General features: G+C 40.4%; 2 protein-coding genes, 1 long non-coding RNA gene and 2 pseudogenes across 5 annotated transcripts; 3 read left to right on the plus strand and 2 right to left on the minus strand.

The window, feature by feature from the left end:
* Nucleotides 1–281: 281 nt before the first annotated feature.
* On the minus strand, nucleotides 282–35,211 carry BPNT2 (3'(2'), 5'-bisphosphate nucleotidase 2). 2 transcript variants are annotated; one of them, XM_002758924.7, is made up of 5 exons: nucleotides 34,565–35,211; nucleotides 22,536–22,698; nucleotides 20,620–20,715; nucleotides 8,277–8,438; nucleotides 282–6,328 (listed from the first exon to the last, which is right to left on the minus strand). In XM_002758924.7, exons 1-5 carry the CDS (start codon nucleotides 34,949–34,951, stop codon nucleotides 6,060–6,062), a joined length of 1,077 nt encoding a protein of 358 aa, XP_002758970.1. In that variant the 5' UTR covers nucleotides 34,952–35,211; the 3' UTR covers nucleotides 282–6,059. The 2 variants fall into 2 exon arrangements, with proteins under 2 accessions (XP_002758970.1, XP_008980924.1); XM_008982676.5 differs by lacking the exon at nucleotides 20,620–20,715.
* LOC144579695 (uncharacterized) lies at nucleotides 34,530–47,571 on the plus strand. Of its 2 annotated transcripts, none has more exons than XR_013527841.1 (3): nucleotides 34,530–35,231; nucleotides 39,628–39,725; nucleotides 47,322–47,571. It is a non-coding gene; the product is annotated as an uncharacterized LOC144579695 (long non-coding RNA). The 2 variants fall into 2 exon arrangements; XR_013527842.1 differs by lacking the exon at nucleotides 47,322–47,571 and adding an exon at nucleotides 40,163–47,314.
* Nucleotides 47,572–101,529: 53,958 nt separating this feature from the next.
* LOC108590206 (uncharacterized) lies at nucleotides 101,530–240,632 on the plus strand. The gene is made up of 6 exons (XM_054246420.1): nucleotides 101,530–101,644; nucleotides 192,352–192,477; nucleotides 192,792–193,035; nucleotides 237,345–237,465; nucleotides 238,017–238,132; nucleotides 239,323–240,632. The coding sequence occupies exons 1-6, from the start codon at nucleotides 101,530–101,532 to the stop codon at nucleotides 239,345–239,347; spliced, it is 747 nt and encodes a 248-aa protein (XP_054102395.1). The 3' UTR covers nucleotides 239,348–240,632.
* On the minus strand, nucleotides 201,689–201,779 carry LOC118148723 (small nucleolar RNA U13; annotated as a pseudogene).
* Nucleotides 240,633–258,742: 18,110 nt separating the features above from the next.
* LOC118148721 (small nucleolar RNA U13) lies at nucleotides 258,743–258,834 on the plus strand (annotated as a pseudogene).
* The last annotated feature ends 29,524 nt before the right edge of the window (nucleotides 258,835–288,358 follow it).

Below are 288,358 nucleotides of genomic sequence, written 5' to 3' on the forward strand. Positions count from 1 at the left end.
AAAGCTGAAGAGTTGTTAGGGGTTGGCTCAGGGGTGGGGGCAGGGATTAGCAATGGCTGGCAGGGATGCTCGAGAATGAAGAGTTACTATTTAATGAGTATAGTTTGTTTAGAAATGATGAATAGAATATAGGAACGGTTTCAGATGGTTGCACAACAGTGTAAATGCACCAAATGCCACTGAATTGTACACTTAAAAACGGTAAAAATGATATTTTAATCTGTGTTTTACCATAATAAAAAACGGTTGGGGGGGGGGAAGGAGATGCAGCACACCATCTCTTTTAGACACAACCAATTTATTCAGAGATTTCAAATTTCGTTTGGCAAAGTATATCCAAGGGCCGAGAGTTTGGGATAATTATGTCATTGGAAGCAATCACATTATCTAAAGCAATTTGCCTGGGATAGTATCTGAAGGAAAGGCAAAACTTAGTATGTCGGGGGTGAGAACCATAAATATTTGCAAAGGTAACAAAACAACCAGTTTATACAACCAAGGCATGAAACATGCTAATACTAATAATCCTTTATTCAATTTAGTTCAACACACATTAAGTACTTAATTTGTGCAAAACTGGGCTAGGTGCTGGGGCTGAGGAGGAAATACAAAAATCACCAAGCTGCAATCCCTCTCAGGAAGTGTAGAATTAATGAGAGCACATACAGAGATGCTGCTTGGCGGTCAAAACTGCTCTAAAACCCATGGAGGCAGGAGAGTTTACTTCCTTGCAGAGTGTGAAGTCGGGACCCATTTAAATTTGGTAGTGTGGGTGAGAAAGGTCATAACATGCTAAGTAAACTGCTGTGTAAGAATGTCACGGCAACAGCTAATGGTCTAGTTCCTCCATAGCTTTAAATATATGAAAGGGAAAAGAATATTCAAAGGTATTTTTATTTTAATTATCTCATTGTTAGCCCCGTATAAGGCAAGAGGACAAAAAATAAAAGTATAAAGAGGCAGGAACATAGACTGAAAACTCCATTTCCTAGTTTTAGCATAAAAGACTGAAAACTCCATTTCCTAGTTTTAGCGTAAACTCAAGCCCTTGTGCAAACACATCTAGTTGCTGAAGTCCACACTGCCGAAAAGGAGAAAACCAGAAAAGCCGCCCTAGCAGTGCCCTGTCATCATGGCAGAGTGCCGTCTCTTCTGTGAAACTGAAACAGCTAGCTTTGACTACCGCTGGTGGTGGACAATAGGGCACGTGGAAATTACTTCATAAATGTGCCTTCCTAACACAAGAATAAGAAAGTTGGCTACAGGAGAAAATTTCAGTGATGAGGGGGTGAAATATGGTTAATCTGGTTAATTCATGTAATGCTAACTCACTGTGCCTTATTTCCTATTTTAAAAAAATATAGAACAAGCACGTCATTCCTGAATAAAAATTTACTATGGGTATAACATACACCTCAAAATGAATTGTAAGGGAACATATCACTAACCAGATGCAATTTACACACATTGTTAATTATGATCCTTAAGGAAACCCTTACAAACACAATATATAACAAGTTGTTTTAATATTATTCATCATCCTTAACTTCTGAAAGTTTGGCTTATGTTATCTTAGCTAAAAGGAAAACTACTTACAAATCTCATTCTCCCACAAAATTAATTCAACATCCAACCTTAAAAATCAAAATAAACTTTTGCCAATGGTAAATTGGAATGCATATACCTGCCAGGCTTTGATGAAATAAAAGTAAACAGTTTACACAAGCAGTACATCGTAAAACCAAAACCTCCTTTTGAAGTACAAAGTTCGATTCTTCTTGCCCTCTCAGAACTGCCAATCAATTAGAATCCTCTCCCCTTTGGAACTGTTCTGGTTTGTAATGTACACAGTATTTTTTAACATTAATAAATTATTGATATGCTGTATCATCAATAGCCACTTTTTAAACCAAAATGACTGTAGAGGACTAAGAGAACAGATATAACAGCACACTGAAATAATTTATTTAAAACTAAGATTTGTAAAAATGTGATCTATCCTGGTCTAATATTAAAAATCAAAAGGTGAAATATATTTCAGACCTATATACATCAAGATGCCAGTTCTTATAAAAAACATACTTCAGTTGTAAATGCTAGGTTATGCAAAAATAATTTTATTTCAATTTAATTTTAATGAATTTCCCCCAACTATATTAAAAACATCAGAAGAACTTAAGTTTTAATGGCAAAAAGTTCCTATTTTCCCCATCTACTAAAAAGATTGTTTTCCCTTATTAACATACAATGCCCTATTGATAAGGCACAACTTTTTTTAGATTAAAAATGAAACCACAGATTAGGTTTATTTTATACAACAGTTACAAGACAGACTTTTTGTAGGCATATAAATACATCTTAAATTCAATCAAGATCTAAGATGAAAAATTATTTCTTTCTAGGACCAATCAACACATAGCAATAGGTAGCTACAGCTAGAGTAATTCCAACGGTTCCTGTTTTAACCCGTCCGATTGTCTCCAGAAGTCCATCTTCAAAGTGCGAACTAAGAGAGGAAAGCTGGTTTCCGTTTTGCATTGGCACTCCACCCTTCTTTACTTATGCTCAGCTATCAGAGATGGCTGTCACCTTCAAAGCTGAAGTGAAATCCATTTTTTGAATTCAATATGAGACAAGGGCAGAGTTCCTGACCCTGGAGTGATCAGGGTAAATGTTTGCTTTGCACCCTCCCTGTTACCCTTCCCCTGAGCTCCTCTAGCTTCTTTCTGACCCTCTTCCTAGCCACCACCCGTCTCCTTCTGACAGTTCACAAAATACTTAAAGGGAGCACCTAACAGGAAGAATTTGCACAACTGTTACTTAAAACATACAAACCAAAATGTTTTTGTTACTTCATTATATAGTATAAACAATCTACTGAATACTGATTTAAAATCAAGAAAAAAACACTAAAATTGGTATAGCACATTCCAAAACAAACATGACCATCTTGTAGGACCACTGTAAATTCAACTGAGATGGGGATACAAGAAAGTGAACAGTAAAAGCAAGTTTCCTCAAGCATGCTGACTACCCGACTCTCTTGTAGTTTTTTCTGCATTTACATTCTTGAGCAATGGGTGGGAAGAAATACAAAACACTAATATTAGACTTGACAACATAAAGGTTTGTGGTTTTGAAGGTAATTTTCCTTTACTTTCTGAGGAGTCTTTGCAATGTAATAGTTAACTAGGCGTCCACCAGGACTTCTCTCTCGCACTAGGAACTTTACCAGAGCTTCAGATTTGAGCAGCCAATATCCAGAAAAATGTATATCTAAAAGAAATTGGGAGTGAGAGTTGTCGGGGGAGTATCATGGCTAAGAAAGAGAAGCAGAGATAAAGGAGAACATAAATGGGCAAGGGAAATGGTCACAGGTGGAGATGAAGAGGAGCAGGACAGCTGATAGGTACCGAGATCACTGATGTCACTGCTTCTCCTACCGTGGTGCATGTTTTAAGGAAAAACTCCTTCAAAATAAGCGCAACAGTAAAGATGAGACCAGGAGTTGATGAGGTGTGGGTATTAAAAGTAAAATGCGTTAATTACTTTGCTACTTTTTAGAAATAATTTTAATGTAATTCTGGGAGATATTACATAATCTTTCATGAAGGTGTTTTATTAGTATGCTCTGGCACAATAACATCTTGTAGAAATAAACATACTGTTCCTAATTCCGCAATGTATATTGGCTTTTAGAAACAAATAATGTTAAAAATGAACTTTTAATAAAAGTACTTAAAAATCATAACTAGACTATACTCAACATACTATAAAATAATGTATTTAACTCTCAGCCAATATCGTAAGTTTTGCACACAACACATAACCTTCACAAAGGTATTACTTACATGCAGATTAAAAAAATTAAAAGTAAAACCATCACTTTGGGAGGCTGAGGTGGGCAGATCACCTGAGGTCAGGCATTCGAGACCAGCCTGACCAACATGGAGAAACCCCGTCTCTACTAAAAATACAAAAAAATTAGCTGGGCCTGGTGGTGCATGCCTATAATCCCAGCTACTCGGGAGGGAGGCAGAGGTTGAGGTGAGCTGAAATCATGCCATTGCACTCCAGCTTAACCAAAAAGAGGGAAACACCATCTCAAAAAACAATAAAATCATTCCTGCTAATATGAACTAGTTTGCTTCCCACTAAATCACAGAGTACCCTCATAACATTGAAATTAAATTCCATTTTTTATTTGCCAGTCCCATTTCCCTAACTTTGACATACTATAACAACACATGCGTACAGCACAGGACTCTGGCAACAGCATGCACCTTTGCCATCTCTCCTGAAAAGGAAAGTTTCTTCATCTTACTGCAAAGCAGAAAAGATGAGGTCTCTGATACTCTTCAAAATTCTCAAGTCCTACTTAAATATCAAGTGTTCCAACTGCCAAAACTTTAAATGAATTTTCACTAAAAAGAACTACTTATGAGGCCCGCCACCTTATCGAATTTGACCAGTTGTAAGAGATTGGGTGAAAACATTTGTATCATGTTAGACTCAGTTTACTAATAAGAAAGTAAAGGGCTTTGGACAATGTAACGTACAAACCTAAAGTATGCACATTCCACCAGGCTAGAAGGTACATTCTTTGGTCAATTTTACTTCCAAGATAGGAAAATAAAGGGAAAGCTGCTTTATGGTTAAAAAATTTAAAAAAGAAACCATGTGAAATCCCTCTCCTTATCAGTGTGTTACGGGATTCAAGGGCACTGGAGTCATACGAAATAATGGCATGGACAGTTTATATGAAGTTTCCAGATATCACACTGAGAGAAAGCAGACATCCCAATGCAAGATAATTCACAAATCAAGTTTCTAGTTTGGTGACACAATGAATATGTCACAACTTTTTTTTCTAACCAGACTGACTAGAAAAAATTTCATCAAAAAGTACCTTCAACCTTCATTATTTTAATCTGAAGGGAAATTAAGAGAATCTCAAAAGTTACTACACTTTCAGAGTTTGGTTAGGCTAGATACATTTATTAATAGTAAAAGCAACCACGGCAAAAGCAACCATATTCATTCTTGATAATGAGATAATCTTCTATATACAAACCTGGCAAATTTTTTTAAAAATGCTGAAACAAAGTGTCTGAAAACAATGAAAGCTAGTTCAATTCACATAATGTCAAGTAACTTTCAACTGTAACAGAACCGTTTTTATTCTCATGGTGCCTTACAGCATATTTTATCCTTAATGAGAAAATGTACCAGAATCGCAGTGCTAACCCTGAAACCTTAAACCAAACCTTACAAAGTTAAGACTAAATGTTGGTCAGAAGGAAAAGAATGTAACCATGCATCTTCCATTGGGAAAATGAAAATCAACAGCAAGATGGAAGAAATGTTGAACTCCTGGTACAAACACACTTTTCTTTATAAAAACAAAACAACACGCACACACACACAGAAATTATTACAACGCAAACCATCAGGTGTCTCTATGTTCTATCAGCTGGTGAACCTGTTATTAAAATTTCAAAAAAAAAATTAAACTTTTTCTATTTTAATCCATAGAAATATTTAGTAAACATAAATACAACATTTGTTGCATATTAATGAGTATGTGGCTTCTTGTGCTTTCCATCCAAATTAGAGGTAAAAATCCCCAAATGACTATTATCAATGAGATATAATTGTAAAGCTACATTAAACATCTACACAAAAATCAATCTTTCCTTCAACCGAATTCTATATGAAAGTACTAACAGTGAAGATTCAGGTTGTGTGAAAATGGTGACTCATAACAATGCAGACTCAACTACAGATTTTAATTCACAAATATATATATATGCGCCTTGTGTATGACAACTGTATGAAAATAGTCTCAAAAATAAAGACAATACTTGAGACACAAAGCAACGCATTTTCCCTGATCTTGCATCCTATTACAGGGAAAATCTCTGATGCTTCATAAATACTTTAAAAAGTTCAGGATGGCCTTAACCATGCAGAGTCTCCATCAGTCCTTTGAAGCTTCCAGCATTTCCGGCTAACCATCTCAGCTGTGAAGAACTGCACCCTGTAATCAGTTATGCTTATTAATGTCCCATCTTTTCTAGATCTGGGAGTTTTCTGACCAGGGCCTGGTGGTTCATTCTGATGCTAGCAAGGAGTCCCCCTTCAATGCCGTCTGAACCGGTGTAACTGATTTCTTCACCACTCAGGGTAGTCATATGCCCCCCAAGGGCTTTTAAGATGGCATTACCAGCACATATATCCCACTTTTTGATGTATGTCACATGGATATACAAATCAGCTTTTTCTTGACTCTTATCAGGCACATCCAAAAGTGCTAAAACTTTATAACCTAAAAGATACACAAAGAACTTAGGTTATCGTTCAAAAAATGTTAAGAAAGCATACTTATTGGACTAAACTGTTAAAATAAAAGGACAGGGTGTACGGAAGCTTGCTGCAGTCTCTGCAACTACTTAAGTTTAAAATTATTTCAAATTAAAGAAATTTTAAAGTAACAGTATAAACATTAAACTCAGAACAAAAATGACTTATAGGCATATATTTCATTTCAAAAATGAGCTTTACTTAAACATTTACGTAGGCCTGATGTGAAAGAAGAGAACTAACAGTAACACTACCACTCTAAGGCCTTTTTGCAGTGAGACAGAATTTTAAAAACACAGTAACAAATGCAGAAGAAACTGGTTCTAGATTCTGGTCATCTCATTCCTACTGGGTATTCTGGACATTACTTTTCCTAACCAACCTAACAGAGAGCCTCTAAGAAAACAGTGAAGCCATATTAAAGAAGGCAGATTTTTAGAACAGAAAATTAAAACTATTAGGCTTAAAAGTTAAAAAATCTTGGTCAGGTACAGCGGCTTACACCTGTAATCCCAGCACTTTGGGAGGCCAAGGCAGATTGCCTGAGCTCAGGAATTTGAGCTCAGCATGGGCAACGTGGTAAAACCCCATCTCTACTAAAGATACACAAAATTAGCCGGCATAGTGGTGCATGCCTGTACTGTAGTCCCAGCTACTCAGGAGGCTGAGGCATGACTTTAGCTTCAGCGTGGGAGGAAGAGGTAGCAGTGAGCAGAGATCACACCACTGCACTCCAGCCTGGGAGACAGAATGAGATCCTGTCTCCAAAAAAAAAAAAAACAACAGTTAAGAAGTATTACTTCTCCCTTTATGTGTGCTGAGAAGGTTTTCCAACACATTTGTTTTCTGACCATAATTTGCTATTAACCCAAATTAAAACATTTCTGACGTGTTAGACCGAAGTCATAACAGGATGTGACAAACAGCCCCGCAAGCCAAATCCAGGTCATGGCCTGTTCTTATAGGGCTCTTAAGAGGAAATCTATTAAAAAGCTCAAGCCTGTAATCCCAGCACTTTGGGAGGCTGAGGCGGGTAGATCACGAGGTCAAGAGATCGAGACCATCCTGTTAACATGCTGAAACCCCATCTCTATTAAAAATACAAAAAAAAAAATTAGCTGGGCATGGTGGTGTGTGTCTGTAATCCCAGCTACTCAGGAGGCTGAGGCAGGAGAATCGCCTGAACCCAGGAGGCGGAGGTTGCGGTGAGCCAAGACTGGTTGCACTCCAGTCTGGGTAACAAGAGCGAAACTCCGTCTCAAAAAAAAAAATGTTTATAAATTCACTAACAAAAATCAAAGAATAGTATGCAAGAGAGACTGTATATGGCTCATGAGGCTTGAAATATTTATTATCTGTTTCTTTTCAGAAAAAGGAAGCTGACCGCTGATCTTTAATTGGGTAATATAATAGTACAGAATACACAGTAAGCTGGATGGGTACCAGCCTCTCTTGCTCATCCCAGGCACGCAGGTTAAAGAGTTCAGGGGTGTTAAAGTGACCCAGGGATTAGCCTTTCTAATAATACTTATGACGACTCCTGGCATCTTTCTCTCACATGAAGCATCTTAAGTGCTTGATCTTTCTTCCTCTCCCTGATATTCCCACAGTTAAATAAGATAATCATTTTGAAATCAGCCTGCATAAAAAGCAACTAGTGGTAGATCTAATGGGAATATGCTTTTGTATATTCAAGAAGAGAGATCACTGTTACGAGACTGCTTCTTTCTAGTAAGAAGGGAACAGTGACTAAAATTCCACCCTTGAGGTTACCAAACAGGAGTCCAAGCCTGCCTTGAAAGTACACCATTCCTCTTCACTTTCTTCCCAAGCATGGACAAGCAAATTAGTCTCCTGACATAGCCTTGACAACGCCAGGAACACGCTCCAGGGATCACACAGGAAGAACATACCAGCACCACCAGCAGGGATAATTGTAGTCTGGTTTCCAAAAGTCTGAAGAGCGACCTGTTTGACCATCCCTGAATGGGAACGAGACACAACGATCCTTGGGGTCTTCTCATTGTAGGAAGAGCGGGCTTTCACATTTGAACCACCATCTACCATTGCCCAAGCTGAAAAGCAAATATAATATCCATAAATGCCACTGAAGCTTTAAAGCTCAAGGTTATATTCTTCAGAACCCAAAGTACCATATGACTGACAAAATACTCTCTTCTAAAAAATTATTTGTATGTTTTCAGAGTACAAAGTAATATATATATATGTATTTTTACATTAAAAGACATGTATTAAGACGAAACTGAAAAAGGTCATGTAATCTTGCACAGCCAACGAAAATGACCATTAAATATCTAGCTTAAGGATTCCCATGCTTCACTGGGATGACACTGCGACTCCACTTCCCCTGCATTTATCCCACTTTCTTCCCTCCCTTTCACAAATGTGATCCCAAGAGCACTCCCTAATAAACATCTTGAAGCTAATCTCCAGTTCAAAGTCTGGTTCCTGGGAGCAACATAAGCACAACTAACTTCCCTAATTCCAATTTTAAAATTCATTTTCTCATTTACTGCCTCAATTTCTGATATACTCATGGTTTCAATTATCTGCATATTAGCTCAAACTCCTAAGTGACTTTATAAACAGAAAATAGTTAAAAGAGGTGTGTTGGGTTTACATATCAGCCTTATCAGAGTATTAAAGAAGCAGCCTTAGATTTCAAAATAGAATAGAAATTTTAAAGGGAAGGGGATGCTAGAGATGGCTTCAGATGATTTTCTTGGTTTGGAAGTTTTCTTCACTGACTTTAAAGCTATACAAGAGAACAAACTTACTCAGAATTATCCCAATTAGACTGTTGTTTTAGCAGTCACTCACTACAGGGCAAGATACAGTCCACCATGGCTAGTAATGAAACCAGCTGCATCACCAGCTTATTTCTGGCTGCAGAAAAAAAAATCAAAAACATTAGCTGAGTCTGGGTTTCTGAGTTCCCCAAGAATAATGGCAGTCTCCTGGACTCGTCTCATACCTCCTTCTGAAAACTAGATGCAGCAATAAGAAGAACAAATAAAAAAACCCATGCTCTATACCTACAGAGTAAGTAAGAGACAGAAGAGAGCTATCAACAAAAATGTATGAGAAAGTAAAGGAGTAAACACTGAAGATTAGCAGGATAAGTGCTGAAGCTAACCCTAGTGTAGGGATTATAGTAGGAGCTTCACAGAGGTGCCAAGAGGTCAAAGAACTCCCCGTGGCCGCAAGACTCAGATACTATCAGCCAGGATTTCTCCCCAGAAGGAAGAGGTCCCATCTAAAATGGGAAGTACTGAAAATAGGCCTAAAACCTGGCAACAAAGCATCAAGCAGCAGCTTGCAGAAGACATGGGACCAAAAGTTTAGCCTTGAGAACATCCTGGTGGCAGTGAGGGAGGGGATGATGATGTAAGGCATCTTTTGGGATTTGGAAGACAGCAACTAGGGCTGAAGAGAAGAGAGTAAGATAGGGGCTTTATTGAAACAAGGTCAGATCAAACAAGAAAGGAGAACTCTGAAAACAAAAAAACATACTAATAATGAAGATAAAGCCTTTCTTACACTAAAGGCTCCCGAACTGATTCTGCTACCACCGTTCCCTTAATCCCACAATAGCTGACCCAAATATGAATGGGTAAGAAAGTAAAACTGCAATGTCCACTGAAAAAAAAAACAAAACAAAAGAAAACACAGATGAAAACATTTCAGACTACATGAATTTCCACGATGCAGAGAAAACCTATAAACCAGTACTCTAACATGACTAAAACTAAAAAGCAACAATATATTGAATAAATGCCATGAAACAAAAGATCAACAACTCAGAAAAGATGGGCAAACAATAACAGCTGTGAAATGGGAGCTCCCCTAACACAAAAAAGAAACTGAAAAAAAAAAAAGAAAAGACAATCACTGCAGACTTAACACTAAATCACAGGGCACACAAAGGGCAACAGACTTGTTCAAAAGCATAGCCAGCAATGAGAAAAGCAAAAAGGAAAATGAAACAAGCAAGCAGATAAAAGGGACTACAAGTAAGTGATAGATTAAAAAAACTAAAGAAGAGTTAACATACATATATAAGAAGTCCCTGAAAAAGAAAAACTATTAAGACAGAGCTAATCTTTAAAATTACAATTCAAGAAAATGTTCCTAAAAAACAAAAGAGGATAGTCTGGGCTCAGTGGCTTGTGCCTGTAATCCCAGAACTCTAGGAGGCCAAGGTGGGAGGATCACTTGAGCCCAGGAGTTCGAGGCTGCAGTGAGCTATGATCATGCCACTGCATGCCAGCATCGGCAAGAGTGAGATCTTGTCTCTAAAAAACTTTTAAAAATTAGGAGAGGACCTAAGTATCTATACTAAGAGACACACTGAGTAGCTGGAAAATCTGCCCAGAATGCCAATTCTAAAAGATATCATAGTTATATCATTAAAGATACAGTTTAGTGGCTTGAATAGTGTCCTACCAAACTTCATGTCCACTTGGAACCTTCAGATTGTGAACTCATTTGGAAACAGGATATTTGCAAATGTAATTAGTTCAGCTGGGGTCATAGTGGAGTAAGGTGGGCCCTAAATCTAATGACTGGTGTCCTTATAAGCAGAGGAGACAGAAAGGAGATGGTCATGTGAAGACAGAGGCAGAGACTGGAGTGATGCATCTGCTGACTATGGAACGGCAACGATGTCTACAGCCGCCAGAGGCTGCCCAAGAAAACTTCCTCTAACCCTGCAGAGAAAGCATGGCCCTGCTGACTTCCTGATACCAGATTTCTGACCTCCAGAATTTTAAAATAATAATTTTCTGTTCTTTTCAGTTTGTGGTAACTTGTTACAACAGCCCAACGAAACGAATACAGGGTGAAACAAAGACTGTAACCAGCGAAGTAGTCTTTCAAGTCATCAAGACTATAGACAAAGTTGGTAGCATGTACTCAGGGAAGATCATACCATGAGTTACCACTTCTAAGGTAATCTATTAGAAGGCAAACTTTATCCAACCAAGGGGTGACTGAGGAACTCTTGGCAAATGCATTGTTGGTCACCACTGAACAAATTTAACGGTGGATTTCTAAGGAAACCGAAGATGGGAAGGAATAAGGTAGAAGAATGAGGTATGTGTAAGTGGTTATCTCACAGTTGGCTGATAAAAGTTAAAGAACACCATTTAACTCTGACAAGCTGAATAGGAGCGTGGAAAAGTACAGCAAAAGAATAAAACTGACTAAAATGGGATGATGGTCAAGGTTAAAATATGCTAATTTCATTGTTGCTTATAGTAGTGAACCAAGAGACAATGAGACAATGTCTGAAGAAAAGGACTACACGAGTATGTAAAGAAAAAAGGATATATAAAGGCATCAGTGAAAGTGAGCAACAAAGAGAACAAATTTAACTTAAAAATAACAAAAATGGGCAAAGGATATGAACAGACACTTTGCAAAAGAAGACACACATGAGGCCAACAAACATATGAAAAAATGCTCATCATCACTGGTCATCAGAGAGATGCAAATCAAAACCACATTGAGATACCATCTCACGCCAGTTAGAATGGTGATCATTAAAAAATCTGGAGACAACAGATGCTGGAGAGGATGTGGAGAAATAGGAACACTGTTACAATGTTGGTGGGAGCGTAAATTAGTTCAACCATTGTGGAAGACAGCGTGGCGATTCCTCATGGCCTTAGAAATAGAAATTCCATTTGACCCAGCAATCCCATTACTGGGTATATATCCAAAGGACTATAAATTGTTCTACTATCAGGACACATGCACACGAATGTTCATTGCAGCACTGTTTACAATAGCAAAGACCTGGAATCAAGCCAAATGTCCATCGATGACAGACTGGATTGGGAAAATGTGGCACATATAAATCATGGAATATTATGCAGCAATCAAAAATGATGAGTTCGTGTCGTTTGTAGGGACATGGATGAATCTGGAGAACATCATTCTCAGCAAACTGACACAGAACAGAAAAAGAAATACCGCGTATTCTCACTCATAGGCGGGTGATGAAAAATGAGAACACATGGACACAGGGAAGGGAGTACTAAACACTGGGGTCTATTGGGGGGAATAGGGAAGGGATAGCGTGGAAGGGGAGCTGGGGAGGGATAGCCTGGGGAGAAATGCCAAATGTGGGTGAAGGGGAGAAAGGCAGCAAAACACACTGCCATGTGTGTACCTATGCAACTGTCTTGCATGTTCTGCACATGTACCCCAAAACCTAAAATGCAATAAAAAAAATACTGTTAGAAAAATATAAAAAAATAAATAAAAAATAAAAAATAACAGTAGCTGTTTGAACCACACTGAACATATAAAATTCATTAGATCATAAGAATATTTTACAGAGAAAGAAAACCTGTTCCTCCCTAGAAAAACATGCTCCTGTTGGTAGTGTTCTATATAGCTAACTCCTTATTCTGAAAATTGATAAATAAAAACAAAAAGAATTACACATTTATCCTGCTTTTCTAGAAGAAACATTTCAGGATAAACAATTTAATTCCAGTTAATAGAGAAAGTTCTCTATAGAAGAATTTATGGTAATATATATAGAAACAACAGAATTAGAAAATCTAATTTTATAATATCTTCAATAGATCTGAAAACTATTATGCGATAGGTTTAATAAAAACTGATCTAGGCCGGGCGCGGTGGCTCAAGCCTGTAATCCCAGCACTTTGGGAGGCCGAGGCGGGTGGATCACGAGGTCAACAGATCGGGACCATCCTGGTCAACATGGTGAAACCCCGTCTCTACTAAAAATTACAAAAAATTAGCTGGGCACGGTGGCGCGTGCCTGTAATCCCAGCTACTCGGGAGGCTGAGGCAGGAGAATTGCCTGAACCCAGGGGGTGGAGGTTGCGGTGAGCCGATATCGCGCCATTGCACTCCAGTCTGGGTAACAAGAGCGAAACTCCGTCTCAAAAAAAATTAATTAATTAATTAATTAATTAATAAAATAAAAAATAAAAACTGATCTGAAATGATGTCAAAATCTCTCTCCAGATTACCTGCTAGTAGCAAAAAAATAAAAACTTTATAATTAAGAGATCAGGTCATGACCACTTTAATCATCTGAGCATCATTAAATGGCAAGACAAGTATTATGTAATACGATGCAGTAGTAAGTACATGAAACATACCTACAGTGTATTCACGACAAAAAATGCTTCACCTCAATCCAATCAAGGATTGATATCTAATCTGCACTTTATAAGAGGATATAAAAATAAACAAGTTAAATGGCACCCTCTGGAAACAATCAGACAAGTCCAAAAGGTGGAATATTCTAAAGGAGAAATGACTTAACCTTCTCAAAGTCAATGTCATGGGAAGGATAAGGGGCCTAGGGGTTGTTCTAGATTATGAAACCTTAAAAACCTATCAACCAAAATAAAGCTTGTTGGTTGACTGGATCTTGGTTTGAAGTAATTAGCTTTAAAATCCACCTTAGGAGCAACTGGGGAAATGTAAATATTCCATGACATTAGGAAATAATTGTTAATTTTATTATATGGTTTTTGTGTAGAAAATGTCCTTACTTTTTAGAGATGCATACTGAAGCATAAGGGTAAAATGTTATGATCCTTGTAATTTTCTTTAAGGTACATAGGCCAAAAAATAGGAAAGCAAATATGTAAAACTGTTATCAACTATTAAATCTGGATGAAGGGGTATATAAGTATTCATTATAATTGTGTTGGAAATTATTCATAATAAAAAAATGAAGAGAAAAAAATCCTCTAAATTCTTTTTATAAATATTCCAAAAACAGTAAAGAAGTGAATTTACACTGTTTTATCTCTAGAGGTCAGTATTGTATAAGAGAATAAAAATATTACAGCATCTCAGTACATACTACCAGAATAATGGAAGAATTGCTAACTTAAAAATACAGTAGGTGTTTAAGTGAACATAAATTATGGATGATGATGAGGTAACAGTGTCAAGGTAGAAGAGCAGCTACAGAATATGTTTTATTTTACCTGCAAGATATGCTTAAAAAAAAAGCCCAGTAGGAAATAAAAAGTGGTTGGTACTTTCCTACACCGACTTCAGACGTTATACTTTATTAATAGCTACAAATTTCCATTGAGTGAATATACACTTGACCCTTGAACAACATGGGTTTGAACAGTGTAGCTCCACTTATACCCAGATATTTTTCAATAAATATTTTGGTAAGCTTTTTGGAGATTCGTGACAATTTGAAAAAAATTCACAGACAAACTATGTAGCCTAGAAATATTTTTTTTTTTAAATTAAGAAAAATCTAGGTATGGCATGAATACATAAAACGGATGTTGGTATTAGCTTGTTTTATCATCTACTACCATAAACTATACACAAATTATAAAAAGTTAAAACTTATCAAAACTTAAGCATATAAGCACTTACAGATCATACATACATAGTACCATTTACAGTTAAGAGAAATGTAAACCAATGTAAAACCATAAACTGCACAAAATTAACTATAGTACATAACGTACTACTTAAATAATTTTATACTACCTCCCAATGCTATTGTGTGAGCCCAAGTGTCAGGAGTACCCACTTAAAACCCTGTGTGACGTCATCATCTCTATGTGAGCAGTTTGTCTCTCCCATGAAGTGCTTATCACGGTAAAAAGTGATCTCTTGTGGTTTTTTGCATACTCTCCAGAGCTGAGTTCAGTTTAATGCAAACTTTGAATAACACCATGAGACCCATTTGAAGAGCCAGTAGTGATGCCAGAAGTGCTCCCAAGTAGAGAAAAGTCATGACACCACAAGAATAAGCTGAATTGCTTGATACATGCCACAGATTGAGATCCACAGCTGTGACTGTCTGCTGTGTCAAGATAAATGAATACAGCATAAAAATTATGGGAAAAAAGAAATTCATGAAGCCATTGCTGAAGCTACACCAACAGGTGCAAAAATCTTAACATTTTTATGAAATATTTTATCTCATATCGAAAAGGCAGCTATTATGTGGGTACAAAATTGCTATATGCCTAAAGACTGTAGTATGATTCAAGAAAAACTGAAGTCATATGACAACTTTAAAAAAAAAAAGAAGGTGAAGAATCTAAAGCTGGATTATTTAATACCAGCAAAGGATGGTTTGATAATTTCAGAAAGAGGTCTGGCTTTAAAAAATGCCAAGATAGCAGGGGGAGCAGCAGCAGACTAGTTCCCAGATGCCATTAAGAAAATTACTGTGTTCTGTCTGCTTGAACAGGTTTTCAATGCAGGCAAAAGTGTCCTATCCTGGAGAAAAAAAAAAATATATATATATATATGCCACAAAAAATACTTACTAGTAAGGAAGAGAAATGAGCATCAGGATTTAAGATAGGAAGGGATAGGCTAACTCTACTGTTTTGTATAATGTAGTCAGGTTTATGGTTAGGACAGCCCTTATCTACAAAACCTGCTAACCCCTGAGTCTTGAAAGGAAAAGACAAACACCAGCTTCTTGCTAGTCTTCTGACTACAACAAGAAGGCCTGGACAACAAGATCCTTTTTCTGGACTGAGTCCATGGATGCTTTGACCCTGAAGTCAGAAAGTACCTTGTCAGTAAGTACAAGCAGGGAACAATGCCCTGGCCATCCAGCACCCCATAAGTTCAACACTAAAGACACCAAGTGGTCTACTTGGCCCCAAATACCATGCCTCTAATTCAGCCTCTAGGGCATGAGGTCATCAGGACCTTAAGGCTCATTATACAAACTGCTCTATGGAAGACTGTCAGTACTAATAGTACAGAACCTGACTGAGAAGATCATTCAAAATCTGGAAGGATTACACCACTGAAGACGCCATTGTTATAGAAAAAGTCATGAAATGCATCAAGCCCAAATTAGTGGATTCCTGCTGGAAAAAAACTGCCCAAATATTGTGCATGTCTCCACAAGATTTACTACGGAGGCAATTAAGAAAATCATGAAAGATTGTAGACAATATTTTTAAAACGTAGGGACTAAAGGGTTTCAAGATAGGGATCTTGAAGACATTCAAGAGTAACTATACACCATACCAGAGGAATTAACAGAAAGACGACTTGATGGAGATGAGTGCTTCAAACCAGGGCTAGACGATGAGAAAGAAGACACAGAAGCAGCAGCGCCAGAAAACAAATTAATATTAGACAATCTGGAAGAAAGGTTCCCATTATTCAAGACTGCTTTTATTTTATGACATGGACTGTTTTACGATACAGTCACTGAAACCAAATCAAATAAGGAAGGATTGGTACTGTATAGTAACATTTTTAGAGAAATGAAAAGCAAAAAAGTCAAACAGACATTACAACATATTTCCATAAAGTTACACCAAGTCACCCTGCCTCTCCTTCCACCTCCCCCACCTGAGACAACAAGAGTAATCCCTTCTCGTTCTCCTCCGCCCCCTCTGCCTACTCAATGTGAAAACAAAAAGGATGAAGACGTTTATGATAAACCACTTCCTCTTATTCAATCATGTATCTGTTCTTATGATTTTTCTCAGTAACATTTTCTTTCCTCTAGCTTACTTTATTGTAAGAATACAGTACATAATACATATACAAAATATGTGTAACTCAACTAAGTTATTGATAAGATTTCTGGTCAAAAGGAGGCTATTTGTTAAATTTTTGAGAAGTCAAAAGTTATACACAGATTTTCAACAATCAGTGTCCCAACACTGATTGTTTGCACTGTTCATGGGTCTACTGTACTATATTTTACTTAGACATTTATATATTACTTCATTAAAACACTATTGAAGTATCTCTTGCTTCTAAGAATTTCAAACTCAAGGAATTAACTCAAATCAAGCCCGATAAAATTTTTTATAAGCTTTGTTCCAACTACTGCCAACAACAATAACATCTAGTTCCCACAATGGTCAAGTGTAGCTAAATTCTCGTAAACATACCAATACTTAAAAATTGGTATTCCGCCAACATCAACATACAGTCTGGATCTGAAAATAACATTTCAGGAGGAGGGCACAAGGCAAACAGACATTCAGTGTGGGAATGGATTCATTCCATTCATTCATTATGGAATCAACATAATTCTGAACTTATTGATTATTTCAGAGTTTGCTGACTGGCAAGCACCTTTGTGTTCCCGTGTATTAGGCAAGTTAGCCACATTACAGAAGAATGGGGTATTTATTATATTACTAACTGAAAAAAGACATTTTTAGAAACTACTTTTTCCTAAGTTTGGGATATTTGGCTTCTTTAAGGTGGGTAAGTCTACAGACGAGAGACGAATATATATCCTTATTAAACAAGGGTTTCTAAAAAGGGGCATTTTATTATGCCATTCTTCCCTCGGTAGGTACAAATGTGGAAAACAACACCCATAGAATATGAACCTATTTGCCTATCTAATATCAATTCCTCTACATTTCCTTTACTGAGCTTCCAATTCTCTTTGCAATAGCAGGCTGTTTGCAGGTAAAGAGGCCATGTGACGTTTGGCCAATGAAATGAGGCTGAGGTTTAATGGATAGGACTTCAAGTTACTTTTTTCCTAATACAAAGACTATCTGGGATAGACCTTTTTTACCTCTCATCTTTCTCCTTTCTTCCTGCCTAAAACAGAGAACCATGGTAAATGAGAGGACCCACCTTTGTGAACGTGCAAACAAAAAGCTACCTTGTGAGAAAAAAAAGCAGAAAGAGAGGAGTCAGGTCCTTACACATATCATGGAGTCACTGAAGCACACCTACACTGTGGCCTTCTTGTTAGTTGAGAAAAAGAAATCCTTGGAACCACTGTAATCAGATTTACATTGTGTATACCTAAACGCCATCCTAACTGATATAGTGAGATAGCAAGAGACAGCATCAAAAGAATAAGAAGGATTCAAAGACTTAGCTCTGTATTTACTCTGTAAAATTTAAATCTTTAATTTAATTTTACTTTTATTCTATAAAATGTTAAAAAGTCACCATAATTTCCATTATGGTAGAATTCCCTCCAGAGTTATTAAAAACTGAAAAAATTTATGTCAATGCACTTCATGAACTGTGAAAATACAAAATAATTTGAGATACTAATAAGAAGTGGTTAGTTCTTACAGTCACATTTTGAATTTATGGTTTTCATGATGGGAGCTCCTAAGTCCATGTTTTCAACTATAAAAAAGATAATGTCTTTCCTTGTCACATAGTTACTGAAAGGTTCAAATAAGGTAACATTAAGTAAACCGCAAATTGTTAAACACTATATAAATGTTAGAAATTATGGAGTTACTATTTTGAAAGTGGTGTGATATTGATTTGAATAAAATTTCTAGGGTTGATTCTACTAATTTTTTATATGAATGACCTTGAGGAATGTCTTAAATTTTTCAGTCTCATTTCCTTATTTGTAAATGAGAGTACTGACTTTGTGTCCCTCTCTCTGTGTAGCAGTTGTATGCTATACACCAACATCCACTTTCCCTGTTTTCCCTCAACGACAGAATCCCTAAATTTTAGTTTGGATAGCCATTGAAAATAAGGACTACATTTTTTTTTTTTGGCTCCTTTGCAACTAGGTTCTAGATAGGTTATGATCAATGGCATGTGAGGTGAAGAGATGGATGTTTGACTTCCCAAGTCAAACCCTTAGTGGGAAATGTCTTCCATGTCTCTCTTTTTACCCTTTCCATTGGTGAAATACAGCTGAAGTGGTGAGCCATCCTCAGTAACACAGAGGAAGGCAACAGCAAAACAGCAATAGAGACAAAACTGCATGCCTGGCACCAGGGAACTACCCTGGCAGACATGGACTGCTTATATACCATGTGTTAGAGAAGAGAGAAATAAACTACTTTGTGTTCAACCTCATATATTTTGGTGTACATTATGGCAGTCTAAATTAACAGCCTAGTGTGTATCCTAACTAATTCAGTAAGGATTTAAAAAAATACATGGAAGTAATCCATAAGCCATAAGCAATGATAAAATCTTACAGGACTCTGTCATGGCAATGGCATAAATCTTTTGTGGCTTATCAAACCATCAACTTTAAAAATTATTTGAATTATGAAAAGAAGAAAGAAAGTCAGATAGCACAAAGTGGACCTGATTTTGAAACACAGAGCCGGCACTCAAATAGTTGTTTAGCCAATCTCAGAGCAGCTGGAATGTGGGATTCACAGTTACTCAGCAAAGCTAATCCATAATTTTAGGGTAATCAAATATTAACTTTGTCTTTCTGTTTCTCCCCACTTCAAAGACAGTCTTTTTATGAGTTATCAATCTGCCCCTAAGACACAATGGGGATGACCGGAGTAAATGACATCAGCATGGGATACCCACTGTATCAGCATCCTAAAGCTGCCATAAAAAACTACAGGTTGAGAATCTCTAATCCAAAATTCCAAAATTTGAAATGCTCCAAAACCAACACCGACAAGATGCCACAAGTGGAAAATTCCACACTGGATCTCATGATGGGTCACAAACAAAACTTTGCTTCAAGCACAAAATCATTTAAAATGTTGTACATTACCTTCAAGCAATGTAAACTAGCTAGGTCCTGTGACTGAAGTTCTTAGCCTATTAAAGACAACACTCTAATCTCTGCCTCCACTTTCACATCATCTTATCCCACGTGTGTCTGTGTCCTTTCTGTTTCTTATAAAAACACGCTAATTGACTTGAGGACCACTCTAACCCAGTATTATTTCATCTCAATGCTTACCTTAACTTTCTGGGTTGTCATGGTTGAACTATGCCCCCCAAAAAGATATGCTGACATCCTCACTCCCAGCACCGTGAAAACTGATTTTATTTGGAAACAGGGTCATGACTGATGTACTATGTTAAGATACGGTCACACTACGGTAGGGTGGGCGCTTAATCCAATATAACTGGTGCGCTTGTAATAGGAGAGACACAGACACACAGAGAGAATGCCACATGATGATGGAGGTAGAGACTGGAATAAGCACTTACAAACCAACCACCACCACAGAATACTGGCAAACTGCCAGAAGCTAAGACAAAAACAAAAACATTGTCCCTTACAGGTTTCAGGGAGAGCACAGCTCTGCCAGCACCACGATTTTAGTTTTCCAGGCTCCAGAACTATCAGACACTACATTTCTGTCGTTTAAGACACATAATTTGTGTTATTTTGTTACAGCAGGCCTAGGAAACTAATGCAGGAGTGGACACAAATTCGGGTGCAGGACGGTAAATGCTATAGATAAATGGTTCAATAACAGTAACTCTTGAAAGCTCTAGCATATGTCATACCTGTATATTCGGAAAATGGCTTATGTATAACTCCTAGCACAGGTTTACCATTTACAGCCACACACACCATAGTAGTGACATACTTTCGAAGATCCTCTATGAGAAAAAAACAAAACAAGACACACAAATGTCAAAGTCATGTGCATAAAGTCAGGATACAATATTATACTTTATTTCATCAAAAAATTTATGTACACGAAATGTCTTTCCAAGACAACAATCCCTTTAAGCAAACAGAGTCCAAGGGCAAGAACCAGTTTAAAGGAGTGGCTAAGAGTTCTGGTTCACAATGAGATACCACCTCGTACCAGTCAGAATGGCTATTATTAAAAAGTCAAAAAATAACAGATGTGAGTGAGGTTGTGGAGAAAAAGGAATGCTTATACACTGTTAGTGGGAGTGTAAATTAGTTAAGCCACTGTGGAAGACAGCGTGGCAATTCAAAGGCCTAAAGAAAGAAATACTATTCGACCCAGCATTCCCATTACTGGGCATATATCTGAAAGAATATAAATCATTCTATTACAAAGACACATGCATGTGTATGTTCACCGTAGCACTATTCACAACAGCAAAGACACGAAATCATCTTAAATTCCCATCAATGACAGACCAGGTTAAAAAAAAATGTGACAGGTATATATCATGGAATACTCTGCAGCCATAAAAAAGAACAAGATCAGGTCCTTTGCAGGGGCATGGATGGAGCTGGAGGCCATTATCCTTAGCAAACTAACACAGGAAGGAACAGAAAACCAAGTTTCATGTGTTCTCTAAGTGGGAGTTAAATGATGAGAACACATGGACACATAGAGGGGAACAACACACACAGGGGTCTTTCAGAGGATAGAGAGTGGGAGGAGAGAGAGAATCAGGAAAAATAACTAATGGATACTAGGCTTAATACTTGGGTGTCATGACACACATTTACCCCATGTAACAAGCCTGCACTTATACTCCTGAACTTAAAAGTTAAAAAAAAATTACATTTAGAATCAAGACCCTTTTACAGTATAAAAATCACACAAAACAAAAGAGTTCTGGTTCAATAGGCAGATTACCTGGGTTATTCTCCTAGCCCACCATTGTTAGCTGAACGTCCTTGGGTAAATTACTTAAATTCAGTTTCCTTATCTGTATAATATAAACAATAACTAAGCACTCATCTTTAGGTATAAAGTAACTTTTAATTTAAAAATCAAATTAGACACTTAAAACAGTCCCTGCACAAGGCATGTGATCACTAAATGCTATTATATGATCAGGCCAAACTAAGTTTAGGAAGAAATTTTATGAACAAATTCCGCGATATTCCATATTTCTATTATCTACTCCTGAAAAGTTCTGTTTTGTAATTGCAGTTACTATTAGATATATACCTCTAGTGTCTTCTCCCTGTTCTCCAAAGTTATATATTGATAGCTATGATTCAAGTTCAATGCAAAAGCTGTGAAATACAAAGGCAAAAATGCAGACATCCCCACATTTAGGGAACGTACCATCTAGCAAGATAAACAAACAACTAACTTTAACAGATGAACCAAATGGAGAGAAAAAGGCAGAAATTAGCTACCTCTGGGTAAGAGACAAGGCCTGAGAGGGGACTGGAGGGGCAGTAATTCTGTTTTGTTACTTACTTGCTTTCTAAGTATCTGGAAATTTACTATTTTGAATTCAAAAGTCAGATGTACATGCATTAAAACTTAAATTCCCAATATCCCAAGTAAATACTGAATTCTGGCTAAAGAAACATCTTCAATTACAGGTGTCCAATATAAACCATTTTGCTACTTCTGTTAAAAATCCTTCTTCACTGAACAATCAGTGAGCCACTATCACTTACAGGAAGTATGCCTTGGTTCTGGTTCTCTACTACTAAATGTCAATCAAATGTTTGAGTTCAGTTTTAAAATTACCTGTGTATTCCTGTGTAGCATCAAGTGGGTCAATCCAGACAGTAACACTTTCTGCCGGTACCTCTTTAGGAGCAGTTACCTCCTTTAGGATATCCTCAGGAATCTTATGATCCCACAAGATAACCTCCTGATCAGCTGCATCCACGTGTTCCTCAGTATTTATCTGCATTAAAAACAGGTGACAAATAAATAAAAATAAAATATCACTATTTGATAAACTACAAAAGAAAAAAATACTTCAGACAAAAATCACACAAATTATAAATAAGTAAATCCCTATTTCTTTTGATGGTCCATACTGCCAAATGAAAATGGAAAAAAAAAAAAAAAAAAAAAATCCATGACATCAGGTCTGTAAATGCTTCCCAATCTAACATTCAAGCTTGGTATGTTGACTAATCAAGACAGATAATTCAGATATAGAGAAATATAGAGAAATTGAACATCGACGAAACAAACTACTTAAACCTTAATAATGCTCTAAAGTGTGAAAATAGACAATATTCTGGAACACAACATAAGCAACTAGAGTTAGAAGAAAAATTACAATAGACTTAAAAAGCAATATATCTTAAAAATGGGTAATTATAAATGCTAAGAGACAAAATAGCCTAGAAAAGTGATCATGTAAAATACACCTTTAACCAATAAGGAAAAGGAAACCGAAAACAATAAAACAGATAATAAGCTAGTACATTATAATACCTAAGTAAAATGGAAACAAGTAATCAAAAGGGACATACCAAAAAAAAAAATCAGTGTTCTTTTCACTACACACCAAAGACATGTCACAGAATAGGGAGGTACAGTCAAATTTTTTACCTTTTTTTTAAACTAAGGAACAAAATTAAAACATAAAATAAATCTAACTTACCAGAGATATGTAAGGGTGTGGGGTAAGGTGAGAAATAGAGGAAGGGATGTTACTAGAGTAGAGGAATACAGTCTCTTATTGCCCCACCCCCTTACATACATACATAACACACACACACACACACACACACATGCACACATGCATACACCCTTACATATAGATATTCTCTCTATATATCATATATTAAATATACATGTGTTTGTATAATCCTTTAAGTATTCTGTTCATTTACAAATACATTACAGATGCCTTTAAACTGAGATTGCCCAACTTTGCAATGACTGACAATTGGGACTGTGCAATTCTTCGTTGTGGGGCTGTCCTGTGGTGCACTGTAGGGTGTTTGACAGCACCCCTGGCTAAATGCCAGGAGGACACACTAGATGCCAGCAGCACCACCCTCAGATGTGACAAACAAAAATGTCTCCAGACATTGTCAAATATGCCCCTGTCCCATCCTATGTAAAAAACAGTTTTCAACAGTGTGTTTCTTACCATATTTTAAACTATAGTCTGATTTCTAAAATAGTGTTTTAAAAATAACATTTTAAAACTGCATTTACTTTTATAAACTAGCATATACCAATGGACTAAATCTAAGAATTGAGTGTACTTTAAGAATTAAGTTAACAACAAATCATCATTATTTGAATTACTGCCTCATTACAAGACCTCAATCACATCATAATATACACAGACAAGAAAAAATGTCCCCAAAATGTGGATTTTAGTTAGGGACTTACACCCGCAGCAAGACAGGCTATTAGGCCTTGTGCGTTTTGACAAGCTCCCTTTCCAAAGGAGGTCATGTTTATACTACATGTGATGCCATGCCTAGAACCCATTCTGCTGTGCCAGAGCGACTACAGCACTGACGATACATGAGTATTGTCAATACACCATCTCTCACCTGGATTCCCATTATAGTCTTCAGAAAATCACAAACATGATTTTTAAAAGTCTCACAACTATCAGCACCAGAAGGTACCCCGAAACACTCCAAATGATCACAGGAGAGGTTAAAAATAGTAATATTCTAGAAACATCAAACCACTTAAATCATTAAATGTTTTTTAGTACAGAGCAAAGTAAACATTCAATTTTTTCACTTCTGCCTTTATTAATTCAGCAAATGTTTACTGATTGCCTACTATACGACAGACGCAGTTACAGGTCCTAAAGATACCAGTGATCAATGTGAGACAAAAATTTCTGCCCTGTGGAACTCAGATTCTAGTATAGATAACAAGATGAATGAAAAAACATGTAGCATGCTGGATAGTGGTAAGGAGGAGAAAATAAGGACCAAAAGGACAGAAAGATGTTGTCGGAGAGTAGAGGACGGGTTGTTAGAGAGTAGAGGAAGGGTTACTCGTTAAGAAAAAGGTTAGATAGGATTATTAAGAAAGGGTAGCTAGGTAATTATTCATAATGACCAAAACCAGAAAACTACTAATTGCAGCAATTAGTAGTTTATCCATTATCCTGATGAATGGATAAATGTATTTGGTATATCCATACAATGGAAAGTTACTCAACCGTAAGTAAGAATAAAGTACTGATCAGGCTAAAGCATGGATGAACCCCCTTGCTTTGTGAAAGCAGCAACACACGACCATATACTGTTTGATTCCATTAATGTAAAATGTCCAGAAAGGTAAATTTATAGAAACAGAGAGATCAGTGGTTGCCTGGGATAAGGGATTAAAACAAGGATAAACAGTTAATGGGGACAAGGGTATTACTAGGGTGGTGAAAATTTCTAAAACTGATAAATGATGATAGTTGTACAATTTGGCAGTTCTACTAAAAATTACTAAATTATATACTTGAAATAGGCATGTGCCTGTAGTCACAGCTACTCAGGAGGCTGAGGCAGAAGAATCACTTGAACCAGGGAAGTGGACGCTGCAACGAGCCAAGATCACGCCACTGCACTCCAGCCTGGGCAACAGAGTGAGACACTGCCTCAAAAAAAAAAAAAAAAAAGAAAGAAATAGGCAAATTATATGATATATAAACTATGCTACAACGAAGTTATTTTTTGGGGGAAAAAAAAGAGGTAACATAACTAGAGAAGTCCTTCACTGAAAAGGCGCTATTTGAGTGAAAAGATCTAAAGAAAATGAACCTAGCAGGCATCTACAAGCACATTCCAGCCCAATGAATAACAAATGAAAAGACCCTAAGGTTGGAATGTGCCTGGTGCGTTCAGAGCGCAGCAAGGAGACCAGCAAGGTAGCCAGCAAGCCTACAGCGGAGTGAGCTAAGGAGAAAGGCTAAGGAGTTGAGGTCAGGGAGTAACAGAAGCCAGATGGTGAAGAGCCAGTTGCCCTCCATCATAATAGCTAGTAACAGTGTGCAGAGGGTCCTAGTCATTGCAGTAAGCTAAAGGGAGGGGAAGAGAAGCAAATGGGCAGGTACAAAGTATAGAAAGAAAGAAACAAACCTATAATATGAAGCTGATTATTGAGCACTGAGAAAATCTAAAAGAACTTGCAGATAAATGCAATTTGGATCAAAATCCCCATAGGTGTTTTTTTTTTTTTTTTAAAAAAAAATCTTCTCCTTGGTAACTGGACAAGTCATTTCTGAAAACTATGTGGTAGAAAAATGTCAGGAAGCAACACATTTTGGGAAGAGGAGGAAAAAAATGCGATCATGGTGGGGTGACTTGCCTTACCAGATATCAAGACCCATTTTAATGCCAGAATAACTAAAGACAATGTGGCACTCGAGGCATTTTGGCCTCAGAGACCATTCTTACCAACAGTGTTAGACTACCTCAGATGAATGAAGGTAACAGTAACACCATATAAAAAGGAATAAACTAAAGAAAGAGAAAGAGACGTGACTCCTAGAAAAGACAAAGTTGTGTATGGGTCTTAACCACTGTAGTTTACAAAAATGGCAGTGCCAAGTCTGGCAACTACTGAGCTTCACTGATTTTTTACAGAATTCAAGTCAGATTCTCCACATACTTGCAACCGAGTATGAGCTAACACATTACAGAACAGCATTTGAAAAGATTCCGGTTATGGAGGAACAAAACAAGAGAACAAGAACATCAGAACAAGTACCTAACCTGCTTTTGCATAACTGCTATTTATAACCCCTGCCATAACCATTACATACCTACAAATTTGAAAACTCTACTACCAATGTAAACAACCTTCCCAATAGTTTCTAAGGTCAACACTAGAAAGTCCTTCTCAATCCTTTTTCACACCCAATCAGTCAGTAAATTCTGGAGATTCTAAATATGTCATCGTGTCTACCAAGAACATCTTAGTCTAGGCCACCATCTCTCACCTGGATTCGTACAATAGTCCTCAATTGTTCTTGTCTCCTACAGTGTATTCATTCACCCATACATTCAACATCTAATGGCTATATACTCTAAACTGTTTTGGGCATTGGGATATAGTCAGGAACAAAACAGACAAAATCACTGCTTTTACAGAGCTTCCCTTCTCAGCCCAGCAACTGGCCATCTTCCTAAATCAGGTCATGACACTCCAGTTTAAAACCTTCCAATGGTTTCTCATTATGCAGAGATAAAATCCAGACTCCTTGTCATCTACCACATAAGTCCTAGATGATCTGGGTAATGAGAGCAGTAGGTGCTATCCAGTCATCTCTCTCTATTTGCACCCTTATTTACTGTACCCCAGACTTACTAGTCTTAATGGTCACTCGGTCTTGGGACCTTTGTTCTTGCTGTATTCTTCTGCTTGTATACACTTTCCCCAGATTTCTGCATGAGATCCTGGTTCTTATTCAGGTCTCGGTTCAAATGACACTGCCTCAGAGTAGCCTTTCCAGACTACCACTGATAAAGCGGGACCCCCAGAAACACTTTCCACATGACCTTACTTTTTCTTCTTCAAAGCCCTTATCAGAAACCATCTTACTTGTTTACATGTTTACTATCTTGATCAGCTAGAACATAAGCTCTGTGAGTCCAAGGACATAAATTTTCTTCATTCTTGTAGCTCCATCCCCATTCTCTAAACCAAAGTAGGTAGTACTCAATAAATAATCTTAACTGACAATATTATTCTTAGCAACTGTTGTTTATTATTTCTTACCCATAATCCTCTTCCACTGAACCTATTCTTCCTAGCTCATCCTTACTGCCTGTCAAAGACCTCAATAAGGAATTGAAGAATAAGTAATCAACCCACGCTCCAAAATACCCATACCTACAAACAGCCCTGGCCAATCCCTGTCCCCTCCCCACACCCAGCCAACCACTCCCAAAGCAGCCCATTATGGTGGGAATGAAAAATGCAGCTCTTAGAGAATCTATAATTTTAGAAGGGTAAGCATAAAAAGATTCTAGAAACCAAAAAATGGTAAACTGATCTTGGGCTATGCTGGTACATAATAGCTCATCTTGCAGTCTCCATCTATACAACATTCTCAATCCTTTTGTTAGCCTCTAGGTATACCAAACACAGATTTCTTTAGGTTAACTTGCCTTCTGATAGGCATTTCTAGTACTCACAATGTCCAGTTTTCTTTTCCTTCCTGAACATCTGGGAGACTATACTTCCCATCTATGTTGTAGTTAGAGGCACATGAGAGAGATTCTGGCCAGAAGAATGTGGACAAAAACATAGATGCGCAAAATATGGACAAAAATGTGAATGTGCATCACTTTTTGGCTTATGCAATAAAAAGAAAGCTCCTACCCAATTCTCCAAACTCTTCTCTTTCCCTGGTATGTTGACATGGCAGAATCACACATCAACATCAACTAGGTCACAGTTACTGCATGGAGGACAATCGCGTTGGAGAGCGTCAGGCTTCTGAGAACTGGAGGATGTCATTACTACAGCATCGCCTACTCAGTCTTTCCTAATGCATTTTCTCGTTTAGATCAAAGTAAATACACCTGAATGGTTTAGGAGCCAGAAGAAACTCACATGTGTAAGTCAATTTAGTTTAAGTCTTTTCCTTTAAACCTCACCTTCCATCAGCAACTCTGAGGGAAAAAAAAAAAGATGTTACTGGGTGGGAGGTAGGGGAAATAGGAAAAATTATTTGAGGAATAAAATAGTAATAGATAGGTGCAGCTCTGAAGGGAAAACACAGCTTACAAGAGGCAGCATTAGATATGCGAATAGGTACAGAATAGTAGGAGTGTTCTATAATTTTGAGGACATGAAATGTTTAATCTATATGCTAAACAATACCTAAATTAGCACAATCATGTCAGGGGTCAGGAATCAAATACTTACGTAATACAAATGCTCCTCAATTTATGATAGAGTTATGTCCTGATAAACCCATCGTAAACCGAGGAGCGTTTGTAGTGCTTAAGTTGAAAATATCTGAAGTCAAAAATGCATTTGATCCATCTAACCTACCAAACATCATAGCTTAGCCTAGCCCACCTTAAATGTGGTCAGAACACTAACATTAGCCTACAGTTGGGCAAATCATCTAATACAAAGCCTAATTCATAATAAACTATTAAATATCTCACATAATTTATTGACTACTCTATTAAACCAGTATTGTCAAAGCACAAGGCCCCCAAACACAATCAATGCCATTAGTACATTAGTTCAGTTACTTTGGGGGTTTGAAAGGACTTCTGGTTAATAATGCCTTATGAAGAAATCCATCATTTACTACATTTCTCCATTATATCCTAATAAGTTTTTGAATATAACACCTCACACAGTGCCTATCACACTGTAGGTGTGATAATTTTATATGGCAACTTGACTGGATTATGGGATGCCCAGAGATTTGGCTAACCATTATTTCTGGTTGTATCTGTGAGGGTGTTTCTGGATGAGATTAGCATTTGAATCAGTGAATTCAATAAAATAGATTGTCCTCTCTAAAGTGGGTGGGCAACATTCAGTGTTTTGAGGGCATGAATAGAACAAAAGGAGGGAGAAGAGAGACTGCCCCTTCTTCTGCCTTACTGCTGAGCTAGAACATCAGTCCTCCCTGACCTCCGACTGAGACTAACACCACCAGCTCTCCCGGTTCTCAGGCCTTTAGACTTGGACTGAATCACACCACTTGATTTCCTGGGTTTCCAGCTGACAAATCATGGGACTTCTCAGCCTCCATAATCACATGAGCCAATTCCTTATAATAAATCTTCCTTGGTTCTGTTTCTGACCAATACAATAGGCATTCAAAACTATTTTCTAGACATATTAATAAACACCCCTCTACCTGTCCTATTTTCTTCACACCTTTACAGAAATCTTTTATTATCAACTACTATCTCTCATATATATCTCTATAAACAATTAAACATGCTGTAATGTTTCATATCTTAAAAACAAATATACCAAAAAGAAAGCGCAGAACCTTTTCTTAGGAAATGTAACACACCTAACACCCCACCCAACTTCCTTAAAAGCCTACTTTCTCAAAAGGTTTGTCTTTACTCACGGTCTCCATTTCTTCACCTCTCAATCATAGGTTGCCTGAGTTCAAATGCCAACTCCTCAATTTACTGGATATGTGAATAACTTAGACTAGTCACCTAACCTTTCTGAGCTACAACCTTGTTGGTAAAAAGGGACAATGACCTATCTCCCCGTAAGGTTCTTAAGAAGAATGAAGGTGAAGGGGAGAAGCAAAGCAAAGCACACTGCCATGTGCATACCTACGCAACTGTCTTGCATGCTCTGCTCATGTACCCCAAAACCTAAAATCCAACAAAAAATTAAAAAAAAAAAAAGAAGAATGAAGCAGAAAAGGTAAAACAAACCCAGTACGGTGCTTAACACAAAGTATAATAAAGGTTGGGTGCTACTATTCTTATTAAATGATCGTTTTCAGTCTTCATTATCCTTGGTTCTAATCCCTGATATTCCCCTTTCATGTAACATTCTCTCCCTGATCAATTCTGTCCACAACCAGTTCCAACTAACATCACAACACCGATGACTCGCAGATCTGTAGTTTCACTTCAGAGCTTCAGACTCACGTATTCGACTGCCTCTCTGACATCTCCTCCTGGACATATCAAAGGTATCTCTAATACAGCAAGTCTAAAATGGCATTCATAATCTGCCCCCCAACTTAACCACCACTACCCTTCAGCAGCAACAAAACCCCTATTTGTGAAAGCTATCAATAGAGGAGTTATTTTTGACATATCCCTATAAATTCTTTCATGTCCTTTTACATCTATCTTCTCTAAACCATACTCCCAATCCAAAACATATGAGCTCTCACCTGAAAAAGCCTCCTAACTGGTCTCCCAGCATTTACTTTGCTCCCCTCCAAACCATCCTCCAAGTATCTACTCTGAGTCTCTCCATTCGTTTGTAACACTGAGATTGAGAGTATACTTCTGTTAATCTGCTATACTGCCTTATGTAGAGAATTAGACAGACCTGAGATGATTCTCTGACCATTAAGTGAATCTAAGATTACTTTCTAGCTGTGTAATCTTTAGCAAATTATTTAGCCTCTCCAAGCCTTTATCTGAAAAATAGAGGCTGTAGAACTTAACCTCCTTTGTTGTTGTGAAGATAAATAATGTCATTAAGAAGTTTAATTCAATTTTTGTGGCTTGCAAAGGGCTAGATAAATATTAGCTAGTAAAACAAGCTGAGTATAACTTCCCCACCCCACTGCTTAAGTCCTGGTCCTCATCTCTCCATGGCCTGTACAGTTTCCTAACTAGTTCCTATCTACCTCCAAATGCCCAAAGCCCAAAATATGGCTTATTGCAGGCCTCAAGAAAAGTCAGCTAAATCTGGCCTTCTTTTAGTATTCTAGCAGTAAACTATAGATTAGGTCCAAACTCCTTAGAGCTTGGAATATAACCTAGCCCCTATCTACCTTTCCAATCTCTTCCACAGTAATTCTCCCAAGTGCATTTTACTCAAACTCATTAGATTACATGAATTTGCTCTCCTGTTATCTCTTGGGCCTGTTCCTTTGAACTAGTTTCTTTTCCTCTGCTTTCAATGCTTATGTCTAAACCAATTACTATTCTGATTTTACACAAGAGGAAACTATGGCTCAAAGAAGTTAAATGACTGGCCAGTATCACCTAGGCTGGTGACTGCACAAGATGTCAGTGCAAATATTCTGTGCAGTATATTAGTGCTTCTCAGACTTTTCTGGGACATACTTCTGTTGAATCAGAGAAGCTTAACTTCCACCTCATAGGTCAAGGAAGGCACTGACCCAAGCTGCCGCTACCAGCTTGGGGTACCAGGCTTTACCTTCAAATAAGTCATTGTCAGAACTTTGAACAAATCAAGTTGAGGACAGGAGCCCCTCAAACAGACAGTCCCCTGTACATGAAATCAAAATTATAAATCTAAGTTTGTCTGTTCTGTGGCTGCAAACCCACTCCACAAAAGTATCTCTAGGCTTCATTTCATTTTCACTGTTACCTGCAATGATATAGAGACAGGGCCATACAAATGACTCCGGTTACTATTACTTTGACACAATGAAGTCAAGCACTGCCAAAGTGTTTAGCAAGAGGAGACCGGCTGCCCGGAGGGGTCTCTGGGATCTCTACCCTAAAGAAAACTGAAGACAAAAGGAAATCCGGGGATCCTAGGTGAAACTTGGGTTTTGTTAGGACAACACTCACTTCTCTGGAGTATGATTCCTCAACCTTGGAACCAATTGACAAAACTGATCAGACAATTCTTTGTTATAGGGAGTTGTCCTGTGTATTACAGGATGCCTACCCTCTACCCACTAGATGCCAATAGCATCCCACCCCTGGCTGTGACATCAAAAACGTCTTCCAACATTGCCAAATGTCAATTAGGGGACAAAACTGTCTCCTGTTGAATGCTCTAGAGTAACTCCTGGTATATCCTTTTACTGAGTGAACATTAGATAAGAAAGCTAAGACTTCATACTCTACACAGGAAAGTAGTGGGAGAAAACAGACTGTTTTACATTTACACAGGGCACTAGGCTAAATGAAAGAACCAATTGTTGCTTCTCAGTGACCTTTTTCCACTAGGAAGTCAATTAAGTGAGATATAATTTAAGTTTCTTACCAAGAAATTTGGGATGAGGTTTCAAAATCAACGAGGCATTTAAGACTATACTTCTGGGCATTAGGAGAGGGGAAGGCAAAAAGGAGAAAGACTCTTTTAGGTTGATTCTCCACTTGGATGATTACAATATTTGGCCTCTAGCTTGTAACACAGGGGTATAAGGAGATGGCTCAACATGACACCATCCCTACTTTGACACTAAAAATGAGCACAAACCTCCTCTATTCCTTCAGTCATGACCCAACATGAATACTACAGAAGCACATGCAGACATTCAAACAGTCACAAGAAAACAAAAAGTTATTTTATATTAAGCCAGAGACTTCAACATCTGCAATTCCAAAAGCTTAGCTTTTGTGTTTAATAAAATGCAGCTCACTGCCCTTGGCAACCATTCTCTTATTGTTTGCTAATAAGTGAGAATGCACACACATACAGATGTGTTTTCAATATTTAAGATATGTTTGTTTTTACTTAAAAAAAAATTCAACTCTGCTTGCCATATTTCACTGTTATTGCTTTTAAGTTTCTACAAATCTAAGGTTTAAGAAGCCTCCTAAAGATCTAGCTAAAATGTTGGGTAGTTCATATAAGCTGGAGTGTCATGAGCCTCAGATTTCCCATTTGTAAAGTAGGCAGAAATAAAATTTACTTCTTAAAGTTACTGTAAGGATAAGATGAAGTCCTGTGTAGCCAGTATTTGGGCAACTAGAATACATTCAATAAACGGTTATTCTTAGTACTGTTATAATTATTAAATATCAACTTCTCTGAATCTCCTGTTTCCTCTATAAATTCCTAAGGAAGTAAACACATGTGTTTTGGGAAGGGAGTAAGATATTTCACAAACACATCTTAAATCTAGATGCAAAAAAAGGTAAGTATTATTTGTGATTAAATAAAACAGAGAAGAAAGAAAAAGTGGAAATATTCTGTGTTTTGTTTAAGTAGAAATTTGAAAAAAAAATTCCAACGTTAATTACATCTGGTATCCAGTAGGTCATGATAGAAAATTCAATGTTCCTTTCCACTGGAAAAAAGAAAAAAATGAAAGAAAGGGGAGACAGGAGAATAAAAAACAAAACCTAAGAAGTATTATAATGGATTGGAAGAAGCCTTACACAAAATACATAACTAAACAACGACAATATTCTCCTAACTCTTTCAAGATCAGCAGTAAAAGGTCAGACACCTTCCAAAGAAGCCTGGGTTTGGACATCACTATTTATCTAATAAAATTCCAGTGAAGACAGTTTTTCCTCCCAGTAGCCGAAACCACAGGTGAGTTAAGACATACATTAGTAAGATGCCGCTACACAATGTTGAGCTCTTCCTCTGTAACTGCAAATTTTAAAAAACCTTTATTCAACTCAACAGCAGCTCCACTGAAATGATGAATTCACAAAGTATTAATAAGAAATCCAAAATGTCTGGATTTCCCTAAGAAAATGTCAACTCCCTTCCTAGAAATCTATTCAAAGAAAAGGCAAATATTACTCAATTCTTATTCTCTGGAGTCAATATGGATCTTTAATCAAGTGTCAGGTGGGATCAACGGCTGGTATATTTCTAAGTACCTCCTTGAAGGGCCCGCAAACTATAAACTTAGCGTTCTGATAAAACCACAGCGAATACTCCCCCCCTCGCGCGCGCGCGCACACGCACACACACGCCCCGCATACTAACAGCTCTGCAACAATGATCTTTCTGCTGGCTACTGGCAAGTCAGCCAGAAAATGTGTACTCCGGTTTCGACCTTTCTAGGGATGAAATCAAGGAAGGATAATGGTTATGGGGATTTTAGCCAACCCCTTCGTTTTACAGAAGGGCCAGAAGCCGCGGGTGCAATTAACTTTCTCAGCCTTTTCGTTTCAAGGCCTCCTGATCCCAGGTACACACAGCGCGGAGCCAACCCGGGACGAGCCAAAAGGGCACGGGCCCTGTGAGTCAGACTACGTGCAACCTCACCCAGCGCCTCTGCTGTTTGTATGACCTTGTGCACGTTAACTTCTGGGTCTAAATTTCCACATCTACGAAATGGGAACCAGAGGTTCCACACCCCATACAGTTAAAAGAGTCGACGCGCTGAGACGCGCTCCCAAGCCCGAGTGGGCGCTCCGCCCGTGGGCTCCCACCTGCACGCTGGGGAAGGCGGTCTTGAGCAGATAGAACATCTTGCGGTTGGACAGCACATCGCCGCTGGTCATCTTGTCGTCGGCTCCCTCGCGCGTCTTCCCCTTGGACTTCTCGTGGAGGACGTTGCTCTCGCGGACGCGCCTCACCTCGTCGCCGCCGCGGACTGCGGCCAGCACCGACACAGCCAGCATCTCGCGCAAGTCCACTGTGCCCCCGTCGGCCGCGGCCGGGGGTCCCGCCGCGCCGCCGGCAGGCTCGCCGCCCAGGCCGAAGAGACTAAAGCGGCCGGCCAGGAAGCCCGAGTAGAGGTGGTAGAGCACGCCGAGCCCCAGCAGGCAAAACACTGCCACCCCCAGGGGGGAAAGGCGGATGCCCATGGGAGCCATGGCGCGGGAGGCCGGGCGCTCTGGGCTGCGGCTCTCACAGGCCTCCCCGCGCCCGCCGCTGCGCTCCGGGCCAGGCGCCGCGCGGGCTACACCGGCGCCCGCTCCCCGGCCCCCGTGCGCCCCATCACTTCCTCCCAGGAAAGGCCGAGTGGCGCTGCGAAAAGCACCGTCGCCGCCACTAGCGCCCGATTCGCTGGGCAGCTAGGTATAGGTTCTTTCCCCGGCAGGCGGGTCCGACTTCCACGTTAGCCAACGGCAGCAAGGTGAAAGGGGAGCGTGGGTGTGTATCCGGGTTACGCGACGGGGCGGAGCGAGGGCGAGGGCGAGGGGCGGGGAGATCTGGGCCCCTCCCCTTGGGGGCGGGGCGGGAGGATCTCGACTGAGCTGCCTTCCTTGGTCTGGTTTGGAAGGTATTCCTGGAAGTGGTGAGCAGCAATCCACGCAGGAAAGCGCGCTGTGCTGAGTGCCTTGTGGATGTTAAAATTAAATACCTCTTTTGTACGACTATGGATGGCTGTAATAAAGCTACAGTAATAGCCTAGTCTTCTTAATCACGCTCAGATTATTGAGGAACAGAGAAAAACACAATAAACCATTTTAAAAGATTGATTTGCAAGTGTTGTTAGCCAGCGGGAGTGTAGACAGCCTGTACCTTTAAGTCGCTTCTCCGCGCTCTTCCAGGCAGGGCGGGGACTGGCGGGGGGTTGAGGGGAAGAATTATTATACTTGGCTCTTTATTCTGTTGACATCTTTGTTGTGCTCTAAATGCTTATGTGTGTATAGAGTTTCCCTCCACCTCCACCTGCCAGAATAAAGCATCCTCTAAGCAGCTGAAAAACATGCCTTGATCCGGGCTTTTTATAATGAAAGAAAACAAACCAGGCTTCTCTCATTTCCAATGGTACTCGAGCCTGGCTCTCCTACCAGAGCTTGAGGGAGAAGAGGAATTGCTTGACAAAGTCCACTTAAAATAGAGGTTATCCGGAGAAAGGAGATAGTCAATCTAGAACATGTAATCTTTGAGTCAGTGTAGGCCCTCTAAATGTACCTTATAGAAGTATTCGACAGAATTAACTTTCTATAACACTGATCTTAGCTAGAATGATAGTGAATACTTAATGCAAGTACTCATGTTTATCTTTAATTTCTTAAAAGTGAATATTAAGATATATATCATTTTAAATGTTAAAATATCTATATAAAATCAACTTAAAATGTAGCTTGTTTTACTGTTCATAACAAAACAGCATTGGTTTTAAGTGGACTGTGCAATTAACCACCTGAAAAACTACAAGTATACCAAACTTCTAAACATCCATTGCTAAGCAAGTCATGTAGAGCCTGACCTTTACCGCTTACTCAGAGTTCAGGGGGTCTCCAGAATTTGCATATGATTATACAGATACAACAAAAACACTGACTATTGATTGTTTGGTTTCGCTGCCAGCAATCCTAAGTAGCTTAAAAATAATCACAGCACGAAATCAAGTACAAATACAAATCAGTGAAAGAAAAACCCCTAAGGCATTGACAGCGCCAGAACTTAAAGAACTAGCATCCTCTTTCTTGTCAGCTTTTGAGATCAACTTTGCGGGGAAGTAAAGTTGCTTTCATATCTACAGCTGAATGTCACAGAGTAATGCTAGAAACCCATCCCAAGGGTAAAGATAAAGATCAGATTTGAAATATAAAGGTTTAAGTTAAACAGAACTACACCAACCTACACCATGAGAGCAACAAAAAGATGAGCTGGATAGTAGTCATGTCAATATTAAAAGCATCATTGGGAAGTCTAGCTGAGGTTTCTCAAAATAAATGAAATAATGTTTTCCAAGGATATCGGAGAATAATATAGGATCACATTCAGTGAGGCAGTATACACAGTGTATCACTGAGGGGAGGGGAACACTGAAAGCTCTGGAGCATTTCTACTGCAGAAAGGAGATTTAAGACTAGAGGGAGAAAATGCCAAGTTATCTGAAAAGAAAGAGTCACTTTAAAGATCATAGCTCCAAGAGGCGTTCTAGCACTCAAGTGATAATTGATAATAGAGAATAGGTATTAAAGGATAACAGTTAATCAACAAGAGAAACTATGACATAAGAAAACATTTGACTAATTACATGTGATACAATGATGTCGTAAAACCTTTACAGTAATTTGATTAAAAGACACTTCCTTTTTTGGTAACAAGTTGTCAGAAGTTTCAAAAAATGCATATATACAAATGAAAATAATATGAAATTGATGTAAAATAACGGGTTTGTGAATTTGAGGCAAATTGGTCTTTCAAAAATAACCTTTTCTCTAGGTATTGAATATGAGGATCACCTAATACTTCTTCTGTATCAATACCAATGGCAACAGAATTAGCATACAGTAGGAGCTTCCCTAAAAATATCTATTTAACTGGCTTGCCAGCACATGTCTTCGGCCCTTTTATAAAACCCACTTCTTGTTGGGTTTTATAAAAGGCCCGAAGGAACATTTGTGATTTCACGCCTATAAGATAAGTGCTTTCGAGGCACTCACGAGTTGAACTTCATAAGCTTCTCAATAGTCAGTTTTGTTTATTCCTAACCCTTTTTTGCCACTGTGGTTGTTGTTATAAATGCAGTCAGGTCGCTCAACAGCCAGGATATGTTCTGAGAAATACATTGTTAGGTGATTTTGTCATTATGCAAACATCATAATGTACTTACATAAACACAAATGCTATATCCTATTATACACCTAGGCATATGGTATATACGTATACAAATCTACCATTTATACAGTATGTAGACTATTGCTCCTAGGCTACATACCTGTAGAGCATGTTACTGTACTGAATACTGTAGGCAATTGTAACACAATGGTAAGTATTCAGTAAAAATGCACTATTATCTTATTACCACTATGCTATACGTGGTCCATTGTTGACCTAAACATCATTACATGGTGAGTGACTGTACATATTAAATTAAATATTGTATAAAACCAAATGTGAGTATAAATATGAGGTTGAAAACAAGATGCCTTGATAAAGGTGTTGCCATAAAAACTGTAGCTGACTAGGAGGAAAAGAATCATAACATTTCAGAGGATGAAATCAAATAGCTTTATGAGAATCTTGTTTTCAACCTACTTTAAAGAAACCAAAACTGTTGATCCTAGAGGATGCATTATACATATAATTCTGTCTTTTAATAGATCCATTAATATGGTGTTTGCTTCTGCCATTAAAGTTCTCTTTGGCAGATAATTGAAGTTCAGAAACAGTGGCTTTTATACATTAAGATTGTGGACAGTCTGTTTCTTCAGATTATGAGATTGACCCCCTGCCTTCTGTGCTAAGGAGGCAACTGGATAGTCTGTTTCTAAAACATAATCTGTATCTATTCGTAAAATTGTTTTCCCCAAGATTTAGAAATAAACAATTAAATGTTTAACTTTTTAAATTAAATTAAAATAATTATGTAAGCTGTTGCAAGTAAGACAACTTGAAACTGCACCTAGAAACTATACTCAATGAAAAACCCTGCCTTAAAATAAAAGAGAGACAAAGGAATATATTTTTACTTGTTTTAGTTTCCGTTGTCAAGACATCTAGTTTTTTCTGTAATTCCTACTTTAATTCAGTTTTCTCAGTTAATTGGCCCACACTAGTTCTGATTACATCAGACAAAAGACTTCTTCTAAATGTCTGGAAATAGCTACTTTTCCTACAAATACCACTTTTCTTTATGGTCTCCATTATGTACAGAATAAATAATATCAATTTATGAAACATTATTAGCATCTCAGATGTTAAGGATATTTTGGTTCCTTTCAATGATTCCTGACCTTCAAATTTACCCTGGAAAACCTTTTTTATGAAAACGAATCTCTGCCAGTTAGTTTCCTCATATTTTTTCCTTTAAATGTGCATTGCAGGTACAATATAATTAACCCAGGTTCAGCCTAGTTGAACCCTCATTAAAAGTGTTTTTACTACCTTTCTGAGAAAGAAAACAATGAACTGATGGCATTTTACATGTTTAAAATATAAAACTTCCAAGAAGATTATTATTTACATATTATTTACTTAAGTGATTCTATACTGTAGAAACAATAATTCTACTTCTTAATAGATCCAGTGTTTGCTTCTACTATTAAAGTTCTCTCTGGCAGATAATTGAAGTTAGAAACAGTGGCTTTTATATATTAAGATTGTGGATAGTCTTTTTCTAGAACAGGATCTATATTTATTCTTAAAATTGTTTCCTCAAGATTTAGAAATAAACAATTAAATGTGTAACTTTTAAAATTAATGTAAAATAATTATGTTAGCATTATAACATTTTGCTATGGCCCCAATCCTAGCAATAATAATACTGAGTTCTTATGAGAGACAGTTCTGTAGGTATAATCATACCTTGGTATCTGCAGGGTTTGGTTTCAAGACCTCCCAGAGATACCAACATTTGAGATGCTCAAGTTCCTTATAAAAAATGATATATGTGTATAGCCTATACACATCTTCCCCAACTCTAGATTACTTATAATACCTAATACAATGTAAATACGATGTAAATAGTTGTTATACTCTATTGCTTATTTGTATTATTTTTACCATGGCATTGTTACTTTTACTGGTAATTTTTTTGAAATATTTTTTGTCTTGTTGGTTGAATGCATGAATGTGGAACCCACAGATGGAGAAGGACAACTATGCATACAAGAAAAAACTGGAAATAGTTGCGAGCCTTTGAAATTATAATCACTCTGATCCATATGCACAGCATAAATCCAGGTAAGTAATTTGCATATCTTTATATCTTCTGACCTGTCAGATCCTATGCATATAGCAAGAATTCAGTAAGTATTTATGAAACTGGATTTTCAAAAGTTACTTTTAAATGTTTGTAAAGTGCTTCTCAAAAGAAAAAAATGAATTTAACAAACACATTAAGGACTCAATATTCATTTTGTTTATTCAAGAAATTTGTTTCACCAGCATACAAATCACCTAAAAAATATATATATACATATATATATATATATATATATACATATATATATATATATATATATATATAGTGTATGTGTATATATATTTGCTTTGGCACTACAAATATATCAAATATTTGTTAATCTTTTTGGTTTGTACTCTTCATTAAATCTTATTGCTTGCAAAATATCAATTCACTGAGTAATGTAAATTCTACCACATTATATTTTATTCTCTAGGTGATCTGGACATACACATTTTGCCCACTACCTACCTGAAACCTGAGGTAAAATTGTCCTCTTAAAATTTCATTTATTAAAAAAATATACAGTCCTGACACAATGACTCACACCTGTAATCCCAACACTTTGGGAGGCCAAGGTGTGTGGATTGCCTGAGTTCAGGAGTTTGAGTCCAGGCTGGGCAACATGATGAAACCCCATCTCCAGAAAAAAATACAAAAAGTAGCTGGGCATGGTGGTGCATGCCTATAGTCCCACTACTTGGGAGGCTGAGGCCGGAGGATTGCTTGACCCCAAGAGGTTGAGGCTGCAGTGAGCCCAGATCTCATCACTGCTCTCTAGTCTGAGTGACAGAGCAAGACCCCATCTCTAAAATATATTACCTAAAGTTTTCTCATCTGCAGAAAATAGCATTTGAATGCTATTCATCAATCATGACTACAATATGTTGTCTATGGAATTTTGCTCATAATTTACATTACATAAAAATCTCAGCATAATACATATGGCTATTACACAGATTAGACATAAAACAAGACAAATTGTGTCACCTAGAAAGTAAGAACTCAATATAGCCATCATACCCTAGCAAGTGTTTCTCAAACTTTTTGGGAATTAAAATAAATTTTACATGTAGATAGAGCAAACAAAGGCTTCCTTAAACAATACTTACCCTAATACATGATATATTCTTGTATATTTATACAAACCTTCAAACTGATTTCATGGTTCCATTAATGGGTCACTGTTGAGCGACAAATCTCTGTGATTTCTTGTTTTTCTCATGTCTTTCCTGTAGAGGGACTGACTGCTTTTTCAAGGAGGTTATCTTTTCAAGGATGTTTATATAGCAAACAGCTTTGGAAGACACAGATGGTGTCTCCCTCTAGAGCAAAGGACAAGTTGATTTTATTTACATTATAATGTAAATGATGACTCACTCTGGGACAAAGGTAGGGCAGGTTTATTGCTAATTACAGAAGACTTAGGGTTCTTCAACTCAGAGTTCCTTTCCTGGAATGTATCCTGTTGTGCCTGTACAAGGTGAGACCCTCTCAGTATTACCCAAGTGCAAATGCTGACACTCTAAATACCACAATTGCTTTGTCTTGAGCCTGGAGTCTAGTGACTTCCGCCACCATCCATGTGGCTAGCAGACTCACTTGTTAGCTGCAAGCAGAGTAAAATCTCAGAACCTTCACACTTTTGACAGTCACAATCCCCACATTTTAGAAAAAACTTCTGTGGTTTATATACAGAATTATAATTTTGCCCACGTTGAGATCTCACTATACCCTCAAGTTTAAAAAGAAAATTGAAAATTTAAAGATAATCACATGAAGGAGGACATTTTTTAAAAAGTCAGACTTTTTCAGAGATGATTTAGAGTTTTTTTAACTTCCTATAACTTTTAAGCAAAGTTGAACTATAGGATAAATTTTTCCTTGTCATGTTATTTCATATACTTAATGTTGGCAGGCCCAGAAATTGACCTAAAAAGGATTAATAATAAAGCCAGTCTTTCTAATAGCACACAAAAAGCAATCTTCTTGCTTTTATGAGTTTGAAGAAAATTTGAATCATAATTCAATAAATAAAACACAAACACTTTCCCAATTGATTTATCTTAGTCCCAAAGCAAATAGAAAATATGCAGTGTTGCCACATCAACTTGCTAAAACTGTATTATTCTGCAAGGTCTTCCTGATTAACCCATTCTTTTAGTAGAACTAGCTGCTTACTCATCAGTCTTCAGTATAAGCCCCATTCAGATGGACGCATCCTCCTGCCTGCCCCTGAGGTTTTCACAGTTGTAAAAGATGAGACACACCTATATTTCTCTGGGTGATGGGGGTTTGTGAACAAATATCTTTAGTAAAGAGGAGCCCAGGAAGGCAAGCAACTGTAGAGTCTTTCTGTATCTCAGCACTGCTAAAACTGTCATGTTCGACAGATCCTGAAGCTCTTCAAGAATGATTCATAGTCATTAGCTGGGCATGGTGATGCGTGCCTATAATCCCAGCTACTCCGGGGCTGAGGCAGGAGAGTCACTTGAACCCGGGAGGTGGAGGTTACCGTGAGCCAAGATTGCACCATTGCACTCCATCCTGGGCAACAAAAGTGAAACTCCACCTCAAAAATAAAATAAATTAAAAAGGAAAAACAAAGAATGGCTCATAGTCGTATAGAATACAAACACAACTCTACTGCCCCACTTTTTCTTTTTCTTTTTTTGAGATGGAGTCTCCCTCTGTCACCCGGGCTGGAGTGCAGTGGCACCATCTCAGCTCAATACAACCACTGCCTCCCAGGTTCAAGCAATTCTCATGTCTCAGGCTCCCGAGTAGCTGGAATTACAGGCATGCACTACCAGCCCAGCTAATTTTTGTATGTTTAGTAGAGACGGAGTTTGACCATGTTGTCAGGCTGGTCTCGAACTCTTGACCTCAAATGATCCACCCACTTCAGCCTACCAAAGTGCTGGGATTACAGGTCTGAGCCACCACAGTCAGCCTTTTTCTTCTGTGTATCCATGTTCATACCAGCATGAAGAGCTCCCGTTGGGTCACTCATACTGGTTGTGTTTCACCCCAAACTCCTTATCACCCTGTAGTTCTCACATACATTCACATAGCTGTCTTGCATCTGGCCAAATCATTTCAACCAGAGTAGCAAGTTTATTTTTATTTGACTTCCAAACACATGAACAAAGCCATAGCAACTTGAAGAAGTGTAATGGCCTGATGGTACTTTCCTTTGCAGAGGGCTGTGGCAGATATGCCCATTGTTACCCTTCTAATAAAATTTCTTAAGAAATAACATGATTATACCTCATGTCAAAGTTATGAACACCTGCTGAGTGCACATCAAATCAGAAAATTTTAGAGGTTAAAGCGCTAGAGCAACAATTTAGCTCAGTCTCTTGATTGTATAGGTGAGTAAACTGAGTTCCCTGAGGCCATATTGAGAACCACGGTCCCTCATTTCCCGTTTAGCGTGATTTCCACCAAATGCCCAGATGTGGATGATGCAAATATCCTTGGGAAAACAGTAAGTGTGTTAGCCCCTCAAATGCAGAGCCTGAGTTTTCAGCCCCTGCCATGGTGCCTGCTCCATTGTGGGGTGCAGGGTGTTCTCTCTCATTCTTTCTTTCTTCATTTTTAAAAATTCCTTTGAACCATTTTGATTTCCATATATGATTTGATTCGGATTGCATTTTTAATTTTCTTCACTTCTTGAGTGCTTCTGAATGATACAAATTAATTTTAAATATTCTCCTATTTCTCCTTTATGAATCACTTATCACTATGAACAACCATGACAAATGTAAAGTTTTATATGCCTCATGTTTTTCAAGGCTGCTTTTAGATATCACAGGCTTTAAGAAGACTGAAGATCATTTTGTTGATCTTTTGTATGGGTTTTCATATCTCAATTTCATTCAGTTGTGCTCTAATTTTGGTTATTTATTTTTTTCTGCCAGCCTTGGGGTTGGTTTGGTCTTGCTTTGCCAGTTCCTCGAGTGTGATGTTAGGCTATCAATTTGAGATCTTTCTAACTTCTTGATAGAGGCATTAGGGCTATTACTGCCCTCTTGACATGGCTTCAGTAATTCTGAAATGTTGTGTCTCTGTTTTCATTAGCTTCAAAGAATTTGTGATTTCTGCCTCAATTTTATGTTTTGCCCAAAATTCATTCAGGAGTTATTAATTTCCATGTAATTTTATGGTTTTCAGAGATCTTATCGGCATTGATTTCAATTTTTATTGCACTGAGGTCCAACAGTATGGTTGGTATGATTTTTTTTTTTAATTTGTTGAGACTTGCTTTATGACCAAGAATATGTTTGATCTTGAGAGTATGTGCCATGTGTCTGTATGAAGAATGAATATTCATTCTGTTGTTGTTGGGTGGAGTATTCTGTAGAGACCTATTAGGTCCAATTAGTCAAGTATTGAATTTAAGTCTGGAATATCTGTGGTAGTTTTCTGCTACAATAATCCAGCACTGTCAGCCAGGTGTTGAAGTCTCACTATTATTGTGTGGTTATCTAAGACTCTTTGTAGGTCACTAAGAGCTTGTTTTATGAATCTGAATGCTCCAATGTTGGGTGCATATATATTTAGGATAGTTACATCTTCTTGTTGAATTGGACCCTTTATCACTGTGTAATTCCCTTCTTTGTCCTTTTTGCTTGTTGTTGGTTTAAAGTCTGTTTTATCTAACATAAGAATAACAACCCAGGCTCTTTTCTGTTTTCCATTTGCATGATAGATCTTTCTTCATCCATCTACTTTGAGCCCATGGGTGTCATTACATGTGAGATGGGTCTCTGGAAGACAGAAAGTTGAGCCTTGCTTCTTTATTAAACTTGCCACTCTGCCTTTTGAGTTGGGCATTTAGACCATTTACACTCAAGGTTAATATTGATATGTGAAGATTTGATGCTGTCATTGTGTTGTTAGCTGGTTGTAATATAATTTGCATAGTTGCTTTATAGTGTTAGTGGGCTGTGTACATAAGTGGTGTTTTTGGTGGCAGGTATCTTCCTTTTGATTCAACGTTTAGCACACTCACTTATGAACCTTTTCTAAGGTAGGTCTAGTTGTAATGAATTCCCTTAGTGTTTGCTTGTCCAAAAAGGATTTTATTTCTCCTTTGCTTATGAAGTTTAGTTTGGTGGGGTATGAAATTCTTGGTTAGAATTTCTTTTCTTTAAGGATGTAAAAAATAGGTCCCCAATCTCTTTTGGCTTGTAAGGTTTCAGCCGAAAGGTCTACTGTTAGCCTGATGGGATTTCCTTTGTAAGTGGTCTTCCCTTCTTTCTAGCTGCCTTTAAGATTTTTTCTTTTCTCTTTGACCTTAGAGAATCTGACTACTATGTGTCTTGTCATCTTGTATAGTATCTCACAGAGGTTTTCTGAATTTATTGAATTTGTATGTTGACCTTTCTAGTAAGACTTGGAAAACTTTTGAGGACTATATCCTCAAATACATTTTCCAAGTTGCTTATTCTCTCTCCTTCTCTTTCAGGAATACCAGTGAGTCATATGTTTGGTCTCTTTATATAATCCCATATTTCACAGAGGTTTCATTCATTCTTTAATATTTTTTTCTTTATTTTTGAATGCCTGTGTTCATTGGAAGGAGAGGTCTTTGGGTTCTGAGATGATTTATTCAACTTGATCTATTCTGTTGTTAATGCTTCCTATTATATTATGAAACGCCAATAGTTAACTTTTCAATTCCAGAACTTCAATTTGGTTATTTCTTAAAATGTCTATGTCATCTTTCAACCCTTGGATCATTTTACTGTTTTCTTTGGATCTGATTTCTACTTTCTACTGTATCCTGTTGAGCTTCCTTGCCAACCAGTTTCTGAACTCTATGTCTGTCATCTCAGCAGTTTCAATCTGGTTAAGAACCACTGACGGGGAGCTAGTGTGATTATTTGGAGGTAAGAAGACACTCGTTTTTATAGTTGCCAAGATTCTCGTTCTTTCTCATCTGTGAGGGCTTATATTCTTTCACCCTTTGAAGATACTGACCTTTGGATAAGACTTTTTGCTTTCATGTTCTTTCTCTCGAGGGTTTGACTAGTATAAATTGACTAGTATAGTTTACTGACTTTGTTTCTGGCTCAGCTTGACACTCCTGGGCTGCACTCTCTAACCCTTGGGGCTGGGACCAGTCCTGTGACTTTATTCTCTGGCCCCTCAAAGTCAAGCACCAGCTGTGCTAGGGGTGCTGAGCTGCTAGCAAAAGCACTCCTTTGGGGACACCAGAGGCTGCTGGTAGTACACTCCCATGGGGTGGTAAGGACTGCTACCAAGGGCCCTCTGTCAGGGGGCTGTTGGCAAAAGTGCTCCTGCGGGATGGCAGGGGCCATGTACAGCAGTGGTCTTCAGTAGAAGAACACCAGCAGAGCAGTGAAGGCTTTGCTGTGAGGGGCTGGTTGACAGGGGACATGCAGCTCTAATTTGCTCTAGTCCCACCAGGAAGACAGCCCTGATCTTTCCAGGTCTGGCAGTTAACAAAGGCCTGAGCCACCTAGAGGAGTATGGAGAGCCTTGGGGAATGGGTGTCTGTGTCTGTGTTCCTTTGCAGCTGTCTTTGCACCAAACTTTCTAGGGTTTGTGCAGACTCAAGCTCTGTTTCTGTTGACTCTCTGGGCAGGTATCCCTGCTAAATCAAATGTCCATAGGTATTGTGAGATTTCCTGCAGCTAGGATCCCAGAGGTCCACGGTGAGCATGAGCCACTCCACAGTTACTTCACTTACCCTTTCCTTAGAAGCTGTTTAGGGCCAGCAATGATTCCCAGCACTTGGGCAAACCTGTGCAGGGATCCCAGCTCCCTTTGCTTTCAGATCCAGTGTCTCTGTCACCTTTGCATCCGCTTTCAGTGCATTCTCTCAGAATATCTCAGTCTGCTTTTTGTGGGTGTTCCTGTAGCAAATAGTGTTGCTGCAATCAATCATTGCATGCATCATTTGTCATCTTTGCCTGATTACCTGGCTGTCTCCCCTACTTGGATGTAAGCCTGTGGGTGAGATTCACAGCTTATTCTGGTTTAGTATCTCGGAATTGTGCTTGACGCATTCTCAACAAATGGTTTATAATGCATTTTTATTCATTTCACCATATTTACACTGCCACTGTCCATCCTCTAGATTCATTGCTCGAGCCTCATTCATTCATTATTCCTTATCTTTTCTTATTTCCACAGGTTAATAGTATAATGATCTTTCAGAATCAATACTTTATCAAAATCTAGCCAAAGGGTAACAGAAAAATAAGTAGGAGGTAGGTTTACTACATTTCATTGCATCTGTGCATCTCTTTCTCTTTAAGCTCAGAGTGTGTTTCCAGGCTCTGAGGAGATGCTAATTAGCATGACATATCTTTGGAAACATGGAGCCAATATATCTTTGATATACATGGAGCAAATCAACAAAGATAATGAGTCCAGCTGGTGGTTCTGTAAGTGGGCAGAAGGTAGGCATATTTTAATGATTTCCAATTATTCAGGATGCCAATTAGGAAATGACCAGCAACGTGCAATCACTGTAGATTAAGAACAAGATGCCATAAGGAATATTTACATGACCAAGGTGTTTTTCAGACTGTTAACATTCCTCTTCATATTTAATATAGGAAACAAGTTAACCCAAGATTCTTGGGACAAGGCTAGGAGAAGGGGATTGACTGCAACGGCCTCTGAAGGGACATCCAGAGTGGCAGGAGTGTTCTACATGATAGCCACCCCATCATGATTGTGGGGTAGCTGACTCTATACCTTTACCAAAAATTGTCAGATTGAGTACTTAAAATTGGTGACTTTTGTGTATAAATTAAAGTTTGAAAAACCTAATTTTTTAGAAGAAAGAAAAGAAAAAATGAAAAAGAGAAAAGGGAAAAAGGAGATCAAGTGAAGAAACAGAATTCTATGACTTACATGTTTGTCTTCAAAACTCATTTGAAATTTAATTCCCATTGTGGCAATTTTGAGTGGTGAAGCCTTTAAGAAGTGAATGAATTAATCCACTCATGAATTAATAAATTAATGGATTAATGGGCTATTATGAGAGTGGGGCTGGTGACTTTGTAAAAGAGAGAGACCTGAGCTAGAATATTAGCATGCTCAACCTCCTTACCATGTGATGCTGTGCTCCACCTCAAGACTCTGCAGAGTGTCCCCATTAGCAAGAAGGCTATCACCAGATGCAGCCCCCAACCTTGGATTTCCCAACTGGCAGAACTATAATAAATGAATTTTGTTCCTTGTAAATTATTCTGTTTCAGTGTTCTGTTATAAGCAACAGAAAACTAAGTTAGAAAATTGGTACCAAGAAATATGGTGTTGATGATAATGAATACCTGAAAACATGGAAGCAGCTTTGGAACCAGATAATGAGATGAAGCTGGAATTATTTGGGAAAGCAAGCAAGAAAAAGCCTATATTTCTGTAAATGTAACATTAAAGATGGTTCTGGAGAGATCTTTAGAAGACAAGAAGACTAGGGAAAGTTTAGAACTACTTAGAGATTGGTTAAGGGGTCATACCAGAAAGCAGATAGAAATAAGGTCAGTAAGGCCATTCTAATGAAATCTCAGATGGAATGTGATAGTGTGTGTACACACGTGTGTGCACACGCGCCTATGCATGTGTGTATACACAGAAGGGATAAGTTCATGGGTTATGTGTCTAGAATATATCTTGATAGATAGATAGTCCATTTTGGAGCTGTTTCTTCAAAATGTAAAAAATCACTCAAGCCACTACGACCTATCACTTTTTAATTACACGTGCACCATGACAAAAAAGATTTGGGTTATATCTTCATGAAGTTAGTTCTTGCTATAGACTGTTTCTTTACTTTTACTTCTTGTCACCACACTCTTAAGTGATTAATGGATTTTTTTCTTAAAAAAAGAAAGCCAGATAAGTTTATATATAGAAAGCTAAGAATTATGAGAATTATATGGTCTAATTCCGTTGATGCTTATTAAATATTTATAATTTTATATATTATAAAGATGTATGATGAAAAATACATTATCTTAAAACACTGAATGCTAGAGAGAAAAAGGAAGAAAACCATTTATCTAGTTATAAGTAATGCTATCATTTCTTGAGCATTTACTTCGAACCTAGACCTTGCTTAAGAACTTAAGAGAAATTATCTCATTTAATAAAAACTTTGTACCTTTTAATAAAAGGGTAAAGTCTCACTTTGTCACTCAGGCTGGAGTACAGTGGCACAATCATAGCTCACTACAGCCTCAACCTCCTGGACACAAGTGATCCTCCCACCACAGGCTCCCAAGTAGCTGGGACCACCGGCACAAGCCATCATACTTAGCTAATGTTTAAACTTTTTGTATAGGTGGGGGTCTTGCCATGTTGTCCAGGCTGGTCTTGAACTCCTGGGCTCAAGCAGTCTTCCTATCTTGGCCTCCCAAATTGCTGGCATTACAGGTGTGAGCTACCACATCCAGCCTAAATTCTTAATTATTTGTGAGTTTGTTATAAACGGTTGTCATTATACTTTACTCAGGTGGCTTCTGTTAATTTGGATTAATTATTTTTAATCAATTTTATTGGATACATTTAAGGTATACAACATGATGCTGTGGACTACATGGTAAAACCATTATGTTGAAGCAGATCATCATCTCACATATTTACCCTTTCTGTGACAAGAACAGCTAAAAATCTATTCATTTAGTATGAAACCTAAAACTGTGTAATTTTATTTCCTAAAGACTTTATGTCATACATTAGATCTCTAGGCTTGTTCATCCTCCATATCTGTTCTCTTGTGTCCTGTAACACGCGTGTCCTCTCATCTACATCAGTCTGAGCTCCCCACTCCGCAAGCCAGACCCCACTCAGTCCTGCTCTATTTGCTGGAGCAGCATGGTCTTTTATTCAATGTATGTGTTATTACTATGCTTATATAGATGCTGCTGGAATATAGGACAGAGTCAAAATACAGAAATCTAGATAGAAATAAATTGAGTACTATTTTGTTGAAGATGTACTCATCCTTTGGGAAGGTTCCTTTTGGACAATGTGATTGTAACATCTTAGCTTACATTTGAAAGCCTATTAACCTATAATTTTAACCTTCCATACAATGGAATATACAGACTAAATGTTAACCAAAAAATGTAAGTCATAAGCCAAACTTGTTACTAAAATGTACTGCTAAATAGCTGGGTTAGCCTAGAGAAAAACAATAGGAAATGTGTAGGGAAAAATAATTCCAGGATATTCTGAGCATAGAGGCAAGCGGAAAACAAACAATCTGGTTTGACACAATACTATGGTCATAAGTAAATGACATTGAATGTGCCTTTTGTTTTATAACAGGATTTAAAAAAAATAAGTGAATAACAAGTCAAATAAGATTTCACGTGTCTGCACTTCCTTCCGAGTAAGCTCGATGGCGGAGGATGAACAAGAGTGTAAAACAGAGGCTATTAAGAAAAGGCACTCTAGCTCTAAGGATTTGCCAAAAAAAGAAAACAAAAAGGGAAAAAAAGAGGAAAGACAGAAACGTTGAGAAGAAGGTGGACAGAGTAATTTTTACGGAACAGTTTTTTTCATTGCACTGCGTTTGGCATATGCCTGACAGCCTTCGGATTTAACGTTGCTATTGAAATGACACTTGCTGTAGCATGGGCCTGCATTATAATTAGGGAAACACAGTATAGCCCGAGGCCGAGATGAGCACTGGCTCTTTGTTAGCCAACAGTATAGTTTCCAGAAAACGTCTTAAGCTCTCCAGTCAAACGGACACAATCCACATTGTGTTAATCCAATTGTGGATTGGGTTCGTTTGACTGGCTCGGTGAACTATTCAAGTTAACAGACATAATTTTATAAAACAAACAGGACTGTCAATTTGGAAAATGTAGCATATGTAACTAGATTTCTAAAGCGAAGCACTTTAAAATGCTTGAATCAGAATACCATAATAGCGAAGAAATTCTCCGCAACTTGAAAGAAGGAAAGTACCTGCTGGACTGTGTTTATTCAAGCACAGTCCCCAGACCCAGCAGCATCAGCATCACTTGGGAGCCCGTTAGAAATGCAGACCTTCTAAATTAGAATTTGAATTTTAGGCGATTCTTATCCCTACCAGAGTTTGAGGAGCACTGGCTTAGAATACTTTATCTACTACCGTGGAGTGAAAGGTACAGAAGGAAAAAGAAGCCCTTTTCTGATAACAGTTTTTTCCTTTTAAACCAGTAATCTCTTCAGGGTAGAAATATTTCCTAATTATTTTTGTAATACTTGTAACTAGTAGTATCTGGTCTGTAACAGGCAATCAGATATGTGTTAAATAGCTGAATTTGCTAATAATCCAGTTTTTTTTTTTTTTTTTTTTTTTTTTTGAGACGGAGATTCGCTCTTGTTACCCAGGCTGGAGTGCAATGGCACGATCTTGGCTCACCGTTCCTCCGCCTCCTGGGTTCAGGCAATTCTCCTGCCTCAGCCTCCTGACTAGCTGGGATTACAGACACGCGCCACCGTGCCCAGCTAATTTTTTTTTTGTATTTTTAGTAGAGACGGGGTTTCACCATGTTGACCAAGATGGTCTCGATCTCTTGACCTTGTGATCCACCCGCCTCGGCCTCCCAAAGTGCTGGGATTACAGGCTTGAGCCACCGCGCCCGGCCAATAATCCAGTTTTTAAGCTCTCTTTAGCACAGGCAAGCTTAGAGAAATGCAGATAGAGAGGTTGTTTAATTCACCAGACTGGTATTTTTTATGGCAGCTCTAGTAAACATATGTAGGTATATAATTCTATGTAGAAGACATTTTTCCTCAGTAGTTTGAAGACCCAGCTCAAAGCCGTGAAGTCAGTCCTAAGTAAAATATAATATTTTGTCCTTTATAAGTAAGCTCTTTTTTCTCTCTGGTTTCTTTAATATTTTTTCTTTGTTGTCCTGTAGTTTCATTATATTCTAAATGTGGATTTTTTTTTCTTCTTTTTTCTTTAACGTTTCTTTTTTAGTATATGTTAATTTTAGGTTTGGGGGTCCATGGTTAATAATAATAGCTACCACACGCATGGATGTGAAAATTAAATTCTATAATGGGACCTTAATATAGAGCTGATCATATGGCAGGTACCTAATTGAAAGCTATCATTATTTTGTTATGTTTATATGTTTTCTGACCTAAGAATACTGCAAAAAATAAATTAAGGTGTTAGACAACTCCTCTTTTTGTTTTTCCCAGTAAAACCTCATCTACTCCCATTCCTGCATTTTATATTTATATTTGAAAAGTGATAAACCCTCTAGACTGGCAGATATCTAAGTATTGTTTCAATGTAAACCCTCAGCTCTCTTTCAGTTTTACCAGTCTTCCCTATTATTTGCAGTTTCTGCAAAATATGGTAATTTATATTAACTGGAAAAACTTTAGAGCCATTTAAATATATTGTATTTGTTTCATCTAATAATGATTTGGAATTAAGATACCTATTTTCCAGGTTTAGAGATACTCTGCCTATCTCGTGGGTTTTATATTAGTATCACAGGAAGTAACATATGTGAAAGTTAGACCATATAAATGTGAAATTAGACTGAAATTAGACAATATAAATATGAGTAATTATCATAGCATCTACAAAAAATAATGTTATAAAACAGATAAAAGTATGTCTGCCTAATTTTGCTATTAAATATGTTTAAATACATTCAGGATTTAAAACAAAAATTTATATATTACTGACTGGGGATAAGTTTGAAGAACTTATCTTGTTTTATGATTGGCTGAGTTTCTATTGATGCTTTTGTATTTTGCTTTTGTAGATTTTATCAACATCATTTGAAAAATCTTTGGATCATTGATTTAGATTTTTAAGATATGGTTTAGGATACATGTATTCTAGCCAAGATTGAATAAGAGGGAATAATTCACACTCCTGCCTAAACAACAAAGAAACTGGGAAAAATATATACAAACAATACTTTTCAGACATTTAGCAACAGGGAGCTCAGGATCATGACTCCCAAAAGAAGGGAGGCAAGCAAGGTAGGCTTGTGGTTGTCTCTGTTTTCTGCTGCAGGCATTTAGTGAATTTTAGCCTAGGGAGGAATGAAGCAGGAGCAGGGCCACATGAGGGAAAGCCCAGTGAGATCCAGAAGATGCAAATTTAGAGAGATGCTTGCTGCCAGGGCTGTACAGGCACAGAGCTAGTCCAGAGGAAGAAGAATGTGGAGTCCTCCTTGAGCTGGGGAAGGTTAGGTGACAGGAATTCATGAGAAAGTGTCCAAAGTAAAAGGGACAATGCAGAAAAAACAGTTCCAGATATCTGCATTGAGTCCTCTTGACTTTCTGACTGATTGCTAAGTTCTGCAGGTATAGAGTGATCCCAAGTAAATGAGAAAGGAAACATACGTGGCGGAACATTTCTGTAGATAACATAGGGCTGGTTGTGGGTATTGAGTTCTAGCCAATCAGCTAAAGCAACCTCACTGAACAACCAGAGCATTCACTAGAGACCCAAGAACTGGCATTACTTAAGAGGAGAATCAAAGTAGCTTTAGAGTAAAGCCTGCCCCAAATTCATCCTAACAAACCTTAAAAACAAGTTTCAAAAGGGTCACATTGTTCTGCAACTAAATTAATTGCCTACCAGAAGAAAATATAACAATTAAAGGAAGTTAACAAAACTAGACAAACAACATTATATTAATAATAATAAGCATCCAATTATAATTAGTAGAGAGGTGAAGAAGCAGAAAAATGTCATATACAGAGGAGAAAAGTAGGTTAATAGAGTCAGACCGAGAATGACATAGGTGACAGATTTTGCAGTCAAATATTTAAAGGAAAACATTAAAATAATGAAGAAAAAATTAAAACTTTCGCTAAAATTAAGAAGGCTGAAATGAAACAGGCAATATTTTCTGACTATACCAGGCTCAAATTAAAAATCAATAACCAAAAGAGACAAGGAATATATCCAAATATATACACACACACACACACACACACACCACACACACACACAATACACCACACACACACACACACACACATACACACACATATGCTTAATAACACATGGGTCAAATAATCACAAGAAAATCTTTCAAGATGAATAAGGCATGTGAGATACAGATAGAGCACAGCATAAAGCAAAATTTATAGATTTAAATTACTGTTAGAAAAAAGACTAACAATAATCTAAGCTTCTGACTTCATAAACTAGAAATTTTAATTTTAATTTTAAAATAAGTAGAAGGAACTAATAAATGTAGAAGCTAAAATCAATACAATTTTAAAATTGAAATCATATTCTGTAAACTCCAGAAAATATAACTTGACACTTTCAAACTCATTTTATGAATCCATCATGACTCTGATAGCAAAATCAGACAAAGGTGTTGCAAGAAAAGAGAATTATAAACAATATCACTGATGAACGTGGACAAAATAGTCCTTAACAAAATGCTGCCATGAAGAATTCCATAACATGTATAGATGATTATATATTATAACTAAGTAGAATCTGTGAAAGAAGTGAGAAGTTATTATAACATTGGGAAATCAAGGAATACAATATATATATATAAATGAAATTTAAAGAAAATCATATGATCATTTCAATATAGGAAGAGAATGCATTTGGCAAATTTAATTTCCTACTTGTATCACAAACTGTCAAAAACCCAAGCAATCTCAAGTGGATGAAGACCATATATGGAGAATCTACAGCTTATATAAAACTTGTTGGTAGGCTGAGGCAGTTATTGATAACTTGAGGTCAGAAGTTTGAATCCAGCCTTGCCAACATAGCAAAACCCCATCTCTAAATTAAGAAAATTAAAAAAAAAAACTTGTTGGTAAAATATGGTATTTTTTTCTCTAAAATTGGGAACAAAACAAGAATGCCTACTAAACACTTCTAATAAATATTATCCCAGAATTCTTAACCAGTTAAATACAGCAAAGAGAATAAATAAAAGACTTATAAATTAAAATAAAAGAAGAAAAAGCTATTGGCAGATGATATAATTATATATTAGAAAATTCTGAATCTACAAAATAACAACTACATCTAATTAATGAATTTAGCAACTTTGCAGAAACATCAATATACAGGAAAATTAACTGTATGCCTATATACTGTAAACCATTGGGAAAAAAATTTAAGAAATAACATATTCTCAATAACATCAAAAAATCAACATCTTTTACATAAGCTCAACAAAATATGCTCAAGATCGGTATGCTAAAATCTACAAAATATTTATTTTCGTTGTTTTTGTTCAGACAGAGTCTCACTCTTCTTACCCAGGCTGGAGTACAATGGCGTGATCTTGACTCACTGCAACCTCTGTCTCTGGGGTTCAAATGATTCTCCTGCCTCAGCCTCTTGAATAGCTGGAACTACAAGCACGTAACACCATGCCTGGCTAATTTTTGTATTTTGAGTAGAGGCAGGGTTTTACCATGTTGGCCAGGCTAGTCTTGAACTCCTGACCTCAGGTGATCCGCCCACTAGGCTTTCCAAAGTGCTGGGATTACAGTCATGAGCCACTGTGCTAGGCCAAAATATTTCTGAGAAAAATTATTAAAGATCTAAATAAATGGAGAGATATTCCATGTTCATTGATTGGAAGTCTTGGTATTGTTGTAAGGTCAATGTTTTCTAAATTGACCTATAGATTCAATGCAATCTCAATCAAACTCTCAGTGGAACATTTTCATAGAAATGGACAAGCTGATTTTAAAATTTATATATAAAATGCAAAGAACATAAAAAGGCTAAAAGACTTTTGAAAAAAGTAGAAAGAACTTAGTAACAAAATTTGAGGACCATGACTGCCTGATTTCAAGACTTCCTATATGGCTACAATAATCAGGAGACTGTGATATGGGCATTATAATAAACATATAGGCCAATAAATTGGAATAAATAATTTTTAAGTTTATCTATACTATTTAATCAATCAAATATCACACAAGGTCTAATATTAACATACTCTAAATTCACTCAATTTATACATGTGTGCATTCTACAGCTGAAAGTAAGAATTTGAACAGAGGAGAGATAAATGTTTAAAATACTTTTACTTATTGTTTTAAGGAAGAAATTATTATTGCAGATATCACTAAACTTAAGATCTAAAGTTGAAGAAACATAGCCTATGATGTTGAGCTGCTATGAAAGAACAATTGTATTTTTCCACAATCCTTTCCTGTTTCTCTGCTGTGAGTAAATCAGTGTTATCAAAATATGAGGCTCGCTGTGGATTTTACAAAAAGTCAGTATTTCTCTAAGCCTATATAACTTTAATTTTAGATTAAACACTTGTGGGGATTGTGGGAGTCGGGATAAAGAAACTTATAACAACAACAAAAAACAACGAACCAAACAAAAAAACCCTGGACTGGAGTGGTTTCCTGGCACACTTGGCCACTACCACCTAGCTCTACTGAGTTTTTGATGCTGGGTAGAGCATTATAATTATGAATATATTTCAATCTTCAGAGTGCCCTTTACAATCTTGTAAAAGAAGCGTTATTAACTATATTTAAGGGTAAACACCTTTTGAAAAAGGAGCACTTCCTTTCTTTAAGGTGCTATAGAACCCCTGTCAATCTCAAAAGAAATTACCTAAAGAGGTAGAGAAGAAAACTCTCCTTTATGGTAAACTGCTTTTCTTCAGTGAGTTAGAATGGCTCGGCTACTGAAAACTTTATAGCTTTATTTGTTGGAAACATGGCAGAAAGAACTCATATAATTCTATTTGTATAAACTGCTGTTTCTATTGCTACAAGTGTTTTAGCTGATACTTTATGTATTTTATTTTTATGTAGTGTCCCATTAATGCCAAAAAGAATTGCAGAGACAAAATGGGATCACCTCCATGAGTTTTCTAAGGAACAGATTTTAGCATAGGAATACATGCCAAGAATAATCCACAGCAAGCTCTGGGAAATCAGTATTGGAATTAAAAGTCACAGCCAGCCCACCATCTTATTTTTTTGTATTTGTAGTCACCTAGATTAAATTATGGAGAATGTGAATCCATGAAAAAAGAATTCATGTCAAAATTATGTTTTCTTTTTTTTAAGAGATGGGGTTTCACCATGTTGGTCAGGCTGGTCTCGAACTCCTGACCTCAGGTGATCCGCCCACTTCGGCCTCCCAAAGTGCTGGGATTACAGGCGTAAGCCATCATGCCCAGCCTAAAATTATGTTTTCTTAATACTCTCTGGGATATACATTTGTTTACTTGGGCTAGTTTGCAACAATGTAAAGTTGTTTTGTTTTTATTTTTTTACTTTTTATTTTTTGAGATGGAGTCTCTTTCTTGCCCAGGCTGGAGTGCAGTTGTATGATCTTGGCTCACTGCAACCACTGCCTCCCAGGTTCAGACAATTCTCCTGCCTCAGGCTCCCGAGTAGCTGGGACTACAGGCACATGCCATCATGCACGGCTAAGTTTTGTATTTTTAGTATAGACAGGATTTCACTATGTTGGTCATAGAGGCTGGTTTCAACCTCCTAACCTTGTGATCCACCCACCTTGGCCTTCCAAAGTGTTGGGATTACAGGCATGAGCTACTGCACCTGGCCAACAGTGTAAAGTTCTAAATGTTAAATTGAGAAAATTCAAAACTAGGACAACCTGTGATTCTGTATTTTATTCCCTGAGACTTTATCAACCTCAGGAAATAAGTCCAAATATTTTGCTACATTAGTATTGTTATTAATAACCAAAAAATAGGAAGTGGGGAGAATTATCTATATTGTTAATAAAAGAAAATTTGACTAAAGAAGAAAGTGGTAAAACTGTACATTGGAATACTATATATAGATTAAAAATTATTGAACAGGCCAGACACGGTGACTCATGCCTGTAATCCCAGCACTTTGGGAGGCTAAGGAGGGTGGATCACTTGAGGTCAGGAGTTTGAGACCATCCTGGCCAACATGGCGAAACCCAGTCTCTACTAAAAATTCTAAAGTTAGCTGGGTGTGGCAGCAGGTGATGGTAATCCCAGCTACTCAGGAGGCTGAAACAGGAGAATCACTTCAACCTGGGAGGTGGAGGTTGCAGTGAGCTCATAACAAGCCACTGTACTCCAGCCTCGGTGAAAGAGCAAGACTTTGTTCAAGAAAAAAAAATTGCAATACATTATTAAGCATATAAGCATGAGACAAAACACTATATAAAATACTGTGTGCATTTGAGTATTGGAGTAATGGCTGTCTCTCCCACCTGGGAAAAAGCTTTGTTTTGTTCATTATGTCCAGTACAATGCTTGGCACATAGCAGTCAATGAGTAAATATTTGCTTATATATATTACATATTTCCCTCCTGTGGTAATGAGATTACTGAGATTTATGATTATGAGATAAATTATTTTCTTCCTATATTTATGTTTTTATAAAACTTTTCACAATGAGTATGTGTTTCTTTTATAAATACAAAGCTACAATGCAGGTTTGCAATCTTTGTATTTCACATAGTTCCTTTTTCTGCCATCATTTAGAAAAACATATGTCACTAATTCATGTGAGATTAACTTCCAACCTAGAAGTATAAAAGAAATAACAAAGGAAAGATGAAGTGGAAGAACAATACGGAGCAAATCTGCTGCTGAGGCAGCCCCTGGAAGTTTCTGCCTTTATATTTGTGTCGGCGAAGGTGAATTTTTTAAAAACATAAACTGAGCTTTTATTTCCTCAGAAAGCTCCTGAACAAGATTTTCTCGTTCATTTTGTCAACTACTGCCTCCTCTCTGCTTTGTTTTGATCTTTAAAATCAATTTTATTGATGAATTGCACCTATTTTAAATGTACAGTGCAGTTAGTTTAACAACTGTATAACGTACACCTGTGTAACTATAGCCAGAATCGAGATTTAAGACACATCACCCCAAAATCCTCCTATGACTCTTTCCATTCAACTCCTTTGTCTACGACCATCACCGGCCATTCCCTGGTCAGCTTTCAGTACTCACAGATTCATTTTGCCTGTCCTAATATGTTATGTAAAAGGACTAATACAATATGTGCTTTTCTTTAAGTCCGACTTCTTTTGCTCAATTACTTTTTTGAAATTTATCTATACTTTTGAATATATTGACAGTTCATTGTATTGCTGCGTAGTCTTCCATTGTGAAGATACTCAATATTTTCTGTGATAAATTCCCACTTGATGAACTTTTCAGTTGTTTCAGTTTGTAGCTATTATAAATAGCATCTGTATGAATATTTAAAAACAAATTTTTTGTGGGTATGAGTTTTTTCCTTTTGTATAAGTATAAATATCTAAGAGACCGCTTGTTCGGTTGTGCGTTATATTTAAGTTTATAAGAAATGACCAAAGTATTTTCCAGTGTGCTTGTAATATTGACATTCCCTCCAATAACATGAGAGTTCTAGTTGCCTTATATGCTTGCCAACACTTGACATTGTCTTTTTAATTCTAGCAATCCTAATGGGTGTATTCTGGTATTTCAGTGTGGTTTTAATTTGCATCCACTAACATGTTCATGGCCAATCACGGTGGCTCCTGCCTGTAATCCCAGCACTTCGGGAGGCTGAGGCAGGCAGATCACAAGGTCAGGAGTTTGAGAGCAGCCTGGCCAATATGATGAAACCCTGTCTTTACTAAATACAAAAAAATTAGCTGGGCATTGTGGCACATTCCTGTAATCCCAGTTACTCAGGAGGCGGAGGCAGGAGAATTGCTTGAACCCAGGAGGCAGAGGTTACAGTGAGCCAAGCTTGCACTACTGTACTCTAACCTGGGTGACACAGTGAGACTCCGTTTAAAAAGAAAATAAAAAATAAAAAGATGTTCATGTATTTTCCCTTTATTCTGCTAATATGGTGAATTATACTGATTAATTTTCAAATGTTAAACCAACTTTATATTTGTAACATAAGCTCCATTTCTTGAGTTTTTAACCTTTTAATACATTGCTGGATTCCTTTTGTTAAAGAATTTCACATTTTGTTAAAGATTTTCGTATGTTTAGACTGTAATGTCTTTGTCTAGTTTTGCTGTCATGATAAATCTGTCCTTATTAAATAAGTAGGGAAGGGTTTGCTTTTTTCCTTAAGCAGTCTGTGTAGAATTAGTAACATTTACAGGTGAAGCCATCTGGGCCTGTGTTGTTCTTCGTAGTGGCTATAAGTTTATTCAGAAGTTTTATTTCTTCATTTCTGAATTTGAGTAATATATGTCTTTAGATAATTTTCTTTCACCCAACTGATTGAATTTGTAAAATTGCTCATAATACATCCATTAACCTTGTAACATTTGCAAGGTCTGTAGTGATACCGCCTTTTAGATTTCTGATAGTATTAATTTATGTCTCCTCTTTTTAGTACGATTAGTCTATAATTTATTAATTACATTATCTTTTAAAAGAATCAACTTCTTGTTTCATTAGTGTTCTCTATTTTGTATTCCTATTTCTTGATTTCTTTTTTTTCAGATTCATATTGCTCTTCATTTGCTAACTTTCTTGAGTCCCTGATTTTAGATCTTTTGTGTTTTCTAATGTAATCATTTAAAACTAATAATTTTTTGTCTCAATGTTATCACATAAATTTCTCTGAGTATTTTTTCTTTTTATCTAGTTCAAAATATTTTCCAATTTCCCTTCTGTTTATTTTTTAATCCATAGGTTATTGAAAGAAGTATGTATCATTTAATTCCCAAATACTTGGGGATTTTCCAGATTTTTAAAAATTTATTTCAGTTTAATTTTGTTGTGGTCTGAGTACGTGCTCTGCATGATTCCCAACCTTTGAAATCCATAGATTTTTTTGTTGTTGTTTAGTTAGTTTAATGGTCTAGCAAATGGTCTATCTTAGTTAACAGTCTAAGTGCAACAAAAAATATAATGTTATCTGTCTTATTGGGTGGAGCATTCTACAAATGTCAACTAAGTCTAGCTTATTAATATTGTTGTTCAAATCTTCTATGTATTTGCTGATTTTTTGTCTACTTATTCTAACAATGACAGAAAGGGAGTGTTGAAACCTTTATCTACTCATAAATTTGTTTTTGTTGGTATTTTTTTTAGTTCTTTCAGTTTTTATTCCATGTATATTAATGCTCTTTAATTAGGTGCATACATATTTAGGATTGTTATGTCTTCTTAAGAAATTAGCCTTTTATCATTATAAAATGTCCTTTATTATGGAAAATATTTCTTGTTCTGAGTTCCACTTTGTATAATATTAATTCCTCCAGTTTTATTTTGATAAAATATTATATGGTATATATTTTTCTATCATTATTTTAAATTGAATGTTTTTTTAAAGTGCATTTCTTGCAGATAGCATATACAGTTGACCTTTGAACAACGTGGGTTTAAACTACATAGGTGCACTAATACATGGAGTTTTTTCAGTAAATATATTGGAAATTTTTTTTGAATACTTGTGACAATTTGAAAAAGCTCACTGGTGAAACACACAGCCTAGAAATATTTTTAAAATTAAGAAAAAGGTACATCATGAGTGACAAATATGTGTAGATATCAGCCTATTTTGTCATTTACTATCACAAATGATACAATATTGTCTTTTTAATTCTAGCAATCTATTATAAATTAGTAATTTATAATAAATGACTTTTATCTATTATAAAAGTTCAAGTTTATCAAAACTTAAACACAGACCATACATGGTGCCATTTGCTGTCAAAAGAAATCTAAAGAATTTAAAGATGCAATATTAAATCATAACTGTACAAAATTAACTGTAGTTCATACTGTAATAATTTCCTAGCCACTTGCTATTGCTGTTGTGGTGAGCTCAAGTGTTGCAGATCTCTGCTTAAAAATGCCATGTTTTGTAGGCCAGGTGTGGTGGCTCACGCCAGTGAGCCCAATTTGGGAGGCCGAGGTGGGTGGATCATGAGGTCAAAAGATGGAGACCATCTCGGTCAACACGGTGAAACCCCTTCTCTACTAAAACTACAAAAATTAGCCCGGCGTGGTGGTGTGCACCTATAGTCCAGCTACTTGGGAGGCTGAGGCAGGAGAATTGCTTGAACCAGGGAGGCAGACATTGTGGTGAGCCAAGATCGTGCCATTACACTCCAGCCTGGGCAACAAGAGCAAAACTCCGTCTCAAAAAAAAAAAAAAAAGATGAAAAAGAAAAGAAAAATGCCGTGTGATGTAATCAACTCCACCTGAGCAACTTATCACTCTAGTAAAGTGCATGTCACGATAAAAAGTGATCTCACATGGTACTTGTGCATTTTAAAAATCATGTTTTGTGCAATATCATAAACCTTTAGTAACATCATGGGACCCATACATAGTACCACCAACGATGCTGGAAGTGCTCCTAAGGAAAGTTATGACATTGCAAGAGGACGCTGAATTGCTTGATAGGTAATTGCTTGTAAATTGAGGTCTGCAGCTGTGGTTGCTGCCAGTTCAGACAGGTGATTCATCTTGTAAGCAGACCACAGAGCTTGCGGTATCAGTACAGTTTAGTACTTTCCTTATGACTTTCTTAATAACTTTTCTCTAGCTGACTTTAAGAAAACAGTATATAACACATATAACATACAAAATATGTGTTAATCGAATATGTTATCCCCAAGGTTTTGATCAATAGTAAGATATTAGTAAAGTCTTTGGGGATTGAAAAGTTATACTTGGAGTTTTTACTGTGTGAGGGTTGGTGCCCCGACCCCCACATTGTTCATCTGTAGTTAGGTTTTGCTTTTTTATTCCATCTGTAAATCTCTGTCTGCTAATCAGAGTGTTTAGACCACTTGTATTCAATGATTATCAATATGACTGGTTCTAAACAAACTACCGTTTGTTTCCTATTCATCTCATCTGTTTTGTTCCTTCCTGCCTGACTTCTTGGATTAATTTAGTACTTTTTAATTTTTAGTATTTGATCTCTACTATTGGCTTATTAGCAATGACTTGTTAGATTTTCCATTGTTTAGGGATTACAATCTATCTATTCAAATTATTATCATCTGCCTTCAAATGATATATCAATTTCTGTATACTGTAAGCAACTTAGAAAGTAGTGGTTCCTTTCCCTCTTCTCACTCTGTGCTATTGTTGCTATACATGGTACTTCAACATATGTTGAAACAGTTGAAAACAGTTGAAATGTTTTTGGCTAAAACATTTTGCCTTTGTTCTTTTTCACATAATGTTATGTCAGATTGGAAAGTAAGTCATGACATACAGGTTAAATAAAGCCTTTTGGGGAGAATTTATGGTTTGCAGGGCATGACTCCCAGACCCCTGAGATAGGAATTTGGGCAAGATTAAAAAAAAAATCAGAGGCTGTGCGCGGTGGCTCACACCTGTAATCCCTGCACTTTGGGAGGCCGAGGCAGGTGGATCACGAGGTCAAGATATCGAGACCATCCTGGTCAACATGGTGAAACCCTGTCTCTACTAAAAATACAAAACAATTAGCTGGACATGGTGGCACGTGCCTGTAATCCCAGCTACTCAGGAGGCTGAAGCAGGAGAATTGCCTGAACCCACGAGGCGGAGGTTGCAGTGAGCCGAGATCGCGCCATTGCACTCCAGCCTGGGTAACAAGACCAAAACTCATTATCTAATCTCAGTATGATTTCTACTCTTTTGCTCATATTAATTGTTTGGTGGAGGCTGCCTGGGGCACTACATTAGGCATTCTGTGGGCATGTGCAGAGGACGAAATGCTCTGACATGTAAGTAATATTTAACACGTATATTTGTGAAAAGAGAGTGGAGGGAGGAAAGTACTAGTGTGTGGACCTAATAGTTGCTAGCCTCCAATGACTAGTCCATATGTTCTTTAGGTCCACAATTTAAACAACTTAGAAACATACATTTCTACCACATTTTTAAGATCTTCATATAAAACTAAAACAAACCCAGCTGTATGATATGCTATAGTATATAATTTTAATATACAAGAATTTGTGTCCTGTCTACTCCATAAGTCTATTTTGTGAGTTAACAAAACCTCCTCTAACTCTGCCTGTGGAGAATGTGGAAGCCCGTGTATGAGCTAGCTGTGGTTTGGATATTTGTTCCCTACAAACTTCCTGTTAAAATTTGATTACCAATGTTGGAGCTGGGACCTCGTGGGAGGTGTTTCAGTCATAGGAGTAGATCTCTCATGAATGGCTTGGTGCCATTATCTCTGAAGCAAGTGAGGTTTTGCTCTACTAATTCCCACAAGAATTAGTTGGTAAAGCCTTGCACCTCCCTCACCTCTCTCCTGCTTCCTCTCTTGCCATGCGATCTCTGCATGCTGGCTCCCCTTCACCCTCTGCCATTAGTATTCTACTAAGAATAGCCCAGGCCCTCACCAGAAGCAGATACTAGTGGCATGCTTCCTGTATAGCCTGCAGAACTGTAAGCCAAATAAGCCTCTTTTCCTTACAAACTACCCAGCCTTAGGTCTTCCTTTATAGCAACACAAATGGATTAAGACAGAGCTCCTACAAACCTGAAGGCCACTGTTATTTTTCCCCACTGTTTCTGTTTTCATTCATCCATTACCCCATAACTCATCTGTATTACTCAGGGTTCTCCAGAGAGACAGAACCGGTAGGATATATGAAAGGAGATTTATTAGGTAAAAATTGGCTCACACAATCAGAGAGGCAGAGAAGTTCTACGTTAGGCTGGTCTGCAAGATAGAGAAACAGAAAATACATTAGCATGGCACAGTTGAAGTCTGAAGCCTCAGAATCAAGCAAGCTGATATAGCTCTCAGTCTGAGACTAGACCCCCAAGAGTCTCCAGGAGGCTGTGTGTGCAAGCCTCAGAGTCCAAAAGCTGAAAAACCTGAAGTCTTATGTCCAAAGGCAGGAAAAGAAGAAGCACACCTCTCTAGAAGGTAGAGAGAGAGCAGGGAGAGAGAGAAATCCTCCTTCTTCTGCCTATTTGTCCTAACCTCCAACAAATAGGATGGTGCCTTCCTGCAATGAGGCCTGGTCTTCTCTGAGCCCACTTACTCACATATGAATCTCCTCTGGAAACACTCTCACAGACACACCCAGAAACAATGTTTCACCAGCAACTAGGCATCCCTCTATTCAGTCAAGTTGACCCCTAAAATTAACCATCATGGAGGGAGGATCAAAGATGGCCGAATAGGAATGGCTCCAGAGTGCAGCTCCCAGCAAGAACAATGCAGAGGGTGAGTGCCCACCACATTTCCAAACAAATTTTCACTGCCCACAGTCCAGGAGATTCCCATGCCAAAAAAGTGCCAGGAGTTTTCAGCACAGTGGTTTTAGCCGGTGCAGGGTTGGTGCACAGAAACTCAAACATATCTGGGCAGCCTTTTCAACTGGCACCTGGAATGCCTGGGAGACAGGGTCACCCATTCAACTGAAAGGGAGGGGGCAGAGACAGGGAGCCAGGTGATCTGGCTCGGCGGATACCACCCTCACAAAACAAGCAATGTGAAACACTCTGGATTGAGAATTTCACAGCAAGCGCAGCTGGACCCAGGATGGTCCAGCTTAGTGGGGAAAAGAGTGACCATAACTACCAAGGCAGTCTACCACTACCCAGCCATTTCACACAGCAGCTGGGCAGAGCCTGCAGCAGCTCAGCAGCACCTCTGCTGGCAGACTGTGACTAGATTACTCCATGTGGGGCAGGGCATCTATGAAAAAAGGCAGCAGCATGACAGGAACTTATAAATAAGGCCAAAATTCCTAGGACAGAGCACCTGGGAAAAGAGTCAGTTATGAGTTCTGCTCCAGCAGACTTAAATGTACCTCCCAGCAGCTCTGCACAGAACAATGGAACTCCCAGCACAGCACTTGAGCTCCTATAAGGGACAGACTGTCTCCTCAAGCAGCTCTCTGACCCCCATATACCCAAAGAGACACCTTATAATGGAGAGCTCAGGCCAACATCAGGCAAGTACCCTTCTGGGATGAAGATAACAGAAGAAGAAACTGGCAGTAACCTTACTGTTCTGCAGCCCCTGCGGGTGATCCCCAGGCAAACAGTGTCTGGAGGAGACGTCCAGCAGTCCTGTGCAGAGGGGCCTGACTGTTAGAAGAGAAACTAAGAAACAGAAAGAAATAACTTAATCGTCAACAAAAAGGATGTCAACTCAGAGACCCCATCCGAAACTCACCAACTACAAAGACCACAGATAGATAAAGCCACTAAGATGGGAAGAAACCAGCACAAAAATAATGAAAACACCAAAAACCAGAACGCCTCTCCTCCTCCAAAGGAGATGGATGGAGAATGAATCTGATAAATTGACAGAAACAGGCTTCAGAAGGTGGGTAATAACAAACTCCTCAGAGCTAAAATAACATGTGCTAACCCAAAAAAAAAGAAATTAAGAGCCTAGGAAAAAGGTTAGATGAGATGCTAACTAGAATAAACAGCTTAGAGGAGAATATAAATGACTTGTTGGAGCTGAAAAACACAGCATGAAAACTTCATGAAGCATACATAAGTTTCAATAGCTGAATCAACCAAGCAGAAGAAAGGATATCAGAGATTGAAGATCAACTCCATGAAATAAAATGAGAAGGCAAGAACAGAGAAAAAAGAGTGAAAAGAAATGAACAAAGCCTCCAAGAAATATGGGATTATGTTAAAAGACCTAATCTACATTTGCTAGTTGTACCTGAATGTGACAGAGACAAGGAATACAAGCTGGAAAACACTCTTCAGGATTTTATCCAGGAGAACTTCCCCAACCTAGAAATGCAGGCCACCATTCAAGTCCAGGAAATAGAGACAACACCACAAAGATAGTCCTCAAGAAGAGCAACACCAAGGCACATAATTGTCAGATTCACCAGGGTTAAAATGAAGGAAAAAATGCTAAGGGCAGCCACAGAGAAAGTTTGGGTTACCCACAAAGGGAAACCCATCAGACTCACAGCAGATCTCTTGGCAGAAACCCTATAAGCCAGAAGAGAGTGGGTGGGGGCCAATATTCAACATCTTTAAAGAAAAGAACTTTCAACTCAGAATTTCATATCCAGCCAAAATAAGCTTCATAAACAAAGGAGAAATAAAATTCTTTATGGACAAGCAATTGCTGAGAGATTTCATCAATACCAGGCCTTCCTTACAAGAGCTCCTGAAAGAAGCACTAAACAAGGAAAGGAACAATCAATACCAGCCACTCCAAAGACATACCAAACAGTAAAGACCATTGACACAATAAAAAAAAATGCATCAACTAATGGGCAAAACATCCAGCTACCATCAAAATGGCAGGATCAAATTCACACATAACAATATTAATCTTAAATGTAAATGGGCTAAATGCCCCAATCAAAAGACACATACTGGCAAATTGGACAAAAAGTCAAGACCCATCTGTATGCTGTATTCAGGAAGCCCATCACATGTGCAAGGACACACATAGGCTCAAAATATAGGGATGGAGGAAGATTTATTAAGAAAATGAAGAGCAAAACAACCAGGAGTTGCAATCCTAGTCGCTGATAAAATAGACTTTAAACCAACAAAGATCAACGGAGACAAAGAAGGGCATTACATAATGGTAAAAAAAAATCAATGCATCAAGAAGAGCTAATGATCCTAAATATATACACCCGATACAGGAGCACCCAGGTACATAAGGCAAGTTCTAAACAACCTACAAAGAGACGTAGACTCCCACACAATAATAGTGGGAGACTTTAACACAACACTGTCAATATTAGACAGATCAATGAGACAGAAAATTAACAAGGATATCCAGGACTTGAACTCAGATCTGGACCAAGCAGACCTAATAGACATCTACAGAAATCCCCACCACAAATCCACAGAATATACATTCTTCTCAGCACCTCACTGCATCTACTCTAAAACTGACCACAAAATTGAAAGTAAATCACTTCTCAGCAAATGCAAAAAATGGAAATCAGAACCAACAGTCTCTCAGACCACAGTGCAATCAAGTTAGAACTCAGAATTAAAAAACTACTCAGAATGGCACAGCATCATGGAAACTGAACAACTGGCTCCTGAATGTTGACTGGATAAAGAATGAAATGAAGGCAGAAATAAAGATGTTCTTTGAAACCAACTAGAACAAAGATACAACATACCAGAATCTCTGGGACACATTTCAAGCAGTGTCTAGAGGGAAATTTATAGCAATAAATGCCCACGAGAGAAGTGAGGAAAAATCTAAAATCAACACTCTACCATCAAAATTGAAAGAGCTAGAGGAGCAAGATCAAAAAAACTCAAAACCTAGTAGAAGACAAGAAGTATCTAAGATCAGAGCAGAACTAAAGGAGATAGAGACACAAAAAACCCTTCCAAAATATCCAAAGGACTATAAATTGTTTTACTATAAGGACACATGCACACGAATGTTCATTGCAGCACTGTTTACAATAGCAAAGACCTGGAACCAACCCAAATGCACATCGATGGGATTGGGACTGGGAATGGGAAAATGTGGCACATATACACCATGGAATATCATGCAGCAATCAAAAATGATGAGTTTGTGTCCTTTGTAGGGACATAGATGAATCTGGAGAACATCATTCTCAGCAAACTGATACAAGAACAGAAAATGAAATACCGTATATTCTCACTCATAGGTGGGTGATGAAAAATGAGAACACATGGACACAGGGAAGGGAGTACTACACACTGGGGTCTATTGGGGGGAATAGGGGAGGGACAGCGGGGCGGGGGGAGCTGGGGAGGGATAGCCTGGGGAGAACTGCCAAATGTGGGTGAAGGGGAGAAAGGCAGCAAAACACACTGCCATGTGTGTACCTATGCAACTATCTTGCATGTTCTTCACATGTACCCCAAAACCTAAGATGCAATTAAAAAAAAATCAGTAAGTCCAGAAGCTGGGTTTTTGAAAAGATCAACAAAATAGACAGACTGCTAAACAGATTAATAAAAAAGAAAAGGAGAATCAAATAGATGCAATCAAAAATAATAAAGGGGATATCACCATTGATTCCACAGAAATACAGACTACCATCAGAGATTACTACAAACAACTCTATGCACATAAACCAGTAAACCTGGAAGAAATGGATAAATTCCTGGACACTCGCACCCTTCCAAGCCTGAACCAGTAGGAAGTTGAAACCCTGAATAGACCAATAACAAGGGCTGAAGTTGAGGCAGCAATTAACAGCCTACCAACCAAAAAAAAGTCCAGGTCCAGATGGGTTCACAGCCAAATTCTACCAGATGTACAAAGAGGAGTTGGTACCATTCCTTCTGAAACTATTCCAAACAATACAAAAAGAGGGAATCCTTCTCAAATCATTTTATGAGACCAATAAAAATAGATACCCCAAACCAGCAGAGACTCACCATGATGAACATAGATGCAAAAATATTCAATAAAATACTGGCAAACCGATTGCAGCAGCACATCAAAAAGTTGTTCCATCACAATCGAGTAGGCTTCATTCCAGGGATGCAAGGCTTGTTCAACATATGCAAGTCTATAAACATAATCCACCACATAAACAGAACCAATGATGAAAACCACATGATTATCTCAACAGATGCAGAGAAGGCCTTTGACAAAATTCAACAGCCTTTATGCTAAAAACTCTCAATAAACTAGGTATCAAAGGAACATATCTCAAAACAATAAAAGCTATTTATGACAAACCTACAGCCAATATCATACTTAATGGGCAAAAACTGGAAGCAGTCCCTTTGAAATCTGGCACTAGACAAGGATGCCCTCTCTCACCACTCCTATCCAAAATAGTATTGGAAGTTCTAGCCAGCGGAATTAGGCAAGAAAAAAAAAATTAAGTATATTCAATTAAGAAAAGAGGAAGTCAAATTGTCTCTATTTGCAGATGACATGACTGTATATTTAAAAGACCCCATTGTTTCAGCTCAAAATCTTAAACTGATAAGCAACTTCAGTGAAGTCTCAGGATACAAAATCAATGTGCAAAAATCACAAGCATTCCTACACACCAATAACAGACTAATAGAGAGCCAAATCATGAGCAAACTGCCATTCACAATTGCTACAAAGAGAATAAAATACCTAGGAATACAACTAAAAAAGATGTAAAGGACCTCATCAAGGAGAACTACAAACCACTGCTCAAGGAAATAAGAGAGGACACAAACAGATAGAGAAACATTGCTTGCTCATGGTTAGGAAGAATCAATATTGTGAAAATGGCCATACTGCCCAAAGTAGTTTATAGATTCAATGCTATCCCCATCAAGCTGCCAATGGCCTTCTTCGCAGAACTGGAAAAAACACCTTAAACTTCATATGGAACCAAATGAGAGCCCACATAGCCAAGACAATCCTAAGCAAAAAGAACAAAGTCGGAGGCATCACGCTACCTGATTTCAAAGTATACTACAAGGGTAAAGTAATCAAAACAGCATGGTACTGGTACCAAAACAGAGATCTAGGCCAATGGAATAGAACAGAGGCCTTGGAGGCAAATGCTATACATCTTTGACAAACCTGACAAAAACAAGCAATGGGGAAAGGATTTCATGTTTAACAAATGGTGTTGGGAAAACTGGCTAGCAGTGTGTAGAAAGCAGAAACCGGACCCCTTCCAGACACCTTACACTAAAATCAACTCCAGATGGATTAAAGACTTAAATATGAGACCTAACACCATAAACCCTAGAAGAAAACCTAGGCAAAACCATTCAGGACATAGGCGTAGGCAAGGACTTCATGACCAAAACACCAAAAGCATTGCCAACAAAAGCCAAAATAGACAAATGGGACCTAATCAAACTCCACAGCTTCTGTACAGCAAAAGAAACAATCATTGGAGTGAACTGGCAACCAACAGAATGGAAAAAAATGTTTGCAATCTACTCATCTGAAAAAGGGCTAATATCCAGAATCTACAAAGAACTAAAACAGATTTACAAGAAAAAAACAAACCCATCCAAAAGTGGGTGAAGGATATGAACAGACACTTTTCAAAAGAAGACATATATGAGATCAGCAAACATATGAAAAAATGCTCATCATCACTGGTCATCAGAGAAATGCAAATCAAAACCACATTGAGATACCATCTCACACCAGTTAGAATGGTGATCATTAAAAAAGTCTGGAGACAACAGATGCTGGAGAGGATGTGGAGAAACAGGAACACTTTTACACTGTTGGTGGGAGTGTAAATTAGTTCAACCATTGTGGAAGACAGTGTGGCACTTCCTCAAGGACCTAGAAATAGAAATTCCATTTGACCCAGCAATTCCATTACTGGGTATATACCCAAAGGATTACAAATTATTCTATTATAAAGATACATGCACATATATGTTCATTGCGGCACTGTTTACAATAGCAAAGACCTGGAACCAACCCAAATGCCCATTGGCGATTGACTGGACAAGAAAAAGGTGGCACATATACACCATGGAATACTATGCAGCCATAAAAAATGATGAGTTTGTGTCCTTTGTTGGGACATGGATGAATCTGGAAACCATAATTCTCAGCAAACTGACACAAGAACAGAGAATCAAACACCGCATGTTCTCAGTCATAGGAGGGTGTTGAACATGAGAACACATGAACAGGGAGGGGAACATCACACACTGCAGTCTGTTGTGGGGGGCCAAGGGAGGGACAGTGGGGGCGTGGGGAGGTCATGGAGGGATAACACAGGGAGAAATGCCAGATGTAGGTGATGGGGGGATGGAGGCAGCAAACAACATTGCCATGTGTGTACCTATGCAACAATCCTGCATGATCTGCACATGTACCCCAGAACCTAAAGTACAATAAAAAAAAGATGTACTTATAAAAGAAAAAAAATAACCATCACGCCATTCATCTATCCATCAATCCAGTCTGTATTTTACTAGATGAGATTATAAAAATAACACAGTTCACCTTTGAATAACTAAGGGGTTGGTGTACTGACCCTTGCATGGTTAAAAAAAAATCCATACATAACTTTTGACTCCCTCAAAACTTAATCACAAATAGCCTATTGTTGGCCAGAAGCCTTAGGGATAAGAAACATTCCATTAACACAAATTTCGTATATGCATTATACACCGTAGACTTACAATAAAATAAGCTGGAGAAAAGAAAATGTTAAGAAAATCACAAGGAAGAGAAAATATATTTGCTATTTCTTAAGCGGAAGTGGATCATCATAAAGGTCTTCATCTTCATTGTCTTAACATTGAGTAGGCTGAGGAGGAGGAGGAGAAAGGTTGGTCTTACTGTCTCAGAGTGCTAGTGGTGGAGCAGATGGAAGACCTAGAAGGCGAGGCAGAAGAGGCAAGCACACTTGGTATAACTTTTATTGGAGAAAAAAATTACTTATAAGTAGACCCACACAGTTCAAGGATTACCTGTATTGGAAAGGCACTGTGCAAAGGCTAAGAGGTGCTAATAAGGATCTGCTAAGCATTAATGGGAAGGGATTATTAATGTCTTGGATCTACCGGTTGACTCAGTGCTGGCTTACAACTCACAATCACCTTTGTGTCACTGACCTTCAGTTCCTGGTGCAAACTAGGCTTTATGACATTCTAGTCCACAGCTATCAGGTCTTAATTTCTTGATTAACATCATTTGCACCAGCACAACAATGGGATTTTGAAACTCACTTTCTCCTGCTCTGATTTATATCACTGCCACCTCTGCTTTCTTATCGAAGGGCTTATAAATGTACTTTTGTTACGAAGCTACGTAATAGAAACAGACTTTCTACTGCCCTATTTAGCATGCAGATGTGCTCTAACCTCTGATCCTTAAATAAAATAAAATCCTTCTAGCCACTTTAATCTCCTTCCTTCTCACAGCAAAGCTCCAAAGAGAGAACTCCAAGCTCACTTAGTCTGCTTTCTTAACTCCCCAATCAGGACCATGCACCACTCTCCAAGTTCCCCAAATACCTTATTTTTGCTAAATCCAAAGAATGTTCTTCGGACTTGACTTTGTAAGAGAAATGTTCACTTGGGTTACTTTCCCCCTGTTAATTTAGATCAAATCCAGACTACACCCCACCACCCAGCACATGTGGGAGCATAATGTACTCTCCAATCTTTCCAAGGTTACCCCAAGCTTGAGTCCACAGCTCCACTCTACCAGTTCTGAAGTGGATTATTATACAGCCCATGCATTTCATCCTACCCCACAACAATCCATACTTGCCATTTAATCCTTTCCCATTATTTATATAAACTATATTCAGAAAGGTCTGTGTGTGGGCAGCAGAATTTACTATAGTTTGGTAGATACAGAGGAGGTGAATTATGCTGAGTCAAAGTCGACAATTTCAAACATGGCATTAGTCATTCCACTTTTCAGCAGCTCTTCAGCCTCCCCCTCACTCCTTCATCCCACTTGGTGTTTAACATCAAGACATATCACTGGCTCCTCTTTCTTCCTTCTCCTCTGATCCCTCCCTTTTACCTCATTCTTAAGTTTCTCCTTGTCCCCTCTCCACACTTGGGATACCAAATTCTTCTCATTCTATTAGGTGAAGTCATTCATCTCTCTGCAAGTTCTCCTCCAAACACGAAACTAGGCCCACTTAATTAGGCCTAGCAAGCCTAGCCCGGCAGAACCACAAAGACTTCTGTTTGGCAAAATCAAGTCCTCCTTCTAAAGCAGTTGGGGTTTTACACATTTTTTCCTCCATTACATCTTACAATCTCCCCATGGCATTTGACGTTTTGATAATTCTTTCTCTGAAATGTTTTCCTCCTCTGACACCCTTCTGTCTTGATTTCAATCTCAGTTCTCTATTTTTCTATTTGGAAGGCTTTTATTGCTCTGCATATTTTTAAAAAGTTGATTCTAACCTTGCCCCATGTATTTAACTCTAGAGCAGCTCCAGCTCCGTTCAATAGAAATATAATGCTAGCAGCATAATAATTTTAAATGTTCTAGTAGCCACATTGTGAAAAGTGAAAATTGAAAGGTAAAATTAACTTTAGCAACATATACTGCCTAACCCAATATAGCTTATTCATCATGTAATGAAAATGTAAATTAACAACTATATTTTATGTTTTTTAAACATAATCTTCAAAATCCAGTGTGTATTTTATAATTACAATATGTCTCAATTCAGATGCTAAATTTTCATCAAAATATTTTATTGGTGTTTGGATTCATAAACTTTGGACCTTAAAAACTGGATGTACATACCCAAATTGTTTGAAAATAAGCTTTCCACTAACTAAATGCATACCAAAAATCATTATCTTTTCATATTTGCATCCATATTGACCAAACTGGTTCATCATTTTTTCAAAGAATAGATTTGACTTTGAAGCAAAAGCATAGCTGTCCAATCTTAATAAATTTGCTAATTCTTCTGTCAATTCAGTGTTATTAACATGAAATTCAAATGTATATTGCAGACATTGAAATGCAGCACTACATGTACCATTATAAACAAAGCATTCCTTAAATTTATCTTGTGGTCCTTGTAACCAATATACACAATTCTATCCATTACAATTAAAAGCTGGTACATATTGATTCATATTGTAAAATCATGTAAAATTGGTTTTTTTTTGGTTTGTATTGCAGAAAGTTTTAGTTTCAACACAAATTATCATACCTGTCTTAGCTAAGTCATAAATAAGCTTTTCTTTTCCTTGGCACTTCAAATTTTGCTCAGTTGTAATATCTCCTTTTTCATCTCTGATTTTATTTATTTTAGATCTTTTCTCTTTTCCTCCTGGTCTGGCTAAAATTTCTCCATTTTGGTTAAGTTTTTAATAAATCAGTGTTTTATTTCATTGACCTTTTGTATTGTTTTCATTTCCATTTTATTTCTTCTCTGATGTTTATTATTTCTTTTCTTTACTAGTTTTGGGTTTGGCTCCCTCTTGCTTTTCTAGTTCTTTAAGATGCATCGTTAGGTTGTTTCTTTGAATCTTCTCTTTTGATGTAAACACTTATAAACTCCCTGTTAGTACTGATTATTGACACCGTAGCAAGCATTCCTTTCACGGTTACTGGGTAATTAAAATCTGGTTAGTGCATCTGAGGGGATGAATTTTTAATATAATTCTATTTTAATTATTTTACATTTAAATTTAAAAACCAAGGCTATGTAAAATTTTTTTGCTAAATATAACTTTGTTGTCTCAGTAAACTTTATTTTACAAGCACTGGAACATGTCAGACACCATCTCTATACTGTTGATAGTGACTGGAGGCAGCCAAATGCCTAAGTAGATAGGGGTGGGTCCCTGGTGAAACCCCATCTTTAAGCCAAAAATAGCACATGTTCATCTGTGTAACAAACCTGCACCTCCTACATATATATCCTGAAATTAAAACTAAATTAAATTTAAAAACCTGCCTTGCTCACTCTTAGATTGTGAACACATTCTCATTCTTCTTGGGCACAGGCCAAGAATTTGGGGACTGGAGTGCAAGCAAGACTTGGCCCTGGCAGCTGAGTGGGTGGGCCATCTTCCGCAGTGGGTAGTGTGCCCAGGCAGGGTGTTGCGGGTCAGAGGCCCCCAGCTTGCAAAGTGACCAAGAAGAAAACCCTGAGGCACTCTGTAAGAGTGTGTTAAGCACATGCATCATTTCTAGTTATTGTCAAGGGGTTGATTTCATTTGAATGCTCATTTTTTATGCACTGATGTAATGTTGTAATGTATTCATTAGAATATTTCATATGTGGAGCACAAGTTACAGTGATACTTATGTAAATCAAAATTAGTAATTGAATTGAAATACTTATTTTAACTATTAATTAAAACACCTTTCTACTTTATTTATCTTTTAGGCTCTTTGAAATTGACAAAGACTCTCTCCTTTAACCAAAATCTCAGGCTCCTCTGAGTCCTCAGCTTGGCCTGCTTTTGCTTCAAAATCAAATTCATTCTTTGAAATATGATGAAACAGTTTTGTCAATATGGATGCAAATGTGAAGGATAATGATTTTTGGTGTTCATTCAGTAATTGGAAAGCTTATGTTTCAAACAATTTGGGTATGTACATCTAGTTTTTCAAATTCAAAGATATGAAAATCAAGTACCAATAAAATATTTTGATGAAAATTTAGCATCTGAATTGAGACGTATTGTGAGTATAAAATACACACTGGGTTTTAATAATTTGCATGATAAATAAAAATACTTTATATTGAGTTAAATAGTATATGTTATTAAAATTAATTTTACCTTTCAGTTTTCACTTTCTACATTGTGGCTACTAGAACATGTAGAATTATACATGCTGTTTGTATTATATTTCTATTGATCAGAACTAGAGCTGCTCTAGAGTGAAATACACGGGCAAAGTTAGAATCAACTTTTTGAAAATATTCAGAGTATGGCCGGGGTGGTGGTTCGCCCCTATAAATCCAAAGTGGGTGGATTATTTGAGGTCAGAAGTTCAGGACCGGCCTGGTCAACATGGTGAAACTCTGTCTTTATAAAAATACAAAAAATTAGCCAGGTGTGGTGCACATGGCTGTAATCCTGGCTACTTGGGAGGCTGAGGCAGGAGATAGCTTGAACCCGGGAGATGGAGGTTGCTGTGAGCTGAGATCTCACCACTGCACTCCAGCATGGACAACAGAGTAAAACTCCCTCTTAAAATCAGAGTAATGAAAGCCTGCTGAACATAAAATAGAGAACTAGGATTGAAATCCTGTGTCCTAATAAAATCTAGTTTGAGCAGGAATCCTGCTAAATCAGATTAGTGAAAGAAATCTCCCACCCTTGGTATCTGATCACTTTGATATCTTATAGTCATGGCCTGCCTTCAGCAGTAATCCTATCAAGTCAGTTTAACCAGGAACTCCTTATCCTTGATGTTTCCTCTCGTAATTTTCCATCCACTGACTCTACCCTTGGTTATAAATTCCCACTTCTCCTTGTTGGAGTTGGAGCTGTCCAATCTCTCCACTGCAAGTCCCTATGGTGGTTAACCTATCACCATAGCCCTCAAAACCATCTTTAATAAATGTTCGGATAATGTTCTCATTTAGCAGGCAGAAAGAGCTGTGTCTTTACTGCTCTGTACTTCTAGTGCCTAGCATAGCACATGGCAAAGAACAGGTGCTCAATCAGCACTTGATGACTGAAGAGTCAGGGCTCACCACACCTCTTCCCTCCCATTCTGTCCTCTAGATGACACGCCAGTATTGCAGCACTGCATTAGATGTCCAGATACATTGCTTATTTAACATATGGCATATCCAACAAAAAGAAAAGAGAAAATGCTTAAAAGGAATTCTGTATACACATTTCCTCAATGTGGGTCTCAAAACTTGGAGAGTTCAAATATTCAGAATGCTATCTATACAAAGATCAGAAAAGAGTTGTCTTCAATTGCAGGCTTTACATATTTCCTTGAGTAGATCTGTGCTCAACCCACAGAATCAAAACAATATATACTGTACTTGTCACAATAAAAGAGGCAGTTTGAGAGGTCAAACAAATCAGAGGTTCAAACTCTGTCTCCTCTGCCTGGTAGCATAATCTCAGGCAGACTACTTAATCTCACTAAATCTCATTGTGCTTGTATGGGTAAATTGGCAATGAATCTAACTATTCCCTGAGGTCACTGTGGAGTTTGAGAAGCATGCAAAACACACAGGACAGCATTCAGATGGTAAGACTGAAGTACACCTTAGCAATTTTTATTAAGAATAATATTAATAAAATGTGTCACCTAGTGTATTTTATTATAAATATCAGAAATAGATTCTGATTAACTTAAGCAAACGAGGAGGGAAGGAAGGGTAGTTGTAAAAGTTATAAAGCAGCAGAGAAGAGAAAGGAAGACTGAAGCAAGAAAAATAGGAAGCAAAGATGCTATGGGAAACTACATTTTATAAATTTAAAAATCTACTCAGTGTCATGATCAGAGTGATTCATCTCTGATGATTTTTTCTGCCCTGTGCTGCAAGGTTAGATGTTCAAATTCAAAATTCATGAAGAGACTCTTATCTGCCTAGTATGGGTAATTTTGTGCCAACCCTTTGGCATGGTGGCAAAGGTGGCAGGGGTGGCTTGCAGGGCTGCAGCTTCTTGATTGACGGTTTCTTCAAGAATATATTCACAGGGCATGGAGTATCCCCTAAGTAAAATTGGAGTGCTGCTATCAAAACAAGGAGTAAGGAATGCTTTACATGTAAAAACAGCAGATGTCCTCTACGCATTATTTTATTATAAGCTATAGATTGCACAGACTCTGTAGTGTTTGTATAGGATATAGAAAAGCTTCTGTTATTATCTAGTTTACTCCAGTGAGATAGAAGTAAAACAGGTGGAAAGTTGCCTGCTGAGGATGTGGCCCTGAGATAAGGGTTTCTGGAATGTTTGAGCTGGGAGGGGTGGATTACCCAAAACAATCTGTATTATTTGAGACTGTAGAAACATTTGAATAGTAGTGGAAGGATGACAAATTCTAGATGGAGAGACATGGCCATTGAACTCTAAAGCACAACACGAAATGAGAGAATGAGCAAAAGTGAGAGACTAAAATATAGAGAGTAAAATGAATTTCGTTTGAAAGAGTTAGACCATCTGGTACAGTGAAAGCTCTGAATACAACTAAGGGGATTTATTTCTTTTTTTCTGCCTTCCAGAGCATTTCCAGTGACTAAAGATGAGTGCTTCAGGGGATCATCCAAAGAGGTTCTGTGGGTTAGAGAGACTCCAGACACAAGAACTGGGCAAAGACTGAACTGGATGTGATTGCTGAATTATTTCTGTCCTTATCTTGTCCAGATGTTTCACATCTTTCATCAGAAAATTTCTCCACTGTCCTTGAGCTAGTGTTTTCCAAATGCCAGTTGATAGAGCGGTGCTGATCTGTGACAACATTCTCACTGATCTGTAGTCATATCAAAGAATAGAAAAAGAAAAATTCAGATTTCTCAAGTGAGGTATTCATAAAACTAAATTTTCTCAATTTGAAGGATTTTCTTTTACTCTAAAATTATGTCCTTCTACATTCTGATTTTCTTCAGATCATATAAACCTTTAGGTTTTTACTAAAACTATGTCCTTCACACATATTTTGATGTTAAAATATCCTCATTTTTAGTGGGAAGATGGCAAAAATGGATGTTAGTTTTTAAAAATATCTTTACTTGGCCCAATAAAGACTTGGCAACCCTATGTTAGCTTCCTCTCCTCTTTTCAAGAAAATCATGTTAGCCTCTAAAATATAAAATCTGAAAACCATGGCTTTAAATTCCTCTAAAAGTCACTCATGCCTCACTTCCCATGTGGGTGCACATGGGGAAGTTGTTACCGTCACCATTAACAGGAGGAACACGGGAGACCCGCGTTCAAATCCTGCTTCTCTACTTACTGGTTCTTTGACCTGGAAAAAGATGTTCAGTTTGATCTGTAAAATAGCAACGAGTATTGTACCTACCTTATAATTTTTTAATGGGGTGCTCAATAGATGTTTGCTCTAATGATTACTATTACTAATTTCAGGTATTTTTTTTTTTTTTGTCTCTCAAATTACAATTAGAGTTTAGACTTTAAGGACAAGATCTTTTTATCTTAATATTTATATCTCAAAATATTATCTAAATAATGGACAAATCTCTCTTTAAGGAAACCATTTAATTTCGTTCTCTGAAAAAAAATGTACTGCATCATGAAATAAAAATCATCTTTAAAAATACAAATTGCAAAGTGAATGGTGATTTTCCTCTGACTTTCCATTGATACCGGAAGGCGATGGATTGTCAGAATCCTTTAGAATTGTGAAGAAAATGGCAAAGGGGACAGGAGCCTTTTTCTCGTTTGTTTTGAGTAGATGCTTATCATCAATACGCCATAGGTCTAATCGTGTCTAAATCTGGAAATAAGAGCTTAGTTATATTCAATAACTTCTAAAAATCCCCAGATCAGAGCAATTGGATTTAAGCTTCATAAGCAGAGAATATTCTATAACTTTTAATAGCCTAATTGTAGGCTTAACATGTTAAGCTATTTTCATTTCAAAGTTGAAAACCCAGGTCTTTTTAAGTAAGCTGAAATCAATGGCACTTCATACACTGCCTCTTTTACAAGTCCACAGTCATTCTCTGTCCCTTGTTTCTTTGCAACAGATTCAACTTTTATGCTTTCAGAGCAGATCACTGGCAGAATGTTCCTACAGTAAAAATAACTACTTTGTGGTTTTGCTTCATTATCAAGATCTGAAATATTTTATCAAATATAAGTCAGTTGGAGAGGCCTGGCAAGCTCTGGAAGGAGCTCTGCAGAGGAACCAAAATATGTCTCTCACATGTTCCCACACCTTCTTATGTAATACTAAGAGTCCATGCTGCCTGAATGTCTCTCATCATTATGACTCTCTAAGGCTTTCTGAGGTGTGCAGATAACCCATTGCTAACCCATTATAGTACTTCATGTTCCCAGGAGCACCCTTCCAGTTTTCCATGGAAAATTTCAGTTTCAGAAACCCGGGCTTGGAAAGCTCAACATTCTTGGTTTCAAGCAATGAATTGAGAAGCCTGGTGAGCAGGGTAAGCTTGAAGGGTGGGTCTGGTGTTCAGATCTGGGTATTGTTACCTACACTTCCCTCAGATGAGTTTTGCTCTTAGATATGACAATCTCCATAGGCTTAGAGCAATAGGCTCACTTTCATACAGTAAAAGGAAATCTGATAGAATGCAATGGGTGATAAGATCATGCAATGGGTGCAGTATTTATTTGTTCTGCTCTGACACTAGGTTTTCTGGCTCAAATTAAATTCTAATGAAGGCTCTCTGAGAACTTCTCCTGGGAAAGGTCTGAGTCAAGTATGGAGGATATAGCACTATGGGAGATAAACTGGGGGCAAGGCTGAACTGAACATTTGGATGAAATCTAAGGGCTCAGGATGATGCCTCCATGTGAGCAGGGGGACAAGGCCACACCACAACATCAGCCAGGTGTGCAGTCATGAGTGGGGTTCAGGGAGGGTGCAGTGGCTCACACCTGTAATCCCAGCACTTTGGGAGGCCAAGGTGGGCCTCCCACTTGAGGCCAGAAGTTTGAGACCAGCCTGGCCAACATGGCAAAACCCCATCTCTACTATAAATCCTAAAATTAGCCAGGTGCACTGGCACACACCTGTAATCCCAGCTACTCAGAGGCTGAGGCACAAGAATCACTTTAACCCAGGAGGTGGAGGTTGCAGTAAGCTGAGATTGCACCACTACACTCCGGCCTGGGTGACACAGCCAAACTCCAGGTGGGGAAGATATGTCAGAGAACAAAACAGACAGTGTTCCTGTCCATTAAGAACTTGTTTTTATTGAGCATTCTGGATAATACACAAGGAACAAATAAAGCAGAGTATAATTTCAAAAAGTAATAAATGCTAAAAAGAAAGCTGAATAAGAACCACAGGATGGAGACAATGAAAAGAAAGCCACTTTAAGTCTACTTATCACACTTGAGGGACAGCATCTGTGAGAAGAAGAAATTTTGGGGTAGCGGGCTGATTAAAGCCAGGGAATTTTCTTAGTGAAGATCCCATGAAGCAGTTCTCAGAGAGAAAAGCACGTGCAAAGGTCCAGTGGTGGAGCAGAGTTTGGCATGATTGAGAAATACAAAGAAGGTGAGCAGGCCGAGAACAGGTTGAGCAAGAAGAAATACTAGTAGGCAAAGAGTTTGAAGAGAGGCAGCAGGCAGGTTTTAGGGCCTTCCAGGCCCTGGTTAAAAGCTTGAATTTTATTTAAAATGAAATGTGATATCACTGGAAGATTTTTAATGGGAGAATTATTTTATTAACTTCCATTCTAAGAAAGCCACTCTGGATATATGTTGTAGCACAAATTGGAGGGAGACTAAGAGTCATGGCAAGGAGAACAATTAACAGTCCAGACTAGACATTATGGACAAGGATCATAAAAACAGAAATAAATATCACAAAAATATGTATTAAATTAGAGATAGAAATAATAGACCTCGCTAGCAAATTAGTTGTAGTGTTTAAAAAACTTAGGACAGAATCAAGAAAGGGTCTTTGAATTTCAGATCAAGAAGGCGAGGATTCTAAACAGGTTGTTCTCCTCATTTATTCTCTTTGAAAATTATAAACCACCATTTCTTGGTTACTGCAGATTTTTGCTCTCAGCCTTGGAACTGTTCATTTTTGTCACTTGTGGCATAGCTACGCTATGCAAATGATCAAAATCAGCACCGCTCACTCTGTGGGGCTCTTGGAAACAAGTCCACTTAGCTCTCCCCCAACTCCACAGGGTTCCCCCAAATGGCATCACTGGGGCCCAGCATGAAGCAGCTGATGCTGTGTAAGAAATGCAACTTCAAAACAACTCAGATCCATCTAGCTCATCAAGTGGGCCAGAGGGGAGTGCTCCTCAGATGTCCACAACCACACAATCCTCATAGCCCATTTTATATTCTCAAATGCATTTCTTTGACTAATTTTTTGAAGTAAAATTGGTTTGAATTCCCATGATCTTTCTGCTGAAATTTATGACAAAAATGATTTACATGCCCTTCCGGAAATAAAATATAACCAGAAAAGTAAAGCAAAAATAAAATAAATTTTATGCTAGGAAAGGAAATTCAGAATGAATACATGAGATGAGGAAAGCTGGGCCAAAATTAATTAGCAAATATTCTTAAATTTGGATGAGCATATGTGTTTCGTTGTCATTGCGGAATGCTGAGCTGTGGAGATCTTCTGGAGCTGATGCCAATTAGCCTCCCATTTGTACTTAATTAAGTGTCATCTAGAGCTCCCAGTGGCATAAAATGGTTACAAGTTCTGCTGTTTTTCTTTGACTTTCTCATCAAAGACCATTTACCAAATGGTAGCAAAAACCATTTTTAATACATAAAATGTAAAGATATAGATAGCTATGCAGAACAGGATCTGTGAAAGCAGATAAATTTGCCTGAATCCTAGCTCTATCACTTTCTAGCTCCTGCTATTTGCTATTATTTTACCTTTCAAATTCTTAGTTTTCTCACATGTAAAACCAGTAAAAATACTCACCTCACAATGCCGTTGTCAGAACTAAATGAGATCACATACACAAGGCACCTGGAGCCTATCATGAAGTAAGAACTTAATGAATGAATAATTGTTCTTTTTTAATAATTACAGACTCATAGGAAATCACACAAAGAATATGGAGTGTTCCCTGTGCCCTTGGGCCAGTTCCCCCAAATGGTTATACCTTACATAGTTATAGATAATATAATAATAATAATAACCAATTCTTTGGTTTAGATATAATGTGGATGCATATTTTGAGGTCATTTTATCACATGCATGCATTTTATAATCACCAGTACAGTCAAGATAAAGAACAATACTGGACAGATCCAAGATGGCCGATTAGAAACAGCTCAGGATTGTAGCTCCCAGTGAAAGCACAGAGGGTGAGTGGATGCCACATTTCCAGATGGATTTTTATTGCCCACAGACCAGGAGATTCCCAGGTGGAGAAGCCCCACAGGTTACCAGTGCAGCTGTTTTGTCCAGCAAGGCTCTTTTGGCTGGTGAGGCTGTTTTGGCCAGCATGGCAGTTCTCCATACAAAATACACAGGTCCAGGTGCTGTTTTAGCTGATAATTGGAGCTCCTGGGATACAGAGCCACCCATTCAACTGATTAATAAAATGGGACTGAAACAGGGATCCAGGCCAGGAGATTCCTGGGGGAAAAGTGCCACGAATCTCAGTGCGGCTGTTTCAGCTGGTGCAGTGGGTCACTGCAAGGGAAATCACACAGATACTGGTGCCTTTTCAACAGGTGACTGAAACACCTGGGACACAGAGTTGCCCATTCAACTCAAGAAAAGAAAAGGCTCTGAGGCAGGGCACCAGGTGATCAGGCTCGGCTGCTCCCACCACCACAAAAAAACAGCAATCTGAAATACTCTGGACTGACAGTTTCACATAAAGCACAGCTGAACCTGGGACGATCCAGCTTGTGGGGAAGGACATCTGCCATTACCGAGGCAGTCTACCACTACAGAGGTAGTTTGCCATTGCTGCAGCAGCCCACCATTGCTGAGGCAGTCTGCCATTACAGAAAGAGTGCACCATTATAGAGGTGGGCCACCATTGCTGAGGCAGTTCTAACTATACCCATATAAACACGACTGCAGGGAGGTTCACATGGCAGCTGGGTAGAGCCCACAGCAGCTCACCAAAGCCTCTGCAGAAAGACAGTGACTAGGCTGCCTCCTGGCTGGGTAGGGACACCCTGAAAGAAAAGGCAGCAGCACAATGGATACTCATAAATAAAGCCCTAACGCCCCAGGACAGAGCACCTGGGGAAAAAAATGGGATTTATGAGTTTTGCTGCAGCAGACTTAAATGTACCTGCCTAGCAGCTCTAAATGAACAATGGAGCTCACAGCTCAGCACTTGAACTCCTATAAAGAACAGACAGACTGTCTCCTCAAACAGCTCCCTGATCCCTGTATATCCAAAGAGTCACCTCACAAAGGATTGATCAAATTGACATTTGGTGGGCATCATTCTGGGACAAAGATAGCAGAAGAAGAAACAGGTAGCAACCCTTACTGTTCTGCAGCTGTTGCAGGTGATCCCCGGGCAAGCAGGGCCAGGAGTGGACCTCAGCAGTCCTACAGCAGAGGGGCCAGACTGTTAGAAGGAATACTAAGAAACTAACATAACTTTGTCACCAACAATCTGGACATCCACTCAGAGACCCAATCTGAAAATCAGCAACTACACAGATGACAGGTGGATAAATCCACAAAGATAGGAATAAACCAGCACAAAAAGGAGGGAAACACCCGAAACCAGACACCTCTCCTCCTACAAGGGATCACAACTCCTCACCAGCAAGGGAACAAAGCTGGATGAAGAATGAGTGTGATGAAATGACAGAATCAGACTTTAGAAGGTGGGTAATGAGAAACTTCCGTGAGCTAAAAGAACATGTTCTAACTCAAGGCAAAGAAACTAAGGACCTTGAAAAAAAATTTGACAAAATGATAACAAGAATGGACAACTTAGAGAGAAAAATGAGTGAATTTATGGAGTTGAAAAACACAACACAAGAATTTCACGAAGCATGCACAAATTTCAAAGCCAAACTGACCAAGCAGAAGAAAGGATATCAGAGGTCAAAGATCAACTCAATGAAATAAAAAGAGAAAGCAAGATTAGAGAAAAAAGTGCAAAAAGGAATGAGCAAAGTCTTCAAAAAATGTGGGACTATGTGAAGAGACGTAATCTACATTTGATACGAGCACCTGAATGTGATGAAGAGAATGAATCCAAGCTGGACAATACTCTTCAGGATATTATCCAGAAAAACTTCCCCAGCCTAGCAAGTCAGGCCAATACTCAAGTCCAGAAAATACAGAAAACACCTCAGAGATATTCCTCACGAAGAGCAACCCCAAGACACATAATTGTCAGATTCACCAGGTTGAAATGAAGAAGAAAATACTAAGGGCAGCCAGAGAGAAAGGTCGGGTTACCCACAAAGGGAAGCCCATCAGACTCATAGCAGATGTCTCGGCAGAAACTCTACAAGCCAGAAAGGAGTGGGGGCCAATATTCAACATCCTTAAAAAAAAGAACTTTCAACCCAGAATTTCATATCCAGCCAAACTGAGCTTCAGAAGTGAAGGAAAAATAAAATCCTTTGCAAACAAGCAAGTACTCAGAGATTTTGTCACCACGAGGCCTGCTTTACAAGAGCTCCTGAAAGAGGCACTACACATAGAAAGGAACAACCAGTACCAGCCATTCCAAAAACATACCAAATGCTAAAGAGCATCAACAAAATGAAAAATCTGCATCAACTAATGGGGAAAACAGCTAGCTAGCATCAAAATGGCAGAATCAAATTCACACATAACAATATTAACTCTAAATGTAAATGGACTAAATGCACCAATCAAAAGACACAGACCTGCAAACTGGATAAAAAGCCAAAACCCATCAGTATTCTGTATCCAGGAAACCCATCTCACATGCAAGGATACACAAAGGCTCAAAATAAAGGGATGGAGGAATATTTACCAAGCAAATGGAGAGCAAAAAAAAGCAGGAGTTGCAATTCTCATCTGTGATAAAACAGACTTTAAAGCAACAAAGATCAAAAGAGACAAAGAAGGACATTACATAATGGTCCAAGGATAGATACAACAAGAAGAGTCAACAATCCTAAGTATATATGGACCCAATACAGAAGCACCCAGATATATAAGGCAAGTTCTTAATGATTTAAAAAGAGCCTTAGACTCCCACACAATAATAGTGAGAGATTTTAACACTCCACTGTCAATATTAGACATATCAACCAGATAGAAAATTAGCAAGGATATCCAGGACTTGAACTCAGACCAGGAACAAGCAAACCTGGTAGACATTTACAGAACTCTCCACCCCAAATCCACAGAATATACATCCTTCTCAGCACCACATCACATCTACTCTAAAATTGACCATATAATTGGAAGTAAATCACTCCTCAGCAAATGCAAAAGAACAGAAATCATAACAAACAGTCTCTCAGACCACAGTGCAATCAAGATAGAACTCAAAGTTCAGAAACTAACTTAGAACTGCACAGCTTCATGGAAACTGAACAACTGGCTCTTGAATGTTGACTGTATAAACAATGAAATAAAGGCAGAAATAAAGAAGTTCTTCAAAACCAAAGAGAATGAAGACACAACATACAAGAATCTCTGGGACACATTTAAAGCAGTCTTTAGAGTCTGCTTTAGAGGAAATTATAAAGCAGTCTCTAGAGTCTGGCTCTAGAGAAAAATATATAGCAGTATGTGCCTATATGAGAAGAAAGGAGAGATCCTTTTTCAATGGACACCCTATTGTCAAAATTGAAAGAGCTAGACGACCAAGATAAAGAAAACTCAAAACCCAGCAGAAGACAAGAAATAACTAAGATCAGAGCAGAACTGAAGGAGATAGAGACACGAAAAATCCTTTAAAAAAATCAATAAATCCAGGAGCTGGTTTTTCGAAAAGATCAACAAAATAGACTGACCACTAGCCAGATTAATAAAAAAGAAAAGAGAGAATAACCAAATAGATGCAATAAAAAACGATAAAGGGGAAATCACCACAGACCCCACAGAAATTCAAACCATTATCAGAGAATATTACAAAGAACTCTATGCACATAAACTAGTAAACTTGAAAGAAATGGATAAATTCCTGGACACTTGCATCCTCCAAAGCCTTAATCAGAAAGAAGTCAAAACCATGAATAGACCAATACCCAGATCTGAAGTTGAGGCACCAATTCAGTGCCTACCACACAAAAAAAGCCCAGGTCCAGATGTGTTCAAAGCCGAATTCTACCACACACAAAGAGGAATTGTTACCATTCCTTCAGAAACTATTCCAAATAATCCAAAAGGAGAAAATCCTTCCCAAATCATTTTATGAGACCAACATCATCCTGATACCAAAACCTAGCAGATACTCAACAAGAAAAGAAAACTTCAGGCCAATATCCATGATGAACATAGACACAAAAATCTTCAATAAAATACTGGCTAGCCGATTGCAACAGCACATCAAAAATCTTATCCACCATGATCAAGTAGGATTCATCCTGGGGATGCAAGGCTGGTTCAACATACGTAAGTCTATAAACGTAATTCACCACATAAACAGAACCAAACACAAAAACCACATGACTATCTCAATTGATGCAGAGAAGGCCTTTGAGAAAATTCAACAGCCCTTTATGCTAAATACCCTCAATAAACTAGGTATTGATGGAATGTATCTCAAAATAATAAATGCTGTTTATGACAAACCAAAAGCCAGTATCGTACTGAATGGGCACAAAATTGGAAGCATTCCCTTTGAAATCTGGCACTAGACAAGGATGCCCTCTCTCACCACTCCTATTCAATATAGTACTAGAAGTTTTAGCCAGAGCAATCAGACAAGAAAAAGAAATAAAGAATATTCAAATAGAAAAGGAGGAAGCCAAACTGTTTCTATTTGCAGATGACATGATTGTATATCTAGAAGATCCCATCATCTCAGCCCAAAAAATCCTGTAACTAATAAGCAACTTCAGCAAAGTCTCAGGATACAAAATCAATGTGCAAAAATCACAAGCATTCCTATACACCAGTAACTGACTTAAAGAAAGCCAAATCAAGAACGAACTGCCATTCACAATTTCCACAAAGAGAATAATATACCTAGGAATACAACTAACAAGGAACGTAAAGGACCTCTTCAAGGAGAACTACAAACCACTGCTCAAGAAATAAGAGAGGACACAAACAGATGGAGAAACTTTCCATGTTCATGGTTAGGAAGAATCAATATTGTGAAAATGGCCATACTGCCCAAAGTAATTTACAGATTCAATGCTATCCCCATCAAGTGACCAATGACCTCCTTCACAGAACTTGAAAAAAAACCACATTAATCTTCATATGGAACCAAAGGAGACCCCGCATAGCCAAGTTAATTCTAAGTAAAAAGAACACAGCAGAGGCATCATACTACCAGACTTCAAACTATACTGCAAGGCTACAGTAATAAAAATAGCATGGTATGGGTACCAAAACAGAGATTATAGACCAATGGAACAGAACAGAGGCATCGGAGGCAACACAACATATCTACAACCATACAATCTTTGATAAACCTGACAAAAACAAGCAATGGGGAAAGGATTCCCTGTTTAATAAATGGTGTTGGGAAAACTGGCTAGCCATGTGCAGAAAGCAGAAACTGGACCCCTTCCTGTAACCTTACACTAAAATTAACTCCAGATGAATTAAAGACTTAAACATAAGACCCAACACCATAAAAACCCTAAAAGAAAACCAAGGCAAAACCATTCTGGACATAGGTGTAGGCAAGGACTTCATGACAAAACACCAAAAGCATTGGCAACAAAAGCCAAAATAGACAAATAGAACCTAATCAAACCCCACAGCTTCTGCACAGCAAAAGAAACAGTCATTAGAGTGAATCAGCAACCAACAGAATGGAAAAAATATTTGCAGTTTGTCCATCTGACAATGGGTTGATATCCATAGTTTACAAAGAACTAAAACAGCTTTAAAAAAAAAAAAGCCCATTCAAAAATGGGCAAAGGATATGAACAGACACTTTACAAAAGAAGACATACATGAGGCCAACAAACATGAAAAAATGCTCATCATCACTGGTCATTTGAGAAATGCAAGTCAACACTACATGGAGATACCATCTCACGCCAGTTAGAATGGAGATCATTTAAAAATCTGGAGACAACAGATGCTGGAGAGAATGTGTAGAAATAGGAACACTTTTTCACTGCTGGTAGGAGTGTAAATTAGTTCAACCATTGTGGAAGATAGTGTGGCAATTTGTCAAGGACCTAGAAATGGAAATTTCATTTGACCCAGCAATCGCATTACTGGGTATGTATCCAAAGGATTATAAATCATTCTACTATAAGGACACATGCACACGAATGTTCATTGCAGCACTGTTTATAATAGCAAAGACCTGGAATCAACCCAAATGCCCATCGATGATAGACTTGACAGGGAAAATGTGGCACATATACACCATGGAATATTATGCAGCAATCAAAAAAGATGAGTTCGTGTTTTTTGTAGGGACATGGATGAATCTGGAGACCAGCATTTTCAGCAAACTGACACAAGAACAGAAAATGAAATACCACATGTTTTCACTCATAGGCGGGTGTTGAACAATGAGAACACTTGGACACAGGGAGGGGAGCACTACACATTGGGGTCTATTGGGGGGAATAGGGGAGGGACAGCAGGGGGTGGGGAGTTCTGGAGAAATAGCATGGGGAGAAATGCCAGAGATAGGTGAAGGGGGGGAAGGCAGCAAATCGCACTGCCGTGTGTGTACCTATGCAACTATCTTGCATGTTCTTCACATGTACCCCAAAACCTGAAATACAATTTTAAAAAGTACAGACTTACCCCTCAAGCTGCTTCCTAACCCCTGTGTATGTAAAGAGTCAACCTCATAAAGAAGAGCTCAGACTGACATCTGGTGGGTAACCTTCTGGGACAAAGATAGCAGAAGAAGAAACTGGCAGCAACCCTTACTGTTCTGCAGCTGAGGCAGGCGATCCCCAGGCAAGCAGGGCCTGGAGTAGACCTCAGCAGTCCCACAGAAGAGGGGCCAGACTGTTAGAAGGAAAAAGAAGAAACAGAAAGAAATAACTTCAACATTAACAAACTGAATGTCCATTCAGGGACTGAATCTGATAGTCAAAAACTACACAGATGACAGGAGGATAAATCCACAAAGATGGGAAGAAACCAGTGCAAAAAGCAGGAAAACACCCAAAACCAGAACACCTCTCCTCCTACAAGGGATCACAACTCCTCACCAGCAAGGGAACAAGGCTGGATGGAGAATGAGTGTGATGAATTGACGGAATCAGGCTTCTGAAGGTGGATAATAAGAAACTTCTGTGAGCTAAAAGAATCTGTTCTAACACAGTGCAAAGAAACTAAGAACTTTGAAAAAAGATTTGATGAAATGCTAATGAGAATAAACAACTTAGAGAGGAATATAAGTGAATTGATCGAGGTGAAAAACATAACACAAAAACTTCGCAAGGATGCACAAGTTTCAACAGCCAAATTGACCAAGCAGTAGCAAGGATATCAGAGGACAAAGATCAACTCAATTAAATAAAACAAGAAGGCAAGATTAGAGAAAAAAGGGTAACAAGGAATGAACAAAGTCTTCAAGAAATATGGGACTATGTGAAAGGACCTGATCTATGTTTGATAGGTGTACCTGAATGTGATGAAGAGAATGAATCTAAGCTGGAAAATACTCTTCAGGATATTATCCAGGAAAACTTCCCCAACCTAGCAAGGCAGGCCAATTTTCAAGTCCAGGAAATACAGAGAACACCACAAAGATATTCCTCAAGAAGAGCAACCCCAAATCACATAATCGTCCAATTCACCAGGGTTGAAATGAAGGAGAAAATGCTAAGGGCAGCCAGAGAGAAAGGTCGGGTTACTCACAAAGGGAAGCCCATCAGACTCACAGCAGATCTCTCAGCACAAACCCTACAAGCCAGAAGAGAGTGGGGGCCAATATTCAACATTCCTAAAGAAAAGAACTTTCAACTCAGAATTTCATATCCAGCCAAACTAAACTCCATATGGGAAGGAAAAATAAAATTCTTTACAAACAAGAAAGTACTCAGAGATTTCATCGCCACCAGGCCTGCTTTACAAGAGCTACTGAAAGAGACACTACACATAGAAAGGAACAACCAGTACCAGCCACTCCAAAAACATACCAAATGGTAAAGAGCATCAACACAATGAAAAAACTCCATCAACTAACTGGCAAAACAGCCAGCTAGCATCAAAATGTTAGATCAAATTCACACATAACAATATTAACCCTAAATGTAAATGGGCTAAATGAACCAATCAAAAGACACAGACTGGTAAATTGGATAAAAAGCCAAAACCCTTCTGTGTGTTGTATCAAGGAAACCTATCTCAGATGCAAGGATACACGTAGGCTCAAAATAAAGGCATGGAGGAAGATTTACCAAGCAAGTGGAGAGCAAAAAAAAAAAAAAAAAGCAGGAGTTGCAATTCTCATCTCTGATAAAATAGACTTCAAACCAACAAAGATCAAAAGAGACAAAGAAGGACACTACATAATGGTAAAAGGATCAATGCAACCAGAAGAGCTAAAGATCCTAAATATATATGCACCCAATACAGAAGCACCCAGATACATAAAGCAAGTTTTCAATGACTTACAAAAAGACTGACTCCCACACCATAATAGAGAAAAATTTTAACACCCATTGTCAATATTAGACAGATTAATGAGACAGAAAACTGACAAGAATATCCAGGACTTGAATTCAGACCTGGACCAAGCAAACCTAATAAACATTTACAGAACTCTCCACTCGAAAATTGACCTCAAAATAGGAAGTAAATCACTCCTCAGCAAGTGCAAAGGAACAGAAATAATAACAAACAGTCTCTCAGACCACAGTGCAATCAAGTTAGACCTCAGAATTCAGAAACTTAACTCAGAACTGCACAGCTTCATGGAAACTGAACAACTGGCTCTTGAATGTTGACTGGATAAATCATGAAATGAAGGCAGAAATAAAGATGTTCTTCGAAACCAACATGAACAAAGACACAACATACCAGAATCTCTGGACACATTTAAAGCAGTTTCTAGAGGAAAACATATAGCAAAAATGCCCACATGAGAAGCAAGGAGAGATCTAAAATCAACAACCTATCATCAAAATTTAAAGAGCTAGAAGAGCAAGATCAAAAATAATTCAAAACTTAGCAGCAGACAAGAAATAACTAAGATCAGAGTAGAAGTGTAAAAATAGAGGCACAAAAAACCCTTCAAAATAATCAATAAATTCAGGAGCTGGTTTTTTGAAAAGATCAACAAAATTGACAGACCACTAGCTAGATTAATAAAAAAGAAAAGAGAGAATAATAAAATAGATGCAATAAAAAACAATAAAGGGGAAATCACCACAGATTCTGCAGAAATACAAACCATCATCAGAGTTTATAACAAACAACTCTATGCACATAAACTAGTAAACCTGGAAGAAATGGATAAATTCCTGGACACTTGTCTTCTTCCAAGCCTAAACCAGGAAGAAGTCGAAACCCTGAATGGACCAAGGATCTGAAACCCTTCAGACCAACAAGGTCTGAAGTTGAGGTAGCAATTAAAAGCCTACCACCCAAAAAAGCCCAGGTCCAAGTGGGTTCACAGCCAAATTCTACCAGACATACAAAGAGGAGTTGGTACCATTCCTTCTGAAACTATTCCAAACAATCCAAAAAGAGGGAATCCTTCCCAAATCATTTTATGAGACAAATATCCTGATACCAAAACCTGGCAGAGACTCAGCAAGAAAAGAAAACTTCAGGCCAATATCCATGATGAACATAGATACAAAAATCTTCAATAAAATACTGGTAAACCCATTGCAATAGCACATCAAAAAGCCTGTCAATCATGATCAAGTAGGATTCATCCCGGGGATGCAAGGCTGGTTCAACATACACAAACGTAATTCACCACATAAACAGAACCAAAGACAAAAAAACACATGACTATCTCAATTGATGCAGAGAAGGCCTTTGAGAAAATTCAACAGCCCTTTATGCTAAAAAACCCTCAATAAACTCGGTATTGATGGAACATATCTCAAAATAATAAAAGGTATTTATGACAAACCAACAGCCAATATCATACTGAATGGGCAAAAACTGGAAGCATTCCCTTTGAAATCTGGCACTAGACGAGGATGCCCTCTCTCACCACTCCTATTCAATATAGTACTGGAAGTTCTAGCCATAGCAATCAGGCAAGAAAAAGAAATAAAGGGTATTCAAATAGGAAAGGCGGAAGTCAAGTTGTCTTTATTTGCAGGCGACATGATTGTATATTTACAACACCCATCGTCTCAGCCCACAATCTTCTGTAACTGATAAGCAATTTCAGCAAAGTCTCAGGATACAAAATCAATGTGCAAAAATCGCAAGCATTCCTATACACCAATAATAGACTTAAAGAGAGCTAAATCAAGAAGGAACTGCCATTTACAATTGCCACAAAGAGAATAAAATACCTAGGAATACACCTAACAAGGAACGTAAAGGACCTCTTCAAGGAGAACTACAAACCACTGCTCAATGGAATAAGAGAGGACACAAATAGATGGAGAAACTTTCCATGTTCATGGTTAGGAAGAATCAACATCATGAAAATGTCCATACTGCCCAAAGTAATTTACAGATTCAATGCTATACCCATCAAGCTACCAATGACCTTCTTCACAGAACTAGAAAATATCACCTTAATCTTCATATGGAACCAAAAGAGAGCCCACATAGCCAAGTCAATTCTAAGCAAAAAGAACAAAGTGGGAGGTATCACGGTACCAGACTTCAAACTATACTACAAGGCTACAGTAATCAAAACAGCATGGTACTGGTACCAAAACAGAGATATAGACCAATGGAACAGAACAGAGGCCTTGGAAGCAACACCACACATCTAAAACCATCTGATCTTTGACAAACCTGACAAAAAACATGCAGTGGGGAAAGGATTCCCTGTTTAATAAATGGTGCTGGGAAAACTGACTAGGCATATGCAGAAAGCAGAAACTAGACCCCTTCCTGATGTCTTACACTAAAATGACCTCCAGATGGATTAAAGACTTAAAAATAAGACCTAATACCATAAATACCCTAGAAAAAAAACAAGGCAAAACCATTCTGGACATAGGTGTAGGCAAGGACTTCATAACCAAAACACCAAAAGCATTGGCAACCAAAGCCAAAATAGACAAATGTAACCTTATTAAACTCCACAGCTTCTGCACAGCAAAAGAAACAGTTATTAGAGTGAATCTGCAACCAAAGGGATGGGCAAAAGTTTTGCAATCTACCCATCTGACAAAGGGCTGATATACAGAATCTATGAAGAACTAAAACAGATTTATAAGAAAAAAACAAATAAGCCCATTCAAAAGTGGGCAAAGGATATGAACAGACATGTTATAAAAGACTACATGAGGCCAAGAAACATATGAAAAAATGCTCATCATCCCTGGTCATTAGAGAAATGCAAATCAAAACTACATTGAGATACCATCTCACGCCAGTTAGAAAGGCTATGATTAAAAAATTGGGAGAAAACAGATGCTGGAGAGAATGTGAAGAAATAGGAATATTTTACACTGTTGGTATGAGTGTAAATTAGTTCAACCATTATGGAAGACAGTGTGGCAATTCTTCAAGGACTTAGCAATAGAAATTCCATTCGACCCAGCAATCCCATTACTGGGTATATATCCAAAGTATTATAAATCGTTCTAATATAAGGACACATGCACATGAATGTTCATTGCAGCACTGTTCACAATAGTGAAGACCTGGAACCACCCCAAATACCCATTGATGATAGACTGGACAGGGAAATGTGACATATATATGCCATGGAATACTACGCAGCCATTAAAAATAAGTTTATGTCCTTTGTAGGGACATGGATGAACCTAGAAACCATCATTCTCAGGAAACTGGCACAAGAACAGAAAATCAAACACCACATGTTCTCACTCATAGGTTGGTGTTGAGCAGTGAGAACACATGGACACAGGGAGGAGAGCATCACACACTTGGGTCTGTTGGGGGGGAAATAGGGGAGGGACAACAGGGGTGGAGAGTTGGGGAGAGATAGCATGGGGAGAAATGCCAGATATAGGTGATGGGAAGGTAGGCAGCAAATCACACTACCACGTGTGTACCTATGCAACAATCTTGCATGTTCTACACATGTATCCCAAAACCTAAAATGCAATAAAAAAAATAAAAAAGAACTATTTTATCACTACAAAACTCTGTCCATCATACTGCTCACAAAATCCCACTCACTTCCTTTCCTCACTCCCACCATCTCTAACCGCTAGCAACCACTAATCACTACGGTGATGAGTTTTCTATCACTGTAATTTTGTATTAATATATAAAATGAGGATGTTTTATATATTAGAATAGCATAAATAGAATAGCAGTGTATAACCTTGAGACTGGCTTTTCATTTTCGTTCGGCATAATGACCTTGAGATCTATGTAAGTGGTTGCATGTGTCAATCTTTTTATTCCTGAGTAGCACTCCATGGTATGCATATACCACAGTTTGTTTAGCAGTTCACTTACTGAAGAACATGTTGGTGGTTTTCTGGTTTTGGCTATTACAAATAAAACTCCTTGGGAACGTCTTATACAGGTTTTTGTCTGGACGTAAATTTTCAATTCTCTAAGATAAATGCCCAGGAGGGTGACTAATCAGTTTGTGAACTCTTTGACAAATTCCACTTGCTGTTATCAGTCACAAGATTGCAATTTTTTTTAATACAACAAATTGCCAATAAACCGCATCAAAGGCAAGGAGAGGAAGTTGAATAAAATCCCTGGGTAGTACATTAGACCATTTTCTGTTACTTAGAATACCTCGAACTAGGGAATTTATACATAACATAAATTTATTTCTTACAGTTACGGAGGCTAAGAAGTCCCAGGTTGAGGAATTACATCTGAAGAGAGCCCTTCTGCTGGTGGGGACTTGCTGCAGAGTCCTGACGCAGCACAGGGTGCCACATAGCAAGGGGACTAAGCATCATTACATGCTAGCTCAGGTCTCTCTTCCTCTTTTTATAAAGCATTAAGCTTCCCTCCTATGGTAATTTATTAATCCTTTAACACATTAATTCATTAATCTCTTAATAGTTTAATCCATTCATGAGGGTAGAACCCTCGTGACCCTCTCACCTCTTAATTTTAGGCCTACATCTTAATACTGCTATGGTGGAGATTGAGTTTCAACATAAGTTTTGTAGCGGACATTCAAACTATAGCAGGTCTGATTGCAAAACTATCATATGTTAGTCAAGATAATTAACAGGGGCTGGGCACGGTGGCTCAAGCCTGTAATCCCAGCACTTTGGGAGGTCGAGGCGGGTGGATCATGAGGTCAACAGATCGAGACCATCCTGGTCAACATGGTGAAACCCCATCTCTAATAAAAATACAAAAAAAAAAAATTAGCTGGGCATGGTGGCGCGTGCCTGTAATCCCAGCTACTCAGGAGGCTGAGGCAGGAGAATTGCCTCAACCCAGAAGGCGGAGGTTGCGGTGAGCCGAGATCACGCCATTGCACTCCAGCCTGGGTAACAAGAGCGAAACTCTGTCTCAGAAAAAAAAGATAATTAATATTATCTACTCTAACAATCCTACAATCTTAGTAGGTCAAAACAGTAATTATTTATTTCTTCCCCAATTAATGTCCACTGTGGGTCAGGCAGCTCAGCTAAGTGGCTCTCTCTCTATTCTGTGACTTCTCCCATTGCAGGGTTCTAGCATCTCTGCTGTCTTTGCCTTTAGCTGGGTGGATAGGAGAGAAAGGAGAGCCCATGAGAGATCAATCTGGATATTTTTGAACTCAGGCCTGCAAATGGCACACATTGTTTTTGTTTACATTTCATTAGCTAAAACCAGCTACATCACCTCCACTACCTACAAGCAAAGTTCGGAAATGCATTCTCCCAAGAAGCGGTAATGGAGCATCTATCTGGCTAGGCTCTGTCATAGCAAAGCATTGTATCAATGGCAGCAGCTGTGAACCAGTGGAGAGACAGACATTTTGTTATTGCTATTAAAACATTGCAAGTTGAACTTAAATCTTGTTTGAGGTAAACTCAGTAGCAATCCTTGAATAACTTTCTATGAAGACAACTGACAGAACTAAAGAAAAGGTAATACCTGTCACACAGATAACAGTGCCCACTATTTGGTAGTCACGATCATGAAGGCAGCTGATACATACTGAATATATTAAATGCTCCTCACTGGAAGCAGGTGATCTTTGGGAAATCCAAAAGTGAAGAGGGGATGAAGAAAGAAGAGATGGAAATGTGCCCAGACCAGACTCACTGACCTCTCCTGCCAGCTCTCCAGGATTCTGCTCATTCTACAAGACATAGTCAGGCTGAATCCAGGTTAAGCCAGGATCATCCAAGGGTCATGTACAGCCCTCTGACTGTTTGTGTATACCTGTAAGCTAAAGATGAGGTTTGTATGTTTAAATGTTTTTTTTAAATAAAAAAGGAATACTATTTTGTGACACTGAAAATTACATGAAATGCAAATTTCATTGTCCATAAATTTTGTCAGATTTCAACCAAACTCATTTGTTTGCATATTATTTACAGTTGCTTTCATTCTACCCAACAGAATTGAATAGGTACAAGGCAGACTGTATGTGGCCTACAAAGCTGAAAACATTTACTATCTGGCCCCCAGTTTGCCAACGCCAAGTACTACTCATCTGGGCCTCATAGCTTTTCAAGGTTTTGAAAATGTTATTAGGTTCATGAAAAGCCACACCTCTTTTATTCCATCTTTATTTGATGACTTCTTCACATTGAAAAAATAATGCTGTTATTTTTTAAAATCCACTTTTAACAAAACATCATCATCTAGATGTCAGAGGAGCAGTCATCCCGAGCATTAACAATCCTACTGCTGAGCCTGCAGAGATAATGATATTATCCTTGGAATCCACCATGATCAACCTTTGAGTTTTCAATCCTGAAAAAGAACTGCGACACAGCCAACACCGCACCATCCTAAAATATTACATAATTGCAGCATAGTCATGTTATGTGACTGAAAACCTTCACTATAAAAAAGACATTCCCTGGGCATAAAGTGTACAGGTTTTTAACTGTATTTAGAAATCATTACCTTTTAAAACTTGCTTGTTCCCCTTTGAACAGCAAGTTAAAAATGTCAGGAAAAACTGTACAAAGTTTTCTTTAAAGAAAAATGTTCCCATACTGGTGATGGTGTGAAATATTTCATCTGTTAAAATAACCTGCAGAAACTCAGCTGCAATACCACAAATGACAGAAATGAACAAAGAGCCTTTGGGTTATTTTGATATCCTAAGAGAATATGTGAATCTCTCTTCTTCTAATACCTTAGGAAAATTATCACATTTCATACCTCCTTAGCAACTCATGAGATTTCTTTTCCCACATCTGATTCTTTTTTTTTTTTTTTTTTTTGGACAGGGTTTCACTTCTGTCACCCAGGCTGGAGTGCAGTGGTGTGCTCTAGGCCCACTACAACCTTCACCTCCCCAGCTCAAGCAATCCTTCTGCCTCAGACCCCTAAGTAGCTAGGACTACAGGTGTGCACCAATATACCCGGCTAATTTTTGCATTTTTAGTAGAGATGGGGTTTCACCATGTTGGTCAGGTCGGTCCTGAACTCCTTACCCCAAGTGATCTGCCCACCTCAGCCTCCCAAAGTGCTGGGATTACAGGCGTGAGCCACTGCATCCAGCCTGGTTCTATTTTAAATGTGTAGTTGACAAAAGCACTGTCTTAGAAATCAGACTGCTCCAGATGCACACTCTCCTCTGATACTTAAGCTCTGTGACTTTGGGTAAACGGCATGCTGCCCTGTGCCTCAGTTTCCTCATATGTAAAATGGGGTCACACAATGCGGACTTCAGAGAGCTATTGTGAGAATCAAATAGGGAATATCATGGAAAGTCCTTAGTACAGTGCCTGGCACACAGAAAACTGTCAATAATATTGTCATGATTAGTAATTTTTATAGTCTCACTATTTTTTCAACTGCATTGTTGTAAAATGTAGAAATAGTTACAGAAACAAATAATGACCATTATCAACAAAACATAAACCATCTGTCAGTGAATTAAATAAATTCAAACAGAAAAAGCATCTTCCATTTAGCAAGGTACAGAGTGAAATATGTCAGTTACATGGTCAGAAATATTACAGGTATTAAGACAATCTCATCATTTTGCATTTTGCTGTCTTAAACTCTTAGTAAATCTTAAGAATTATATAATCACCTGACTAAGTCATGCTGCCACTATTTAATTCCTTCTCATGGTGAGGAAAACACTGTCCCTTCAGGGAACCTATTATAACTTGAAGCACTGTTCCTCAAACTGAGCTGAAAATTGTGTCTCTGATGCTTACAGCCTTTGGACCAAGTCCCACACTCTGGAGACAAATCTAATAATGCTCACCTTTGACAGGCCTTCAAATATTTGATAACATCCACACTCCTCCTTAGTTAACTTCTGCAGTTCCTTCAGCCCTCCATCACACTGCAGGGTTTGTGGCGCCTTCCTCACGTTGGCCATGAACCCTATTGTGCTTTAAGAATAACACAACCCCCTTAAAACAAAAATCTCTAGACTCTGTCCTGTGGCAAATGAACAACCACCTAAATTAACCCAGCTTTGAAGCTGGAGAAAAGGAGTCTAAGTATGTTCTCAGAGGAAAATTCAGATCAAATTAATTAATGTTTTCACTGTTCTGCAGGTTAGAATAACAACAATCATACTGAGAGGCACCATGAGAAACCAGAACTTTAGGAAGGACTCAGTGCTTAGAGAATTTCAAATTGGAGGTCTTGTTTATTTAGTTCCCCATACCTCAAAATGGATTCTTAATGTCTGAATGATATTGAACCCAGCAATTCAATGAATGTGCTTTTCTTTTCAACACTGTCCAGAACTTTGAAGGGTCGGAGATTTTATCCCATTTGCAAACTAACAGGTGAGCCTGCCATAGTTTTGTGGATACTCTCAGAAGACACGAGACTCCTGGGTCAGAGACAAAGGAGTTTTTATCCAAGGCACAGCAAGTAGCCTAAGCTTTGTGTTCCTAGTGTTTCCACTTGCCCCAGAGTCCCACAGGCATGAGGTGGGACAGTGTATGTGAATGGTAAGATTGCAGTGGGTTTTCATTACAGCTGAGAAACCTCAGGCTTCAACATCCCCCAATCTTTTACAACAGACTGCAAGCAAGCTTACCCAGCTTTTGCCCCTGAGAGGGACATTATCTTTATTACACTGGACAGTAAACAAGCCTGTCCTCCACTTCAGAAGAAGGGACTACCTCTATTTCCCATGGCTGTTCTCTATGCAAATATCCTTAAAAGGAAGTCTATGACAAAAGCTGCCAAGGCCTCTGCTTGGAAGACGTGTGCAGGGCACGAGACACATGGACAGTGGTCTCCCAGTGCACAGCAGGGTTTTATTAGAAGGACTACTTACTTCTCTAGAACATTAAACCAATCAGTAGTATTTACTGAATGTCTGCTGTGTGCTCAGCAGTTTTCTAAGTACTGTGAAGAATAAAGTCCACGATCTTTTGATTCCAGGAACTTAGAATTTTTCAGGTACTACTTGATCTAAAACAATAGGGAACAACGCAAGATAAGCAAAAGCTAAATTAGGACTTACACATTCATTCATGCAAATAAACATTGCACACTTAGTATAAACACTAGTGCTTAGTGCCAACAGTATGCCAGGCACTAATCTAAGCCATTTACACATATCAAGACAAGCATGTGAAATACTTCCTAGTATACTCCTTTTTACAGATGTAGAAATAGAGGGACAAGTATGTTGAGTAGCTTGTCTATAGTCACACAGCTAGAAACTCTTCATTGTGCCCAGACACTGACTCCAGAGCTACAGTCTTACCCTGAACACTGAACTGCCTACCTCATCACAGACACTTATCCAAACTGGAGCTCTAAAGTCAGGGCAGGGACAAACCCTGCCTTTACAGAGCTAACAGCCTCAAATGGCACACTTATTAGTAGCTATTAGCTTGATGAAAGGGAGAATAAAAGGGCATTTTTGACAGGAATCCAAGCTGAGGAGTGATTGCAAAAATCAGTCCACAAGTGGTGATGGCCTGCGCCAAGCAGGGGCAGGGGAAATGGGGAGGAGGGTACAGAAGAGGGAGAGCAGAGACATAAAGCATGAGAGACGTGAGTAACTGGAAGTCAGAGGTGAAGAAGAGAAAAGTGTCCAGATGGATGCCAGCATCTGGACTGGATTCTGCATGTCTGTGCGTCACTGATCAAAATTAATGGAAGTAGGAGGAAGGGCAGGATTGGGGAAAAGAGACTGATTCCATTTGGGACACACTCAGTTTGAGGTAACTACACAATGTCCAAGTCAAATGTGGAGTCGATCCAGAACACGGATATTAGTTGCCACCATGGATGTGGGTGATTTGGACCAAGGTGCATGTGGAGCATGCCAAGAGTACAGAACACAACCAGACAGCAGAAATACACTCCGGGGACAGGCAGAGAGGAAGAGAGGAGTTCAACGGAAGGAGCGATGAGGCAAGCTTGCAGTAGTCAGGGAACCCCTGGAACAGGGTTTTGAGCCAGCAATAGCAGGGGCAGCCTTGGTGCCATCAGCCTGGAGAGCAGGGTGCACAGGGCAGTGCAAAGAGCTCACTGGGGCCAGAACATGCATCTTGATGGCACCGGCCCTGGTTACTGGATGGGTCTTTGTTTCCTAAGTGTTCAGAAGGTGGAGATGTGCATGTTTGAAGGCAGAATCCAGGAGATTTTCAAGTATGAAGGTATTTCAAATACAGTGTGTCCCATGATAGGAACTCGGGAGGAGAGAGATATCAATGTAGGATTTAAAGAGTTGGCTCCCAGCATATACAGCTAAACTCCCTCATCCATTCTTTGGCTCTAATGCTGAGGTCTTTCAGGGTAGTCCTGGGTGAGAGCAGTGGCTGCAGATGGGGAGAGCAGAATCTGGTTATGCTGTGAGGGTCTTGTCTGGGAGCCTTGGAGTACATATCAGATTATGTCATCCCCCTAGTCACCAGCCAGGTGCCCTTGTCACTGTCAACAAGTTCATCACTCTGGGAAGGTAGATTTACACTGGCAGGAGCTGTGATCATCCTTATGATACCAACTCAAAGTCAGAAAGAGGTTACAGTGATTGAGCCAGTGCCCAGATTTGGGGGAGTGCATGGTGCAGGAGTGAGCATTTCGGACAGAGTGAGCATGGTCAGCCTCACAGGGGCTTCTACGTTGTGAACTGAACGCGAGCCCGGGGAATCCCACACTTCTAAACTGACAAGGATGAGAAACTCTCTTGGCAAGAGGCAGGCTACAGATGCCTGTTTAAAGGAGCTGCAAGAGAGGCTGAATCACTTAAGAATTGAGAGTCTTTTCAGGAAGGGAAGAAGCACATCCTGGCAAACAAACATGACCTGTTTCAGGGTTTCACACTTGGATGGCTCCAAGATGCTCTCCTGCCAGCTATCACTGAGGAAGCTGATCAGGGCTGCAGAAGTAGCTAGGGAGTCAGTGCTATGCACTAGAGAGGAAGAACTTGGAGTAAGTTGGAGGAATATGACGTTAAAATATAACAAAGATTTTAGAGAGGCAATAGAGATTCACAGAAAAATTTCAGGGTCTGATGTGGGGAATTACACACGTCATGGAGCCGTGAATCCTTCTCATTGGCAGAAGACTGGGAATAGTCACTGAACAGTTATTCACGAAGTCACAGTTCTCCAGGAAGGTCACCACCAGCTTTCCATGTGCTGTACCTTCTATCAGGAAGATTCTCCAGATCACTGCTTCCTCCTCCTCCTGTTTGTGAAAAATACCTACTTATCTTTTCACACTAATCTCAGGAGCCCCCCACCTCCTCCCCAGGAAGGATAATCCCTCCTTTTTTGTGTGTACCCCAGTACCCCATATGTGCCCCTCATCGAAACTGGTATACTTTACAGCAACTTTTCATTTCCAGTACAGAATTCCTTCTGGTAAATTCCAGCCCTTAAAGGACAGGGACCATGTCTTACTGTTTGATTCCTCAGCCCCTGCCCCAGTACTTGGTATAAAACTGGTACTTGGCAAATGGTGGGTGGCCACCATCCCCCACCCATTTCCACCGCCTCCAGGAAAAGAGTGCCGAATGGGAGCCAGGACCAGAGCTGTGAGAGCTGAGGACCTGGAGCAGTTCTGGATTTCTGGGATGGATTGGGGGAAACTGGAGAACTAGAGGAGGCAGGAAACACAAGTGACTGTGTGGGAAACTAGCGCCCATGCAGCCAGCCCTGTGACTATGGAAAAGACCCCTGAGAGAGGGAGTGGCCAGAGTAGAGTAAACCACTGCTTCAGAGCTCGGAGGGGGAAACAGCTGGGAAGAGGGAGGCGGAACCAACTTCCTGGTGAGACTAAGGGCCTACCTTTTTTGCTTTTCACTTTCCTGGGTCAAAGAAAAGCTCTTGAGATAGGAAAGGTGACTAACTGAGTCTGGATCACAAGTCGCCACGAATGCTTCCCTTGTCCTGCCTGAAATCCCACCAATCAGAATACCAGGAGATGTAGGTGGCCATGCAATGCAGTGCCTTGATGTTGCGGTGATGAATGGGATGGATGCACAGGTTCATTGCTAGAAATAGCTGGGAATGCTGCTTGAAGCCCGGGGGAAGGCAGGTGATGGAGAGCAGGAATCACTCCTGGGAGTTAGGGCGGGGGGTGGGGAGGCATTGTGTGGGAGAGCTCTTATTCCAGGGATATCACAGTCCAAGTCCAACACAGCAGACAGAGCCTGGGTGTGCCAGCCCCAGTTTGTAAGCCTCCCCGGTTTTCTCCAACTGGTTTTCTGCTCTGCTGGAGACGGTCCCCTAGCTGCTAGGAGATGGCCTGGCACCAGCCCCATTCCCGTCATCATTCTTGTATGTGCCAGATGCAACCCCCAGATTACCCTGAGGGTGACTCAGCCCCATCATCCGGGGGAGATCCGTGTCCCCTCTTGCCACCTGCTATGGCTGCACTCCTGGGCTGGCAGCACACCCCTCCACCTGCAACACTGCAGCTTTAGGATCCAGCTTTCCTGATGACTGTTGGGGGCCCAGGGGCCATGGGGGAAGCAAATGTAGCCAGCAGCAGGTGGCAGCCTATAGATAACTTTTTCCCTTTCCCTTCTGCCTTTCTTTTCAATATGTAATGTTTGAAAATGCAGCAGCCTCAGCTTCTCTGAAGATATCCTGGGAAATCCAGTAGCCAGCTTGGAAATACACCTTCTTATATTTACTCTCTCCCTTTCTAGGCTTCACCCTGTATTTGCTCTGACACCCGCTTCCCTGGAATTTCGTTTCCCAGCAGGGTTAGCTGTAAGCTTGCATCTCAGGCCTTTGTCTAGGGCCTGCAGGCTCAAACCCTGGGAGCCAGGACAAGGAGGGTCTAATAATCAAAGAAAGTACCGATCAATATTTTGTGTATTTAAAATGGAAAACTCTATAAATATTTATTGAGTTTACTTGTTCTGGATCTGAGTTGAAGTCCTGGATATCCTTATTAATTTTCTGTCTTGTTGAGTCTAAATCTCATTATGGGTCTTATGTATCTGGGTATTAAGATCTCTTATTGTTGCATTGATCCTTTTACCACTGTATCTTTGTTGCTTTGAAGTCTATTTTATCAAATGTGAGAATTTCAACTCCTGCTTTTTGTTTATTTATTTATTTTTGCTCTCCATTTTGTTGGTAAATTTTTCTCCAACCCTTTGTTTTGAGCCTTTGTGTATCTTTGGATATACTGTTGGGTTTTGGCTGTATCTTTTGATTGGGGGATTTAGTCAATTTAAATTTAGGGTTACTGCCATTTGATGTTAACTGGCTATTTTATTCATTCGTTGGTGTAAATTCTTCTTTATGTTGGTGCTCTTTACTTTTTGGTATATTTTTAGAAAGGCTCATACTGGTTGTTCCTTTCTATGTATAATGCTTCTTTCAGAAGTTCTTGTAAAGCAGGCCTGGTGGTAATAAAATCTCTGAGTACTTGCTTGTTCATAAAAGATTTTATTTTTCTTTCAATTGTGAAGCTTAGTTTGGCAGGATATGAGATTCTAGGCTGAAAGTTCTGTTCTTTAAGTATGTTGAATATTGGCCCCCACTCTCTTCTGGCTTGTAGGGTTTCTACTGAGAGATCTGCTGTAAGTCTGATAGGCTTCCCTTTATGGGTAACCTGGCCTTTCTCTCTGGCTGCCCTTAGTATTTTCTCCTTCGTTTCAACCCTGGTGAATCTAACGATTATGTGCCTTGGGGTTGCTCTTCTTGAGGAATATCTTTGTGGTGTTCTCTGTATTACCTGGGGTTGAATAGTGTCCTGCTTTGCTAGATTGGGAAAATTTTCCTGGATAATATCCTGAAAAGTATTTTCCAGCTTGGATTCATTCTCTCCATCACATTCAGGTACACCAATCAAACGTAGGTTGGGTCTTTTCACATAGTCCCATATTTCTTGGAGACTTTGCTCATTCCTTTTCATCCTTTTTTTTCTATTATTGTCTTGTCATTTTATTTCATTAAGTTGGTCTTCGACCTCTGATATCCTTTCTTCTGCTTGATCCATTCTGCTATTTAAACTTGTGCATATTTCACTAAGTTCTTGTGTTGTATTTTTCAACTTCGTTAGTTCATTTATATTCCTGTCTATATTGTCTATTCTTTTCAGCATTTCATCAAACCTTGATCGACCATTATTAATACCCATTTTTAGAATGAAGCAATATTCCTGTTCTCTCTCCTTCTTTTTCTTCCTCTTCCTCTCCTTCTCTCCTTTTTTTACTTTTCAACATCCTAGTTCCTCACTTCTACTCAATACATTCCTCTGAACACCCGATTCCTTGTGATTCTCCTGTCCCACTGAAACCTCCAATCCATTTAAAAAAATAAAAATAAAAATAAAAAACTTAATATTCCCTTTAGCAACATGTCTTTTGAAAAAGAAGATAAAGGTAATTAAAAAAAAAAAAAAGAGAGAAAGTACCATGGAAGAAATACAGGATAGATCCTAATATTCCAAAAATACAACTACTTGGGCTTGCCTGGACTCTTATTCTCCAGAGGCCACATGAGACTAGTTACCGACCTTCAGCGTGCTCTCAGTGATATCTGGGCACAGGCTCATGCATGCACCCTGGTTCCAGAACCTGGGGCTAGAGAAACCTCATGCTGAGAAGAGGGAGAAAGAGCTGAATGCTCTGCTCCAGGGTCATGAGGGCATGAAGAGGGGGGATCCTCTGGAAGATGGGCACAGAGCTTGGCTCCTCTACCAGACTCAGTTTGAGAATCTCTATTCTTTCTTTTCCCACATCCCCTGCCAGAGCTGAATAGAAGGCCAACATGGGGAATGTAACCGGCTCTGTGGGGGACAGGGAGGGAGAGTTCTCACTGGTGAGGAGCCGTGCAGATCTGGAGGCTCACCCAGCCCTCCTACGTGAAGACCTCGGGCACATTAGTCAACATTTTAAGCTTTAGTTTACCCATCTCTCCAGTGGAAATGATGTCCAGAGAAATTATGAAAGACTGAAATGGGCGGAAGAGATTCCCAGGAGTCTTTTCAATGGATGGCCAGGCGTTAGTTGTCCCAAGAACCCTCCTGGCCTTTTAGATTCTGTAGATCATCTTTGATGATCTCCAAGGAGGCTATTTTACAACTTGTTAGAGATGGAAGCTAATTTATAGAAAAATCATAGAGATGCAACTATGTCATTCTTTTTTAGGACAATACAAATCATATCTGTCTGGTTGAATATATATGTTAAATTCAAATTTGAACTAGTTTTTACATTTTTATCAGTTCCCTTATTCGTGAATGAGCTAAGTAAAACCTTTGCTGCATGTTCATTTTATGTAAGAGTCATGATCTTACTCTTTTGAAAATTATCCTTTATAATGCCAATTGAAAAGCGATGTCTCAGAATTAATCAAGATCACTTTTATGAGTTGTCTAACATTGAGACACCAAAATATAGGTCAGGTAAAGTTTAATTTGAAGTAAGGTAATAGCAGAAAGGAAAGGAGAGAATTACAGCTGAACTGTGTGTGTGAGATTTAATTGCATAATCTCATTTAGTATCAACACAACCCAGTGTGGTAGTTTTTAAATCCTCATATCACAGATTAGGCCTAGCCCAGGCTTCTAGGTACTTGGGAACTTGATCCAGGCCAAGATGGGCATAGAGCTAAAATGGAAATCCAGGTCTGTCTGACTCCAAAGCCCATGCCAACCCCCCACCAAACTCTGACACAGGCCTAGAAGCAGCAGCACAATGTGGTGGGGAAAACATCTCCATGCATCACAATGGGTGCTGCAGGTCGGGAGGGAGAAGACAGCTCAGAACCTGGGCACCCAAAAGGGGCACAAGAAGGAACAAGGAGAAGAAGAAAGCTGGCAAAACTAGGACGTCCAGCTTTTGACTGTCACAGGCTGTCTTCCCCACTGCGTTCTTCCTACTCTTCTGCCCCATAGAAAGCTGAGTTCAAAGAAATTCAAGTTCACACTAAAATTTAACTAAAAGTTCATACCTTTATCTAAGAAAGGACATTAATGTTTTCAAATTTCTCAAAGTCACTCTTCTAGGCCATGAGCAATGTCAGTGACAAGATAGAACTGAGGACCCCTGACTCCTAGAATTGTGCACCTAGCCCCAAACTACATCCTCCTCTGAAGGCACTAAAGAGCCATTAAGCCATTATTCATCAGAGTGGTGAACCTTCTGAGAGTCATTTATGATACCATTCATCAAACCACTGGCCAACATGTCAAGAATTTTAAAAGGTTGAATGTTTCCCTGTTTGCTTCATGTAAAAGTAGATAAGAATGCACAACTGGTGGTTAGAGAAAAGTCAAGTCGGAGGATATATTTGTACATTTTAATTGCTTCACTGTCATTTCTCTTGGCAAAGAAGATGAGGGCCACAGAAAAGCACCATCAAGAAGCACCTGTGGGAGCTCTGCTGCTAGCCGGTCTGCTTAAATGGGGCTGCTATGGGCTTTCTGGTTACATTCCTCATCTAGCTATGCACATTCTTGGTATCTCAATGAAACCAATGTCTGCATCAGACTCCGTGCACCTTTTCAGTAATTTTTCAGTTTATTCCAATGTATCCTCTTTCCAGGGAGTATGTGGTCCCAAGTGCCCATTCAAATTATCATTGCAATATTTTAAATGACTATTCCTCTTCCCTTTTTTTTTTTTTGAGATGGCGTTTTGCTCCCATTACCCAGGCTGGAGTGCAATGGCACGATCTCAGCTCACCGCAACCTCTGCCTCCTGGGTTCAGGCAATTCTCCTGCCTCAGCCTCCTGAGTAGCTGGGATTACAGGCAAACGCCACCATGCCCAGCTAATTTTTTATATTTTTAGTAGAGATGGGGTTTCACCATGTTGACCAGGATGGTCTCAATCTCCTGACCTCAGCCTCAACCTCCCAAAGTGCTGGGAATACAGGCTTGAGCCACCGCGCCCGGCCACTATTCCTCTTCCTTATGTTATACTCTGACTAGTGATTTGGAAATACATAGGATTTTTCTGAAGAAGAAAAAATATTCCGGGTATGTTCTTGGCAAGTGAGAACAAAATGTCAAGCTTTCAAAATGAAAGTATATTTCCTAAATTATGAAACAAGGGACATTTCCAACGGACCATTTTTCTTCTCCTGACTACTGGAGGTTGTTTCAGTTAAAGCCCTTTGAGGATGAAGCGGCTACATTTTAATCCAACTGCATGCCCAGGAGTCAGGGAAGGGAGCCTCTTCTTCTTTAACAGGCTTTTGGGCAACTAATCTAATCTCTCATCTAAAATAGACTCAAGCCTTATCAAAAGCTACAGCAAATATCTTTTGAGTGATTGTGAAGATAATAGTAGATTACATTTCCTGATGAGGTACAGGAATAACTGGTTAACGTCCTAGAATTCCTCTCCTCACATTTCTCCTGAAGGGTACACAGCATACAAAATACAAAAATCAGGTATAGTAATGAATTCCTAATAATCAAATAGAAATGTCCCCTAATTTGATTCCTTAAAATGATAACTTGGTCTTTATATACTAGTGTGAGAAAAATGCAACCCACTTGACATTAGTAATAAAATTTTCTGACAAAATTTCATTGTCATTTGGTCACTTGACATTTGCCCAACCAGTTAAAGTAACCACAGTATTTAAAAAGCACACTGCCATGTGTGTACCTACGCAACTGTCTTGCATGCTCTGCTCATGTACCCCAAAACCTAAAATCCAATAAAAAATTAAAAAAAAAAAAAGAAAATTAAAAAAAAAAACACTGTTGACGAAAAAATTAATCAAGAGATCATGGTCATTAAAACAGGTCATTTTCTGGTGTTTAGTCTTGACTAACTCTACTAAATTTACTGAGTGAACCACTTAAAATGACCAAAAGAAAGAAACAATATTATTTTGCCAACTACTGGCTGACTGATTGTAAAATAGACACTCATTAAAAGATGTAGATGGGGAATGTCCTATATACATTTCTGCTTCTTTTAGTCTCTACATAGAAAGAAATTGCTTCTCACTTGGCCCAAACCAGGAATAAGAATGATTTTTCATATGGTGGAAAAATGATCCATATTAAAATAATAATAATATCAACTATTACATGGATCATGCCTTATATTAAATATTTTTTGTTTCTGGATACATACTAATAGCAATAATATTATCTACTAACCTTATAATCAATATAGAGCAATAAATTATAATAATACAGTTCCATAATCATAAACTAGGAGTAAATACATGAACCGTGCTGCTAAAATCCTGCATTCTTATTTATTGTAAATCCTCTGTAAATTAGGACTGTGTCAATCTCAACACTAGACTGTTAATTCCCTCCCCAGAACTGAAATACCAAAACATTTTGGGAATAGTAGAGTATCTTTGTTTATTTTTAAGGAAATACTAACTTCTTTGAAGATACACAATTTCTTACAAATTCTGGCTCCACCTTCCAGAATGCTCTGATGTTAGGGTCTCCATGACAAAAGCCACCATGAGATGTTATTATACACCTTGGTCTGTGCCGGCTGCAGTGTGGGTTGTGTTCAGTGGTGCCTGAGCACAGCTGCTGGGCTTCCCTGATCGTGAAACTTGCTTGACTATCTGCCTGTACCCAGCTGTAGAAAAAGAACACCTCATTCTCTGTTCCCTGCCATCCACAATAAACACCAACCGACAATTCTGTAAATTGTACCCATAGAACTTGTAACTTGTCCCTGAGTTTAACAGATGTTCACTGAGGGCTTAAAGAACAGAAGCACATCGCAAATGATGTTGGGTCAGTGGCTACTCTGGTGCCTCATTCCAGGCTCAGCTCCATAGGACTTTTTTGAATGTTCTTCTCTTTGTTTGGGTGTCCTAGTGTTATCTTAACCATTGTAATTTGACAGGAACCTGGAAGAGACTACAGCAAAGACTATGACAAAACTAACCTAGATTTTCAAGTTTTGTCCTAGAAAGTTAAGTCTATAGATATAGTTGTTGCCTCTACAAAGAGACTAGTTATTTCACTGCTATAAAATGTAATTCTGTGACTAGCACCATGTTAACTTAGCTACTAGATAGCAGTGAATGAAGACTTGACATATACCAAGGGGGTGCCCCTGGTCAATGAGTTCTAAGAATAAAGGGTGATACTGGATGGAAATGCACTCTCAAAGAAATTATCCTGTACTTTCAAGCTTATTAAGTCAGTTTTGCTTTAAGATGATTATGATTTAAAACTTTTTAAAAAGGGTACATCAAGAATGCACTTTTGAATTACATTTTTTCAAGAATTAAGTTAAAATGCCTATAAATGTGTTCTTTATTAAAAATGTAGTAAACTAAGAAGCACTGTACAAAAGTGATAAATGATACGTATTATGCGTCACACAGAAGCTGGATTTGTGCCCTGGCTTTGCTATGCACCTGTTTTGTGACCTGGCATAATTATTTAACCTAAGACTCAGATTCTTCACCTGTGAAATAGCAAAAAGAAGGAAAAAAGTATCTTTTTCATAGTTTTGATGTCTGGCAAGAGTAGTACTCAATAAGTGTTCATTGGTATTATTAAATTTATTCAACATTTAACATTCATTTATTTTAAAAACATTGAGAATCTGTTGTGCACTAGACACTGTTCTGGAGGCTGAAGACTCAACAGTGAAGGAGATAACAATTGCTATTATTTACCAAGGTTTGGCCTTGTGCTTGGTATTGTGCTAAAACTGTTCTACATACATTGACATGTTTCAAACTCACAGCAACCCATTGGTATGAATATTTGCATTTTACAGAAAAAGAAACTAAAGGAAAAGTTAAATAGCAATAAGGATGGAGGCGAGGGAAGCCTGCAGCCTTCAACATGGTGCAAGTTCTAGTGCCTAAGCCAGGTAATGAACAAGTGAGCAAACAGGCAAATTCGCAGACCAGTCATGGCTATGAACAAAACGAAGCTCGGGATAAAGGACTAAGAAGACAATGGAAAGAGACTGGGAGGAGTGGAGGTCAGGGAAGTCCTCTTTGAAAAGGTGATGTCAGAGAGGAGATCTGGGTGACATGAAGCAGCGAGCCAAGCTGAGGTCTGCAGGAAGAGCATTCTAGGGCAGGGAACAGTGTGAACAGGTGAAATCCCTGTGGCAAGCACAAGCTTCATATGAACATTAAGTTTCTCCCTAAATTTTCTGAAGGCCTTCATGCCTGCCCTGTTGCCTGCCTCTTTCCTTTTACCCCTCTATTTGGTTTTATCTCCTTCATAGTCCTAAATTATCTGCTCCTCTCATTGCCTTCTCTTGCTTAATTTCCCATCTATGCTGGAGATGAGCATAAGCCAAAAGAATCAGGGAAAAGGAACAGAGGGAAAGCAGAGAAAATGCCAAAGAAAGACTTGAGCTATAACAAGCTTCCATGGACACTGCCTGCTGTCAGACAATAGATTGGCCTTTATGAAACTAGAATTCATCTGTTTTGTGTACACACAATGTGACCCCCAAATGCAGAAGGAGCTGAGAAACCAAAGAATGAGGCAGACAAATTCAGATTTTCAGCACAGGGTGATTTATTAAGGGGAACTTTCAGACAGAAGTCTGGTATTGGGTGGCCACAAGACAGATCTCCAAACCACAAACCCCAGACACAGATCTTATATCTTAGGGAAGGTATATACACTCTGGATGGAAATCATAGATGGCTGGGAGAATGCTATGGGCATCATAGCCAATGACCTAGGAAATAGCAGCAAGGGTTCTTTGGGAGTAAAGGCAAAACTTGCAGTGAAAAGGTATTTCTACATAAAGAGTGTTACAGATAGTCCTTCTACCCACTTAACTTCATTACTTGAGTCTTTTTTTTTTTTCTGTTTTGACAGAGTCTCACTTTGTTGCCCAGGCTGGAGTGCAGTGGTGCAATCTCGGATCACTGCAACCTCTGCCTCCCAGGTTCAAGCGATTCTCCTGCCTCAGCCTCCTGAGTAGCTGGGATTACAGGTGCACACCATCACACCCAGCTAATTTTTGTATTTTCAGTAGAGACAGGGATTTTGCCATTTTGGTCAGGCTGGTCTCGAACTCCTGACCTCATGATCTGCCCACCTTGGCCTCCCAAAGTTCAGGGATTACAGGTGTGAGCCACCACACCCAGCCTACTCGAGTCTTATTCATTGGATCTGTACTTCTTTTTACGTGTTACAACTTATTATTTTGAGATATAGATATAAATGGCAAATATATTTAAATGAATAAGTAGAAATGTGGCAATTGTTTTGAGAAGCAGTAACTATAATTTTTCTCCTTGGACAGGTACAAAGACAATGCCTCTACATTGATTCTGAGCTGGGGGAGTCTCATTTCTTTTGATCCTGGGAACCCTTTTCCCCTATGTGAATAATCAGGAGCTAGCCCCCTAGTGTAGGGAGATGTCTCAGCCTCCAGCTACTCCTGCAATAACATGGGAGGTCCCAGATCTTGACATGAGGCCATCCTGGACCCTCTAGCTGAATTGGACTGGGCCAAAAGTGACATTCAGAGAAAAAGTAGAACAGTGAGAAGTAATAACTATTGGTTTTATGACACTAAGTTTGGGCATGGTTTGTTAGGCAGGAAAAGCTAACTGAGAAAAACAATAGCATTTTCTCCAGGTAAAGTTCTTGAAAGTAAAGCTACTGCCATATTCTAAGTCATAGTCCTAATACACTGCTTACCTTCTCACCAATGTAACCTGCTGGTAATTTTTAATAATAAACTTTTGTAATTCTTGAGACTACAGAAGGGATGCTTATTATATGTAAAGAGGACAGAAAATTGAGAATGACAGAATTAAGATTTTGGAGGATCAAATGATCAAAATGATAAGAAACAACCAACAAGTTGAAATTTATTAATATAAAATACAGAGTTCTATAATTTGGTCTAAAATATCTACAACACAAATAGAGCATGACTTCCTTGACTGAGGCATCTGTGGAAAAACATTTAGGGCAAATTCTCTTCCTTGATGAAGAGGAGATGAGGGAAAAAGCACAAGTAAATATCAAGGTCACCTGTACAACATAATTGACTATCATATTAGCTAGAGCTGGCTAACTGTTCCTGTTTTCATAAATTCTGTCATTGCTGACACATAAGAGGGGCTTATTTCTTGCTTATGCAGCAGTGATGAAAAGGTAAGCAGATAGGGAGGGTGGACCTCTTCCATACAATCCTTGAGAAATCCAGGCCGACAAAGCTCTCCAACTTTAGCATGTAGCTTTGACATCCCTTGGAGGTCTTCTCCATTTCAGCCATACAGAAAGGGAAGGTGCAGGAAGAACTCATATGAGAAATGTTCACATAGCTTTGCATATAGCAAGAATCACTCCCTCTCTCATTCCATGGCCCAGAACTTAGTCATATGACACCCCAACTTTAAGGGAGGCTATAAACTCTAGTCTAGCTATGTGTTTTGGAAGAAAGAAACATGGAATTTGGCTAGCAGTCAGCCTTCTCCACCCCAACATCTCGTAAGTGTGCACAGCTGCTCTGTGCATTCCTCTTCATCCTACTCTTACGATGAACACACTTCTTTACCTGTCCCCAACTTCCTCACATTTAGTTATCCATTGCCATTAATGACTCCAAGATTACTAAGGTGGGTTTTCAAGAAATAAACTGCTAACATGCACGACTAAGTATAACTTCAAACAAACTAAAAGGCTCATTAATATCAATATGGTGTTCAGAAGAAGGGAGATGTAAGACTTACTCTTCATTGATTAACTCAAGCATGAAGTATTGCATTCAGTTGTTTGTATCACACTTTAGAAGCTTGTATCACAAGGGTAATGGGACCCAAAACCATATAATGAGCAGTTAAAATAATTGTAGTTATTTAGATAAGAACAAAGCAGGATTGTTGGAGAAGCCATGCTTGTCTCTAGATGCATTTTTAGAAAAGATTTTCTGCCTAAGAAGAAAAGAAACTTTTTCCTTATTTCCACCACCGAAAGATAAATGCTGTTAACATAACTTTTTGGGAATTGAGAGAAGATGGTGCTGTAGGACCAGCTCAGGATTGCAGCTCCCAGTGAAAGCACAGAGGGTGAGTGGATGCCGCATTTCTAGATGGATCTTTATTGCCCACAGACCAAGAGATTCCCAGGTGGAGGAGCCCTATGGGTCACCAGCGCAGCTGTTTTAGCTGGCACAGCTGTTTTGGCTGGCATGGCTGTTTCAGCCAGCATGGCTGTTTTAACCAGTGCTGCAGTGCAGCAGTTCTCCATATAAATACACTGGTCTGGTTTCCCTGTTAAACTGGCAATTAGAGATCTGGGAAGGCAGATTAGCACATTCATCTGATTAAATTGGACTGAAACATAAAGCCAGGCCAGGAGATTCCCAGACAGCAACGTTTCAGCCAGCATAGTAGGTCGCCACACAGGAAATCACACAGATCCTGGTGCCCTTTCAGCAGGCGACTGGAACCCCTGGGAGAGAGTCAACTGTTTAACTTATTTAAAAAAGGGCTCTGAGGAAGGGAGCCAGGTAATCAAGCTCAGTGGGTCCCACCCCCACAAAACAAACAAGTAAAAACTGCAATAGGAAACACTCTGGGTTGAGAGTTTCACAGCAAGCACAGCTGAACCCAGGACAGTGCAGCTCAGTGGGGGAGGGGCTCCCACCATTACTGAGGCACTCCACCCCTACAAAGGTAGTCTGCCATTGCTGATCCGGCCTGCCGTTGCCGAGGCAACCCGCCATAACAGAGAGTCCACCATTACAAAGGAGAGCCACCATTGCCAATGGCAGTTCTAACCATACCCATATAAACAGGACTGCAGGGAAATACACACAGCAGCAAGGTGATGCCCATGGCAGTAGGATGGAGCCCAAGGCAGCAGGGCAGACCCCAGAGCAGCTCAGTAAAGCCTCTGCAGGCAGGCAGTGACAAGCCTGCCTCCTTGCTGGGCAGGACAGTGCAACGGATACTCATAAATAAAGCCCTAACTCCCTGGGACAGAACACCTGGGGAAAAAAAGGGGGTTTTATGAGTTCTCCTGCAGAAGACTTAAATGTATCTGCCTAGCAGCTCTGAGTAAACAACAGAGCACACCGCTCAACACTTGAGCTCCTATAAAGTACAGACTGTCTCCTCAAGCAACTCCCTGACCCCCATATATCCAAAAAGTCACCTCACAAATAACTGATCAGATTGACATTTGGTGGGCATCATTCTGGGACAAAGATAGCAGAAGAAGAAACTGGTAGCAACCCTTAGTGTTCTGCAGCTGCAGCAGATGTTCCCTAGGCAAGCAGGGCCTGGAGTGGACCTCAGCAGTCCTACAGCAGAGGGGCCAGACTGTTAGAAGTAAAACTAAGAAACAGAAATAACTTCATCATCTACAATCTGGACGTCCACTCAGAGACCCAATCAGAAAATCAGGAACTACACAGATGACAGGTGGATAAATCCACAAAGATGGAAAGAAATCAGCACAAAAAGGAGGAACACACCCGAAACCAGAACACCTCACCTCCTACAAGGGATCACAACTCCTCACAAGCAAGGGAACAAAGCTGGACAGAGAATGAGTGTGATGAAATGACAGAATCAGACTTCAGAAGGTGGGTAATGAGAAATTTCCATGAGCTAAAAGAACATGTTCTAACTCAATGCAAAGAAACTAAGAACCTTAAAAAAATATTTGAGAAAATGATAAGAAGAATGAACAACTTAGAGAGGAATATGAGTTAATTGATGGAGCTCAAAAACACAACACGAGAACTTCGTGAAGCATGCACAAGTTTCAACAGCCGAATTGACCAAGAAGAAGAAAGGATATCAGAGGTCGAAGATCAACTTAATGAAATAAAATGAGAAGGCAAGATTAGAGAAAAAAGCAAAAAAAGTATGAACAAAGTCTCCAAGAAATATGGGACTATGTGAAGAGACCTAATCTATGTTTGATAGGTATACTTGAATGTGATGAAGAGAATGAATCCAAGCTGGAAAATACTCTTCAGGATATTATCCAGAAAAACATCCCCAACCTAGCAAGGCAGGCCAATATTCAAGTCCAGAAACTACAGAGAACACCACAAAGATATTCCCCAAAAAGAGCAACCCCAAGGCACATAATCATCAGATTCACCAGGATTGAAATGAAGAAAAACATGCTAAGTGCAGTCAGAAAGAAAGGTAGAGTCATCCACAAAGGGAAGCCCATCAGACTCACAGCAGGTCTCTCAGCAGAAATCCTACAAGCCAGAAGAGAGTGGGGGCCAATATTCAACATCCTTAAAGAAAAAAACTTTCAACCCAGAATTTCACATCCAGCGAAACTAAGCTTCATAAGTGAAGAAAAAATAAAATCCTTTGTGAACATGCAAGTACTCAGAGATTTTGTCACCACCAGACCTGCTTTACAAGAGCTCCTGAAAGAGGCACTACACATAAAAAGAAACAACCAGTACCAGCCACTCCAAAAACATACCAAATGGTAAAGAGCATCAACAAAATGAAGACTCTGCATCAACTAACAGGCAAAACAGCCAGCTAGCATCAAAATGGCAGGATAAAATTCACACATAACAATATTAACACTGAATGTAAATGGGCTAAATGTACAAATCAAAAGACACAGACTGGTAAATTGGATAAAAAGCCAAAACCCATCGGTGTGCAGTATCCAGGAAAACCATCTCACATGCAAGGATACACAAAGGCTCAAAATAAAGGAATGGAGGAAGATTTACCAAGCAAATGGAGAGCAAAAAGAAGCAGAAGTTGCAATTCTTGTCTCTGATAAAATAGACTTTAAAGCAACAAAGATCAAAAGAGACAAAGAAGGACATTACATAATGGTAAAATAATTGATACAACAAGAAGAGCTAATGATCCAAAATATATGTGGCCCCAATACAGGAGCATCCAGATATACAAGGCAAGTTCTTAATGACTTACAAGGAGACTTAGACTCCCATGCAATAATAGTGGAAGACTTTAACACTTCACTGTCAATATTAGACAGATCAAACAAACAGAAAATTAACAAGGATATCCAGGACCTGAACTCAGACCTGGAACAAGCAAACCTGATAGACATTTACAGAACTCTCCACACTAAATCCACAGAATATACATTCTTCTCAGCAACACATCACACCTACTCTAAAACTGACCACATAATTGAAAGTAAAGCACTCCTCAGCGAATGCAAAACAACTGAAATTATACCAAACAGTCTCTCAGACCATAGTGCAATCAAGTTAGAACTCAGAGCTCAGAAACTAACTCAGAACCACACAGCTTCATGGAAACTGGACAACTGGCTCTTGAATGTTGACTGGATAAACAATGAAATGAAGGCAGAAATAAAGAAGTTCTTCAAAACCAATGAGAATGAAGACACAACGTACCAGAATCTCTGGGACACATATAAAGCAGTCTCTAGAGGAAAATATATAGCAATAAACGCCCACATGAGAAGAGTGCAGAGATCCAAAATTGACACCATATTATTAAAATTAAAAGAGCTAGAGGAGCATGATAAAAAAAATTCAAAACCTAGCAGAAGACAAGAAATAACTAAGATCAGAGCAGAACTGAAGGAGATAGAGACATGAAAACCCCTTCAAAAAATTAATAAATCCAAGAGATGGTTTTTTGAAAAGATCAACAAAATAGACAGACCACTAGCCAGATTAATAAAAAAGAAAAGATAGAATAACCAGATAGATGCAATAAAAAACGATAAAGAGGAAATCACCACAGATTCCACAGAAATTCAAACCATCATTAGAGAATGTTACAAACTACTCTATGCACATAAACCAGTAAACCTGGAAGAAATTGATAAATTCCTGGACACTTGTGTCCTTCCAAGCCTAAACCAGGAACAAATCCAAACTATGAATAGACCAATAAAAAAATCTGAAGTTGAGGCAGCAATTAAGAGCCTACCACACACAAAAAAAGCCCAGGTCCAGATGGGTTCACGGCCAAATTCTACCAGACACACAAAGAGGAGCTGGCACCATTCCTTCAGAAACTATTCCAAATTTTACAAAAAGAGGGAATCCTTCCCAAATCATTTTATAGGACCAACATCATCCTGATACCAAAACCCGGCAGAGACTCAACAAGAAAAAAAAACTTCAGGCCAATATCCATGATAAACATAGATGCAAAAATCTTCAATAAAATACTGGCAGGCCAATTGCAACAGCACATCAAAAAGCTTATCCACCATGATCAAGTAGGATTCATCCCAGGGTTGCAAGGCTGGTTCAACATTCGCAAGTCTATAAACGTAATTCACCATGTAAACAGAACCAAAAACAAAAACCACATGATTATCTCAATTGATGCAGAGAAGGCCTTTGACAAAATTCAACAGCCCTTCATGTTAAAAACCCTCAATAAACTCGGTATTGATGGAACATATCTCAATAAATAAAAGCTATTTATGACAGTCCAACAGCCAATATTATAGTGAATGGGCAAAAACTGGAAGCATTCCCTTTGAAATCTGGCACTATACAAGGATGCCCTCTCTCACCACTCCTATTCAATATAGTACAGGAAGTTCTAGCCAGAGCAATCAGGCAAGAAAAAGAAATAAATCATAATCAGATAGGAAAGAAAAAAGCCAAATTTTCTCTATTTGCAGACGACATCATAGTATATCTAGAAGACCCCATCGTCACATCCCAAAAACTCCTGAAACTAATAAGCAACTTCAGCAATGTCTTAGGATACAAAATCAATGTGCAAAAATCACAGGCATTCCTATACACCAATAGCAGACTTAAAGAGAGCCAAATCAAGAACAAACTGCCATTCACAATTGCTACAAAGAGAATAAAATACCTAGGAATACAACTAAAAAGGAACATAAAGAACCTCTTCAAGGAGAACTACAAACCACTGCTCAATGAAATAAGAGAGGACACAAACAGATGGAGAAACTTTCCATGTTCATGGTTAGGAAGAATCAATATCGTGAAAATGTCCATACTGCCCCAAGTATTTACAGATTCAATGCTATACCCATCAAGCTACCAATGACCTTCTTCAGAGAACTGGAAAAAACCACCTTAAACTTCATATGGAACCAAAAGAGAGCCCACATAGCTAAGTCGATTCTAAGTAAAAAGAACACAGTGGGAGGCATCACACTACCGGACTTCAAACTATACTACAAGGCTACAAACAAAACAGCATGGTACTGGTACCAAAACAGAGTTATAGACCAATGGAACAGAACAGAAGCATCAGAGGCAACACAACATATCTGCAACCATACCATCTTGGATAAACCCGACGAAAGCAAGCAGTGGGGAAAGGATTCCCTGTTTAATAAACGGTGTTGGGAAAACTGGCTAGCCATGTGCAGAAAGCAGAAACTGGACCCCTTCCTGACACCTTACACTAAAATTAACTCCAGATGGATTAAGGACTTAAACATAAGACCTGGCACCATCAAAACCCTCAAAGAAAATCTAGGCAAAACCATTCAGGACATAGGTGTAGGCAAGACTTCATGACGAAAACACCAAAAGCATTGGCAACAAAAGCCAAAATAGACAAATGGGACCTAATCAAACTCCGCAGCTTCTGCATGGGAAAAGAAACAGTCATTAGAATGAATCAGCAACCAATAGAATGGGAAAAAATTTTTGCAGTTTACCCATCTGACAAAGGGCTGATATCCAGAATTTAAAAAGAACTAAAACAGATTTACAAGAAAAAAATAAACAAGCCCATTCAAAAATGGGCAAAGGATATGAACAGACACTTTACAAAAGAAGACATACATGAGGCCAACAAACATATAAAAAAAATGCTCATCATCACTGGTCATCAGAGAAATGCAAATCAAAATGACATTGAGATACCATCTCATGCCAGTTAGCATGGCAATCATTAAAAAATCTGGAGACAGATGCTGGAGAGGATGTGGAGAAATAGGGACAGTTTTCCACTGCTGGTGGGAGTGTAAATTAGTTCAACCATTGTGGAAGACAGTGTGGCGATTCCTCAACGACCTAGAAATAGAAATTCCATTTGACCCAGCAATCCCATTACTGGGTATATATCCAAAGGACTATAAATCATTCTACTATAAGGACACATGCACACAAATGTTCATTGCAGCACAGTTTACAATAGCAAAGACCTGGAACCAACCCAAATGCCCATTGATGATAGACTGGACTGGAAAAATGTGGCACATATACACCATGGAATATTATTCAGCAATCAAAAACGATGAGTTCATGTCCTTTGTAGGGACATGGATGAACCTGGAGAACATCATTCTCAGCAAACTGACACAAAAACAGAAAATCAAATACCGCATGTTCTCACTCATAGGCAGGTGATGAACAATGAGAACACATGGACACAGGGAGGGGAGCACTACACACTGGGGTCTATTGGGGGAATCGGGGAGGGACAGTTGGGGGGGAGTTGGGGAGACATAGCATGGGGAGAAATGCCAGATATAGGTGAAGGGGAGGAAGGCAGCAAATTACACTGCCACATGTGTATTTATGCAACTATCATACATATTCTTCACATGTACCCCAAAACATAAAATGCAATAAAAAAATTAAAAATAAATTTTAAAAAACATAACTTTTAAATAATAATTCCTCCAGGATTATTTTCCATGCATAATATTTAAAAAATATTTTTGCATTTTTATCAATCTTTCTAATTTTTTGTGTATTTGTGATTTATAAAACTATAAGCATTCCCTTACATTTTAAAAAAACTCTTCATAAACACTGTTTCCTTATAACACATACTGTTTCACTGTGAAGATATATCACATCCAATCACTTACCACTGAACATTTAGACTGCTCCCAAATTTCACTATTATAAATATCACTGGGTTGCAATGCATATGCAGAAAGACGTTTTTCCCAATTCATTTAATTGAAGCACTATCTACAAGCATAAAATCTTCTCATACACGCTGCAAAATGCTTCTCAATATTTTTCTCCCACTGGTAAATGTATAAGAATCCACATTTGACCCAACCCCCTCTACCATTTGTTATTACTTTAAAATATTTTCTAGTAAAAAGGGAGAAGAAATTTATGTTTTAAGTTCTATTTTTTTGACTATTTGTGAGGTTGAAGAGTTTTGCAAGTTTATTCATCACTTACATAATTACATTTGTGAATTATTTTTTTAATGTAATTTGACCACTAATTGGAGTCCTAGTGTTACCTTTATTGATTTGTATGATATAATTATAGCAACCTTTTAGCATATCTGTCTAGTTTTTCCAGTTTCTTTGCTTTTGTTATCCTTCCTCAATATATCTATAGAAGTTTTAAATGTTAATGCACACAAAATTATTAAATTCTTCTCTTTTTCCCAATGGATGTTAGTCTTTGAAAGTTCTTTCTAACTCAGAGTGTAAATAAATATAAATTGATATTTTTTTCAAGCTTTCTAGAATGCTTTTTGTTGTTGTTCTAGGTTTGTTTTTACAATTAAATTGTAACAGTATTTTGGAAATTTTGGGTACAATAAGGCTTTAAAGTGATTTCCTCAAATAGCTATCATTAAATATTTAAATGGATATCATGTGTGTAGATGTTAAATAGGTTGGAGAATTAAATAGGCTTTATATAGCTTACAGAGAGAATTAGGACCAATTCATTAAGTTACAAATTGTTGGCTATATTTAACAAAAGAACATTATAAGTGGTGATAGTATTTAAAATATTAGCCTGGGTGTGGTGGCTCACACCTGTAATCTCAGCACTTAGGGAGGCCGAGGTGGGTGGATCACTTGAGGTCAGGAGTTCAAGACCAGCCTGGCCAACATGGTGAAACATGTCTCTACTAAAAATACAAAAAATTAGCCTGTGATGGTGGCAGGCACCTGCAATCCCAGCTACTTGGGAGGCTGAGGCAGGAGATTCTCTTGAACCTGGGAGGTAGAGGTTGCAGTGAGCTGAGATTGTGCCACTGCACTCCAGCCTGAGTGAGACTCTGTCTCAAGATAAATAAAATAAAACTAAATAAAATAATAATAGATAAAATATTTTAAAACTGTTATGTTGTGTGCTACAAACATGCAAGTGGACACTAGCTGTAAAGAGCTGGTAACGAACTTCAGTTGTGACAGCCTGGTTGAAACTGCCTGAATATGAAGTGGGCCACCTTATGGTTAAAGGTACAGTGAGCATATGCCTCAATGAGCCCAGGAGAGGCCTCTTGTCTAAGGCCTAATTTTTTAATGCTTTTTTTTTTTTTTTTACTTTTAATGCTATCTTAATTTTGATAACCTAGTTAAAGAGTACTCTGTCAATAAAGATATTATATTAAAGTGTAGAGACCAACTAGGAAGATGCAGAAGGAATTCTGGCATTTTATTGTGGGGCTGCACTAGGGGTTTCCCAGGTCCTGTTGGCAGATTCTTACAGCCATGGTGTATCCAACTGTGCTGGGGCCCGAGCATCCTCTCTGCAGCTGAATAAGTGCTTGTGGAACTGCATATATGCTTATAAATTTCTCCATCCAAATTCCTTTATGATATGGTGGTTTTTGCTTCCACTAACATCCCCAGCTGATGCCCAACATAAGGCAAACACAGCTTGTCTTGGCTGTGGATTTGGAAAGCTCACAGGGGCTGATTAACACCTTCTCCCACTCAACACACACCCTCACCCTATCTGAGGTGGAGGAGGTAAGACAGATTCACACTGGGGATGGAGAAAAGTCACTAGTTAGGGTTGGATTCTCCAAAACTGTGAGATTTACGTGGCTTATGCCAATAGATCTTGGAATCCATAGCATTGTGGGGACAATATTAAAGAAAATATATTATATTATATTATTTGACTCTGTCTCAGAGTCTGTAAGTTCTCTTGACCTTAAGGATAATCAAGAAGACACACAAGAGTCTCCAAATCATCTCTAGGCAATCCTCCAAGTGACTGAGTAAGTCCACTTGGGTCTGAAGCTCTCCATTACACAGCATAATAGCCAAGGGTTTTTTGGAGATAAACAAATATGAGTAGAATCTGATAATATATAAAAAGACAATTAAGTTCCTCTGAGTGTTACAGTAGAATGAATTAAAGATAGTTCATTTTAATGCTTTTACACTGTTTGTGGGAGTGTAAATTAGTTCAGTCATTGTGGAAGACAGTGGGGTGATTCCTCAAGGATCTAGAACTAGAAATACCATTTGACCTAGCAACCCATTACTGGGTATATACCCAAAGGATTAGAAATCATTCTACTATAGGAGATGGATCCAAGATGGCTGATTAGGAGCAGCTCAGGATTGCAGTTCCCAGCAAAAGCATGGAGGGTGAGTAGATGCTGCATTTCCAGACAGATTTTTATTGCCCACAGACCAGGAGATTCCCAGGCAAGGGAGCCCCATTAGTCGGCAGCATGACTGTTTTGGCTGGCACGGCTATTTGGCCTGTGCAGCTGTTTTGCCAGCACACCAGAGTGGTGGTTCTCCATACAAAATACACGGGTTCAGGCACTGTTTCAGCTGGCAATTAAAGCTCCTTGGAGACAGTCACCTATGCACCTGATTAAAAAGGGGACTGAAACAAGGAACCAGGCCAGGAGATTCCATGGCAAAAAAAAGTACCATGAAACTCAGCACAGCTGTTTCAGCCTGTGCAGTGGGTCACCCCATGGGAAATCATACGGATTCTGGCACCTTTTCAACAGATGACTGGAACACCTGGGAGATAGTCGACCATTCAACTAAAAAAAAAAAAAAAGGCTCTGAGGCAGGGAGCCAGGCTCAGCTGCTCACACCCCCATAAAAAAACAGCAATCTGAAATACTCTGCATTGAGACTTCCACAGCAAGCACAGCTGAACCCAGGACAGTCCAGCTCTGTGGGGGAAAAGCATCTGCCATTACCAAGGCAGTCCACCACTATGGAGGCAGTTTGTCATTGCTGAAGCCCTCCACCATTGCTGAGGCAGCCCACAATTACAGACAGAGTCCGCCATTATAGAGGTGGGCTACCATTGTCAAGGCAATTCTAACTACACTCGTATAAACAGGACTGTAGGAAAGTTCACACAGCAGCTGGGCAAAGGCCACAGCAGCTCAGCAAAGCCTCTGCAGGCAGTCAGTGACTAGGCTGTCTCCTCGCTGGACAGGGCAGCCCTGAAAAAAGGCAGCAGCACAACAGAAACTCATAAATAAAGCCCTAACTTCCTGGGACAGAGTACCTGGGAAAGAAAAAGGGGATTTATGAGTTCTGCTGCAGCAGACTTAAACGTACCTGCCCAGAAGCTCTGAATGAACAACAGAGCTCACAGCTCAGCACTTGAGCTCCTATAAAGGACAGACTGTCTCCTCAAGCAGCTCCCTGACACCTGTATATCCAAAGAGTCGCGTCATAAAAGAGAGCTCAGACCGACATCTGATGGGTATCCTTCTGGGACAAAGATAGCAGAAGAAAAAACTGGTAGCAACCCTTACTGTTTTTCAGCCACTGCAGGTGATCCCCAGGCAAGCAGGGCCTGAAGTGGACCTCAGCAGTCCTACAGGAGAGGGGCCAGACTGTCAGAAGGAAAACTAAGAAACAGAAACAACTTTGTTATCAACAAACTCAGATACCCACTCAGAGACCCAATCTGAGACTCTCAGTCCACTCAGAGACCCAATCTGAAAGTCAAAAACTACAAAAATGACAGGTGGATAAATCCACAAAGATGGGAAGAAACCAGCGCAAAAGGGATGAAAACACCTGAAACCAGGATACCTCTCCTCCTACAAGGAATCACAACTCCTCACTAGCAAGGCAAGAAGGCTGGATGGAGAATGAGTGTGATGAAATGACAGAATCAGACTTCAGAAGGTGGGTAATGAGAAATTTCCATGAGCTAAAAGAACATGTTCTAACTCAATGCAAAGAAACTAACCTTGAAAAAAGATTTGAAGAAATGCCAATGAGAATAAACAACTTAGAGGAATATAAGGGAATTGATGGAGCTGAAAAACACTACACGAGAACTTCATGAAGCATACAGAAGTTTCAACAGCCAAATTGACCAAGCAGAAGAAAGGATATCAGAGGTCGAAGATATAACTGAATAAAATAAAATAAAAAGTCAAGATTAGGGCAAAAAGGGTGAAAAGGAATGAACAAAGTCTCCAAGAAATATGGGAGTATGTGAAAAGACCTAATATACGTTTGATAGGTGTACTTAAATGTGATGCAGAGAATGAATCCATCTGGAAAATACTCTTCAGCCTATTATCCAGGAAAACTTCCCCAACCTAGCAAGACAGGCCAATATTCAAGTCCAAGAAATACAAAGAACACCACAAAGATATTCCTCAAGAAGAGAAACCCCAAATCACATAACCATCAGATTGACCAGGATTGAAATGAAGGAGAAAAGGCTAAGGGCAGCCAGAGAGAAAGGAGAGGTTACCCACAAAGGAAGCCCATTGGAGTCACAGCAGATCTCTCAGCAGAAACCCTACAAGCCAGAAGAGAGAGGGCCAATATTCAACATCCTTAAAGAAAAGAACTTTCAGAGAAGATCCAAGATGGCAATTTAGGAGCAGCTCGGGATTGGCAGTTTAGGAGCAGCTCCCAGTGAAAGCACAGAGGTTGAGTGGATGCTGCATTTCCAGATGGATCTTTGTGGCCTACAGACCAGGAGATTCCCAGGCAGAGGAGCCCCACGGGTCACCAGCGCAGCTATCTTGGCTGGTGTGGCTATTTTTCTGGCACCCCAGTACGACGGTTCTCCATACAAAATACACTGGTCTGGTTGCCCTTTTAAGCTCGTGATTGGAGCTCCAGGAAAGCAAAGTTGCCCATTTATCTAATTAAACAGGTGACAGAAACAGTGAGGCAGGCCAGGAGATTCCCAGGCAAAAAAGTGCCATTGTTTCAGCCTGCACAGTGGGTCACCATATGGGAAATCACACAGATCCCAGTGCCTTTTCAGCAGGCCGCTGTAACACCTGGGAGAGAGTCAACTGTTCAACTTAAAAAAAAAAAAAAAAAGGCTCTGAGGCAGGGAGCTAGGTGATCAGGCTCAGTGGGTTCCACCCCCACAAAAAAAAAAAAAAAAAAGAAAAGAAACCCAGCAATTGGAAACACCCTCGGTTGAGAGTTTAACAGCAACCACCACTGAACCCAGAATGGTCCAGCTCTGTGGGGGAGGAGCGTCCACCATTACCGAGGCACTCCACCCCTATGGAGGTAGTCCGCCATTGCTGAGGCAGCGTGCGATGGCCAAGGCAGCCTGCCACTACAGAAAGAGTTTGCCATTACAGAGGTGGGCCACCATTGCCGAGACAGTTCTAACCACACCCATATAAACAGGACTGCAGGGAAGTTCACACAGCAGTAGGGCAGAGCCCACAGCAGCTCAGCAAAGCCTCTGGAGGCAGACAGTGGCTAGGCCCCCTCCATGCTTGGCAGGGCAGCCCTGAAAAAAAAGGCAGCTGCACAACAGACACTCATAAATAAAGCCCTAACTCTCCAGGACAGAGCACCAGGGGAGAAAAAAGGGGTTTATGAGTTCTGCTGCTGCAGACTTAAACGTACCTGTTGAGCAGCTCTGAACAATGGAACTCACAGCTCAGCACTTGAGCTCCTATAAAAGACAGACTGTCTCCTTAAGCAGTTCCCTGACCCCGTACATCTAAAGAGTCACCTCACAAAGGACTGATCAGACTGACATTTGGTGGTCATCATTCTGGGACAAAGATAGCAGAATAAACTGGTAGCAACCCTTACTGTTCTGCAGCTACTGCAGGTGATCCTCTGAAAATCAGAGCCTGGAGTGGAACTCAGCAATCCTACAGCAGAGGGGAGAGACTCTTAGAAGGAAAAATAAAAAACAGAAATGACTTCATCATCAACTAGACGCCCACTTAGAGACCCAACCTGAAAATCAGCAACTACAAAAATGACAGGTGGATAAATCCACAAAGATGGGAAGGAACCAGAATGAAAAGGAGAAAAACACCTGAAACCAGAACACCTCTCCTCCCACAAGAGATCACAATTCCTCACCAACAAGGGAACAAGGTTGGGTGGAGAATGAATGTGATGAAATGACAGAATCAGACTTCAGAAGATGGGTAATAAAAAACTTCTGTGAGTTAAAAGAACATGTTCTAGCTCAATGCAAAGAAACTAAGAACCTTGAAAAAAGATTTGGTGAAATGCTAATGAGAATGAACAACTTAGAGAGGAACATGAGTAAATTGATGGAGCTGAAAAACACAACACGAGAACTTCGTGAAGCATGCACAAGTTTCAACAGCCTAATTGACCAAGCAGAAGAAAGGATAACAGAGGTCGAAGATCAACTCAATGAAATAAAGTGAGAAAGCAAGATTAGAGAAAAAAGTGCAAAAAGGTATGAACAAAGTCTCCAAGAAATGTGGAACTATGTGAAGAGACCTAATCTATGTTTGATAGGTGTACCTGAATGTGACAAAGAGAATGAATCCAAGCTGGAAAATACTCTTCAGGATATTATCCAGAAAAACTTCCCCAATCTAGCAAGGCAGGCCAATTTTCACGTTCAGGAAATACAGAGAACACCACAAAGATATTCCTCAAGAAGAGTAACCCCAAGGCACATAATCATCAGATTCACCAGGGATTAAATGAAGGAGAAAATGCTAAGGGTAGCCAGAAAGAAAGGTCGGGTTACCCACAAAGGGAAGCCCATCAGACTCACAGCAGATCTCTCAGCAGAAACCCTTCAAGCCAGAAGAGAGTGGGGCATGACATTCAACATCCTTAAAGAAAAGAACTTTCAACCCAGAATTTCACATCCTGCCAAACGAGGCTTCATAAGTGAAGGAAAAATAAAATCCTTTGCAAACAAGCAAGTACTCAGAGATTTTGTCACCACCAGGACTGATTTACAAGAGCTCCTGAAAGAGGCACTACACATAAAAAGGAACAACCAGTACCTGCCACTCCAAAAACATACCAAATGATAAAGAGCATCAACAAAATGAAGAATCTGCATCAACTTTAATGGGCAAAACAGCCAGCTAGCATAGAAATGGCAGTATCAAATTCACACATAACAATATAAAATATGTATTATAAAATATAATATATTAAATTTTATATAATATTAAAATACTTTTTCTAACAGAGTACAAAAGAACACTTTACAAAAGAAGACATACATGAGACCAACAAACATATAAAAAAATGCTCATCATCACTGGTCATTAGAGAAATGCAAATCAAAAAGGCATTTAGATATGATCTCACACCAGTTAGAATAGCGATCATTATAAAATCTGGAGATAACTAATGTTGGAGAGGATGCAGAGAAATGGCAACACTTTTACACTGCTGGTGAGAGTGTAAATTAGTTCAACCATTATGGAAGACAGTGTGGCGATTCCTCAAGGATGTAGAAATAGAAATTTCATTTGACCCAGCAATCCCATTACTAGGTATATCTTCAAAGAATTATAAATTGTTCAGCTATAAGGACATATGCACATGAATGTTCATTGCAGCACTGTTTACAGTAGCAAAGACCTGGAACCAACCCAAATGCCCATCGACAATAGACTGGACAGGAAAAATGTGGCACATATACACCATGGAATATTATGTAGTCATAAAAAATGATGAGTTTGTGTCCTTTGTAGGGACATGGATGAACCTGGAGACCATCATTCTCAGCAAACTGACACAAGAACAGAAAATGAAATACTGCATGTTCTCACTTTTAGGTGGGTGTTGAACAATGAGAACACATGGACACAGGGAGGGGAGTACTACACACTGGAGTCTGTTGGGGGGAATAGGGGAGGAACAGCAGTGGGTGGGGAGTTGGGGAGAGATAGCATGGGAAGAAATGCCAGATATACTTAAAGGGGAGGAAGGCAGCAAATCACAGTGCCACGTGTGTACCTATGCAACTATCTTGCATATTCTTTACATGTACGCCAAAACCTAAAATGCAATAAAAAATACTAATAATAAAAAAGAAAAGAATTTTCAACCCAGAATTTCATATCCAGCCAAACTAAGCTCCATAAGGGAAGAAAAAATAAAATCCTTTGTGAACAAGCAAGTACTCAGAGATTTCATCACCACCAGGACTGCTTTACAAGAGCTCCTGAAACAGGCACTAAATATAGAAAATAACAACCAGTACCAGCCACTCCTAAAACATACCAAATGGTAAAGTGCATCAGCAAAATGAAGAATCAGCATCAACTAACAGGCAAAACAGCCAGCTAGCATCAAAATGGCAGGATAAAATTCACACATAACAATATTAACCCCAAATGTAAATGGGCTAAACACCCCAATCAAAAGACACAGACTGGCAAACTGGATAAAAAGCCAAAACCCAGCAGTGTGCTGTGTCCAAGAAACCCATCTCACATGCAAGGATACACAGCGGCTCACAATAAAGGGATGGAGGAAGATTTACCAAGCAAAAAAAGAGGAAAAAAGCAGGAGTTACAATTATTGTCTCTGATAAAATAGACTTTAAAGCAACAAAGATCAAAAGAGACAAAGAAGGACACTACATAATGGTAAAAGGATCAATACAACAAGAAGAACTAACGATCCTAAATATACACAAACCCAATACAGGAGCACCCAGATACATAGGGCAAGTTCTTAAAGACTTACAAAGAGACTTAGACTCCCACACAATCATAGTGGGAGACTTTAACACCCCATTGTTAATATTAGACAGATCAACCAGACAGAAAATTAACAAGGATATCCAGGACTTGAACTCAGACCTGGAACAAGCAAACCTAATAGACATTTACAGAACTCTCCATCCCAAATCTACAGAATATACATTCTTCTTAGCACCACATCACACCTACTCTAAAATTGACCACATAATACCAGTAAATCACTCCTTAGCAAATGCAGAAGAATGGAAATTATAACAAACAGTCTCTCAGACAACAGTGCAATCTAGTTAGAATTCAGAAACTAACTCAGAACTGCACAGCTTCATGGAAACTGAACAACTGGCTCTTGAATGTTGACTGGGTAAACAATGAAATGAAGACAGAAATAAAGTTGTTCTTCAAAACCAGTGAGAACAAAGACACAACATAGCAGAATCTCTGGGACACATTTAAAGCAGTCTCTAGAGGAAAATATATAGCAATAAATGCCCACATGAGAAACAAGAAAAGATCTAAAATCAACACCCTATCATGAAAATTGAAACGGTTAGAGAAGCAAGATAAAAAAAACTCAAATCTTAGCAGAAGACAAGAAATAACTAAGATCAGAGCAGAACTGAAGGAGATAGAGACACAAAAAGCCTTCAAAAATCAATAAATCCAGGAGCTGGTTTTTTGGAAAGATCAATAGACAAACCACTAACCAGATTAATAAAAAAGAAAAGATAGGATAATAAATTAGATGCAATAAAAAATGATAAAGGTGATATCACCACAGATTCCACAAAAATACAAACTATTATCAGAGATTATTACAAACAACTCTATGCACATAAACTAGTAAACCTGAAAGAAATGGATAAATTCCTGGACACTTGCATCCTCCCAAGTCTAAACAGGAAGAAGTCAAAACCCTGGACAAACCAATAACGAGATCTGAAGTTGAGGCAGCAATTAAGAGCCTACCACACAAAAAAAGCCCAGGTCCAGATGGGTTCACAGCCGAACTCTACCAGACACATAAAGAGGAGCTGGTACCACTTCTTTTGAAACTAATCCAAACAATTCCAAAAGAGGGAATGCTTCCCAAATCATTTTATAAGACCAACATCATCCTGATACCAAAACCCAGGAGACACTCGACAAGAAAAGAAAACTTCAGGCCAATATCCATGATAAATGTAGATGCAAAAATCTTTAATAAAATACTGCCAAACTGATTGCAAAGGCACATCATAAAGTTTATCCACCATGATCAAGTAGGATTCATCCCAGGGATGCAAGGCTGGTTCAACATACATAAGTCTATAAATGTAATTCACCACATAAACAGAACCAAAGACAAAAACCACATGATTATCTCAATTGATGCAGAGAAGGCATTTGACAAAATTCAACAGCCCTTTATGCTAAAATCCCTCAATAAACTAGGTATTGATGGAACGTATCTCAAAATAATAAAAGCTATTTACAACAAACCAAGAGCCAATATCATACTGAATGGGCAAAAACAGGAAGCATTCCCTTTGACGTCTGGCACTAAATAAGGATGCCCTCTCTCACCACTCCCATTCAATAAAGTATTGAAAGTTCTAGACAGAGTAATTAGGCAAGAAAAAGAAATAAAGGGTATTCAATTAGAAAAAGAGAAAGTCAAATTTGTCTCTATTTGAAGATGACATGATTATATATCTACAAGATCCCATCATCTCAGTCCAAAATCTCCTGAAACTGATAAGCAACTTCCCCAATGTCTCAGAATACAAAACCAATGTGCAAATATCACAAGCATTCCTACACACCAATAAGAGACTTAAAGAGAGCCAAATCAATAATGAACTGTCATTCACAATTGCTACAAAGAGAATAAAATATCTAGGAATACAACTAACAAAGAACATAAAGGACCTTTTCAAGGAGAACTACAAACCACTGCTCAACGAAATAAGAGAGGACACAAACAGATGGAGAAACATTCCATGTTCATGGTTAGGAAGAATCAATATCATGAAAATGGCCATACTGCCCAAAGTAATTTACAGATTTAATGCTATTCAGATCAAACTACCAATGACTTTTTTCACAGATCTGGAAAAAAACACCTTAAATTTCAGATGTAACCAAAAGAGAGCCCGCATATACAAGTCAATTCTAAGCAAATAAAACAAAGCTGGAGGCATCACACTACCGGACTTCAAACTATACTACAAGGCTACAGTAATCAAAACAGCACGGTACTGGTACCAAAACAGAGATAAAGACCAATGGAACACAACAGAGGCCTTGGAGGCAAGACAACAAATCTACAACCATTCAATCTTTGATAAACCTGACAAAAACAAGCAATGGGGAAAGGATTCCCTCTTTAATAAATGGTGTTGGGAAAACTGGCTAGCTATGTGCAGAAAGCAGAAACTGGACCCCTTCCTGACACCTTACACTAAAATCTACTCCAGATGGATTAAAGACTTAAACATAAGACCTAACACCATCAAAACCCTAGAAGAAAATCTAGGCAAAACCATTCCGAACATAGGAGTAGGCAAGGACTTCATGACCGAAACACCAAAAGCATTGGCAACAAAAGCCAAAATAGACAAATGGGACCTAATGGAACTCCACAGCTTCTGCACAGCAAAAGAAACACTCATTAGAGTGAATTGGCAACCAACAGAATGGGAAAAAATATTTGCAGTCTACCCATCTGACAAAGGGCTGATATCCAGAATCTACAAAGAACCAAAACAGATTTAAAAAAAAAAAAAAGCAAACAAAAAAAACAAGCCCATTCAAAAGTGGGTATAGGATATGAACAGACACTTTACAAAAGAAGACATACATGAGGCCAACAAACATGAAAAAATTCTCATCACCAGTAGTCATCAGAAAAATGCAAATCAAAACTACATTGAGATACCATCTCACACCAGTTAGAACGGCGATCATTAAAAAATCTGGAGACAATAGATGCTGGAGAGGATGTGGAGAAATAGGGACACTTTTACACTGTTTATGGGAATGTAAATTATTTCAACCATTGAGGAAGACAGTGTGGCAATTCATCAAGGACCTAGACATAGAAATTTCATTTGACCCAGCATTACCATTACTTGGTATAAATCGTTCTGCTATAAGGACACATGCACATGAATGTTCATTGCAGCACTGTTCACAATAACGAAGACCTGGTACCACCCCAAATACCCATTGATGATAGACTGGACAGGGAAAATGTGGCACATATACACCATGGAATATTATGCAGCCATCAAAAACGATGAGTTTGTGTTCTTTGTAGGGACATGGATGAACCTGGAAACCATCATTCTCAGCAAACTGACACAGGAACAGAAAATCAAATACTGCATGTTCTCACTCATAGGTGGGTGCTGAACAATGAGAACACATGGACACAGGGAGGGGAGGATCACACACTTGGTCTGTTGGGGGGAAATAGGGGAGAGACAGCCAAGAGTGGGGAGTTGGAGAAAGACATCATGGGGAGAAATGCCAGATATAGGTGATGGGGAGGAAGGCAGCAAATCACACTGCCACATGTGTACCTATGCAACAATCTTGCATGTTCTTCACATGTACCCCTAAACCTAAAATGCAATTTAAAAAAAAGATGAGAAAAAAAAATTATTCTAATATAAAGACACATGCACACATATGTTTATCACAGCACTATTCATAATAACAAAGATTTGGAATCAATCCAAATGCCCATCACTGATAGACTGGATAAAGGAAATGTGGCACATATACACCATGGAATACTATGCAGTTATAAAAAAGGATGAGCTCATGTCCTTTGCAGGGACACAATGAAACTGGAAACCATCATTCTCTGCAAACTAATGCAAGAACAGAAAACCAAACACCACGTATTCTCACTCATAAGTGGGAGTTGAACAATGAGAAAACTTGGACAGAGGGAGGGGAACATCACACACCAGGGTCTATCTGGGGGGGTGGGGAGCTAGGAGAGGGATAGCATTAGGAGAAATATCAAATATGATGACAAGTTGATGGGTGCAGCAAACCACCGTGGCACGTGTATACCTAAGTAGCAAACGTGCACATTCTGCACATGTACCCCATAACATAAAGTGTAATAAAATAAAAAAATAAAGAAAGATAGTTCATTTTAATGATGAGGTACTCACATCAATACAATTGAATGAAATCTCATATTTGGCAATGAAAGGGAATAATTAATTCAGGACCTTTAGCTGCAAGAAAAATTTTCTAGACTTCCCAACAAAGTATTTCTGACTCATTTTTGAATTAGAGGGACAGGGAAACCAGGTTTATATTTGTGATAAGAGAAGACTTCTCCAGAAGTCTACATATGAAGTTGGACAGTTAAAACAGAGATGCTGGCTTCCTTAAGAGTGCTTGAGATATTTAACACAGTTGTATCCTGGGAGTCAGTGAGGATCTCCTGACAATATGTTCTTTTTTCTGCAAAAATGCTGGCTGAGTTAACCTGAGCAAGGCCTTCAAATTAAATGTCTATATTCGGACTCCTTTGACAGCATGTGAATGAGAGGTCTTGTAAGAGATCGAATGGTTGTTTATTTATTTATTTTGTTTGTTTTTCTTTATTTCTTCTAAAAAAAAGGGGGTATATCTGCAGAACATGCAAGTTTGTAACATAGGTATATGTGTGCCATGGTAGTTTGCTGCACCTATTGACCCATCCCCTAAGTTCCCTCCCCTCACCCCCTCAACTCACCAACAGGCCCTGGTGTGTGTTGTTCCCCTCTCTGTGTCCATGTGTTCTCATTGTTCAACTCCCACTTATGAGTGAGAACATACAGTGTTTGGTTTTTGGTTTCTGTGTTAGTTTGCTGAGGATGATGGCTTCCAGCTTTATCCATGTCCCTGTAAAGGACATGACAACATGACTTCATTCCTTTTTATGGCTGCATAGTATTCCATGGTGTATATGTATTCCATGGCATATACATTTTCTTTATCCAGTTTATCACTGATGGGGATTTAGGTTGGTTCCATGTCTTTGCTATTGTAAATAGTGCTGCAATAAACATACGTGCATATGTCTTTATAGTAGAATGCTTTATAATCCTTTGGGTATATACCCGGTAATGGGGATGCTGGGGCAAATGGTATTTCTGGTTCTAGATTCTTGAGGAATCACCACACTGTCTTCAACAATGGTTGAACTAATTTACATTCCTACCAACAGTGTAAAAGCATTCCTATTTCTCCACAGCCTCACCAGCACCTGTTGTTTCTTGACTTTCTAATAATAATCATTCTGACTGGCATGAGATGGTATCTCATTAAGATTTTGATTTGCATTTGTCTGATGATCAGTGATGTTGAGCTTTTTTTTTTTCATGTTTGTTGGCCTCGTAAATGTCTTCTTTTGAGAAGTGTCTATTCATATCCTTTACCCACTTTTTGATGTGGTAGTTGGTTTTTTCTTGTAAGTTTGTTTAAGTTCCTTGTAATTTGGGATATTAGATCTTTATTCGATGGGTTGCAAAATTTTTTTTCCCATTATGTAGGTTGCCTGTTCACTCTAATAATAGTTTCTTTTGCTGTGCAGCAGCTCTTTAGTTTAATTAGATCCCATTTGTCAGTTTTGGCTTTTGTTGCAATTGCTTTTGCCATTTTCGTCATGAAGTCTTTGCCCACGTAAGTATAATTCTTTAGGACCAATACATTCCTTAAAGAAGATGTAGCTGAGAATCCCCAAAATGTAGACCAGAGCTATGCTTGAGGGCAGAAAGCAGAGTTGCATCCTGTTGGTTCATGGGGAACCCACATGCTGTCATGAAGGAAAGGCTTGCAAGTCTAGGCTGTTTCTGCCATTTCCAGCTTACATTCTTTTCCACTTCAGGGGCTTTCCGAGTGTTTCATAGATAGAATGATATGCTCCTCCGGCTGCCTCATTCCACTCCACCTTGAGGCTCTTGTATTAGAGTTCTGAAAGCAGGAAATAATGATAAAACTGCCACCCGGACTTACTCTTCTCTCATGTACAATGTAAAGCAAGCAGTTTTTGTTGCAAATACTTTTAAGAAAGATGCATGAATCTGCAAAATGTATGCTGGAAAATTACTTGGGGCATTCAGTTCCACCCTCAGCATATCCTGAGCAGTGGCCACATTTCTTTGTAGAAAGCATGCTCAAGTACCCTGAAGACAAAAAGTCCTTGAAACATCACAGCCTTTATACTCGGGAGATAAACATCCACAAGCCAGCCCCAACTGTACCATACAAAGATAAATACAGACCTGAGGAACAGACCTGTGCTGCAGTGACAGACCAACAGAAATATCAAGGGCTTCAACACCCAGTGTTGTAACCAAGTGAGCTCAAAATCACCACCGACACAAGGACTAGGCCAAATTACAGGGTCTTTATCACCGGTGGTCGTGGAGGACCCACGTCTCTCTAACCCTCAGCCCTGAAAGGAGGATGTCAAGACCTTTATGCCCATAAACCACCTCCTGGGTGGGGGTGGGGGTGAGGGGCTTTCGATATTCTGAGGGCCAGGGGACTTTGGACATTCCGATTGTTACTTAAGTGGTTCACAGAAGTCAAGATAAGTGTTCGTTTACACATTGTCTGGATAGGGTGGAAATTATGGACCTTAGTTACTTATTGCAAGTCACAGGGGCCAAGATGGTGTGGGTTTGGACTGCTCGCCTTCACATTAGGGTTACAGAGAGCAGTTTCAATGGGAAGCCGAGGTATGGTTGAGATATGCAGTTTATGGGGCAATTACCATGTCACAAAAGTTTTGCTTACTCAAAGTGTACTAGGAGCCCACTAGCTCTGTAGAGCAGCTGCTTTTCAAGCAATGATACAGGGATCCAGACTCACTGAGGCTGTCTCTTCTCAGTGGTGGCTAAACCAATAAACATGGGAAGGAAAATGAGAGCTGCGAGTTGCTTATAAGCTTTATGACACCTTAACAGCCAAGATGAGGCATAGCTCACTGCTCCCACATTCCATGGGCCAGAGCCATGGGCCATGGTGTCAGCTAACTGTGAAGAAGACTAGGAAGTCGAGGGCAGCACCTGGTGTGTGATGGGCATTAAATGGCTTTTGCTAGGTCAGGGAAAGCTAGAAGAAAGACTCGCCTTTAGGAACCTCGGATTTAGTAATATTAGACGTGGATGCACAATACTCTTTCTGTGCAACACCAGATTATTCAGGAATACAGGAGAGAAAATGGAGTTGTTTCCATATCGATAGCTAGAATTACGTCCTTTTGACACAAGCTTTTTTTATCTCTCATTATAAATGATACATTTTATTGGTTTTCCTAATGTCCTTTACTTATTGTAGAGAAGTTTAGCAGTCACCAAAGCTGATTACAATGTATTTGTTAATGTTTTCAATTTAATTCAAGCATGAAGTGGGGTTTATGACATTTCTACAATAAATCTCATTATTAATTCATTGTTTCTTCCATCCAACATCCTTGTTTTCCCTGTTAGAGTTAATTAAAAATCCATATGAAACACGTTTGTAGCCTTACTAATATAGTATTCCAAAAGCCCTACACTATACAAGAAATGCATGAATCATCTCTACACTGCATAATTCTCTCACTGTAACTGTGCTTTTTATTATTTAGCACTTAAAAATTCAGGGAGAAGTTTCATGAAGGTCATTAATCAGTTCATATTTAATTATATGTTTATAATTTTAGAAGGGTGTGTGTTCTTCTAAATTAGATAATGAGCTTCCAGTAAAAATTACCTGGAATACTTTTGGGCTAAATTGAGAATACAAGGCAATGGCCCTTAGACAGCACAAAACTGATTTGATAATAAATTAACAATATGTCAAGTAAATGATAAGATTAATTATTACTTTCCTCTTTTTTTTTCCACAAAACTCTTCCCATCTTTACTTGAAGAGCTGTTAGTTCACTCAAATTTAAGACAGAGGATTTTAAACTCTTCAATAATAAGAGCATTTCAAATTATTCATCTGGGTACAGTTGTGAAATACTAGCTTACTGCACCAATATATATAATGGTACTTGAATTACAAAGTCATATTTTGGTGTCTATGAGAAGAGTAAGAGACTGAATGTACTTAACCTTACAAATCAGTTTCTTAAAGGTTCAAGGGTCATTGAAGCTCATTTAATTGACTCTCCTATTCACTGTGTCATTCATTCTAAAATATTACTGTCAGGTAACCATCTGAGCTTCTTCTGGAATGTTTTCAATTCCAGACCTGCAAAGAGGTTTGCAGTATCTCCAGGTCATTGCAGTGTTAAGGTTCACTGTTGGATGTAACCTACTTTATTTGGAACAAAAACTTACCTTTATCCTTTATATAACTTCTTCTCAATGATCTTAATTGTACCATGTCTAGAAACACAATTTCCTCCCCACTGACAGCTATGCTGTCTGCCTCTAATCTTCATTTAGTGGGAAGCCTAAATCCCTCAACCATTAACAGTGAGAGGGTTTAGAGAGTCCTTACCTCACTGATCATCCTCTGCATTAGCGGTTCTCATATACATGCGGATAGCCGATACTTGGAAAGGGGGGACTGGGATTGCCTGAGAGGACAATAGGGTTTTTCCTCACATTGTTCTTCTTACCTCAAGATTCTAAAATGCTTCCTAAGGTGGAAAGGCTTTTCTCCATTCTTGGAATGATTGGAATGAGTCCCCCAAAATGATGATTTGTGTGAAAAGCCTACTAAATGTCAGCTAAAATTTGTTAACATACTTTTTTAATATGACACCCAAATTTTAATACAGAACTCCAGATATAGCTTGATAATTACAAAATATAATAAAACTATTATCTCCGATATTATTCAGGTCCTACATACAGTGATAAACCTATCACTTAAGCTTTCTCAGGCTTAAAGCCTATAAATGTACATGACTTATTTTAATATTAAAAACACAAATTTTATTGACTTTCATCTGCACTGTCTCACTCAGCTACTTAGTGCCTCCTGCTGTTTCACCCACAGACATACACCAGGTATGTCTTAGAACTTCATCAAGAAGTTAAAGAAACCAAAAAACGAAACTGCACCACAGTCATCAGATGTAGGGCGTTTTATCATTTAATTCCCACAACGACTCTGTTATGTGAGTTACTTTACAAAGCAAAAAACAACATCGGAGAGGCCAAGTAATTTGCTAAGCTTCCACGTCTCTCAAAAGGCAAATGACTGCATAATTGCATGATCACAAGGTGTTTTGCAATGGGATAACAGATGATACAATCATTTAGCATAATGACTTGCAATTATCTTGTCTCAAATTTTTAGCAACCTAGATCCTAGGTGATTATTCCAAATTATTATTGGTTTCATTGGCTGTATTTTCACAGGACAGCAGACTCACACAACTCACTCTGGGTGATGTAGAGCTGTAGTAGGGGTCCACATACTGTTTCTCAAGGTGAAGGGCACCCACTAGGCAAACTAAAGCTATGTATTCAAGACAAGTGGAAGTGAAGGGTCATGGATATGGTGACTGCTTTGAGTACTTGAGCATCTAAGGCCCTCCACCTCCCTCAGAACTGTCTCAAATGCATCCTCAAACCACATTCCCCAAATCTCACATCAATCTCTCTGTCTCTAACTGGCCAGGCCAGAGACCTGGGCTTTGGGCTCCTATAATTTATACACCAGAGATGTTGTTCTGCAGCAGGTGGAATGTGACTGCCAGATGTTTCATGTCTGAGCTTTTGTAATACATGAGCAGTTCCAACTAATACTAAGAGCAGGGAAAATGTTTCAGTGTTTAAATCAGAATATGCTCCTTATGATTGCTTTGGAAATCTATCATGTCCAAGCAGTTTATGACTGAGAACTCTGAAAAGTCAGGAAAAAACATCCTAGTTTGGGGAATTTGAAGCCACATGAGGAACACGGTGCAGTTAATGACTTCCCCACAGCTATGATATCAAGCTGGTTGGGAGCCACCCCAGGAACATCCTGAAACATTCTTTTCCTTGGGCTTTGATCTAAAAGTATCTCTTTTAATGAAAGCTGCCCCTTCCTGTAAAAAGAGCTCCATAAAGGAGGCAAGCAAAATCTTCTGAACTGACTTCTCTTTTTGGATCAGATTTATGGATATAGATAAACAACATTTTTTACAAATTTTCCAACCAGCATTACCATTCTTAATGCTTTATGCAATTTTTAAAAATCTTATCAGAATAAATTTTTTAATAGCTCTAAATTGAGTTGTACTCTCTCATCATTAAAAAAAATAAATAGCAGAACAAAACACCACCATCAAAGCAGGTAAGTTAGCTCAGGGCATAGAGCAAATGAGCAAATGAAATACAAAACACAACCTCCTAGAAACTGACACAGTAGAAAAAGCACTGCATTAAAAATCAAATCCATAGCTGGTCAATCTTGTGAAGATCATATGAAAATTGGCATACAAAAGAAAATGCTATTTGAAATATTGTTATTAAATTTAAGCTCCTCATTTAGAAACAGGCTTATATATGGACTCATGTATTTATTCAATCAACAAATATCTGTAGACTACCCATCACATACCACTGAGATAAATGTTAGGTATTTATTCTGACTAAGGTTACTGAAACAGTTTTTCTAATCTAATCTATGATTTTTATAGGAAGAAAATAATTTTCTGTTGCATGATTTAAAATTCTCAGCAACAAGCTGTAGTAACAAGTCACCTAAAGCACATCTGTTTACTTTTGGATTTCATGCTACCACTGCAATCCAATTATAGGTTACTTGTCATAAAAACTTGGGGTCTCTTCACATGAAGGTATTTGTATTCACGGAAAAATTGAGATACAAGGCCTATTTTTTTATTATTTTAATATGTGTGGGTACCTGTGTTCCTGATTTCTGATCAAGTTGAGGAGACAGAATGAACTGAAGGAAGAATGTTAAGCATTTGAGAGATCAATTCTTTGTGTGAGTAGGCCCAACGGAGCAATCTAACATGTTTTTTTGAAAAGTTTGAGGGTGGGAGGAGGGAGAGTAGCAGAAAAAAATAATTATTGGTACTAGACTTAGTACCTGGGTGATGAAATAATCTGTACAACAGAACCCCTGTGACATGAGTTTACCTATACAAGTACCCCTGAACCTAAAATAAAACTTAAAAAGGAAAGAAGAAAAGTTTGGCTTTGGAAAGACTGTGGAGGAAGGGTAAAGAATAAAGGCACAGTTGAGTGGCTGTGCCTCTGCGGGAAAGCGGGAGTGGTAACATTGTTTCTCTCAATGGGTTCCTGGGTTAATTCCCAGCTACAATCCCTGGCAGTGTTGATGATGCGGTGGGCATTTCTCTCCACATCCATCTTGAAGAAGGTGAAAGACAGCCACTCTCAAGGCTGCAGTGGGAAAGGGGGCTTGTCAGTTAAGCCTGGGAAGAAAATTGGTATTCTTTTGGCAAAGCAAGAATAAAAATAGCTGCGATGCATCTTTTTAAGTGGGGAACATTCAAGGATTTCCTACCAAGAAAAAAAAAAGCAAAAGATTCCTACTACCTCCACAGCTCTCTGCAATTATGTTGACGGTATTTACCAATGCAATTGGCTAATATGAAGTAGTTATAGGCATAAGAATTAGAAAGGAAGTGATATAGCTAACCATATTTGCAGAAAATATGATTACTAAATACCTGGAAAACCTCAAAGCATTTAGGAAAACACTACAGAAATAGCAGAATTCAGTAAATATAGATAAATTATTTGTCCCTATAAATACATATGATAACCTAACAAAGATAAAATGGAGGTGAAGACTCCATTTACAAGTAGTAAAAATAATAACAGTAGTAATAACAGAAGACCTAGGCATAATTTAACAGTACATACCTAACACCTATTTGAAGACAATTATAAAACACTCCTGAAAGACACTCATACTTTTTTCCAGAGTAGGATAAGTTGATTATGACAAGCAACAAGAGCCAAAAAAAAAAAAAAAAAAAAATTCTGAAAAGCAGAAAAATGGAAACAGGAAAGAAATATAAAAATATATTACGGAAATTAGAGCATAAGGTAAAAGAATTATTTAATATTAAAACATATTATAGTGACCTTTAACTATAGTTCTATATTATTAGAGAGTAATTATAGACTAATAGTAAACTTAAAAACAGATTCAATGGCATCTTGTCTCAATGGAGACAAGATGGACTTTTTAGTTAAGTGCTGGAGTAAGTAAGTAGATGATTATATCTCTTAAAGAACAAAATTCAATCTATTGTACTATACATCAGATTAAAATAAAAACATACCAGAGACTTAAATGTTAAAAATAAACCATATAAGTTTTAAATTATGTTTATGTGATGTATCACATTTATTAACTTGCATATGTTAAACCATTCCTATATTCCTAGTATAAAACCACTTGATCACAATGTATTAGCTTTTCGATATGCTGTTGTATTCATTAGCTAGTGCTTTGCTGTGGATTTTTTTATCTATGTTCATCAGGGATACTGGTCCGTAGTTTTCTTTTTTAGTTATGTCCTTTCCTGGCTTTGGTATTAGGGTGATGCTGGCTTCATAGAATGATTTAGGGAGGATGTCTCTTTCTTTTGAAATAGATTCAGTAAGATTGCTATCAATTCTTTTTTGAATATCTGATAGAACTTGGCTGTGAATCCATCTGGTCCTGGACTTTTGTTTGTTTGTTTGTTTGTTTGTTCGAAATTTTTAAAATTGCTGATTCAGTAAAAGACTTAAATCTAAGACCTCAAACCCTAAAAATTCTAGAAGATAACATCAGAAAAATTCTTCTATACATTGGCTTAGGCAAATATTTTATTACTAAGAACCCAAAAGCAAATCCAATAAAGCCAAAAATAAATAAATGGGAAGTAATTAAAGTAAAAATTTTCTGCACAGCAAAAGAAATAATCAGCAGAGTAAAATGATAACCCAGAGTGGGAGAAAGTATTCCCAAGCTATGCATCCAACAAAGGACTAATATCCAGAATCTACAAGAATTGAAACAAATCAGCAAAAAACAAACAAACAAAACAAAGAATCCCATCAGAAAGTGGACAAAGAAGTTGGGCACAGTGGCTCACACCTATAATCTCAGCACTTTGGGAGGCTGAGGCAGGTGGATCACTTGAGGTTAGGAGTTACAGTCCAGCCTGGACAACATGGTGAAACCCCATCTCTACTAAAAATACACACACACACACAAAGTTAGCTGGGCATGGTGGCACATGCCTGTAATCCCAGCTCCTTAGAGGCTGAGGCACAATAATCACTTAGACCTGGAAGGTGGAAGTTATAGTGAGCCAAGATTGCACCACTGCACTCCAGCTTGGGCAACAGAATGAGATTCCCATCTCAAAAAAAAAAAAAAAAAGAAAGAAAGAAAAAAAAAAGTGGGCAAAGGACATGAATAGACAATTCTCAAAAGAAAATACACTCAAACAGCTCACAAACATGAAGAAAATGCTCAACATCACTAATTATCAGGAAAATGCAAATTCAAACCACAAGGAGATACTACCTCACTCCTACAAGAATGGTCGTAATTTAAAACTTGAGTTCATGGCTGATGGGAGGCAGGACAAGATTGCAACTCCAGGCAGATCGGCAGGTGGGGTCTCACATTGCAACTTTTATCTCCAGATGATTGCAAGAACAAACCAGCAATCTTGAGAGGACCCACAGAACCTGTCAAGGAAGTAGACTGCTCCTGCAGGACCCAGGATACACCCCCCCAAACCATCAGTACCCCAACTGCAGAAGTGGGAAAGGGAGACCCTCCTTTCCCAAACACACACCTCCGCTGGAGAAGATGAAGGTCAGTTTGCCAGAGAAGTTTCTGACTTTACCTGGAGCTGAGTCAATTTGCAGAGCCAAATGAAATACATGGGTAGAGAGAAAGCAGCAGAAACTCCTTGGGAGCTCTCTGGGTCTTCAGCAGGCCATTCCTGCCTGGCTCCACAGGTATCCAATGGGAGAGGAGCGGGGAGTTAAACTACACAGGGAGCAGGAAATCTCTATCTGAACTTGTAATAATTTGAATGGGGTGAGAAGCCTCCTGGCCAGAACTCAGGAGAGGATGCAAATCCAAATCCGGTGTGCAGACTCCGCAGCAGTGGAAGAATTAAGCCCTTTTCTTTCACAGCTGGAAGGCAGGTAGCTTGGGGTAGGTTTTAAAGCCGGTATAGCTCTCCGCCTGGAAAAGGACTGGGGGCTGTTGTAGGGGCACAGTGGAAGTGAGACCTGCCCTTTGGTTTGCATGGGAGCTGGGTGAGGCCTGTGACTCTGTGTGTGTGTGTGTGTGTGTGTGTGTGTACACTATACATATATATAGTGGAATACTACTTAGCCACAAAAAGGAATGAATTAACAGTATTTACAGTGACCTGGATAAGTGTGTGTGTGTGTGTGTGCGTGTGTGTGTGTGCATGTGTGTGTGTGTACACCATATACATATATACATAGTGGAATACTACTTAGCCATAAAAAGGAATGAATTAACAGTATTTACAGTGACCTGGATAAGTGTGTGTGTGTATGTGTGTCTGTGTGTGTGTGTGTGTATGTGTGTGTGTGTACACTATATACATATATACATAGTGGAATACTACTTAGCCATAAAAAGGAATGAATTAACAGTATTTACAGTAACCTGGATAAGATTGGAGACTATTATTCTAAGTGAAGTAATTCAGGGATGGAAAACCAAACATCGTATGTTCTCACTGATATGTGAGAGCTCAGCTATGAGGATGCAAAGGCAGAAGAATGATCAATGGACTTTGGGGACTTGAGGAAAAGAGTGGGGGAGGGAAAAAATAAAAGACTAAAAATATGGTGTAGCATCTCACAAATCACCATTAAAGAGCTTATGTAACCAGATACCACCTGTACCCCAATAACTTATTTTTTATAATTTTTTAATAAAGAAATAAAGATTTATTGATTTAAAAAAATTTTTTATTGACTTTTAGTTAATATCTTTATTGATGATCTGAGGAAAGGGTAATCATTTTGTCAAATTTCTATGTTATTCAATTAGTAACTATACTAAAAAAACGATGGAGGATAATAAAGTGATACTAGTAGAATAGAGAAGCCAAATATTCTACCAGGAAAGTTAAAGAATAGACACGTTTACTATCTAAAGAATCATTCTCTTACGAACAAAAATTCAAAAAAAGAATACCAATTTATTTTATTTTATTTGTTCATGGATTGAAATAATATTAAGCTACTTTTAATACTTTGGGATGAGTCCCACAGGAATAAAAAACACTGGGAAGGGGTAATCCCATCATCCCCGGGAATGGCCCAGGGGTAGAGAGCCTATCTGAGGGGAAGGAAGCACAAAAGGGACCTGCTGCAGACTCAGGGCAAAGGGAATGCCATCGGTGCTGGGACCTGTGAGCACTACAGGAGGAAATGCCAGCGTGGTGGGGACTGGCTCCAGGCACACAGGTGAAGGGCAAGAGGGTTGGACACGAAGCAACTTGATTTAAAGCAAAAGATGGAGAAAGTTCTAGCTTGAGCAATAAGACAAAAGAAAGAAAGAAAGAAGAAAGAAAGAAAGAAAGAAAAAGAAAGAAAGAAAAAAGAAAGAAAGAAAGAGAGAGAAAGAAAAGGCATTCACATTGGAAAGCAAGAAGTCAAATTATCCTTGTTTTCAAATGATATGATCTTATATCTGGAAAAAGCTAAAAACTCCACACACAAAAAAATTATTAAACCCAATGAACAAATTTAGTAAAGTTGCAGGATAAAAAAAAATCAACATAGAAAAATCAGTAGCATTTCTATATGCTGACACCAAGGAATCTGAAAAAAAAATCAAGAAAGTAATCCCATTTACAATAGCTACAAATAACATTAAATACCTATGAATAAACTTAACCAAAGAAGTAAAATATCTCCACAATCAAAACTATAAAACATGCAGAAAGAAACTGAAGGGGACACCAAAGAAAATTCTATTCATGGATTGAAATAATTACTATTATTAAAATGTCCACACTACCCAAAACAATTGTGAACCCAAAAACTCTGAGACAGGTCTCAGTTAATTTAAAAACTTTATTTTTGCCAAAATGATTTATGATCATTTTGATTAACGCTGAAAAAGCATTTGATAAAATTCAACATTTCTTCATGATAAAAATCCTCAAAAAACTGGGCATAATAGAAACATAACATAATAAAAGTCATATACAATAGACCCACAGTTAGTGGCACACCAAATGGGGAAAACTGAACACCTTTCCTTTGAGATGTGGAACATGTCATAGATGTCCACTGTCACCACTGTTTTCAACATAGTACTAGAAGTCCCAGCTAGAGCAATCAGGCAAAAGAGAAATATAAAGTCATCCAAATTGAAAAGAAAGAAGTCAAATCATCCTTGTTTGCTGATGATATGAATTTATATTTGGAAAAAACCCTAGACTCCACAAGAAATTAGAACTAATAAGCAAATTCAGTAAAGTTGCAGGATACAAAATCAACATACAAAAATCAGTAGCATTTTTATATGACAACAGTGAATAATGTGAAAAGAAATTAAAAAGTAATCCTATTTACAATAGCCACATGTACAATTAAATAGGAATTAATTCAATCAAAGAAATGAAATATATCTATATTGAAAACAAGAGGACACCAAAAAAAAAAAAAAAAGAAAAAATATTTTATGGTCATGGATTAGAAGAATCAATATTGTTAAAATGTCCATAATGCCTAAACCATTCTACAGATTAAATGCAATCCCTATCAAATTGCCAATGAAATTCTTCAAACTGGAGGAATCATATCACCTGACTTTAAATTATCCTATAAAGCAATAGTCACCAAAACAGTATCATGCTGCCATAAAAACAGACACATAGACCAATGGAACAGAATAGAAAACCTAGAAACAAATTCACACAGCTACAATGAACTTATTTTTTAAAAAAGGCGCCAAGAAGACACAATGGAGAAAAAGTAGTTTCTTCAATAAATGGTGCTGGGAAAATTGGATATCAATATACAAAAGAATGAAACTAGACCATATACAAAAATCAAATCAAAACAGCTTAAAAACTTAAACCTAAGACCTCAAATTATGAAGCTACTACAAGGTAACATTAGGGGAAATCCCCAGAACATTGTTCTGGGCAAAGATGTTGAGCAATACCCCACAAGCACAGGCATTATGGACAAATGAGATCGCATTAAGTTAAAAACCTTCGGCAGAGTAAAGGATAAAGTCACCAAAAGAAAGAGACAACAGAATGTGAGAAAATATTTGCCAACTACCCTGTTGACAGGGATTATTAACCGGAATATAGAAGAAGCTCAAACAACTCTATAGAAGGAAGCCTAATAATTCAAATAAAAAATATGAAAAAGATTTGAAGAGACATTTCTCAAAAGAAGACATACAAATGGCAAACAGGCAGATAAAAAGGTGCTGAACATCACTGATCATCAGAGAAATGCAAATGTTTTCTGGCTTCCAGTAAATCTGCCAAGAAATAAAGATGCTGTAATTAATTGTAATGAATATGTTAACAGGAAATATCACCAAGCTGGCATATCATCCTGTGTTGCCCTAATGTAACATACTCCTGGCATTAGTGAGAAAGCATTCAAGGAAGGCAAATAAGCTTTAATGCCCTTTTAACTGGTTACGCATCAGTTTTAACTTCTTGAACTCTGAGACCTTCTCTAAACTCAGATCAAAAGTCTTCTAAGGATTTTCGTTTGGCAGCTACATTCCTGTAGCATACTCTTGATAAAACAGACAAAAAAATAGGATAATCTATCCAGGGGATCTCAGTATTTGAATACTGGCTCTACCTACTAGTTATATAATGGGGTAAGCTATTTAAACCTTCTGAGGTTTAACGACCTCATTTGATCCATGGGGAAAGTAAAAGTTGTCTTAGGAAGGTTTTAGGAGGATTACAAGCAGTTAGCATATGTGAAATAAAGGACCCATTAGATCTGTTCAGTAAATACTACTTTCCTTTTTCTATACAAGAGTGTTCATGCATATTTAACCATAGCACCATACCAACTGTTGGCACAATTTAATATATATATATTTTGACAATATAGAGGTGAAAAGGATAACACGGCTCTTTTTCCTGGGTAGCTCAGTGATTCTGTTGTGCTCCCATTTAAACAAATGATGACCTAAAGAAATATTCTAAAGACAATTATCTCTAACTATATTGGGTTTACTCAGAAGTAGAAATAAAGATTATAACCTGGAATTCAAGAAATGGCAAGTCATCAGTGCATTGAGTGAGGGGGGTGTATGCGGAGCCTTTAGTAGCTAAAAAGAGATTTACTAAGCTGCTTAGAATCAGAATTCATTGGTTTCAGAGGTTCAAAGCAAGACTGGTTGTCAGTTCATTGGTGGAGATGCCCTTACTGGGCAGGAGTCTCTTCTGAGAACATCTTATCTGAACACTGCAGTTCTAATGTCTAGTGATAAAACTTATCCAAGCAAAATATGGATGAAGGACATGAAAGAGTTTTTAGAAAGTCCTTGGTTCTCATTTCAGACACTTAAGCATGAGTCTTCCCTCTTTTGGACATTTCCAGACCTATATTTTCTGGATCTGTTGAAAGCAATTCCATCCTCGTATCTGCAACTTTCACACAGACATTAGAAAGCAATACAATGCAGGTGTTATGAGCCTTTGTTACCATAGAGGGCAGCGTGTGGATCCGACAGTCAGGGCACTGTAGTGGTTTTCTATTGTGAATAATTGTCATCAAGTTAGTGCTTTAAAAACCACTCATTTAAATCCCTGTTTCCATGGGTCAGGAATGGGCCTAGCTTGACTGGGTCATCTGCTCAGGGTTTCCCAAAGCTGCAGTGAAGGGTATCAGCTGCACTGTCATTCTTGCCTGGAGTGTGGGGTCCTCCCCCAAGCTCATGATCATGTTGGTGAACTTAAGTTATGTGTGGTGATGCAATTGAGGCTTCCAGCCTAGACAAAGCCCCTCTCCATAGGTGGTTCAGACTATGGCTATTTGTTTTCTTTCCTGAGTCCCCCAGGAGAGTGGATGCTTCACCTTCTCTCAAAGGCTCTTTTCATTATTCCTGTGTTATTTAGGATTATATTGCTTTTGATGAACTTAAAGCTAATTGATTACTGGTTAAAGCGTGGTACTGATACTCCATTATAGTCCATTCCACACTTGAGGCAAGGGAATTCTCAGTGCATGTGTAAAACAGGCACACATCCTGGAATTATGCCCACTACAGGCATGCAGCCAGGGCCAGTGAGACATCTTCAGAAAAAAAGAGGCAATCTTCAAAGTGATCTCAGGCTGTGATTCTCAAAGCAGATCTGTGCTTTTGCTGATAGACTACATTTAATCTGAAACAGAAACAGCATTCTCAGCATTATTTGATTAGTGGCTGTAGAGGCTGGAATCACCAGACTGACTGATTTGATATGCAACCCTCAGGAGCAAAATTGTCATTTTGAGTAAAGTTTAAAGAGCTGAGCTAGGGCAAGAAAATTTGTACTCCAGATGAACACTTAGACCTTCACGACATATTATTTGACTTTAAATCCACCACCATCTGAGACTGGTTTTATTTAAGATGAGGAAATAAAATCTCAGAGGAAGTAACTCATCCAAGGCTATGCAGCAAGTTAGTTGATGTGAGAGATAGGGTTTAAACATGGGTCCTCTTTCCTGAGCTTGAAATTTTCCAAGATAGCATCTACTTTTCCCAATAACAGCGGGGTCAGCCACACATAGAATATACTTATTTCTGCATGCATGCTTCTTACTATAGACATTGATGATTCTTTGAAGTACTCTTCAGCTCTTTATGCACATGTAAAGTGCACGAAAGAAAAATAGGATAGTCAAGCTGGAAGCATTCCCTCTAAAAACCGGCAACAAGATAAGGATGCCCTCTCTCACCACTCCTATTCAACATAGTATTGCAAGCTCTGGCCAGGAAAATCAGGCAACAGAAAGAAATAAACAGTATTAATAAAGGAAGAGAGGAAGTCAAACATCTCTGTTTGCAGATTACATGATTTTATATCTAAGAAACCCCTTCATCTCTGTCCAAAAGCTCCTTAAGCTGATAAGCAACTACAGCAAAGTCTCAGGATACAAAATCAACGTGCAAAAATCACAAGAATTTCTATACACCAATAACAGACAAACAGAGCCAAAACATGAGGAAACTCCCATTCACAATTGCTACAAAGAGAATAAAATACCTAGGAATACAACTAAAAGTAACATAAAGGACCTCTTCAAGGAGGACTACAAACCACTGCTCAATGAAATAAGAGAGGACACAAACAGATGGAGAAACATTCCATGTTCATGGTTAGGAACAATCAATATCATGAAAATGGCCATACTGCCCAAAATAATTTACAGATCCAACACTATCCCCATCAAGCTACCAATGACCTTTTACACAGACCTGGAAAAAAAAAAACCTTAAACTTCATATGGAACCAAAAGAGAGCCCACATAGCTCAGTTAACTCTATGTAAAAAGAAGACAGCGGGAGGCATCACACTACTGGACTTCAAACTATACTAAAGGCTACAGTAATCGAAACAGCATGGTACTGGTACCAAAACAGAGATACAGACCAATGGAACAGAACAGAGGCATCGGAGGCAATACAACATACCTACAACCATACGGTCTTTGATAAACCTGGCAAAAACAAGCAATGGGGAAAGGATTCCCTGTTTAATAAATGGTGTTGGGAAAACTGGCTAGCTATGTGCAGAAAGCAGAAACTGGACCCCTTCCTGACACCTTACACTAAAATTAACTCCAGATGGATTAAAGACTTAAACATAAGACCTGGCACCATCAAAACCCTCAAAGAAAATCTAGGCAAAACTATCCAGGACATAGGAGTAGGCAAGGACTTCATGACGAAAACACCAAAAGCATTGGCAACAAAAGCCAAAATAGACAAATGGGACCTAATCAAACTTCACAGCTTCTGCACGGCAAAAGAAAGTCATTAGAGTGAATCAGCAACCAACTGGAAAAAAAATTTTGCAGTCTACCCATCTGACAAAGGGCTGATATCCAAATTGTACAAAGAACTAAAACGATTTACAAAAAAAAAAAAAAAAAAAAAACAAGCCCATTCAAAAGTGGGTAAAGGATATGAACAGACACTTTACAAAAGAAGAAATACATGGGGCCAACAAACATATGAAAAAATGCTCATCATCACTGGTCATTAGAGAAATGCAAATCAGAACTACATTGAGATACCATCTCATGCCAGTTAGAATGGTGATCATTTAAAAATTGGGAGACAACAGATGCTGGAGAGGATGTGGAGAAATAGGAACACTTTTACACTGTTGGTGGGAGTGTAAATTAGTTCAACCACTGTGGAAGACAGTGTGGCAATTCCTCAAGGACCTAGAAATAGAAATTTCATTTGACCCAGCAATCCCATTACTGGGTATATATCCAAAGGATGATAAATCGTTCTACTATAAGGACACATGCACACGAATATTCATTGCAGCACTGTTTACAATAGCAAAGACGTGGAACCAACCCAAATGCCCATCGACGATAGACTGGACAGGGAAAAGTGGCACATATACACCATGGAATATTATGTAGTCATCAAAAACAATGAGTTCATGTCCTTTGTAGGGACATGGATGAACCTGGAGAACATCATTCTCAGCAAACTGACACAAGAACAGAAAATGAAATACCACATGTTCTCACTCATAGGCGGGTGTTGAACAATGAGAACACATGGACACAGGGAGGGGAACACTACACACTCGGGTCTGTTGGGGGAATAGGGGAGGGACAGAAGGGGGTGGGTAGTTGGGGAGAAATAGCATGGGGAGAAATGCCAGAGATAGGTGAAGGGGAGGAAGGCAGCAAATCACACTGCCATGTGTGTACCTATGCAACTGTCTTGCATGTATCCCAAAACCTAAAATGCAATAAAAATAAATAAATAAATAAAATAAGCAAAGGGGAAAGGATTCCCTATTTAACGAATGGTACTGAAAAAACTGGCTAGCCATATGCAGAAAATTGAAACTAGATTTCTTCCTTACACCTTATACAAAAATTAAATTAAGATGGATTAAAGACTTAAAAGTAAAACCCAAAAGCGTAATAAACCTTAGAAGAAAATCTAGGCAATACCATTCATTACATAAGCATGGGGAAAGATTTCTTGACAAAAACATCAAAAGCAATTGCAAGAATAAATAGACAAATGGGATCTAATTAAACTAAATAGCTTCTACACAGCAAAAGAAACTATTGTCAGAGTGAACACACAACCTATAGAATGAGAGAAAATTTTTGCAACCTATCCATCTGACCAATGTCTAATATCCAGAATCTACAAAGAATTTAAACAAAGTCACAAGAGATGAAAACCATCAAAAAGTGGACAAAGGACATAAACAGACACTTCTAGAAAGATGACATTAATGTGACTAACAAACATGAAAACAGCTCAACATCACTGATCCTTAGACAAATGCAAATGAAAATCACAATGCAATGCCATCTCATGCAAGTCAGGATGGTGATTGTGAAAAAGTGAGGAAACCACAGTAGCTGGCAAGGCTGTGGAGAAATAGGAACACTTTTACACAGTTGGTGGGAATGTAAATTAAAACCATTGTGGAAGACAGTATGGCAATTCCACAAGGATCTAGAACCAAAAATACCGTTTGGCCCAGCAATCTCATAACTGGGTATATACCCAAAAGAACATAAATCATCCAGTATAAAGATAAATGCAGATTTGGAGCTCTCTTTGAGTCCGCGGAGAGGTGAGTCGGAGCTGCATTTCCAGACTGATCTTTGTTGCCCACGGAACGGGGAGATTCCCAAGTATAGGGGAGATGCTGGACGCCTGGCAGTGCCTCTGCCTGGCAAAGCCGGCAGCCGGGGTGGTGGTGGCCAGCCCTGCCCATCGCTCCCCACAGGGCGCGCTTGTCCCGGTGCCCTGTTGAGCCGGCAACCAGAGACTTGAGAGGGCTGGACTTGAGACTGAGCGAGACTAGGACAGTGGGCCCGCCCAGGGGATTGCACGGACAGAGCGTCTGGGGTAGCCCAGTGGGACGAACAAGACTGCGATTTCAAGCGATCCCCGTGCAGTCAATCTGAGACGCTCTGTGGGGGAGGGGCGTCCGCCATTACCGAGGCAACCCGCCGCAACTGAGATACACGCCCACTGCTGAGGCAGCCAGCCATTGCCGAGGCAACCTGTCCCTACTGAGATACACGCCCACTGCTGATGCAGCCTGCCGTTGCCAAGGCAACCTGCTACAACAGAGAGACTCTGCCTCAGGGCGTGGCGGAGACCACAGCAGAACAGCAGACCCTGACCTAAGAGGGCGAGCCTCACAACAGCAGGGCGGAGCCTCGGCAGGCAAACAGTGGCTAGTCTGCCTCCTAGCTGGGCAGGACACCTCAATGAAAATCCAAAAATAAAGCCCGAACCCCCCAACACAGCATATGAGAAAAAAAGAGTTTTTTTAATGAGCTCTGTTGCAGCAGAAGCAAACATAGCAGCCTAACAGCCCTGAATGAACAACAGAGATCACAGTTCAGCAACTGAGCTCCTATAAAGCACAGACTGTCTCCTCAAGCAGCTCTCTGACCCCTCTATATCCAAAAGACTGACATTTGGCAGGCAGCATTCTGGGACAAAGATAGCAGAAAAAGAAACTGGTAGCATCCCTCACTGTGCCACAGCTGCTAGAGGTGCACCCCAGACAAGCAGGGCCTGGAGTGGACCTCAGCAGTCATACAGTGAAGGGGCTAGACTGGTAGAAGGAAAACCAAGTAACAGAAATACTTCATCATCAACAATCTGGGTGTCCACTCAGAGACCCAATCGAAAAGTCAGCAACTACACAGACGACAAGCGGATAAATCCACAAAGATGGGAAGAAACCAGCGAAAAACGGAGGAAAACACTCGAAACCAGAACACCTCGCCTCCTAGAAAGGACCAAAACTCCTCACCAGCAAGGGAACAAAGCTGGAAGGAGAATGACTGTGACGAAATGATGGAATTAGACTTCAGAAGGTGGATAATGAGAAACTTTTGTGAGCTAAAAGAACATGTATTAAATCAATGCAAAGAAACTAAGGAACTTGAAAAAATATATGAGGAAATGATAACAAGAATGGATAACTTAGAGAGGAATATGAATGAAATAAAGGAGCTGAAAAACACAATATGAGAACTTCGCGAAGCATGCACAAGATTCAATAGCCTAATTGACCAAGCAGAAGAAAGAATATCTGAAGTCAAAGAGCAACTCAATGAAATAAAACGAGAAAACAAGATTAGAGAAAAAAGCGCAAAAAGGAATGAACAAAGTCTCCAAGAAATGTGGGACTATGTGAAAAGACCTAAGCTACGCTTGATAGGTGTACCAGAAGAGGACGAAGAGAATGAATTCAAGCTGGAAAATACTCTTCAGGACATCATCCAGGAAAATTTCCCCCACCTAGCAAGACAGGCCAACACTCAAATACAGGAAATACAGAGAACACCACAAAGATATTCCGCAAGAAGAGCAACCCCAAGGAACATAATCGTCAGATTCAACAAGGCTGAAATAAAGGAGAAAATACTAAAGGCAGCCAGAGAGAAAGGTCGGGTCACCCACAAAGGGAAGCCCATCAGACTCACAGCAGATCTCTCAGCAGAAACACTACAAGCCAGAAGAGAGTGGGGGCCAATATTCAACATTCTTAAAGAACAGAACTTTCAACCCAGAATTTCATATCCAGCCAAACTGAGCTTCAGAAGTGAAGGAAAAATAAAATCCTTTGCGAACAAGCAAGTACTCAGAGATTTTGTCACCACCAGGCCTGCTTTACAAGAGCTCCTAAAAGAGGCACTACACATAGAAAGGAACAACCAGTACCAGCCATTCCAAAATCACACTAAATGCTAAAGAGCATCAACATAATGAAGAATCTACAACAACTAACAGGCAAAACAGCCACTTAGCATCAAAATGGCAGTATCAAATTCACACATAACAATATTAACCCTAAATGTAAATGGACTAAATGCACCAATCAAAAGACACAGACTGGCAAATTGGATAAAAAGCCAAAACCCATCAGTGTGCTGTATCCAGGAAACCCATCTCACATGCAAGGATACACAAAGGCTCAAAATAAAGGGATGGAGGAAGATTTATCAAGCAAATGGAGAGCAAAAAAAAAGCAGGAGTTGAAATTCTCATCTCTGATAAAATAGACTTTAAAGCAACAAAGATCAAAAGAGACAAAGAAGGCCATTACATAATGGTAAAAGGATCGATACAAAAAGAAGAGCTAACGATCCTGAACATATATGGACCCAATGCAGGAGCACCCAGATACATAAGGCAAGTTCTTAATGACTTACAAAGAGACTTAGACTCCCACACAATAATAGTGGGAGACTTTAACACTCCACTGTCAATATTAGACAGATCAACCAGACAGAAAATCAACAAGGATATCCAGGGCTTGAACTCAGACCTGGAGCAAGCAAACCTGATAGACATTTACAGAACTCTCCACCCCAAATCCACAGAATACACATTCTTCTCAGCACCACATCACACCTACTCTAAAATTGACCACATAATTGGAAGTAAAGCACTGCTCAACAAATGCAAAACAACTGAAATCATAACAAACAGCCTCTCAGACCATAGTGCAATCAAGTTAGAACTCAGAATACAGAAACCGACCCAGAACCGCACAGCTTCATGGAAACTGAACAACTGGCTCTTGAATGTTGACTGGGTAAACAATGAAATGAAGACAGAACTAAAGAAGTTCTTCGAAACCAATGAGAATGAAGACACAGCATGACAGAACCTCTGGGACACACTTAAAGCAGTCTCTAGAGGAAAATATATAGCAATAAGTGCCCATATGAGGAGAATGGGGAGATCCAAAGTGACACCCTATCGTCAAAATTGAAAGAGCTAGAGGAGCAAGATCAAACAAACTCAAAACCCAGCAGAAGACAAGAAATAACTAAGATCAGAGCTGAACTGAAGGAGATTGAGACACGAAAAACCCTTCAAAAAATCAATAAATCTAAGAGCTGGTTTTTTGAAAAGTTCAACAAAATAGACAGACCACTAGCCAGATTGATTAAAAAGAAAAGAGAGAACAACCAAATAGATGCAATAAAAAATGATAAAGGGGAAATCACCACAGACTCCACAGAAATTCAAACCATCACCAGAGAATATTATAAACAACTCTATGCACATAAACTAGTAAACCTGGAAGAAATGGATAAATTCCTGGACTCCTGTGTCCTCCCAAGCCTAAACCAGGAGGAAGCTGAAACTATGAATAGACCAATAACAAGGTCAGAAGTCGAGGCAGCAATTAAGAGCCTACCACTCAAAAAAAGCCCAGGTCCGGACGGATTCACAGCCGAATTCTACCAGACACACAAGGAGGAGCTGGTACCATTCCTTGTAAAACTATTTCAAACAATCCAAAAAGAGGGAAGCCTTCCCAAATCATTTTACGAGACAAACATCATTCTGATACCAAAACCCAGCAGAGACCCAACAAGAAAAGAAAACTTCAGGCCAATATCCATGATGAACATAGATGCAAAAATCTTCAATAAAATATTGGCAAGCCAATTGCAACAGCAAATCAAAAAACTTATTCATCATGATCAAGTAGGATTCATCCCAGGGATGCAAGGCTGGTTCAACAAACGCAAGTCTATCAACATAATTCACCACATAAACAGAACCAAAAACAAAAACCACATGATTATCTCAATTGACGCAGAGAAGGCATTTGACAAAATTCAACAGCCCTTTATGCTAAAAACCCTCAATAAACTCGGTATCAATGGAACGTATCTCAAAGTAAGAAAAGCTATTTATCACAAACCAACAGGCAATATCATACTGAATGGGCAAAAACTGGAAGCATTCCCTTTGAAATCTGGCACTAGACAAGGATGCCCTCTTTCACCACTCCTATTCAATATAGTACTGGAAGTTCTAGCCAGAGCAATCAGGCAAGAAAAAGAAATAAAGGGTATTCAAATAGGAAAGGTGGAAGCCAAATTGTCTCTATTTGCAGATGACATGATAGTATACCTAGAAGACCCCATCACCTCAGCCCAAAAACTCCTGAAACTGATAAGCAGCTTCAGCAAAGTCTCAGGATATAAAATCAATGTGCAAAAATCACAAGCATTCGTCTACACCAATAACAGACTTAAAGAAAGCCAAATCAAGAACGAACGGCCATTCACAATTGCTACAAAAAGAATAAAATACCTTGGAATACAACTCACAAGGAATGTAAGGGACCTCTTCAAGGAGAACTACAAACCACTGCTCAACGAAATCAGAGAGGACACAAACAGATGGAGAAACATTCCATGTTCATGGTTAGGAAGAATTAATATTGTGAAAATGGCTATACTGCCCAAAGTAATTCACAGAATCAATGCTATCCCCATCAAGCTACCATTGACTTTCTTCACAGAACTGGAAAAAACCACCATGAACTTCATATGGAACCAAAAGAGAGCCCGCATAGCCAAGACAATTCTAAGCAAAAAGAACACAGTGGAGGGCATCACACTACCGGATTTCAAACTATACTACAAGGCTACAGTAATCAAAACAGCATGGTACTGGTACCAAAACAGAGATATAGACCAATGGAACAAAACAGAGACACCGGAGGCAACACAACGTATCTACAACTATACAATCTTTGATAAACCTGACAAAAACCAGCAATGGGGAAAGGATTTCCTGTTTAACAAATGGTGTTGGGAAAACTGGCTAGCCATGTGCAGAAAGCAGAAACTGGACCCCTTCCTGACACCTTACACTAAAATTAACTCCAGATGGATTAAAGACTTAAACATAAGACCTGGCACCATAAAAACCCTAGAAGGAAATCTAGGCAAAACTATCCAGGACATAGGAGTAGGCAAGGACTTCATGAACAAAACACCAAAAGCATTGGCAACAAAAGCCAAAATAGACAAATGGGACCTAATGAAACTTCACAGCTTCTGCACGGCAAAAGAAACAGTCACTAGAGTGAATCGGAAACCAACAGAATGGGAAAAAATTTTTGCAGTCTACCCATCTGACAAAGGGCTGATATCCAGAATTTACAAAGAACTCAAACGGATTTACAGGAAAAAAACAAACAAGCCCATTCAAAAGTGGGCAAAGGATATGAACAGACACTTTACGAAAGAAGACATATATGAGGCCAACAATCATATGAAAAAATGCTCATCGTCACTGGTCATCAGAGAGATGCAAATCAAAACCACACTGAGATACCATCTCACGCCAGTTAGAATGGCGATCATTAAAAAATCTGGAGACAACAGATGCTGGAGAGGATGTGAAGAAAAAGGAATACTTTTACACTGTTGGGAGTGTAAATTAGTTCAACCATTGTGGAAGACAATGTGGCGATTCCTCAAGGCCTTAGAAATAGAAATTCCATTTGACCCAGAAATCCCATTACTGGGTATATACCCAAAAGACCATAAATTGTTCTACTATAAGGACACATGTACACGAATGTTCATTGCAGCACTGTTTACAATAGCAAAGACCTGGAATCAACCCAAATGCCCATCGATAATAGACTGGATTGGAAAAATGTGGCACATATACACCATGGAATATTACACAGCAATCAGAAATGATGAGTTTGTGTCATTTGTAGAGACATGGATGAATCTGGAGAACATCATTCTCAGCAAACTGACACAAGAACAGAAAATGAAACACCGCATATTCTCACTCATAGGTGGATGATGAAAAATGAGAACACATGGACACAGAAAGGGGAGTACTAAACACTGGGGTCTATTGGGGGGAAAAGGGGAGGGCCAGTGGGAGGGGGAGGTGGGGAGGGATAGTCTGGGGAGAAATGCCAAATGTGGGTGAAGGGGAGAAGCAAAGCAAAGCACACTGCCATGTGCGTACCTACGCAACTGTCTTGCATGCTCTGCTCATGTACCCCAAAACCTAAAATCCAATAAAATATTAAAAAAAAATAAAATAAAATAAAGAAAATAAAGATAAATGCACACATATGTTTATTGCAGTGCTAGTCACAATAGCAAAGACATGGAATCAACCCAAATGCCCATCAAGGATAGACTGGATAAAGAAAATTTGGTATATATACACCATAGAATACTGTGCAGCTATAAAAAAGAATGTGATCATGTCCTTTGCAGGGACATGGATGAAGTTGGAAGCCATTGTTCTCAGCAGACTAACATAGGAACAGAAAACCAAACTCATAAGTGGGAGGTGAACATTGAAAACACATGGACATAAGGAGGGGAACAACACACACTGGGGCCTGTCAGGGGTCCAGGGGAGGGAGAGCATCAGGATAAATACCTATTGTGTGAGGGGCTTCATATGTAGGTGATGGGCTGTTAGGTGCAGCAAAGCACCATGGCAAACCTTTACCTATGTAACAAACCTGCATGTCCTGTGCATGTATCTTATATCCTGCACATGTATCCTGGAACATACAATAAATTAAATATATACCTATATAAAATAAAGCTAACATAGGCAAACTGAACTTCAGTATTGAGAGGACACAGACAGAATCATTTCTGATTTTAAAAAATCAAGAGAAAGATTATTCTAGAAGTAATCCCTCTTGGTAAGGAGGATAAGATTATATTGCCTTCTTCAGAACAAAGATTTATAGACATTTCTACAAATGTTATTAATGAAATATTTATTTGGCCTTTTTAACTTCAAAACTGAGTTTGTCACAGTAATCCTGTAATTAGGATTTACATAGGATCACTATTTCTAAAATTGCCCCTTTTTAAAATGTCCTCAAGTTCTCCTTACTTCCAAATTATTATGCAGTGGAAAATGGCTTAGCTGGGTTTTTTCCAGAGTTTAAGGTGTCTAAACTCACAAAACATGTAATGATAAAAAAGAATTGTTTAGTAATTAAGGCATGGAATTAATATGAAACTTAGTAAAGAAACAATGGTGTACAAAAAGCCAATAGTTTTTTGGGGGTAAAATTAATCACATAGTAAGAGACCCTGGATATATGTACCTCCAAATGATGTAGGAAAAATTTTACCCAGTGACAAAAGGAAGTGAAAAGAATGCATTGCTGTCTTTTTTGAGCTCTAGATGTGTGGATCGAGGGCGTAGGGAGAGGGAGCCCCCCATCTTTGGAATCAGAAACTATTGGCTTGCTTCTCCAGGAATTTGAGGATTGAATTTATACTGGGATCCAGAAACAAGCAAGCCAAGAAACTACCATACAAATTTCACTTGGGCTGGTGATATGCCCAGATTTTGAAGCAAAACTGCCCTGGGGGGTTGTTAATAGGCAGAATTATGTCCTCACCCCAAATGCATATGTTGAAGTCATGCCCCTAGTACCTCAGAATGAGACTTTATTTGGGATCAGGTCTTTCTTTATAGAGGTAGTTGAGTTAAAATGAGGTCATTAGGATGGGCTCAATTCAACACCACTGGCGTCCTTGTAAGAGGAAATTTGGACACAGATAACACATAGAGAAACGATTGTGTGAAGGCACAGGGAGAAGACAGTCATCTACAAGCCAAGGAGAGAGACCTCAGAAGAAAACATCTCTGCCAATACCTTAATTCAGACTCTGGCCCTCAGATTGTAAGGCATAGATGTCTGCATTTAAACCACCCTGTGGTACTTCATAATTGTAGCCCCAGCAGACTAATACAGGGTTTGATTCCACAACACAAACCACAGTGGGTTCTCACAGAAAAATATAGCCTTACTAATTTTCATGTCTTAGTTTATAAAACATACAACAAATGAGGGAATGATCTACCGTGAATGAGAGCATTATAAGAAGTTTGAGAAATTAAAAAATTAGAAAAATGAGAACACATGGACACAGAAAGGGGAGTACTAAACACTGGGGTCTATTGGGGGGAAAAGGGGAGGGCCAGTGGGAGGGGGAGGTGGGAAGGGATAGCCTGGGGAGAAATGCCAAATGTGGGTGAAGGGGAGAAGGAAAGAAAAGCACACTGTCATGTGTGTTCCTATGCAACTGTCTTGCATGCTCTGCTCATGTACCCCAAAACCTAAAATCCAATAAAAAATTAAAAAAAAAAAGAATAGCAATCTGAAGTAGGACATAATATAAGCATGTTTAAAATGTTTAAAGATATAAGTGAAGGCATTGGTATCTTTAAAGATTAACATACTATGAGAAACAAATAGACATAAACTTAACAATGAAAGAATTTACAGAAATTATAAACATAGTCTTTGAAATTAGAAAACAAATAGATCAATTAAGTAGCAAATTAAAGAAGGTAAAAAATTAAAGCTTAAAGATAAGTATGTGGAAATTATGCAGCTTTCAGTATCAAGGCGTAATAAATGAAAACTATTAAAGAGATGTTAAGAGACATGAGTGATAGAATGAGAAGAACCTGTATATATCAGAAATACCAGAAGGGGAAGACAGAAGGCATGGAGGAGAAGCTATAGTGGAAAAGCAATGACCGAAATGTTCTATACGGTTCTGATTTGTAAAGTGAAATATGAAATGCCTCCTGAGTAGAATATATAAAAAATACAGTGACACCCAGCACAGTGTAATGTGATTGCAAAATATCAATGACATAGACAACATCTTAGAGGTAACTAAAGATAAATGATGATACAATCACTAGATTGATGTGAATCTTCTAAACAGCAATAACAGAGGTCAGAAGGCAACAGAATAATATCGTTATATTCTGAGGAAAAACTGAAGAGAAATGAAAATGTTAATGACATGAACTAAAAGAATTTGTTCAGAATTTATAGCTTTCTTGTTGAAAATTAGACATTCCAAGAAATCTGTCTCTTTTAATACATCTCCATTTTTTTTAAAAGCTGGCTTTAAAATAAACTCTACATAGCTTACCTTCTGTCACTAAGGATGATCGTCACCTCTATTTAGTACTCTTTTGAGGAGGTGTCAGTGTGGTAGAAGAGCAAAGTGGTAACTTCTGTCTTCTAGTCTTCAAGGAGCTCTCCTTTTTTGAACAATTCAGCCCCTCAGATATTGTAAAAGAAAGAATGGAAGGTCATATAGAGACAAACACAAGCTTTGGCATCAGACAGATCTCAGTGTGTCGATCCAGCTTGCCCACTGACTTGCTGACAGGTTTTTTGTGTTCAATAAATACTTGTTGGTGGGAGTTACTTAGCCTCTCCAAGGCTCAGTTACCTGATCTGGAATATGGAAGTGGCAACACCTGGCTCACTTTGTTGTGGAAGAATCATTGAGATGTTCTATGTAATTTGGTTCCTATTGTGCTCATCTCAAAGAAAACAGAAAATCAAACAGCTGGGGCTCTTCAAATCTCTCACAACCCTTCTGGTTCTAACATTCTCAGAATCCATGATTTGATTTCAGTAAGAGTAAACCAATTTTTAGGAAATGTGGAAGTTAAGTGCTTTTTGTGTATTTATTTTGTTTTGTTTTTATTTTTTCAGTTTCGTGGATCTTTATTTGACCAACACATTGCAGTAAATTCTTAAACATAAAATGGAGGGTTTTCTTTTTCCTTGGAAGTTTTTCTTAATTACAGTAGATGCAAAGGCTGACCTCTTGTGGCAAAGAGTGGTGGCTAACAGGCTATAACCTTTTGCTAGGACTTCAGCTTTAAACGTTGGTTACAGACCCTCCTCTGGGTGGAGGCGATGCTAACAGTGAGAGCTTGCTGATAGAAGCTGTGGACAGAATGTGTTTCTATATGTTGACCACATTAGACTATCTCATTTCATAGAGCTGCTGCTGTTCCTCAGTAGTGGCAGCTTCGGCCCAAATGTACTTTTAAAGTAGTGTATGAAGATATAGCAATATAGACCTCCACCAAGATGGCTAAATCGGAACAGCTCCAGAGCACAGTTCCTAGTGAGAGTGATGCAGAGGGAGAGTGATTGCTGCATTTCCAACCGAGCTATCGGGTGCATCTCAATGGGACTGGTTGGACACTGGGTGTAGCCCAAGCAGTGTAAGCTGAGGCAGGGTGGGGCGCTGCCTCACCCAGGAAGTGCAGCAGATAGGAGGACCCTTCCTCCAACCCAACAGAGGCCATCGGGGGCTTTTCCAGCCACTCTGGTACTCCGGTTCAGATACTGTGCTTCTCCCAGGGTCTTTATGGCCCACAGACAAGGAGATTCCCACCGGCCAACAAGCATCATGGGTTTCCAGCAAAGGAACCCACATAAATCTGGGTGGCCATTTTAACTGGCTCCTGGAACACCTGCCAGATGGAGCCGCACATTCCCCTGAAAAAGAGAGGGCTGAAGGCAGGGAGCCGGGTCTGACTCAGTGGGTCCCACCCTGACAAAGCCCAGCAATCTGAAATGCACTGGCTTCAGAGTTTTGTAACCAGTGCAGGAGTTTGAGTTTGACCCCAGATGGTTGAGCTCTGTGTGGGGAAGGGCACTGCCATTACCTAGGCAGTCCACAATTACCAAGGCAGTCCACCATTATCAAGGCAGTCTGCCATTACCAAGGCAGTTCTAACAAAACCACAAGGATGTTTACAAAGCAGCTGGACAGAGCCTGTGGCAGCTTAGCAACACCTCTGCAGGCAGACTGTGACTAGACTCCCTCCTTGCCAGGCATGGCATCTCTGAAAAAAGGCAGCAGCATGTCAGGGACTTATAAATAAAGCCCCAAATTCCTGAGTCAGAGCACCTGGGAAAAGAGGGAGTTGTGAGTTCCACTGCAGCAGACTTAAACATCTCTGCCAAGCAGCTCTGAATGGAACAATGGAGCTCCCGGCACAGCACTTGAGCTCTGGTAAGGGACAGACTGCCCCATCAAGCAGCTCCCTGACCCCATATATCTAAAGAGGCGCCTCATAAAGGAGAGCTCTGGCTGACATCTGGCAGTTATCCTTCTGCGACAAAGATATCTGAAGAACAAACAGGCAGCAACCCTTACTGTTCTACAGCCCGTGTGGGTGATTCCCAGGCAAGCAGGGTCTGGAGTGGAACTCCAGCAGTCCTGCAGCAGAGAGGTCTGACTGTTAGAAGGACAACTAAAAAACAGAAAGAAATAGCTTCAACATCAACAGAAAGGATGTCCACTCAGAGACCTGAAAGTCAGCAACTTCAAAGACCAAAGGTAGGTAAATCCATGAAGATAGGAAGAAACCAGTGAAAAAAGAATGAAATCACCAAAAACCAGAACACCTCTTCTTCTCCAAGGGATCACAACTCCTCACCAGCAAGGGAACAAAACTGGATGGAGAATGAGTTTGATGAATTGCGAGAAGCAAGCTTCAGAAGGTGGGTAATAACAAACTTCTTTGAGCTAAAGGAATATGTTCTAACCCAATGCAAAGAAACTAAGAATCTTGAACACAGGTTAGATAAAATGCTAACTAGAATAACCAGCATAGAAAAAAACATAAACGACTTGATGGAGCTGAAAAACACAGCAGAAGAACTTCACGGAGAATACACAAGTTTCAATAGCCAAATCAATTAAACAGAAGAAAGGATGTCCCTTGAGCACAGGAGTTCAAGGCTGCAGTGAGTTATAATTGTGCCACTGCACTCCAACCTGGGTGACAGAATAGGGGATCTTGTCTGCAATAAATAAACAAGGGAATAAGAAAATGAAGAGATAAACTCCAGAATGGAAGAAGATATTTGTAATCATATATCTGATAAATTTCTAGTATCCAGAGCATACAAAGAATACTTACAACTCCGCTATAAAAGACAAATAACCAAAATTTTTAAATGAGCATATACAAATAAGAAGACACACAGAAGGCCAACAGACACATGTAAAGACACTCAGCATCATTAGTCATTAGGGAAATGCAAGCCAAAACCACAACGAGATATTACTTTATAGCCACTAGGGTGGCTATAGTCAAAGAAACAGAAAATAGCAGGTGTTGGTGAGGATGTGGAGACATCCCATCTCATACACCACTGGTGGGGATCTAAAATGATGCAGGCACTGTGGAAGACAGCTTGGAAGTTTCTCAAAATGTTAAATGTAGAGTTCATATATTGCTGAACAATTCTACTCTTGGTATATATTCAAGAGAATCTAAAGCATATCTTTATTTAGAATAAAACTTATGCATTAATTTTCCTAGCAGCATTATTTTCATGATATTACTCATGATAACTAAGAACTGGAAGCAACTTTAATGTCTAACAATTGATAAATGAATAAACAGAATGTGGTATCTCCACACAGTGGAGTACTATCCAGTCATATAAAGGAAGGAAGTATTGATACATATTACAACATCGAAGAATCCTAAAAATACTGTGCTAAGAAAGATGCCAATTACAAAAAGTCACCTGTTATTTGATTCCCTTTATATGAAATATTCAGAATAGGAAAATTCAGAGACAGAAAGTAGGTTATTTGTTGCAAGGACTAAAATCCGTATTTGTATTTATATGTAACATACTCCTACTATGAAGACAATACATTCATGTGAAGACATTTTTTAAATAATGGAAAGTTACAAAGAAGAAAACAAAACTAAGTCATGATGCTGTTCAATATGTTAGTATATTTTCTTTCAGTGGCTTTTCCCATGTTCTCTCTATGCATATATCTAATCTATGTTAGATGAGATTGTTCTCATACTTCTTACACACTTTGTTTTCTTCTTTTCTCATCCAGTTTTGTCCTGTGAATAGGTTCCTATGTTTCTAGCAGTTTTTCAAAAACATTCCGTTCAATTACAGCCTAAAATTCCATGCTATGATTCCATTAATTACAAAATAGTTTTCATTTTTTCTGCTTAATATTCAGGTCATTTCAATTTTGTTCTTTACTATTGAAAATAATGCTCTGTGGATCATCTTGGATTGTGTTGCCTCTCAAAGTTTTTTCCAATATTATTCCAGAAGTGTAGTACTGGATCCAAGACTAGGAGGAACATTTTTAAGGTTCTTTGTCTTCTTGGTAAGCCAAAAAGTTCACCAGTTTATACTTCTGCTTGTATAAAAGAAATTTTTGTTTATTCCTCTCTGATACCGTTGTTGATTTTAAAATGTTTCCTAATTTGTTAGGTTAAAAGAAATAGTCTTCTAAATATAATATTCAAATTAGGTTAAAAGAAATAGTCTTCTAACTATAATATTCAAAGTGGGCCACTCTTCTGGGAGGACTGTAGAGGAGCAAACACTGGTGGCACTGGTCTCTTTCCTCTTCATCTGCTTTAGGCTTTATAAATGAGAGACTTCTCTCCATTAAACTCTTCGGTTTGAGCTAGAAACAAGGGTGAAAACCAGCACATGAGCTCTACTGTATGGTGGAGCCATGCACCTTTCCAGGAAGTCCTTGGGCTTTGCTTTAATTTTCAGCTTAACAATAAAATGTAAAACCCCTAAGGCAGTCAGTTTAGCTTGTTGGATATTCTGGTAACTAATGAAATTTGACATAGAAAATTGTGTCATTATCCAAAAGTTTATAATATACATATTCTAATTTATCCTAAGAACACAACTATAACTGGTAAAATAAAATAACTAATACAATTAACCTAAAACAGATTAGGCTTTTCTTCTATCTAATTACAATGAATATATATATATATATAATTGTACATAACGGAAAGTAGCAAAACAACTTTAATCAATATTTTTACACCCCTTCTTCACCCTGCAAAACTTCAACAACAAAGCCAAATAAACAAGGAATTAAATAAACTATATACTAGGACTATGCACAAGTAACAAACTTGGCTCATTTTATTTTATTTCCTTTCTGCTGTGGTACACTGCTAACAAAGTCACATGCACTGAAATGACAAAATACTTCAAACAGAAGATGAAAAAGACAGAGCCAGTGGCCTGGATAATCCACAAACTCAGGGAGCAGCTCTGGGATCATTGAAACCTGACTGGAATGAAACAGAAAAGAACAGAGAATGACTCTGTGTACACAAATAAGCAATAAGTCTTCAGAACCATTTTTAAACTGTGTGGTCATATGCTGAACATTCCCTGTAGGAAGACATTTCAAAGACTGAAGGGTGCTGGGAGAGCAACAAAAACAATTGCAAGTACAGGCTTCTGGGATGAGAATGCTTTCTATATCCTCTGCATCATTCTACAGGGAGTGAAACTTCCCATATGATGGCTAAGGGTCACCTGTTAGTGAGAGATGCAGGCTAGGAGTAGAAAATCCAAGTCAAGTGAGAAGTTATTTGATGAAATCACTAGAAAATCCTACCATCAGTAGGTGTTGATATTAAACTGGGAGAAATCTTTCTAAATACTTTACAAAAACTTTAGAAGAATTAAATACAATCTTGACTTGGAGACAATAAGCCCCATCACTTACTGATAACACAATCCAAGGCAGTTCATGTAAGAATCCTGGGCTTGGCTTCCAAGGTGGACTTTGTAGGGAAGTAAATCAGCAAATAATCAGAAACAATTTTATTGTGGAAGGCTACAAAAATGATTAACATTTTACCTACAGTATTTTGGTTGTATGTATACATAGCCTGTGCTTCGTGAATGGGCAAGAGTGAAACAACAGCTATGCAGGGTAGAGAGTTTGAATAACACAAATTACTTTTTCATAAATTCAATGCTTACATGTAATGGGGTAGACTTTTCTCTCTTTTTTTGGAAACTATTTTGTTCTTACTAATATCCAAGAAAGTCTACTTAATATATTCTCAGCATCAAAGCATAGAAGGTTTTCAATAAGAGGGAGAGAAAAAAAGAGAAAGAAAAATAGTTGGGGGGAGGAAAGTTATTTTGCAGAGAATACTTTGAAAAGGAAAGACACCTCTCTGAAGCAGCAAATTAACTAGAACAAGAGAAATATGTCCGTGAGATCAGGGATAAATCAGGCCCAATTTTTGGAATAACTTTAAAATTGTCTTTTCAATTAGTATAAACATAAAAATTGAAGATTCCTTTCAAATAAGGATAGGCACAGCCCTCAGAGTAGCAGAAAGTATGGTAGAAAATCAGTAATGACACAGACTGATGAGGGCTCAGATAGAATCAGACCATAGACAAGATCCACTGTTAGCACAGGGTTCTCTACACCTCTTCCTTTCTTTCTTTATTTGAGAAAAAGTTTCATTCTTGTTGCCCAGGCTGGAGTGCAATGGCACAATCTGGCCTCAACGCAACCTCCACCTCAGCCTCCCGAGTAGCTGGGATTACAGGTATGTGCCACCACACCTGGCTAATTTTGTGTTTTTAGTAGAGACAGGATTTCTCCATATTGGTCAGGCTGATCTCGAACTCCCAACCTCAGGTGATCTGCTTGCCTGGGCCTCCCAAAGTGCTGAGCTCACAGGCCTGAATCACCACCCTGGCCTCCCCACTTCTTTAATGAGAAGACATTGTAAGTCAATACTGAAACTTTGCTGAATACTATGTGTAAGTTGTTATATTATTGCATATAAGTATCTGTGAAAATATATATAGATGAATAACTATATATAACTATATATAACTACATATACATGGAAAAGTTAATGGTTAGTAAATTTTATATAGTTTCCATCTTACACTTTTCAGAATAAACCTTAAAAGATTTCTTGCTGTCTGAGTTTGTCTCCTGTAACAGCTAACACTTCTAGCTAATTAGTGACCTCTATTTCACACTCATATCTCACACATACCTTATCTATTCCTTCATTCAACAAGCATTTATTAAGCCTTCCCTATTCCCTAGGTACAGTGCTTGGGTCAGGAAGATTAGTAACTAAAGAAGAACACTGTCTTTGAGAAATTCAACATTTTATGAAGGGAGAATGCCATTAAAATAGGTAGATCTCTAAGTAATCATCATCCCTATCTCTATTTCTATCTTGTCTAACTGATTCTAGAAATATTTCACCCAACTTACTCACTGGTTTGGATCCCAGGAAGAATATATTAATCTTCACAGATTCATCCATTGTTCACGGAATATAAAATGCTGGCTGGCTTGATCTAGTTACTCAATATTTAACCCCAAGTTGCATGTCTTTTATTTAATTAAGCATAATATGAACATGATTGAGCCAGTTCTTTATTCAAATATCAGTTGGTCAGCTGGAATGTAAGAAGTCTACTTATAGGACAAAAACAACGACAATAGAATTAGCCCTTGGTTATCCAAGATGGTTAATTTGATTTAGTGGGGGAAATTATAAATAAATATTAAAATCCAGAAGAAACATGCTGGTTATTATATAATTAACAATTATATGCCAGTCATAGCTTTTAATTATATTGCTTGGACTATAATAGAGCAACAAATTCAGAACAGTGTGGATTTGGCTTCTAAAACATGGCATGATGCATGCAACTTGTAGATGCCCACAATGATATTTTCTTCCATTTCACTATGGCAGCTAAATTATTCTTCAACAAATCAATCCATGTCTCACATTTGCACATAGTGGGCTAAAGTAGAGGAAACAGAAAAAACCATTAGTCAGCCATCCTGTATCAGCATATGTGCCGAGACCCCATCAGTGCTCCGTGAGTGCTCTCTTACTATCCATTAGCCGTTCACATGAAAGACCATCACCTTCACTACTGCATCTGCTCTGAACAGAAGAAAAGGAGGACCATCACATATACTCTGCACCAGATTTCTGATTCTGCCAGATGGCAGTGGTCTTTAGCTATATGTGGTACATGATTAGAGAATGAATATTTCTATCTGCATGACAAGCTGTGGATTCCAGACAACCCTCAAGGGCCACCTCCAGATAGAGTTTATACTAAAAAGACAAAGGAGGGCAGGAGAGCTTGTTGTAAGGACACAGGAGCCAGTAGGAGGGAACTTCCAATGACCCAAACTGGAACAATTTGAGCAAGAAAATAATACAGATAGAAGACAGAGAAATACTGGATAGAAGAAGGTAGTTCCCCAGCAAAGGCCCCACCCTCAAGCCTGAAAACCCATGGTCCTAGGTGAGAAAAGGCATTCCTGTTTTTGCCCCCAAAAGTTTGCCTTTGACACCAAGTTTTCCGACTTCAAACTACACTGTAAAGCTACAATAACAAAAGCAGCATGTTATGGGTATAAAAACAGACACACAGAAAAATGGAACAGGATAGAGAACCCAGAAATAAAGTCACACACCTACAACCATCTGATCTTTGACAAAGTCAACAATAACAAGCAATGAGGAAAGAACTGCCTGTTTGACAAATGGTGCTGAGATAACTGACGAGCCATAGAGAAGGTTGAAACTGAGTCCCTTCCTTTCACCCTATACAAAAATTAACTAAAGATAGAGTAAAGACTTAAATGTAAAACCCAAAATTATAAAAAGTGTAGAAGGAAACCTAGGCAATGCCATTCAGGACATAAACTTTGGCATTTGATGATGAAGACTCCAAAAGCAATAGCAAAAAAACACAAAACAATAACATGTGGCACTTAATTAAACTAAAGAACTTCCATACAGCAAAAGAAACTATAAGCAGGTAAAAAGACAAACCTACAGAGTGAGAAAAAATATTTGTACACTATGCATCCAACAAAGGTGTAATATCCAGAATTATAAGAAACTTAAACAATTCAACAAAGAAACAACAAATAGCTTCATTAAAAATGCACAAAGGACATGAACAGACATTCATCAAAAGAAGACATATATGTGACCAATGAATATAGAAAAAAATGCTCAATATCACTATTCATTAGAGAAATGAAAATCAAAACCATAAGATATCATATTACATCAATTAGAATGACTATTAGTAAAAAGCAGAAAAATAACAGGTGTCAATGAGGTTGTGGAGAAAAGGGAATGCTTATACACTGCTGATAAATTCGTTCAGCCACTATAGAAAGTTTGGAGATTTCTCAAAGAACTTAAAACAGAACTACCATTGAACTCAGCTATCCCATTACTGGGTATACGCCCAAAGGAATATGAATCATTCTACTGTAAATGCACGTGCACACATATCTTCATCACCGTACTACTTATAATAGCAAAGATGTTAAATCAACCTAGATGCCATCAAAAATGGGCTGGATAAAGAAAATGTGGCATATATGCACCATGGAACACTACACAATCATGAAAAAAGAATGAAATCATGTCTTTTGCAGCAAAATGGGTGCAGCTGGAGGTCATTATCCTAAGCAAATTAACACACAAACAGAAACCCAAATACCACATATTCTCATTTATATGTGGAAGCTAACATTGAGTACGCATGAACACAAAAAGAAGAACAACAAACATTGGGGCTTACTTGAAGGTGGAGGGTGGAAGAGGATGAGAATTGAAAAACTACTTAGTTACTATGTGAACTAGCTAGGTGACAAAATATTTTGTGCAACAAACCCAGCGACAAGAAAATTAACTCATGTAACAAACCTGCACATGTACCCCCTAACCTAAATTAAAAGTTGGAAGAAAGAAGAAAGGCCAGATGAGAGGTATGTCCTGAATTATACTTAAAGTAGACACAGGCCTCAGAGAAAAGGACTTGGCAATGAAACCAATCTCTCTGATCTAGCTTTAGTTTACGGTTCCCAAATTTGCTTCCATTTAAATCTTTCTAAAATGGCAGCCAGTGGACCAGAGGTCTGCAAACTGTGGACAAGGCACACCTGGAGAAGTACTCAGGTGTCTATTTCATATGGCCACTGACTCTGAGCCTCGCTGGATAATGCTGTATCCTCCCCGCACTTATTTTATTTCAAATCAATGTGAAAACCAACTGAGGTCTAAGAGATTTCAACAACAGCCTATGAAAAGCAATACCATTACACCCATAACAACTAATGAGAAAATATAACAAAAACAAATTATTGTATTCTTGATAGCAGTAAGAACTATGTGGTATCTAGAAATAAATCCAATAAAAGCTTTATAAGAGCTATATGAAAAAAATTATATTTTATATAAAGATATAAAAGAAAATCTGAATAAAAGGTGAACACTGAGAACATATTTAATGAGTATATAACTGGCCTAGGTTGTTATTCAGAATTTAAAAAAAACTTTACCTGCCAATCCTAAACAGAGAGTTCACCTAATAGAATACAGACAGGAACAATGGATAGGCAATTTACAAAAACGAAACCTGAATAAATTGTGAATATATAATGATCTCATCACCAAACAAGTATTTGCAAATAAAAATGGTTAGGAACATTTAGACACCCATCAGACTGACAACAGTTAAAAAGCCAGACTGGCACAATGGTGCACGTGTGTAGACACAGCTATGTGGGAGGATCCCTTGAGCCCAGGAGTTCAAAGCCAGCCTGAGTAACATAGAGACACCGCATCTCTAACAAAGAACAAACAAAGGACTAGTAATGCCAAGTTCTGGCAACTATGTGGAGCACTTAATACTGCCTTTGATTGTGTAAACAGGTGCAACCAAATCAGAGCAAAATTTGACTATACAAAGTTAGGTTAAAAAGTGCCCCGAATTTGAAACCAGTAATTCATCTTGCAGTAATATATTATAGAAAAAAATACCTCACATGTGCTGAATGACATATGTACAAACATGTTTACCACAGCATTATTTTTAATATTAACAACTGGAGTAATCTGTATATAAAAATAAAAATAAATAATGAAACTATGGTACATTATAAATGAAATACTATGCCAGAACTAATAAACTATAAATGCCAACGTGGCTAAAACCTAAAAACATGACATGAGTTAAAAAACCCACACATTTTAGAAGAATGTATTTTTCAAAAAAGAAAAACATAAAAATACTACATATTGTTTATAGATACATACATTTGTAAAACAATGTATAATCACCTATATATTGAGGAAAGTTTCCAAATTTAGAATGACTATAAGCTTTGGAGGGAGAAAAAGGGGAATAAAGTCAGAAAAAAAAGGAGCAAAGAAATATGTAATTAAAGTTGTGCATTTTTTAAAACTAATACTCACCTAAAGCAAATATGGTAAAAGATTTGTTAAAATATATTAAGATATAATCAAACTGGTGTTTAACACCTATTTCAGATTATAAATAATATATATTTTAGTTCTAGAATTTCCATTTTTTTCAGTTGTCTTATCTCTCCTGAAATTTTCCATCTCTATAACTTTCTTTGCCTATAGATTTTCATACATATTTATCCTAGTTTCCTGTTATGTTTTTATCAAGTAATTTTGATATTTGGGATATCTGTCAGACTGCTTTTATTACCACTTTATCTCTTTCTTGATTATGGGCCACACTGTCCTGCTTGTTCACAAGTCTAGTAATTTTTGAATGTACACTGTACGATATGGATAATACACTGTAGAAACTCTGAAGTTTCTTCTTCCTCTGAATAGTGTTGAGTTTTCTTCCAGCAGATAATTAAATAACTGACATATAGTATTCAGGAAAAGAAACTGTAGTTTCTTGGCACAGTGAAAGTGAGCATAGGCCAGGTACACTGACTCACTCCTATAATCCCAGCACTTTGAGAGGCTGACGCAGGCAGATCATGAGGTCGGGAGCTTGAGACCAGCCTGGCCAACATAATGAAACCCCGTCTCTATTAAAAGTACAAAAATTAGCCAGGTGTGGTGGCAGGCAACTGTAGTCCCAGCTACTTGGGAGGCTGAGGCAGGAAAATGGCATAAACCCAGGAGGTGGAGGTTTCAGTGAGCTGAGACTGAGTCACTGCACTCCAGCCTAGGTGACAGTGAGACTCCATCTCAAGAAAGAAAGAGAGAGAGAAAGGAAGGAAGGAGGGAAGGAGGGAGCCTATTAAGAAGACAAAGGGGGCAAGGAGGGGCAGGAGCCAGTATGAAGGAACTTCCAATGACCTAAACTGAAACAATTAAGGCAAGAAAATGATCATGATGCAGACAGGAGAGAGGGAAACGCTGGGTAGAAAAAGGCAGTTCCCCATCAAAGACCCCACTCTCAGGCCTGGAAACCCATGGACCTAAGTGAGAAAAGACATTTCTGTTTTTGCCCCCAAAAAGTTGCCTTTTGGCCCACCACACCTCCCTATCTTGTACCCACATAAACCCCAGAACCCAGGCTCCAGGAGGGGATAAGAAGACAACGGAAGAGCAGAATGGCAGAATGGTGCTGCAGGGAGAAGAAAAGGAGCCTCTGAACGCTGAGAGGAGTTTGTTGGGGGCACTTGGAGAGTTCAGCTGCTGGATGGCCAAACTCCAGGGGAAGATCATCTTCCCACTCCATCCCCCTCAAAGATCCCCATTCATCCTGCTTAGAGCCACCTCCACTGCCCAATAAAATCTCTACATTCACCACTCTTCAAGTCTGTGTATGACCTGATTATTCTAGGACACTGGACAAGAGCTCGGAATACAGAAAGCTGTCACATGGGCCCTCTGCCCTTTCAAAAAGGCAAAGGGTCCACTGAGCTAGTTAACACTTAAGCCATCTTTGGACAGCAAAACTAAAAGAGCACACTGTAACACACATCACATGCACTTGGGCTTTGGGAGTCGTAGCCACCTACTCCTAGACGCTACAGTGGGGCTGGAACCCCAAAGGCTCCTGCACCTTCTCGTCTGCTTGCTCCCCCTCCCATAAGGGGCTTGAGAACACGGTGGCTGAACACACGAGCCACACCCCTGCTGCACATCCTGCCTAGGGTATCAGGGAACTCTCCTGTCTCAATAATAGTGTGGATTATAACTCAAAGAATAAAACAGACATCCAGGAGCCCATATGGATATAAATAATTGAATAAATACATATATGGGTGAAAAAAGAAGGCTTTCCCTTACAGAATTATTCTCATTAATATATGAAGAAGATATGGAGGAAATACAAAATTACCTTCAAGCAAATACCACAAGAATAACAGGCAGGATCCACCAATGGATTCTAAATTAATGTTGGGGAGAAACAGGATATATAGGCTCAAAATATTTCTCACAAAACATTGATGAATTATGAAAGAAAAATAGTACTTAACAGTGGAGACAGAGTCTCCACACACTGTCTTAATCAAGTGTTCAAGGTTAGAAACATCAGTAAAAAGACATACTGACAGCATGTATGACCTGATATCATGCACTAAGAAAGGCAAAACATCACTTCTCTGCCACTCTCACATAAAATGCATAATCTCTGTCTAATCAAGAGAAACCTAAAGTGAGAACCATTCAATGAAATAACTGATCATCACTTATCAAAAGTATTAAGGTCATAGCAGACAAGGAATGAATGAGGATTGGAGGAGGTTTTGCCAATTGGAGGGGACTAAAAAGATACAACGTAATACATTGTGGAATCCTAGATTCAATTCTGGAACAGAAAAGAACCGTAGCAAAAAACGGGTGAAGTTTGAACAAAATCTCTTTTGAAGTTTAGTTAACAGCATTATGTTAATGTTAATTTTGTCATTTCATTAACTGTGCTATAATTACTCAAGATGCTAGTATTAGGGAAGGTGGATGAAGTGCATCTGATAACTCTTTCATCCAAGTACTAACTAGGCCAAACCCTGCTTAGCTTCCAAGATCAGACAAGATCAAGTGTGTTCAGAGTGAGACTACGAGAACTCTTTGGACTATGTTTGTGACTTTTCTATAAATCTAGATTTTGTTTTGAAAAATTCCTGGCATGTCACTTTTATTATGTGGAATCTTGTTTTAAGCCTTTCTAAGGTGAGTCTATTCCAGTTTTGTCCTTAGTTTTAAGGTTTTGGTCTTAATTAATTAGCACAAGCATTTTTCCTTTTTTTTCTAGATTTGAAGGATTTAAAAAAATTTAATTTAAATTGCTGTTTGCTACAGGCAATTTTTGGTCACATGAATAAGTTCTTTGGAGGTGATTTCTAAGATTTTAGTGCAGTCATCACCCAAGCAGTGTACACTGTTCTCAATCTGTGGTCTTTTATCCTTCCCTCAATCTTCTTCCAGGCTTCCTCCCTGAGTCTCTAAAGGCCATTATATCATTGTTATGCCTTTGCATCCTCTTACCTTAGCTCCTACTTACAAGTGAGAACATATGATACTTGGTTTGCCATTCCTGAGTTACCTTACTTGGAATAATGGCCTCCAGCTCCATTCAAGTTGCTGCAAAAGACATTATAACATTCTCTTTTGTGGCTGAGTAGTACTCCACGGTGTGTATATACTACATTTTCTTTATTGACTCTTTGGTTGATGGGCACTTAGGTTGGTTCAATATCTTTGTAATTGAGAATTAGCACCAGTGTTTGCTATTATGTACTTGAGCTATAGCTATAAAATAGTGAACTTGTCCTTATTGTGTGACCTTTTTGGAGCTTCAGTGAAAAGTCTGAGTCCTTCTAACTAAGTCCCTGTAACTTAGTGAGGCTTTTCCTTTTAACAGTACTGTCAGCCACACATAGAAGAATTACTTTTCATGCAGCAAGCCTCCCCAGCATCAGGCTCACAGCTGAGCTCTGGGCATTCTCTTCTCCTACATGCAGTTTTGTATTTGAACAATTGTCTTCTCTGAAAATCACCTGTTTGCCAATCTCTATTCTTTTCCTCTGCTTTATCTTTTCCTTCCTATTGGTTGCCTCTACTTACTACATTTCATGTACAACAACATTACTTTATGTTATATTATGTTACTATGATCTCTTCTCTAGAAAAATAAGCAGCAGGAGCACAAGAACTTAGTTTTTTCCCCATTGCTGTATTTCCAGCACCTGGAACAGTGCTTGGTGCTCAGTAAGAATTCAACATCTGTTGAGCGAATAAATGAATTATTACAAAAATTTTTCAGCATTATTATTTTTATCCTCATTGAACAGACAGCAAAATGAAAGACTGGAAAAATAGGCCAACTCACAAAACAGGTGGTGGATCTGGATTAAAATTCAGTGTTCTGACTCTGAAAATTGCGGTTTCCAGAAAAGCAGAAAGGGAAATCAAGGGTCTGGTGCTTGGGCTGGGAGACAGGGACTGAGAGGATGACACTGTGGGCAGGTGATTTTGCTGGGTGTCTCTTTAGCATGTATCTCAGTCACTTTTATTAGAGGTTGTCCTGGCTGCTTTTTGTTTGTAATTATGTCATATGCTAGCAGCATATGTACGGTGACCCTTGACTGCAAAATAGAGCTAGGCTAACCCCTTAGTCTGGGGTCATCTGCCCTATCAACTCCCCTTTCTGAATTTGTTTGCTGAGCTTGTAGATTGTGAGAAATTAGCTAGAAAATAAAAATATCAGCATATACATGCTTGTTTTTATTATATAGAATTCATCAAATAGCAATGATTTACTTATGTACTTACTTCTACATGATGTCACTGAAAAGAACAACACAATTAAGATGCAACTCATTACACATGTTAACCAAAGAAATGGGGACAGAAGAAAATAAATGTCCTTTTGAAACCATTGGAAACAAAACATTTAGGAAATACACTCTATGAAGATGGTTTTCCAAAATCTGTTTATAGATAAAACAAAAAAAAGTATTAAAAGTATACATATTTTTGTAAATACGTTATACCCACAGAATGCAAACTGTGGATTTGTACAGTTCATGGGGACATGCGTCACACAATTTTATTTCAATGTGTTGCCATGTATAGCCCCAAAGTACTGAGAAAAGTAAGTCTGGCAGGATGAAATGGGTCTGTTCTAGACTACGTAATGTGACTTGCTGATATTTCGCCTCAACCAGAAAAGCAATGTGTAGGAGAATCACACCAGGGAATAGTATTTTTCTTTTTCTCTGCCCGTGTTTATAAATAAGTACATTTGTGACTTGAAGGACGATGCTGTAAGATATTTACCTCAAAGCCCTTGGACTCCCCCATGCTCAGTGTTTTGGAAATTACATTCCCAGTTTCTCAGTGCTTTTGCCAACTTAGCAACCAAAAGTTGCATTCGTTTCCATTGTAAACTGCGTGTGTGTAGTGTGTGTGTGTGTGTGTGTGTGGAGTGTGTGTGTGTGTGTGGAGTGTGTGTGTGGAGTGAGTGTGTGTGTGTGTGGAGTGTGTGTGTGGAGTGTGTGTGTGGAGTGTGTGTGGAGTGTGTGTGTGTGTGTGGAGTGAGTGTGTGTGTGTGTGGAGTGAGTGTGTGTGTGGAGAGTGTGTGTGTGGAGTGTGTGTGTGTGGAGTGTGTGTGTGTGGAGTGTGTGTGTGTGGAGTGTGTGTGTGTGTGGAGTGTGTGTGTGTGGAGTGTGTGTGTGTGTGTGGAGTGTGTGTGTGTGTGGAGTGTGTGTGTGGAGTGTGTGTGTGTGTGTGTGTGTGTGTATTCATAAGTCAGTGTTGCTGAAAGCCAGACATAGTTCCCATTTAGTCATGTTGCAAAGTCCTTTCCCTTAAATCACAGAAGGAGCCATGAGAAGCAGCCGACTACCTCACCCTTGAAGGGTCAGCTTCGAATCTGTTTGTTAAAGGAAGATGCTCATACCTGCTTTGAGGAGTTTCTGGCTATTTATTTTCTAACTCTGTCCTTACTTGTCAAGAAACCATTGTCCAGAGCTGCTGGCTGTCAGCCGCCTTGAGAGGAGGCGGCAGCCTCTGTGAGGCCACCGCTCCTCACTTTCCCTTCCTTGGCTTTCCTCATTGTTACCACCCAGGTACAAAGCACCCAATTGTACTGGAGAGAGGTGATGGACTAAAGGGATTAGAATTTAGACTTTGTTCTTTTTATGAACCATATATTTATGTACATATTTTTATAAAGTATATATTTGTATGACTGCCTTCATCGTTCAAAGAGCAAATACGGGATAGTGAAATGTGCCATGAAATGGCCTTGCTGTTTCATCTGCTGTATTCTCAGTGGGTTCCCTCATCCAGAACTGGATGATGTGACTCCCACTCACTGAAGCCTCTCCTTTCTTCCATAGACCCCATTTCCCCTGCTCCTACCCCTCCCTCAGCAAGCAAAGGTGAGAATCCAGCTGTGGATTTCCCCATGTCTGGGTCATTCTGACAAGATCGCATTCAGGGGCCCCTGTGGGGAGAGGAATAAAGGAGAAACTAGATTAGAGTGGTGCTTGGTGGGGAGTGGGAAGGGAAGGCCTTCAGCAGAATGCTTCCAAGGGGGCTTCAGCAACACAGTTCCAAGTCAAAGCAAAGCTCCGGGGAGGCTTCAACAACCCAGTTCAGGTTCCTTCTTCAGGTCACCCAGAAGGTACGCATCAATTAAATAGCACACCCACATCTAAATACAAGCGGTGCTTCTCAGCTGGAAGTGTGGATTAATCCACTGAAAGAGCAAAACCTTTTCCTGATTGGGATGAAATCTGCCCTGGCCGGCCTCCTCCACAGTGAGGATGGCTCCCTTACTCAGAGCAGGGCTCATTCACCTTGGTTCTTCTGCCAACTTTCCACTCCCTACAGGTCTATTGGAGAATATAAAAAGGGATTTATTAAAAGTATCCTACCTATTAACTCTTTAATGTCTATCACTTTGTGGGAAAAATCCCAGAAGACGTTTTCAAATTATTTCATTTCATTTTCTAGACAGGCGATATTCTTGGTGAAGGTTTTTCTGTAATCTTTGTACACAAAGAGGTCATTTCTAAGTAATCCCTTGGGTTGTAGGTGGTCTGGGTAGGTAGTTTATGAGTTATTCACTAGAAAAAGCTGAATAATAGTTCCCTATCTAACTAGTATCTAGGGGAACAAAATCAAGATTCTGAGTAGAAAATGTCGACATTTTCATATGCTTTCGTGCTTTTTTCCCATCAGTTTCAGGGGCTGAATTTTTCAGCATTAGTAAAGCAGTAATTTGTGGGATGCTGTTAGTATAATTTTTATTTGGAATTGAGATTGAAATGTACTATATCACATATAGGTGTATTTCGCAGCAATAATAAAAATGTAGAACACCATTTCTTTCCACAAATGAAAAGAAATTCTGTCTTTGCAGTCCATAGGAATTATTACTGAATAAGCCTTTCATTTTCCAGATTTGGATTTTATATACTTAGAAGAGTATTTTCAGTTTAAAAAAAAAAAAGTTTTGTTTTTTACAAATCTTAAAGAGCTCACTCTCTGAGAAAACTAAGAAAAAGACGGCGGGCCGGGCGCGGTGGCTGACGCCTGTAATCCCAGCACTTTGGGAAACCGAGGCGGGTGGATCACAAGGTCAAGAGATTGATACCAACCTGGTCAACATGGTGAAACCCCGTCTCTACTAAAAATACAAAAAATTAGCTGGGCATGGTGGTGCGTGCCTGTAATCCCAGCTACCCAGGAGGCTGAGGCAGGAGAATTGCCTGAACCCAGGGGGAGGAGGTTGCGGTGAGCCGAGGTCATGCCATTGCACTCCAGCCTGGGTAACCAGAGCGAAACTCCGTCTCAAAAAAAAAAAAAAAGAAAAAGAAAAAGATGGCATTTTCACTGACAGAGCAAGCATGATGACATTGTGACTAGAGTAGTTGTGACTCAGTATCTCAATTATGTTTTACAGATGTGTTATATATACTGTGGCTAGCACAGTAGAAAAATACACTTACCTAGGGTCAGAAAGATGAATCTATGTTTCAGTTCTGTCCTTGCTGGCTGGAGGAACTTGACTAACTCACTTGGTATTGTAGGAATTGTTCCCAGGACAGATTCTAAGACAGATGTTGGTGTTCAGGTGTTCATTTGGGAGCACTTCGGGATGAGCAGCTGCGGAAGGAAGAGGAAGGAAGCAGGATTGGGCAGAGGAGCAGTTGAGCTGAGATGTACCTGATAGCCTCAACTACCCCACTGCAGCTCTGGAGCTAGAATGTTCCTGCAGATTTATCCTATGTTAGACCTTTATACCTCTTACTCAGTCACTGGGTGCAGGATACAAACTGGGAGGGTGTGACCTCAGGAAGGCAGCTTTTTGCACCTTAGTCTCTCTCTTTCTTTCTTTCCTTCTTTTTTTTTCCTCCTTTCATCCTTTCCTTTCTTTCTCCTTCCTTCCCTCCCTCCCTCCTTCCTTCCTTCCTCTCTTTCTTCCTCTCTTCCTTTCTCTTTCTCTTTCTTTTTCTTTCTTTTTGAGACAGGGTCTCCCTCTGTCACCCAGGCTGGACTGCAGTCATACAATCTCAGCTCAGTGCAAGCTCTGCCTCTTGGGTTCAAGTGATTCTCATGCCTCAGGCTACTGAGTAGCTGGGATTACAGGTGCCCACATCTGGTAATTTTTGTATTTTTAACAGAGACGGGGTTTCACCATGTTGGTCAGGCTGGCCTCGAACTCCTGACCTCAAGTGATCCACCCACTTAGCCTCCCAAAGTGCTGGGATTACAGGTATAAGCCACCATACCTGGCCTGCACATGAGGCTAATTTCTGAAGAGACCCACAGCTAAACATTGCTTACTGACAAGTTCCCTCCAAAGCTGGGATGAGTCCTTTTTTCACAGTGGACCCAGGTGGGGAAGTATCTATCCATCCCACTTGACTTCTGTGAGGTTCAGTTTTCTTATAAATACTGTATGAAGACTGAATGCAATGCCTGTAATACACATAGCCTAGTGCTTAGAACTTCATTAACTCACAAACACTATGATTATTATTATTACTCAAAAGGTAGCAGTTGGGACAGGTACTTTCACAGTATCTGTTCAGACAGAAATACAGATGCTTTCAGCATAAAAATTATTCATAAGTACTTGTTAGATAACTTATAGCTGTAACAACTTCTTGAATACCTAGTATTTTGTTTGTTTGCTCGGAGAGAGAAGTCCAAGGTATTTTTGTGGCAAATTAGGGAAGGCAGGATTGTATAAAGGTACAAAGATACTGGAGTGTCTCACAGAACTCTCAGACAGGAATCCAGATGGATGTTAGGAACAACTGACATAGGAAGACATCATGGTTTATTCTGCATGTTGATCTCTGCTTTCTAAAAGCAGCAGCAGCACTGAAACATTTATGTTTGCTTTTTCTCCTTTCTTGTCTTACAGATCACCTTCCTTCACTTCTTTGGTCTCCCATGGCAGAAAATATGATACTGACAGCAACCAAGCTTTATATATTAGATCCAGCATCCAAGCAGTTCTAAAATCCCTGGAGGGCTCTGACTGGTTTGACTTAGGTCAGGTGTCCAGCCCTGAATCAATCAAAGGTGGCCAGGGTCGCATTTTCCTGTGGCTTTTTCTGCTTCATACATTGTATGATTAGGAGGTGCAAGGGAGCAGCAGAGTTTCAAGGCAATGTCAAGAAGGTATGGAGCAGATGAAACAGTAGGCAGCCATATGCTTGGAAACCCGGGGAAAATGCTTTTCTTAGATGTTACCTTAGAAAAACAAAGACAACGTGGATCACTAAGAAATGTAGATTATGGATTAGAGGGTAACAAGATTTATATCCACTGGCAAAAGTGCTTCATAAACTCTAAAATAGCATTGCAGTCTCAAAAGATATAACAGTTCTGCCAGCTCAACAAGACTCACCTGAGTTGTTATATTGGATTTTTGGAGTTAAGTGGAGCTTCTAAAAACTATTTTCTAAAATGACATAGCTGTTCTCAGCTTTCTGTTACATTTTCTGGTCTAATGCTAATATAATAGTCCTACTGTCCTTGCAATTGTCAAAAATAAAAGAGATGAATGAAATAATTTTGAAAATGTGTTTCCTCACATTCATCCAATTCACTAATTTGGGTGAATTTTCTATCTCTGATAAGCAGCAAGCTCCAGCTTGGGAGTCAGACACACTTGGGTTTGAATTCTGACTCATCTCCTGACTAGCTGTCTTATGTTGAGCAAATAACTCTCTTCAGCGAGGAAATGTTCCTGCATCCTTAAAAACTTCAGCATCTTCTTTCTCTTCAATGAGACCTCTCACCATCTTCTTGCCTGAAAGCCAGCTCGTTTCTAAGAACATTTCCCCAGAGGTCTTCTCAAGATTGGCTTGTGTTCTTCTTCTCATATTCCACTTGCCTTCAATGTTGCCCCCTCCCCAAGTTCTCATTCCCAACTGTCATTGGCAGATACTAGGTATTCCTTTTCCCTTGAAACAAACAAACAAAATATTAAGTTGAATTTAAAAAATAAAATAAGCCCTTCTTTTGTGAAATCTACACATTTTATTTGTATAAGATTCTTCTCCCTTTTAACAATCAAAACTCTGTGGACATACCTTTATTCATTGATCCCTTTGGCTTCAATCTAGGTATCCTCAGGTGGCAGCCTTCTTTTCCATTCAAACTCTTTCCATTATTTCATATGACTTCAAAAACCATGAAGATGCCTTCACAGTTTAGCCTCTCCATTCCTAGACCACCTCATTTTCAATTTTCTCTTTACAACAGTACTGTAAACACCCATCTCTAATAGTCAAGTCTTGGGCTGTGTCATCACTAGGAATGGCGCCATGTCTGAAAACCTGAATTAAACCATTAAAAATCTATTATTGGACCATTAAAAAGTTATCTCTGAAATTCTGACTTAAAACCATTAAAACCATTTAAAAACCAGGATTTTAAAACCATTAAAATCATGGCTTCCTATCATTTCAGCTCACATGTTGAGTATGGTTGCAGCAACAATTTTTCAACCTCATTATGAATTCTAATCCATTAACCCCACAATGTTCTATCTTCGAGCCCCCTGCCCCTTGTTATTATTCTTTGTCTTTCTTACTTTCTACAATTCTCTATTGTGATCACCCTTTTGCAAAATCATCACCTCTGTTGACTTCCTCTACTTTTTTCCCCACCTACCCATAAAACTCTAATCTTGAATGCACTCAACCACACACATTCTTATTGCCTGTATTCAAACAGCAGAGATTGCTGGAGAAAATCTTCCAATCATCTAGGTAATATTAAAAATTAGTGTTCACCAGTGCCATTTGGGATCTCACTCTTGCAACCTTAGGTTTTCATATGTGCAAATCCTTCCTACTTTCTCCAAATCTCCAATACTTCTCCCCACTACTCTTCAGAGGTAGCAATATTCTTTACTTCAAGAGAACAGAAGCTTTCATGTGGCATTCCCCTCATTTTCCACTGACACATGAACAAACCTACATACATGTTCCCATTCTCTCCTTCTACCCTCCTGATAATGCAGAAAATATCCCCTTTTCTATAGAAGGCCAGTCCTTCCACATGAGCTCTGGGTTCCATTCCATCAACTCTCAGGGGCTTCATTCGTCTGTAATTCTTTCTAGTTTGTACCTTAGTTTCTTGATCTCAAGTTGAGTTTTTCTATAATGATTCGACATGCTCTGATATGATGTAAAATTCTCCCTGAACCCCACATTTCTCCCCATTTACTAGTGTATCTCTCTACTTCCTTTATAGCCAAACTTTTAAAGTGAGTTGTTGACACTTGCTTTTTCCATTTCCTCTGATTTTATTCATTCTTCAATCCATATTTTCACATTACCAAAGCAAAGGGTGATTTTGAGTCCTCATGTTATTTGATCTCTTAGCACCCAAGCCCACTATCAGTTTTCCTACCACTTAGGCTTTCTTGCCAAACTTATCTTGATCTTCCATGGCATCCTGATTCTCTTATCACAAAAATTTGACAAATTTTTTTTTTGTCCTCAAAGTTTCAACATCCAGCAATTCAGCAAAGCTTGACTTTTTTTCCTTCCCAAAATCTAACTCCATCTGTTTTGCTTTTTTTCCCCCCATTCCGTGCAGTGATCTGTACTCAGTCAAAGAGTATCTGTTCTTGATTTCCTGATAGCTACAGTAAGGCCAATGGGTAGTGCTCAGTCTTCATTTTTCGTGCCTCTCGCCAGCATTGCTACTCCTACCACCAACCTCACCTCATGCTGACCATTCACTGAAATATCCTCTTAACTGATCTGCTTCACTTAGATACCTATGTTCCACTACATTTTAACTTCCGCTGTCATTCCAACTTCCCAATCCATGATTTGTACGTAGTACAGCTTTGCAGCTCTCTGTCCAATCCATCTTCCTCTCTTAGCCACATACTGAAAAAATAATTCGTTGCTTATTTTGTTTACAAAAAAATCTCTTTGCCAACAATCAAATTCTATATAATAAAGCTCTTATTCACTCATAGAATTTCTCCTGTAGCTTTTCACATATGTATTGTAATCACATTTCACAATCCATAGCTACCTAAGAGCAACATGAACGTCCTATTTCTGCACATCATATTATCTTTCTGATATGCCCTTTTTCCCTCTCTTTTGGAGAATAAGACCTGTACTATTACTCTCCTGTGGTATGGTGATGAATATAAATGTGATATTTCATTATCAAACTGTATGCATGTTTATATTATGGTAGAAACTGTGTGTTAAGGGTGGATAGTTAATTAATAGAAAAATTGGGCTGAAGTGAAGAATTAAAGATAAACACACACATACACCTTAAACATTTTATTTTAATTTTATATATAGAAAGTGATTTATTTACAATCTTGGGATGCATAGCTACAGCAATTGCTTAGATTAGGAAGATTTTAGTTCCCCATCATCTTTTTGTAGTGGCTTAGGGTTCTCTATTATGCAACTAAAGTCTATGATTTCCAGTCTCCATTTTTTTTTTTAAGATAAATAACTAGCTAAATGATTTCAAATAACCTGAATTTGGACACGTGTTTTTGCTTTTCATATTTTTTTCTCCAAACTTTGGGAATGGTATCATCTACACTAAATAAACATTTTTTAAATGTCTTGCATTCCTTCAGTCTTTCCAATGCATTCAGTTTTATTAGAAACATCTCTTTTTATTCTCATAATTCATGGATTATGTGTTAATTTTAAATTTTACATAATTGTTATCAAAAGCATAACTGGTATAAGCAGATCTCGGAACAAACATCACTGTCTCTGGATGTGCATACAAATCTGTTGATCAGAGCCTAAATGTATGTTAGTCAATGCTCTCTCACATATGCAGACCTTGTGGTCATTATGATCTATTTCCTTTCAAAGGGCAAAAAATACCTTTTTTTTTTTTGAGACAGAGTCTTGCTCCATCATCAGGCACCAGGCTGGAGTGCAGTGGTGTGATCTTGGCTCACTGCGACCTCCGCCTCCTAGGTTCAAGCAATTCTCCTGCCTCAGCCTCCTGAGTAGTTGGGACTACAGGTGTGTGCCACCATGCCCAGCTAATTTTTTTTATTTAGTAGAGACGGGTTTTCACCATGTTGGCCAGGATGGTCTCGATCTCTTGACCTTGTGATCCACCCGCCTTGGCCTCCCAAAGTGCTGGGATTACAGGCATGAGCCACCGAGCCCGGACCGAACAAATACCTTTATGTTTAAATAGGTACAAAATGGGCATTGAAATAAGGAAATATATTTTATCTGTAAGTGCAAATCATTACAGCAAATGAGTCGTTTATTTTTAGTGGTAAAATTTAATTTTAATTAAGATGTCTTCAGTAAAGGTCAATTATCTAATAAGTATTTTTCAAAAACTGATAGCTAAATTTTCTGATATAATTATTACCTTTTTTATTTGTGTATGTAAATGGACATTTGAAGTTCAGCTAAGTTAGAGCATTCTTTAAAGCTAGTGACATCTCACATTCTCTTAGCATATGCAGTGTACATATAATAATGTTGCTTCAGGTATAAAGTTTATTTAAACAGATGTTGCTTATTAATACTATTAGTCACATTTTACCATATGACATAGTAGGAGGCAATAAAGGGGTTTCTTTAGCATATAGTATCACTTACACTTTCATTTTTTGAAAGCTATAAGAGGAATTTAGAAAAAAATTCTTTTGCAGGTTTTGAATACATTTATGTAATCCGTTTCAATGGTGATCACTTTTCACTTCAAATATTCAAGAAGATGGAGCCATCTCTCTGGCAATAAAATTGGTTATAAAAGTAATTGACACTGGTCTAAGAGAGATCTAGCTCAACTATTCTCAAGACAGAGAAAGACTCTATGGTTCTTAACTAACGTTTGCTAGTTATACACTTCCAGATAGATGGTATTCTTTCTCATTATATGTTGTTTAGGGTAGATACTATGGTAGAATGCAGATATGAGTGATAAGAGTTCTGGTTACTATTTCTAACTCTAAAATCACCACCATTAAAATAGAGGTAGTGGTAGAAAATTTAGTAAAATATTATTTAACTATATATTTACAGCTACTAAATTTATGTTGTTTCTTAAGAATCTGTGGTTAGACTCAAATTTATTTATAACACCTAAATTTAATTTTTGTAAAATCTATTGATGTATAATGGCTGTCCATATTTTGTGGCTACATGTGGTATTTTGATAGCTGTATAGAAGGTGTAATGAAGCAATCAGGGTAACTGAAATATTCATCATCTCAAACATTTATTGTTTTGTGTTTGTGTGGAATATTAATATTACAATTCTTTTCTAGCTATTTTGAAATACACAATAAATTATTAACTATAATTTTTCTACTGTACTATTAAATACTAAAACTTATTCCTTTTGCATTTTTGTGTCCCTTAACTAACTTCTCTTCATCCCCCTCTTCCCTTCCCAGCCTCTGGTAATCACATTTTACTCTCTGTCCCCATGAGATTTACTTTCTTTTTCTTTTTCTTTTTTTTGAGACAGAGTTTCACTCTATCACCAGGCAGGAGTGCAGTGGCACGATCCCGGCTCACTGCAACTTCTGTTTTCTGGTTTCAAGCAATTCTTCTGCCTCAGCCTCTCAAGTAGCTGGGACTACAGGCACACACCACCACACCCGGCTAATTTTTTGTACTTTTTAGTACAGATGGGGTTTCATCATGTTGGCAAGGATGGTCTCCATCTCCTGACCTCATGATCCATCCACTTTGGCCTCCCAAAGTGCTGAGATTACAGGCATGCGCCACCGTGCCCAGCCGAGATTTACTTTCTGAGTTCCTGTGTATGAGTGAGACCATGTGATGCCTAAATTTAAATATTATGCTGAAAAGAAAATATGTGCATAGACTCTTCCAACTTATCCCAGTGCTCATGCAGGTGTTCTCCCTTGAGGAATATTTATCTTTCTGAATCAGCTGTCACTTTTGCCTTGGCCCTTATCTTCCCTGACAGCTAAATCCAGGCGGATGAACTGAAGTGAAAGAAGGGAGCACAGTCTAATTGTCAAAATGTTGATTACTAGGCAGCAATGGAACCAAGATGAAATGGTTCTGTGAACCGAGGAGGTGGAGGCTTTTGGCCTCCATCAGTGAGCTCAGATAAGTGGAAGCATCTTCTCTGAAGAGACTGGCAGGGCTGCTGGGTCAGTTTCTGCAGGGTCGGAGAAGGTGGAGACCATGATGGTGTGTTGCAGGGACAGGTAGGGCCTTGTAAGCTCATAGTGGGGCACGGGCCATTAATGACAATATAAAAAGGAGGGTACTTGCTGACGTCTCTTATTTACTTCTGATGTCTAGCTATGTCATACACATTAAGAATTATCATTTAGGAAAACAGTGACTATGTATTTTACAAATACAAGATTGAAAACGCTGCATAATTCCCTCTTTCTACACTTGTCATTCTTATTCAGCTAATTTGTATCTGTAGAGTATGAGTAATTTTTCCATGTGAAAAAGTGCTGTTCATGTATAATAGACTACTGGCTTTATCATATATTTGAGCAAAAGTGAAGAAATAAGCAGCATTGATATTTGTGCAGAAATATGATAAATGTGTAACCATGGTGCTCATTAAGTTAAAAGCTCATTTTGCTCCTGCTTTGGAAGAATCGGCCTAATGTGTTTGACATTTGAAATATAAATAATCCCAGCACTTTGTAGGGGCCAGGCCAGGCAGATCACCTGAGGCCAGTAGTTCGAGACCAGCCTGACCAACATGAAGAAACCCTGCCTCTACTAAAAATACAAAATTAGCCAGGCATGGTGGCACATGCTTGGAATCCCAGCTACTCCAGAGGCTAAGGCAGGAGAATCACTTAAACCCAGGAGGCAGAGTTTGTGGTGAGCCGAGATCACACCATTGCCCTCCAGCCTGGGCAAGAAGAGTGAAACTCCATGTCAAAAAAAAAAAAAAAAAGAAGAAAGAAAGAAAGAAAAATAAATAACTCAGATATTAGATATAATACAATGAAATTAACTTATTGAATGTTAGTGGTTTTAAAAATGTCAACATTGCTTTGTAAATACATTGCTTGACATTGCAGCATTTTCAAAAGATTAACTACACTTTTGCAGTCTTAAAATGTTTTAAATTTTCTTTCTGAGTTTTTCTACAGTTTATTAGGGAAGGAAGCATAAAAGGAAAACAATAGAAATGTTTTGTTGTAAAGGTGACCTAACAGAGAAGTTTAAATATAGGGAATCGGTCACTGTGTTGAATGTCTCGTTATTAGCACATAAGCGTTCTTAAATAAATGTCTAGTGCATTAGACACTCTTTAAGACAAAGTTATAAGGGCTCTGCTTCCAAAGGCAGGCTGGCAACATATTTCAGGAAGGATGGGATGATTAGCCTTTGAGCTATGAGAGCAATAGAGCAGTGAAGACTCACGAACGTCGTTCCTTTCCTGTCTCCCCCTCGCCCTCAAGCCCCCCAAAATGTTTGGGAACAAGAAGGAAAGAAAAGCCTGTGCTGCATATTTTCCAGGCACCAAGTCGCATAAAAGGGCAGTGTGATACTACAAACTTTGGCTAATAAAACAAACTGACACAATTGAATGACCATTGAAAATAAACATTGTGGTTTCAAAGATTTATTGATGATTTAGGGTGAAGTTTTTATATCATGCACTGTCTTAATGTGGGATGATTCCCTTTCTTTTTGCTTAATAAATATTTGTTAAGCACCTGTATCCACTAGGCACTGTTTAAGGTGCTGGTGTTTCAGTGGTAGACAGAGCCCCTGTACTCATACAGTTCTCACTTTGTGGGTCGGGATGCAGACAGCAAATCAGTAAACAGACACAAATACATGACACAATTTCAAATGCCAGGTGTTTAAAGCATTCCACCCGATTTTTCTGAAGGAGGGGGCAAATAACTTTCTGCTGGCTTAGATCTGTGCTGACTAGGACACAGATCTATACAGACCTTACAAACTATGATTTGTAGGAAACTATGGTTACTCAGAAATATACAGGAGTATTTACATCTTTATTACACATATACAGTCAATAAGGGCCCTGGGCATTTGATTTTTATTTTATTTAAATGATAAAGTGGGTCTAGTAATGTTAGTTGTCATAGTTACTAGTGCTGATTTAATGTTAGTGAATTTACTTCACATTTTAGCAAAGGAAAAGTGTGGATTTATTATTTTTAAATTGGAAACACAGAATAAAACCTAATTAAATTACTTGTCCTGGTGTAAGAATTAGCATATGTGAATTATTTTTGCATTTGCTGAATTATAACGAAGTTCTTAACAAAATGAGAGGTATTGAAGGCCCACGGCAATGGTTCTTAAACTTCACCGTGTACTTAGGAATTACCCATGAACACTGATAAAAGGCAGATTGAGGGCTCTGACAGAGCACATTCTGATTCTTTTATATGTTGACTATTGCCCAGGAATCTGGGATTTCAATAAGCATCCTAATTGATTCTCATAAAGATGGTCCTGGAAACCCACAGAGACCCACTCTCTTGTTGGGTTGTATAAGATATACCTGAGTTGATTTTTTCTTTTATTTTTCAGTGACACTCAAGCAACTCCAAAGAGAACAATTTTAAGCACTCTCTGACATAAGTATCTAGGAACCAGTCGTGGAATATATTTTACACAGAGTAATAGCGTAGTTTTATGCCATAAGACCAAAGTTCCTGGCTCCTGTCCTAGAATAATGTAGTATCGTTTAATTGATTAACAGGTGGACACTAACCAAAAAAAGATAAATATGTATAGAATTAGAGAAATGCTATGGAGTCCATATGGATGGAGTCCAACGGTGCCTGGAATTTCCAAAATCATCAATCAGAGTAATAATTTTAAATGTGCCACAAAGTAATACTGTGATCCAAAGAAGTTATACATTCATTTGCTTAACTATCATCCATGAAAATCTTTATATAATTACTGTTTGTTCTTTTGAAATCCTTTCCTACTGTGTAGTTTGTAAAAGCTCTAAATAGATCAAAACTAGTTGTTACCCTATTTACTTCTGTAAACACAAAACTCTGTTAAGGCTTTTAGGTGAAGTAAGCCCAAATATAGGCTATGTTCTGTCATGTACGACTAAAATAAAAACTCAGCCTAAGGAAACTCCTTTTGCAGACATTATTGGTACTACAAAAAGTACAAAAGTTAGCTGGGCGTGGTGGCGCCAGAGACTGTGTCTCCGTGCTGCCTATTCTAGGTTGCAGTACGTTCCCAACACACATCTTTACTGGTTTAAAATGGTATTTCAATTTCTCCTTCAGTTTGTATGCTCTGCCAGCTGTATGCTTCCTCTGCATGTTTCCAAAGTGAAGAAAATGAAAAAATCTTTTTTTCTAATACTGCATTAATAGAGAAATCTATATTTTGGGATTAATATTCTTTAATAAAAACGTAACTCAATAGGTTGCTCTCTAATTGATTACAATTCCCACTGGAACACTTCCCCAGGTTGACTGAAGGTCCAGGTTTTTTTCTTATTCTTCCTTCCATCCTCTATTCAGTTTCAGTTGAGAATCTACCAAACTAAGATTACATTGACCACTCAATTTTAGGCAGAAATGGACTGCATTGATTAGTTCAACTGCCTCCTTTTCAAAGAAACTAAAACCCATGGACCCATTTACCAAAGTGGGTATATTCTTCTTATCTGTGCTGTCCTATTGTTCAAGATCCTGGACTAGTTATAAAGCAAATGGTAGCTGATGAGAATTTCTGAAATGGGTTTAGGTGTGAGGAAGACAAAAGTCTAGTGGCAAGGTCAGCTCTGGAGGTAGGTTACTTGGATTCTAATCTACTTAGTTGTGTGTTCTTGGGCAAGTTACATAACTTTTCGGTGCCTCAATTTATTTGAAAGATGGTGTATAATTATATCTATCTCACAGCGTGATTGTGAGAATTATTGAGCTATTCTACCAAAAGTATTAAAACATGCAGTTAAACGCCCAGTAAACACTATTTTTACCCGAATCACAAACTGCCAAACTCTTAAGTCTTGAGCTCCCAAGCGGAATTAGAAACCCACCTGTGGCATTCCTCTTCTGAAAGTCTGCTGAACAAAAGTTGATGTTGCATTTTCAAAGAGCTCAAATGGATTACTTTTATGAAGTTTGGGGCAAATGAATTGCACATATATATGACCCTCCCCCAACACCCAGAAGGTATGTGGACACGCAGAATTCAAAAGTCTGAAGGTTACTGTGCTCAGGGGGTGAAGAGATGCTTAGAAACCGCCTCTTTGAGGAGGCAGGCAGGACGTTCAATAAGAGCGGCTGGCGACCGAAGAACTAAACTTGAACGCAACAAAGGTGAGGCGGTCTCCCTGCGACCACAGGCTTCCAACCCAGGAACACCTCGCTCCGCCTGGAAGGCCCAGGTGCAGCTGGAGGGGGACTGCAAGGGTCAGACCATGGGATTGGTCTCAACTTTGGGCTTTTACACAGCAGTTTCGAAGACAAAGGTTTGGTTCACCGTCCCCCTCCTGCCAGGCCCAAGCTTGGTCCCCAATGTCCCCAGCAATGCTTGGGACGTCCCTCACTTCGCTCCTTTTTTGGGGCCACTGCCCACCCCTAGGTTGCCTGCTGTCCCTCCTAGAGAGAGGTGGATGGCCGTGACATTCTAGGGAGGACAAAGGGAGGCGTGAGGGGGCAAAGACGCCCTTCTAAAGTCCCCTCAAACAACAGCCTTCGCCCGAGCCTCCTCCCTTCGCCCCGCCCCTCAGCACGGGGGAGGGGTGCGGTGCCGCCGGCGCTCTCTGATTGGCTGCCGCGTCAGGGTTCCACGCCGCGATTGTGCCGTGGGCGGCCGGCGCCTGCGCAAGGTGGGGAACCGGCGTTGGGAGTTGCTGTAAGTCGAGGCTGTGGAGCGGTCACCGCAGCGAGCACGGGCGGTGGCCCGGCGCAAAGTTGAGAGCAGTCCCAAGTCTAAGCCTTTCCGTCACCCTTCGGCACCGCCAGTACCACGGACTCTACCCTGCCGCGGCCCCTCGGCGACGCGGTGCAGCTGCCACTCGGTTCAGGTACGGCGGGGTACCCAGGTGTCGGGCACGCGCCCTCGCTGCCCTTTGCGGCCTTGGTGCCGCCAGACCGGGGGCCTGGGAGAGGGTTGGGCCCTGGGGCCCGCCGCCCCTGGGAGGGGAAGACAAGCCTGTCCCGGCGACCTCTCGCTCCCACCAGCCTCCTCCCTGCCTCCGCGGCGTGCGCCCCAGACCCCCATCTGCCGCCCAGGGCCGGGGTGGTCCAGGCGTTGGTGCCGGCGACAGCCCCGGGAGGGTCTTCATGTAGACTTGAGGGTGTGCGTGCTGGTCCCTGCCCTCCGCCGCAGTGGGGCTGGGACTCGGCGGTTGGGTACCTTCGGGTGCACAGGCTGGGATGTAGACTTAGCGGAAGGCTGTGCTCGGGAGAGGCCGGCGTGGTGGTGCCTGCCCCGCGGGTGGCTCTGAACGACTCCCAGAAAGGCTGATGCGTGGGTCTAGGTGTGGACGGTGCATTAGACATGGCGTCGAGGGGTGCGAGGGGCACAGAGAAGCTTAAGTGCTACTGCACTTTGGGGACAGTTTGCATTGGAGTGTGGTTTAAGGGAGACAGAGGCAACAGTTTTGGGGAAGGCCGAGGTTATGAAGAAAAGTGAGAGAGTTATCCCCAGGATTCTAGCTGAGAAAGTTGCAGCCTTGTAGATAGAAGCAGCCACCCTTACCCCCTGGCCCAACCCTCAAGCACTTGGCAGTGTTCAGGGAAGGGTGGCATTTACATGAGGCCAATTGAGTTTGATGATTAAAGGGCCTAAGGATTACTGAGAAATCAACAATATTGTGACGGGAAAAGCAGCGCCATTTTTATTCAGCAAAGAAAGCTTGGAAGTATTTTGTTGGGAGAATTCAGCATAAGAATTAAGAAAGCTGTTGATGCCGGGTGTGGGAGGTAGAGTTAGGTGATTCCTCTAGCCCCATGCTAAAGGTAGTTGACTTTGGAAATTTCGCTTACAATTGTTTGTAGCGTACTTAACCTAGAAGTTAGTGTTCGCACTTTACAAGGGGTACAGGTTCACTGTTCTTAGCTGGAATGCATGTTGTTTAGTCTTAGGGGATTTCATTTATAATACAGATTCTTTCTTATCCAGACTGCTTTTCCTAGCAGCAAGCTGGAAACCTGACATTAGGGTACAGGCTGCCTTGCGCTTTACTCTTTTAAATAAACTTATGTAGAACGAGTGTCAAATACAAAATAATTAAATAGAAAACAATAAATAATGCTGCCTTCAGTTGAGATCTCCTATTGCGGTCATCCCCACCTATCTTTAACAGCAGTTAAAATGTGTATCCTGCGAATAAAGTATCGGTAGTGAAATTAATCGTGTATTTGAAGAAAATGCTATTCTCTGTTTATTAATAAATTGATCAGAATTTAGTGTTTTTCATCTTCTCAGCCCTGTGAAAGATCATCGCTGTTTTCCACCCCGACATGCAGTGTAGCATGTCACACTCCTGATTTAAACAGGTTGCTGCCAGTGTATCAGCAAAGGCAGGGTATCTGTAAAAAAAACATATTGCTGATGAGGAGCAAGGGATTTAGCCACATACATTTACATTTCTTTTAGGGAGACCGGCATGTGTTCACATTCTCTTTCTCTTCTCCCTTTCTTTCCTTTCTCTGAACCCCGTGTCTGCCATAGGCTTACCCCTCCCTCCCATGCAGAAATATTTTCTTTGTTATGCTAATAATACCTTTTAATTTATATAATGCTTATAACTTTTTAAAAGTGATTTCATAGTAATGGAACTCATTTAAACATTTCAGCAGAGAAAGTTCTTTTCAATACTGAAATAATCAGGAGAATCATGGGAAGGAGACAGGACGTAAAACTTTTTGACATCTCTTTCTTTGTTTAGCTGAAGGTCTTGAGTTTGTAGCTTGGGACTACTATAAATTTGTACAGCCACATATAGCTGTAATTTGTGTAGTACAGTTATGTACTGCATAGTGCCAGTGAGGTCATCAGAGCTCATATATGATTTTGGTCCCACGGATTATAAGGGAGCTGAAAAATTCCCATTGCGTAGTGAAGCTGTAGTAGTCATAATTTCTTAGTTACTCATGTTTTTGTGGTGATGCTGGTGTAAACAAACTTCCTGTGCAGCCAGTCCCTGTAAAAGTGTAGCATATGCAGTTATGCACAGTACGTAATACTTGATGAGGTTAAATACATTATTGGTTTGTGTATTTTCTACCCATTTTATCATTGTTTTAGTGTGTACTTTTGTTGATTAAAAAGAAAAGTTAACTATAGAACAGCCTGAGGCGAGTCTTTCAGGAAATATTCCAGAAGAAGGTACTGTCATAATAGCAGGTGACAGCTCATGCATGTTGTTGCCCCTGAAAACCTTTCAGTGCGACGAGATTGGAGGTGGGAGACCGAGATTGGAGGTGGGAGACCCTGATGTGCATGATCTGGACCCTGTGTAGGCCTAGGTTAGTGGGTGTTTGTGTCTTAGTTTTTAAGAAAAAGTTTTAAAATTAAAAATAGAACAAAGCTTATAGAATCAGGATATAAGGAAATAATATTTTGTACAGATGTACAATATGTGTTTTAAGCTAAGTGCAATTTTAGAAGAGTTTAAAAGTTTGTAAAATAAAAAAAGTTACAGTAAGCCAAGGTTAACTGAAGAAAGAAGAACTTTTCAGTGTAGCCTAAGTGTAAAGTCTTTATAAAGTCAATAGTGGTGTACAGCAATGTCTTAGACCTTAACATTTGTTCACCACCCACTTCCCCACAACAACTTTTAGTCCCGCAGTCTCCATTCATGGGGAGTGCCCTATATAGGTATACCATTTTCTATCTTTTATGCTGTACTTTTACAGTACCTTTTCTGTGTTTAGATATACACATACTATAGTATTCAGTACAGTAAGCTGCTATATAGGTCTGTAACCTAGGAGTAATAGACTGTACCATCTAGGCGCATGTATAGTGGGCTAGACTATGTAGGTTTGTATAAGTCCACTGTGATGTCCACAGTGAATTGCCTAATGATGCATTTTTTAAGAATGTACCTCCATTATTAAGCAACACGTGAGTATATTTACAGTTGTTTTCTATTTGAGCAAGTCTTGAGAATATTTGATTAATACCACATAAGCCTTAACTTTTCATACTGATAGTTGTTTCTTTGAAGCACCTAAGAATTGACTTGCTTGTTGATGAAGTTCTTGAAATAACTAAAAACTCATATTGTAAAATTGGATGAATAGAATCATTTAGCTATCATTTTAAAATTGAGCATTTTAGAGAACATGGGACATTTTTATAATGTAAATAGTCCAGGTTGAGAAAAAGCTTAGGAATTTGTTGTAATCAAATAGTGTGAGTCAGCAGGAAAAAGGCAAATCAGGAAATGAAAAGTGTAAAAATACAACGTAGAAGTATGTTGATTTGGTGTGTGCAAATTAACAGTGTATTGAAAAATTAGAAAATTATAGAAGTAGTTGTTTAAGGTCAGATGAAGAAAAGGACTTTAGTGTAACAAAAACAGTTAACTTTTTACTAGAGTAAGTATAGAATTTATGAGATGATAGAAATTATTGGTCCACATGGAATGTAAGAACATGCCTTGCGGGGCCAGGTAGCAGAAGGGTGGGAGTGTTTTGCAATAAGGCTGAGGCCAGGGAAGGAAAAGGAGCAAAAGATCTTGCCATTGACTCCTGTATTGTTTAATCATTACTGAGAATTCCAGAGTGACCTTGAGGTAGCCATAATATTTGTTCAGTAGGCCTTAAATCTTAGTAAAAGGTCTATTATCAAGTGAGGTGGCACCATGTTGTAAGATAGAAAGTATCTAGCATCTGAGGTTTGCCTTTGTAGGCCTTCCTTTCCAGATGATTTTATTTCTAGGGTAATGTTTAGTAGGTGATTTTGATTAAAGGAAAATATGGAGAGGAGGTTTTGAGGAAGGAATTAGACTAAGGGAGAGCTGTGCCATGAAAAGGGCCAGATGTGTGATTTAGAAGATATCAGATATCATTGAGCATATTTGTGTTCTTTGTTAGTTTCTGATGTGCGGATGTTCAGTTCTTCTGTAACTTGAAAAGTAAGGTGGGCTGGATGAGGTGGCTCACGCCTGTAATCCCAGTACTTTGGGAGGCTGGGGGAGGTGAATTGCCTGAGGTCAGGAGTTCAAGACCAGCCTGACCAAAATGGTAAAACCCCATCTTTACTAGAAATACAAAAATTAGCTGGGCATGGTGGTGCATGCCTGTAATCCCAGCTACTCAGGAGGCTGAGGAAGGAGAATTGCCTGAACCCAGGAGGCGGAGGTTGCAGTAAACGATTGCATTCCAGCCTGGGCAATAGGAGTGAAACTCTGTCTCGTGATGGGGAGGGTGGGGAAGTAAGGCAGAATGAATCGAGTATTTCTTAATGTTTTTGCTGTTTGTGAGCGGATTTTTTTTTTTTTTTAATAATGTAAATATGTTTGACATTTTTGCATTTTCAATTTCATCTGTGTTTACACTAGTGTATTATGTACGCTAATAGGGAACTGAATTTTTTTCATCTGATTTAGAAAGTAATACATGTTTATGGTATAAAATTTATAAAATAAAAATGTATAACTATGAAAGCTTAAAAATCACTCATTTTCCTTCACTCCAGGGAAAACTTCTGTTAATTTTTTTAGAATGTATGTGTATATTGAAATAGAATTAGAGTCACACTGAATATAAAGTTTTTGTAACACAATCACCATATCATGAGGAATCTCGGGGCACATAAAGATGCATTGTGTCAGTGCTTGAACCTACAGGCCCAGCTAAAGTCTCAGGTGACAGCCAGCCAGCATTCACCATCCGACATGTGAATGAGTGAGCCTTTAGATAATACCAATCACTGACTACTGGCAAATAGAGAAGGAATGAAGTGTCCATGCTGATCCATGTCCAACTTGCAGATTTCAGAGCAAATGAAATGTTAGTGTTTTCAGCCACCAAATTCAAGGGTACTTTTTAGGTCATTAGAGTATTCATTTGGCAATCATATATTTTAAAACAGTTGTAATTGAAGTATAACATATATAGAGAAATGCATAGATCTTAAGTGTGCAGTTTAATCAATTTTGACAAATGTGAACATGTATGTAACTCATACTGTGTAACCCTTGTAAAGGAGAACATAGTACACCAGAGTAAACAAGGTGTAAGTATTAGATGATGAGTAAAAGAGATTGGGAGGCCTTTGGTTTAAGAAAACTATGATAGGAAGCCATCGGATTTTTAGAAATACACTTTGTATTTTAGAAGAGTTTTAAATTTACAGAAAGTTGTGAAAATAGTAGAGAGAGTTTTCAAATAACTTACATCCAGTTTTCCTATTGTTAAACTGTTACATTAGTGTGGTCATTTGTCACTATTAATGAAGTAATATTGATACATTATTATTGACTAAATTCTATACATGATTGATTCCTTTAGTTTTTACTTAAGATCTGTATCAGTTAGCTGCCATAACAAAATTCTATAGACTGAATGGATTAAACAAAAGAAATTTGTTTTCACAGATCTGGAGGTGGAAAGTCTGAGATCGGGTGCCCAGATGGTTGGTTTCCAGTGAGGAGGCTCTTCCTCACTTGCACACGGTACAGTCCCCTTTCCTAGGTGTGTTCTCACCAGAAGAGAGAAAGAAAAAGCTCTCTGTGTCTCTTTATAAGAGCACTAATCCCATCAGACCAGGGCCCTGCCCTCATGACTTCATCTAATGCTGATTACCTCCCAAATGCCCTGGCTCCAGATACTATTACATTCGCCGTTAACGCTTCAACATATGAGGATTCTGGGGAGGCCACAAACATTCAGTTTATAACAAGGTCCTTTTTGTGTTCCTGGATCTTATGCAGGTTACCATATTACATTTAGTCTTTGTGTCTCCTTAGCTTCCTTTAGACTGTGGCAATTTCTCAGACTTTCCTTTCTTTTTTAGTGACCTTGTCAGGTTTGAGGACTACTGGTCATGTATTTTGTAGAATGTCCCTCAGGTGGGATTTATCAAATGTGTTTCTCATAATATGTCTGGGTTTATGGATGCCTGGGAGGAAGACCGAAGAGATGAAGGGTCCTTTTCATCACATCATACAAAGGAAAGGGTGTGTACTTTCAATGTGACCGATCACTGTTGATGTTGATTTGGTCACCTGACTGAGATGGTGAAGCAGGATAATTTCCCCGAACCTTTTGCTGGCGGGAACTGGGTGTTGGTGCTGGAAGTAGCACTTAGATGCTGGCAGGGGCAGACTCCACTCACTAGAACCCCCTGTGCTCAACCCGTCGTGGGAGGGAACATGCAGGTAAGCGTGTGCAGGAGCTGGGGTGAGTGCTTTTAGGTGCTGCAGGAGCAAAACTCTGTGCAGGCCCTGAGGCCCCAGAAGGAGTGTTACAATCAGTGCTCTTTTAGCTTCCTGCCCATGGACAGTTTAAGTGTTAACAGCTCAGTGGGAGGTAAGTGTGACAGCCTTTTACACCAGCCTGGAACAGAAATGGCTGTTGGAATATGAAAAGGGGTGGATATGAAAAGATACTCCTGTTGACTGTGTTAAGTTTCAGATGCTGTCTAGACTTTGAAGTAGAAATGTGAAGAACATTGAAGATGTGAATCTAAAGTTCAGGGATTAGGGCAGGACTCAAGATTCTATTTGGAGGTTGCACATTTTATCTTTAAATAATTCCATTGTGTTTTTCGGAGTAAGAATCTCATCTCTATCTCTGATAGAATAAAGAGCCTATGGTACTTGGAGTAGAATGATAAGAAAAATTTTAATCAAATTTTTTTTTTCCTGACAGCATTGCGAATAAAAATAGAGTAAAATGTAGGTGATTTTCAGTCAGCCTCAGTGACCTGTCTGTATCTGACCTGAGTCCCAGCTGATATAGCCAGTTGACAGTAGAAAATTTAGAATTTGATTTGCATGTTTTAAAGCTATTGAGAAGAAGAATTAGACATTTTAATCCTGGGCCTTTTTTGTTTAATAAAAAGACATGAAACATTGGAAAGAGCACACATTGCTTAGTGGTTAAATGAACTCAGATAGACTTAGATTCAAATGTGAGTCCCAGACTTACCTAAGTGACCTTGGGAAACACAATTTAACTTCCCCAAACCTTAGTTGCCACTTCTGTAAAATGGGAGCCCTACGTTTGGTTTTCTTACAGACAGGCCACTGTCCACATTAAATGAAATAACTCATGGCAGTGTCTCAATACAGTACCTGGCATATGAAAACACAACATTTTAATTTCCCTTCCCCCGCCGTAAGGAACCATGTGGGTATATTTTTGAGCCTTACCTTTTTTTTTCTTCTTAGCGGGAAACCAGTCAGAAGTGGGAGGCCTCTGAACGAACTGTGTACTGTGTAGCCTCCAGCTGCTTTCTCGAGGCAGAATGCTGGCCCTCAGTGCCTCTTTCTGCTTCTCCTTATTCAGACCACTGAGGACTGCCACTGTCCTGACTCCTCCTGTTGTGGTGAGCAGTATAGGGAGACTGAGGGTTTGATATTATTTGGCTCTGTATCTTAGAAAGATATTTGGTAGTTACATAAAGTACATCTAGTTTGAGCAGTACCACTTATAACTTTAAATCGTTGTACAGAAATTGATCCTTTATTATTTAGAAAATATACTTTAAAGTTAGTAATACTGAGAGAATTCATGATTCTTTCATTTTGCCTTCCCTGTCCTTTAGTTCTTTATTTATTTTTAGAGTATAAAATTGATACGCTCATGCACAGACAGACGGTCTTCCATCAGTGGCTTTCTCCCTAGCCCTAGAGCGGTCTGTGTATCCAGACTCCATATTCAGTCTTGCCTCCTCAGCACAACGTAAGAGAATCTATGTGGATCACACCTTATGCAAAAATCTATGTTGATCTCTTGCCACACATTTGCCACATATCACTGTGTAACTTCAAAGTCAAGAACTTGTGATTTAGAATTGCTGTTAAGATCATGCTTAATATTTTCATGGCATCAAGCAATAGCAAGAAGAGATTGCACATATCAGCAGTATGCTCTAAATGTGGAAGTAATATGGTGATTTCCATAAGATAAAACAGGAGCTTGCAGGTATTTAACAACACATACGTTTTTAGGCTGATAATGGCCAGGAATAGGTGCTGGGGGGATACAATGAACAAACTGGATAAATATCTGTCCTTATAAAATATACATCCCAGTGATTAATGATTTACTGTGAGATCATTTATAATGTGTAACAACCAGGTAAAAAAATCTATTGTTATTTTTTTTTTGGTAGCAGCGTCTGAAAGCTTTGAAATTCTAAAAAAGAAAATAAAGGAATTAAAAATGTTTAAATTGGTGCATTTAGATAGTATATTATGTAAGTGACTATTTGCTAAGTATTCCAAAGGTAAGATATTAGAGATCCCAATTTAATCATTTTGTAAATACTTTTTATATGACCTTATCCTTATTGAAAAGTGTGCTATTATAGTGACAGGCCATGTAGTCTCAAAATCAACAACATTCATGTAAATAGATAAGTTGGTATTATATCAAATAGAAATCTCATGATAATGAGGCAGGCCAGTAGTTGTATTTTTCAGTTTTTTTAGAAGCATAATTTGAAGACTTGTAAAGTAAATAGGACAGTTGAAATTGACCTTTATTTTTAAATGTCAGACTGGTAATGTGCTGATGTTGTAAAAAGGTTCACACTCAGGTTTGAGTGTGGAAACCCAATCACACTTAGGAGTCACAAAAGAATCAAAATAGACTTAAAAAAAATACACATGGGTACTTTTTAACCAGTAGTACCAGGCACCTGGAAATGAATGCTTGCAAGTGAAATAAGAAAATATCACAGTTCTTATTTGGGGTAATGCTTCTGATAGGCATAGCAGGAATGAATGAATGAATAAATGAGTGAATGAATTTTATTAGCATATATAATAAATAAGTAAAGAACTTTACAAGATCATTTTAGATAGTGATAAGTTCTGTAACATCAATAAAATGGGGTCTATGACAAGTGAATTAAATATTAACTTGAACACCTAATAAATTTCTAAACTTATTGTGGCCAAAGGGCTCCTGATTCCCCTCACCACCAGCTTCTCACCAGGGGATGCTTCTATAGATTGTGAGGTCTGGGAAGCTTTTGAAGATGTTATTTGAGTTGAGATAGAAATAGTGAAGTATCTGTGTGCATTCCAGGTGGGAAAGTGTTGGCTTTGGGGTGGAAATGAGTTTAGTGTTTTGGAGACAGTCAGTCTGAAATGTTGGAATGTATCCAGAGAAGAAATAGTGGTAGATGAGGCTGGAGAGGGGGAAAGGGCCTTGATCTTTTAGGGCAGAATAAGGAGTTAAGATGTCACTTTAATGATGGCAGCAAATCTGTGGAGTATTCTAGGTCTGGGGATTGTTGGCCTCATGACTGTGGCTACTGTGTAATGACTGGTAGAGGCAAAAGAAGAAATGGGGACCTTTCAGAGCTGTTGTCTGGGTAAGAAGCCATAGTAGCTGTGTAGATGGAGCCTGGGCCAGCTTTGGCAATCTACTTTGCAGACAGAGCTAAGAACTTAAGTATGGATTCTGTGTGGAAGGCAGGAGATGAGTAGTCTAGAGTTGATTCCTAGGTTTTAGTTGAGCAGCTGAATGTGTGATGGTTCAATTACTGAGATGGGGGAAATTGGAAGAGAAGTTGGTGGTGAGGGGAATCAGAAGATACCTTTTGGTCGCAATTGGTTTTAGATACTGATGAGATAGTCAAGTGAGGTGGCTTAGTGGGCAGTGGAATAAATGTCTGTAGTTCAGTGGGAAGGTCAAGATTAAAATGACAAAGGTAGGTGTCAGCAACATAGAGCTGACTTCAAAGCCATGAGACTGGATGAACTCCCTATAAGGGGAGGGGCTAAGTTTACTTCCTCAAATTGAGAAAGTTGGACAGGATGGTGTTTAAGGTCCCGTCTTTTCCAAAAAGCTAAATGTTTATTGAATTTCAGAGTGTCTCTGTAAGAAACTTGAAATGATGGGAATTTTTGGTAAAATGCTTTAGCTCCTTTTAAATCATGAAAAGGATGAATGGGAAGAAATTCAGACATTTAAGTATTTGACATCTGTATTTATTCTGAAATTGCTTGTTCACAAAGCATGATATGTAACTGTGGTCAAATATCCTTCTGAAAGTGAAAATAATCTCCTTCATTTTGTAAGGTTTCATTTAAACCCGAATGGTGAGGCCGGGCGCGGTGGCTCAAGCCTGTAATCCCAGCACTTTGGGAGGCCAAGACGGGTGGATCACGAGGTCGAGAGATCGAGACCATCCCGGTCAACATGGTGAAACCCCGTCTCTACTAAAAATACAAAAAATTAGCTGGGCATGGTGGAGCGTGCCTGTAATCCCAGCTACTCAGGAGGCTGAGGCAGGAGAATTGCCTGAACCCAGGAGGCGGAGGTTGTGGTGAGCCGAGATCACGCCATTGCACTCCAGCCTGGGTAACAAGAGCGAAACTCCGTCTCAAAAAAAAAAAAAAAAAAAAACCTGAATGGTGGTCAGTGTAAACTTATTTTTATCAAGAAATTTTAAACAGCTTTATTGAGGAGTCAAGTGACACCCAACCTGCACATATTAGAAGTGTAAAGTTAGATGTTTTCACCCATAGAGCTGTCACCACTGGAGATAATAGGCGTACTTGTCATCCCAACAGTTTCCTTGTACCCTTCAGTACTGTCTCTCTTCTGCCTCTGATCCACAGGCAACCACTGATAAGCTTTTTGTGACTGTAGATTAGTTTTCATTTTCTAATTTATATATTATATAAATAGAATCATACAGTAGGTACTCTTCTTTTTATTTCTGGCTTTTTTCATTCAGCATAATTATTTTGAGATTCATCCATGGTGTTTTTTCTGTCAGTAGTTTGTTTCCTTTTATTTGCTAAGTACTATCCTATTGTATGGATATACCAGATTCATTTTTGCAGTCGTAATGAAATTAGACTACCTTCTTTTTTCCGTCAGCAGGTCTTCTGATTTGCTGGTATTATTTGTAATCCCGAAAATTTGAGACAGGTCTCAGTTAATTTAGAAAGCTTATTTTGCCAAGTTTGAGGATGTATGCTACTGAGACAGCCTCAGGAAGTCCTGATGACATGTGCCCAGGGTAGTCAGGACACAGCTTAGTTGTATACATTTTAGGGAGACGTGAGACATCAGTTAACATATATAAGAAGTACAATGGTTGTATCTGGAAAAGCAGGACAACTTGAAGCTGGGAAGGAGCTTCTGGGTAACAGATAGGTGAGAGAGAGGAATGCTTGCATTCTTTGAGTTTTCCATTAGCCTTTCTAAAGGAGGCAATCAGCTCTGCATCTATCTCAGTGAGAGGCAGGTTGTCCTTAAGCAGTTCCCAGCTCAGCTTTTCCCTTTAGCTTGGTGATTTAGGGGCCCCAAGATTTATTTTCTTTTGACAAACCTAGGAAACTAAAAATGTGAGTACATATACACACAGAGACACACTCCAAACTCTCTTCATAGAAGGGCTTCCTTGTTCTTGTATTCATCCCCTTCCTCCTGTTCAGGGATGAGCTTCCTGGCTTTCATTTATGAGAGCAAGCTTGACAGTGCTGTGGATAGGAAGCAGGCCCACCCTTTCTATGTGCCTGTGTTCTGTGTGATTTTTTGCGGATGTGTGTATGTTGTTGAGCTTTATTTTTTATCTGGATTGTGTTTATGTCAGGAGGTTGCCTGAAATAAAAGTGAAGCTTCATAGTTTAGCCTTTAGTTGTGTTTCATAGTTTAGCAGTTAAGGATTCAGTTAATCTAGTACCTGTGATTTCACAAGGGAGTATAATAAATTTTTTCTCAGTTTATAGGAATTTTGTATAGTTGGTTAAGACAGAGGTCCAAATGAGACAAACACTCATTCACATGGTAAGTAGATGCTTACCTTTAATCTCCGGTACCTTGATTAAATCACTTGCTTTCTGCTTCTGTTTCTGTGCATTTGGCAAAGTTCTCTGCTTTTTGGTTCCTGTGGATGATCTGAGAACACCCTTTTGGGGATTTGTGAGTTAATCACTCTCTGGCTGTTTTTAACATCATGAGTTTACCATGGAGTTTAAGGATGTCTGGGCTCTCTGTGCTGTTATCTGGGGTTGTCTGAGGAGGAAGAGAGGCTGTTGTGTCTGATGTCTATAGGCCTGTCCTGGCAGAACAGGGCTTCTCTGCCACGTAAACGAAACACACTGGCTAAGCCGAGTGTGTTTGTTTTATGTGGGATTAGAATGTGCCATTGTTTGTACAACTCAGGAGACAAGAAATAGGCCTGAGAGCGTAATGTCAAATAAATCTCTTTACTTTGTGTTCTCATGATGCTTGCTCTCTATGTTGTATAAGACTTAGTGATGTATCATTTGTTTTCTTCATTTAATTGTCCTTTTACTGGCCTGTACGTTTTGTGAGTGCAGGGACAACCATGTTTGTGTTCATTCTTTGTACTTATATAATGTTGAATAAGATGTCTTTATGCTTCTTGTATTTATTTTACATTTGTAGTTAGAGTTTCGAATTGTAGCAATTAATAGTAAGAGGAAAGGTGGAAGGTAAATCTGAACTGTTTTATTAGTCTGTTCTTGTTGACTTTAAGCAAATTCTTGAGGCATGATTCTCCTCTCCCATTTTTTCTTTCGGTGAATGAAAAGCACAAATGGAGCCAGGTCTTCCACTCAGGGATTGGTAGGAATGCATAGATGAATAAAGTTGTTCTCAAGCCTTAAGAAGCTCACAATCTAAAGGGAGAGTCAACCTTATATAGTCCAGTGAGAATTGAATATAAGCACTTAGAGAAATTATTTAAAAAATTTTGGGAACCCAGAAAGTATGAGTGAAGGTTCTTGTTTCTAGCTTGAGGGCCTGGGTGGAAGTGACAGCATTAAGTGAAACAGGAGATCTAGGAGGAAAGGAGGCAGATCTGGTAGGATGATGAGACATGGTAGCGTGCAAGTGCAGTAAAAATTCAGTTTGGGATGTTTTTAGTTAGAATTTTCTGAAGGCTGTTATGATTTCTAGGCAATTTGTAGATTTTTACACTGCTTTATATAAAGCTCTTTCCCCAGTTGGTAGCTTTCAACTCTTCAATATTTATGGGAGTTCATATTCTTGAATTAGTTGTTCTGCATTACCTTACCAAAGATGACTCTACCAGTAGTGAAGCCAACAAGGAAAACGATCTGCTATGTGTATCTAAAAGATCATTTCATCTTAGTACTTACGGGACTGCCTCATTCTTCGTGATGGCTGTAGAGCATTCCCTCCATCGACTGTAAGTAGCATGCTTTAGTAGTCCCCACCACTTTTCCTATTATATCAGTGCTGAAGTACCTAATACATAAATGTAAATACATCATCTCCCACATTTCCAAATTGTTCTCCATTAAAATTTTATCGGTATATACTTCCATCAACAAGGTTTTAGTGTGTCTATTTCCTTATGTACTCAACAGTAGAGTGCTACTAGAGTTTATCTGATAAGTGAAAATGATTTTATTCTGATTTTTAACTTGTATTTCTCTTATTATAGTTTGGGCATGTTTTCATGTGAATGAATTATTTGTAATACTTTTTCTGAGAGCTCACTGTTCCTATATGCTACCTATTTTTCTATTATATGGTTACTGTTTTATTATTGATATGTAGGAGCTTTAGATACATTAAGGAAATTAGCTCTTGGCATTATTACTTATACTGTTGATTTTAAGTTTGTTGTTTGTCCTTTGACTTTGCTTACTGTGTTTTGCCATGATGGAATTTTTTATGTAAAAATGGGATTATATCTAAAATGGGATTATATATAAAAATGGGATTATATCTAATTTTAAGAATTGCTTTCAAATTTTTTGTGTTATGCTTAAAACATTTCAGATATTATGTTTATCATATTCTGAATATCCACTGTGTGTTTGGATTTATCTTGGGAATTCCAGTTACATTTTATTGATCTGTTTATCTGCTCATCATTCTAGCTTTTAAAAAAATTTGTTCTAGTGTCTGAAAGGGCAATCAATCCACCCTCATTACAAATTATTGGCTATCTCACATGTTTATAGTTCTCTGTTAATTTTTAAATTTTTTGTTTTGAAAAAGCCTCTTGACATTTTTATTGCATGGACTTAATGATTAAAATAAGGAGAAATTAACATCTTTATGATTCTAAGTCTTCCTATCCAAGAATGGTGTGCTTTTCCATTTATTTAAGTGAAGCTCTTTGAGAGGGGTATCTGTTTTGGACAGTTATGTAAACCTCTATTTTCATTACAGCCATTAAATATTTTTTTAGTCCATTTATTATAGTACCTAGTGTTACTATAACTAATACATAAGATTTAACAAAAAACTAGAAAGCCGTTATTTGTGTAACCACCTTGGGCAAAGGTAGAATATTACCAGCCCACAAAAATTCTGTTTGTTAAACAGGTCACTATTGTAACCTGTTCTCTTCTTTCATAGGCAATATTGTAGTGACTTCAGTGGTAATCACTTTCATGTTCTTCATAACTGTATCAATGTTGTAGGTATTCCTAGACAAATGGTTTATTACTTGCTTTATGGAACTTCTGTGAAATAGGTTTATATGTTGTAATCTATTCTTCTGAATTGATTCAAGAGATGTATGGTTTCTTCTGCACAACATTATGTGTTGAATTCAGTTCATATTTTTGTAAGAAGTTATAGTTTCTTCATTTTTCTGTGTAGTTTGTCATTGTGTGGATATACCACTTTATATTTAGCCATTTTGCTGTTAATTTTTCTTTCTAATTTGGCTATAATGAACAACATTGTGTTGAATATTCTTGGAAATGTATCTCCTACCCTATGTTAGACATGTGGATATTGGAGTGGTTGGTCATGGATAGGACTATTTTCAATCCTGTGAGAAAATACTGAGGTTTTCTCTAAAGTAGTGTTTGGCCATGTGTGAGAAATCTCATTGCTGTACATCATAGTCTGTCTTGGTATTGTAAGACTTAAAAATTTTTGCAATCTGGTGGGTGTATAATAGTGTCTTATTTCTGTTTAATTTGTATTTTAAAGATTTTAAAAGTGGTTCTTTCCTTTGGGCTCTTTCCTCTCTAGTTGACTTTGAGGTTGGTTTGTGGCCAAGAGCTTTATTGATAAGGATACTTGTTTTCTAAACATAGCTACACAGAGTTTTGCCTGGGAAATTTACAAAGAATTCAAAGTCCCATTTCAAACTTGGAGAATAAAAAGTTTTCGAGTTAGTATCCAAGAATCTATTTCTAACTAGCTGTCTGAGTGATTATTACATAGCTAGACTTAGATAGACTCCAGCACAGGGCCCTTGAAACTGAAGGTTGCTCTGTCTGTCTATACTATTTTTTCCAAGTCTGTTGTGTATTTAGCACTTAAAACACCTGTATTTGTAATAGTCACATACAAGTGTTCATGGCCCCATATGGCTAGCGGCTATTATATTGAACAGTGCAGATCGGTTTAGAAAATTGCTCAATGATCAGAGTGTATAATGTGTTATGCATTTTGAACTTTGATATGCAGTTTGATCTTTGGCATCAGGTTCATGCCTCCCCACTTCCTTCCCATCAAAGCAGGGCCTCACAAAGACTGGACATTCACCATTCACCTTGGGAGGGAGTAGTTAAAAATGTAAGTATGTTATCCAAAATCCATTTATATTATTAAAAAGATAACATTAGAACATATTTTATATTCCATCAGTAGAGATGTGGATATAACAATTGATTTTTTTTTTTGGCTGCTTTTATTGATTTGTTAAAGATTGTAATCACTTTGAGCTATCTTGAAACTTAAAGCTTTTTTAGTTTAAATTACGTTAATTTTTGGCTTCTCATAGAATGCTTAATTCTGATGTAGAGGAAATTTACAAGCTTTTGTTGTGCATATATTGTAGAGATAGCATGTGAATTTGTGAGTAAGAGTTTTACATTTTCTCAGCCACACTTGAAAGTGTAAGCACCCTTAGTGAAAATAAGAAAATGGTAAGATCAGGTTCAACTTTGGAGCTAAAAGGAAAAATGTGTAAGATGGAGAGCCCAGAGGTTGAGGTCACAAATCTGCCAGACTTGCTGTTTCCTTTTAAAGTGGAGATAGCACTGATCTCACATGAGCATTGAGGATAACTTAGATTTTGTGAAATGTAATAACATTTTTTTATTATAAATTTATATATATACACACACACGCACACACATATATAAACCATACCTTCATGTTAAGTCTTCAGGGCAAAAAACTTCCCTTTCAGTTTTTGGAGGTACACTCTCCTGTGTTCTCTCTCACTGTTTCTCTCTGCTACGGGCATTTGCCTCCTCAGGCCTTCCCCACACATAAAAGGATGATTATAAGATACTTTTGTTTGGGAAAGTTTCATGGTGAAGACCTTTCAGAAGAGTTATTGGAATGTCTGGGTGTTTATATCTTTTCATCTTTTCTGGTGATGTAACAGTTTTGACTTCTCCATCTGAATTTCCTACAGAATTTTTTTTTTTTTTTTGATATGATTGATGCTACTCTCTCTTACTAGAGCCACTGCCATGGTCTGGCTGTCCTTATTCTTCATAGCTCAGTTATAAGGCCCCAGGTATGCTTTTGGGAGGCCCTCCCTTCCCAAAGCAACCACCAATCCACTTCCTGTCAGGGAAATTGGCTGCTTCTTTCTCTGGGTTGCTCCTACATCTTTGCCTTAGCTAGCATTTAATAAATTGAACTCCAGCTTTGTGTCTGTGACTTTCTCCCTTGTTCTTTCAGAACCACATCTTCGTATCTCCTGTACAGTTATCTGGCAGTTACTACATAAATGTATTACTTAAGCTTCATGACTTTAGACAGGTCACTTATGCACTGAGACCTAGTTTCCTGATCTATAAAATGTGGCTTTCTGCCTCTTGACTGTCACTAAGATCATCAATAAAGTTGCAGTTGCCAAATCAGATGACTGGGTTTGGACTTTTCTATGACATTAGACAGTGACTGCTGCTTCTTGACCTCCCACCCCCCAGGTCTACCCATTGTTACACTTCTTAGAAGGTTGATCCTCTGTTGCTCTTAGTACTTGGCCTTGGATGTGTCCTTTACAGGTCTTTAGGATTTTGCCTGACATCTTGTCTTTCCATAGCTTTCCTTCAGCTGTGCTCATTACTTCCGGATTCACATCTGTCTTGATGGCTCCAGATCAGTCTTCCCAAAATGCATGTGGAGTGTGTACACATGTCCCTGGGTGTACTCAAGCTAAGCATAGCCATGGTGGCATTCATTCCTCCCCCGACACTGCTTTTTCTCCCTGCATTTCCCAATCTTGATTAGTGTTGCCATCATCCATGAACGTTCCCATTTCTTAATCCCCCCTCATCTGGTGGCCAGTCCTGACAGGTCCAGTCCCAAGTACTCTTTGAATTGGTCCTCTCTTCCATCCGCTAACAGCTCTAGGCCTTCTTCTTTTTTAAAAAACATTTTATTGCACTTTACGTTCTGGGGTACATGTGTAAAACATGCAGGATTGTTGCACAGGTACATACATGGCGATGTAGTTTGCTGCCTTTTCTCAAGAGGAATGGAGTGGCAGCCTCCTGACCTGCTGCTTCTACACACTCAGTGTCCTGTTCCTTCCTTTGTGGAAGCAGAGGGTCAGTCACATTACTTTCTTCATTTAAAAATCTTCAATGGTTTTGTCATTATGGACTCAAATGCCTTAGTGTAGCATACAAAGCCCCTCACTTCTGAACCATCCACCTTCCAGACTCATTTTCCAACATCCCTTCCAACTGTGCTCATTTGCACTTTCATGTCCAAGTGCTTCCTTCCTTAGAATGCCCTTTCCATTATTGTCCAACACAGTGGTTCTCACATGTTGAGGATTATGAGAACCTGTGCTTTATTTTTTAATATAGACTTTTGGGCCTATTCCCCCCAAAATTTTGATTCGGTATCTGGAACGAGGCCTGTTCTCATTTTCTTTATCTGAAAGGTGACAATGTTAAAAAGAGGTGATTGCAAAAATTTTGTAAAACTCTACATATATGTTGTCCTAGAATGCTTCTAAGTAATTACACTTTGTTTTGTAGTGTAAAAATAAACAGAAATTGAAAGTGGGAGGGAAAGCAGCTCCTTCAGTGGTTGTGGAGATCAGCTGGAGTGGAACCTGCTGCTCTGACCCAGTTTGCTCGCCATGCACCCTTTCAGGCTTTCCTTTGTGAGACACGGTTTTACTGTTGCCCAGGCTGGAGTGCAGGGGTGTGATCTTGGCTCACTGCAATTTCCACCTCCCAGGTTCAAGGGATTCTCATGCCTCAGCCTCCCAAGTTGCTGAGATTACAGGCACGTGCCACCATGCCCAGCTAATTTTTGTATTATTAGTAGAGATAGGATTTCTCCATTTTGGCCAGACTGGTCTCGAACTCCTGACCTCATGTAATCTGCCCACTTCAGCCTCCCAAAGTGTTGGGATTAAAAGTTTGAGCCACCATGGCCAACCCTTTATGGTGTCCTAAAGGACTTTCTGTATAACCTTTAAAAAGGAAGTGTAATGTTGGGTTGAGTTTCTAATGTATATGCTTGTGTTTTCTGTTATATTTTAAAGTCATCATGAGCTAGGACTGGGACTCATGCATGTTTAAATTTCCCATGTTTGCCCAAAGTAGATGCTCAGTAAATGTTTGTTAATTAAGAGCTAATTGGAAGCAAAAGGAGAGACACGTGAAACAAAGTTTTTAAATAACCAAAACTGAAACTCACAAATAACAGATAAAGAGTTCCAAACATGGGCTGCAAAGAAGCTTGGTAAGCTCCATGAGATTAGCACAAAGTTGAAAATCAACACAGACTTCTAAAGCTATCCAGGAAATGACAGAAGAGATAAACATCTTAAATGATATTAGAGCTTCTGAAATTGAAAGCCTCACTCAATGAATTTCAAAATATAAATGAAATATTTCTCAATAGACTGGACCAAGCAGAAGGAAGAGTTTCACAACTTGAAGACCAATTTTTTTTTAACTAACCCAATAAGACAAAAATGAAAAGAAATTGTAATAAGTTAACAAAGTCTTCCAGAAATATGGGATTATATGAAGTGAGCAAACGTATGAATTATTGGCATTCCTGCAAGAGAGGAGAAAAAGCTGGAGAGTATACTCAAGGGAATAATTCAAGGAAATTTCCTTAATCATGCTAGAGGTAATACAGGAAATCCAGAGACACATGGAAGATGCTACACAAAATGAACATCAGCAAGGCATCTTATCACCAGACTTTCCCACAGCAATCAATGCTAAGGAAAAAAATCATAAAGGCAGCTTGAGAAAAAGGGCAAGTCACCTATAAAGGGAACCCCAGCAGGCTGATAGTAAACTTCTCAGCAGAAAATTTAGAAGCCAGGGCAGATTAGGGACCTATTTTCAGCATTCTTAAAGAAAAGAAATTCCAGCCAGGTATTTCCTATCCTACAAGTCTAAACTTCATAAGTGAAGGAGAAAGAGAAATCATTACCACTAGAGCAGCTTTGCAAGAGTTCTAAACATAGAAAACAAAGTTCTAAACATAAAACACAAAGTTCTAAACATAGAACTTTGAGAGTTCTAAACATAGAAACAAAATAACAATACCTTCTACCACCAAAATACACATAAGCACATAGCCTGCAGACTCTATAAAGCAGCCACACAATTCAAATCAGCCAGCTAACAACTTCATGATAGGATCAAAATCTCATGTATCAATATTAACTTTGAATGTAAATGGCCTAAATACCTCACTTCCAAGGCACAGAGTGACAAGTCACACTAAATAAGACCCATCTCACACATGACACCCATAGGCTCAAAGTAAATGGCTAGAGAAGGATCTACCACATAATCAGAAAACAAAAAACAGCCCGGGGATCACTATTCTTAGGTAAGATAAAATGGATTGTAAATCAGCAACAATAAAAAAGGACAGAGAAGGGCATCACATAATGATACAGGAGACTTAAGTATCTTAAATACATCCAGAGGTAACTTTGGAGTACCCAGATTCATAAAACTTGCTGTAAGTACTTCCAGACTTACAGAAAGGCTTAGCCACACAGTAGTAGTGGGGGACTGAACACCCAGTGAAAGCCTTAGACAGATTGAGGCAGAAAACTAACAAAGAAATGCCAGACTTATACTCAGCTAGCTGGACTTAATGGACATGTACAGAATGCCCCACTTATCACCCACAGAATATACAGTTTTCTCATCTGCACAAGGAATATACTCCCAGATAGACTGAATGCTCAACCAATAAAGCAAGTTGCAATAAATTCAGAAAACCAAAAATCATACCAGCCATTCTCTTGGTCCATAGTGGAATAAAAATAGATACCAATATCAATATCTCTGAAAACCACACATTTACATGGAAATTAAACACATTATTTCTGAATGACTTCCAGACAAACAGGGAAATCATGGCAGAAATATAAAAATTATGTGAAATACATGACAACAGCAATATAACATGTCAACATCTCTGGGGTACAGCAAAAACTGTGTTAAGAGTAAAGTACATAGCACTAAACACCTCCCTGAAAAAGTTAGATCTGAAATTAATGTTCTAACATCACACCTAGAGGAACTAGAAAAACAAGAACACACTAACCCCAAAGCTAGCAGAAGAAAAGTAGAATCACAGCTGAGTGGAATGAAGTTAAAAACCCCCAAATCCTGGCAAAGACTCAATACAACCAAAAGTTTGTTCTTTGAAAGGGTAAAGTGGATCCATAGATTGCTAGCCATATTAACAAAAAAATTTTTAAAAATAAAATCCACATAAGCACAATTAGAAACAACAGAGGTGACATTTCAACCAATTCCATAGAAATATAGAGATCCTCTGTGACTATTGTGAATACCTCTATGCACACAAACTAGAATATCTAGAAGAAATGGATAAATTCCTGGAAATACAGTCTTCCAAGATTGAATTAGGAAGAAGCTGAACAGAGCATTACTGAGTTCCAAAATTGAATCTGTAATGAAAATTCTGCCAAACAACAAAACATAACTGGACCAGATGGATTCTCAGCCGAATTCTACCCTAGGTGTAAAGAAAAACTGGTACCAATATCCTGCTGACACTACTTAAAAAAAAAATTAAGGAGGAGGAACCTGTCCCTAACTCATTCTATAAGGCCAGCATCACTCTGATACCAAAACCTGGCAAAGACAGTGAAGAAAGAGAACTACAGGCCAGTATTTCTGATAAACAGACACAAAAGTCCTCAACAAAATACTAGCAAACCAAATTTCAACAGCACATCAAAAATTTAATTCATCATGATCAAGTAGGCTCTATTCCTCAGACGCAAGGATGGCTTGACTTATGTAAATCAGTAAATATGATTCACATAACTAGAATTAAAAACAGAATGTGATCATTTCAGTAGATGTGTCAAAAGCTTTCAATGAAATAGAAGATTCCATCACAATAAAATCACTAAAGAAACAAGGTGTCAAAGGAACATACCTCAAAATACTAAGAACCATCTATGGCAAATCCGCAACCAACACTATATTGAATGGGCAGAAACTGGAAGGATTCCCCTTGAGAATAAGAACAAGACAAAGATGTCACTCTCACCACTACTATTCAACATGGTATTGGAAGTGATAGCCATAGCAACTGGCTAAGAGAAAGAAAAGCCATCCAAATAGGAAAAGAAGTCCAACTGTTGTTCTTTGCTATTGATATGATTGTATACTTAGGGAACCTAAAGACTCTGCCAAAAGGCTATTAAAATTGTTAAATGGTTTTAGCAAGATTTTAAGATATAAAATCAGTGTATAAAAATCAACAGAAGGCCGGGCATGGTGGCGCACACTTGTAATCCCAGCACTTTGGGAGGCTGAAGCAGGTGGATCATGAGGTCAGGAGTTCAAGACAAGCCTGGTCAATATAGTGAAAGCCCATCTGTACTAAAAATACAAAAATTAGCCGGGCATGGTGGCGCACACCTTTAGTCCCAGCTACTCGGGAGGCTGAGGCAGAAGAGTTGCTTGAACCTGGGAGGCAGAGGCTGCAGTGAGCCAAGATCACCCCACTGCACTCTAGTCTAAACTACAGAGCAAGACTCCACATCTCAAAAAAAAAAAAAAAAATCAGCATTTCTGTATATCAATAATGTTCAAGCTGAGAGCCAAATCAAGTACCTAATGCCATTTACAATAGCCACACAGACAACATACCTATGAATATATTTAATGGAGGAGGTGAAAGAGCTCTACAAGGAGAACTATAAAACACTGCTAAAATAAATCACAGATGATACAAAGGGAAACCTCCAGCTCATGGATTGGAAGAGTCACTATTACTCAAATGGCAATGCTACACAAAGCAATCTACAAATTAAACACTATTCCTGTCAAACTACCAATGTCATTTTTCAGAGAATTGGGGGTAGGGAACTATACTAAAATGTATGTGGAACCAAAAAAGAACCTGAGTAGCTAAAGCAATCCTAAGCAAAATGAACAGTCAGAGGCATAACATTACTGGACTTCAGACTGTATTATAAGGATACAGTAAGCAAAGCAACATGACATTGGTACAAAAACAAATAGACCAGTGAAACAGAGAGCCCAGAAATAAAGCTACACATCTACAGCTGTCTTCAACAAAATTAAAAAGCAGTGGGGTAAAGGACTCCCTATTCAATAAATGGTTCTGGGATAACTGGCCAGCCATCTGCAGAAGAACGAAACTGTACACCTACCTTTCATGATGTGCAAAAATTAAGATAGCCTCTCTCAAGAATGTCTGTCTGTCTGTCGAAGCTTTGAAGCCATGCATTGACTTCTCTTCGCTAGCTAGGAAATGTCTGAAATGGCCTCTTCCAATAGGAGGCTGTTTGACCTACATTGCAAATCTGTTGTTTGGTGTAGTCACCTTCATCTGTGATCGTAGTTAGGTCTTCTGGATAACTTGCTGCAGCTTCCACCTCAGCACTTGCTGCTTCACCTTGCATTTTTTCCATAAACGTCATGAACAGCATGTGTTAGCTTCAAAATTTTCTTCTGCAGTTTCACTTCTCTCAGTCTTTATAGAACTGAAGAGAGTTAGGGTCTTGATCTGGTGTAGGCTTTAGCTTAAGGGAATGTTGTGGCTGTTTTGAGCTTCTATCCAGATGGTTAAACTTTATTTTAGTGGTAAGGCTGTTTTGCTTTCTTATCTTTTGTGTGTTCAGTGGAATAGCACTTTCAATTTTCTCCAATAACTTTTTCTTTTGCATTCACAGCATGACTAGAGGTACAAGAGCCTTAGCTTTCAGCCTTTTTCTGCTTTTGGCATGCCTTCCTCACCAGACTTAATGATTTCTAGCTTTTGATTTAATGTGAGACCTCCAACTCTTCCTTTCACTTGAACAGTAGGGGCGATTGTAGGGTTATTAATTGACCTAATTTTAGTGATTGCTGTGTCTCGGGGAATGGGGAGACACCAAAATAGGGAGAGAGTTAGGGAATTGGCTGGTCAGAGCAGTCGGAACACACACAACATTTATCAATTAAGTTTGCTATCTTACGTGGACACGGTTTGTGGTACACCTAAATAATTAGTCATACATCAAAGATTGCTGACCACAGACTACAACAGACATAATAGTAAAAATTGGAAATATCATGAGAATTACCTAAATGTGACTCAGAAACATGAAATGAACAGATACAATTGGAAAAATTGTGCTAAGAGTCTGTCTGACACAATGCAGAGTTGCCATAAACCTTCACGTTGGAAAAAACTCGGTATCTGCAAAACAGTGTGATAAAATGAGTTATGCTTGTATTACTATTTTTACCTGCTTCTATTTGGTCTTTGATTTAAAAAAAGAGACTATCATATCCAAGTTTCTTTTAAGTGAGAATTAATATATTCTTTTTTTATTTAAATATTCTTGATAATAGTATTGAATGAAATAGAGCTTAAACTGTGAAGTCAGACAGACCTGTATTACAGTGTGGGTGTATTGGTCTAGTGGCTATATGACTTTTCACATGTTATTTAGCCCATCTTAGCTTCATTTGTGAAACAAAATTGATGATAACTGTGAGGAATAAAATCCATAAAACTACAGAATGCATGTTGCACAAAAGCTAGTCATTGTGAACATAGAACATTACTCAGGGTTAGTCATCTGTTAATCACCCCGTTGGTAATTCAGTTTGGAAGTTTTTGTGTTTTAGTCTCTTTTTTAGTGTTTGTCATGCAATATTGAAGTTGCCTATATATGTTTTTCTCTCTAGTCTGGAAATTCTGAGGGTAGACTATCTATTTACTCTTGTATTTCTAGTGTTCAGTATAGTACCTTTCAGAAAGTAGATAATTCAGCAAAGATTAGTTGAACAATTGAAGAGGTGTTTTTCAACCTTTGTTAAACCTGTACTCTTTTCTGCTAAAAATAAACCTGCCTTTAGTGTGACTTGAAATTTAAGATCAGTAAAAGGTGACATCTAAAGACAAACTGATGTTTTGTGATACAGCATTGTTTTATTTTCAAAGTGCTTATTCAATAGCTTAAAAGATTATGATGCATAGCCCATGGGGTTTCATTCTACCTGATTCCATTCCTTGGAGAATCAGCCAGTGGATAAATTTCCCAGAAACAACTTTGAGTCTTGGTGTCAGTTAGGATACTGACTAGATATATGACCTTAAGTTTCCTCAACTCTGAAATGATGAAATCTGGATTATAATAGACTTTTAAGACATTACTCTCTTTAATTTTAACCTCTGATTCTCTCTTTGCAGAATTATCACTCAGAATTAGCTTAATTTGGGCCATTGCCATGATTCTATAGAAAATGAGAAGTCTATAGTTACTTAGCCTCTGCCTGACATTGACTTAGGAATCAAATACTGTAGCTTGAAATCATTGGAAGTTCCAGTTAATACGGTCAATTGTATTATGAGTGATATGTGCTTAGTCACAAGCTGTCTGTAGTTAATTAAAAAAAAAAAACTCCTCTTTTTAAAAAAATAATTTTTTTTCACCTTACTAGTAATACTTAATAGTTGAGTGCTTACTGTGTGCCAACTAACCCAGTCAACCCTTTTCATGTATCATGTCTGAAATCTGAGAAATCTTAAGGTGACTACTATGTTTACCATAGGCATTTTACCAATGAGAACAAGCAGCGAAGCTCAGGACAGGAAATTATAAAGAGTATCACCAGCATAGTCATTGAGTAGAAAACAATTTGATGCTTGTGGTGCAGGTCAGATTCTCTCTCTACTGCTGAACTTGGATTGTTGCAATAACAAAGACTTATACAGAATGAGGCCGTCCAAATATTATGCTGCACTGCAAAGATGGCCAAACCTATCACCTGAGTGGTGACACTAGGAGAAGGGGGCACCACCTTAAGGTGAAATAAAGCACCAAAGTACTGTTTGAGAAATAAGACCTTTAGCTTCCAAAGTTGAGATCTAGCTCTCATGTTCCAAGAAATTGACCTGTAGCAAAGGAAAATGTTTCCTCCAGGAGTCCTCAAAAATGTTTTTTCCTTCTTTAAGATAAGTACCTGTAATGAATTCTACTCTCAATTTAGAGAGCCCTTAAAGGTATCTAGCAGTCCTTGTCAGCATTTTCTTCTTTTTTTTTTTAATTTATTTTTATTTTTTCTTCCCAGCTGTGCCTCTAGCTTCTTGTAAGCATTTTCACCTGAGGGCTGTTGCTGAACTGATAGTGTTGGCAATAAATAGAAGGTGGATCATAGTTTTGAAAGTGTATTTTAATTCTGTGTTTTAAGCTGTCTTTTGTTTCCATTTATACTCATTTAGCTTTTTCTGCTTCCTCAAAGCCCTCTGATTAATAGTACTCCAGGCCAACGTTATGTTCTCAGTGTGTGTGTACATATATGTATATGGGGGGAAGAGAGGGAGAGAGACTGACCTATTCTGTACAGTAGATCAAATAAGTTTCTTCTGCTGGCATGCCTTGGAGCCTATTACTGATTTATAATATTTCTGTGGAAAAAATGTGTTCAAAAATTTGAGTGAATTTTCTACATTGAAGGTGCCAGTTATTCCATAAGGATTAAATTTAGAAGTAATTTTAATCATAGGTTAACATTCTTATAGTATTGTAAATTGTACATAATGATTTGAAAATTTTATTGTACATTGTTCATGTTACCAAAGGGGAAAGTTGAGAGTGTATGTGTGCATATGTGTGTGTGTCTGTATGTACATGCACAATATATACACACATAGACACACATATATATACACATAGGTATACACATACATATACACATATGTATACACACAAACACACAATATCTCAGGGATAGTTTTGATTTGTTTTAATCAGAGGCATCCTAACTAGGTCTTGCCTGAATTTTGTGAAATGGGTGGAGAAATTAGTTCTCTCATTTAATGGTGGATTTTTAGAATATTTAAGTATTAGAAGATATTGTGTTATGTTAGGCAGAATGTTTTGTAGATACATCACAGCAAACTAATGAATGACAAGATTTATAGAAGGAAGTTCATTTGACTTGAGTCATCATGTGTTGAGAATATACTTTTTTGTAGTAAATTCTATTATTTATTACTTTCTGTTGTTTTGTGAGTCATTGTTAAAAAGGTAAAGGCTGAGGACTCAAGATGGTGCTGTGAGAACAACCCAGGATTGGAGCTCTCTTTGAGTCCACGGAGAGGTGAGTCAGAGCTGCATTTCCAGACTGATCTTTGTTGCCCACAGAATGGGGAAATTCCCAAGTATAAAGGAGACGCTGGATGCCTGGCAGTACCTCTGCCTGGCGAAGCCGGCAGCCGGGGTGGTGGCGGCCGGCCCTACCCATCGCTCCCCACAGGGCACGCTTGTCCGGGTGCCCTGTTGAACCGGCAACCTGAGACTTGAGAGGGCTGAACTTGAGACTGAACGAGACTTAGACAGTGGGCCCGCCCAGGGGATTGCAGGGACAGAGCGTTTGGGCTAGCCCAGTGGGACAAACAAAACCACGATTTCAAACAATCCCCGTGCAGTCGGTCTGAGACGCTCTGTGGGGGAGGGGCGTCCAGCATTACCGAGGCAACCTGCCCCAACTGAGATACACGCCCACTGCTGAGGCAGCCAGCCATTGCCGAGGCAACCTGTCCCTACTGAGATACACGCCCACTGCTGATGCAGCCTACCGTTGCCGAGGCAACCCACTACAACAGAGAGACTCTGCCTCAGGGCGTGGCGGAGACCTCAGCAGAACAGCAGAGCCTGCCCCAACAGGGCGAGCCTCACAACAGCAGGGTGGAGCCTCGGCAGGCAAACAGTGGCTAGTCTGCCTCCTAGCTGGGCAGGACACCTCAACGAACATCCAAAAATAAAGCCCGAACCCCCCAACACAGAGCATTTGAGAAAAAAGGGGTTATTTAATGAGCTCTGTTGCAGCAGAATCAAACATAGCAGCCTAACAGCCCTGAATGAACAACAGAGATCACAGCTCAGCAATTGAGCTCCTATAAAGTATAGACTGTCTCCTCAAGCAGCTCCCTGACCCCTCTATATCCAAAAGACTGACATTTGGCAGGCATCATCCTGGGACAAAGATAGCAGAAAAAGAAACTGGTAGCATCCCTCACTGGGCCACAGCTGCTAGAGGTGCACCCCAGACAAGCAGGGTCTGGAGTGGACCTCAGCAATCGTACAGCGAAGGGGCTAGACTGGTAGAAGGAAAACCAAGTAACAGAAATACTTCATCATCTACAATCTGGGTGTCCACTCAGAGACCCAATCGAAAAGTCAGCAACTACGCAGACGACAAGCGGATAAACCCACAAAGATGGGAAGAAACCAGCGAAAAAAGGAGGAAAACACCCGAAACCAGAACACCTCGCCTCCTAGAAAGGACCAAAACTCCTCACCAGCAAGGGAACAAAGCTGAACGGAGAATGACTGTGACGAAATGACGGAATTAGACTTCAGAAGATGGATAATGAGAAACTTTTGTGAGCTAAAAGAACATGTATTAAATCAATGCAAAGAAACTAAGGAAATTGAAAAAACATATGAGAAAATGATAACAAGAATGGATAACTTAGAGACGAATATGAATGAATTAAAGGAGCTGAAAAACACAATACGAGAGCTTCGCGAAGCATGCACAAGTTTCAATAGCCAAATTGACCAAGCAGAAGAAAGAATATCTGAAGTGGAAGACCAACTCAATGAAATAAAACGAGAAACCAAGATTAGAGAAAAAAGCGCAAAAAGGAATAAACAAAGTCTCCAAGAAATGTGGGACTATGTGAAAAGACCTAACCTACCTTTGATAGGTGTACCAGAAGGGGATGAAGAGAATGAATCCAAGCTGGAAAATACTCTTCAGGACATCATCCAGGAAAATTTCCCCCACCTAGCAAGACAGGCCAACACTCAAATACAGGAAATACAGAGAATACCACAAAGATATTCCACAAGAAGAGCAACCCCAAGGCACATAATCGTCAGATTCAACAAGGTTGAAATAAAGGAGAAAATACTAAAGGCAGCCAGAGAGAAAGGTCGGGTCACCCACAAAGGGAAGCCCATCAGACTCACAGCAGATCTCTCGGCAGAAACACTACAAGCCAGAAGAGAGTGGGGGCCAATATTCAACATTCTTAAAGAAAAGAACTTTCAACCCAGAATTTCAAATCCAGCCAAGCTGAGCTTCAGAAGTGAAGGAAAAATAAAATCCGTTGCGAACAAGCAAGTACTCAGAGATTTTGTCACCACCAGGTCTGCTTTACAAGAGCTCCTAAAAGAGGCACTACACATAGAAAGGAACAACCAGTACCAGCCATTCCAAAATCACACTAAATGCTAAAGAGCATCAACATAATGAAGAATCTACAACAACTAACAGGCAAAACAGCCACTTAGCATCAAAATGGCAGTATCAAATTCACACATAACAATATTAACCCTAAATGTAAATGGACTAAATGCACCAATCAAAAGACACAGACTGGCAAATTGGATAAAAATCCAAAACCCATCAGTGTGCTGTATCCAGGAAACCCATCTCACATGCAAGGATACACAAAGGCTCAAAATAAAGGGATGGAGGAAGATTTACCAAGCAAATGGAGAGCAAAAAAAAGCAGGAGTTGAAATTCTCATCTTTGATAAAATAGACTTTAAAGCAACAAAGATCAAAAGAGACAAAGAAGGCCATTACATAATGGTAAAAGGATTGATACAACAAGAAGAGCTAACGATCCTGAACATATATGGACCCAATGCAGGAGCACCCAGATACATAAGGCAAGTTCTTAAAGACTTACAAAGAGACTTAGACTCCCACACAATAATAGTGGGAGACTTTAACACTCCAATGTCAATATTAGACAGATCAACCAGACAGAAAATCAACAAGGATATCCAGGGCTTGAACTCAGACCTGGAGCAAGCAAACCTGATAGACATTTACAGAACTCTCCACCCCAAATCCACAGAATACACATTCTTTTCAGCACCACATCACACCTACTCTAAAATTGACCACATAATTGGAAGTAAAGCACTGCTCAACAAATGCAAAACAACTGAAATCATAACAAAGAGCCTCTCAGACCATAGTGCAATCAAGTTAGAACTCAGAATACAGAAACCAACCCAGAACCGCACAGCTTCATGGAAACTGAACAACTGGCTCTTGAATGTTGACTGGGTAAACAATGAAATGAAGACAGAACTAAAGAAGTTCTTCGAAACCAATGAGAATGAAGACACAACATGCCAGAACCTCTGGGACACATTTAAAGCAGTCTCTGGAGGAAAGTATATAGCAATAAGTGCCCATATGAGGAGAATGGAGAGATCCAAAATTGACACCCTATCGTCAAAATTGAAAGAGCTAGAGTAGCAAGATCAAACAAACTCAAAACCCAGCAGAAGACAAGAAATAACTAAGATCAGAGCTGAACTGAAGGAGATTGAGACATGAAAAACCCTTCAAAAAATCAATAAACCCAAGAGCTGGTTTTTGGAAAAGATCAACAAAATAGACAGACCACTAGCCAGATTGATTACAAAGAAAAGAGAGAACAACCAAATAGATGCAATAAAAAATGATAAAGGGGAAATCACCACAGACTCCACAGAAATTCAAACCATCATCAGAGAATATTACAAACAACTCTATGCACATAAACTAGTAAACCTGGAAGAAATGGATAAATTCCTGGACTCCTGCTTCCTCCCAAGCCTAAACCAGGAGGAAGCTGAAAGTATGAATAGACCAATAACAAGGTCAGAAGTCGAGGCAGCAATTAAGAGCCTACCACTCAAAAAAAGCCCAGGTCCAGATGGATTCACAGCCGAATTCTACCAGACACACAAAGAGGAGCTGGTACCATTCCTTCTGAAACTATTCCAAATAATCCAAAAAGAAGGAATCCTTCCCAAATCATTTTATGAGACAAACATCATTCTGATACCAAAACCCAGCAGAGACCCAACAAGAAAAGAAAACTTCAGGCCAATATCCATGATGAACATAGATGCAAAAATCTTCAATAAAATATTGGCAAGCCGATTGCAACAGCAAATCAAAAAACTTATTCATCATGATCAAGTAGGATTCATCCCGGGGATGCAAGGCTGGTTCAACATACACAAGTCTATCAACATAATTCACCACATAAACAGAACCAAAAACAAAAACCACATGATTATCGCAATTGATGTAGAGAAGGCATTTGCCAAAATTCAACAGCCCTTCATGCTAAAAACCCTCAATAATCTCGGTATCGATGGAACGTATCTCAAAGTAATAAAAGCTATTTATGACAAACCAACAGCCAATATCATACTGAATGGGCAAAAACTGGAAGCATTCCCTTTGAAATCTGGCACTAGACAAGGATGCCCTCTTTTACCACTCCTATTCAATACAGTACTGGAAGTTCTAGCCAGAGCAATCAGGCAAGACAAAGAAATAAAGGGTATTCAAATAGGAAAGGTGGAAGCCAAATTGTCTCTATTTGCAGACGACATGATAGTATACCTAGAAGACCCCATCGCCTCAGCCCAAAAACTCCTGAAACTGATAAGCAGCTTCAGCAAAGTCTCAGGATATAAAATCAATGTGCAAAAATCACAAGCATTCGTCTACACCAATAACAGACTTAAAGAAAGCCAAATCAAGAACGAACTGCCATTCACAGTTGCTACAAAAAGAATAAAATACCTTGGAATACAACTCACAAGGAATGTAAGGGACCTCTTCAAGGAGAACTACAAACCACTGCTCAACGAAATCAGAGAGGACACAAACAGATGGAGAAACATTCCATGTTCATGGTTAGGAAGAATTAATATCGTGAAAATGGCTATACTGCCCAAAGTAATTTATAGAATCAACGCTATCCCCATCAAGCTACCATTGACTTTCTTCACAGAACTGGAAAAAACCACCATGAACTTCATATGGAACCAAAAGAGAGCCCGCATAGCCAAGTCAATTCTAAGCAAAAAGAACACAGCGGGGGGCATCACACTACCGGATTTCAAACTATACTACAAGGCTACAGTAATCAAAACAGCATGGTACTGGTACCAAAACAGAGATATAGACCAATGGAACAAAACAGAGATACCAGAGGCAACACAACATATCTACAACTATACAATCTTTGATAAACCTGACAAAAACCAGCAATGGGGAAAGGATTCCCTTTTTAACAAATGGTGTTGGGAAAACTGGCTAGCCATGTGCAGAAAGCAGAAACTGGACCCCTTCCTGACACCTTACACTAAAATTAACTCCAGATGGATTAAAGACTTAAACATAAGACCTGGCACGATAAAAACCCTAGAAGGAAATCTAGGCAGAACTATCCAGGACAGAGGAGTAGGCAAGGACTTCATGACCAAAACACCAAAAGCATTGGCAACAAAAGCCAAAATAGACAAATGGGACCTAATGAAACTCCACAGCTTCTGCACAGCAAAAGAAACAGTCACTAGAGTGAATCGGCAACCAACAGAATGGGAAAAAATTTTTGCAGTTTACCCATTTGACAAAGGGCTGATATCCAGAATTTACAAAGAACTAAAACAGATTTACAGGAAAAAAACAAGCCCATTCAAAAGTGGGCAAAGGATATGAACAGATACTTTACGAAAGAAGGCATATATGAGGCCAACTATCATATGAAAAAATGCTCATCATCACTGGTCGTCAGAGAGATGCAAATCAAAACCACACTGAGATACCATCTCACGCCAGTTAGAATGGCGATCTTTAAAAAATCTGGAGACAACAGATGCTGGAGAGGATGTGGAGAAAAAGGAACAGTTTTACACTGTTGGTGGGAGTGTAAATTAGTTCAACCATTGTGGAAGACAGTGTGGCGATCCCTCAAGGCCTTAGAAATAGCAATTCCATTTGACCCAGCAATCCCATTACTGGGTATATATCCAAAGGACTATAAATCGTTCTACTATAAGGACACGTGTACACAAATGTTCATTGCAGCACTGTTTATAATAGCAAAGACCTGGAATCAACCAAAATGCCCATCGATGATAGACTGGATTGGGAAAATGTGGCACATGTACACCATGGAATATTATGCAGCAATCAGAAATGATGAGTTTGTGTTGTTTGTAGGGACATGGATGAATCTGGAGAACATCATCCTCAGCAAACTGACACAAGAACAGAAAATGAAACACCGCATATTCTCACTATAGGCGGTTGATGAAAAATGAGAACACATGGACACAGAAAGGGGAGTACTACACACTGGGGTCTATTGGGGGGAAGAGGGGAGGGTCAGTGGGAGGGGGAGGTGGGGAGGGATAGCCTGGGGAGAAATGCCAAATGTGGGTGAAGGGGAGAAGCAAAGCAGAGCACACTGCCATGTGCGTACCTATGCAGCGGTCTTACACGCTCTGCTCATGTACCCCAAAACCTGAAATCCAATAAAAAAGTAAAAAAAAAAAAACTTAAAGGCAGAGTGCAAGGCTGGTATTGGAGAAATTAGTTTGGGAGAACAACTGATGTTCTGTCGGGGCTATGCCAAAATTTATACTAATCACTGCTTGCTTTTATCTTTGTGCCTTGAGTTATGAAGAAAGCTGTAATCCTTGAGACACATAATCCACACAGCTTCCATGCAGGCAAGAGACAGTGCTGTGGAGTGCTGTGCATGGCTTTACGGCTTTTTGTTTTTCCCAGACCTTCTGGAGCCTATGGTATAGGACCCCTTTTGTGGGTGTTCACAGAATTTTAGGCTTTGGAGGTTTTCTTTTTTATTTGGGAAAGCTTTTCTACATATTTTATAGCCTAAATCATTTCAACTTGATGTTTGTGACCGGGTGTGTCTCTTCTAATAGTGTTCTTTCTTTTTATAGGCATGCCATACATTTTCTTGTACAAAGTGGAATTTCCTACTGTATCGTAATCCTAATAGGAGTGGAGAACATATACAGGTAAGTATTCACTTTGTTCACATAGAAATATGTATTTCACATTGGTAGAATTGGATCAGAATAGAATTTTATTACGTTAAAATAATGCTGAATTGTGATAACTTTTTTAAGAAGAATTGCCATAAATACAAAAATAAAATCATTAGTATGTATCATTCTTCTTTTTGCTTTAAGCAGAGGTTTTTAATCTCAGCACTGCTGATATTTTGGTATGGATCATTCTTTGACATTTAGAACTAACCTGTGCACTGTAGGATGTTAAGTTGCATTTCTAGCTTATACCCGGTAGATGCTAACAGCACCCTTTGAATTGTGACAACCATTGATGTTTCTAGTTATTTTTGTTTGTCGTTTGAAGGGGCTAAATTGCCTCCTGTTAAGAACCACTGGCTTAGTCAGCAGATGATGGCAGTGGAGTGAAGTTCGTTGATTGGAGAGACATTTAGAAGGACTGAGTGATTGCTAGGAAAGTACAGATAGTAAATAAGGTGTCAAGGATAACTCCTGTGTTTCTGGCTTGAACAATAGGGTCGATGGATGCACTGTTGTCTGAGGTAGGGAACACTGAAAGTAGGGAGCTTGCCCAGGGAATAGAGCATTTCAAGGTGGTAAATATGTAGCCCCTAAACGGTGCTTGGTATGTAGTAGACACTCAGTTCTTGCTGATTAAGTGAAGGCTGACTTTAAGGTATCTGTGAGACTTATAATACGTTATAGGTAGCTAAGCAATCATGTAGTAGGAATGAGGTTGCTGGACCAGAGATGTAAATTTGGGAATAGAGACAGGTAAATGTACTCGGTTGAAAACCCAGGGACAGAGTTTACCAGCAGACCCTACTGGAGTATTCTGCAGTATCTGAGCTGTGATATGTGACATATGCGGCATATTTCTGAATTCTGAAACACATGTGAGAGTTTTGCTTTTCTTAGCTGGCACTGTTAGTCACCCCCTCCGTCGTAATGTGCTGTGTGCTGTCTTCTCAGTTTCCATTGACACTGCCTGTACTGACTTTTCTGTAAACCAACACAAGTTTTTGATATTCTGATTTTAATATATATAAGAGGAGAAAGAATATATAGATGGTGCTTCATAGGAGGCAATTTTTATACCATTATTACCCTGTTTTTGAAATCTTGTGCAGATGACAGCTTCAAAGTGATAGTACAGTTAGTACCTGATGAAAAAGTTGTTAATCAGGTTTAGATTAGATTACTGAAAGTGGGGGATTTACATATTACTGACTAAAGCAAAAGTAATATGCTTCTCAGTTGGACGGCTAGTAAATTCCTGTCTAGCAATAGGAAATTATTTCTTTTTCTGAAAGGCAATTGCACTCTGTGAAGTTAACTTTATATTTAGACCTACACTGTTCATTATGACAGCTCCTAACCACATGTGACTGTAAATTTAAGTTAATTAAAATTTAAAATTAAGGCCGGGCACAGTGGCTCATACTTGTAATCCTAGCACTTTGGGAGGCTGAGATGGGAGGATCACTTGAGCCCCAGGAGTTTGAGACCAGCCTGGGCAAAATAGTGAGACCTTGTCTCTACAAAAAACATAATAAAAATGTGAGGTGGGAGGATCCCTAGATCCCTGGAGGTTGAGGTTGCAGTGAGCTGTCATCATGCCAGTGTATACCCAGCTGGGCAACAGGAGTGAGGCCCTGTCTCAAAAAAAAAAAAAATCGGTTTCTTAGTCACACCAGCCACGTTTCAGGTGCTCACTAGCCACATGTGGCTAGCAGCTACATTGGACAGTGTCAATAGAGAACACTTCTGTCGCTGCAGAAAATGATACTGGATGGTGCTGCTCTAGAGACATACCATTATATAAAATTAATACTACTCTTTTACAGTAAGTATTCAGGGAAAAAATGCTACTTGTTGATGTGCTGCTGATATTTAGAATAGAGTATTAGTGATGGAATTTGACTATTGATGGAGCAGATTAGGGTGGGTAAGAATTGCCATATGGATGAATTTGCTTGTGTTGGCAATAAATAGCAGGTGGATAATTAATTTGAAAAGTGTGTATTTTATTTATTTTTTGTTTGTTTATTTTTTGAGACGGGGTCTTGCTCTGTTGCCTAGGCTAGAGTGCAATGGCATGATCTTGGCTCACTGTAACCTCTGCCTCCCAGGTTCAAGCAATTCTGCCTCAGCCTCCTGACTAGCTGGGATTAAACACACCAGCCACCATGCCTGGCTAACTTTGTATTTTAGTAGAGATGTGGTTTCCCCATGGTTGGTCCAGTTGGTCATGAACTCCTGACCTCAGGTGATTCCCCCAAGGTGCTGGAATTATAGGCATGAGCCACCAGGCTCAGTTGAAAAGCGTATATTTTAATCTCTTTTTGACGTCTTTTCTATTTTAGTTTATAGCCATATATATTTTACTGTTTGACTTTACTTTTTCTTATTTTTTTCTTGTTATCAGTATATGCTCATTTTCTTTCTTCTTAGGCCTTGATAGTAGTTAAAAATGTTTAATGGGTCAGGCCTTAAGAATTTCACCCAAATACACAAGATGGGACTTAGAGCATTCCTATATGTTGTCCACCTATTTTTAATGTACAATGCAATCTGTTTATTTCTTTTAGCCTACTTGTACATGGTATATATAATATATTTCTTTGACCAGACAGGGTTTAAGTCTTTCAGAGGAAGATTTGGACTTCTATAAGCACTGAGCAGCAGTTTTTAAATTCTTACCTCTCTATGATATTTTCTGCTTTATGTTCTTTATGAGATGTTCATAATTGTAGCTATTGCTACATGGGTGCTATAACAGACCCATGTGCAAATTCAAAATATTATAATTTATACACAATATGTATAAACTTCATCTTTGTAGCTCCCTTTAATGATTATTAAAATTTAAGATTCAGGCCAGGCACAGTGACTCATACCTGTAATCCTAGCACTTTGGGAGGCAGAAGTGGGAAGATCACTTGAACCCAGGAGTTTGAGACCAGCCTGGGCAACATAGTGAGACGTTGTCGCTACAAAAAATTAAAATAAAAAAAAGTGAGGTGGGAGGATCCCTAGGTTCCTGGATGTCAAGGCTGCAGTGAGCTTTATTCTTGTGATCCATATCTGGATAATTACCTCTAATCTGTAGTCTACTTTAGATTTCAGTGCATTTTCCTAGTCTGTGTTTTCATGTAAGTGTTGAGATTTTTGAGTAAAAATGTTGAACAATTTACATTCAACTTTTGAGACAAAGAAAAGAATCTTTCCCAGTTCTGGAGTCTGGACTCTCCAAGATCAAGTTGCTGACAGACTTGGTGTCTGGCAAAGGCTTGCTTCTTGGTTCATAGTCACCTGTCTTCTCTCTAATCTCACAAGCTAGAGGGGGAAGGAGAACCCTGGGTGTCTTCTGTCAGGCCACTAATTCCACTCATGTGGGCTCTACCTTCATGACCTAATCGTCTCCAAAAGGACTCACCTCCAGGTATCCTCATATTGGGGATTAGGTTTCAAATATAAATTTTAAGGGAACACAAACACTCTATAGCACTAAATATTAGGGCATTAATTCTCCTTAAGTAACAAAGCAGGAATTTAACTCTCACCAAATTCAGCCAGCATTTCTGAGAGCAGATTTGGCAAACTATGTTTGTAAAGAACCAGATAGATACTAAACTGTTAGCTTTGCAGGACATGCAGCCTGTGTTGCTGTTCCAATATGCTGTTGTAGTGCAAATGTATCCATACACAATATGTAAGCAAAGGATCATGGCTGTGATTCAGGAAAATTTTATTTACAAAAACAGGTGGTGGATTGGATTTGGCCAAACTGTATTCTAAGCAGACTCCTGCCATAGGGATTTTTAAAAAGAGCAGGAGACAGACGGTCACTTTTCCTACCAGCTTTAAAAATGTAAGCTTAAGTTTTCTAAGTGGAAATTTTAAACCTGCTTTAGCATAAATAATGAAATAGATGAAATTTATTAATGACCTATTATGGATTATTGTTCCAAAGCAAGTGATTTCTTCTAAAAAACTGGTTGAAATGTTTGCCTTCCTGTTGGTATAGTATTTGTGTAAAAGGAAAGTAAAATAATTCAGGGCATGAAGTTTAACACTCAAGTGAGATAGATTTATTAAAAACAATATGAAAGAAATAGTTAAATCACAGGATGTAAGATTGATATGCAAAAATCAGTGTTGTTTCCATATAAAAAATGAATAGTCTAAAATTTTTAAAAATCCATTCACAGTAGCATTTAAAAAAACAATATGCTTAGGAATAAATTTTAACAAGAAGTGCAAGAGCTACACTGGATATAAAAAATATTGCTGGGAGAAATTAAAAAAGATCTATTAATAAACGGAGGCATACACCATGTTTATGGATTGGGGGACTCAATCTTATTAAGATGGAAGTTCTTCCACATTTGAGCAATAGGTTCAATGTAATCCCTGGCAGAATTCTAGCAGGATTTTTTTTTTTTTTTAGAAGTGAACAAGCTGATCCTAAAATTTAAATGGAAATAAAAAGGATCTAGGATAGTTCAAAAAGAGGAAAAAAGTTGGATTTACACTACCTCATTACCATAAAGCTTAACATAAAGCTACTGTCAAGACATTGTTCTAATATTGTAGAGATAGACGGGTATATTAGTTGAGTAAAATATGGTCAAAAATTGTTGACAGATGTGGTAAGGCAAGTCACTGGGGAAAGGATTATCTTTTCAACAGATGATGTGATAACAATTGTATATATACATGCAAACAAATAAATAATAAATCTTGAGCTCCACCTCAGAACATACACAGAAATTAACTCAATATAGACCAGAGACCTACAAGTGAGAAAAAACTGTACAACCTGTAGGTAAAAACAGGAGTAAATACTTTTGTCATGGGAATAGCAAAGATACGACATTAAAAGATAAGACGTTATTTTGTTCAAGATATGACAAAAATTAAAGGAAAATTAGTAGTTTGTGCTTCATTCAAATCACAAAATTCACTCTCCTGAAGAAGACACCATTAGTGAAAATGAAAAAACAAGCCACAGACTATGATAACATACTTGAAAAATACGTATCTGATAAAGGAATGCACTCGGGGTATTTAAAGAACTAAATAAGCAACCCAATAAACAAAGGGGCAAAAGACTTGAATAGACATTTTTTTCAAAAAAGACATATAAATGCAAAGTAAGCATATGAAAAGATGTACTCAACACCGTTAGTGATTAGCAAAATGCAAATAGAAACTACAGTGAGATACCACTGGACACCCACAAAGAGCAGCAGTAGTATGCGTGGGGGACGCTGTGGGAAAGTGGAACCCTCACATGTTGCTGATGAGAATACCAAACGGGGCAGCCACTGAGGGATCGAGTTTGTAGTTTCTTAAAAAGTTATACTTACCATCAAACCTAGTATTCTTCTCCAAAATAAATGGAAGCATATCCTCATGGATACTTGTTTGTGAATGCTTATGGCAGAATTGTTCATAATAGCCCAAACTGGAAACAACCCAACGTTTGTCAGCTGTGAGTAAGCTGTGGTATATCCACACAGTGGAATACTACTGAACAGTGACAAGGAATGTGCCGCGTGCCACAACATGGATAAATGCGCAAATCCACATGCTGAGTGAAAGAAGCTAGACACAAAAGACTAGTTTATATGATCCCATTTATATGAAATTTTGACAAATGGCAAAACTAGTGATAGCACGTTAGTCAGTGACTGCCCAGGGGCTAGGAATGGGAGAGAAGGCTAACAGCCGTTGGGATGAAGGAACTTATATGGGGTGATGGGAGGATTCTAAGCCTGGACTGCAGTGTACATTCACTAAAACACATTGAGTTGTACACTTAAATTAGGTGAGTTCTATGGCATGTAAATCTACCTTCATGCTGAAGAATAAAACATTCTAAGGGGAGATGTAATGAGGAAAATCAACGCTAAAAATTGAGGCACAGCTTGAACGTTACTTTAAGGATTTTGTATATTTGCTCATTTAAGCAAATGTATAAATGTTTATATGCGTCTGCATCTTTTTGAGAAGAATGAAGGATTGAAAGGAACACTGACCTTCAAAAGAGGGTACCCTCGAAAGGAGATGTAGATGTTGATGGGGAGACATGATCACTCTTCAGATGTTGGAAGGAAGTAGATACCCTTGTTCTTCGGTACTCTAAGATGGAATACTGCCCAACGAAATATGAAAAGGTGCCTATGGCACTGTAACTGAGGATGACCTCAGTTACAGTGAGACTATTTAGCAATATGATTTGTGGAATATTCCTTTTGTCATTGGATATATGTAAATAGATGCCGAGGGGACATTTTGTTTTGGATGCTGTAGGAGATTTTGCTTGGTAGCTTCTACATTCCCTTCTGGTGGTCACTCCTGACAAGCCACAGAGGGAGCAGCTGAGCTGCCAATTTGATCTATTCCGACTACCTTTAGTTTAGATCCATAAAGAGCTAAGGAAAATGGAAAAGTTCTATCATTTCGGTATTGACTTTTTCCCTTTTCTCTGGATTTTATGCCTTAGTTCATCCATTCTTTCTCTTTAGATACCCAATGCCTTGTTTTTTATCCCCCATCAAAACATGTGGAAGGGGAGAGGGAGCTGATTGTGTGTCCTGCTGATGACTTTTTTGCTGGAGAGCTGGTGGCACCTCATTGTATAAGTAAACAAGTAGAGACTCAGTTATTATGCATTTTGAGGCCATGTAGCTTAGGGATCTTGGTCCCTGGCCATTTAACAACCTGGCTGCACAACAGGAGGTGAGGGGGTGATAGAGCAGATGGAGCCACTCCCCGTCATTTGCATTACAGCCTGAGCTCTTCTTCCTGTAGGATCAGCAATGGCATTTGATTCTCATAGGAGTGTGAACCCTGTTGTGAACACGCATGTGGTGCACACGGGGTATCTAGCTGTGTGCTTCTCATGAGAATCTAATGACTGATGATCTGTCACTGTTTCTCATCATCCCCAGATGGGACAGTCTAGTTGCAGGGAAAGAAGCTGATGCCTCCCACTGATTCTACATTATGGGGAGTCATGTAATTTCATTATATGTTACAATGTAATAATAAACAAGTAAAGTGCACAGTAAATGTAACATGCTTGAATCACCCCAAAACCTTACCCCACTAGTATGAAAGAAAAATTGTCTTCCGTGAAACTGGTCATTGACACCACAAAGGCTGGGATCTGCTGATGTAGCTCGGAAACAGTGGATCTGGATTTGAACCTGTATCTGTTCTACTCTGAGCATGCTGTTTTAAGTAATCGGATTTCATTTGGCTGAAATTTATTTGCACTATCTGTCACAAGTGGTTTGTCCTTTATATCTTTTTATAAAATGAAAAACTATTGCTGTTAAAGGAATTAAAGATATCAGTAGGCACAAGAGAATCTTTCTTGAGAGGTATCACGAGGAAGTACAAGTGAGTTTCTTTTGATTTTTGACATCGTGCTATGTTTAAGAACTGTTACCAAAGTTTAGTGTGTGTATGTATGTGTTTTAAGATTACTCAGGGAAATGATTAGCCATGGGTCTTTTCTGGCCTCAGAATTCCCCAGGGGGTTGTGTCCTCTAAAAAGCAGCCACTAGACCCTTTTTCCTAGGACCTGTGTGGTGCAGAGGGTCTGAGAGCGTCTTTGGCCTGTATGTTTGGCACTGCAGCCTGGCATAAGCTTTATTGCTTCAGCATACATCCTGAGGCTCCAGCCCTGATCTCCTTGTTCTAGAGTCTCCCTTCATCCCTCTTTTACAAGACCTCTGTCACCTGTGTTCCCCTCTGTGGTTGATGCCATCTGACTCTGTCCTTCTATTTTCTTTGGCCTCAGCACTCATAGGATGTCTGACTGCAGGCCAGGAGGAGTGAGCAGCAGGATTTAGTTGAGGGTCACATTGCTGGGGCTTCGGGCTTCCATCGGGTTTAGCTGTGGAGTGTGTTTCTCAGGCACAGGTTGTGCTGTGTGGGACAAGTAGACTGTGTCAGAGTGGGAAGGAACAGAACTGAGTTTAAATCCCTGAGATGCATGAATTTCAGCCTCAGTTTAGCAGATCTCTTCAGTATTTTGTTGTAGACAGAATTCCAGTAAAGGCTTTGAATTTTGACATCGGGCCATTTCACAACTGAATACATGAATGTTCATTGGTTCATTCATTTATTCATCTTATTTGTTAGACCCACTTTGCACCCCTTGCTTATGTTGTAGGCACTGTGCTGCAGCTTCCCCTCCACGGAGTTCAGCATGGTGGGAGGCATGTGATCACACAGTTTAATACTGTGTGGTAAGAGCGGTGGTAGGAGAGAGTTCATAAGAATAACTAACCCAGCTAGGAGCGAGCAACTCAGGCAACAGCTTCCTGCAGGACATGGTGCATGAATTAGATACAAGGACCCCAAGGGACTACAGAGGTAGCATGGGAGGATTTTACTGTGGGGTGGACAGCATAGGCAAAGTCATGGAGTCATGAAAGAGCATGGCGTGGAAGCACTAGCAGCTTAATAAATAGCCTCATTAGAGAGGTGTGTGTGTGTGTGTGTGTGTGTGTGTGTGTGAGAGAGAGAGAGAAAGAACATGCAAGCATGTTGGCTGGTGGGGATGGGTGACACATCTCAAGGCATGCTTTCCCAGCCCTTCCTTCTCCATTGGCTGAAGTAGATTGTGTTTTTCACCCTGTTCCCTCTGCCTAGAGTGTTCTTTCTTCTCCTATTTCTATGCAGGTGACAGTTACCCTGTCTTGTCAAATGAGAAACAAATACATCAAATGCATTTCATGTTCTAAGGAATATAGACATAGACAGGGCTAAATTCTTCTTTTATTTATATGCATCTTAAAAATGGACACGCATGTGCCTTGCCTGTAAAAAATGTATGATCTTTGGGAACAATTCCTGCATGCATCTTGATGTGTGTCACAACCAGCAACATTTAAATAAGACTGCATGGGGAGGTATAATCTGTGTGCATGGACTTTGCTCACATAGAAATTCAGCTCACTGGTGGCAGTCACATGCACGCATCATTGTTTGACATTATCTTGCTTGGCTGCTTTTTAATCTGTCCTTCCTGTGCGCTGTGAGTGCTGTGGGAGGATGGTCCTGCCTGTCTTATGTACTGCTCCATCCCAAGGGCCTCACAGAGTGCCTGGCATATGGTAGCTTCTCAGTGAATACTTGGAAAGGATGAGTTTATGGTACAGCCTGTTTTTGTTTACCCTCTACCACCTGCTTTGCCCTATTCACCATAACTGTGCTTTCTTCCTCCCTGGAAAATACTGTCTCTTTTTTCCCCAGAGGTGTTTTTCACCCTGTTCCCCCTGCCTAGAGTGTTCTCCTTTCTTCTTCTATCCCATCTCTCTTCCTGATCTTTCAGATTTCACCTGAAATATTACATCCGTAGCAAATCTTGCCTAGATCTCTCAATCTAGGACAGATGATTTACACATCCTCTCATGGAACTGTTTTCCTTTCCTTCTGTGAGTTTATCCCAGTTTTTAATGATAAATATTTGAGTAACTTGAGTAATGTGTTCTGCCCTCATTGACTGCAAATTCTATGTGCCTGTTTTATTTTCTGAATATAGTCATTAGTAAGAGACTGTAAGTTCTCAGTGTTTACTGGTGAATGAATGAGTGATGACTTCCGCATGAGAACACACCCTGTCCAATGAGCTTCCTGGAGCTCCTGCTTCTGAACTATAGCCTCTGCCTCTCTTAGAATGCTGGGTGCACATCAGGGCCTGCCCTAGGGGGTCTTGTGAACAGCCACTGTAGCACTATAGATTCTCTTGTCTCTTTTCTGTGCCCCTGGAGCAATGTCTCCTCTCTGATTCTTATAGCTGGACTATCTCTTGCCGGACTATACTCTCTATTCCTAGAAAAGAAGCACAGGGCTGGAAATGAGGGAAGGGCTGAATGTAGGGAGCCTCTCCACCTAGGTTGTGGAAGAGGAGAGGGAAGAGAAATGTGTTTCAGGCATATTCAGTTGGAATAAGACATTTTTTTTTCTGGAGAACATAGCACAGTGTGGCTGTGTTCTGTGATAAGGGAGTGTGCTGAACAAGATTTTGTGAATGGGTGTGGGAACACGGGTGACCTTTGTGTATTTTGTTTCTTGGTTTTCTAACTTTTTAATGGGAAAAATTTGTTTTGAGTTCCAAAAAATGATCTCATACTTTTGGAACACAGCATGAGAGAACTGCCAATATTCAGATATAAATAGGAGAAATAGGGGATGTTAAAATGGGAAGAGTGGACTCCTATTAACCTTGAGAGGTTAAGCTGAAATACTTCCTTATAACTTGGAAAGTAATTTTTAATAAGGCAAATGACCCAAAGAAAACATGTAAAAGATGGAAGTATATGGAGTAAAATTGCATAAATCTAATGGGTCGCCAAGTTGTGTATGGAATTATAGTGTAAGAGCTGTAATTTTAAAATGATTTTAAACATACCATCATGTGGCCCATCAATTTGAACAAATATTTATTGTGTTCCACAGTATTTCCAGAAATGCAAAGGAGATGGGCTCTTATTTGAAATGCACAGTTGAGAACATTAAGAGAGTGATAACTGCAACACATGATTACTGTTATAAAAGAGGGGTGGGACGTATTGTGATATTTTCCTCAGAAGTTGCTTTATTGGTAAAATTGAACAGCAGACTAGAACATGAAAAAAAGATTGAATTCAAACTGACTTACACAGGGTGGCCTTAGTGATTGATTTTATGAGATTAAGGGAAGCCACCTTGCTTAGGACGACTTTATGTCTCTATTAAAACTATCCTTAGTAATTCCACGTTGACACTAAATGTCAGTTTATTTGATCTTTTGGGGAACAGTGTTACCTTCAGACACTTGGTCTCATGTGGCCTGCATCATCAGATGTGGCAACCCCCGACCCTGGCCACCATGAGGAGCATGGATCCCTGGACAGATGCTGCTGGACACCTCATTCAGGAGGTCAGCCCATCAGCTGCAGGAGGGCGGGAACCGGTACTCAGCCTCATCCCAGTGGCTGCAAAGTCCCCAGTGCCAGGGCCCCTCGCTTTTGGCGCTGGTTGAGGAGAAGCAGCGGAAGGGGCTGGTGAAGTCAGGTCGGCCCTGGAGCAGGCCAGACCCAGTGATCCTCTCTGGGGAAGGCCCGCTAGCCCACAGGGCCCTGCACGAGGTCCCTCTAGAAAGTGGCTCAGGGGCGGTTTTTTGCCAGGCGCAGATTCTTGCCTCCCCCATCAGCAGTGGGCGGGCACTGGTTGAGGTGCGCATGTGTGCTGGTGCCTAACAGCTCTGCCCCGGAGTCTCCTCAGAGGTTGGAGATTGTTGAAGAGGTTGGAGTGCGCCTTCCTTTCTGGTGCTGTACTGGGTGGGGGCTTGGCAGAGGGAAGGGCGAGGGTGAGTTGTGATGTCACTGAAGCTGGTAGTGGGCCATGAAGATCGTGGCTGTGGAAAGCCAGAAGGGTCAGGTGCCCCTGCGCTCCTAAAGTAACCGTATCTTCATTGACCTCTGGTTCCAGACCCCAGAGGAGAATGTCGGGAGGATCCATAAAAGCTGTGTCCAGTGGAATGAGTGGAAGCTGCAGCGGCGCCTCCAGCTCAAGAGACAGGACCTGTCTGAAACCTACAAGAACAGGTGGGAAATGGGGGCTGAGGGCTGGGGGATGCGGGAGAAGGTGAGCAGGTGGGGAGAAGCACCCCCTTTAGAGTTGGGGAATGGGGCAAAGGGAGGAGTGGAAAGTGGGGTGTGCGGGGTGGGCTGTCCTGATCCCCAGGGCTTCCCTGGCAGACTCCTCAGCACCAGTGACGTAGACACCTTGGAGGTGGAGGATCCAGGCCATCTTGATGAGCAGCAACAGAAACCCAACACTTTAGCTGGTTTTGGACTCACTTATAGTTCCTCTCACAGAGCACTTAGAATTTTAAAGTGATTTAATTAGCAAAATTAACTTTATACAGTAGTTTTATTTTTACACATTTTAAAACATAATGTTAGATACATTATAGAAAGAAGCATAATGAAAGAAATAGTTTCCATAATGCCTTCTGGGCTAAGAATATTTTGACTAAAATCCAGTATTTTATATCAATGAATGCCTATGTAAATATGTTCTTTGCTGAGGGACCTTAGAAATAAGCTTTGAAGTGGGAAGATGGTTTATGTTCTTGAATAAGACAACTCATTTTTCTGAAGGTGTGAGCTCTTTATCAATTTTACATAAATCATAGTTAACATTATTTGAAATACACATGCTGTCTTTTAATATTGTGTTAGCATTAAGAACATTATTGTAATGGAGTTAGAAAGTCTTGCCTGTCTAGATCTGAAAATATGCTATTAATTTTCAAAGATAATTTGCTAACAGCTGAAAAGACAGATAAATGAATTAAAGAGAATAGGTCCAGAAACACCCAAGAATTTATAACCTGGTGAGATTTTATGCCAATAGGAAAAGATGAATTACATTTATAAATGAAATGCTGCTTTGTGGAGAAAACTAGCTCGATTTTTATGCCAACAAAACGAGTTCCACATGGAATTTAGATTAAATATACAAAATTAGAAAAACTGCCAGAAGGAAACAATACCTCTTCATACAGATAGATTTTTGTGTTAATGACCTTCCTAAGACCATTATGCAAGCATTCCAAAGGTTTAATTTAGCAAAATTAAAACTAAACTTTACATGACAAAAGACATCATAGTTGTAAAATACTTAATGTGTGTGTGTATATATATATAATATTTATTATATAAATGATATATATTATATATTTATATATTATATATATAACATATATATAAAATGGATCTTCATTTTACAGAGAATTCTTTCAAGTCAACATGTGAAGAACTCTAAAATTGGGCAAAGTAGTTTCTTCAGATCTGGAAGTGATTTATGCACATACGAAAAATTAGTGTTTCTGCTAAGAGAAGGAATTGAATTTAAAAGCGGGATGAAATACTCTTTCCTATCTACAAAGTGTGTAAGGATGAAGAACAGTGATATTTACACTGCTGCTTAAAGTTTGTTACTGATGACTTAAGTCTACAATGTGGTGGTAAGTACCACATTCAAAAAATGTTTATGCTCTTTACCGATCAATTCCATTATACTAAAATATATTTAGGAAACAATGAGAGATACATGCAATTTGTTTTTCTCAGCCATGCTTAAAATATCATTGTATTAAGAATTCATATAAGGGAAGTAGTAAATTTGTGGATTAGTGTATTCTGTGAACTTTTAGCATCTTCAGAAGTGAAGAGAATCTTTTCATCTGTGTTTGTTGAGTTATGTACTTTTTTTCCTTTTTTTGTTCAAGACAAAGCCTCACTGTTTTATCCATGCCGGAGGCAGTCACGTGTTCTTGGCTCACTGCCACCCCTGTGTCCCGAGTTCAAGCGATTCTCCTGGCTCAGGCTCCAAAGTAGTCGGATTTACATGCATACATTAGGACACCCGCTGAAAATTTTGTATTTTTAGTGGAGATGTAATGTTGCCATATTGGTCAGACTGGTCTTGACCTCCTGGCCTCAAGCAATTTCACCTGCCTCTGCCTATGTCCTGGGATTACAAACATGAGTCGCTGCACCAGACCTATATATACATTTTATTAGACACATATGTTTGCATTATTTATAGATTTATTTCCTATATGCCAATTATAGATTAATAATTTGTTTTATGAAAATTAGCAAGTATGAGTGCTTACTAACATTGCAAAAATATTGCTTTATTTGTAGCAATCTTTTAAAATAATGAACATCACAATGGTATGTATACATTTTTATAAATCCATTTATTGATCAACTATAAGTGGAATACCTGTTATGTAGAAGACACATTCCACTAAATCTCAAGAAACATCCATCCTTAAAAATTTCATGTTTACCTTCCCTGCCTGAGCAAGAGGAGAAGTTTAAAATTGCAGTATTGGGACAGAATTGCAACTGAATCTTTTATTCTTGTCATTCAAACAAGTTTCTGTTATGGGAAAGTAGTACAAGATAACATAAGATGCCATTTTGAAAATTGGTAAGTCTTAATCTTGTACTTTATATGCATTCCATACATATAAATACTAATTTGCATGCATTCTGTAAATCTACTGAATAAAATGAGCAACTGTTATTTGAATCCTAACATTCCTTTGGCTATGGATAGGGAACCAGTCAGGTCTCCTGCAGGGATGCAGGAGAGGTGAGTAGCAGGGTGTTCTGGTTACCGCGTGAAGCAGAGATTGAGCAGCTTTTCCTGTAAAGGGCCAGGTGAGAGGCACCTGTAGGCCCCATGGTCTCCGTCGTGTCTGCTCAAGGCTGCTGTCTCAGTATGCAGGCTGGCAGAGATGATGTGTGAGCAAAGAGTCCTGACCGGACTCCGGGAAAGCATCGATTCCGGAAGCGTGTAGACCTCACAGCCTTTGAAACGATATGGCGATTCTTTCCTGGGTCCCCTTTCAAGAATCTTTCTGGCGACTTATGCAGATCATCTCCAATGTGCTTGGGCTCTGTCGGGATTCCTGGGACCCTGATAGGGCATCCCTGTTTGTCTTCTGGGCTTCAGGATGTACTGGTCTTACCATGTTCCCACTGACCCCAGACCCATCTTGTCACGACTGCCCAGTGGGGAGGAGAGGAGGTGCTGGCATGAACAGGGCTGGACGGGGGTGCCCCACTCATCTCTGTGCCCCTGCAATGAATCGGCATTACTGTGTAGCCCTCGCCTAGCCTTCATCTCTGTTCTAAGCTTAGGTCCTGTGTTATCCTGGGAGGACCAACCTGCAGCTCTGATCTGTGGGTCTCTTGCACCTGCAGCCTCGGTTCAGCCTCAGTCCTTGTCTCCGTGACCTTGAAGTGACTCTGGCTCACAGTGTTCCAGGAAGAAAATGATGATCTCCACTGTTGGACTCCCACTTTCCAGTTCTCACACTAGACGAGGAGCCTGTGTTTCAGCTGGCTGCTGCAAGGGGACTGGACATCCCTCCCTTCAGATGGGACCTGGGAGGTCTGGAAGCATCTGGAGAAGGAGAAGGGTGTGGAAACAACTAGAGTAACAGAGGTTGTAGCTGGAGGGAAGGAGAGAGGAATACCCATGGAAGCCCTTCCCGTGCTCGCCAAAAGAGCAGGCCCTCGGACTCGAGAGGGCCATGCGTAATGCCTTCCTGACATAAGGTAGTAACCTCTGGAGCACTTGTGGCTGGGGGTAAAAACTCGCCCGGGCTAGGATGAAGGAAGAATCTCCTCTCTTGGCAGAGGGGCAATGACTGGAAAGGAGCAAGTCGATGGGGTACTCATAGGGCCACAAAATGGAGGCCCTATGCAGGCGGGTGTACAGACGGCCCCAACAGCTCCCGGAGAAATTGTCCCTGGGGCATAACCGGAGGCCAGAAGCAGGAGGGAAAGCTTCTCAAACACTTTGGAGCTGGAAGGAAAAGCAGCAAAATACAGTTGGAAGAGGGTGAAGCGGGTGACTTGAGGGATGGCGTGCAGGGTTTGACTTTTTGACTTCGGGGATCTCCTAGGTTGGCAGGCTGGTGGGGTGGCATCATTGCTTCTCCCCTGGTCCTTCCCTTGGGTGGGGCTGTCCACTGGTGCCACGGCCTGTCAGCCTGTGGGCAGGGGGTGGGCATAACAGGCATGCACAGTATGGTTGCCGGACTCGCACTTGAGGTGTACTCACTGGAGGTGTTCTTCCCTTACCTGTGGAGTGTGCTCAGAGGAAGGCAACAGGCTGCTTAAGCCCACCGGCTTGGCTCCATAGGGAGCCTGCATGAGCCCACGGGCCCGACTTCTGCAATCTTATTGGGAAGCTTCTGACATCACACTTCTGGCGCTTCTATCAGGGGACGGCCCCAGCCAGCCACAAGCATTTTATCCTCCATAGGTACTGTTCAACAAGCGCTGCCTGAATGTCACCCTGTGAGTGAGGGTTGTCTGACATTTGTGGTGGTGGTGGGGGGGAGACCCCCTCTCATACCCTGCTAGTGTCAGACCAGCTACCTAGAGTGACAGGAACGTCTTCGGGATTGAACATTTGGCAGAAGGACATCCAAGAAGATGGAATGTGCGGCTGAAGGGCCATCCAGGAGGATTGCACATTGGGCAGAAGGAAGACCTAAGGACACCGTGTGGACAGCAGGAGTGCCTTTGGAGACGGCCTGGTGGGTGGAGTGACCATCTGAGAGGACTGCAGGGTGGGTGGGAAGACTGCAAGGCCTGCCACTGAAATGCCTACAAACGACTAAACGTGTGGCAGGAGAAACACCTGAGATGGTGGAACACCTGGCGGGGGAGCAAGGGACACAGTGGAGTGTTTGGCAAAAGGAAGGCTTAGGTAGGTTGTGCATCTGGCCGAAGGAACACGTGAGTCCAAGGCTGCTTCCCAAGCGGATCTGGTTGGTAGACCATGACACTGATTCCTGCCTCTAAGCCTAGCTTTATTCTCAGCAGCCACCACCTTTTTGGTACTAGAATAGTGTTTTTTCTAGTACACTCATAAGCGGATGCTGAAATCACAACCTGGCCATTTGGATGTTCAACTAATGCTTTATGCTGTGGAGTCCCTGGAACTCACCAACCCATGTTGGAACTCACTGGAGCTCAGGAGTGTAGCACTACCTTGTTTCTCTATGGCTGGGAGTACAAACATTGGAAGTTTTGTTTTGTGAGACAAGGTTTCACTCTGTCATGCAGCCAGGAGTATAATCGTGGCTCAGTGCAGCCTTGACTTCCGGGGTTCAAGCCACCTCACCTCAGCCTCCCAACGCGCTAGGAATACAAGCGTGAGCCACGGCACCTGGCCTACTTTTGAGCTTTGAGTTCTTGATATATTCTAGAGATGAGTCTCTGGAGTTGAGTCCTTGGTCTGATAGGTGGTTTGTAAATGTTTTCCCCAATCTGTAGCTTATCTTTCTATCTTCCTAATTGATTCAGAGAGCAAAAATGTGGTCTCCCTTGCAGATACTCTGCCGCTGTAGCAAGAAAGCAGACAGTACGTCGATGAACATGTGAATGTAACCCTTGAGTAAGTGTCCATTTGTGGTAAAGAGATCTCTAGACAGATCAGTGCTGAGAGGTTATTTTATTAAATAATAGTTAAGCTGGGTATAAACTCGAACCTCATTCTTGCTTTCTCTTACTGCACTGTCTTCTGTTGCTGCTGGTGGGAGAGCAATTGTCAACATGTTCTTCCTTCTTTCCACCCTCCTCAGTAGCTTTTAGGACCTTTTGTCTTCTCTGCAATTGTGTTTGGATGGGTCTAGGTGCGGATGGATTTATTGTATTGGGGATTGTGCCTCCTGACTCTAAGGGGTCCTGTCTGTTTTCATTCTGGAATTTTTTTTTTGAGACAGACTCCTACTCTGTCACCAGGCTAGAGTGCTGTGGTGAGATCTCGGCTCACTGCAACCTCCACCTCCTGGGTTCAAGCATTTCTCCTGCCTCAGCCTCCCAAGTGGCTGGGATGACAGGCGCACACATCCACGCCAGGCTAATTTTGGTATTTTTAGTAGAGTAGGGGTTTTACCATGTTGGCCAGGCTGGTCTTGAATGCCTGACCTTAGGTGATCCACTCATCTTGGCCTCCCAAAGTGCTGGGATTACAGGGATGAGCCACCACACCTGGCCTGGAATTTCCTTGAGACGTGTTGGATCCTCTCATTTCAACCTCCCTTTGTCATATTTTCCAATTGATTAATTTTCTCTTCTGCTGTTGAATTCATTAAGTTTTAAATGTCTGTGAATGGCAGCCACTAATTCTGGCATCTGAAGCTCTTGGAAGTCCACTTCTCTTGTTGCCACTGACTTCTATGCCCTTTTAGTGGGGCTTTGGCTGTGGCTATCATATGCAGCACTGGCTAAAGAATCTCAAGGTAACTACTGTTACAGCTGAATTAGAGGTCCACCCTGGTAGTGGGGACAAACCCCCACACATTTGGTCACAGAATTCATCTTCTGTGTGGATGATTTTTGTGGTATGAGAGCAGAGGGAAAACAGGAGCTGAGCATTTTCCCTAAACGGTGGTGGACATTCAAATTTCTAGTGAGGCTGGGCGCAATGGCTCAAGCCTGTCATTCCAGCACTTTGGGAGGCTGAGGCAAGTGGATCACCAAAGGTCAGAAATTCATGACCAGCTTGGCCAACACAACAAAACACCATCTCTACAAAACTACCTGCTTGTATTATTGGGAGGCTGAGGCAGGAGTATTGCTTGAACCTGGGAGGTGGAAGTTGCAGTGAGGTAAAATTGTGCCACTACACTCCAGCCTGGGCAGATCATAAATAAGAGAAATAATTGGCTCACAGTTCTACAGGCTGTAGAAGCATAGCTCCAGCATCTGCTTGGCTTCTGGCGAGGCCTCAGGAAGCTTACAATCATGGCAGAAAGAGGAATTGGGTGCAAAGAGAGAGAGGAGGTACCAGGCTCTTTCTAAACAAACTGCTCTCCTGCGAACTAACAGAGCAAAAACTCACACTTCACCAAACAGAGGGTGCTAAGCTATCCATGAGAAACATACCCCTTCTAACAAACATGAGATTGGGAGGGGACACACATCCAAGCTGTGTCAGGCTGTAAATGTTTTGACTCTTACCTCCTTGAATGACCATTATTTGTCCTCCCTGGCAAGACAGCGAGCCTCTGGCTGCAAGGCAGATGCCAGACGGGGCAGAGTGCCAGCTGGCTGGGGCAGCTTACCGCACTGTGGAGGAGGAGGTAGGGGCACGAAGCTGGGGGCACATAGGTAGATGTAGACAGCTGCCAGAGTGCAGGCAGGCTGGAGCTTCCAGGTGCCACAGGGCTCCTGAACACACAGGCTGAGGAATGGTACAGGGTCCACCTGAAATCACAGTTACCTATTCATTGTCCCTACCCTGGGGAGTGGTGAGGAGGAGGGGAAAAGGGATTTCTGTGCCCCAGGGGCCAGGCTCACACTCACTACCCAGAGGAAGTTCCCCAAGCTGGAGCGGGGGTCATGGAAGAAGGCCCAGCAGGCAGGGCTCTGTCCTGGGCAGGCCTGCTGAGTTTTTCAGTGGCCCTGCAGTCACCATCCACCTGGCAGGACAGACCCAAGACTCAGGCCTCCCGCTGGACCAGGTGGCTCCCCCACATACATCGGTCTCAGCAGGAGACTCCCCTCAACCCTGGGCCTGCAAAGACCTCTGCAGAGCCAGCAGGCCACCTGCATTTTCTGGGATGCTGCAGCAAGCAGCCCTGAAGAGCCTCAGCCAGAGGGGGGAAGGGCAGGTACCCCTGCTCACCTTCCAGTCCAGGCTGAGCTCCTCCAAGCTGCGGGCCACAGAGCCATCAGGCAACATCAGCTCATTACCTGCTTCATTGTCGTTGGTTCCCAGAAGACCGGCAGATATGCCCGTGGGGAGGAGGGAAGCTGAGGGGGTCTGGAGATCCCATGATCCTCCCACAGGGGACCTGTATGAGAGACAAGCCTGAGGCACACCAAGAAGTGGTAGAATCCCACCACCTCCACCCAGGACTCCCGGAGCCCAGGCTTCTAGCTCCAAACCCTCAGAGGAGGAGGAAGAGAAAGCACAGGAACTGAGGACAGCCGTGTGTCTCCCCATTCCCTCCTCACATCTTCAGCTCAAGTGACCAGAATCCAGGCCTGCCCTCTGTGTTCCTTGGCAGAGGGACAAAAGAAGGGCCAACTCGACCCTGGAGCCCTGTATTCCAGGAATGAAGGCAGAAAGCCTGGAGCCTCAGTGCCATTATCTCAACCACAGTTGCTGCCTACAGCCTGAGGACCTGTCCCAGTGGAAGCTGAGAATAGTACATCCCGCAGAAGCTCTTGGTGGTGGGGCCCAGACTCACCATGGCACCAGAGGCCCAGAGTCAGACTGTTAGAGGCCAGTGGGCATGTAACAGGAGATAGAGACCCCGTCCTCACTGGCCAGCTCAGTCCTGGGAACATTACTTCTTGTCATGTCAGGAGGCAGCTGGAAATCTGGACAGCTCTCCCCCAGCTGGGAGGAGTTGTACAGCCTGTATTCCAGAGCAGGTGGGCAGGAGGGCTGACCCACAGATGGGACAGGCTTGAAAGGGCTGACCCCCCCCAGGTGACCTACCATATGCACAGGTCTCCGGGGAAGCTTGGGCCTCTCCTCACCTGCAGGCTGGGGTAGAAGATGAGGGTCATGTGGTTCAGCTCCACAGTCAGGGAGATGCCCCCAGCCCGTCCCACTCAGCATCAGGGAGAATGTGTTGTGAGCAAAGACTTGGGCCAGTAGGAGAATGTGTTGTGAGCAAAGACTGAGGTCCCACACTTGGCCGTCGAAAGTCACCACGTGCTGGGCTCCAGCCACCAGGGCATGGTCTGGGAAGAAGCAGCCCAAAAGGCAGGGTGGGTGGAGCCAGCACCACCCACTGCAGTGGGAACCCAATGCCTAGAGCCCCAGCTTAGCCTGCCCTGTGGCCAGGAGTCCCCCTCCTGCTTCAGGATGACATGAGCTAAAGGGCTACAGCCAACTCAGCCCTAACAAGGAATGGGGTCCTGAGACCTACTACAAAAATGCTGAGGTAAGTAACAATGCCTGGCTCAAAAGCCATGTATTCTTTGCTTCTGTTTACATCAGATGTCCAGATCGGGCACAGCAGGCAGACTGGTAGCTACAGGGTTTCATTTTAGGATGATAAAAACGTTTTAAAATCGATTGTGGTGAGGCATGCACAACTTTGGGTCAACTAGAAGCCACTGAATTGTGCACTTAAAATTCACAGATCGGCCGGGCACAGTGGCGCTAAGCCATCCCAGCACTTCGCGGGGCTGAGGCAGGAGGATCACTTGAACCCAGGACGTCAAGGGTGCAGGGAGCCGAGATCACACCACTGCACTCCAACCATGACACAGAGTGAGACCTAGTCTCAATTAAAAAAAAAAAAAAAGAAAGAAATACAAGTCATCCATTTAATCTCAAGGAAGCTACTGGGGGGTGGGGGGAACACTGACTGTTTAAGGGAGCTGTTGGCCATCCACTTAAACATGACAGCGGTGTCCTGCAGACCTGCCCTTTTCTGGGTAGGGAAGAGATGGCATGTGAAGGAGCAGGTCTGACCAGTTCAGCCAGTGTGGCCCCTGAGCTGTGCCTTAGGGGTGCTCATGTCCCTGGCAGGAAAGCACCGTCTATGGTGCACAGCCAGGCACCTGATGGCCAGTGTCAGCATCCCAAGGGAGGCACTATCAGCACCGTGGTCAGCTGTCAGAACTGAGGGACACAGAGAAGCCCATGGTCACACACAACTTGAAGACCAGGCTTTTTTCTACAACATCAATGTGCTGCTTAGACATGACTGCACCCATGGTGCTAGGGAGCTGTAGGCCTCCATGTGAGTCCCACACGACAAACCACTCCTTGGCAACCTTGGTTCTGTGGCTTCCCCCGGACCACGAGGGGCTCCCTCGTGCATTAAGAATTGTACATGCCCACTTACCCATGTGAGCAAGCTACGTTGTTACCTCCATTTCACAGAGGAGGAATCCAAGCCCACAGAGGTTAGCAGTCTCACGAGCCACACGCAAGCTCCCCAGGAGCCTAGAGCCGGTCATCCCAGCCCCTTGGCTGCAGGTTGCCCCTGGCCAGCGAGTCAGACCTCAATTTGTGCCCTTCCAGCTGTAATGGGAGGTATGCCTGCTGCTCCAGCAGAGCCCACAGGGAGGGAGCTGGCCTGAAGCCCTAAACCACACACTATACTCCTCTGCTGGTCCAGGCCTTATAGTCTGGACAAAAGCAGGATGTGCAGCCTCAGCCCTAGTCCGTAGGACCTTGGGAAGTCCAGTAAGCCCTGGGCCTGGCATTGTGATGCCACAAGCCTCTGCAAACTTCCTTGTACCCTGGCAGTACCTGCCCCTGCATGGCCCTGCTGCTGTGCCCACAGCACAGGGGGATCCCCCAGGGAGGAGGCTGGCACAGCCTGGGGCAGGAGTCACACTCCGAGACCCTGCAGCAGTCAGCATGAGCTGGTAGAACGCAGCCAGCACATTGGTCCTGAACAGATCTCGGAGTGGCTGCAGCAGCTTCTCCACCTGGTAGCTGGTCACCCGGGCCCCATCCAGGGTCTCATCCCCCTAGGCAGCAGTGCCAGCATCACTACCACCCTAGAGGGAACATACAGGACAAGTCGCTATGCCTGGCCAAGCCTTGCTTCCTTTGGCTGCTTCCTTGGGGAGGGGCTCTCCTTGATTTAGGAAATCTCATAATGAGGTGGAGGACAGAGGCCTGCATGACAGCAGAGGTAGGGGGTGAGGCCGGGACAGAAACAAGCTGCCCTATATTGAGAACGCAAATTTTATGCCTGATCTGCCCCCTGGGTCTTGGGCAGCATGGGGCCTCTCTGTGGCGATGCCGCGGACAGGAGCTGGAAGGTGTAGAAAATTTTTTTTTTTTTGAGACAATCTCATTCTGTTTCCCAGGCTTGAGTAGAGTGGTACTATGTTGACCCTGTGACCTCTGCCTCCTGGGTTTAAGTGAGTCTCTTGTCTCAGCCTTGGGAGTAGCTGGAACTACATGTACTCACTGCCATGCCCAGCTAATTTTTGTATTTTTAGTAGAGTCAGCGTTTCACCATGTTGGCCAGGCTGGTCTCAAACTCCTGACCTCAAGTGATATGCCCAAAGTGCTGGGATTACAGGCATATAATCTACTAAACATATAAAAATTAACCTGGTATGATGGCAAATGCCTATAATCTCTGTTACTTGGGAGGCTGAGGCAGGAGAATCACTTGAATTTGAGAGGCAGAAGTTGAAGCAAGCTGAGATCACACCACAGCACTACAGCCTGGGTGACAATGAGACTCCCATCTCAAAAACAAACAGGCCAGGTACCTCCTCCCAGGCTTCTGTGCAGTGGTGCCCCTACCTGGAGCTCTGTTCCCATGCTGGCCCCATGGCTCTTGCTCAAACTGTACCTTCTCATCAAAGCTGGCCATGGCCACACCATAGGATTCCCCACCCACCATCTCACTGATGTTCCTTCTCTAGCATTTGCTACCTCATGTATGGCTCAGTGCGGGTAAATGATGAGCAGTGGGCCACACCCAGTTTGTGGCTGGCTTCTGCACAGCCTGCAAGAAAGAAGGGCTTTTGTGTTTAAAAAATTACAAAACAGGCCGGGTGTGGCAGCTCCTGCGTGTAATCCCAACACTGGAAAGCCGAGGAGGTTGCATCACCGAAGGGCAGGAGTTTGAGACCAGCCTGGAGTGGCAAAACATTGTCTCTACTAGAAACACAAAAAATAAAAAAATAAATTAGCCAGAGGCAGTAGTACACACACCTGTAGTCCCAGCAACTCAGAAGGCTGAGGCACGAGAATCGCTTGAACTCAGGAGGCAGAGGTTGCAGTGAGCTGAGATCACACCACTGTGCTCCAGACAGGGTGACAGAGTAGACTCCATCTCAAAAAAAAAAAAAAAAAAAAGGTGATTACAAAACAAAAGCAAGGAAATGTGACAGAGAAGAATGACCTTAAGAGGTGACTCTCAGGCTCTCTACAGGGAGCTGTGCACACCCTGCTGTAGATGATTTCTTTTGCTTCATGTCTGTCTCTGAGTAAAACTGAGCTTCCTGAAGGCAGGGGTCAGCCTGGCCCACTGTGTTCCTCTACAGCAGCTCCTAAAAGCCTGCCTCCACTAGGACCATACTCATGAGGTCTCTATGGAGTGAGGAAGAAACCCCAGCTTCCTCTCCTGTGAACTGGGGAGTGAAGAAGCCCCTGTGCAGGGCAGTCAGAGGAGTCAGTGCGTGTCGAAGCATTCAGCATTGCTCCTGATAAGTGGCAGGAACGCTGGATTCGCCACTCCCAACCCTGCATTATCTGGCTGCAAGGCCATACAAGTGCAGCAGGGGTTTGCAGAGCCTCTTCAGTGCCCATGAGAACGTGGCCTCAGCCCAGGACAGCATCTGGTGGGCCACCTGGAGAGGGAGGGGACAGTGAGAGCTATCTTAATCATCCTCAACTGCCAGCCACACCCCATCCTTGCTCTCACTCACCAGCTCCAGGGCACCTTTCAGTGTGGCCAGGCGCCTTGCAATGGGCAGCCACCACCCACCATGAGGCCTCTGGGCAGCTCAGAGGCCCAGCCCAGGAGATGGGGCCTGTTCCTGGGATGAAGATGGTGGGGGGAGTGGGGGAAAAGGAATAGAGCAGTAGGCACTGGAGATTGCAAGTGAGTCATCACATCAGAGCCGCCTCTGCAAGGCTTGCTCATAGGTTGTCTGGGAACTTGGATTGGGGGAGGGTTCCCACCAATCCTAGAAGTGATATAAGGCACTCTGCACCTGAACTGTTTGTACAAATGTGATTTATGCTGAATCCCTGCTTGTCTCCTAGGAGTCTGACAGTGTGGTCCACGCCAAGCAGCACCTGCCAATATGTCAGCCCCCACTAAACACCCTGGGTGACATAGTGCTGGGACAGCCAAGTGCATCCCATGTGAAGGTACTGGGACTGGGAGATGACACTTGGTGCTGGCCCTGGTTCCCCCTGGACTCTGCCCTGGCTACTTCTCTGTGCTGATACTCCTGCCCCCTCTCACTGTAGTCAATCACAGCCGCGACCAACACTGTGTGCCAAGTTCTGGAGCACTCTCAAATTCATTGCCCTGTAGGTGGCCATGGGACTCTGGCACAGCAGAGAGGATGTGGAGGTGACATTCAACAGCCAGTCAGAGGGACGCCCAACCTGGTGCTGGGCAGGGTCTTAGCCCCAGATGGTGGAGAGGCCACAAATTCCTAGTCCTGCCAGGAGGGCAGTTGGGGCAGCCACTGTGAGCGTTTAACGACCACATGGCTACAGAGAGCTCATTGTGGAACCAGAAAGAGACCCTGTGACAGTGAGCTTTGCAGAAACGAGGCTGTACACTCAAAAGAAAGCAGGCGGCAGACTGAAGAAACTGAGACAGGAGGCATAAGGGATATTTACTTGGAGACCTTATAAGAATGAGACAGCAGACCATAAAAAAAAGATGGTTGGGCCAGGCGCAGTGGCTCACACTTATAATCCCAGCACTTTGGGAGGCTGAGGTTGGCGTACCACGAAGTCGAGAGATCAAGACCATCCTGGCCAACATGATGAAACCCTGTCTCTACTAAAAATACAAAAATGAGCCAGGCATTGTGGTGCATGCCTATAGTCCCAGCTACTCAGGAGGCTGAGGCAGGAAAATCGCTTGAACACAGGAGACAGAGGTTGCAGTGAGCCGAGATCGTGACACTGCACTTTAGCCTGGTGACAGTGCAAAACTCCATCAAAAAACAAAAACAAAAAAACCACCATTTGCCAGACTGGATGTGAAAAGGGAAAAAAAAATGTACAAGGTGAAATGTGTGCTGTAGAAGAACCACCACCTGTTCAGTTGGCAAGCACACCATCATTCCTAACTCAGCAAAAGAACCCACCCTCCAGGAAAAACTCCAGTTTTACGGTTGGAAAGCTGTTTCCCAAGCCCTCCTTCCAGTCCTTGACACTGTGACAAGCATTTCTCACCCCTGGGGACATGGGGCTGGAGATCCAAAAGGGAAAGTCATCATGGCTGAGTTTCACCTGCTTGCATCCTGGCGGCCAGGGCCAGAGGGCCATAAGGGGTTCCCTAGCTTTCACCACCCACACCGGGCTCATGGGGCACGGCTCTGCTGCAGTGGCTGGGCTCACCTCAATAAAGTGATTGCTCAGGGTGGGCCCTGAGTTATTCTTGAAGGTCTGGCTGACACGGAGATGTCTCTTGTTGCTGCTCTCGTCCCAGTGCTTCCCTTAGCTCGCCTCCAGTTCAAGCGATTCTTCTGCCTCAGCATCCACTGGGATTACAGGCACTCGCCACTATGAGTAGCTAATTTTTGTGTTTTTAGTAGAGACAGGGTTTTGTCATGTTGGCCAGGCTGGTCTCGAACTCCTGACTTTGTGATCCGCCCACCTCAGTCACCCAAAGTGCTGGGATTACAAGCATGAGCCAGTGCACCCGGCTTTTTCTGTTTGTTTGTTTATTTTAGAGATAAGATCTCACTCTGTTGCCCAGGCTGGAGTACAATGGCACCATCTTGGCTCATTGCAACCTCTGCCTCCTGGCCTCAAGCAACCCTGGATGAATAGACATAAGACTGAGGCTGAAGTGCCAGCCTGGATCCATTCCTATGCAGCTATGCTATTGGGAGCAAGTTCATCTCTTTGGGGATGAGCTCAGGGTACTCAGATCACCTCTTGCCTGACTCTGGTGCTCTCTCTGGATGTCCCACCTGGCCTGGGCACCCACGTTGTGGCTGAAGGCCAGGATTCGTGTGCAGTGGAGCTCATGGCTCAGCTCCAGCCTGTAGCCTCTGGCTGTTGCTGCACTGGTGTGCCGGCTGCTTTGCCTGAGCTGTGAGGATGTATCAAGAGATGCCTGCCCTCCTTTGCCAGGCAGCCCTCCACCAGGGCTCCAAGAGGAGGAGGGCCCAGCCCAGCCTGGCCTCAGCCATGTCCCACCAGCCCTGTGCTCTGCTTCACCTGTCACTCCATTAGAACCTGTCCATGGGGAGGTCTTAAGAGATGGATGAATGTCCCCTCAACAGACATGCCTTTTTTTTTTAACGAGCAGGTACTAAGTCCTACTCAGAGCCCACAGAACGACTAATGAAAAATCCTGTGGTGACCGCATATCTTAGCTCACAAAGCCACAGCTGCAGGAAACAGGGCAGGCCCTGCCACCTGCACCTGCCCTGCAGCCAGTCACACGGTGCCTTACCCAGGAGGCCATACTGGATCCTCAGGGAGTTGGTTCAGAGCCAGCGCTGCTGCTGCAGCAGACCACGGGCACGCAGCCCCGCTAGCCCTGGCACGAAGAGCTTGGCACCCAGGGTGGCCACCTACCATCCATCCATCTCCTTCCTTTCCAGCAGTGCTGCAGGGACAGAGAGCAGGCAGGTGAAAGGGTCAGCCCCCAGGGACCAACACCCCCAGCCCCAGCAAAGAGGGGACTCGGGAATACCCCAGGGGCCTTGGGGTTGGGGGCTCCTTGAGCCAACACCTGCGCCCTGTGCAACAGCCCACAGACAGGCCTGATCACGGCTCACTGCAGCCTTGACCTCGCAGGCTCAATCGATCCTCCCACCTCAGCCTCCCAAGTAGCTGGTACTACAGACATGTGCCACCACATTGGCTAATTTTTGTATTTTTTTTTTCTTTGTAGAAACGGGGGTCTCACTATGTTGCCCAGGCTGGTCTTGAACTCCTGGGCTCAAGCAATCCTCCTGCTGTGGCTTCCCAAAGTGCTGGGATTATAGGCATGGTACACTGTGCTTGGCCCAAAAATAAAGTAGAATGAGGCCCGGCACAGTGGCTCATGACTGTAATCCCAGCAATTTGGGAGGCCAAGGCAGGCAGATTTCCTGAGGTCGGGAGTTCAAGACCAGCCTGGCCAACATAGTGAAACCCGATCTCTAGTAACAATACAAAAAAAAAAAAAAAAATCAGATGTGGTGGCAGGCACCTGTATTCCCAGCTACTCAGGAGGCTGAGACAGGAGAGTCACTTGAACCGAAGAGGCAGAGGCTGCAGTGAGCCAAGATTGCACCATTGCATCCGGTCCCAGCAACAGTATGAGACTGTCTCAAAAAAAAAAAAAAGAATGAAACAAAATCAAATAGGACAGATGACAGAAGAATTAACCACACATCATGGTTTGTCAGGTAAACTTCACCTTCTGAAGCTTCTGCTTCTGCAACACTGAAGGTCATCCAGAACACACAGGTGGAACTGGGCCAGCTGTTAGGAATCCCAAACACCCACATGTTTTGGTCAACAGTCACCGCTCCAAGTGCCCCCAGCCCCACCTCCTGTCCTTACCTTGGAATCTTTCAGAACCCATAAACGGCACACCCAGGTGCCAGCGCCTACTCAGCCTGTGTGTGTGTGTTTAAAATGCCCAGTGTATTAGGTCAAAATGTTACATGTGTTGCTTATCATGGGTGAGAATAAAAACAGCCCAAAAGCTGCTATTTTAAGGTTTGTGGGGGCAGTTGGAGGTTGGGGGAGGTTCCAGGGGCTCACATTGAGCCTGCATCTGTCCTTAGATGGGATGTTGATATTGAGAGGCTGGGTTGACGACCTTCAGGAGGCATTTGGCCCACACCCTAGCCTGGCCACGGAGGAGACAGGGCACAAGAGGTCTCATCTACCTGTCACGTGAGCCTTGTCACTCAGCAGATGGCTCAGCGATGTGGAGAGGCCAGCTTGCTGCCCACCTGCCACGTGAGGTTCCCTGTAAAGATGACAGGGCTGCCCCCATCACCATTTTCATCTCCAGCTGCACCTGGAACCATTCAGCCTTGCCGACCATGGGTGACTGCAGGTCACTCTACCCTGAAAAGGCCTTGGTGGCAACTGGAATGACAGGCTTGGCTACCAGGCCCAGCCATGACCACAAAAGCTGGGACTAGAGAGAGGGCAGGAGACAGCCCAGCTAATGGCTTTCTATGCCGATCCTTCCCCAATTTTTGTTTTTTTCTTGAGATGGAGTCTCACTCTGTCACCCAGGCTGGAGTGCAGTGGTGGGATCCTGGTTCACTGCAACCTTCACCTCCGAGGTTCAAGTGATTCTCTTGCTTCAGCTTCCCAAGTAGCTGGGATGACAGGCACACACCACAGTGCCCTGCTAGTTTTTCTATTTTTAGTAGAGACAGAGTTTTGCCATGTTGGCCAGGATGGTCTCAAACTCCTGAGCCCAAGTGATCCACCCGCCTTGGCCACCCAAAGTGCTGGGATTACAGGCATGAGCCACTGTGCCAGCCCTTCCTCAATTTTTTAAACTCCAGATTTCTCAAAATTATAAACCTGTGTTACAAACTCAGACATAAATACAAAGGACTCCTCTTCTCTCCTTGACAACCCCATTGTTGGATCCATCAGAAACTCAGTCGACCATCGCTATGGAATGTGACTGGAATCAACCCCATCTGTCACCGCTGTGCACCAGCTCCAGCCCTGGTCATCATGCCTGTCTCGCTGCAACATCCTCCTGGCTTTCCCGGCCCCATCCTGCTGCTGGTAACTGATCTCCACGTGGTGATCAGACACATCAAATGATGGCACACTAGCATTTCTTACAGTAAAATCCAAAGTCCTTGAGAAGGCCAGTGAAGCCAGAACATTATTGGTCACTGGCGCAGACACTGGCAGGTGGGCCACAGGGACAGCTCACTATACTCCAAGGCCCCACACTTGAGATCCTCTAGAAAAGCCATAAGCAACTACAGATACCATGTTAGATGGCCCTGCCAACCTGTGGACACACCCCACACACCCCTCTGATATCCACTAGCTGGTTAATTCACCCAAAAGATGTCAAAACAATACTCGCTATTACCAGACCATCATTACTTAATGCTGTGTTTCCCTGATCCCCACCGACGTGTGTGCAGATGTGTGTGCATCTGTGTACAGATATGTCAGTACATGGATGTGTGTAGATGTGTATGTATACAGATATATGGAAATACACAGGTGTGTATGAATGTGTCAGTATGGATGTGTATCGCAATGTGTGTGTACACAGATGTGTCTGTAGACGTGTGTATGAATGTGTGTGTATATATACGTGTGTGGATGCATGTAAAGACATGTATATATGGATGTGTGTATATGAATGTATGTGTAGAGCTATGTCTACATGTGGATGCAGTTGCTTGCAGCTCTTCTTGCTGACAGGCACGTCCTAGCGCCAGCTTTCTCCAGTGTGTATCAGAGGCTGCTCGGTGGTATCAGAGCTTCCTCAGGGTGCACGTGAACAGGGTGAGCACAGAATTTCTCTCCCAAACCACAACACTTTGCAGTTAAAGAGAATACTAGTCACAAATGCGTCAGGTCAGCAGGCATAAACGGGCTCTCCAGGCAACCCAGGACCCAACCCCCACACACCGGGGGAGGGAGTGCCAAACAGAACACTTCCCACTCCAACCTTAAATCCCACAAACTTTGAGACAGGTTGAACCCAAGCTCTGGCTTTGTATTCATGAGTTTGCCTGCCTCAGTTTCCTCATCTTGTATGGGGTTACAAAGAGGACTTGAGGAAGGGAACTTCTGTCTGCTGGAACAGGCTCCAGAAAGTTACAGAGTGCCGGCTGTTAGTGTAATTGTGATGAGTCTGGGGTGGATGGAACTAGCATTTCTCCAAAGGCAAACATTTCCAGGCTTTAGACAGCCCTATAGGGAGCGACAGGAAGGTCTGAGGGGGAGGTACAGGAAATCTGTGCTTGCACATTTAGCAAATGATGAGACATTCGAGAGCCCCTGGGAGTTCTGGAAATGAGGCAGAAGTCTCAGCCATCAGACAGGTGGGACTTTAGGAGGAAGACGGCTCTCCCCTGACATGGGTCTTCTCCCCACCCAGGCTGATGGCACAGGTGGAAGTGGAGAGAGTATGCAGCAAGACATCCAGCCTCTGAGAAGACACTGGAAACTGAGTCAGAATTGGGTGATCCACCGCTGAACATGCGCAGTGGTCATGCCTGGCAGGATCGAGGCTAAAGCTGCTATTTGTACCCTGGGTGGAGTGCAGTGGTGCGATCTGGACTCACTGCAACTTCCACCTTCTAGATTCAAGCCATTCGCCTGCCTCAGCCTCCTGAGAAGCTGGGCCTACAGGCATGCACCACCAAACCCAAATAAGTTTTATATTTTTAGTAGAGAAAGGGTTTCACCTTCTTGGCCAGCCTGATCCGAAATTCCTTACTTCATGTGATCCTCCCACCTCAGCCCCCCAACATTTGTATACTTTTTGAAGTCACCCATTTGCTTGAAAAGGGGCTAAATGTTTTAAATCTTCTCCCCAAGATGGAGGAGACAGACACAAAACTTCAACACAATGAAAAGGGCTTCAAGTGACTAAGTTCCATCCAGGTACCCTTGGGTAAGAAGAACCCTTGAAAAGCACCTACTAAGATGAAAATGAGCTGGACAACATAGTAAGGCCCATCTCCACAAAAAAAACAAAAAACAAAAAAAAAATAGAAGGGCATGGTGGCACAGGCCTTAGTCCCAGCTACTTGGGAGGCTGAGGCAAGAGGATTGCTTGGGTCCAGGGGTTCAAGGATGCAGTGATTTAGGATCATGCCATTGTATATAAGACCTCTTTGTAAAACAAAGAGAAAAGTGGGGGAGAGAGAAAAGGGGGCGGGAAAAGATGAGAAAAAGACATGGGGGAAAGGGAGGGAAAGAAGTAGGAAAAGAGGGAATAGAGGGAGAGCGAGAAAGGAAAGAAAAGAAAAAAGGAAGAAAAGAGGAAAGAAATGAGAAAAGCATAAACCTTGTGGCCAGGGGATTCCACTGTTAAGAATTTACTCTGCGGAGAGAATGGTGTTCACCACAGAATAATTGTGACAGGAAACCTGGGAAAATCTCCACAGCACTTCATTATGAAACTGGCTGAATACATTCCATTCCATGGACTATTCCATGGTCATTCGCACTACACAGGAGATGCTGATTTTTTTAGGTGGATATATTAACTCCACGTGCTGATTGTGTGCATAGATCATCTCGAAAGGAATCACCAAAACAACCCTAACAATGGTTGGATTTCAGGAGGGGTGGGAGAGAGGCTTTAAGGATGCACCAGCACCTTAAAGCAAAGAAAATTATGTTTCAGAGTGACCTGCAGCTGTGGAGCAACTGAAATGTGGCCCACGCAGCCAAAGAACCAAATCTTTCATGTTCTTTAATGTTAATTCATTTAGATTGTTTCTTCTTTTCTGAGATGGAGTCTCACTCTGTTGCCCAGTCTGGAGTGAAGTTGCATAATCTTGGTTCACCGCAACCTCTGTCCCCCAGGTTCAAGGAGTTCTCCTGCCTCAGCTTCCCAAGTAGATGGGATTACAGGGGCTCACCCCGACATCTGACTACTTTTTGTGTTTTTAGTGGAGATGGGGTTTCACCATGTTGGTCAGGCTGCTCTCAAAACTCCTGACCTCAGGTGAGCCGCCTGACTCAGCCTCCCAAAGTGCTGAGGATTACAGGCATGAGCCAGCATGCTCAACCACAAAGGTGCATTTTTGAGTTAAAAAAAGCAAGGTACAAACAAAAAATAGTGAACAGCGGGGGTGGTGGCTCATTCCTGTAATCCTAGCACTTTGGGAGGCTGAGGTGGGAAGATCACTGGAACCCAGGAGGTCAACGCTGCAGTGAGCCATCTTTGCACCACTGCCCTCCAGCCTGAGTAATTCAGCAAGACCCTGCCTCAAGAAAAATTAAAATTAAAAAACTGAAACCTAGGCATGACGATTGGGTTTTCATGCTATTGTACGATATGTGCCTTCCTCAAAACTTATTACGATATCATCACATCACCCATCTGATGTGAAAAAGAAAAAAATAAAACCCAGAAACTCAAACTAAAAATATTTGCAAGTCTTTAGCATTATGCCTTGTCCTGCGTCTCCCCAAAAGATGCTGAAGCCCTATGCCACAGGGTATGTGGATGGGACCTTATTTGGAAATAGGCTCTTCACACGTGATCAAGCTAAGCTGAGGTAATAAGGGTGAATCCTAATCCCATGTGCCTGGTGTCCTTATAGAAAGGGGATGTATGGACAAAGGCACCTACAAAGGGAAGACAATGTCAAGACAGAGACAGAAGACCACCTACAAGCCAAGGAACTCTGGAGGCTCTGAGAATCCGGGAGCAAGACCTGGGACAGACCCTCCCTCACAGCCTTCACAGGAAGAACAAACAAACAAAAACCCCTTGATTTCAGCTTCTTGGCCTCCAGAACTGTGAGAATCAATCTCTGTGGTTGAAGCCACACAGTTTAGGGTACTTTGTTGAGGCATTGCTGGGAAATGAATGCAGATTTCTTGGGGCGTGCATCAACACTTCTGCAGGAAATTTGGGACGTGGCATGCTTGGACTTACAATTCATACCTTTCTCTACTCTGAATTCTTTTTCTGAGAGACAGGGTCTCACTCTGTCACCCAGGCTGGATTGCAGTGGCACAAGCATGGCTCACTGCAGCCTCCACCTCCTGGGCTCCAGCAATCCTCTTGCCTCAGCCTCCTGAGTAGCTGAGACTACAGGCACATGCCCCTGTGCCTGGCTAATTTTTAAACATGTTTTGTTGAGATGGGGTCTTGCTATGTTGCCCAGGTTTACCTGGAACTCCTAGCCTCAAGTGATCTTCCCACCTTGGCCTCCCAAAGTTCTGGGATTACAGGTATAAGCCATTGTAACTGGCTTGCCTTTTATTTTATTTTATTTTGGAGACAGAATCTTGCTCTGTCTCCCAGGCTGGAGTGCAGGGACATGATCTCAGCTTACTGCAACCTCCACCTCCTGGGTTCAAGCAATTCTTTTGCATCAGCCTCCCAAGTAGCTCGGATTATAGGCACCTACCACCATACCCAGCTAATTTTAGTATTTTTATTAGACACGGGGTTTCACCACTGGGCCAGGCTGGTCTTGAACTGACTTCAGGTGATCCGTCCACTTCAGCCTCCCAAAATGCTGCAATCTTGGCTCACTGCAACCTCTGCTCCTGGGTTCAAGCAATTCTCCTGCCTCAGCCTCCCAGGCATGCTACCATGCCTGGCTAGTTTTTGTACTTTTAGTAGAGACAGGGTTTCACCATGTTGGCTAGGCTGATCTTGAACTCCTGACCTCAGGTGATCTGCCTGCCTCAGCCTCCCAAAGTGCTGGGATGACAGGCATGAGCCACTGTGCTTGGCCTATTTCTATTATTATTACATTGTAATATATAATGAAATACTTACACGACTCACAGTAACGTAGAATCAGTGGGAGCCCTGACCTTGTTTTCCTGAAACTAGATGGTCCCTTCTGGGGGTGATGGGAGACAGTGACAGTCAGCAGGCATCAGATCCTCATAAGGAGCACACAGCCCAGCTCCCTCGCATGTGCTGTTTATAGTAGGGTTTGAGCTCCTATGAGACTCTAACACCACCACTGATTTGACAGGAGATGGAGCTCAGGTGGCGATGCCAGCAATAAGGAGTGGCTGTGAACACAGATGAAGCCTCCTTTGCCCACCTGTTGCTCACCTGCTGTGCTGCCTGCTTGTTTCTAACAGGTGAGCCAGGCGCGGTGGCTCACATCTGTAATCCCAGGACTTTGGGAGAGTGAGGCAAGTGGACCACCTGAGGTCGGGAGTTCGAGACCAACCTGACCAACGTAGAGACACCTTGTCTCTACTAGAAATACAAAAATTAGCCTGGCGTAGTGGCTCATACCTGTAATCCCAGCTACTTGGGAGTCTGAGGCAGGAAAGTTGCTTGAATCCAGGAGATGGAAGTTGCAGTGAGTCGAGGTCATGCCATTGCATTCCAGCCTGGGCAACAAGAGCAAAACTCCGTGTCAAAAAAAAAAAAAAAAAAAGAAGGCCAAGTGCAATGGCTCATACTTGTAATCCCAGCACTTTGGGAGAATGAGGAGGGCGAATCACCTGAAGTAAAGGGTTCGAGACCAGCCTGGCCAACATGGTGAAACCCTGTCTCCACTAAGAGTGCAAAATTAGCCAGTTGTGGTGGTACATTCCTGTAATCCCAGCTACTCAGGAGGCTGAGGAAGAACTGCTTGAACCTCAGAGGTGGAGGTTACATTGACCCAAGATTGCACCACTGCACAGAGTGAGACACTGTCTCAAAAAAAAACAGAAATAAAAACAGGCTACAAACTGGTACTGGTCCGTGGCCAGGAGGGTTGGGGACCCCAGCTGTAGACAATATGACATGATGAAATCAGGGTAACTGAGACAGTCATCACCTCAAATATTTATCTTCTGTTCTGGGAACATGAAAATACTTCTAGGTATCTTGAAATATTCAAATAAATTCTCATTCACTGTAATTTCCCTTCTGCACTGTTGATTACTGTAACTTACTCCTTCTATCTAGGCCTTCTCTTCTTTCATTATTTTTTAAAAATTATTTTTATTGAATTCTGAGACAGTCTCTCTCTTTCTGCCAGGCTAGAGTGCAGTGGCGTGATCTCAACTCACTGCAACCTCCACCTCCTGGGTGCAGGCAATTCTCCTGCCTCAGCCTCCCGAGTAGCTGGGATTACAAGTGTGCGCCACCATTCCTAGCTAACTTTTGTGTTTTTAGTAGAGATGGAGTTTCACCATGTTGTCCAGGCAGGTCTCAAACTCCTGAACTCAAGCAATCCACCCACCTCGGCCTCCAAAATTGCTAGGATTATAGGCATGAGTCACGGCACCTGGCTATTCACTCATTCCTTCCATTAATAACTATTGCCTGGTTATCATATATCCGGTGAGGTTCCAGGCTATGGGGAAACAGCAATGAGAAAAACAAAATTGCTGCTCTCTTAATGGATCCATCATTCTAATGAGGGGGAAAGAGGTGATCCATAAACAAACCCCATTTACACAGACAGCACATCAGGTACAAAACACTATGAAGAATAAATACTAAATCAGGTGCAGCCAGGTACAGTGCCTCACATCTGTAATCCCAGCACTTTGGGAGGCTGAGGTGGATGGATCCCTTGATGTTAGGAGTTCAAGACCAGCCTGGCCAACATGGTGAAATGCCATTTCTACTAAAAGTACCAAAAAAAAAAAAAAAAAAAAAAGAGCCAGGTGTGGTGGCACCTGCCTGTAATCTTAGCTACTCAGGAGACTGAGGTGGGAGGATTGCTTGAACTCAGGAGGTGGAGGTTGCAGTGAGCCGACATTGCATCACTGCATTCCAGCGCTGGGAACAGAGCAAGACTGTCTTCAAAAATAAAAAAGTAAAGAGAAAACAGGTGCAGGTGTAGAGTGCACTAGCAGGGGTGCTGTGGTGGTGGAGACGGTGGTCAGGAAAGGCCTCTCTGTGAAGGTGATAGATGTGAGGACTGAGCCTGGGGACTCCTGGGGAGAGCAGCCCGGGAGGGCTCTAGGTGTTGGTCCATTTGTGGTCCTTTTGTTTTGTTTTGTTTCATTTTGTTTTAGAGACAAAGTCTTGCTCTGTCGCCCAGGCTGGAGTGAAGTGGCACAATCTCAGCTCACTGCAACCTCCGCCACCTGGGTTCAAGCCACCTCAGCCTCCCAAACAGCTGGGATGGCAGGTGTGAGTCACTATGCCTGACCTATGTATCAACATTTTAATATTCTTCTGAAAGCTGTGCTTCAGGAAGATTGTTCTGACAGCCATCGAAAATAAATTACAGAATGGCAGGACAAGGATCACGTCAGTGACAGGGTGGCTGTGGACACCTGCTGGCCAGCAGCAGGAAAGCCACTCAGTCCCTGGATTCTACCTCTGCAGCCCACCTGCACCTGAACCCTCCTCCCCACATCAGTAGAAGCCTGGAACTGTCAGAACAGCAGACCTCACCAGCCGCTGCCCTCCTCACCAGAATGATGTGATTAATTCGTTCACGCAGAAGACAGCAGGAACCCCGAGAGAACAGGATCCAGAATGTGTGGGTTTTAATGGACAGGGTGGTAGGATCTGGGAGGCTCCACCTACCTCACCCCAACCCCCACACTCCTTCCCCAGTCCTGCTCAGCATAGAGACTAGAGTTACATCACCAGAAATGTAGACACTTGGAAGAATACCAGCGACATGGAGAAGAGGAGGCCAGAGGTCTACAAGGTGCCCAGTTCCTGGCTCCGGATGCCCAGGACTCTGTCCAGAAAGGCTCCCTCAGCCATGGAACTTGATGGTCCTTGAGTTCCTGAGGATAGAGCTGGTGAGCCAGGCCCACAAGTCCTTCTGCCTCATTTGCTCTCCTGGGATTGGAGGGAAGAGAGAGATGAAGACAGGGCCAGTCCAGAATTCTCCCATGCACCCTGACAGTCACCCTGCAGCAAATCCCACTGATCTCACCAAGTGCGTCCCAAAGCTGTCTGCCTCTCCACGTCTCTGACCCTCAGTCCTGATCCATCCACCGTCATCCTGTGCCTGGACTCCTGCAGGGGCTGACCCGGGACCACTGCCCCAGGGAGGCAGCTTCTGATGCCCAGAGAACAGAGGCTGCCCCTGAGCCCACCTGGGTATGGTGGCACCAGGAAGGCTACCTGAAGGTAGGTAATGCCTGAGCTACATTTTTTTTTCTTTCTTTTACATTTTTGGTGGAGTTGGGGGGGGTCTCACTATGTTGCCCAGGCTGGCCTCAAGCTCTTGGGCTCAAGTGATCCTCTGCCCTCGGCCTCCTAAAGTGCTGGGATTACAGCCTGAGCTACACGTTAAATAACCAGGAGGTGGGTGCTAGGCAGGCAGAAGATGGGGGGATGGAGCTGGGAAGAGTGAGGGGAGGCTTTGAGACGGGGGCAGCAAAAGCCCAGGCAGAGGGAGCAGCATGACTCGGAAGACACCCAGTGTGGCCAGAGGAGTGCGTGTGCAGGGTCACTTAGCACTTTAGGGTCAGGCAGAAGTTTGGGGTCTCTCGTGCTTCACCAGGGGAGGGGGGCATCATCAGAAGGCAGCTTCCTGGAGAAGGTTTTGTTATTTTTTGAGATGGAGTCTTGCTCTGTTACCAGGCTGGAGTGCAGTGGTGCGATCTCGGCTCACTATAACCGTTGTCTCCCATGTTCAAGTGATTCTCCTGCCTGAGATTCTGGAGTAGCTGGGATTATAGGTGCCTGCCACCATGCTTAGCTAACCTTTGTATTTTTTAATAGAGCATTTTTGCCATGTTGGCCAGGCTGGTTTTGAACTCCCTACCTCAGGTGATCCACCTGCCTCGACATCCCAAAGTGCTAGGATTACAGGCACAAGCCACCGTGCCCAGAGGAGGCCATGCAGGAGGCTGGAGAAACAGTCCAAGTGACAGATGGACATTGAGACAGCTAGGCCTAGAGAGAAAATAACTTCCTTCTCTCCATCCCCCTTCCCTCACTCCCTTGCTCCCACCTTTCTTTCCTTTCTTCCTCTCTCCTGCCCTTTCTCTCTTCCTTCTCTCCCTCCCTCCTTTCTTCCTTCCCTCCCTCATTCCTTCTCTTCTTCCCTCAAGTCTCTCATTCCCTTCGTCTGTACTCCCTTTTCCTATCTTTCCTTCCCTCCCTCCTTTCTACTCCTCCCCTCCCTCCTTTCTTCCCTCCCTTCCTTATTCTCTTCCTCTCTCCTTCCCTTCTCCCCTCCCTCCTTTCTTCCGTAGTTCTCAAAACCCTCATCCAGCACCTTCTGCATGCCGAGCTCTAACTAGATACTGAGTCTGCCACAGTGAGTGGCCCGTGCTGCTGTGGAGCTTCAAGTCTAAGGAGAGCGAGGCCATCGGTCCCTGCTGGGTGCTTCTTGCAGGGCCCTTTCGAAAGTGGGAAGTACTGGGGAAAAGCAAAAATGAACCCAGGACAGGTCAAGGAAGGGAGCTGCTGGGAGGAGGATGGGTGAGCCATGTCCCTGCTGGACCATAGTGAGGGAGGCTGCCCTGACTGCAGGGGGTGCTGGAGGGGACAAGGGTCTTCTGGAGTGAGGGTGGTCCAAGCAGAAGGAAGAGCTAAAGCAGATGCCTGGAGAGGTGTGAACATCAGGCAGTGTGAGGATGGGGAAGGGGAGTAGGTGGGGACAGGAGAGAGACCAGTGGAAGGTGAGGCTGGAGGCAGTGAGGCAGCTCAGGGCAGGCCTGGTGGGCCACTGTGGGGCCTTCGGCTTAGACTGAGGAAGATGGGGCAGCTGTGGGTCTGAGCAGAGGAGGGTGCAATGGATTCAATTCACACAGGTCTCCTGTGGCTGGAAGTGGAGAGAGGCTGGGGCAGAAGTAAGGAGTGAGCCAGGACCTTGCTGCTGGATGCATTTTCGAGGTGATGCCAAGCAAATCTGCTGACTGATGGGGTTCAGGAGATAAAAGCATTGATCTGACCCAGGGCCTGGGGCCTGAACACTGGAGGGAGGAGCCGCTGTCCACCGCCGGGCAGGTCTGCACAATGGGCAACTCACAGAGACAAGAACAAAGCCAGACCCGCTGGCTCCCACTCAGCTCTCCCATCCCCATCGCCCACACCAGGGCTTGTGTCTTCCTCCCTCCTTCCGACGGTGATTCCTCTTCTTGCTGATTAAGAAATTCAGAGGGAGGAGGCTCAGGGAAACAGCAATGGCGCTGAGGGTGAAGGCGCCCAGGAGCTGGGGACAGAGGGCGCAGATTGTCAGGAGATCCTAAGGAGCCCAGCTACCAGAGGTGTGTGAACCACAGCAACTCCATCTTGAATAGGAGCTGGGTAAAAGGAGGCTGAGACTTACTGGGCTGCATTCCTAGGCGGTGAAGACATTCTAAGTCACAGGATGAAATAGGAGGTCAGCACAGGATACAGGTCACAGAGACCTCGCAGATAAAACAGGCCGCAGTAAAGAAGCCAGTCCAAAACCCACCAAAACCAAGATGGCCAGGAGAGTGACCGCTGGTCGTCCTCACTGCTACATTGTCACCAGCACCATGACAGTTTACGAATGCCATGGCAACATCAGAAAGTTGCCCTATATGATCTAAAAAAGGGGAGTAGTGAATACCCCTCATTCAGCGTGTCATGAAGAAATCACCCTAAAGATGGGCACTGGCGCCCTCCGGGCTGCTCTATGGAGTAGCCCTTCTATCTTTACTTTCCAAAACACTTGCTTATTTAGGAAAGAATAAACTTGCTCTGTGGCTCACGCCTGTAATCCCAGCACTTTGGGAGGCTGAGGCGGGTGGATCACCTGAAGGTAAGAGTTCAAGATCAGCCTGGCCAACATGGTGAAACCCCATCTCTACTAAAAACAAAAATTAGCCAGGGGTGGTTGCGAACACCTGTGATCCCAGCTACTCAGGCGACTGAAGCAGGAAACTCACTTGAACCTGGGAGGCGTAGGTTGTAGTGAGCCAAGATCACCCCACTGCCCTCTATCTAGCCTGGGCAACAGAGTGAGACTCCATCTCAAAAAAAAAAAAAAAAACCAACCGAACAAAAATACTGTGCTTTCACTTTGCTGACTCACCCTGAGTTGTTTCTTGCACGAGATCCAAGAACCCTCCCTTGGGGTCTGGATCGGGTCCCCTTTCCTGTAACATAGCTGCAGATCTTGAAGGGGGTCAGACTTCGGTCCTAACATGGGAAGTCAGGGAATGTGATAAGGGCAGCCACCAGGTCCCAGGGAGGGCTCAGGAGGTGCCTGCTGAAGACAGGGTCCTTCAATGTCAGGGAGGGGAATGGCCCACTTACACGATGGGGAGAGGGTTATATTCAAGACAGAACATGCACACACAAGTAGGACTGCGGGGTGTTCCTGGCCACAGCAGTGAAGTTGAGACCTCTGGAACCAGGACTGGGTTCAAATCATGACTCTGACGCTTGTGAGTGTGGCCTTGGGGAAAGTCACCTCCCTAATGTACAATTCCCTTGTCTGCAAAATGGGAACAGAGTTGTCCTCAATTTGCATGTTTGCTTATTATATTTAATTATTTTTCTAATCTTCATTTTACCCTCATGAGGGTTGTCAGACTTAGAAAATCATCATACAGATGCCCAGTTACATTTGAAGACAAAGAGTGAAGAAGGTTTTAGTCTAAGTCTCGCGCATTATATGGGACATAAACTGACAGCCTGAAACTCTCACTTCACTGGATGTCCTGTGTTTTCTCTGGCAACCCTGATACCCACGAACGTGCTGCTTTTGGGATAGTTATCTTCCCCCTCTCAGCTTTGGTTTCTCTATCTGGAAAATGTGGAAGTGGGAGGTAGAATAAATGATTTTTAAGTTGCTGTGACTTTCTGAGTCATTCACAGGTTACTTGAACCCATTATCTCGCCAAGCCCCACCCCAACTCGTCTGTCTGCCTCAGTTTTCCCTCAAAGTTCTTAGGAATACTATTTTTTTTTTAGATGGAGTCTCGCTCTGTTACCCAGGCTGGCGTGCAGTGTCACAATCTTGGCTCACTGCAACCTCTGCTTCCAGGTCAATTCTCCTGTCTCAGCCTCCCTAGTAGCTGGGATTACAGGCGTGCATCACTACGCCTGGATAATTTTTGTATTTTTAGTACAGACAGGGTTTCACCATGTTGCCAGGCTGGTCTTGAACTCTTGGCCTCAAGTGATCTACCCACCACAGCCTCCCTAAGTGCCTGGATTACAGGTTTGACCCACCCCACCCAGCTCAAAGAAAATAGAACTCTATTTTCTAATCTTGGGTCGGTTTGTTTCATTTATGCAGCAGTGGCGCCACCTGGTGGCTGCATGGAGAAGTGCCCTGAGAGTAAACCGCCCACAGCAGGATTGGAAAAACACTCAAAGGAATCTGACAGAAGATGAGCGTCTCTCTCTGGGGAAAAAATGGTTCATCAAGCTGTAGCAACCCCATTATCCACCCCTCCTTCACCAGAATCTCATGGTGATGTTATGAACTGTCTACCAAGAGGCAGAAAAAGTGCACAGGGAAAATGACACGGTGCATTATCTGCAGATATCGTGGTCTTCTCTGATTGTTTTGTTTTATTTTTTGAGGTGGTCTTGCTCTGTCCCTCAGGCTGGAATGCAGTGGTGCAATCTTGTCTAACTGCAACTTACGCCTCCCGGGTTCAAGCAATTCTCCTGCCTCAACCTCCTTAGTAGCTGAGATCGCAGGTGCCTGCCACACTATGCCTGGCTAATTTTTGTATTTTCAGTAGAAATGAGGTTTTGCCATGTTGACCAGGCTGGTCTCAAACTCCTGACCTCAAGTGATCCACCTGCCTCAGCCTCCTAAAGTGCTGAAATTACATGCATGAGCCACTGCGCACAGCCTGGTCTCCTCTGATTTTTAGCAATGATGGTGTCAACCTGATCACGCCCTGAATTTTCCCATGTTCTTCCTCTTTCCGTCTCTTTCTTCCTAATGATGACATGTATGCACTGCCCATCAAGCACTGTTTGAGTGCCTTCTATTGTACTTGCTAAGCACCTATTGTTTGAAAGGCCCTGGAATACAAGGTGAAGGCATTAGAAAAGGTCCTGGCCCCTAGTCCTGGCAAAAACAATCATATGCCTGTGCATTTAATTTTTTTCAAGTATCCAATTATAATTAAAATGTCACTAACATTTTTCACAAGGCCAGGTACAGTGGTTCACACCTGTAATCTCAGCACTTTGGGAGGCTGAGATGGGTGTATCATTTGAGGTCAGGAGTTGGAAACCAGCCTGGCCAAGACGGTGAAACCCGGTGTCTACTAAAAACACAAAAATGAGCCAGACCAGTGGCATATGCCTGTAATCCCAGCTCTTCAGGAGGCTGAGGCTGGAGAACTGTTTGAACCCAGGAGGCGGAGGTTGCAGTGAACTGAGATTGCACCACTGCCTGGGTGATGTAGCAAAATTCTGTCTCAAGAAAACAAAATATTTTTTGAAAATTTTTAGAAAGAGGGTCTTGCTCTGTCTCAGAGCTGGAATTCAGTGGTGTGATCACAGCTCACTGTAACCTTGAATTCCTGGGCTCAAGCTACCCTCCTGCCTCAGCCTCCCAAGTAGTTAGCACTACAGGTGTGCACTACCAACATGCCCAATTAAAAAACTTTTTTTGTACAGATAGGATCTCTCTGGTTGGTATGTTGCCCAGGCTAGCCTTGATCTCCTGGTCTCAAGTTATCCTCCCACCCAAGCCTCCATATGCCATTATACCTTAAATGTACCTAGCCAGGACTCATGCCTGTGATCCCAGCACTTTGGGAAGCTCAGATAGGCAGATCACTTGAGGCCAGCAGCTTGAGAGCACCTGGCCAACGTGAAACCCCATCTCTACTAAAAATACAAAAAATTAGCTGGGTGTGGTAGTGCCTGTAGTCCTAGCTACTAGGGAGGCTGAGGCATGAGAATTGCTTGAACCTGGGAGGCGGAGGTTGCAGTGAGCTGAGACTGAGAAAGAAGACCCAAGCATCTGGGATTCCCTCCCCCTCTGTCATCCACACTGCATCTCAATAGAAGAGAGAGCAGGCCAGCTGGTGCCTCCTGAATCTCCTTTCTGAAAATAACACGCTTGGTCTTGGGGAAATTCTCTGGAAGACACTATTTTTACTAAAAACAAGATCAAACCAGAGATCTTTTCACATGTGAGTCTCAAAACTGTAAAGTGGAACCCTTTCATATGTGATTCCTAAAACTGTAAACAGAGACCTTTTCACACGTGAGTCCTAAAGCTGTAAAGCGGAACCCTTTCATATGTGATTTCTAAAGTATAAACCCATATAAAGGCAGAACCTTCCTTTGTTAGAGGAGCTGGGCTTTGGACAAATTATGCCCAGGCTCCCAGCTGAATAATACACTCTTTCCTCCTTTATTCGGTGTTCAGGAAATGTGTTTCCCGCGGCCGCTCCTGCTACAAGATAATGGCACTGCACCAGCCTGGCCAACAGAGAGAGACTCTGTCTCAAACAAACAAACAAACAAACAAACATCTAGCCAGGGCTCCGGAAACCACGGCATATAGTATCTACACGGGAGACACAGAGATCCCATCACCTGTTTTGATACAACCCATGAGCTGCACAAGAATGTTTACTGATTTTATATTTTTAAATACTTGAAAAAAATCAGGCTGGGCACAGTGGCTCACACCTGCAATCCCAGCACTTTGGGAGGCCGAGGTGGGCGGATCACCAGAGGTCAGGTGTTGGAGACCAGCCTGGCTAACACGGCAAAACCCCATTTCTACTAAAATACAAAAATTAGCCAGGCCTGGTGGCACGCACCTATAATCCCAGGCTATAGTGCAGTGGCGCAATCTCAGCTCACTGCAATCTCCGCCTCCTGGGTTCAAGCAATTCTCCTGCTTCAGCCTCCCAAGTAGCTAGGACTACAGTGTGCACCACCACGCCCACCTAATTTTTTGTATTTTTAGTAGAGATGGAGTTTCACCATGTTGGCAAGAATGGTCTTGATCTTCTGACCTCGTGATGCGCCCACTGCAGCCTCCCAAAGTGCTTGGATTACAGGCATGAGCCCCCAGCTTTTTTTTCTTTTGAGACAGGGTCTCACTCTCTGGAGGTGCAGGCTGCACTGAATTCTGACTGTACTACTGCACTCAGGCTGGAGTGTAGAGGTGACATGATGGCTCACTGCAGCCTCCACCTTCCCTGGATTCAAACAATCCTCCCCCTTCAGCCTCCTGAGTAGCTGGCTACAAGAATGTGCCACCATGCCTAATTTTTTGTGTGCTTTTTTGTAGAGACTGGGTCCCCTATGTTATGCACGCTGGTCTCCAACTCCTGGCTTCAAGCAGTCCTCCTGCCTTAGCCTCCCAAAGTCCAGATATTAAGCTGTGAGACACTGTTCTCAGCCTGTTTTATCCCTACAATGGGATTTTCTTTTTTTTTTTTAAGACAGGGTCTCACTCTGTCATCCAGGCCCACTGCATCCAGGTGCAATTGTGGCTCACTGCAGCCTCCACCTCTCAGGCTCAAGCAGTCCTCCTGCTTCAGCCTCCCAGTAGCTGGGACCACAGGTGCACCACCATGCAAGACTAACTTATTTTTTGTAGAGATGGGCTTTCACCCTGTTGTCTGGGCTGGTCTCAAACGGCTGGGCTCAAGTCAGCCTCCAGCTTTAGCCTCCCAAACTGCTGGGATTACAGATGACAGCTGCCAAACCCAACCTGTTTTATTGCTTATAGTAGTCACCTCTATTAGAAGACATTCTGTTGTGTTCAAGCCTGTAGCTGACCAAAAACTCCATGGCCATCCCTCTGAGCCTGCTTATAGAGAAGTCTAGTGGGGGTTGAATTGTCTTTTCTTTTTTTCTTTTGAGATGGAGTCTGGCTCTTTCCCCAGGCTGAAGTGCAGTGGCATGATCTAAGTCCACTGCAACGTCCACCTTCCAGGTTCAAGCAATTCTCCTGCCTCTGTCTCCCAAGTAGCTGGGATCACAGGCACATGCAACCATGCCTGGCCCATTTTTGTATTTTTAGTAGAGACAAGGTTTCACCATGTTAGCCAGGCTGATCTTGAACTCCTGACCTCAAGTGATCTGCCCACCTCAGCATCCCAAAGTGCTAGGATTACAGGAATGCACCCCCATGCCTGGCGGAAGGATTGGGTTTTCTCATTTTATTTGTATTTTCCGTTTTTAGTTTTTAGATGGAGTCTCACTCTGTCACCCAGGCTGGAGTACAATGGTGTGGTCTTGGCTCACTGAAACCTCCACCTCCTGGGATTCTCCGGCCTCAGCCTCTCGAGTAGCTGGGACTACAGGCATGTATCACCACACCTGGCTAATTTTTGTGTTTTTAGTAGAGATGGGGTTTCACTATGTTGGCCATGATGGCCTCGAACTCCTGGCCTCTGGTGATCCTCCCACCTTGGCCTCCTAAAGTGCTGGGATTACAGGTATGAGCCACCGTGCCTGGCTATGGGTTTTCTTGAACAAAAGCATATTCCTTGTCATGTTCAACAAAATTGTGCCCCAGCCCTGTACTTTCCTTGATTCATCCTGCTTTGAATAGCAAACCTCTCAAAAGCTGTAAGGAACATGGAAGAGCCGCTGGCCAGGTGGGCTGGATGGTGGTGGGGGCGGGGGGCTAGGGTCCGAGCAGTTAGCATTCCCTTTCCCAGGATGTACACGGGGCCTCATGTACCTCATGTACCTCATGTAATCTCCTAGGTCAGCTCACCGACACCGTCTGGGTGAAAAAAGGAGACCAGATCTTTTTCTCTTCCATGTTCGAGGCCAATATCGCCATCTACAACATTGCTGTCAGTGTGTGCCTGACCCAGTGGTAGCCTAGAAATATTTAGACCTGGTTTACTAACCATACGTCTGCCAGGTCCAAAGCAGCCAAAACAGGAAATCAACCGGACACAGTGACCCACGCCTGTAATCCCAGCACTTTGGGAGGCCGAGGTGGGTGGATCTCCTGAGGTCAGGAATTTGAGATCAGCCTGACCAACATGGTGAAAACCCATCTCTACTACAAATATAAAAATGAGCCCTGTGTGGTGGTGCACACCTGTAATCCCAGCTACTCAGAGGCTGAGGTAGGAGACTCACTTGAACACAGGAGGTGGAGGTTGCAGTGAGCCGAGATTGAAACACTGCACTCCAGCCTGGGCAGAGGGTGAGACTCCATGTCAAAAAACAACAGTAACAACAACAAAAACACAAAATCAAACCCCTGTCTTTTTTTTTTTTAAGAGATAGGGACTTCCTGTGTTGTCCAGGCTACAGTGCAGTGGTACAATCATAGCTCACTGCAGACTCTTACTTCCAGGCTCAAGCAGTCCTCCCACCTCAGCCTCCTCAGTAGCTGGGATTATAGGTGCATGCTACCATGTGTGTGGAGATGGGGTCTCACCATGTTGGCCAGGCTGGCCTCAAACTCTGTGCTTCAAGTGATCCTCCCATCTCAGCCTTCCAGAGTGCTGGGATTACAGGCATGAGCCTCTGCTCCTGGCCAAAACCTAATTACACATTCATGAATGACCGAGGGCATGAGATTCAGTGACCTTTAAACAATGTAATGGATTATTCCTTGGATATAACTTTGCTAGGGATGCTGTAACAAAGTGCCACAAACTAAGTGGCTTAGAACAAGACAAATGTCTTGTCTCAGGCCAGATGCCGTGGCTCATGGCTGTAATCCCTGTCTTCTGGGAGCGTGAGTGAGAGGATCACTTGAGGTCAGGAGTTCGAGAGCAGCCAGGCCAACAGGATGAAACCCCCATCTCTACTAAAAACAAATACAAGTCTGGGAGTGGTTGATCACACCTGTGATCACACTTTGAGAGGCTGAGGTAGGCAGATCATGAGGTCAGGAGTTCGAGACCAGTGTGGCCAACATGTTGAAACCCTGTCTCTATAAAAAATACAAAAATGAGCTGGGGGAGGTGGTGCATGCCTGGAATCCTAGCTATTCAGGGAGGCTGAGGCAGGAGAACTGCTTGAACCAAGAAGGTGGAGGTTGCAGTGAGCTGAGATAACACCACTGCACTCCAGATTGGGGGATGGAGCAAGAATCCATCTCAGAAAAAAAAAAAAATAGCCAGGCATGGTTGCATGTGCCTGTGTTCCCAAGCTACCCAGGAGGCTGAGGTGGGAGGATTGCTTGAGCCAGGGAGGATGAGGCTGCAGTGAGCTGAGATCACACCACTACACTCCAGCCTGGTTGACAGAGTGAGACCCCATCTCAATCAACCAATCAATCAATCAAAAATTGTTGTCTCCCAGTTGGGAGGCCAGAAGTGTAGTCAGGTGTCTGCAGGCTGGGCTGTCTCTGGAGGCTCTGGGGAAGAATCTGTCCCAGCCTCTCTCCTGGCTCAGGCATGCCTTGACTTATATTGGCCATTGTCCTTCTATGCCTGTCTGTCTCTGTGTGCAAATTTCCCTTTGGGCAGGCACAGTGGCTCACACCTATAATCCCAGCACTTTGGGAGGCCGAGGCAGGATTGCTTGAGCCCAGAAGTTCAAGACCAGCCTGGGGAACATAGTGAGATACTGTCTCTACATAAAATACAGCAAATTAGCTGGGCATGGTGGAACAGACCTGTAGTCCCAGCTACTCAGGAGGCTGAGGTGGGAGGATCACTTGAACCCAGAAGATTGAGGCTGCAGTGAGCTGACATCACACCACTACACTCCAGCCTCAGTGACAGAATAAGACCCTGTCTTGAGAAAAAAAAAATATTTTATTTTTTCTTGTTCTTTTACTGGCAACAAATTTCCCTTTTAGTAAGGACACCAGTTTTATGGGATCAGGGCCCCACCTTCATGCCGCATTTTAACTTGATGACCTCTGTAATGACCCAGTCTCCAAATAACATCATGTCTGTAATCCCAGCACTTTGGAAGGCTGAGGTGGAAAAATCACTTGAGGCCGGGAGTTCAAAACCAGCCTGGGCAACATAGTGGGACTTCACCTCTACAAAAACAATTTTTAAAATAATAGCTGGGTGTAGGGGTCTGCACCTGTAGTCCCAGCTCCTCAGAAGGCAGGAGCGCAGAGCGAGCCCAGGAAGTCAAGGCTGCAGTCATCTGTGATTGTGCCGCTGCACACCAGCTTGGGCAACAGCAAGACATAGTCTGTCTCAAGAGATTAAAAAAAAAGGTTTGCTGATCCGATGTGGGATAATTTTTTAAAACTCTATTTTTTTCATATGCTTAGCTTTTCTACATGAACTCTGTGATTATAACGAGAAAATAGCAGTCACATTACTGTTTTTTGTTTTTTGAAACGGAGTTCTGATCTTGTTGCCCAAGCTGGGGTGCAGTGGCATGATCTATGCTCACTGCAGACTGCCTCTTGGATTAAGTGATTCTCCTGCCTCAGCCTCCTGAGTAGCTGTGACTACAGGTGCATGACACCCAGCCTGGCTCATTTTTGTATGTTTAATACGGAGGGAAATTCACCATGTTGGTCAGGCTGGTCTCGAACTCCTGGCTTCAAGTGATCTGCCTGCCTCAGCCTCTCAAAGTGCAGGAATTACAGGCGTGAGCCACCGCATCCCGTTTTGTCTGCAGAAATGACCAGCATTTCAGTTTCTGTTTGTCTTTTGTTTTTCTTAGATGTAAATAAACTGGCAGTTATAATTGGGGAGGACAATTTGCATTATGGGAATCTGGGCATCGTGCCAAGTTCCATAATCAAAGCTGGTAAAAAGAAACTGGGTTTATTGGCTGGGGGCAGTGGCACACGCCCATAATCCCAGAACTTTGGGAGGCCGAGGTGGGTGGATCACCTGAGATCAGGAGTTTGAGACCAGCCTGGCCAACATGGTGTAACCCCGTCTGTACTAAAAATACAAAAATTAGCAAGACCTAGTTGTGGGTGCCTGTAATCCCAGTTACTCATGAGACTGAGCAGGAGAATCATGTGAACCTGGGAGGGGGAGTGAGACTCTGTCTCAAAAAACAAACAGACAAAATTTCATCCCAGAAATGCAAGGCTGGTTCAACAGACACAAGTCTATAAACACAATTCACCACATAAACAGAACCAAACAAAAACCACATGATTATCTCAATTGATGCAGAGAAGGCCTTTCACAAAATATAATAGCACTTTATGCTAAAAACTCTCAATAAAATAGGTAATGACAGAACATATCTCAACATAATAAAAGCTATTTACAACAAACCCACAGCCAGTATCATACTGAATGGGCAAAACTGGAAGCATTCCCTTTGAAATCTGGCACTAGACAAAGATGCCCTCTCTTACCACTCCTATTCAATATAGTCTGGAAATTCTAGCCAGAGCAATCAGGCAAGAACAAAAAAATAAAGGGTGTTCAATTAGGAAAGAAGGAAGTCAAATTGTCTCTATTTGCAGATGACATGCTTGTATATTTAGATAACTCCATCACCTCAGCACAAAATCTCCTTAAACTGATAAACCACTTCAGCAAAGTCTCAGGATATAGAATCAATGTGAAAAAATCACAAGCCTTCCTATACACCAATAACAGACTTAAAGAGAGCCAAATCAAGAACAAACTGCCATTCACAATTGCTACAAAGAGAATAAAACACCTAGGAATACAACTAACAAGGAACGCAAGGGACCTCTTCAAGGAGAACTACAAACCACTGCTTAATGAAATAAGAGAGAACACAAATAGATGGAGAAACATTCCATGTTTATGGTTAGGAAGAATCAATACTGTGAAAATGGCCATACTGCCCAAAGTAATTTATAGATTCAACGCTATCCCCATCAAGCTACCAATGACCTTCTTCAGATAACTGGAAAAAAACCACCTTAAACTTCATATGGAACCAAGAGAGCCCACATAGTCAGGTCAAATCTAGGCAAAAAGAACAAAGCTGGAGGTATCACACTACCTGACTTCAAACTATACTAGAAGGCTACAGTAATCAAAACAGCATGGTATTGGTACCAAAACAGAGATACAGACCAATGGAACACAACAGAGGCCTCGGAGGAAACAAAACACATCTACAACCATCTGATCTTTGACAAACTTCACAAAACCAAGCAATGGGGAAAGGATTCCCTGTTTAATAAATGGTGTTGGGAAAACTGGCTAGCTATGTGCAGAAAGCAGAAACTGGACCCCTTCCTGACACCTTACACTAAAATTAACTCCAGATGGATTAAAGACTTAAACATAAGACCTGGCACGATAAAAACCCTAGAAGAAAATCTAGGCAAAACCATTCAGGACATAGGAGTAGGCAAGGACTTCATGACCAAAACACCAAAAGCATTTGCAATATAAGCCAAAATAGACAAATGGAACCTAATCAAACTCCACAGCTTCTGCACAGCAAAAGAAACAGTCATTAGAGTGAATCGGCAACCAACAGAATGGCAAAAAATTTTTACAGTTTACCCATCTAACAAAGGGCTGATATCCAGAATTTACAAAGAACTCAAACAGATTTACAAGAAAAAAAAACAAATGGGCAAAGGATTTGAAAAGACACTTTACAAAAGAAGACATACATGAGGCCAACAAACATATGAAACAATGCTCATCATCACTGGTCATTAGAGAAATGCAAATCAAAACTGCATTGAGATACCATCTCACACCAGTTAGAATGGCTATCATTAAAAAATCTGGAGACAACAGATGCTGAAGAGGATGTGGAGAAATAGGAACACTTTTATACTGTTGGTGGGAGTGTAAATTAGTTCAACCATTGTGGAAGACAGTGTGGTGATTCCTCAAGGACCTAGAAATAGAAATTCTGTTTGACTCAGCAATCACATTATTGGGTATATATCCAAAGGATTATAAATCATTCTACTACTATAAGGACACATGCACACGAATGTTCATTGCAGCACAGTTTATAATAGCAAAGACTTGGAACCAAACCAAATGACTCTCGAGATAGACTGGACAGGGAAAATGTGGCACATATACACCATGGAATACTATGCAGCCATAAAAAAGATGAGTTCGTGTCCTTTGTAGGGACATGGGTGAACCTGGAAACCATCATTCTCAGCAAGCTGACACAAGAACAGAAAATCAAACACTGCATGTTCTCACTCATAGGTGGGTGTTGAACAATGAGAACACATGGGCACAGGGAGGAGAGCATCACAGAGTGGGGTCTGTGGGGGGAAATAGGGGAGGGACAGTGTGGGGTGGGGTTTGGGGAGGGATAACATGGGGAGAAATGTCAGATATAGGTGATGAGGAGAAAGGCAGCAAACCACATTGCCACATATTTACCTATGCAACAATCTTGCATGTTCTTCACATTACCTCAAAACCTAAAATGCAATAAAATACACACACACACACACACACACACACACACACACACAAAGTGTATGTGGAAAGTTCCCTTTCCACCTCTTTCTCCCAGAGGGTGGGGAAAAAAAAGAAAAAGAAAAAGTGGGGTTATTAATCAGTTGGTAAGGAATAGTGGTCTTGTTCACAAACTTCTGATCCTTTTTCTGCAGGCTAGAAATCACTCCAGTTAGTAAAATAGTAACAGTAACAACAACAGCCAAAAGGGAAGAGTATTTAAAATGCAGGAGGTGCTGGTCTAGGCACGTTCATGGGTTACATTATTCAGCCTTGAGCATCATCTTAGGAGTACATCCTCATATGGTTCCTATTTGACAGGTGGAAAAACTGAGGCACAGAGACCTATGTCATCCACCTGCACTCAAAGTGGTACTAAGTGGTGGTGCAGGTGTCACCTGACATTATCTTGTGCACTATGCCTATCTAATTATTATTACTTTTGGGACAGAGTTTCCTTCTCGTTGTCCATGCTGGAGTGCAATCTCGGCTCACTGCAACCTCTGCTTCCCAGGTTCAAGTGATTCTCCTGCCTCAGCTTTTCAAGAAGCTGGGATTACAGGCATGAGCCACCACGCTTGGCTAATTTTGTATTTTTAGTAGATACTGGGTTTCTGCATGTTGATCAGGCTGGTCTTGAACTCCTGACCTCAGGGGATCCACCCACCTTGTCCTCCCAAAATGCTGTGATTACAAGCATGAGTCACCACACCTGGCTTTTTTTTTTTTTTGAGATGGATTCTTGCTCTGTCTCCCAGGCAGGAGTGCCATAGAATGATTTCGGCTCACTACAACCTCCACCTCGCAGGTTCAAGCAATTCTATTGCCTCAGCTTCCCAAGTAGCTGGGATTGTAGGCACTTGCCACCATGCTGGGCTAATTTTTATAGTTTTAATGGAGTCAGGGTTTCACCGTGTTGGCCAGGCTGGTCTTGAACTCCTGACCTCAGGTAATCCACCCACCTCAGCCTCCCAAAGTACTGGGATTACAGCCATGAGCCACCTCACCTGGCCATTATGCCTATCTCATTGTATTTCTAAAAGGAGAGAAAAAAGAAGTAATTGTATTTCCATTCTCACTCCATGTAGGAGTGAGTATCCTTAACTCCGTGAAGGAGACAGTATCATCCACCTTTTGCAAATGCAAAAACGAAAGCTCCAGCTTTTTTAAAATTTTCTAGACAGTCCCTCACTTTTAAACCTAAGCTTGAGTGCAGTGGCATGATCTTGGCTCACAGCAGTCTTGACCTCCAGGACTCAAGTGATCCTTTAGCGTCCCAAGTAGCTGGGACTACAGGGGGACACTGCCACACCTGGAAAATTTTTTGAATTTTTTTGTAGACATGGGGTCTTGCTATGTTGCCCAGGCTGCTCTCAAACTCCTGGACTCAAGCAATCCTCCCACCTCAACCTCCCAAAGTGCTGGTATTACAGGCGTGGTTTCTCCAGCTTCTTTCTTTCCCAAGGCCACACTAAGTTATTAGTGGCTGAGTCAAAAGAGTCCCGGGGATCTACTAACTCCTACTTCAGTGTTTTTCCAGCTAGACTACCGCCACTGTCATTCCTGGAAGCTGTCTGACAGTGGACTGAGATGGATTATTTGGGTGTAGAGCACAAACAGAGAAACCATCCCTTAGGAGCCTGAACCCCGAAGTTCTGATGGGGCCAGCATGCATTCTAGGGAAAGGCTCCATAACTCCCATCCATGACCAGTGAATAGGAATTAGGCACCAGGCCTGGTGGCTCATGCCTGTAATCCCAGCACTTTCAGAGGCCGAGGTGGGAGGATCACTAGGTCAGTTCAAGACCAGCCTGGCCAATATGGTAAAATCTTGTCTCTACTAAAAATACAAAAATTAGCTAGGCATGGTGGCAGGTGCCTGTAATCCCAGCTACTCCAGAGGCTGAGGCAGGAGAATCTCTTGAACCCAGGAGGCAGAGGTTGCAGTGAGCTGAGATCACACCACTTCACTTCAGCCTAGGCAACAGAGCAAGACTCCATCTCAAAAAAAATTAGGCTATGTGCAGTGGCTCCTGCCTGTGATCCCAGAGCTTTGGAAGGCCAAGGGAGGAGGACTATTTGAGGCCAGGAGTTCAAGACCAGACTGGGTAACATAGGGAGACTGAGTCTAGAAAAATAACTAAAAGTTTAGACTGGGCACAGTGGTTCATGCCTATAATCCCAGCACTTTGGGAGGCCAAGGCAGGCAGATGACCAGAGGTCAGCAGGTTAAGACCAGCCTGGCCAACATGGTGAAACCCCATCTCTACCAAAAAAATACAAAAATTAGCCAGGCATGGTAGCGGGTGCCTGTAATTTTAGCTACTTGGGAGGCTGAGGCAGCAGAATTGCTTGTACCCAGGAGGTGGAGGTTGCAGTGAGCTGAGATTGCACCATTGCACTCCAGCCTGGGTGACAAAACAACACTCAGTCTAAAAAAAAAAAAAAAATGCTGGGCATTGGCCAGGTGCAGTGTGGTGGCACACATCTGTAATCCCAGCACTTTGGGAGGCTGTGGCAGGCAGATCACTTGAGGCCAGGAGTTCCAGACCAGCCTGGCCAACATGGTGAAAGCCCATCTCTACTAAAAATATAAAAATTAGCTGGGTGTGGAGGTGGGAGACTATAACTCCACCTACTCAGAGTGCTGAGGCAAGAGAATTGCATTAACCTGGGAAGCGGAGGTTGCAATGAGCCGAGATCATGCCACTGCACTGTAGCCTGGGCAACAGAGTGAGACTTCATCTCAAAAAAGAAAAAAACGTTGAGTGTGGTAGTGTGTGGTCTCAGCTACTCAGGAGGCTGAGGTGTGAGGATCGCTTGAGCCCAGGAGTTTAAGCCTTCAGGAAGCTATGGTGGGGTCGCTACACTCCAGCCTGGGTGACAAAATGAGACCCCTATTTCTAAAAAACTAATTTAAAAAAATAACAAAATAAGAGAGACAATAGGATAGTATTCATCACCAATAAGACATCAATCACATCACCCACTGAATCTTGCCAACATGATCAAACTCTAATCTGATGGGGCAAGCATCAATTCAGCTGCAAATATGCCACAAATACAAAAGACAGAGAATAGGTTCACCTGCACCAGGGAAATCAAGACTTTGAGAAATGCTACAGGCCCAACAGTGTGGAGTCTTCCAAAATTCATAGAAAGGAAAAGGGATAGGCCAGGCAAGGTGGCTCATGCCTGTAATCCCAGCACATTGGGAGACCAAAGTGGGCAGCTCATGAGGTTAGGAGTTTGAGACCAGTCTGACCAACATGGAGAAACCCTATCTCTACCAAAAATACAAAAAATTAGCCAGGTGTGGTAGCACGTGCCTGTAATTTCAGCTATTCAGGAGGCTGAAGAAAGATAATCACTTGAACCCAGCAGGCAGAGGTTGCAGTGGGCCGAGACTGCACCACTGCATTCCAGCCTGGGTGACAGAGCAAGACTCAGTCTCAAAAAAGAAAAAAAGAAAGAAAACAGATAGAGGAGAAACTTGTAGATTGTGTCTTTTTTTTTAATTTTAGTTTTTGGCCGGACATAATGGTTCACACCTGTGATTCCAATCTTTGCACTTTGGGAGACTGAGGTGGGAAGATCACCTGAGGTCAGGACTTTGAGACCAGCCTGGCCAACATGGTGAAACCCTGGCTCTACTAAAAGTACAAAAATTAGCTGGGCATGGTCCCATGTGCCTTTAATCCCTTCTGGAAGTACAGGGTCTAGTGGGGAAGACAGCAGCTACTTGGGAGGATGAGGCAGAAGAATGGCTTGAACCTGAGAGGTGAAGGTTGCAGTGAGCTGAGATCACACTACTGCACTGAAGCCTCGGTGGAGCAAAAAAGAAGAAAATTAGTTTTTGTAGAGACAGGAGACTCCCTGTGTTTTCCAGGTTGGTCTCAAACCTCTGACCTTAAATGATCCTCTCACATCAGGATTACAGGTGTGAGCACTCACCCAGCCAACAAACTTGGAGATCGAAAGAGGCTTAAAAGACCTAACAGTGCTGGGGAACAGTTATCGGCTAGAGATGCATACTAGAGCAGTGCTACTCTAAAGAAACAGAAAGAGGCCAGTCATGGTGGCTCACACCTGTAACACCAAACACTTTGGGAAGCCGAGAAGGGAGGATCGCTTGTGCCCAGGGATTTGGGACCAGCCTGGCAACATAGTAAGATCCTGTCTACAAAAATAAAAAATAAAAGAAAAAAGGTTTTTTCAATTAGCTGGGAATGATGGTGCACTGCTATAGTCCTAGATACTTAGGAGGCTGAGGGGAGACGATCACTTGAGTCCAAGAGGTCAAGGCTGCAGTGAGCCATTGATCGCACCACTGCACTCCAGCTTGGGTGACCGAGCAAGAACTTGCCTCAAAAAAATAAAGGAATGGAAAGAAGCAATTACTGTCAATGTCAGGGTTGGGGAATACTTCTGGAGAGAAGGGAGGGGCTGGCATTGTGCCCATCTCCAGCCCCTTCTGGAAGTACAGGGTCTAGTGGGGAAGACAGCAGCACAAGTGAAGATTCAGGCTGCAGGACCAGGAAGTTCCCTTCCACCTTCCCACCTCCTTGCCCTTTCCTTTGGGGAACAGGAGCATGATTTTCTTTCTTTGCCTTTCTAACTAGATAGAGTTTTTGAGGGGAGGATTTATATACAGGATGTATAGCATCAACATGAACCACCAGCTGTAACTGATGGCTTTGTTGGTACCCCAGCCAGGCACATCCCTGATTCCTCTGCTAAGTACATCTGGATGTTTCTGCCGTCCAGGATTCTCAGCCACATGCTTGGTGCCCACTCCCAGATTCTGGAAATCCCCTGGCATCCCCCGCAAAAGGAGAGATGCTCACTCATGATTCGGCATAGAAATTGTCTCTATGTGTGTGTTTTTTTAAAATTGCATTTTAGGTTTTGGGGTAAATGTGAAGAACATGCAAGATAGTTGCATAGGTACACACGTGGCATTGTGATTTGCTGCCTTCCTCCCCTTCACCTATATCTGGCTTTTCTCCCCATACTATCTCTCCCCAACTCCCCACCCCCCACTGTCCCTCCCATATTCCCCCCAACAGACCCCAGTGTGTAGTGCTCCCTTCCCTGTGTCCATGTGTTCTCACTCGCCTATGAGTGAGAACACGCGGTATTTCATTTTCTATTCTTGTGTCAGTTTGCTGAGAATGATGTTCTCCAGGTTCACCCATGTCCCTACAAAGGACACAAACTCATCGTTTTTGATTGCTGCATAATATTCCATGGTGTATATGTGCCACATTTTTCCTGTCCAGTCTATCACTGATGGGCATTTGGGTTGATTCCAGGTCTTTGCTATTGTAAACAGTGCTGCAATGAACATTCGTGTGCATGTGTCCTTATAGTAGAATGATTTATAATCCTTTGGATATATACCCAGTAATGGGATTGCTGGGTCAAATGGAATTTCTATTTCTAAGGCCTTGAGGAATTTCCACACTGTCTTCCACAATGGTTGAACTAATTTACAAAAGTGTTCCTATTTCTCCACATCCTCTCCAGCATCTGTTGTCTCCAGATTTTTTAATGATCGCCATTCTAACTGGTGTGAGATGGTATCTCAATGTAGTTTTGATTTGCATTTCTCTAATGACCAGTGATGATGAGCAGTTTTTCATATGTTTGTTGGCCTCATGTATGTCTTCTTTTGTAAAGTGTCTGTTCATATCCTTTGCCCACTTTTGAATGGGCTCGTTTGTTTTGTTCTTGTAAATCTGTTTGAGTTCTTTGTAAATTCTGGATATCAGCCCTTTGTCAAATGGGTAAACTGCAAAAATTTTTTCCCATTCTGTTGGTTTCTGATTCACTCTAATGACTGTTTCTTTTGCCGTGCAGAAGCTGTGAAGTTTGATTAGGTCCCATTTGTCTATTTTGGCTTTTATTGCCAATGCTTTTGATGTTTTGGTCATGAAGTCCTTGCCTACTCCTATGTCCTGAATGATTTTGCCTAGATTTTCTTCTAGGGTTTTTATGGTGTTAGGTCTTATGTTTAAGTCTTTAATCCATCTGGAGTTAATTTTAATGTAAGGTGTCAGGAAGGGGTCCAGTTTCTGCTTTCTGCACATAGCTAGCCAGTTTTCCCAACACCATTTATTAAACAGGGAATCCTTTCCCCATTGCTTGTTTTTGTCAGGTTTATCAAAGATTGTATGGTTGTAGATATGTTGTGTTGCCTCCGATGACTCTGTTCTGTTCCATTGGTCTATATCTCTGTTTTGGTACCAGTACCATGCTGTTTTGATTACTGTACCCTTGTAGTATACTTTGAAGTTTGGTAGTGTGGTGCCTCTCACTGTGTTCTTTTTACTTAAAATTGACTTGGCTATGCGGGCTCTCTTTTGGTTCCATATGAAGTTTAAGATAGTTTTTTCCAGTTCTGTGAAGAAGGTCATTGGTAGCTTGTTGGGGATAGTGTTGAATCTGTAAATACTTGGGGCAGTATGGCCATTTTCACGATATTGATTCTTCCTAACCGTGAACATGAAATGTTTCTCCATCTGTTTGTGTCCTCTCTTATTTCATTGAGCAGTGGTTTGTAGTTCTCCTTGAAGAGGTCCCTTGTGTTCCTTGTTAGTTGTATTCCTAGGTATTTTATTCTCTTTGTAGCAATTGTGAATGGCAGTTTATTCTTGGTTTGGCTCTCTTTAAGTCTGTTATTGCAGTATAGGAATGCTTGTGATTTTTGCACATTGATTTTGTATCCTGAGACTGCTGAAGTGGTTTATCAGTTTCAGGAGATTTTGGGCTGAGACACTGGGGTCTTCTAGATATACTATCATGTCGTCTGCAAATAGAGACAATTTGGCTTCCACCTTTCCTATTTGAATACCCTTTATTTCTTTTTCTTACCTGATTGCTCTGCCTAGAAATTCCAGTACTATATTGAATAGGAGTGATGAGAGAGGGCATCCTTGTCTAGTGCCAGATTTCAAAGGGAATGCTTCCAGTTTTTGCCCATTCAGTATGATATTGGCTGTTGGTTTGTCATAAATAGCTTTTATCATTTTATGATATGTTCCATCAATACCGAGTTTATTGAGGGGTTTTAGCATAAAGGGCTGTTGAATTTTGTCTAATGCCTTCTCTGCATCAATTGAGATAATCATATGGTTTTTGTTTTGTTCTGTTTATGTGGTGAATTATGTTTACAGACTTGTGTATGTTGAACCAGCCTTATATCCCCGGGATGAATCCTACTTGATCATGATGGATAAGCTTTTTAATGTGCTGTTGCAATTGGCTTGCCATTATTTTATTGAAGATTTTTGCATCTATGTTCATCATGGATATTGGCCTGAAGTTTTCTTTTCTTGTTGAGTCTCTGCCAGGTTTTGGTATCAGGATGATGTTGGTCTCATAAAATGATTTGGGAAGGATTCCCTCTTTTTGGATTATTTGGAATAGTTTTAGGAGGTATGGTAACAGTTCCTCTTTGTGTGTCTGGTAACATTCAGCTGTGAACCCATCTGGACCCGGGCTTTTTTTGTGTGGTAGGCTCTTAATTGCTGCCTCAACTTCAGATCTTGTTATTGATCTATTCATGGTTTCGAATTCTTCCTGGTTTAGGCTTGGGAGGATGCAAGTGTCCCGGAATTTATCCATTTCTTCCAGGTATACTAGTTTATGTGCATAAAGTTCTTTCTAATATTCTCTGATGATGGTTTGAATTTCTGTGGGATCTGTGGTGATTTCCCCTTTATTGTTTTTTATTGCATCTATTTGGTTATTCTCTCTTTTTTAAAATTAATCTGGCTAGTGGTCTGTCTATTCTGTTGATCTTTTTGAAAAACCAGCTCCTGAATTTATTGATTTTTTTAGAAGAGTTTTTTGTGTTTCTATCTCCTTTAGTTCTGCTCTGATCTTAGTTATTTCTTGTCTTCTGCTAGGTTTTGAGTTTTTTTTTTTTTATCTTGCTCCTCTAGCTCTTTGAATTTTGATGATAGGATGTCAATTTTGGATCTCTCCACTCTTCTTATGTGGGCACTTATTGCTATATATTTTCTTCTAGAAACTGCTTTAAATGTGTCCCAGAGATTCTGGTATGTTGTGTCTTTGTTCTCATTGGTTTCTAAGAACTTCTTTATTTCTTCCTTCATTTCACTGTTTATCCAGTCAACATTCAAGAGCCAGTTGTTCAGTTTTCATGAAGCTGTGTGGTTCTGAGTTAGTTTCTGAATTCTGAGTTCTAGTTTGATTGCCCTGTGGTCTGAGAGACTGTTTGTTATTATGTCAGTTGTTTTGCATTTGCTGAGGAGTGATTTACTTCCAATTATGCGGTCAGTTTTACAGTAGGTGTGATGTGGTGCTGAGAAGAATGTATATTCTGTGGATTTGGGGTGGAGAGTTCTGTACATGTCTATCAGGTTTGCTTGGTCCAGGTCTGAGTTCAAGTCCTGGATATTCTTGTTGATTTTCTGTCTGGTTGATCTGTCTAATATTGACAATGGGGTGTTAAAGTCTCCCACTATTACTGTGTGAGTGTCTAAGTCTCTTTGTAAGTCATTAAGAGCTTGCCATATGTATCTGGATGCTTCTGTATTGGGTCTGTATATACTTAGGATCATTAGCTCTTCTTGTTGTATTGATCCTTTTACCGTTATGTAATGTCCTTCTTTGTCTCTTTTGATCTTTGTTGCTTTAAAATCTATTTTATCCGAGATGAGAATTGCAACTCCTGCTTTTTTTGCTCTCCATTTGCTTGGTAAATCTTCCTCCATCCCTTTATTTTGAGCCTTTGTGTATCCTTGCATGTGAGATGGGTTTCCTGGATACAGCACACCAATGGGTTTTGGCTTTTTATCCAATTTGCCAGTCTGTGTCTTTTGATTGCTGCATTTAGCCCATTTACATTTAGGGTTAATATTGTTATGTGTAAATTTTATCTTGCCATTTTGATGCTAGCTGGCTGTTTTGGCCATTAGTTGATGCAGATTCTTCATTTTGTTGATGCTCTTTACCATTTGGTATGCTTTTGGAGTGGCTGATACTGGTTCCTTTTTATGTGTAGTGCCTTTTTCAGTAGCTTTTGTAAAGCAGGCCTGGTGGTGACAAAATCTGTGAGTACTTGCTTGTTCACAAATGATTTTATTTTTCCTTCATGTATGAAGCTCAGTTTGGCTGGATATGAAATTCTGGGTTGAAAGTGCTTTTCTTTAAGAATGTTGAACATTGGCCCCCACTCTCTTCTGGCTTGTAGGGTTTCTGCTGAGAGATCTGCTGTGAGTCTGATGGGCTTCCCTTTGTGGGTAATCCGATTTTTCTCTCTGGCTGCCCTTAGCATTTTCTCCTTCATTTCAACCCTGGTGAATCTGACGATTATGTGCCTTGGGGTTGCTCTTTTTGAGGAATATCTTTATGGTGTTCTCTGTATTTCCTGGGCTTGAATATTGGCCTGCCCTGCTAGGTTGGCAAGTTTTCCTGGATAATATCCTGAAGAGTATTTTCCAGCTTGGGTTCATTCTCATCATCACATTCAGGTACACCTATCAAAAGTAGATTAGGTCTCTTCACATAGTCCCACATTTCTTGGAGACTTTGGTCATTCCTTTTTGCAATTTTTTCTTTAAAAGATTAGGGAGTCTTTCCTTTTCATTTTATTTCATTGAGTTGATCTTCAACCTCTGATATCCTTTCTTCTGCTTGGTCAATTCTGCTGTTGAAACTTGTGCATGCTTCGTGAAGTTCTTGTGTTGTGTTTTTCAGCTCCATCAGTTCACTCATATTTCTCTCTAAGTTGTCCATTCTTGTTATCATTTTGTCAAATCTTTTTTCAAAGTTCTTAGTTTCTTTGCATTGAGTTAGAACATGTTCTTTTAGCTCACAGAAGTTTCTCATTACCCACCTTCTGAAGTCTGATTCTGTCATTTCATCACACTCATTCTCCATCCAGAGAATGTCTGTTTGCTTGCTGGTAAGGAGTTGTGATCCCTTGTAGGAGGAGAGGCGTTCTGGTTTCATGTGTTTTCCTCCTTTTTGTGCTGGTTTCTTCCCATCTTTGTGGATTGATTGACCTGTCGTCTGTGTAGTTGCTGATTTTCAGATTGGGTCTCTGAGTGAACATCCAGGTTGTTGATGATCAAGTTATTTCTGTTGCTTAGTTTTCCTTGTAACAGTCTGGCCCCTCTGCTGTAGGACTGCTGAGGTCCACTCCAGACCCTGCTTGCCTGTGGATTACCTGCAGCAGCTGCAGAACAGTAAGGGTTGCTCTCAGTTTCTTCTTCTGCTATCTTTGTCCCAGAATGATGCCTGCCAAATGTCAGTCTGTTCAGTCCTTTGTGAGGTGACTCTTTGGATATATGGGGGGCAGGGAGCTGCTTGAGGAGACAGTCTGTTCTTTATAGGAGCTAAAGTGTTTATCTGTGAGCTCCATTGTTCTTTCAGAGCTGCTAGGCAGGTACGTTTAAGTCTGGTGCAGCAGAACTCATAAACTGCCTTTTTTTCCCCAGGTGCTCTGTCCAGCAAGGAGGCAGCCTAGTCACTGTCTGCCTGCAGAGGCTTTGCTGAGCTCCACCCTGCTGCCATCGAGCTTCCCCGTAGTCCTGTTTATTTGGGTGTGGTTAGAACTGCCTCGGCAATGGTGGCCCGCCTCTGTAATTGCGGACTCTCTCTGCTATGGTGGGTTGCCTTGGCAACAGCAAGCTGCCTCAGCAAAGGCAGACTACCTCCATAGGGGTGGAATG

The sequence above is a fragment of the Callithrix jacchus genome, chromosome 16, assembly GCF_049354715.1.
Source record: "Callithrix jacchus isolate 240 chromosome 16, calJac240_pri, whole genome shotgun sequence".
In the NCBI taxonomy this organism is placed as follows: Eukaryota; Metazoa; Chordata; class Mammalia; order Primates; family Cebidae; genus Callithrix; species Callithrix jacchus.

Excerpts from the sequence above, each read along its gene's own strand:
- BPNT2 (XM_002758924.7), bottom strand. The coding sequence starts at position 34,951 with ATGGCTCCCATGGGCATCCGCCTTTCCCCCCTGGGGGTGGCAGTGTTT. Across the intron at positions 22,699-34,564 it reads CCGCCTTCCCCAGCGTGCAG|ATAAATACTGAGGAACACGT; the intron begins GTGGGAGCCCAC and ends TTTTTAATGCAG. Across the intron at positions 6,329-8,276 it reads TATCCCTGCTGGTGGTGCTG|GTTATAAAGTTTTAGCACTT; the intron begins GTATGTTCTTCC and ends TGTATCTTTTAG.
- LOC108590206 (XM_054246420.1), top strand. The coding sequence starts at position 101,530 with ATGCATCTTGATGGCACCGGCCCTGGTTACTGGATGGGTCTTTGTTTC. Across the intron at positions 192,478-192,791 it reads CAGCAGTTTCGAAGACAAAG|GGTTCCACGCCGCGATTGTG; the intron begins GTTTGGTTCACC and ends CTGCCGCGTCAG. Across the intron at positions 193,036-237,344 it reads GCAGCTGCCACTCGGTTCAG|TGTTACCTTCAGACACTTGG; the intron begins GTACGGCGGGGT and ends TTTGGGGAACAG.